Here is a 288,358-nt window from a genome sequence, read left to right on the forward strand (position 1 = left end):
AGCTGGTTGGCCTAGCTGCCCATTCCTGTGCTGCTGGTGGGAGGTTGACAAGAATTGGAGCACTTTACTGCAAACAGCACTGACGCCTTAGTGAGTATAGTTCACTCATCACGGTATAGCTGGCACTGGTCTCTCTGGCCTAGGGGCTCAGCTGCGCTGGCTGCAACAGTCTGACCACAGCTGAAACTCACTCAGCCCGGGCGGCAAGCAGCAGTTATGTTTCTTTTTCGCGCTGCTGAACATGCCTCCATCTTGGTGCATGCCTCATTGACAATGTGCAACTACTGACTTAATTTTTGGCTAAATTGATCCCTGTAAATGTGATTTTTTTATGTGAGAGGCACCTCACCTTTAAGTCGTGCAGACATGCACTGACCTACAGTACTGTGCGAGCTGCTGTCACAGCTGCTCTCCTGCCCAGACAGTGCCTGCTTCAGTATATGGCTGCAGCCCTGCTTCTAGGCCAGCTCTCACTCCCAGGCAGTAGCAGAAAAAGAAAGCAGTGTGTCACAGGTGCACACATTAATTAAGCCCTATGGTGCATGGGGGCATAGCACAGGATGTCATACCACTGGGTCAGGAAGCTCTATCACATGATTGTCTGTGCTCAGACTCTCAAGGCCCTACAGCCTCAACCCCAAACATGACTGAAGCCAACAACAGCAGCTAACTAACATAACTAGGAGTCACCCACAAAACTTTGGTTTGCTAAACACTGACTAATATTATTTATCTATTGTAAAAATGATTTGCTGTGGGAGTTGGGGCCGTTTATGATTGTTGATGATGAGGAGTACCAGGTTCTAGAAAGTTTTGTCAGGAGGGGTTCCTTACGCCTAAAAAGTTTTCACAGAGGGGTCTCGGCATCAAAAAGTTTGAAGACCTCTGCCCTAGGGTGAGGGACGTCAGCTGTTAAGGATACAGCAAGCTTAGTGCCCCTTCTCTGTGAAAGGCCATTGTATTCACTTATAGGAGCTACAATGTGCTGTCCAAATAGAGAGTTGAGTTCTCTACGCCACAGGGATTACATCCTGAGAAACCTTACTCACAAAATCTATTCAGAAACATGCTTTAAGATTACTGCATTTTCCTGTTAAAAAAAAAAATATATATATATATATATATATATATAATATGATTAAATGAGCTCACAAAACCGCACAACAAACTCAGACTCACCGCAAGCAACGCAGTATCTCTGTAGAAATGCCCAGAAAACATTGGCAGCATGTTTAATAAATATGCACCTGCTTCTCTTTGAGATTTCATCTAAAATTACATCCTTTATTGGCACACCAGTAACACATTGAAGTATCCCTTTTTATTGTACTATTTACAGGAGCAGCTTAAATGTAACTCCGGCATCAGTTTTAACACATCGGAGATCAAAACAGGATGCACAAAAACATAAGCAGTCAACCCACGCCATGTCCGTAGGAAACAGGTCCATGTAAACCAAAGGGGACATTTAGAAAACATGAACATACTTTGTGCCTGGAGAATGAATGGACTGGGGTACGTCGCTTGTGTGGGTATACTTGTCTGTACTGTAGGAGGCTGGCTCTTTATATAGTGTACAAAAATGATGTGCACTATGCAGAGTCCAAACAACCCTGCCTTGATTTACATAGGTAAAAACTAGACCACCTAATTTATATGGTAGCTTGGTTGAGCAGTTATGCCAATCTTGCTAAGCATTTGTTGTACTCACAGTGTCAATAAATGTGGACACACACTCAAAAGAATAACTCAAGACCAATTTACAAAAATACTTCTGATTTATTCAAAATTTTAAAGAGCAAGATCATCAAAAGCGGGAAAGTACTTTTTAAGTTATGATTTTTCAAAGTTTAGCAAGAATAGTATTTTTGTGTGTAATCACGCACCATAGGAATCAGTGGGATAAAACTTTAAAGATGCATATAAAATCAGGCAATGCATTTACCAATGTCTCCTTTTGTTTATAAGTTGAGGTTGTCAAGATGTCCTGTGGACCAACTGGGGGAATTCAGCCGACTTCCGGTTTCGGCAGGGGCAGCTGCTGAACAGTCCTTGGAGCTGGTACAAGACAACCTGGAAAAGCAATGCACAGGCGGACTTCAAGGTGAATCCGATGGGTCCCCTTTGATTGTAGAGGTGCAAAGGGTGGGGGCCCCTTAGGTCACAGCTGGTTCTCTGGTGCAGGGCTCAGGGAGGCCGGGTGTACGTGGACCAGGAGCTGTGTGCAGTGGTGCCCTTTGAAGCAGGCGGCAAGTTACTTTTGAGGGTGGATTACAAGCCATGCAGCGCCAATCTGGGGTGTAGTTCTTATGTGTCCTTAAGTCCCTTGACTGGGGCATGCTCTTGGCCCTTTGAGAGTCCGTAGTGGACTTTTCTTCTGGATGCCCAACTATGGGGGTTCAGTACCCTGGGCTGTTGCAAGGTTGAGCCACTAGAGGTCACATTGCCAACAAACTTGTCACTCTTGCAGGATTTGTCCTCCGAGTCCATTGGGTGGAGTTGGTCTGGCTGCAGGGTCCAGTTCCTTGGTAAGTGGCCGGTCAGTGAACTGGACTTCACTGGTCTTCAGCTTCTTTGTTGCAGGGAGTGATGCCTTCACTCTGGAGTGAGATGTTTGGTGATTTTCAGAAGGGTGGCGGTCTTCTGGGGATTTGTAGACTCCGTCTGATGTCCATGCAACCCCTCATTGGTGATTGTCGAGTCCTGGGTGCAGCAGGCAGGGTTTGGCACCTTTTTCTTTGTTCAGCAGGAATGCAGTTCTCAAGCCTTTGGTCTTCTTTGTTGCAGGCCTTCTTGCGTCCTTGGAATCTGATGTGTAGGTCCAGGGGTGCCCACTATATAATACATTTAGTGAATGTTTAGGGGAGTCCCTTCTAGTGACCTATGGGTCATCTACCATAGGGTGGCTAAACCCACTATGTGACCACTTCCTGTGGGCAGAGTTCACTTCCCTATCTCTGATTGGCTATTTTCCTACCATGCAAGATGGAAGAAAACGAAATGGAGGTGTCACCTCGCATGCAACACCTTAGGGGTGGTGCAAGCTGGGGGTGGCCACTTCTCCTTTCCTTTGTGCCTTTTCCGGCCATTGCTCCTGCCAAAAGTGGAGGTTTGCAAAGAGGATGGCCATCTGCTGCTAGCAACAAGGCTGAAGGTTGAGTTTCAAAGGCGGTAAGCCCTTTGGAGTTCGCTGGCAGGACAGTGCATATTCCTGGGGAATGAGGTGTAACACCTCTGCCCAGGAAGAGCTTTGTTTTCTGGACCCAGAGAGCAAGGGCTCTCTCCCCATAGTTCCAGAATCTTGTCTAGTGGTGCCAGGCTGTTTGTGACCGGCCAGCAACCATGCCAGGCTTAGTTAGCTTTTGCAGGGGGCACCTCCAAGGTGGCGCCTGGGTACATTTTGCTATAAGTCCAATACTGGTACCAGTTTGGATTTATTGTTCTGAGTTGTTTAATACCAAACAACCCAGGGTTCAGAGTGGCCATCATGTAGCTGTGAAACTTGTTCTGATTAGTGTCCAGGACATGCATTTAGAATGGCTGCTCTGTTCACTTACTATGTCCCAGGTTTGGCAAGGACACATAGGGGCATGTTGCTCATGCATCTGTGCCCACACATGCATTGTAGTGCACCCTGACTTAGGGCTGGATGTCAGGCTTTACCTTTCCGCAGGATGAAATGGATATGAAGATAATTGTTCCAGCTTCCCTATGAGACAAACAGACACCTAAGAAGTCATGTCTGGCCCAGCGGAATGAAGGGACGAACCTCAGATCAGGACCCAACCAGTCTTCACCAGATAATAAGTGTGTATTTTGGAATCTAGAAAACAACATATAAATACATCTATAAACCTACAAGAGTACCATACACTGCAATTAGCTGTTATAACTAAAAAGTAATTACCGCCTGTCCCTGCTCCCTTTTTCCAAAGGGTGCAGGGTCGAGGAATCAAATCGGATAGACCCACTTTATCTGGAAAAAGACACAATATTATTCCAAGCATAATGCATGTGATGATATGAACTATTTCATACCACTCATACCTAGGTTTGTGCACTTAATCATCAAGGTTTCATAGAAGTTACAAAGTTATCAGGTTCCTTTTTCCTGCAATTGAAAGAGTAAATGTTAACATGAAACCGCATTTCTAAATAATCAGGTAAGTCAATGCACAGTCAAGTTAGAAACTAATATCACTGTGGAGATTTTAATAACAGTTTCTTAGTTCATGTTTCCATTCTCCCGATAATTTCTTAGAAGAACTGATTAAGTTCACTCAAGTTATCTTTTGTATGTCTTTTAGGGTGAAGAATCCAGTAAATGCCTGGATAAGAGATAGTTCCATCAGATAAGTATACTTTCTTACTTAAGATCAGAAAAATGTTACCAGGATTCATTGCCATCTTAATAATGCCTTTTGCCTTTCTTATTTTGCAGCAGGAGTGCCTGGGTTATGGATAGTTCCATCAGATGAGTATACTTTCTTTCTTAAGATCAGAATAGTGTTACCAGAAATTATTGCTGCCTTAATAATGTTTTTTGTCTTTCTTATTTTGCAGCTGGAACTCCAACTATGTAGAACAAGCGTGAACTGGCGCAGTGAGGAAGGAACCCACTGACAGGGAATGCTGAGCGCTCGAGGACGCGGCAAGAGAACGCTGTGTCAAACATAGCTGAGTACGTAGTGGTATAGGAAACTCTGACAACGAGCAGTCATCCGGGTGCATCGCATTGTCTTAAAGGCTACACGATCTACCTTGAAGGGGCTGCTGAACGCCTTACACTGGAAGGCCTGCCAGAGGGGTGGCTCACCTATATTGCATGCAGTATGTAGTGAACAGGTCACACAGGCTGTGTGCCATGTCAGTTTAGCATTTTGGGATTGCACCAGGACATTCAGCGTGCAATGGCAGTGCTGGGTGCACTTGGATGCATGGTCCCTGAGGGTGGGACAATCTGTGCTGCTGCCCTCCGGGGCCCACCCTTAGTACACCATGCTCTGGGCACCAAAGTGCCATTTACTAGGGAGTTATACTGACATCTAAAAGTGTTGCCAATTGTGCCAATGCATCACAACAGTTTTGGGAAAGAGATCAGGGAACCTGGTTAGCAGAGGCCATGGGTACTAACAACTTTGAAACCACATCAAATACCAGGCAAAAAGTGGGGGGCTAATCCTGTCAAAAGAGGCACTTTCTGATGGATACAACTACCTGTGGTTTCCTCACCTTATGAATTCTCCCAATGCGCCAGCATTCAACGCAAATTTTCTTCCCAAATCCTCACGTTGACGAGGACGTCACAATTGCACGGCTCTGCACGCGACTCCATCTGACGTCATCGTGACAATAAGAAGTCCTCACCGGCGTGCTGACGTCTGTTCCCATTTTTCCGCGCCTTTGACACTAACGTTTTTTTCCTGGCTCTCGAACAGCTACTGTTTCGAAGGTGTTCTTCTTGTACTAGTTACAATGCCTTCACCAAAGAAATCATGTTTTAAGCCTTGTTATGAGTGCAGCGGTCGAATGTTAGTCACAGATGCTCATGAGGACTGCTTGTTGTGCCTAAGTTCAGACCACGACTTGGAGGGGTACGTGTCTTGCCAGCGGATGAACCCGAAAAAGCTAAGAGGGAGCACAAGGGTCATCGAAGATCTAAGGCAAGGGAGCCTTCTTCACACAAGTCCTCGAAATCTCATAAGAAGCGGTGCCGGCACGATTCTCGACGGCGTTCTTCTAGAGATCGGTCTAGGTCCCCTCTGAGACGATGCCGTATGGCGTGGGAGGTCAGTCCAACGATCAGTCCTAAGCCTCAGATTCCTCTGGCTTCTCCGGCGCCGTCGTTGATTGAGGTCATCGAGTCTCCAGCGAGTCCTCCGATTCACTTTTCACCCGTGTTAGCTCAGGAGCCGGTGGCGCAAGTTTCGGATCCTACCCAAACACTTCAAGATGAGTAGAGGTTTCCTGCCTTCCCGACTCCGGGAGCAGATCCAGCAGCGTTCCTTAATGCTATGTTTAGCATTTTTAACAAGGCTATGGCTCCTGCTGGTGCACCGGCTGGTCCCACAGGTCCATTAGCTTTCTCTTTGGGTTCGCTGGCGCCGTACAAACAGGCTCCGTTTGTACCCTTCTATCCAGCTGAAGGTGCTGGTTTGGTGCCGATGACGTTGTCGCCCCATATGATGTTGCCGACGGCGCCGATGGAGTCGATGCTGGTGCTGGATGGATGCCTGTCGGGGTGCAGTGTATCTCCACCATCTCCTCCACCAGAGCATCCATCTGCCTGAAACCGGCGTCGTCGACGTCGTTGACATCGGCTAATTCTCTGTTGACGGCAAGATTGTAGGCCTGATTGAGATCAAGGAGGAGAGCCTTGAGACTCTTGGAGGAGCAGGAATATCAGCAACAACTGTTGGAGGAAGGAGAGTTTCATGAGCCTATGGGGGAATTTCAGGTTCTGGACCCTGGAAGTGGACTGGATACATTCCCTGAGTGGGATCTTTCATCCCCGGGCGAATTTACAGAGGAGGCAGCATCTTATCACACTGTTATAAGGAAGGCTGCTGAATTCTTGGAACTTCCGTTAGCAGCATCAGAGGTGAAGACAAAGATCTTGCCTGAGGTGTTGCATCCTTCCTCTACGTCTGCGGAGCCAGGTCTCCCTTTTAATGATGCCCTTACTGAGCCCATTTTAGACATATGGAGGAAACCCCCCACGACTCCAGCGGTTTCCAGGACTGTGGCTAGGAGGTGCAGAGTTGCTCCTGGGGATCCTCAATTTTCGTCTCAACATCCAACTCCCGAGAGCTTGGTGGTTCAAGCTTCTTGTTCTACCCGATCTGCACCTGGCTCATTTCCTGCTACTCCATCGGATAAGGAGTCTAAGAGGATGGAGCAAGCAGCTAAGAAAGGTTCCTCCTCATGCAGTACGGCCTTGAAATTGGTCAATGCTACCTGTGTGCTGGGGAAGTATGCTCATGCCCTGATGGACACGGAAAGAGCTGTGGTGCCGAGCTTGCCTCAGGATATGCAGGGGCAGTCTGAGGAGCTCCTTTTGGACACTCAAGCGGCGGCCAACCAGATTATCCAGTCGGGTCTGGATACAGCTGATTCAGTGGCCAGGGCAATGGGCACTTCCGTGGCGACCAGGAGGCAGGCGTGGCTTAGGTCTTCTGGCTTTTCCACGGATGTGCAAACAACTTTGTTGGACCTTCCGTTTGATGGCGAGAAGTTGTTTGGGTCCAAGGAACGTTTTAAAGACAGCAGGGCTACTGCAAGATCCTTGGGGCTACAGGCTTTAGCATCCACACTCTTTAGATTGTTTCGGAGGTTATTTGTGGAAGGCCACAGTCCAGCATGCAACAGCCTGTCAACCATCTCTATAGGTCTTTTAGAGGGTGGGGGAGGGTTAGGACACGAGGAGCCACCCAGCAGCCTCCTGCCTCATCCTCTGGGGAAACCCACCAAGGAAAGCAGCCCTAGTTTTCCATCCGTCTTGGATCATGCTTCTCCCATAGGCGGAAGGCTATTTCATTTTCTCCATGAGTGGGAGTTAGTCACATCGGACTCTTGGGTGCTGAATATTGTGGAGAAAGGTTATGCCCTTCCCTGTCGGGAGTTTCCCCCTTCCATCCCTCCCCGTCATTAGTTTTGCTCGGAAGATCACCTCCTGTTGCTTCAGCAGGAGGTGCAAGGCCTTTTGTTAAAGGGTGCAGTAGAGTTGGTTCCAGAGCAGAAAAGGGGTCAGTGATGCTATTCGAGATATTTTCTGATTCCAAAGAAGGATGGTGGATTGAGGCCTATCCTGGACCTGAGGATTTTGAATTGGTTCCTCAAACAGGAGAAATTCAAAGTGCTTAATCTAGCACAATGGCTTCTGGCGTTGAACAAGGGAGACTAGATGGTTTCTGTCGACTTGCAGGATGCTTATTTTCATATCCCTATTCTGAATCTTTGGTTCTTGGTAGGGTCACAACACTACCAGTTTGCAGTCCTTCCTTTTGGTCTTACGTCCGCACCTCGGGTCTTCACGAAGGTGATGGCGGTGGTTGTAGCGGACCTCAGAAGGAAGGGGGTATGTAGGAAGTTGTCTCTGTATATACTATTTCAAAGTAAGAAATAGTGTGCACAGAGTCCAAGGGTTCCCCTTAGAGGTAAGATAGTGGCAAAAGTAGATAATTCCAATGCTCTATTTTGTGGTAGTGTGGTCGAGCAGTAGGCTTATCAGAGGGTAGTGTTAAGCATTTGTTGTACACACACAGGCAATAAATGAAGAACACACACTCAAAGACTTACTCCAGGCCAACAGGTTTTTATATTGAAAAATATCTTTTCTTAGTTTATTTTAAGAACCACAGGTTCAAGATTTACAAACAATACTTTAAATGAAGGTATTTTCAATCAGGTATTCTAGGAACTTTGAATCATCACAATAGCATGTACAGTTTTGACAAAAATGGCAATAAGCTATTTTAAAAATGGACGCAGTGCAAAAATCAACAGTTCCTGGGGGAGGTAAGTATTTGTTAAGTTCACAGGTAAGTAAACCACTTACAGAACTCAAAGTTGGGTCCAAGGTAGCCCACTGTTGGGGGTTTATTTTAAGAACTACAGGTTCAAGATTTACAGTTAATACTTTAAATGTAAGATACTTTAGGAACTTTGAATGAAAACAATATCATGTACAGTCTTTGTAAAAATGGCAATAAGCTATTTCAAAAGTGGACACAGTGCAAAAATCAACAGTTCCTGGGGGAGGTAAGTAAAGGTTAGTTTTGAAGGTACGTAAAACACTTACAAGTTTGGGGCATAGGCAGCCCACCGTTGGGGGTTCAAGGCAAACCCAAAGTTACCACACCAGCAGCTCAGGGACAGTCAGGTGCAGAGTTCAAAGAGATGCCCAAAACACATAGGCGCCTATGGGGAACAGGGGTGCTCCGGTTCCAGTCTGCCAGCAGGTAAGTACTTGCGTCCTCGGGGGGCAGACCAGGGGGGTTTCGTAGAGCACCGGGGGGCACACGAGAAGGCACACAAAGTACACCCTCAGCGGCACAGGGGCAGCCGGGTGCAGTGAGCAAAGCAGGCGTTGGGTTTTAAATTGAAAATAATGGAGGGACCCGGGGGTCACTCTAGCGTTGCAGGCAGGCACAGGGGGGGCTTCTCAGGACAGCCACCACCTGGGCTATGCAGAGGGTCGCCTGGGGGTCACTCCTGCGTCGAAGTTCGGTTCCTTCAGGTCTTGGGGCTGCGGGTGCAGTGTTGGTTCCAGGCTTTGGGTCCCTTGTTACAGGCAGTCGCGGTCAGGGGGGAGCCTCTGGATTCTCTCTGCAGGCGTCACTGGGGCGGTTCAGGGGGATCGTCTCTGGCTACTCACGGGCTCGCAGTCGCCGGGGAGTCCTCCCTGTGGTGTTTGTTCTCTGGATCTCGAGCTGGGGGCGTCGGGTGCAGAGTATGAAGTCTCACGCTTCCGGCGGGAAACGTGCAGTCTTTGAAAGTTGCTTCTTTGTTGCAAAGAAGTTGCAGGTTTTGAACAGGGCCGCTGTTCACGGGAGTTCCTTGGTCCTTTAGTCCAGGGCAGTCCTCTGAGGCTTCAGAGGTCGCTGGTCCCTGTCGGATGCGTCGCTGGAGCAGGTTTTCGAGTTTGGAGACAGGCCGGTAGGGCTGGGGCCAAATCAGTTGTCGTCTTCCTCCTTCTCTGCAGGCTTGTAGGTCAGCAGTCCTTCTTCTTTCTTCAGGTTGCAGGAATCTGATTTCCTGGGATCTGGGGAGCCCCTAAATACTGAATTTAGGGGTGTGTTTAGGTCTGGGAGGGCAGCTACACCCTCTTTGTGCCTCCTCCCTGTGGGGAGGGGGGCACATCCCTAATCCTATTGGGGGAATCCTCCAAACTCAAGATGGAGGATTTCTCAAGGTAGGGGTCACCTCAGCTCAGGAAACCTTAGAGGCTGTCGTGACTGGTGGGTGACTGCTTGTTATTCTCATTATCTCCTCCAGCCTTGCTGCCAAAAGTGGGGGCAGTGGCCAGAGGGGCGGGCATCTTTACTAGCTGGGATGCCCTGGGGTGCTGTAACAAAAGGGGTGAGCCTTTGAGGCTCACCGCCAGGTGTTACAGTTCCTGCAGGGGGAGGTGAGAAGCACCACCTCCACCCAGTACATGCTTTGTTCCTGGCCACAGAGTGACAAAGGCACTCTCCCCATGTGGCCACCAACATGTCTGGTGTGTGGCAGGCTGGCAGGAACTGGTCAGCCTACACTAGAAGTCGGGCAGGTATTCAGGGGGCATCTCTAAGATGCCCTCTGGGTGGATTTTACAATACATTGTAAACTGGCATCAGTGTGCATTTTTTGTGCTGAGAAGTTTGATACCAAACTTCCCACTTTTCAGTGTAGCCAGTATGGAACTGTGGAGTTCATGTTTGGCAAACTCCCAGACCATATACTCTTATGGCTACCCTGCACTTACAATGTCTAAGGTTTTGCTTACACACTGTAGGGGCATAGTGCTCATGCACATATGCCCTCACCTGTGGTATAGTGCACCCTGCCTTAGGGCTGTAAGGCCTGCTAGAGGGGTGACTTACCTATGCCACAGGCAGTGGGAGGTTGGCATGGTACTCTGAGGGGAGTACCATGTTCACTTAGTCATTTTCTCCCCACCAGCACACACAAGCTGTGAAACAGTGTGCATGTGCTGAGTGAGGGGTTCCTAGGTAGGGTGGCATAAGGCATGCTGCAGCCCTTAGAGACCTTCCCTGGCATCAGGGCCCTTGTTACCAGGGGTACCAGTTACAAGGTACTTATCTGAGTGCCAGGGTTCTGCCAATTGTGGAGACAAAGGTTCAGTTGAGGGAAAGAACACTGGTGCTGGGGCCTGGTTAGTAGGGTCCCAGCACACTTTCAAATCATAATTTAGCATTAGCAAAGGCAAAATATTATGGGGTAACCATGCCTAGGAGGCATTTCCTTACAGAAGAGATGTAGCTAAGTTCATGATTCGTATATATATATAATATGATTAAATGAGCTCACAAAACCGCACAACAAACTCAGACTCACCGCAAGCAACGCAGTATCTCTGTAGAAATGCCCAGAAAACATTGGCAGCATGTTTAATAAATATGCACCTGCTTCTCTTTGAGATTTCATCTAAAATTACATCCTTTATTGGCACACCAGTAACACATTGAAGTATCCCTTTTTATTGTACTATTTACAGGAGCAGCTTAAATGTAACTCCGGCATCAGTTTTAACACATCGGAGATCAAAACAGGATGCACAAAAACATAAGCAGTCAACCCACGCCATGTCCGTAGGAAACAGGTCCATGTAAACCAAAGGGGACATTTAGAAAACATGAACATACTTTGTGCCTGAAGAATGAATGGACTGGGGTACGTCGCTTGTGTGGGTATACTTGTCTGTACTGTAGGAGGCTGGCTCTTTATATAGTGTACAAAAATGATGTGCACTATGCAGAGTCCAAACAACCCTGCCTTGATTTACATAGGTAAAAACTAGACCACCTAATTTATATGGTAGCTTGGTTGAGCAGTTATGCCAATCTTGCTAAGCATTTGTTGTACTCACAGTGTCAATAAATGTGGACACACACTCAAAAGAATAACTCAAGACCAATTTACAAAAATACTTCTGATTTATTCAAAATTTTAAAGAGCAAGATCATCAAAAGCGGGAAAGTACTTTTTAAGTTATGATTTTTCAAAGTTTAGCAAGAATAGTATTTTTGTGTGTAATCACGCACCATAGGAATCAGTGGGATAAAACTTTAAAGATGCATATAAAATCAGGCAATGCATTTACCAATGTCTCCTTTTGTTTATAAGTTGAGGTTGTCAAGATGTCCTGTGGACCAACTGGGGGAATTCAGCCGACTTCCGGTTTCGGCAGGGGCAGCTGCTGAACAGTCCTTGGAGCTGGTACAAGACAACCTGGAAAAGCAATGCACAGGCGGACTTCAAGGTGAATCCGATGGGTCCCCTTTGATTGTAGAGGTGCAAAGGGTGGGGGCCCCTTAGGTCACAGCTGGTTCTCTGGTGCAGGGCTCAGGGAGGCCGGGTGTACGTGGACCAGGAGCTGTGTGCAGTGGTGCCCTTTGAAGCAGGCGGCAAGTTACTTTTGAGGGTGGATTACAAGCCATGCAGCGCCAATCTGGGGTGTAGTTCTTATGTGTCCTTAAGTCCCTTGACTGGGGCATGCTCTTGGCCCTTTGAGAGTCCGTAGTGGACTTTTCTTCTGGATGCCCAACTATGGGGGTTCAGTACCCTGGGCTGTTGCAAGGTTGAGCCACTAGAGGTCACATTGCCAACAAACTTGTCACTCTTGCAGGATTTGTCCTCCGAGTCCATTGGGTGGAGTTGGTCTGGCTGCAGGGTCCAGTTCCTTGGTAAGTGGCCGGTCAGTGAACTGGACTTCACTGGTCTTCAGCTTCTTTGTTGCAGGGAGTGATGCCTTCACTCTGGAGTGAGATGTTTGGTGATTTTCAGAAGGGTGGCGGTCTTCTGGGGATTTGTAGACTCCGTCTGATGTCCATGCAACCCCTCATTGGTGATTGTCGAGTCCTGGGTGCAGCAGGCAGGGTTTGGCACCTTTTTCTTTGTTCAGCAGGAATGCAGTTCTCAAGCCTTTGGTCTTCTTTGTTGCAGGCCTTCTTGCGTCCTTGGAATCTGATCTGTAGGTCCAGGGGTGCCCACTATATAATACATTTAGTGAATGTTTAGGGGAGTCCCTTCTAGTGACCTATGGGTCATCTACCATAGGGTGGCTAAACCCACTATGTGACCACTTCCTGTGGGCAGAGTTCACTTCCCTATCTCTGATTGGCTATTTTCCTACCATGCAAGATGGAAGAAAACGAAATGGAGGTGTCACCTCGCATGCAACACCTTAGGGGTGGTGCAAGCTGGGGGTGGCCACTTCTCCTTTCCTTTGTGCCTTTTCCGGCCATTGCTCCTGCCAAAAGTGGAGGTTTGCAAAGAGGATGGCCATCTGCTGCTAGCAACAAGGCTGAAGGTTGAGTTTCAAAGGCGGTAAGCCCTTTGGAGTTCGCTGGCAGGACAGTGCATATTCCTGGGGAATGAGGTGTAACACCTCTGCCCAGGAAGAGCTTTGTTTTCTGGACCCAGAGAGCAAGGGCTCTCTCCCCATAGTTCCAGAATCTTGTCTAGTGGTGCCAGGCTGTTTGTGACCGGCCAGCAACCATGCCAGGCTTAGTTAGCTTTTGCAGGGGGCACCTCCAAGGTGGCGCCTGGGTACATTTTGCTATAAGTCCAATACTGGTACCAGTTTGGATTTATTGTTCTGAGTTGTTTAATACCAAACAACCCAGGGTTCAGAGTGGCCATCATGTAGCTGTGAAACTTGTTCTGATTAGTGTCCAGGACATGCATTTAGAATGGCTGCTCTGTTCACTTACTATGTCCCAGGTTTGGCAAGGACACATAGGGGCATGTTGCTCATGCATCTGTGCCCACACATGCATTGTAGTGCACCCTGACTTAGGGCTGGATGTCAGGCTTTACCTTTCCGCAGGATGAAATGGATATGAAGATAATTGTTCCAGCTTCCCTATGAGACAAACAGACACCTAAGAAGTCATGTCTGGCCCAGCGGAATGAAGGGACGAACCTCAGATCAGGACCCAACCAGTCTTCACCAGATAATAAGTGTGTATTTTGGAATCTAGAAAACAACATATAAATACATCTATAAACCTACAAGAGTACCATACACTGCAATTAGCTGTTATAACTAAAAAGTAATTACCGCCTGTCCCTGCTCCCTTTTTCCAAAGGGTGCAGGGTCGAGGAATCAAATCGGATAGACCCACTTTATCTGGAAAAAGACACAATATTATTCCAAGCATAATGCATGTGATGATATGAACTATTTCATACCACTCATACCTAGGTTTGTGCACTTAATCATCAAGGTTTCATAGAAGTTACAAAGTTATCAGGTTCCTTTTTCCTGCAATTGAAAGAGTAAATGTTAACATGAAACCGCATTTCTAAATAATCAGGTAAGTCAATGCACAGTCAAGTTAGAAACTAATATCACTGTGGAGATTTTAATAACAGTTTCTTAGTTCATGTTTCCATTCTCCCGATAATTTCTTAGAAGAACTGATTAAGTTCACTCAAGTTATCTTTTGTATGTCTTTTAGGGTGAAGAATCCAGTAAATGCCTGGATAAGAGATAGTTCCATCAGATAAGTATACTTTCTTACTTAAGATCAGAAAAATGTTACCAGGATTCATTGCCATCTTAATAATGCCTTTTGCCTTTCTTATTTTGCAGCAGGAGTGCCTGGGTTATGGATAGTTCCATCAGATGAGTATACTTTCTTTCTTAAGATCAGAATAGTGTTACCAGAAATTATTGCTGCCTTAATAATGTTTTTTGTCTTTCTTATTTTGCAGCTGGAACTCCAACTATGTAGAACAAGCGTGAACTGGCGCAGTGAGGAAGGAACCCACTGACAGGGAATGCTGAGCGCTCGAGGACGCGGCAAGAGAACGCTGTGTCAAACATAGCTGAGTACGTAGTGGTATAGGAAACTCTGACAACGAGCAGTCATCCGGGTGCATCGCATTGTCTTAAAGGCTACACGATCTACCTTGAAGGGGCTGCTGAACGCCTTACACTGGAAGGCCTGCCAGAGGGGTGGCTCACCTATATTGCATGCAGTATGTAGTGAACAGGTCACACAGGCTGTGTGCCATGTCAGTTTAGCATTTTGGGATTGCACCAGGACATTCAGCGTGCAATGGCAGTGCTGGGTGCACTTGGATGCATGGTCCCTGAGGGTGGGACAATCTGTGCTGCTGCCCTCCGGGGCCCACCCTTAGTACACCATGCTCTGGGCACCAAAGTGCCATTTACTAGGGAGTTATACTGACATCTAAAAGTGTTGCCAATTGTGCCAATGCATCACAACAGTTTTGGGAAAGAGATCAGGGAACCTGGTTAGCAGAGGCCATGGGTACTAACAACTTTGAAACCACATCAAATACCAGGCAAAAAGTGGGGGGCTAATCCTGTCAAAAGAGGCACTTTCTGATGGATACAACTACCTGTGGTTTCCTCACCTTATGAATTCTCCCAATGCGCCAGCATTCAACGCAAATTTTCTTCCCAAATCCTCACGTTGACGAGGACGTCACAATTGCACGGCTCTGCACGCGACTCCATCTGACGTCATCGTGACAATAAGAAGTCCTCACCGGCGTGCTGACGTCTGTTCCCATTTTTCCGCACCTTTGACACTAACGTTTTTTTCCTGGCTCTCGAACAGCTACTGTTTCGAAGGTGTTCTTCTTGTACTAGTTACAATGCCTTCACCAAAGAAATCATGTTTTAAGCCTTGTTATGAGTGCAGCGGTCGAATGTTAGTCACAGATGCTCATGAGGACTGCTTGTTGTGCCTAAGTTCAGACCACGACTTGGAGGGGTACGTGTCTTGCCAGCGGATGAACCCGAAAAAGCTAAGAGGGAGCACAAGGGTCATCGAAGATCTAAGGCAAGGGAGCCTTCTTCACACAAGTCCTCGAAATCTCATAAGAAGCGGTGCCGGCACGATTCTCGACGGCGTTCTTCTAGAGATCGGTCTAGGTCCCCTCTGAGACGATGCCGTATGGCGTGGGAGGTCAGTCCAACGATCAGTCCTAAGCCTCAGATTCCTCTGGCTTCTCCGGCGCCGTCGTTGATTGAGGTCATCGAGTCTCCAGCGAGTCCTCCGATTCACTTTTCACCCGTGTTAGCTCAGGAGCCGGTGGCGCAAGTTTCGGATCCTACCCAAACACCTCAAGATGAGTAGAGGTTTCCTGCCTTCCCGACTCCGGGAGCAGATCCAGCAGCGTTCCTTAATGCTATGTTTAGCATTTTTAACAAGGCTATGGCTCCTGCTGGTGCACCGGCTGGTCCCACAGGTCCATTAGCTTTCTCTTTGGGTTCGCTGGCGCCGTACAAACAGGCTCCGTTTGTACCCTTCTATCCAGCTGAAGGTGCTGGTTTGGTGCCGATGACGTTGTCGCCCCATATGATGTTGCCGACGGCGCCGATGGAGTCGATGCTGGTGCTGGATGGATGCCTGTCGGGGTGCAGTGTATCTCCACCATCTCCTCCACCAGAGCATCCATCTGCCTGAAACCGGCGTCGTCGACGTCGTTGACATCGGCTAATTCTCTGTTGACGGCAAGATTGTAGGCCTGATTGAGATCAAGGAGGAGAGCCTTGAGACTCTTGGAGGAGCAGGAATATCAGCAACAACTGTTGGAGGAAGGAGAGTTTCATGAGCCTATGGGGGAATTTCAGGTTCTGGACCCTGGAAGTGGACTGGATACATTCCCTGAGTGGGATCTTTCATCCCCGGGCGAATTTACAGAGGAGGCAGCATCTTATCACACTGTTATAAGGAAGGCTGCTGAATTCTTGGAACTTCCGTTAGCAGCATCAGAGGTGAAGACAAAGATCTTGCCTGAGGTGTTGCATCCTTCCTCTACGTCTGCGGAGCCAGGTCTCCCTTTTAATGATGCCCTTACTGAGCCCATTTTAGACATATGGAGGAAACCCCCCACGACTCCAGCGGTTTCCAGGACTGTGGCTAGGAGGTGCAGAGTTGCTCCTGGGGATCCTCAATTTTCGTCTCAACATCCAACTCCCGAGAGCTTGGTGGTTCAAGCTTCTTGTTCTACCCGATCTGCACCTGGCTCATTTCCTGCTACTCCATCGGATAAGGAGTCTAAGAGGATGGAGCAAGCAGCTAAGAAAGGTTCCTCCTCATGCAGTACGGCCTTGAAATTGGTCAATGCTACCTGTGTGCTGGGGAAGTATGCTCATGCCCTGATGGACACGGAAAGAGCTGTGGTGCCGAGCTTGCCTCAGGATATGCAGGGGCAGTCTGAGGAGCTCCTTTTGGACACTCAAGCGGCGGCCAACCAGATTATCCAGTCGGGTCTGGATACAGCTGATTCAGTGGCCAGGGCAATGGGCACTTCCGTGGCGACCAGGAGGCAGGCGTGGCTTAGGTCTTCTGGCTTTTCCACGGATGTGCAAACAACTTTGTTGGACCTTCCGTTTGATGGCGAGAAGTTGTTTGGGTCCAAGGAACGTTTTAAAGACAGCAGGGCTACTGCAAGATCCTTGGGGCTACAGGCTTTAGCATCCACACTCTTTAGATTGTTTCGGAGGTTATTTGTGGAAGGCCACAGTCCAGCATGCAACAGCCTGTCAACCATCTCTATAGGTCTTTTAGAGGGTGGGGGAGGGTTAGGACACGAGGAGCCACCCAGCAGCCTCCTGCCTCATCCTCTGGGGAAACCCACCAAGGAAAGCAGCCCTAGTTTTCCATCCGTCTTGGATCATGCTTCTCCCATAGGCGGAAGGCTATTTCATTTTCTCCATGAGTGGGAGTTAGTCACATCGGACTCTTGGGTGCTGAATATTGTGGAGAAAGGTTATGCCCTTCCCTGTCGGGAGTTTCCCCCTTCCATCCCTCCCCGTCATTAGTTTTGCTCGGAAGATCACCTCCTGTTGCTTCAGCAGGAGGTGCAAGGCCTTTTGTTAAAGGGTGCAGTAGAGTTGGTTCCAGAGCAGAAAAGGGGTCAGTGATGCTATTCGAGATATTTTCTGATTCCAAAGAAGGATGGTGGATTGAGGCCTATCCTGGACCTGAGGATTTTGAATTGGTTCCTCAAACAGGAGAAATTCAAAGTGCTTAATCTAGCACAATGGCTTCTGGCGTTGAACAAGGGAGACTAGATGGTTTCTGTCGACTTGCAGGATGCTTATTTTCATATCCCTATTCTGAATCTTTGGTTCTTGGTAGGGTCACAACACTACCAGTTTGCAGTCCTTCCTTTTGGTCTTACGTCCGCACCTCGGGTCTTCACGAAGGTGATGGCGGTGGTTGTAGCGGACCTCAGAAGGAAGGGGGTATGTAGGAAGTTGTCTCTGTATATACTATTTCAAAGTAAGAAATAGTGTGCACAGAGTCCAAGGGTTCCCCTTAGAGGTAAGATAGTGGCAAAAGTAGATAATTCCAATGCTCTATTTTGTGGTAGTGTGGTCGAGCAGTAGGCTTATCAGAGGGTAGTGTTAAGCATTTGTTGTACACACACAGGCAATAAATGAAGAACACACACTCAAAGACTTACTCCAGGCCAATAGGTTTTTATATTGAAAAATATCTTTTCTTAGTTTATTTTAAGAACCACAGGTTCAAGATTTACAAACAATACTTTAAATGAAGGTATTTTCAATCAGGTATTCTAGGAACTTTGAATCATCACAATAGCATGTACAGTTTTGACAAAAATGGCAATAAGCTATTTTAAAAATGGACGCAGTGCAAAAATCAACAGTTCCTGGGGGAGGTAAGTATTTGTTAAGTTCACAGGTAAGTAAAGCACTTACAGAACTCAAAGTTGGGTCCAAGGTAGCCCACTGTTGGGGGTTTATTTTAAGAACTACAGGTTCAAGATTTACAGTTAATACTTTAAATGTAAGATACTTTAGGAACTTTGAATGAAAACAATATCATGTACAGTCTTTGTAAAAATGGCAATAAGCTATTTCAAAAGTGGACACAGTGCAAAAATCAACAGTTCCTGGGGGAGGTAAGTAAAGGTTAGTTTTGAAGGTACGTAAAACACTTACAAGTTTGGGGCATAGGCAGCCCACCGTTGGGGGTTCAAGGCAAACCCAAAGTTACCACACCAGCAGCTCAGGGACAGTCAGGTGCAGAGTTCAAAGAGATGCCCAAAACACATAGGCGCCTATGGGGAACAGGGGTGCTCCGGTTCCAGTCTGCCAGCAGGTAAGTACTTGCGTCCTCGGGGGGCAGACCAGGGGGGTTTCGTAGAGCACCGGGGGGCACACGAGAAGGCACACAAAGTACACCCTCAGCGGCACAGGGGCAGCCGGGTGCAGTGAGCAAAGCAGGCGTTGGGTTTTAAATTGAAAATAATGGAGGGACCCGGGGGTCACTCTAGCGTTGCAGGCAGGCACAGGGGGGGCTTCTCAGGACAGCCACCACCTGGGCTATGCAGAGGGTCGCCTGGGGGTCACTCCTGCGTCGAAGTTCGGTTCCTTCAGGTCTTGGGGCTGCGGGTGCAGTGTTGGTTCCAGGCTTTGGGTCCCTTGTTACAGGCAGTCGCGGTCAGGGGGGAGCCTCTGGATTCTCTCTGCAGGCGTCACTGGGGCGGTTCAGGGGGATCGTCTCTGGCTACTCACGGGCTCGCAGTCGCCGGGGAGTCCTCCCTGTGGTGTTTGTTCTCTGGATCTCGAGCTGGGGGCGTCGGGTGCAGAGTATGAAGTCTCACGCTTCCGGCGGGAAACGTGCAGTCTTTGAAAGTTGCTTCTTTGTTGCAAAGAAGTTGCAGGTTTTGAACAGGGCCGCTGTTCACGGGAGTTCCTTGGTCCTTTAGTCCAGGGCAGTCCTCTGAGGCTTCAGAGGTCGCTGGTCCCTGTCGGATGCGTCGCTGGAGCAGGTTTTCGAGTTTGGAGACAGGCCGGTAGGGCTGGGGCCAAATCAGTTGTCGTCTTCCTCCTTCTCTGCAGGCTTGTAGGTCAGCAGTCCTTCTTCTTTCTTCAGGTTGCAGGAATCTGATTTCCTGGGATCTGGGGAGCCCCTAAATACTGAATTTAGGGGTGTGTTTAGGTCTGGGAGGGCAGCTACACCCTCTTTGTGCCTCCTCCCTGTGGGGAGGGGGGCACATCCCTAATCCTATTGGGGGAATCCTCCAAACTCAAGATGGAGGATTTCTCAAGGTAGGGGTCACCTCAGCTCAGGAAACCTTAGAGGCTGTCGTGACTGGTGGGTGACTGCTTGTTATTCTCATTATCTCCTCCAGCCTTGCTGCCAAAAGTGGGGGCAGTGGCCAGAGGGGCGGGCATCTTTACTAGCTGGGATGCCCTGGGGTGCTGTAACAAAAGGGGTGAGCCTTTGAGGCTCACCGCCAGGTGTTACAGTTCCTGCAGGGGGAGGTGAGAAGCACCACCTCCACCCAGTACATGCTTTGTTCCTGGCCACAGAGTGACAAAGGCACTCTCCCCATGTGGCCACCAACATGTCTGGTGTGTGGCAGGCTGGCAGGAACTGGTCAGCCTACACTAGAAGTCGGGCAGGTATTCAGGGGGCATCTCTAAGATGCCCTCTGGGTGGATTTTACAATAAATTGTAAACTGGCATCAGTGTGCATTTTTTGTGCTGAGAAGTTTGATACCAAACTTCCCACTTTTCAGTGTAGCCAGTATGGAACTGTGGAGTTCATGTTTGGCAAACTCCCAGACCATATACTCTTATGGCTACCCTGCACTTACAATGTCTAAGGTTTTGCTTACACACTGTAGGGGCATAGTGCTCATGCACATATGCCCTCACCTGTGGTATAGTGCACCCTGCCTTAGGGCTGTAAGGCCTGCTAGAGGGGTGACTTACCTATGCCACAGGCAGTGGGAGGTTGGCATGGTACTCTGAGGGGAGTACCATGTTCACTTAGTCATTTTCTCCCCACCAGCACACACAAGCTGTGAAACAGTGTGCATGTGCTGAGTGAGGGGTTCCTAGGTAGGGTGGCATAAGGCATGCTGCAGCCCTTAGAGACCTTCCCTGGCATCAGGGCCCTTGTTACCAGGGGTACCAGTTACAAGGTACTTATCTGAGTGCCAGGGTTCTGCCAATTGTGGAGACAAAGGTTCAGTTGAGGGAAAGAACACTGGTGCTGGGGCCTGGTTAGTAGGGTCCCAGCACACTTTCAAATCATAATTTAGCATTAGCAAAGGCAAAATATTATGGGGTAACCATGCCTAGGAGGCATTTCCTTACAGAAGAGATGTAGCTAAGTTCATGATTCGTTGTGGACTGGCAATGACCGACGCTCTGGGCAGCTCGGTTGCATCGACGGTGGCATTGAGACGCCACGCCTGGTTAAGAACATCTGGCGTTTCGGGGGATGTCCAGCAATCCTTGATGGACATGCCCTTTGATGGCACATGTCTCTCCGGAGACAAGGCGGATTCGGTGCTCGAGCGCTTTAAGGATTCCCGAGCCACGGCCCGGTTCCTTGGCCTCGTGCCCGCACCTAGACCCCAGCAGTCTGCCTTTTGCCCCTTTTGTGGTTACGGAAGGGGCACCCAACTGAGTCCTTTTCCCCCGGCCACCGGCCCGCACATGCTGTACAGACCCTGAGCAGATGCGGGATCCCACGTTCCCGGGGATCAGGGAGCCAGCGGATCGCCCAGTCCACCCCACCCCCTCTTCATCCTCAAAGCCTTCCTAGTCCACGGGTACATCAGGAGCCAATGGGTGGTAGGATACGCCATCACCTGCCCCAATGGCAATCCATTACCTCAGACAGGTGGGTCCTCTGGATTGTCCTAAGGGGCTACTCCCTCCCCTTTGAGACATCTCCTCCAGCCATGCCACCGTCACACACTCAGATATCGGAGGATCATATGGCACTTCTCAGCAAGGAAGTCGAAGCCCTTTTGGGCAAAAGAGCTATAGAGAGGGTTCCGTTGCCAGAAGTAGGTTGTGGTTGCTATTCCGCTACTTTGTGGTTCCGAAAAAGGACAAAGGTCTTCGACCTATATTAGATCTTCGTTCCCTCAATCTCTTCCTAACAAAAGGAGAAGTTCAAAATGTTGACATTGGCTCAGGTCCTATCTGCCCTGGATCCCGGAGACTGGATGGTAGCGTTGGACTTGCAAGACGCATACTTCCACATTTTCGTCTTGGCGGCCCACAGACGTTACCTACGATTCGTGGTAGGTCAAAAGCACTTTCATTTTACCGTGTTCCCCTTTGGCCTTACCAGTGCCCCTCGGGTGTTCACGAAGGTGATGGTAGTGGTGGCAGCTCATCTGCGCAGGTTAGGGGTCCTGGTCTTCCCCTACCTCGACGATTGGATGTTGAAGGCAAACTCGCCCCAGTCAGTCGTCTCCCACCTCCAGACAAAGGCAAACCTTTTGCATTCGCTGGAGTTCACTATCAACGTGCCAAAGTCACACCTGACTCCTTCTCAGACGCTCCCTTTTATCTGAGCTATTCTGGATACAGTGCAGATTCGGGAATATCCTCCCGAAAAGCGAATCCAGGATATTCAGGCTATGATACCGATGTGTAGGAAGTTGGCTCTGTATGCACTATTTCAAAGTAAGAAATAGCATGCACAGAGTCCATGGGTTCCCCTTAGAGGTAAGATAGTGGCAAAAAGAGATAATTCTAATGCTCTATTTTGATGTAGTGTGGTTGAGCAGTAGGCTTATCAGAGGGTAGTGTTGAGCATTTGTTGTACACACACACAGGCAATAAATGAGGAACACACACTCAAAGACAATTTCAGGCCAATAGGATTTTGTATAAAAAAATATATTTTCTTAGTTTATTTTAAGAACCACAGGTTCAAGATTTACAAGTAATACTTCAAATGAAAGGTATTTCACTTAGGTAACTTAGGAATCAGCAAAATAGCCTGTACAGTTTTCACAAAAATGGCAATAAGCTATTTTAAAACTAGACACAGTGCAATTTTCAACAGTTCCTGGGGGAGGTAAGTGTTTGTTAGTTTTGCAGGTAAGTAAACCACCTACAGGGTTCAAAGTTGGGTCCAAGGTAGCCCACTGTTGGGGGTTCAGGGCAACACTAAAGTTACCACACCAGCAGCTCAGGGCCGGTCAGGTGCAGAGGTCAAAGTGGTGTCCAAAACACATAGGCTTCAATGGAGAAGGGGGTGCCCTGGTTCCAGTCTGACAGCAGGTAAGTACCCGCGTCTTCGGAGGGCAGACCAGGGGGGTTTTGTAGGGCACCGGGGGGGGACACAAGTTAGCACAAAAAGTACACCCTCAGCGGCCCGGGGGCGGCCGGGTGCAGAGTGCAAACAGGCATCAGGTTTGCAATGGAGTTCAATGGGAGACCCAGGGGTCTCTTCAGCGAAGCAGACAGGCAAGGGGGGGGGTCCTCGGGGTAGCCACCACCTGGGCAAGGGAGAGGGCTACCTGGGGGTCGCTTCTTCACTGGAGGTCGGATCCTTCAGGTCCTGGGGGCTGCGGGTGCAGTGTCTTTACCAGGCGTCGGGTTCTTAGAAGCAGGCAGTCGCGGTCAGGGGGAGCCTCTGGATTCCCTCTGCAGGCGTCGGGCTCAGGGGTGTCAACTCTGGCTACTCACAGGGTTGCAGTCGCCGGGGAGTCCTCCCTGTAGTGTTGTTTCTCCGCAGGTCGAGCCGGGGGCGTCGGGTGCAGAGTGCAAAGTCTCACGCTTCCGGCGGGAAATGTGTGGTCTTTAAAAGTTGCTTCTTTGTTGCAAAGATGTTTCTTCTTTGGAGCAGAGCCGCTGTCCTCGGGAGTTCTTGGTCCTTTTAGATGCAGGGTAGTCCTCTGAGGCTTCAGAGGTCGGTGGACCCTGTGGAACGCATCGCTGTTGCAGTTTTTCTTGAAGTGGGGAGACAGGCCGGTAGGGCTGGGGCCAAAGCAGTTGGTGCCTCCGTCTTCTCTGCAGGGCTTTCAGGTCAGCAGTCCTTCTTCGTCGTAGGTTGCAAGAATCTCTCTTGCTAGGTTCTGGGAGCCCCTAAATACTCAATTTAGGGGTGTGGTTAGGTCTGGGGGGTTAGTAGCCAATGGCTGAGGGGATGGGGGCACATCCCTAATCCTATTGAGGGAATCCTCCATCTGCAAGATGGAGGATTTCTAAAAGTCAGAGTCACCTCAGCTCAGGACACCTTAGGGATTGTCCTGACTGGCCAGTGACTCCTCCTTGTTTTTCTCATTATCTCCTCTGGCCTTGCTGCCAAAAGTGGGGCCGTGGCCGGAGGGGGCGGGCATCTCCACTAGCTGGAGTGCCCTGGGGCGCTGTAACAAAGGGGGTGAGCCTTTGAGGCTCACCGCCAGGTGTTACAGTTCCTGCAGGGGGAGGTGAGAAGCACCTCCACCCAGTACAGGCTTTGTTACTAGCCACAGAGTGACAAAGGCACTCTCCCCATGTGGCCAGCAACATGTCTGGTGTGTGGCAGGCTGGTAAAACTAGTCAGCCCACACTGGAAGTCGGGTATGTTTTCAGGGGGCATGTCTAAGATGCCCTCTGGGGTGTATTTCACAATAAAATGTACACTGGCATTAGTGTGCATTTATTGTGCTGAGAAGTTTGATACCAAACTTCCCAGTTTTCAGTGTAGCCATTATGGTGCTGTGGAGTTTGTGTATGACAGACTCCCAGATCATATACTCTTATGGCTACCCTGCACTTACAATGTCTAAGGTTTTGCTTAGACACTGTAGGGGCATAGTGCTCATGCACCTATGCCCTCACCTATGGTATAGTGCACCCTGCCTTAGAGCTGTAAGGCCTGCTAGAGGGGTGACTTATCTTTGCCATAGGCAGTGTGAGGTTGGCATGGCACCCTGAGGGGAGTGCCATGTCGACTTAGTCATTTTCTCCCCACCAGCACACACAAGCTGGCAAGCAGTGTGTCTGTGCTGAGTGAGGGGTCCCCAGGGTGGCATAAGACATGCTGCAGCCCTTAGAGACCTTCCCTGGCATCAGGGCCCTTGGTACCAGGGGTACCAGTTACAAGGGACTTACCTGGATGCCAGGGTGTACCAAATGTGGAAACAAAGGTACAGGTTAGGGAAAGAACACTGGTGCTGGGGCCTGGTTAGCAGGCCTCAGCACACTTTCAAATCATAACTTGGCATCAGCAAAGGTCAAATCTCAGGGGGTAACCATGCCAAGGAGGCATTTCCTTACACAATGTTTCAGCCTCTGTCCTGGATTTCGGCGAGAATGACTCTGAGGCTCCTGGGCCCCATGGCCTCCTGCTGGTTCAAAATGCGAGATGGCATATGCGGGCTCTGCAGTGAGACCGGAAGTTCCAGTGGGAGCAGCATCAGGGGAATCTCTCCGACAAGGTCCAGATCTCGGGAGGGACTGCGAAAGACCTGCAGTGGTGGTTAACAAATCAGGAATGGGTCAAGGGCGGATCCCTCTTCTTTCCCCAACTAGATCTTAAGGTTGTGACAGATGCTTCACTCCTGGGATGGGGTGGCCACATGGGAGAGGCAGCTATCAGAGGCACCTGGTCTCCAGCCGAAACCGGTCTCCCTATCAATCATCTGGAGCTCAGAGTGATTTGACTAGCATGGAAGGCATTTCTTCCCTCCCTCAAGGGGAAAGCAGTGCAGGTGTTCACAGACAACACCACAGCCATGTGGTATTGCAACAAACAAGGCGGAGTGGGGTCGTGGACCCTTTGTCAAGAGGCCCTTCGCCTCTGGACTTGGCCAGAGCATCAGGGCATTTCCCTAGTGGTTCAGCACCTGGAAGGCTCCTTGAATGCCAGAGGAGACAAACTCAGCCGGCGATGCATGGTTGACCACGAATGGCGTCTCCATCCAGAGGTGGCGCAAGGTCTCTTCCTGCAGTGGGGAGAACTTTGCTTAGACTAGTTTGCCTCCATAGAGAACGCGCAATGTCAGCTGTTTTGTGCATTGGAGTTTCCAAGGCGGCACTTGCTCTGCAACGCTTTTCGTCGCAAGTGGAAATCAGGCCTCCTGTATGCCTTTCCGCCCATACCACTTCTGCCCAGAGTTCTGAAGAAGATCAGGCAAGACTAGGCCCCAGTAATACTGGTGGTTCCGGACTAGGGACGAAGAGTCTGGTATCCCAAGCTTTTGAACATGGCCATAGCTCCTCCGATCAGAGTGTCCCTTCGGTAGGATCTTCTGTCGCAGCAGCATGGGAAGGTCCTCCACCCGAACCTGTCAAATCTGCAGCTTCATGCGTGGAGATTGAGTGGCGACAGTTGACATCTTTTGACTTGCCACCCAAAATCTGTGATGTTATCTTGGCAGCCAGGCGTCCCTCAACCAAAACCGCATATGCCTGTCCTTGGAAGAAATTTGTGGCATGGTGCATCGACAATTCTGTCAATCCTCTATCTGCTCCTCTTTCTCAAGTTCTTCTCTGTATTCTTTCCCTTGCCCGGCAGGGTTCCACCTTGGGCACTGTAGGAAAGTGGCTCCCTGTCGCAGTTACCCCCCACTTTTTGCCTGATATTGATGCTGACATGACTGAGACGTCAGGCCCCAGCACCAGTGTTCTTTCACTAAAAATGTAACATTGTTTCCACAATTGCTGCACCCCTGGCACACAGATAAGTCCCTTGTAAAAGGTACCAGTGGTACCAAGGGCCCTGTGACCAGGGAAGGTCCCTAAGGGGTGCAGCATGTGTTTTGCCACCCTAAGGGACCCCTCACCTAACACATGCACACTGCCATTGCAGATAGTGTGTTGGTGGGGAGAAAAAGGCAAAGTTGACATGGCATCCCCCTCAGGATGCCATGCACCCAAAATACTGCCTGTGGCATAAGTAAGTCACTTCTCTAGCAGGCCTTACAGCCCTAAGGCAGGGTGCACTATACCACAGGTGAGGGCATAGCTGCCTGGGCAATATGCCCCTACAGTGTCTATGTCCATTCTGAGACATTGTAAGTACAGTGCGGCCATATCTTGAGATTGGAGGATTCCCCCGATAGGATTAGGGATGTGCCCCCTCCCCTCAGGGAGGAGGCACAAAGAGGGTGTAGCCACCCTCCAGGACAGTAGCCATTGGCTACTGCCCTCCAGACCTAAACACACCCCTAAATTTAGTATTTAGGGGCACTCAAGAACCCAGGAAATCAGATTCCTGCAACCTGAACCAAGAAGGACTGCTGACCTGAGAGCCCTGCAGAGACGACGGATATGACAACTGCTTTGGCCCCAGCCCTACCGGCCTGTCTCCTGACTCGAAAACCTGCAACAGCGACGCATCCAACAGGGACCAGCGACCTCTGAAATCTCAGAGTACTGCCCTGAACCTAAGGAGCAAGAAACTCCTGTGAGCAGTGGCTCTTCTCAACAAACAGCAACAATATTGCAACTTCTTGCAACTTTTAAAGGACTTTACTCTTCCCGCTGGAAGCGTGAGACTTCTCCCTCAGCACCCGAAGCACCAGCTCGAGATCCAGAGAACCAACACCAGAGGGAGGACTCCCAGACGACTGCAACCCCATGGGTAGCCCGAGACCCCCCCCAGACCCCCACAGCGACGCATGCAGAGAGAATCCAGAGGCTCCCTCTAACCACGATTGCCTGTAGCAAGGAACCCAATGCCTGGACCAAGCACTGCACCAGCAGCCCCCAGGACCAGTAGGAACCAAACCTCAGTGCAGGAGTGACCCCAGGCGACCCTCTGCCTAGCCAGTTGGTGGCTGGCCGGAGAAGCCCCCCTGTGCCCTGCCTGCACCGCTAGAGTGACCCCCGGGTCCCTCCATTGTTTCTAATACAAAACCTGACGCCTGCTTTGCACACTGCACCCGGCCACCCCTGTGCAGCTGAGGGTGTGTTTTGTGTGCCTACTTGTATCCCCCCCAGTGTTCTACAAAACTCCCTGGTCTGCCCTCCAAGGACGCGGGTACTTAGCTGCTGACAGACTGGAAACGGAGCACCCCTGTTCTCCATAGGTGCCTATGTGTTTTGGACACCTCTTTGACCTCTGCACCTGACCGGCCTTGAGCTGCTGATGTGGTAACTTTGGGGTTGCCTTGAACCCCCAATGGTGGGCTGCCTATGTCCAGGAACTTAGACTTGTAAGTGTCTTACTTACCTAACAAACTAACCATACCTTAGCTCCCCCAGGAACTGTTGATTTTTGCAGTGTCCACTTTTAAAATAGCTTATTGCCATTTTAACCAAAACTGTGTATGTTACTCTAAGTCAAAGTTCCTAACTTACCTATGTGGAGCACCTTGCATTTTATGTATTTACTTCAAATCTTGAACTTGTGGTTCTAAAAATAAATTGATAAAATATATTTTTCTATATAAAAACTATTGGCCTGGAGTTAAGTCTTTGAAGTGTGTGTTCCTCGTTTATTGCCTGTGTGTGTACAACAAATGCTTAAAACTACCCTCTGATATGCCTACTGCTCGACCACACTACCACAGAATAGAGCATTAGAATTATCTAATTTTGCCACTATCTTACCTTTAAGGGGAACCCTTGGACTCTGTGCACACTATCTCTTACTTTGAGATAGTATGCACAGAGCTAACTTCCTACAGGCACTCTTAAGGGATATCTCTCTGCTATCTCTCCTTTCTTGAGGTTACCTGATCAACCTTCCTTATTTAAATCTCCCATAGTTGGGAGGTTTCCTAAAGGCCTTACACATATCTTTTCTCCTATCCCATTCATCAAGCCCCAATGGGATCTCAACCTGGTCTTAACTTACCTTATGTGTACCCCGTTTGAACCGCTTCACAACTGTCCTCTAAGGCTCTTAATTATAAAGACTGTCTTTTTAGTGGCCATTACTTCTGCCTCCAGAGTTAGTGAACTCCAGGCTCTGTCATCAAAGCCACCATTTCTTGCCATACATCCTGACAAAGTGGTGCTTTGCACGAGGGCTTCTTTTCTACATAAGGTAGTGACAACCTTCCATGTCGGACAGTCCATCAACTTGCCTACCTTTTACGCACCCCCACATCCCTCTCATGAAGAGGAGAGACTCCAGCACCTGGACACAAAAAGAGCATTGGTGTTCTATCTTGATCGTACCAAAGACTTCCGGGTGGACGATCAACTGTTTGTGGGATATGTGGGTGCAAGGAAGGGGAAGGTGGTGCAGAAGAGGACCATTTCAAGATGGGTACTCTTATGCATCAAAATGTGCTACACTCTGGCCAAGAAGCAACCTCCTGAAGGTTTGCGAGCTCACTCAAATAGAGCTACTGCTGCTACCACAACACTAGCACGGGGCGTTCCAGTCCTCGATATTTGTCAGGCAGCAACGTGGGCATCTCTGCACACTTTTACCAAGCACTACTGCCTAGACAATCCGGTCCGAAGGGACGGCTACTTTGGCCGTTCGGTCCTGCAGGATATTTTGGTGTGATCTTGGTTCGCAGGCCCACCACCGGGGATGGTATTGCTCGGGTATCTATTCAAAGGTAAGGCATCTGCAACAAGAAGTCTCTATCAAATGTACAAGTTACTTACCTTCGGTAAATATCTGGTAAAAACATATTCTAGTTGCAGATTCCTTACCGACTGATTTCTAGGGACAGGAACTTTCCCCTAAGGGCCCTAGTTTTGGCGCACCACTCTTTGTTATTCATGGCTCTGCGCTACTGGAGTAGAAAGTTGTGAAAAGAAACTGATGTCAGCGCGCCGGGCTGGCGCCATATCATCACGGCGAGCACGACGCCAACGACGTCCGCTGAGTTGACCGACGGCGCGCAGAGGTACTGCTCGAAGAAAAATCTCAGGATCCAGTCTAGAACTAGAATATGTCTCTACCAGATATTTTGTTACCGAAGGTAAATAACTTGTACTTTAGTTCACTACTTAGAGAGCCAGCTTCCTAGAAGCAGCGTGAGACGCGCTGCTAATACTGTGAAAATAAGTCTTGTGCGATGGCAGCGCACTTTCTACACAAACAAGAAGTAGTAAAAAGGTGAAAAAATTGAACAAGCAGCAGCTCTTGCCTTGAATGAGCACGGCTTTCCCATTCATGGTGGGATTGTGCAGCCTTGGGTGAAGTTCCTCTGGGGCAGCAGCATGAAGTGCTCTGTGCCCCAAGAAGCGCTGGCAGAGTTTTCAGTACTTATGAATCTGATGTTGTCACTAATGATAAAAACCCTGCGTTTTACGTAAGTAACTCTTCTTTTTTCCAGTGGTATAAAACTGTAATAACATAGTAATTGAGGTTTTCAGCATCCTTCCTGTCAATGCGGACATGTGTGCAGTACTAGGCATTGCCTTTACAAAATATTTAAAACTGATTCTTTGTTCTAGTTTTTTCATTTGTACTGAATTCGAACTACAATTTTGATACTGAATCATGTTGTTAAATGAAAGCCTATGGCTAGAAAGGTGGAGTCATCTGCTTATATTGCATGCACTATGTGAAAAAAATGATTCTGATATCTGATTTTCTTAGTTTTAAGTTAAGCAATTGTCCCCATTATCGCCCAAAAAGATTGAATTTCATCACTTGTCAAAAATGTCTAACATTGAAAAATATTTTCTTTGAGGAATCTATATCTCAGATATGTTAATTGGCGGGTTTTTGTCATGTCTATACATTTATTGTAATCGTCTATGATGGAGAACTAGCATTGTAAGGAAGAAACGTCCATCGTACATAGCCTTCTCAGTGGCTAACTGCTAAACTTTCAGAACTGTCTCACACATTGTTTTCTTTACAGAACTTGCAGGAGTACTTCAGTAATTTTCCAGACACAAATGCCACAAGTGTGTTGATCTTCGTGGTCTGCCTTTTCTTCCTCTGGCTTGCACGATTTCTGAGGTTCGACTGCAGATATTTCTCCTGTCATCTCCCAGTCGAGTTTTTCTTGGTGAGTAGGGTAGGGCACTTGAAACTATCTTTCTGAGTCTGCTTCGGAATCCAGGTCAGCCTAGAACCCTACCTGGGGAGTTTCATATGGCTCAGGTATGCTTGTGCGCAGTGATATGCTTAGGCATTCTGCACAATGACATGTGGTGCCTATTATTCATGGTTCTCCTTTCATACATGAAGTGCTTGCTGTTGTAATTATCGTCACTGCCGACATCTTTCAAGATCCACGTGCCGGGCTACTGTTACAAGGTGAAAAGCTTTACATTTGTGCAAGGAAATGCCTCCTTGGCATGGTTACCCCCTGACTTTTTGCCTTTGCTGATGCCAAGTAATGATTTGAAAGTGTGCTGAGGCCTGCTAACCAGGCCCCAGCACCAGTGTTCTTTCCCTAAAAACTGTACCTTTGTCTCCACAATTGGCACACCCAGGCATCCAGGTAAATCCCTTGTAAGTGGTACCCCTGGTACCAAGGGCCCTGATGCCAGGGAAGGTCTTTGAGGGCTGCAGCATGTCTTATTCCACCCTGGGGACCCCTCACTCAGCACAGACACACTGCTTGCCAGCTTGTGTGTGCTGGTGGGGAGAAAATGACTAAGTCGACATGGCACTCCCCTCAGGGAGGCCTATGGCAAAGATAAGTCACCCCTCTAGCAGGCCTTACAGCCCTAAGGCAGGGTGCACTATACCACAGGTGAGGGCATAGGTGCATGAGCACTATGCCCCTACAGTGTCTAAGCAAAACCTTAGACATTGTAAGTGCAGGGTAGCGATAAGAGTATATGGTCTGGGAGTCTGTCATACACGAACTCCACAGCACCATAATGGCTACACTGAAAACTGGGAAGTTTGGTATCAAACTTCTCAGCACAATAAATGCACACTGATGCCAGTGTACATTTTATTGTGAAATACACCCAGAGGGCATCTTAGAGATGCCCCCTGAAAACATACCCGACTTCCAGTGTGGGCTGACTAGTTTTGCCAGCCTGCAACACACCAGACATGTTGCTGGCCACATGGGGAGAGTGCCTTTGTCACTCTGTGGCTAGTAACAAAGCCTGTACTGGGTGGAGTTGCTTCTCACCTCCCCCTGCAGGAACTGTAACACCTGGTGGTGAGCCTCAAAGGCTCACCCCCTTTGTTACAGCGCAACAGGGCATCCCAGCAAGTGGAGATGCCCGCCCCCTCCGGCCACGGCCCCACTTTTGGCGGCAAGGCCGGAGGAGATAATGAGAAAAACAAGGAGGAGTCACTGGCCAGTCAGCACAACCCCTAAGGTGTCCTGAGCTGAGGTGACCCTGACTTTTAGAAATCCTCCATCTTGCAGATGGAGGATTCCCCCAATAGGATTAGGGATGTGCCCCCCTCCCCTCAGGGAGTAGGCACAAAGAGGGTGTAGCCACCCTCAGGGCTAGTAGCCATTGGCTACTAACATCCCAGACCTAAACCCACCCCTAAATTGAGTATTTAGGGGCCCCCAGAACCAAGCAAGATAGATTCCTGCAACCTGAATACGAAGAAGGACTGCTGACCTGAAGCCCTGCAGAGAAGACGGAGACACCAACTGCTTTGGCCCCAGCCCTACCGCCCTGTCTCCCCACTTCAAGAAAAACTGCAACAGTGACGCGTCCCCCAGGGTCCAGCGACCTCTGAAGCCTCAGAGGACTACCCTGCATCTAGAAGGACCAAGAACTCCAGAGGACAGCGCCCCTGTTCCACAAAGACTGCAACTTTGCAACAAAGAAGCAACTTTTAAAGACCACACGTTTCCTGACGGAAGCGTGAGACTTTCCACTCTGCACCCGATGCCCCCGGCTCTACCTGCGGAGATCCAACACTACAGGGAGGACTGCCCGGCGACTGCGACCCTGGGAGTAGCCGGAGTTGACCCCCCTGAACCCCCCCCAGCGATGCCTGCAGAGGGAATCCAGAGGCTCCCCCTGACCGTGACTGCCTGCCTCAAAGAACCCGACGCCTGGGAAACACACTGCACCAGCAGCTCCCAGGACCTGAAGGATCCGACCTCCAGTGCAGGAGCGACCCCCAGGTGGCCCTCTCCCTTGCCCAGGTGGTGGCTACCACGAGGAGCCCCCCCTTGCCTGCCTGCATCGCTGAAGAGACCCCTGGGTCTCCCATTGAAACCTATTGCAAACCCGACGCCTGTTTGCACTCTGCACCCGGCAGCCCCTTTGCCGCTGAGGGTGTACTTTTTATGCTGACTTATGTCCCCCCCGGTGCCCTACAAAACCCCCTGGTCTGCCCTCCGAAGTCGCAGGTACTTACCTGCTGGCAGACTGGAACAGGGGCCCAGGTTATCAGGTTGAAACTGATAATGCCCATCAGGTGTGGAGAATGCTGTCTTTTCTTTTGCTCCTGGTGCCATTTTGATTTGCCAGTACCCTGCTGTCAAGTCAAAGGTACTTAAGTATCTGGCAGCACCTAGTTTGTCAATCAATTCATCTGCCCTTGGAATGGGATGGGCATCTGTCTTAGTGACAGAATTAAGTCCTCTGTAGTCCACACAAAACCTCATCTCTCTCTTACCATCCTTGGTGTGAGGTTTGGGGACTAAGGCCTCTGGGCTAGCCCAGAGGCTTAATCAAAACAGAGTGCAGTAAGCCCAGAGAGAAGACGCATCAATCCCTAACAATTACCAATTAATCACAATGTACGTGAACAATAATATATAAAGAAAAATCAAGTGTGCACTTCCAACAGAGTTCCTACTGCACAAAGAACCAACAAGGTGAAACACCAATACAAAAAGAGGGTTGTGCACCACAATTAATAATCAATAACAGAGTCACGGATAATAATTGTACATGGTTCCATATTGTGGAACATATAATGACGCAAATTTTCACAGATTTCTTCCAAAAGGTTTATTTGGTCCAAAACACTTGATGCCAAAATAGATTTGGGAAAATCAATGACCCAACAGCCAACGCGTTTCGCCCAATACAATTGGGCTTCTTCAGGGCTGTAAAAATAACATATGACCATAAAGGAAATGATAACAAAACGTCAGTATTCATAATATTACAAAGAACAAGTATATACTGCAAAATCAGAAAAATATTTACAAAGTGTAAACCAGAAACCACCAGTTGCGTGTAAAAACAAAACGGACTTGAACATGACAAAGATTTTCTGCAAATGAGCAGTAGTTTTGATAATAAGTCAACCACTAAATCGTGAAAGGCGAATGAGACCGGCAAGGGAAGGAGAATAATATAGAGAAAAAACAGAAGCAAAAAAAGTGCTCAATAGCAATATACCGTAAATAATATGATAAAAGAGATGATTAAACTATTAGAAAAGTCCCTAAACCAATAAAAAGTGATGAAAAGTGAAAAAAGGTGATAAAGATGTGATATAAAGTATAATAAATAGGGGGAGGTGTGAATAAACGAGAAGATGCACGAAAAAAGGGAAATGAAAAAGAAATAATAATGAAGGAGCACATACCGAAAAATATTCCGAAGGGAAATCAAAAGTCAATTATGTGCAAAATATAGCCATAAACGGGGATTCAATATGCTGAAATTGAAGAAGAAAAGGGAATAGTACATGTATCAGAGTAGTGCAAAACAGTGTGGGCTATCGTCCACAAAATTAAAATTAAAAAGGTAAAGACAACCAAATATGTAAGAAAAAGGGGCTGAAAACACGTCTAACCTGAGATGTGCGTGTGTCCACACGCTGCAAAGTATAACTGGCCGGATTTGCCGAAAAACGGAAGAGTGACGGGCCCGGTCGCGTAGCCACCCGTCAAAGAGAAGGTAATGTGTCCGAGTTACCAAGCAATTCCGGCAAGAAACGCCGAGCATTTAAAAAACGCTGTGTGAAACAAGGAGTGTAAACAAAAAAGAAGGACTGCAACCAAAGGGTGACTGAATACGAGTGATTAGACGGCGGCCATATTGGAATAAACGTGAACCTAAAAAAAGGGAAGAAAAGTGTGGAGAGAAAAAAGGAAAAGAGTAGAGAAAAAAGTGTAAAGGAAGAAGTGAAACGAAAAGAGAGAGAAAATAGTGGACCCACTCAATACTAAGAAAATATAGATGAAAATCAAAATAAAAAATAAATAATAAAAATAAAAATAGAAATAGAAGAAATATAGAGGTGCCCCAAAGACGTGAATATCATCAAGTAGTAATATTAATATGATAATCCAAATGCTGCACAGATGTTAAAAATATAATCTAAATTTTACATCAACTCAGGTCGATAGAAGCACAGTGAATATGTGAATACAGAAAATATATTACAAATAAAGATAGCAAAGCATAAGTTAAACAAGCTAGTACAATCACAGAAATTGTAAAAAAAAAAAAAAAAACATTTATTTTTATATAATAACTACAAATAAGTATATTGTACAACAAAAACATTATAAATAATGATGAAATTCATGATCAGTATTATGTCCCAATTCGACTGTACGCAGGCGACAGATCCATGCCGCTTCTTTTTTACGTAACTGTAATTCTCTGTTACCCCCCCTGGGGTTCGGTGGAATATAGTCAATCCCATGAAATGAAATAACATTGTCATGTTGATGTATAGATGACATGTGTAATGATAATGGATACCTGGTATCATTATTTCTGATGGCACGTATGTGTTCCTGTATTCGATGTTTAAGCAATCTTTTAGTGCTACCCACATAGATTTTGTTACATGTACATTTTAGAATATAAATTACAAATTTGGTATTACAATTGATGAAGTTCTTAATAGTAAAAACCCCTGTGTTGTTGTAACAAAAAGTGCTAGTTTTGTCCAAGCCAAAAATACAAACATTACATTCATGACATGTATAAAAACCTAAAGGTTTGGTGGACAGCCAAGTGGATACATTTGGTGTTGTCACATAACTAGGACAAAGAAAATTTCTCAGAGTCTTGCCTCTTCGATAGGTTATTCGAGGTACATCAGGAAGGTACCCTTTGAGTCCATGTATATCAGTAAGTAGATGCCAGTGGCGTTTGAGTATTCTATAGATGCCCTGACTATGGACCGTATATCTAGTTACAAAAGACAAACGTTCATTGCCTAAATTCTTTTTACCTTTGGGTTGTGACACCAGCGTATCCTTTCTAGATGTACTCATGATACGTCGTTCTGCGGTGCAGAGAATCTGGTTATTATAACCTCTATTCATGAATCTTTGTTTAACCAGTCCAATTTGTTCAGAAAATGAATCATCAGTACTACAATTTCTGCGCATACGTATCATCTCACCAAAGGGAATATTATTGATGGTAGAAGGCGGATGTGCACTCGTTGCATGTAGCAAGCTGTTACAAGACGTAGATTTCCTATACAGAACACTCTGTATGGAGTTATTATGAATGAAGAATCTTATGTCCAAGAATTCAATACTATCCTTGCTGTAATGAAGACTAAGTCTAACATTGAAAGGATTATCATTAAGAAAAGCATGATAAAGAATAAGTTGCTCGATAGATCCATTCCAAATCAAGATAATGTCATCAATATACCTCCCCCAAAAGACAATAAATTCAGTCCAGGGGGAGGCATGTCTGCCCCAGGCATGTATTTTTTCAAACCAGCCCATAAAGAGACAGGCATATGAGGGGGCAAATTTGGAACCCATCGCGGTTCCTTGTGTCTGTTGAAACCATTTGTTGTTATGTAAAAAATAATTTTTGGATAAAATTATATCAATCATATCCAAAAGCATTTGATTGTGATCAAAATGGTCAGCAGAACGAGTATTAAGAAATGAAGTGACTGCCAACAGGCCAAAAGGTTTTTGAATACAAGTATACAAACTGTTGACGTCCATTGTGACAAATAAAAGGCCATCGGACCAAGGAAAATCTTCAAATTTATTCAAAATATCCTTACTGTCCTGTATAAATGAAGGAAGATTGCAAACAAACTTTTGTAAAAAAATATCAACAAATTCCGATAATCTCTCTGTCGGAGAGTCAACCCCAGATATAATAGGTCTGCCTGGGGGAAAGTTACCTACTTTATGAATTTTGGGGAGAATATAAATACAAGGATATCTAGGATATTTGACAAATAAATATTTATATTCATGATCAGATAATAGGCCTTGTTCGTGCCATACACATAGTTTATTATTAATGTATTCAGTCAATTCAAAAATTGGATTGCTGGTAATGCATTTATAACATGTTGTATCAGCTAATTGTCTATCAATTTCATGCATATAGTCACTAGTGTTCATAATAACTACATTGCCACCTTTATCAGCCTCACAAATAACAATTGAGCGGTCTGTCCTAAGGTTAGTAAGAGCCTTCCGTTCTCTGATGGTCAAATTGTCAATTTTACACCAATTAATGTGAGGAGCACCCAAGAATTTATGTAGGTCAGATGATACCTTGTTGGAAAATAGATCAATATTGCTATGTGCAATATTGGGTGTGAATTTAGAACGTGGCCTGAGCCCACTCGTGACATTAAAATCTTCCTTAATTCCTAGATCTGTTCTGATATTTTCAATCTCAGTCTCACTACCATTTTGTAGAGACATCAGCAGTTGTATATCATGTAAATCAGATATAGATTCAGTCACTGTCTGAGTATTAAAAGTAGTAGTTTCAATAACCGTCGGTGTAGAAGTTACGCTGTTAGTAGACCACCCAGTATGGGTGGAAAAGTAGTGCCTTAATTTTAATAAACGAACAAATTTGAATAGGTCAACAAAGATTTCTACCTAATCATTAGTTTGAGTTGGACAAAAGCCTAGGCCCTTACTGAGTAGGTTGCGCTCTGTATCATCTAGAGAACGATTGGAAAGATTAACAATAGTCAGATCACCTCCAGGTTCATTAGTAACTGAGGTAATAGATCCTAGTCTTTTTTCGAGCGGGTACGCACCCCTTGTTTTTCTAAGCTTTTTTCTCCATTGTTTCCCACCCCTTCTGGTCTTATGTCTCTTCGATTTAATTTGGTTCCCAGACGAAGTCGTTCCATTTCGACTAAAAAATTGTTAGTTGAACTGGGGGGGAGTTGCTTAGAAGGTTCACTATCCTGTAAAGTACTACTGTCTATAGAAGACATAGAGCTGCCACTGGAAAGATCAGTATCATGAGTGAGTCTATCACTGTTGGTACGTGATCCAGATATTTTTACATTATCATATTTGCGAGCAAAAGTGTAAATTCTGCCAAGTTTATAGTCAAGATCATCACGCTTAACCTTGCGTAATTTTTTATCACGAAGATAAATTTGATAGTCTTCAACTATTTTATGAAGAATCTCATAGTTCTTGTTTATTAGATCTTTTTGGGGAACTTCATCAATTTCCTTTTCCAATGTTGCGATATCATCTTGCAATTTAGCCACTTTTTTGTCAGTATGTTTGATTAGAAGGGGCTGTCAGAGTGCTCAATGACTCCCAATTCCAGCATCTTGTGGACTTCCACTTTGATGCTTTCCTTAACTTGGTCAGATTGTCTGAATATTTTGTTTTTGACAGGCATGCTGTCTCCTGTGTCCACATCATGGGTACACAGGTGTGCCTGCCCAGGGGTTAGGGAAAAGAGCTCAGCAAACTGTTGTAAGACTTTCCTACAGTCAGATTGCTGTTGGCCAGAGAGGGTGTCTGAATAGATCACTCCATCTACTGAGCCATCATTAGGGTCTGTGGAGAGGAGATCAGGGAGAGGTTCACTCTCAGCTTCCTGGTCCTCATCTGTTACCATCAACAGATTCACATCTGCCCTGTCATGGAAGAGTTTGAGGCGGTTCACATGGATCACACTTTTGGGGGTCCTGCTAGTGCCTAGGTCTACCAGGTAGGTGACCTGACTCTTTCTCTCTAGCACTGGGTAAGGGCCACTCCATCTGTCCTGAAGTGCCCATGGAGCCACAGGCTCCAGAACGCAGACTTTCTGCCCGGCTGAAATTCAACCATAGCAGCCTTTTGGTCATACCACATCTTCTGGAGCTGTTGGCTGGCCTCAAGGTTTTAACTTGCCTTTTCCATGTACTCTGCCATCCTGGAACGTAGGCCTAGTACATAGTCCACTATATCTTGTTTAGGCTCATGAAGAGGTCTCTCCCAGCCTTCTTTTACAAGAGCTAGTGGTCCCCTGACAGGATGGCCAAACAGAAGTTCAAAGGGGGAAAGCCCTACTTCCTTCTGAGGCACCTCTCTGTAGACGAAAAGCAGACATGGCAAGAGGACACCCCATCTCCTTTCGAGCTTTTCAGGGAGCCCCATGATCATGCCTTTCAATGTCTTGTTAAATCTTTCTACAAACCCATTGGTTTGTGGATGGTATGGTGTGGTGAATTTGTAAGTCACCCCACACTCATTCCACATGTGTTTCAGGTAAGCTGACATGAAGTTGGTACCTCTGTCAGAAACCATCTCCTTAGGAAATCCCACTCTGGTAAAGATACCAATGAGTTTATTTTGCTACTGCAGGGGCAGTAGTGGACCTAAGGGGAATTGCTTCAGGGTACCTAGTGGCATGATCCACTACCACTAGGATATACTGGCTCCCTGAGGCTGTGGGAGGTTCAAGTGGACCCACTATGTCCACACCCACTCTTTCACAGGGGACCCCCACCACTGGAAGTGGAATGAGGGGGGCCTTTGGGTGTCCACCTGTCTTACCACTGGCCTGACAGGTGGCACAGGAGACACAAAACTCCTTTACTTTCTGGGACATGTTGGACCAATAGAAATGGTTGACTAACCTCTCCCAAGTCTTGGTTTGTCCCAAATGTCCAGCAAGTGGAATATCATGAGCTAAGGTCAGAATGAAATTCCTAAACTCCTGAGGCACTACCACTCTCCTCGTGGCACCAGGTTGGGATCTCTTGCTTCAGTGTAGAGGAGTCCTTTTTCCCAGTAGACTCTATGTGTTCCAGTGATTTTCCTTTGATCTCTTCAGAAGCTTGCTACCTAAGGCCTTCAAGAGAGGGACATGTTTATTGCCCCTTACACAACTGTTCCCTTGTGGGCCCCCCTGGGCCTAATAGTTCAACCTCCCCCAGGAACTGTTGATTTTTGCAGTGTCCACTTTTAAAATAGCTTATTGCCATTTTTATCAAAACTGTACATGCTATTGTGACTATTCAAAGTTCCTAGAATACCTGAGTGAAATACCTTTCATTTGAAGTATTACTTGTAAATCTTGAACCTGTGGTTCTTAAAATAAACTAAGAAAATATATTTTTCTATATAAAAGCCTATTGGCCTGGAGTAAGTCTTTGAGTGTGTGTTCCTCATTTATTGCCTGTGTGTGTACAACAAATGCTTAACACTACCCTCTGATAAGCCTACTGCTCGACCACACTACCACAAAATAGAGCATTGGAATTATCTACTTTTGCCACTATCTTACCTCTAAGGGGAACCCTTGGACTCTGTGCACACTATTTCTTACTTTTAAATAGTATATACAGAGACAACTTCCTACATACCCCCTTCCTTCTGAGGTCCGCTACAACCACCGCCATCACCTTCGTGAAGACCCGAGGTGCGGACGTAAGACCAAAAGGAAGGACTGCAAACTGGTAGTGTTGTGACCCTACCAAGAACCAAAGATTCAGAATAGGGATATGAAAATAAGCATCCTGCAAGTCGACAGAAACCATCTAGTCTCCCTTGTTCAACGCCAGAAGCCATTGTGCTAGAATAAGCACTTTGAATTTCTCCTGTTTGAGGAACCAATTCAAAATCCTCAGGTCCAGGATAGGCCTCAATCCATCATCCTTCTTTGGAATCAGAAAATATCTCGAATAGCATCACTGACCCCTTTTCTGCTCTGGAACCAACTCTACTGCACCCTTTAACAAAAGGCCTTGCACCTCCTGCTGAAGCAACAGGAGGTGATCTTCCGAGCAAAACTAATGACGGGGAGGGATGGAAGGGGGAAACTCCCGACAGGGAAGGGCATAACCTTTCTCCACAATATTCAGCACCCAAGAGTCCGATGTGACTAACTCCCACTCATGGAGAAAATGAAATAGCCTTCCGCCTATGGGAGAAGCATGATCCAAGACGGATGGAAAACTAGGGCTGCTTTCCTTGTTGGGTTTCCCCAGAGGATGAGCTCGACCACACTACCACAAAATAGAGTATTAGAATTATCTCTTTTTGCCACTATCCTACCTCTAAGGGGAACCCTTGGACTCTGTGCACACTATTTCTTACTTTGAAATAGTATATACAGAGCCAACTTCCTACACTGTTTGTCTCCTTTTTAGTGCTGCCTTCGTAGAAATCCGTGGAGGAACACTCTTCGCAGTATCATCCCCTGAAGAGGGGGCATCTTCTTTAAAAGAAGGAAAATTCTCTCTGGCCATCAAATACAATGCCAACATCCTTTCTCTGTCCTTTAAGGTCATAAAAGTCAGGCAAATGTCATGTTTAGCTGGCGGAAGGCACTAAATACATTTAAAATGTGGATTATCAATGTAAATCTTCTTAAGACCACAGGGTTTGAAAAAGGAATTTCTTCTCTCGGTCAGCCATGGTGACAGCTGGCTGTGAGGTATAAAGAGTAAGGGTGAGCGGTAAACTTCGCTCTGCCAATAGAGGTGATGGAATTTTGCCACTCCACAATCTGCTTGGAGCGCATAGTTTGGTAAAAACTCTGGCAACCACCATGTTCAGAGTTTACTGGCCCAACTCCTATCCAGACCCCTGTTGCAGTGAACTCTCAGCTCTCCAATGCACACTAGACAAAAGAAAACCGGTCAGAATATGACTGAGGTATCAGTTCCGGGTCTGACAACCTCTTCTGTGTGTTGGGACAGTCTCTTTGGGAAAGGCCGGGCCATCCTTTTAGGGACGGGCCTTTCTTAGATACCCTCATGAAATGCTTTGCATATTTAGGCACGGGCAGATTATAAAGAGATTTGTCTAGATTTGCTGTGGCCTCTCCTCCACCCACACAAAAAAGCCCAGCACGTCAGCTATCTGCAGTCTGCAGGGACCACCCCTTTACTGGAGAAGCACACAGCAGCCCTGCTGGTAAGGATTAAACCAGCCTTCTCACAGTGAAAAGCAGACCCGCAACATAAGATTTGTAAACATTCTGCTTGGGGCAGCGAATGCTGCAATATAAACAATAGGTATACATATTACATACTTAGTTATTGTTTTTCAAATTAAAGTATTGTCAGCATTAGCAGAGCGGGCAGTGTCATCTTAAAGGTCTACTTAAAAGGTGTATAGTTGAGTAACAGAGATGAAACACAATACTATATTTACTTTTTAGAGGCAAGCACAAAGTGCTTCTTCCCCTGACGTAATCTCTCTTTGGGCTTCTAACCACACCCATGTCACGTTAGTCCCTTATATTGGTTCGTGGGCTTGCCTTTTAAAATCCGTTTGCTTTCATTTGTGAAAGGCATGCATACGTCATGCGTTTTCCGGTGCTGATCCTTCCTCGAGTGCACCAATCAACTACTGTAAATATACGAGGCTCCACGTTTTCCATATGGTTTCTGGACTACTTTTTCGCTTTATTTAGCAGCGCGATTGCGGGGTGTTTTACACAATGCGATCGTGCTCGGTTATTTTTCCATTTAATGTGGCAAGAAAAGTCCGGTTAGGAGTTTACAACGCTAATAGCTCCACGTTGGCGAAATGCGAGACCCGTTGCATTGCAAATGCTTGTTATTACAATTATCATGCAATGCGGTTGTGATGTTGAATACAGCATCTGCATATTTCACTGTATTGAAGGAAAGTGCTTTGGTCATAATTGCCAACTGCTTCCATATAAGCGCTATAATGTAAAGAAAAATTCAAACCCCATGAACTGAATGCTTGCAGTGAGTGGTGCTGGTCAGAGGTAAAAGAAGGGGGACCTAATATGATGAATAGTGGCGCCAACATCAGTGTAGCCACTACTAATGATGTCAGCGTACTTTCTGTCTGATGGAGAAAAGAACACACTGTTCAAAGAAAAACAGCGCACACACAGAATGTTGTTTCCATGGAAAGGTAGTGATGCAGGGTGGCTGCCCCTCTTTTTTGGAGCCCCTGATACAAAAATGCCACTAAGTAATCAATCGCTGCCTCTTAATTTCAAACACAAGCTGTGAAACGCAGCTGGAGGAATGCGTTTGGAGGCTGCTGCGAAAGATCTCAGTCAGATTAACATTAAATCCCCCCACCTATTCTCGAAACTGTACAAGTGCAATATTTTTTCGCCATGTGCATCAATAATGACAAAGAGCGCCAAGTTTTTTGTGGACTCTGGTGTGGGTGGAATTTAGCAGAATATGGTGGATTTTATGTCACTAAGCGGAATTCCGCAGAGTCAAACTCTGCAAGTTTTGGCCATCCTTAATAAAGAGCTCCCTGGCCCAGGAATTTATAAAAATCCCCTAAAAATAACTCACAGTACTTTAGTGCTGAAGACAGGACTGGTTCAAATCCAGGGAAGATCAAGAAAGTAACAGATTTAAGTTTCCCTGAAAGGTCAGAGCAGAGCTCCGCCAAGGGACTCCCCCACACACAACATGCGGTAGAAACCTGAGCTATGGTGATTGCTAGGGAGTATTGGAGAGGTTAAGCTTCCACACTGGCTGATGTTTGGGTGATTTGAAATGAGGCAGATATGCAACTAAATAGAGAATGTTGTTTTAGACCAAAGACGATTTTACGCTCTATACAGCTATTTTAATAGGCAGGTTAGTCCCAGCCTGCCAACTGGAAATGATTTAAGCATGTGTTTATATAAAAGATCCATCCAATGTTGGAGAAACAACGTTTTATATGTGTTTATTATTATATGTATTATCCTGTTAAGACTGGACACATCACTTCTTGAAAGGCATATAGGACTGTGGTAATATAATGCACTATTTTTAACCAAGAATTACACATTATTATATTTACATTTTTATTCTATTCTCCTTTTATTTTCTCTTACTTTTCTCAACAATTTTGAATATCACTGTCATGAAGTAGAACCACATGAACCTAACCAATGATGATACACAATTGTTGCAACAACAAAAAAAGCTGGCATGTAGGGTAGCAATTAACAAAAATGCTGTAAAAGTTTAGGAAGTTTATTAAGTTGATTTGTCTTCCTAAAGAGACTGGTAGCTGCTTTCATTTTTCAAGCTGGGTTTTAGTGGAGTCGATTAATTTAGAATAGTTGTTTTCAAATCAGCATTCTAATATGGTAGTAATCATGGCACTGAGGTACTCAGCTGAGTTGGTGACCAGCAAATAATGTGTTTCTACTCCCACAGATAAGACTTTTTTTAAACTTGTTTATTGAATTTAATAAACATAACAAGTATCTCAGATACAATAACAAATCATGTGTTTCCAACATTTGTAAACATTCCTCTTTCACATATAATGTGGTGTATACTATTTATGAAAATTCCCAACATACGTCTTGAATATTTAGACCAATTCGAGTTTGAATTTGTGCCAATGCGTTAACCAAATATTTTGTTTCTGCCTGCTAAGATGATCTGTGTTTTGGAAATGTTGAGTTTGTCGCTGAAAATCAAACCAAATTTCTCTGCTAATTGTTCCTTAATTTTAAAAGTGTTTTTTTTAGAAAAAATGTGCATCATCAACATGTAATCAATTTAGAGAGATGTGGATTTAAGATGAAAACTGGAGGAAATAGCACTGAAAAGTGTCTTATATATGGTTTCATATATACGATTTAGAAGACAGGAGAGAGTGGCCTAGGAACTGAACAACTAACCATTAATGTCCATTAATGCATACTCTGGCTTTAGAAGACTAATGTAAGGTTTGGCTTCATTTAATGAAGTGAGAGTAAATTGTGGTAGTTGTAAGTACCTTCCATAGACATTTCCACAAGACCAAATTGTAGGAAGTTGGCTCTGTATGTACTATTTCAAAGTAAGAAATAGCATGCACAGAGTCCAAGGGTTCCCCTTAGAGGTAAGATAGTGGCAAAAGTAGATAATTCTATTGCTCTATTTTGTGGTAGTATGGTCGAGCAGTAGGCTTATCAGAGGGTAGTGTTAAGCATTTGTTGTACACACACAGGCAATAAATGAGGAACACACACTCGAAGACAATTCCAGGCCAATAGGTTTTTCTATAGAAAAATATATTTTCTTAGTTTATTTTAAGAACCACAGGTTCAAGATTTACAAGTAATACTTCAGATGAAAGGTATTTCACACAGGTATCTTAGGAACTTTGAATCATCACAATAGCATGTACAGTTTTGGCGAAAATGTCAAAAAGCTATTTTTAAATTGGACACAGTGCAAAATTCAACAGTTCCTGGTGGAGGTAAGTATTTGTTAGTTTTTCAGGTAAGTAAAGCACTTACAGGGTTCCAAGTTGGGTCCAAGCTAGCCCACCATTGAGGGTTCAGGGCAACCCCAAAGTTACCACACCAGCAGCTCAGGGCCGGTCAGGTGCAGAGGTCAAAGTGGTGCCCAAAACACATAGGCTTCAATGGAAATAGGGGTGCCCCGGTTCCAGTCTGCCAGCAGGTAAGTACCCACGACTTCGGAGGGCAGACCAGAGGGGTTTTGTAGGGCAACGGGCGACACACGTCATCACAAAAAGTACACCCTCAGCGGCACAGGTGCGGCCGGGTGCAGAGAGCAAACAGGCGTCGGGTTTGCAATAGGTTTCAATGTGAGACCCAGGGGTCTCTTCAGCGATGCAGCCAGGCAAGGGGGGGGGCTCCTCGGGATAGCCACCACCTGGGCAAGGGAGAGGGCCACCTGGGGGTCCTTCTGCACTGGAGGTCAGATCCTTCAGGTCCTGGAGGCTGCGGGTGCAGTGTGTTTCCCAGGCGTGGAGTTCTTTGAAGCAGGCAGTCGCGGTCAGGGGGAGCCTCTGGATTCCCTCTGCAGGCGTCGCTGGGGGAGGTCAGGGGGGTCAACGCTGGCTACTCCCAGAGTCGCAGTCGCCGTGGAGTCCTCCCTGTACTGTTGGTTCTCCGCAGGTCGAGCTGGGGGAGTCGGGTGCAGAGTGGAAAGTCTCATGCTTCCGGTGGGAAAAGTGTGGTCTTTAAAAGTTGCTTCTTTGTTGCAAAGTTGCAGTCTTTGTGGAACAGGGCCGCTGTCCTCGGGAGTTCTTGGTCCTTCTAGATGCAGGGTAGTCCTCTGAGGCTTCAGAGGTCGCTGGACCCTGGGGGACGCGTCGCTGTTGCAGTTTTTCTTGAAGTGGGGAGACAGGCCGGTAGGGCTGGGGCCAAAGCAGTTGGTGTCTCCGTCTTCTCTGCAGGGCTTCAGGTCAGCAGTCCTTCTTCGTCTTCAGGTTGCAGGAATCTATCTTGCTTGGTTCTGGGGGCCCCTAAATACTCAATATAGGGGTGGGTTTAGGTCTGGGAGGTTAGTAGCCAATGGCTACTAGCCCTGAGGGTGGCTACACACTCTTTGTGCCTACTCCCTGAGGGGAGGGGGGCACATCCCTAATCCTATTGGGGAAATCCTCCATCTGCAAGATGGAGGATTTCTAAAAGTCACAGTCACCTCAGCTCAGGACACCTTAGGGGTTGTCCTGACTGGCCAGTGACTCCTCCTTGTTTTTCTCATTATCTCCTTCGGCCTTGCCGCCAAAAGTAGGGCCGTGGCTGGAGGGGGCGGGTATCTCCACTAGCTGGGATGCCCTGTGGCACTGTAACAAAGGGGGTGAGCCTTTGAGGCTCGCAGCCAGATGTTACAGTTCCTGCAGGGGGAGGGGAGAAGCACCTCCACCCAGTACAGGCTTTGTTACTAGCCACAGAGTGACAAAGGCACTCTCCCCATGTGGCCAGCAACATGTCTGGTGTGTGGCAGGCTGGCAAAACTAGTCAGCCCACACTGGAAGTCGGGGATGTTTTCAGGGGCATCTCTAAGATGCCCTTTGGGGTATATTTCACAATAAAATGTACACTGGCATCAGTGTGCATTTATTGTGCTGAGAAGTTTGATACCAAACTTCCCAGTTTTCAGTGTAGCCATTATGGTGCTGTGGAGTTCGTGTATGACAGACTCCCAGACCATATACTCTTATGGCTACCCTGCACTTACAATGTCTAGGGTTTTGCTTAGACACTGCAGGGGCATAGTGCTCATGCACCTATGCCCTCACCTATGGTATAGTGCACCCTGCCTTAGGGCTGTAAGGCCTGCTAGAGGGGTGACTTATCTATGCCATGGGCAGTGTGAGGTTGGCATGGCACCCTGAGGGGCGTGCCATGTCGACTTAGTCATTTTCTCCCCACCAGCACACACAAGCTGAGAAGCAGTGTGCATGTGCTGAGTGAGGGGTCCCCAGGGTGGCATAAGACATGCTGCAGCCCTTATAGACCTTCCCTGGCATCAGGGCCCTAGGTACCAGGGGTACCAATTACAAGGGACTTTCCTGGGTGCCAGGGTTGTGCCAGTTGTGGAGACAAAGGTACAGTTTATGGAAAGAACACTGGTGCTGGGGCCTGGTTAGCAGGGTCCCAGCACACTTTCAAATCATAACTTAGCATCAACAAAGGCAAAAAGTCAGGGGGTATCCATGCCAAGGAGGCATTTCCTTACAAACAGTTTCCTTAATTGGACTTGTTTGGCAAAGTGCTTTCAACCACCTCTTTCTAATGGATATATCTACCTGTGTATTCTGCACCTTTTGAAGGCTCCCATTGTACCAGCATTCAAGAGAATTTTTTCTTTCTAGCTCCTTACGAGGACATCACAAAGGAACGTCTCCGCATGTGACTCTGTCTGATGTCATCAAAGCCATAAGAAGTCTGCGCCTCGGGCTAACATCAGTTCCTTTTTTCCCACGCCTTCGACGCTACCGGTTTTTCTACCTCTCCATGTGGTTACACTGTTTCAAGGGAACTTCATTGTTAAAGTTTTGTTTGTGTGACAATGTCTCCGCCAAAGAAGTCAGGCTTCAAACCCTGTAGAGTGTGTGGACGTCACATGTCAGTCGGTGACCTGCACGAAAGCTGCCTCAGGTGCCTAAGTTCGGATCACAACATCGGGGATGCTCTTGGAGTCGGAGCATGAACACTAAGGCACTAAAAGAAAGGGAAGCAAAGTTGTTCCTGGCGAAAGCTAATAAGGAGAAGCAGGATGGTCGTAGATCTAGGCTTCAAGAGGAGCCGTTGTCCCACAGGTCTTCGAAATCAAACAAGAATCAGCATCACCATAGTTCACAGCGTCGTTCATTCGAGATACCACCCCTCGGTCTTTGTCTCGGGTGCCCCATTATAAGTCCCTAGTATATGGTACCTAGGAACCAAGGGCATTGGGGTCCCAGGAGATTCCTGTGGGCTGCAGCATATATTTTGCCACCCATAGGGGGAGCCCAAGCAAAGGGTTCTGCAGGACTGCCATTGCAGCCTGCTTGAAAAGGTGCAAGCACCCTTTTGCTGCCACTTTTCACTGCATCAGGTCACTTATAAGTCACCCCTACGGCAGGCCTTCCAGCCCAGAGGGCCGGGTGAGAGCATCCCTGGTGCCCCCATGAACTCCAGGCCCATTTTCCCGGACTTTCTGAGTGCAGGGGCGACATTTTATGCGTGAACTGGACATAGCTCAAGCTACATAATGGTAACTCCGAACATAGGCGTGTTTGGTATCAAACATGTTGGAATCATACCCCAATGCTTTTGCAAGCATTGTGTTATATTCTAATTCCTAGAGTTCTCGTGAGCGCTCACGAGCTATGGCGCTGCTCGAAAACTCTAGGTGGAATGTTAGGGTTTGTGTGGGGAGCGGAATTCCAGGGAGAGCGGTTGGTGGTTTGGTGGTCCTGCGATGCTAGTTGCTGAGGGACACCTACATTCATGCTTACAAAAATAAAGGTAGCGACATATGCTACCGCTGAGTGATGCTTTTTTCTTTCGTGCTACCCGACAACATGAATTGGCGATGAGTTGAGGAAAGCACCCTGTTTCTTCACATGTCCCTCATCTTCGTGACTTCTACGCTTAAGGTGTGACCAATGCTGCCGGACGTGCTTGACGAGCCCACATCGATATTCATCACGCTATTGTTTAATGTACACTCTCGGATTCCTGCTGTGTTCCTGATTTCTGGTTTAGTTACACCTCTTCCTATGGGTGTTCCCAAGAGGCGGTGCAGGCGTGCCCCTGGTGTCTTTGGAGGCATACACTTTCTGCTATGAGGAGCCTTAAAGGGGCTGGCTCCTCACGCTGGTTTGTCGTTCCTATTTAAAGGGTCTTGACGAAGGATCGTCATTACCTTTAAGACTACGAGGATTTCAGAAATTGGAAAAAAGCTGGCTGGAGGTTTGACTTTTTTTTTTTTATCAAATACTGTTTAAACTGCTTATACGGTGACACGCACCCCTGGATCTCTGTGTGTGGCACATTTCCTTTTTATTGGTGCCGATGATCCAAAGAGCAGGTTTGACTTAAATTGGATGCTGGTGGAACACGTTTGCACTGTGACATGCACACCTGAATCTATGAGTGTGGACACACCATTTTGAGTACTTTGTGGCATTTATTTGTAATTCTCTGGGTTGTTCACTATTATGTTATGCATGTCAGGTTTATTGTAATCAACCATTTGTTTGCATTGCTCAGTTGATGTGTTTACTAATTCTCTAGTTGGTCTTCTGTGGCAATTTTTATCACTAATTTTAGAGATGGCAAGCACGCATATGGCAATTTTTCCTGGTGTGTTTTTGAGTGATCCAGGGGTGCCAAAGGTTAGATGGAGTCAATGGGTTAGGTCCTTCAACAGCTATTTAATTGCCATTGATGGGGTAGGTTTTCCAGTGGCACAGAAAAAAGCTATGTTATACAGTTGTTTGGGTATGGAAGGACAGAGAATTTTTGATCATCTGCCTGAGGTTGGCACACTATCTACTACAGAATTGGATGAGTACACAGAAGCAATTATGAGGTTGGAGAAACATTTTGAGAAAGAACCTAGCACGATTGTTGAGAGACATAAATGTTTCACACTTAAGCAGTATGAACATGAAACTATTGATGATTGTATTGCTGAATTAAGAATTTTAGCTTTTTCATGTGAATTTGCAGGCCCTTTTGAGCAGTATTTAAGGGATCAGCTGGTAGTGAATTTTTTTGATCACAAGGTTCAGGAGAGATTATTATGCGAGACCGCCCTCATCGCAGCCACTGACGACATCCGAGCCCTGCTCGACAATGGGGAAACAGCGGCCCTCATCCTCCTGGACCTCTCCGCAGCGTTCGACACGGTCTGCCACCGCACCCTAGTGCAGCGCCTCAGCAACATCGGAATTCAAGAGAAGGCTCTAGAGTGGATCATCTCGTTCCTCACCGGAAGAACCCAGAGAGTCCGCCTCCCCCCGTTCAGATCCGAGGCCACCGAAGTCATCTGCGGCGTACCACAAGGATCTTCACTCAGCCCCACCCTCTTCAACGTCTACATGAGCCCCCTCGCAGCCATCGCACGCCATCACAACCTCAACATCATCTCCTACGCCGACGACACTCAGCTGATCCTCTCCCTCACCAACGACCCAGCCACCGCCAGAACCAACCTGCACGAAGGGATGAAAGACGTAGCCGAGTGGATGATGAACAGCCGCCTGAAACTAAACTCAGACAAGACGGAAGTCCTCATCCTTGGATCATCACCATCTGCCTGGGACGACTCCTGGTGGCCCCCTGCCCTGGGCAGCGCACCCAAACCAACGGACCACGCACGCAACCTGGGCTTCATCCTGGACTCCTCCCTCTCGATGACCAGACAAGTCAACGCCGTCTCTTCATCATGCTTCAACATCTTACGCATGCTCCGAAAGATCTTCCGATGGATCCCCACCGAAACCAGGAAGACGGTCACCCAGGCACTCGTCACCAGCCGACTGGACTACGGTAACACCCTCTACACCGGAACCACGGTCAAACTACAGAAAAGACTCCAACGCATCCAGAACGCCTCCGCACGCCTCATCCTTGACATCCCCCGACACAGCCACATCTCCGGACACCTGAGAGTCTTGCACTGGCTCCCCGTCAGCAAGAGAATCACGTTCCGCCTCCTCACCCACGCACACAAGGCCCTCCACGACCTGGGCCCCAGGTACCTCAACAACCGCCTGACCTTCTACACTCCCACCCGCCAGCTACGATCGACCAGCCACGCCCTCGCCGCCGTGCCACGCATTAGAAAAGCCACCATGGGAGGAAGATCCTTCTCCTACCTGGCAGCCAAGACTTGGAACTCCCTCCCCATCCACCTCCGTCTGACCCACGACCACCTCTCCTTCAGGAAGCAACTCAAGACCTGGCTGTTTGAGCAGTAGCGGTCCCCCCTTCCCCCCAGCGCCTTGAGACCCTCCGGGTGAGTAGCGCGCTATACAAATTTTTTGATTGATTGATAGTCGGACCGCCACATTAGCTGAAACGTTAGAGATTGCTAGGGGGATCGAAAGGTCTCAGTTAGCTTCAAAGGTGTTGAACAAAAACAAGATCTTGTGTTAAAGTATCAATGCAATTGCATGCAAAACGAGACCCACTCTGCAGAACAAAGTGGAAGGAAAAAAAATGAGAAAAGTAATGCATGTTTTAGGTGTGGGTCTAACAGTCATTTGGCCAATTATGTTAATTTCCACTGCGGTAGGCAAGTCATGTTTCAAGTGTAAAAAAATGGGACATTTTGCACGTGTGTGCAAGAATTCATTTAGAATAATGCTTGTGGACAATACTGACGCACAGGAGATTTCCCCGGGTTTGAGTGGGGAGGGTGTCAGTAAAAAAGTGGTGCTTTCGATTAAAATGGTTGAGACCTGTGTAGATACAAGTAGGAAGGTTAGAGACCCAGTTTGTGAAGTAAAAATGGGGGACAATTGTATTAAGGTCACTGTTGACTCTGGGTCACCTTTTACCATTATTTCAGATAAACTGTTTGTTGAGGGGTGGCAAGGTTTGAAATTGTATCCTCCTGATATCCACACAATAGGTTTCTGGGGCCAAGAGATTGAGTTGTGTGGGTATTTCATGGAGCATTTACATTACAAGAATAGGTCCAATCACACCAAGGTCTATGTAGCGAAACATGGATATAACATCTTCGGATGGAAAGACCAGGGTAAGTTTGGTATGGTCCTCAGACCTGGAACTGCGCATCCAATCTCTTTGATTAATGAACTGGAAAAAGATTATAATTCATTGGACGTTGTTTTGTCTATACACCAGTGTGTGTTTGAGGACAAGTTGGGAATGGTTAAAGGGTTTGAACACAAAATCATTCTTAAGCCGAATGTTGTTCCGGTTACACATCAAGCTTGTAACGTCCTGTTATGTATTAGGCAGAGACTTAAGGATCATTTGTCACAGTTGTGTATGGATGGGGTGATTGAGCCAACTGAAGCTTCACAATGGATTTCTCTCATAGGGGTGGCAGTTAAGACATCAGGGGATTTGAGACTTTGTGCTCACCTCAGATCATTAAATAAGAACATCCAAGTCGATTGTTCCCCCTTACCTAATTTCAGGACATGTTGGCCCAACTTAGTGGTTTGAAGATTTTTTTGATATTGGATCTGAGGGCTGCGTATCATCAGGTCGAACTCAGTCCTGAATTTAGAGATCTTACGGCATCTAACACACCGTTTGGAGCTTTTGTTTCCTGAGGATGCCGTTTGGTCTGGCATTGGTGGCTTCCGTGTTTGAAAAGTTTATGTATTAATTATTTGGGGAGGAGAAAGGAGTGTTGATGTACCAAGATGATATATTGATAAGCTCAGAATCCATCCATTCTCACTTGTGTAAACTAGACAGAATACTAAGTATTCTTGGGGACCATGGGATGGCAGTTTCAAAACAAAAATGTGAATTTATGTTGAAAGAAGTGGAGTATTTAGGTCACAAGATAAGTGAGCACGGCATCAAACCTAAAAATTATCTTTTGGTGGCAATTGAAAAATGTCCACCACCAAAGGATAAGGATCAATAAAGGTCCTTTTGAGGTTTGTGTGAATATTATTCCTGGTTTGTGCAGAATTTTGCTTTGCAGTGTGAACCTTTACGGAAATTGTTGTGGAAAAAGGTGAAATTTGAATGGGAACAAGAACAGTTGGAGGCATTCAGTGTTTTGAAGAAGCTCATTGTGGATGCACCAGCTAAGCAACCTTTTAATGAGGAAGCTTTGTCAGTGGTGACTGTGGATGCAAGTAATTCTGGAATTGGAGCTGTGCTTACACAACTGCATGAAGGACGTGAATCTACTTTAGCTTTTGCTTCGCGTAGACTGATTTCATCTGAGGACAATTACAGTACAATTGAAAAAGAAGCTTTGGCTTGTGTATGGGGTGTTCATCATTTTCCCACTTGTGGGGCAGAGAATTTGTGGTGGTCACTGATCATAAACCTTTGATGTACATGTGGAATGAAAAAGGGATGGGTAATGCGAGTCCCGGTTGATTAGATTATTATCAAAAATGCATGTTTTTAATTTTAGGATGAAACACATTCAAGGAGGGCAGAATTGCTGGGCTGACTTCCTATCAAGATGTCCCATAACTGAAAATTTTGATTCAGGAAGCGTGGGGGAGGAAGATAAAGAGGTTGTGATTGGTATGGTGGAGAGTGTTATTCTGAAGGAGAGCTGGGAGAATAAGGTGGAAAATGATCATACATTAAAGATTCTCAAGAGCTACATAAAGAATTGTTGGCCTAGGGACTGTCAGGTAATGGAAGAAGTGAGACCATTCTTCAAAGTCAAGGAGGAGTTGAGTATGGAAGGTAATTTAGTTATGAGAGGTACCAAATGAATCCCTCCTGAGAAGTAGTTTGGTCAAGTTGGCTCACAAGGGTCATATGGGTATTATAGGTACTAGGAAGAAACTGTGCTTGTATTATTGGTGGCCTGGGATGGATGCGAGTGTGGAGATTTTGGTGGACAGTTGTAGTTTGTGTTTGCAAGCTGATTAGTCCATATGTGTACGGAACACGCCTTTGTGTCCTGTGAGGCTCCCTGACTGGCCATGGCAGAAGATTGGTATGGATTTCATTGGGCCTATTGGGAGATTGAATGAGGGGATGAGATTTGTTTTGGTTGTAGTGGATTACCATTCTAAATGGGTGTTGTATAAATGTTAAAACACAGCAGGTGTGATAAAATTTTCGAGGAAACATTTTCAATCAGAAGGGGGTCTAGCCTTTGTGGCTACTGATAATGGTGTGCAATTTGTGTCACATAGCATGAGATAATTTCTGGATAATTTGGGGATTACCCATTTAACGACAGCATTATATAGTCCTCAGATCAATGGCATGGTGGAAAGAGTTAACCGTTTGTTCAAAGAGACTATACAGATGACCATGGAGGCTGGAGAGTCGATTCAGGAAGCAATTGGAGAGAGAATTTGGTGCTATCATAACACTCCACATTCTATGACTGGTGTGACTCCCTTTGTGTTGTTGAGAGGCAGACACTCGTTCAACAAGTTATCTTAAGTTAAGTGGGTGATTGAGAAATTTGACCCAGTTAAGAGTATTCCTAATGTGGAATTAATCAGGGACAAGGTGGTGGAGTCGCAGGCTAAGGCTAAGTGCAGGTATGATGATCTGAAGATAGTGAGGGAGGTTGATTTTGAAATTGGGGATCGAGTAAGAGTAAGTACATTATAAGTCTAAAGGTTCTAAATACTTCCCGACTACAAAAGTGGTTCAGGTTTCGAGGCACTCTGTTAAGGTTGAGGAGGGTAAGTGGTGGAGTAAGAGGAAAGTAGCTAAGGTTGATAACATAGTTGATGCTCAAAAGAGTCCAGTTGGGGGACAAGGAGTCTGGTGAAGTCTCGGGAGGACTGATGAGTGAAGTTTGCATTGGGGCTGGTGCATTTGGGATGGAAGAATGGGATGTTGGAACTTGTGGTGTAGGTCTAGGAAAGACATGGGTGGCGAGTAAAATGGTTGCCAAGGAGCTTGAGGAGAGATTGGTTTTTGATCAGGTGTGTGATGAGGAGGAGAGGACAGAAGAAACAAATAACATTGTGGTTAGTGAAAATTCTAACTGCGGTTGTAAGGAAATGGGGGAAAGGTTCATGGTGAGGTTCAAAAATCCTAACGGGTGATCAACAAACCAAGATATCTGGAGGATTTTGTTTTGGATTAGTTTTTATGTTTTTTGTGGGTCAAATTTTGTTGTTGTCATATAAGGGGGAAGATGTGTTATGTTCTCATTCCTAGAGTTCTAGTGAGCGCTGACGAGCTATGGCGCTGCTCGAGAACTCTAGGTGGAATGTTAGGGTTTGTGTGGGGAGCAGGATTCCAGGGAGAGTGATTGGTGGTTTGGTGACCCTAGGATGCCAGTCGCTGAGGGACCCGTACATTCATGCTTACAAACATAAAGGTAGTGACATATCCTAGAGGGCCCGCAGTATTGCCATTACTGCCTTCTGAGGGTTTCCGGGCAGCCCAAGCTGCTGCCACTGCCCCCGTTACTTGAGAAGCTTGAGCCCAGGAAGGCAGAACAAAGGATTTCCGTTGGGGGAGGGGTGTTACACCATCTCCCTTTGGAAATAGGTGTACAGGCTTGAAATGGGGTAGCCTTCCCAAGCCACTGGCAACGCTTTGAAGGGCACATTTGGTGCCCTCCCTGCATAAACTAGTCTACACTGGTTCAGGGACCCCCGGTCCCTGCTCTGCCACGAAACTGGACAAATGAAAGGGGGGTGACCACTCCCCTGTCCATCACCACCCAATGATGGTGTTCAGAGCTCCTCCAAAGTGTCCCTGGGTTTTGCCATCTTTGATTTAAGGTTGTCAGGGAACTCTGGGAGCATCTGAGTGGCCAGTGCCAGTAGGTGACATCAGAGCCCCTTCCTGATAGGTGGTTACCTAGCTAGGTGACCAATCCCCCTTTCAGGGCTATTTAGGGTCTCTCTTTTGGGTGGTTCTTCAGATTCGGCTTGCAAGACTCCAGCAGGAATCCTCTGCACCCTCCCGTTTGACTTCTGTCCGAAGAACCTGCATATAGACGCTCCAGGACCCGACAAGCTGCAACAAAGAAGCAAGACGCCTCCTGCAACATTGTACCTCCTGCTCCTTCCAGCAACTGCAACATTTCCCCGGACGTGCATCCTTCTAGGACAGCCTGTCTTCAGCCTGCATCAGAAGAAAGAAGGAATCTCCCTTGGGGTAAGGAGTCACTCTCCTGTTTCTGCAGACACCAACTGCATCGACGATTAGCTGCGTGGATCCCCTCTCCTGCCGAGTTGCATGGATCCTGCATCACGGTGGTAAACTGAAGTGGTCCCCACGGTCCTCTCATTCAGCTGTCCAACTTGGGTAGAGGTAAGCCCTTGCCTACCCACGCAGGCCAGTACCCCTGTGCACCTCGTCCTTTGCAGCTGCCAAGGCTTGTTGGCAACTTCTTCACCAGATACTCAGGTAACTGGAAGTTCCAGCCCCTAGCACTCCATCCTGCAACACACAGCTTCCTGAGTGGTTCCCCGGCGGCGTGGGATCCTTTGTCGTAGTGCTGCTTTGGGATGTTCCTCGACCTTTGTGTCCCCGTCCTGTGGGACTCCTGTGGAAGCTGCCTGGGCTTCTGTGGGATCTCTGTGTTGCTGAGGGCCCCCTCTGACTACCCCTCCTGGGTAGAGTTCACCTTTTCCTTCCTGGTCCCCAGCAGCTCCACTTTCTGCTAACCATGAGTTTTGCGTGTGCCAAGGCTTGTTGGCAGAATCTGATGACGCAAACCAACTGCAGTACTACTTACGACGTGGGACATCGCTTGCATCCTCCAGGACTCGACTTCTTCTTCTGGTGCAGTACTGACTCTCCTTCTTCCCCGTCGACTCACTTCTTACACCTTCAGTCTGGTGGGTAAGGGCTCCTGCCCTTCATGGACTCTTCTGGGCTTTATGGACTTGGTCCCCTTCTTCCACAGGTCCTCTGGTCCAGGAATCCACTGTTGGTGTCTTGCAGCCTCTTCTGGGTTTTGCATAATTCTTCTTTACTTCTCTGTGGGTGTTCTGGAAAACTTGCTGTGATTTACTCCTGCTTTCCTGGTCGCTGGGGTGGGTTGTGGTACTTACCTTTGGGGTTTCTTAGTACTCCCAGCTCCCCTCTACACACTACACTTACCTAAGTGGGAGACGACTTTCGCATTCCTTTTTTTTAGTATATGGTTTGTGCTTTCCCCTAGGCCTATTGCTCTCTATTGTGATTTTTCAGTAATTGCACTGTTTTCTAACTGTTTTTATGCCTGTTTCTGCATACTAGTGTATATAATTTGCGTATTACTTACCTCCTAAGGGAGTATAGCCTCTATGGTATTTTTGGTATTTGTGTCACCAAAATAAAGTACTTTTATTTTTGTAACACTGAGGGGGTCATTCTGACCCTGGCGGTCGGTGATAAAGCGGCGGCCAACCCGCCAACAGGCCGGCGGTCAAAAAAATGCAATTCTGACCCTGGCGGGAACCGCCAACACAGCCCGCCGCATTAACACTCCGACCGCCACGGCGGAACAAACAAACAGCGCGGCGGTCACCGCCAACAGCCAGGCGGCAGACAATGTACCGCCCACCCTATCACGACCCACCAATCCGCCACCTTTTCCGGGGCGGGAGCCCCGCCGATAAAAACACGGCGGAAACAGACATTTTCAATGGAAAACGCTCACCTCGACACACTCCACGCGGAATCCGGACAGCATGGAACCCGAATTGAACATCATACCTGCTCTCGTCTACCTGCTCATCTACCACGAGTACGAACTCCGGCGCAGACGTCAACGGTGAGTACTGCACCTACGACACACGGGAGGGGGGAGGAAGAAAGGTTATGGGCATACACATATGCGACCCCCCCCACCCCCCTAATATGTACACACCAATGCAGAGCAGGAAGTCACAGTGACACCACACAAAGACCCTTTAAAAATACAATGACACAACCAAATTTGGAATAAATTTTCATGTACAAAAAAAGCACCTGGAAATAATTGAGCAACCGTGAAAAATATTTACAAAAACCAAAAAAATATACACATCAGTGTATCACTGAAGTAACAAGTCCTGCACATCCTACGAATCTAATATGTCCGTGGGCCAAGGTTCTGCGAAACAAGGGCAAAGCCCACACACGAGACCTGAGTCCTTTGGAGAGAACACTGCAGGGGCATCCGATGTCAAAACTACAGGCACCTCAGGGGGAAGGGAAGGGGGGGCCACCACAGCCACATGAGTCCACGACGCCAGATCCACGAGGAGCCACCATGCCCACTGTACCATCCTGGGGAGTGCAAAGCCACAGTCTCTCAAGTCTCTGCAGTGGGTGGGTTGCCCACTGTGCCATCCTGGGGAGTGCAAAGCCACAGTCTCTCAAGTCTCTGCAGTGGGTGGGTTGCCCACTGGACCATCCTGGGGAGTGCAAAGCCACAGTCTCTCAAGTCTCTACAGTGGGTGGATTGCCCACTGGACCATCCTGGGGAGTGCAAAGCCACAGTCTCTCAGGTGGATTACAGAGTCCACTGGTCAAGGAGGAGGCATGGTGGGCACAGTGAACCATAAACAGTGCCTGAGACGGCGGGACCCAGCGCAGCGGTGCATGACATGGCGATGTCCAGTGGAACGGTGCTTGAGACGGCGGGGCCCAGCGGAGCGGTGCTTGACAGGAAGGGCCCAGCGGAGCGGTGCTTGACAGGAAGGGCCCAGCGGAGCGGTGCTTGAGACGGCGGGGCCCAGCGGAGCGGTGCTTGAGACGGCGGGGCCCAGCGGAGCGGTGCTTGACAGGAAGGGCCCAGCGGAGCGGTGCTTGACAGGAAGGGCCCAGCGGAGCGGTGCTTGAGACGGCGGGGCCCAGCGGAGCGGTGCTTGACAGGAAGGGTCCAGCGGAGCGGTGCTTGAGACGGCGGGGCCCAGCGGAGCGGTGCTTGACAGGAAGGGCCCAGCGGAGCGGTGCTTGAGACGGCGGGGCCCAGCGGAGCGGTGCTTGACAGGAAGGGCCCAGCGGAGCGGTGCTTGAGACGGCGGGGCCCAGCGGAGCGGTGCTTGAGACGGCAGGGCCCAGCGGAGCGGTGCTTGACAGGAAGGGCCCAGCGGAGCGGTGCTTGACAGGAAGGGCCCAGCGTAGCGGTGCTTGAGACGGCGGGGCCCAGCAGAGCGGTGCTTGAGACGGCGGGGCCCAGCGGAGCGGTGCTTGACAGGAAGGGCCCAGCGGAGCGGTGCTTGACAGGAAGGGCCCAGTGGAGCGGTGCTTGAGACGGCGGGGCCCAGCGGAGCGGTGCTTGACAGGAAGGGCCCAGCGGAGCGGTGCTTGACAGGAAGGGCCCAGCGGAGCGGTGCTTGACAGGTAGGGCCCAGCGGAGCGGTGCTTGAGATGAAGGGCCCAGCGGAGCGGTGCTTGACAGGAAGGGCCCAGCGGAGCGGTGCTTGACAGGAAGGGCCCAGCGGAGCGGTGCTTGACAGGAAGGGCCCAGCGGAGCGGTGCTTGACAGGAAGGGCCCAGCGGAGCGGTGCTTGAGACGGCGGGGCCCAGCGGAGCGGTGCTTGACAGGAAGGGCCCAGCGGAGCGGTGCTTGACAGGAAGGGCCCAGCGGAGCGGTGCTTGAGACGGCGGGGCCCTGTTCAGCGGTACCTGTCTTCACGGCGGGGCCCTGTTCAGCGGTACCTGTCTTCACGGCGGGGCCCTGTTCAGCGCCTTGACAGGAAGGGCCCAGCGGAGCGGTGCTTGAGACGGCGGGGCCCAGCGGAGCGGTGCTTGAGACGGCGGGGCCCAGCGGAGCGGTGCTTGACAGGAAGGGCCCAGCGGAGCGGTGCTTGACAGGAAGGGCCCAGCGGAGCGGTGCTTGAGACGGCGGGGCCCAGCGGAGCGGTGCTTGACAGGAAGGGTCCAGCGGAGCGGTGCTTGAGACGGCGGGGCCCAGCGGAGCGGTGCTTGACAGGAAGGGCCCAGCGGAGCGGTGCTTGACAGGAAGGGCCCAGTGGAGCGGTGCTTGAGACGGCGGGGCCCAGCGGAGCGGTGCTTGACAGGAAGGGCCCAGCGGAGCGGTGCTTGACAGGAAGGGCCCAGCGGAGCGGTGCTTGACAGGTAGGGCCCAGCGGAGCCCTGTTCAGCGGTACCTGTCTTCACGGCGGGGCCCTGTTCAGCGGTACCTGTCTTCACGGCGGGGCCCTGTTCAGCGGTACCTGTCTTCACGGCGGGGCCCTGTTCAGCGGTGCTCTTCTGCACGGTGGGGCCCTGTTCTGCGGTACCTGTCTGCACGGCGGGCCCTGTTCAGCGGTGCTCTTCTGCACGGCGGGGCCCTGTTCAGCGGTACCTGTCTTCACGGCGGGGCCCTGTTCAGCGGTGCTCTTGCAGTATGTCAAGGGAGTCATACCTGGCCTGGACACCCTGCTCAGTCGCCCTCCGACCGTGCTGTGTCAGGCCCCTTCGGGGAGTGAGTCCTGGGCCCTTTGGTGTCGTCCCTTGCAGCCGGGATGGGGCTTGTGGGGCCCTCCTGCTCCGCGCTCCTGGTGGTTGTCCTCTCCGCCCTGCTGTCCTTCCGCTCCTTAGATGGGGCTCTCGGGCCCTTGCCTCCCCTGGCTGCTGTGGCCGGTGAAGTGGCCGGAGTCACCTCCTTGGGGGCAGCCGTCTCTGTCCGCTCACGGCGGCCCTTCAATTTCCGGGTCCTCTTGCCTGGGGGGGGGGGCTGGCTGTCCCCTTGCTGCTCACCGAAGTGTTACTGCCGCCAAAGGGTGGACTCCACATGCCATGCACCACTTGCACTGTAGTAGTTGGGCTGGTGGTGGCTGAGGTGCCCTTGGGACTTTTCCCAGTTGGAGGTGGTGGGTCGGGGGAGGGAAAGAGGTCAAAACTGGAGAGGTAATTTTTCTTGGGACCAAGGTAAGGGGTAGGGGTAGTGGTGAGAGAAGTGGAGGAAGAGGATGTGGTTGTATGAGAGCCAGGTGTGCTGTCCTTGGGTGCAGGTGACTGGGACGTAGGCTGTGGTGAGGTGGTTGGCTGTTGTTTGGGTGTCTGCCTGCGTTTATGTGTCTTGGAAGAGGGGGTGACAGACACAGTGGGAGAGGACACAGGGGACGTGTAAATGCCAGTGGGGGTGGTGACTGCAGGTGTGCGGACTGTAGTGGAGGGTTTGCTGGTGGTGGAAGAACTAGCTGATGTTGGGGTGCATGCAGGTGTGAGTGTAGACGTCACAGGGAGGAAGGAGGGAGACGAGGAGGACGGGGACACAGAGGTGGTAGTGACTGTTGATATGTCTGCATCTGTGTGTTGCTTGGGTGAATGCTTGTGTTTTCTGTGGTGCTTATGTTTGGATGAGCTGGCCTTGGGTGTTGAGGTGTGTGCAGGCTGGTCTGATGGTGTGGATGGGATAGGTTGAGGTACAGGAGACAGAGAAAGGGTGGAGGCAGATAGAAGAGGGAGACTGGAGACAGGGACAATGGCTGCCGTCAGTGCTGAGGCCAGAGCAGTGAACGCTCGTTGATGGGCGGCCTGACCCGAATGAATGCCCTCCAGGTAGGCATTGCTCCGATGCACCTCCCTTTCCACCCCCTGGATGGCATTCAGAAGGGTAGTCTGCCCAACAATGAGCGTCCTCACCAGGTCAATGAGCTCCGCACTGAGGGCAGCAGGGGTAACAGAGGCAGGGGCTGAGGTGCCTGGGGCGAAGGAGACGCGCGCCTTCCTGTCCGAGCGGCCACGGAGCGAAGACTGAGGGGCTGCTGGGAGGGCGGTGCTGGTGCGCTGGGTGGCGGCTGTACCTGTTGTTGCGGGGGGCACAGATGGTGCCGCCCCCGCTAGGGAGCTCCCAAACGAGGACATGTCCGTGTCGCTGGTGTCTCCACCGGCCCCCGTTGTGGTGCTCCCCTCGCCCTCCGGATCACTGGTGCCCTCGGTGTCTGTGTCAGTGCCCACCGGGGCCTGGTGACCTGCAGCTCCCTCCTGCTCCGACGCCAAATCTCCTCCGCCTGATGATGCTAAAACACAAGAAGACAAAGATTTAGGGTGGGGGGAGAAATTCAACAAAGTTGAGTGCATGCCTTAGCAATACCCTTTGCGGAGAGGACAGACACAGGTGCCTTGTGCACTAAGTCGCGAACTTGGGGTACACTACTCAGTACTTCTGACTAGGCAAACAGGTCTAGGGACAACACACGCGCACATGTGTGATGCTGGAGCATGGGTAGCTGCACTTGGCACCCTACAGAGGTGGGGGGCGGGGGCACAGGGCCATGCCTAAGGGAGCGGACTACACTACAGAGAGCGCCCGGGCCTAATGTCACCCACAGCCCTCCTCCCCCACCCAGACGCCTCCAATGCGCATACAGATAGGAGAATGTGCGGATACTCACCCCCTTGTGTCTGCTGTGCTGTCCTCAAGCGCCCATCCAAATTAGGGTAGGCCACCGCCAGGATCCGGGACATCAGGGGGGTCATGGTGCGACTGGCACCCCTCCTAGGTTGGGAGGCCATCCCCAGCAGTGTTTCTGCGGTCTTCCTCGTTCCGCGGCGGATGTCCTCCCACCTCTTGCGGCAGTGGGTGCCCCGTCTGTTGTGGACCCCCAAGTTCCGGACTTCCTCGGCGATGGCACGCCAAATATCGATTTTCTGGTGGGCGCTCACCTGTTTGACATGTACAGGGTGGGAAAGAGAAACCGTCACATATCTGCATGTTTGGAGTACATGCCCCCCCCTCCCCAACCTTGTCATGGTTCCCATTCTCTCATCTGTCGTGCGTTGCACTCCCCATTCCCTCCACACCCCACCAACTTACATCCCCCCCCCTCCACACAGGCATAACCCATTCAATGTGCACTGAGTGTACTCACCTGTTGGTCTGGAGGACCGTAGAGTTGCGCATACTGGGGGAGGACCCCGTCCACGAGCTTCTCCAACTCTTCTGAACTGAAGGCGGGGGCCCTTTCACCAGTAGCAGCAGCCATTGTCACTTCCAGACCGAGTTCACAGCAGCACTTGCAGTATAGGTCCTCTCCTGTGGATGATCAGGTCTCGAATGATTAAGCAGATAGAAAATGGCGGTCACGCCCGCGGCGGTGCGTACCGCGGAGGTGCGTCCCGCGACCGCCGGCGCACATCGTCATTGGCTCCTGAAACCCATAGGCTTCAATGTTAACCAATGCGTCTTCGCACAGCGGTCTTCGACCGCCTACCGCCATGGTGCACCCCGCCAGCGCAGTGACCTCACATCCCATTGTCCCACTTCACAGGTCAGGCATCGGCCATTTCAAGGGCCCACATGGCTTAATTTCTAATGCGTCACACAGGCCTAGGCCTTGCAATGGCACACATACAAACATATCAAACCATGCATTTACCTGTACTGTGCAAGCTGTGTTGTACGTACCTGTGAGTGGATTGACTCTGTACTCCATATTCTCCTTCCTAGGCACCGTCCGCTGGGACTAGCGATGAGAAGGAGGAATCCTCGCGTGTACCGGCCGCTGGTGGACCTGTCCACAATGGAAGAACGCAACATAATACTACGATACCGACTTGACCGAGCCTCCATCCATGAACTGTGTGCCCAGCTGGAGCCAGCCCTGATGTCCCCCATCCGCCAACCCACAGGAATTCCCCCTCTAGTGAAGGTTCTGTCTGTCCTCCATTTCTTTGCAACTGACTCATTCCAGACAACAGTGGCCATGTCATCTGGGATGTCTCAGCCTATGTTTTCCAAGATCTTATCCAGAGTGTTGTCTGCCCTGATGAAACTCATGCGGAGCTACATCATTTTCCCAGTGGAGGGTGATTTGCCTACAGTGAAAGCTGATTTCTATGCCCTTGGACACATCCCCAACATCATTGGTGCAATTGATGGGACCCATGTGGCTTTAGTCCCCCCAAATGACGATGAACAGGTGTACAGGAACAGGAAGAATTACCATTCAATGAATATCCAGGTGGTCTGTTTGGCTGACCAGTACATCTCCCATGTAAATGCCAAGTTCCCAGGGTCAGTGCATGACGCGTATGTTATGCGAAATAGCAGCATTCCCTATGTGATGGACCAGCTACAGAGACAGCGTGTGTGGCTAATAGGTGACTCTGGTTACCCCAACCTGCCGTGGCTATTGACCCCAGTGAGGAATCCCAGGACCAGGGCAGAGGAACGGTACAATGAGGCCCATGGGCGTACTAGGAGGGTGATTGAGCGAACCTTTGGGCTCCTGAAGGCCAGGTTTAGGTGCCTGCATATGACAGGGGGATCCCTAATGTACTCACCAAAGAAGGTGTGCCATATCATCGTGGCGTGCTGTATGCTCCACAACCTGGCTTTGCGACGCCAGGTGCCTTTCCTGCAGGAGGATGGTCCAGATGGTGGTGTTGTAGAAGCCGTGGAGCCTGTGGAGAGTGAAGAGGAGGAAGACTCTGAGGACGACACAGACAATAGGGACAGAGTGATACAACAGTATTTCCAGTAACACACAGGTAAGAATCACCCACGCCATTTCACAATTGCTTATAGCCTCCTGCATCTGTACTTTCTGTAGTTCCCCACAGATGTTTTTCATTAATTTTTGCCTTTCCCTTCCCTTCTCAGTGCTGTCTGACTCAGTACCTGACTTCTGCTTGGTTCGCCCATGAAATACAGCGTATTGACATTGGTATGTTGTCATGACTAATTGACAGAACAGAAATCGAACAGTAATATGTAATACATTTGTCAATAATACAGCATGACTCAAAACAGATTTGTGTGCAAAATGTGATTTATTTACAGTGCTAGATAGCGGTACATGTGATTCTAAGGGTGATGGGTGGGGGTGGAGGAATATCCATGGCAGAGTCCAGTTCTCAGTCTCACAGGTGCATTGTCCTTTTGCCTGTGGAAGGATGGAGCATAGGCAGTTCATGGTTGGACAGGGTGGCAATGTGGGACAGTGGGAAGACTTGAGGGGGTATGTCCTGCTGGCGGGGGTCTTGACATCCTACTCTGTCTTTTTTTTTGGTCTCAGGCTCCTCTTACGGGGTGGTTGTTCTTCAGCAGGAGGTGGGGTTCTGGGGGGCTGTCGAGGTGTTGGGACCTCCTGTCCACTAGCGCCGGCGGAGGTGGTAGGCTGTTCCTGGTCCGGGCTAGTGACAGGGGCCCTGTGTGGTGCACCATGGTCCCGCAACGCGTCCTCTATCCTGTGGAGGGCCAGGACGATGGTCCCCATTGCGGTCCCGATGATTCTCAGCTCCTCCCTGAACCCCATGTAGCGTTCCTCCTGCTGTGCCTGGATCTCAGTGAACCTGGCCAGTACCGTCGCCATCGTTTCTTGGGAGTGGTGGTATGCCCCCATGATGGTGGTGAGGGCCTCTTGGAGAGTGGGTTCCCTGGGCCTCTCCTCCCCCCCCTGTCGCACAGCAGCCCTCCGAGCTGCCCGGTTTCCCCCGGCCTCTGTCCCCTGGACGGTGTGCCCGCTACCACTGCCCCCAGGTCCCTGTTGTTGTTGGGGTGTTGGGTTAGCCTGGGTGCCCTGTAGTGGCAGACACACCGCTGATTGAGCTGTCCTAGAGACAGAGGCATGGGCCCGCTGGGTGGGAGCTGTGCTGGTGTTGGCAGAGGGGGTCGGGTCTGGTGTGGCCTGTGGCTGCCTGAGGGGAACCGACTGCCCAGAGGTCCCCGATGGTCCGGGCTGGTCATCAGGTTCACTGTCGACAGAGCTGCTATCCTCAGTGTGGGCCTGTTCCGGTGGTGGGATGGACACTTCTGGACCCTCCTGGCTGGTGTGTTGTCGTTCGGGTCCTGCATGGGGTAAGAGAGTTTGGTTATTGTTTCTGTGTGTACAATAGCGTGCGTGTTATGGGTGCCCTTGTCCCCCAGTGCAGGCATTCCCTTGAGGGAGGTGTTGTGAGGGTAGTTAGTGGGGGGGGGGGTTAGTGCAGTGGTCATGCTTAGGTGATGGGTGCCCATGATTTGTGTTGGCATGCAGGAGTTGGTGTTGGGATGGGTGGGTTGTGCTGGTGAGACATTGTCAGGGAGGATGTGTGCTGGGGGGTTGGGGGTGAGGGTGGGGGTGTGGGTTGGCATGCTGGTGGGGTGGGGGGGATATAGTAGTTGAGATTGGACTTACCAGAGTCCATTCCTCCGGCTACTCCTGCGAGGCCCTGAGGATGCAGGATGTTCAAGACGTCTTGCTCCCACGATGTGAATTCGGGAGGGGTGGGTGGGGGTCCGCCGCCAGTCTTCTGGACCGCGATGTTGTGCCTGGAGACCATCGGTCGGACCTTCCCCCGTAGGTCGTTCCATCTTTTGCGTATGTCCTCCCTATTCCTGGGATGCTGTCCCACCGCGTTGACCCTGTCCACGATCCGCTGCCATAGCTCCGCCTTCCTAGCTATATTGGTGTGATGCACCTGCGAGCCGAAGAGCTGGGGTTCCACTCTTAGGATTTCCTCCACCATGACCCGGAGTTCTTGGTCCGAAAAGCGTGGGTGCCTTTGGGGTGCCATGGGGTGGTGTGGGTGAGGTGTGGGGTGGTGTATGTGATGATGAGTATGTTGGTGAGTGGTGCTTTGTGCTACTATGTGGTGTGTGTGATGGTGTAGTGTGCCTCAGTGTGTCTTGCTTTGGATTGTCTGCTGTGTCTCTCTCTCCTTCTCTCAGTAATTATGGTCGCAGGGGTTTGTGGGTGATGTGGGTGTGTGTTTTATAGTTAGTTGATTGTGTGGGAGTGGTGTGTGTATGTGTATCAGGTGTGTGTATTTCAAATTGTCCAATGTGGCTGTGTTTTGGTGATGTGTGTGTATTCTGACCGCCGCGGTGTGTACCGCCAATGGAATACCGCGTTTGAATGACCGCCGTGTGGATTCGTGGGTCGTAATGGCATGGGCGTATTTCTGTTGGCGTGACGTTGGAGGTTTGGTCATCTCCAGTTTATCGCTGCCCGCTGATGTGGCGGGCTGCAGTGGAGGACGGAATTTTGGAGGTTTGGCCGTTGTGGGTCAGAATGACCGTGGCGGTTAACCGCGGCCGCGGCGGTGTTATGGCGGTCTTCTGACTGGCGGTAAGGGCCTTTTACCGCCGAGGTCAGAATGACCCCCTGAGTGTTTTCTTTCATGTGTGTGAGTGCTGTGTGACTACAGTGATACTGCATGAGCTTTGCATGTCTCATAGATAAGCTTTGACTGCTCATCCACAGCTACCTCTAGAAAGCCTGGCTTTTAGACACTGACTCCACTACACTAATAAGGGATACCTGGGTCTGGTATGAGGTGTAAGTAACATAGGTACCCACCACACACCAGGCCAGCCTCCTAGAGAATTATGGTGTTGAAGTCAGTCAATGCCATTTGCCTATTGGGGAGGTACATCTGTGTGTTGATGGATTCGGCCAAAGAGGTCATCCCCAAAGTGCTGCAGGGTGTTCAGAGTCATTTCAGGGAACTCTAGCAGGACAGTTAGGTAGCAACAAGGCAGGTTATACAATCAGGCCTGGATACGGCGGACTCTGTTGCCAGGGCCATGGGGACTTATTTGCCAACAGAAAGCATGCATGGCTGAGAGGATCCCGGTTCTCTCCTGATGTTCCACCTACGCCGACGACACTCAACTTATACTCTCCCTCACCAAGGACCCCACCAGTGCAAAGACCAACCTGCAAGATGGTATGAAGGACGTCGCAGATTGGATGAGGCTCAGCCGTCTGAAACTGAACTCAGACAAAACGGAAGTCCTCATCCTCGGCAACACCCCGACCGCTTGGGACGACTCCTGGTGGCCCACGGCCCTTGGCACCGCACTGACCCCCTCAGACCACGCTCGCATCCTCGGCTTCATCTTGGACTCTCTTCTCACCATGACCAAACAAGTCAACGCCGTGTCCTCCTCCTGCTTCCTCACCCTCCGCATGCTCCGTAAGATCTTCCGCTGGATCCCCGCCGACACCAGAAAGACCGTGACCCACGCCCTCGTCACTAGCCGCCTGGACTACGGCAACACCCTTTATGCTGGGACCACCGCAAAACTCCAGAAACGTCTGCAACGTATTCAAAACGCCTCCGCCCGCCTCATCCTCGACATACCCTGCAACAGCCACATCTCCGCCCACCTGAGACACCTGCATTGGCTTCCCGTCAGCAAAAGGATCACCTTCCGACTTCTCACCCACGCACACAAAGCCCTCCACAACAAGGGACCAGAATACCTCAACCGACGCCTCAGCTTCTACGCCCCCACCCGTCTTCTCCGCTCCACCAGCCTCGCTCTCGCCGCCGTCCCCCGCATCCGCCGCTCCACAGCGGGTGGGAGGTCCTTCTCCTACCTGGCGGTCAAGACTTGGAACACCCTCCCCACCATCCTCAGGACCACCCAGGACCACTCCGTATTCCGGAGCCTCCTCAAGACCTGGCTCTTCGAGCAGCAGTAACCCCTTCCCCCTAGCGCCTTGAGACCCGCACGGGTGAGTAGTGCGCTTTATAAATGTTAATGATTTGATTTGATGTGCAGCCCACATTAATGGATTTTCCATTCGATGGATCCATGTTTGGAGCCAAGGCAGATTCGGCCTTAGAGAGGTTTAGGGAGAGCAAGGCCACCGCTAAGTCCATAGGTCTTCAGACACTCTCCACGACCTACAGACCTTTGTGTAGATTTAGGGGATTTGGACGCAGAACCTCTTTTTGTGGGAGGCAGCACTTTCAGCAACAGCAGTCTACCAACCCCATCTATAGATCCTACAGAGGTCATGGGATAGCTAACAAACGTGGTGGACTCCATCAGCCCTCCTCCGCTTCCACTTCATCCTCCTCTTCTGACCTTTCAGGGAAGCAACCCTAGTTCTCCTAACCTTCACAAGCATGTGTTACCTGTAGGGGGAAGGTTAATTCATTTCCTTCAAGAGTGAGAGGCAATAACAATGGACAGTTGGGAGTTAGGCATTGTAGGAAATGGATATGCCCTTCCCTTAAGGGAGTTTCCCCCTCCCTTCCCTCCACAACAAAGTTTTTTGTTAGGAAGAGCATCTGCTGCTGTTTCAGCAGGAGGTTTAAATTTTGCTTTAAAAGGACACACTGGAGTTGATTCAAGAGCAGGAAAGGGGTCTGGGTTGTTATTCAAGGTATTTCCTGATCCCCAAAAAGGATGATTGTTTATGGCCGATCCTATACCTGAGGATTTTAAATTTGTTCCTCAAACCGGAAAAATTCAAAATGCTGACCTTAGCACCGGTGCTTATGGCGCTGGGCAAAGAAGAATGGATGTTTTCCATATACTTGCAGGATGCGTATTATCATATTCCCATCCTCCAGTCACACAGGAAGTATCTCCCGTTCATGGTAGGGTTGCAACATTACCAGTTTGCAGTCCTTCCATTTGGTCTTACTTCGGCACCTCGAGTCTTCACAAATGGGATGGCAGTGGTAGCTGCATATCTTAGACAGTAAGGAATATCACTATTCCCTTACCTGGAATATTGGATGCTCAAAGCCAGATCTCTGGAGTAGGTGCAGCACCACTTGCTATTGACAACGCCCCTGTTGTTCAATCTGGGGTTTTCCATCAGTCCCCAAATCTCATCTGGAGCCCTCCCAGTGCATCCTGTTCACAGAGGCAGTGCTGGACACCACAGTGAATCGTGCCTGTCCTCCTCCACAGAGGGTTCAAAACATTCGGGTTATGATTCCAGTCTTTCAGAATGGAGCACTCGTTCCAGTCCTAAACGTCTTACGTTTGCTTGGTCTGTTCGCTTCCTGCATTCTGTTTGCCACTCATGCATGCTGGCACATAAGGGCCCTCCCATGGTGCCTCCGCAAGCAGTGGTTTCAACACAACGGATATCTCAAGGAGTCTATAAGGATCACCAGAAGCACTGTGAAGGATCTTCACTGGTGGTCTGTGGACGGCAACTTAACTCAAGGGAGGCCGTTTTGCCTACCAGCTCCGGTGACCACAGTGATAACTAATGCTTCCACTCTAGGGTGGGGAGCTCATCTTGGGGATGTGGATATCAAGGGTATTTGATCTCCGGAAGAACAGATGTTTTATATCAATCTGTTGGAGTTGTAGGCAATACATCTGGCTCTCAAGGCCTTCCTCCCTTCCATTAACAGTCAGTCGGAACAGGTCTTGACAGACAACACTACCACAATGTGGTACATCAACAAACAGGGAGGAGTAGGGCCGTATCTTCTCTGCAGAGAGGCTCTACGGCTCTGGTCCTGGGCTCAGGACCATCGGATTTGCATAGTAGCGAACCATTTGGCCGGAGTTCTAAACGTACGGATGGACAGGCGCTTTTCAGCCGACCACGAGTGGCGACTTCATCCGGAGGTGGTTCTTTATGTACTCCAGTTCTGAGGGACGCCTCACATAGACCTGTTTGCCACTCAGGAGAATGCTTACTGCCCGTTGTTCTGCAGCCTCCAGTATCCTATGCAGGGAGTGCTGGGGGACGCTTTTCAGTTGAGCTGGAGCAACCGACTGCTTTACGCGTTTCCCCCCATACCCTTGATTTCTCGAGTTCTGAGGAAATTCACCAAGCCCAAGTCATATTGATAGCTCTGGATTGGTCAAGAAGGGTGTGATACATGGATCTCCTTCAGCTCTCACTGTGCCCTCAGCTCCGTCTCCCTCACAGGGCAGACCGCCTCCCCCTGCCGCAGGAGCAGGTCCTACACCCCCCATCTTCAGAGCCTGCACCTACATGCCTGGAGATTGAACGGGGCAACCTGAATTCCTTTTGTCTTCCCTCTGAAGTGGTAGATGTTATTTTATGAACCAGGCAACAGTCCACCAAAACTGTCTATAATGGTAGATTGGCCAAGTTTGTCAAATGGTGTGAGGACAGACACGTTGACCCTTTTAAAGGCCCACTTATCCAATGTTTTGCAATTTGCTCTTTCTTTGGCACAGCAGGGTTGTGCAGTTGCCACAGTGAAGGGCTATCTCTCTGCACAGTCTGCATTTATGTGTTTACCTGAACAACCCTCTTTGTTTAAGTCCCCTATAGTTTTAAGGTTTCTTAAGGATTTGACTAATATGTTACCTCCCACTCCATTTATAATGCCTCAATGGGATTTACATTTAGTTTTAACGTACCTGATGGGTACACTGTTTGAACCGTTACATAGTTGCCCGCTGCGGCTCCTTACGTTTAAAACTGTTAAAACATAATAGCAATCACATCAGCTACACGTGTTAGTGAGCTACAAGCTCTGAGTGTAAAACCCCAGTTTTCCACTTTCCATGCCAACAAGGTGGTTTTTAAATCCAGGGTGGCTTTCCTGCCAAAGTTAGTGACTCCTTTTCATTTAGGGCAGTCCATCACCATTCCCTCCTTTTACCCTCCTCCCCATCCCTCTGAGGAGGAGGAAAAGCTGCATCACCTGGATCCAAAGAGAGCATTAATCTTCTACATGGAAAGGATGAGCGAATTTAGGATGGGCAATCAGCTGTTCGCCGGCTACATGGGAAAAATGAAGGGCAATGCCGTCCACAAAAGAAAGTTGTCAAGATGGGTCATTTTTTGCATTAAAATATGTTATGCGCTATCAAGGAAAGATCCTCCGGAGGGCATTATGGCTTATTTGACCAGAGCTAAGGCTACTGCTTTGGCTTTGGCTAGAGGTGTACCAGTTTTTGACATCTGCAAGGCAGCACATGGGCTTCCCGCCACACTTTTGCAAAACATTACTGCTTGGACTCAGCAGTGGGGAGAGACGGCCATTTTGCCCATTCAGTGCTACAGGATTTCTTGGTATAGGCAGACAGGCACCCACCTCCGAGTGCAGGACTGCTCTGGGACTCTTTTAGAAAGGTGAGGAATCCACAGGTAGATGTATCCATCAGAAGAACAAGTTACTTACCTTCGTAAACACTTTTTGTGGTGGATACAGTATCTACCTGTGGATTCCTTCACTGACCCACCCGCCACCCCCGTTGCCTGTCTGAATGCATCAAGAAGAAAATCGTGGTGTATATTTTGGATATGTTACAAATTGTATATACAGAATGTAGGTTTATATATAAATGTATATAAATTCTTGAGTTGAGTTTGCACATGCTGTGTTTGTGATGTTGTTGTTCACCTATTTGCCTCGAAGGCACAAAAAAAAAGTGGGGGAAACTGACATCAGCATGCTGGCGAGGACTTCCTATGGCTCTGATGACATCAGATGGAGCAGTTCCATTGTGACGTCCTTGTCGATTTGGAGAGCTAGAAAGAAACACTTTCCGTTGAATGCTGGTGCGAGTATTCAAAAGTGAGAGTATACAGGTAGATACTGTATCCTCCAAAAAAAGCATTATCAAAGTTAAGTAATTTGTTCTTTGTCACTAAACATGGAAAACTTTCTTCAAAGGAATCAGTACCTGCTCAACCAACATCAAACTCCATGTAGGCTTAACCTGTTATTAAGAAGAAAAAAATCATAAAAATCACAGTTGCCACTGTCTACAGCAAGACTGCTGACGTTATCCTAGGTGAGGAGACCATCGATGACAAGACCATCAGCTTTGACAGGGCCTCTGCCATCTAAGACAAACCTGTAAACGTTGATCCCATCAATGGCGAGCTTATTGTTGAAAAATACTCTGTCGACAGCAATCACCACGCCTTTGTCGGCATTTGCACCGTCAACAGACGTGACAGTGCATCAATGGCTTAATCGTCATCAGTGTTGTAGGAAGTTGGCTCTGCATATACTATCTCAAAGTGAGAGATAGTGTGCACAGAGTCCAAGAGATTCCCTCAGAGGTTGATAGTGGCAAAATTAGGTAATTCTAATGCTCTATTTTGTGGTAGTGTGGTCGAGCAGTAGGCTTATCAGAGGGTAGTGTTATGCATTTGTTGTACACACACAGGCACTAAATGTGGAACACACTTTCAAAGACTTAACTCCAGCCCAATAGTTTTTATATAGAAACATATATTTTCTAAATTTATTTTAGAACCACAAGATTCAAGATTTGAAGTAAATACATAAAATGCAAGGTACTCCACACAGGTAAGTAAGGAACTTTGAATTAAAGCAGTAAAACACCCACTATAGGTAAAAATGGCAATATGCTATTTTAAAAGTAGACACAGTGCAAAAATCAGCAGCGCCACAGTCAACAGCAGTTTTAATGAAACCAGTATTTTCACCATTCTTGTCATCCTTACTGCCAGCTCAGGTTTTACAATCTAATCAGGAGTAAGAGGCTTTTGACTGCCTCGCTCACTGCTTATAATCCAACACAATTGAATGTGAAATATGTCCCAGATTTTAAGGATGACATGAAGGAAAATGAATGCTGTTTCGAATATGATTACCAATAGGATTACATTCTTCATAATTCAATGTCTTCTAGATCACTCAGACAGTACAGACAGCCTGGCATAGTTTGAGTGCCTATGGACTTTTTATCTACTTTGTAACAGATGATGAAAACTTTCAGAAAAACATTGACCCAACATCCAGCTAATAATCCACTTCCATCACATATTCCTTTATCTACTACTCCTCCCCGACAACAGTCATCATTGCCTCCTCCACTGCTGCCAAGAGAGCTGTCTCCTAGAATAGTTTTAAAAAAAACTGTTGGTCCCTCCAACGTCTGAAGACCTGGATGATAAGGGATCTAGTAATTACATGTATTTTGATATGGATGAGGACGATGGGGAACTTCCATAAGATGAGACAGGATATGATGATGTTGCAGGGGAAATTAATGTAATTTGCTACAAAAAAAAATGACTCCAAGGGCTAGTTTGGCTGGACTGCTCTTCATCCTACCAATGAAGTCCAGAGATCAACAATGTTTTCTTCTCAGCTTTAACAAACAACACCAGAAGTCTGTAAGAGCAATACTAAAGATTTTGTCTGGTTCGACGGCCTAAAGCTAATGAAAGCTCCTGCTAATGATCCATTGGTGATACCTTGCCTGGAGAAGTATAACGCTCCAGAAACTGCTCCAGCTTGCCTCACTGCGCAGACTAAACTGGATTCTGTTATCTTTTTAGCAGCTCAAAGAAGATCCCATAATCTGAGTACACAATCCTCTGGTCTGCCAGACAGCAATAGTAGACATTTAGAAAACTTGTGTGAAAGAATCTCATACGTGGGAGCAACCTCTATCAAGTCAGACAGTCAGTGTTTCAGCAACTTTACCATGTTATTAATGCCAGATGTGGCATAAAATTGCATCACTGTTTGAACTCACCCCGGAAGTTAAAAAAGGGGGACACAAGAGCTGTCTTAAAGGAGTGAGAACTCACTTCTTTCATTATTGATGCAGCTATGGATGTCTCAAATATAGGTTTTTGTCAACTTTCAGGAGGAATGGTGTTAAGAAGGCAAGGTTGGCTGAAATCCACAGACTTTATTCCTGAGGTGCAATCACAATTTTTTTTAGACATTCCTTGCAATGACCTTACTCTTTTCGGCAAATACATAGATGAGGCTCTCCGGGTTCTTAAAACAGATACGCCCGAATCTTTGTGTCTTCTACAGTATTGAAGATTTGTAATTTTCATGGTTGAAGAAGATCACAACATTTTAGAGGAAAGTTCACATAGTATGGAAGTGAAAGTTTATACTAGCATCATAGACTATCTGGATATGGTCAAGGATACTCCTACAAGCATAATCAAAGAGATATGAAATATTCTTGCTTCAGTCCCTCTGTTTAATCCCTCTATCACAAATCCATCTAGATCTCTTTCACATCAAATTATTTACCCTTCTTTTCTAACAATGTCTTAAGGAGTGAACCTCCACACAAATGTATGAGTGATCTCCCATCCATTACACATGGCCACAAGCCCCTGACTAGATCTGGAAAGTCAAAAAAAGTGCTCCTGTGGGTTGTGCTGTGCCGTTCCACTCCAATTTCGTTGCACTCTGGAAGTGACGAACAGACCTGCATATAAATGCCACCCATGTGCTCTGACGTCAGTTTCTTTGTGCAACTTAAGACGTGGGTCTGGAGCTCCACTCCCCTTTTTTCACTCTTTGAAGTGATTTTTTTTTCCTTCAAAATTTTACAGTGTGCAAAGAAATATGAATCCCCCTAAGACTACAGGGACTTGTTGGGACTGTGAAAAACAAATGCCTCTGACAGACCCCCACAAGGAGTGTCTCTGGTGTTTGGGTTCAACACATGACTCCAAGACCTGCAACGAAGGCCATTTGTGAGAGCAAGGCAAAGCTTTACATGGTGAAGCACCACAACAATCTACACAGGTACACTCTAGCTCAAAGTCGAGAGTGTGGACCTGCTCCCTCTCCAAAAGTCATTCCAACTGCAGATCATCCTCACTGTTGAAGTCTATAGGTAAGTTCCAAAAGGAACATAAGAGGTCCAAGTGGCAGTCAGCCCCTTCCTCCACTCTTGTTCTCTGGAGAAGGTGTGAAGGCATCTCCATGCCTCCAAGTCTTTCTCCCATTCTACTGATATGCCAATTCTGTCTTTGGTCCCGATGCACACCGAGTTCCCGGATCCATTGGTGATTTCATAAAAGATCAAAGCTTTTCAAGAGCCCATGCTGCACATCTTTGGCATGCTTCCAACTGCCTCTGGTGTGACTTATGGTCCCAAGGATCCTCAGGAGCACTCATTCAGGTGACTGACAGTGAAGTCTGCCCTCTGTGCCATTGTTCCACTCTGGAAGTGATGAACAGAGCTGCATATAAATGCCACCCATGTACTCTGACATCAGTTTCTTTGTGCGACTTCAAACGTGGATCTGGAGCTCCACTCCCCTTTTTTCACTCTTTGAAGTGATTTTTTTTTTCTTCTAAATTTTACAGTGTTGTAGGAAGTTGGCTCTGTATATACTATCTCAAAGTGAGAGATAGTGTGCACAGAGTCCAAGGGTTCGCCTTAGAAGTTGAAAGTGGCAACATTAGGTAATTCTAAGGCTCTATTTCGTGATAGTGTGGTCGAGCAGTAGGCTTATCAGAGGGTAGTGTTAAACATTTGTTGTACACACACAGGCAATAAATGAGGAACACATACTCAAAGACTTACTCCAGGCCAATAGTTTTTATGTAGAAAAATATATTTTCTTAATTTATTTTAGAGGTAAAAGATTCAAGATTTGAAGTAAATACATAAAATGCAAGGTACTCCACACAGGTAAGTAAGGAACTTTGAATTAAAGCAGTAGTACACACAGTATAGGTTAAAATGGCAATAAGCTATTTTAAAAGTGGACACAGTGCAAAAATCAACAGTTCCCGGGGGAGGTAAGTAAGGTTAAGTTTCTGAGGTAAGTAAAGCACTTACAAGTTCAGTCTCCTGGGCATAGGCAGCCCACCGTTGGGGGTTCAAGGCAACCACAAAGTCACTGCACCAGCAACACAGGGCCGATCAGGTGCAGAGGTCAAAGGAGGGCCCAAAACACATAGGTGCCTATTGAGAACAGGGGTGCTCCGGTTCCGGTCTACTGGCAGGTAAGTACCCGCGTCCTCGGGGAGTAGACCAGGAGGGGTTTGTAGAGCACTGGGGGGGACACAAACAGGCACACAATACACACTCTCAGCGGCATAGGGGCGGCCAGGTGCAGTGTGCAAAGAAGGCATCGGGTTTGCTATTGAAAGCAATAGGGGGATCCAGGGGTCACTTAAGCGATGCAGGCAGGGCACAGGGGGGCTTCTCGGGCCAGCCACCGACTGGGCTAGGCAGAGGGCCGCCTAATAGTCACTCCTGCACTGGAGTTTGGTTCCTCTCGGTCCTGGGGGCTGTGGGTGCAGTGCTGGGTCCAGGCGTTGGGTTCCTTGTTACCAGGCAGTCGCGGTCAGGGGGAGCCTGTGGATCCTCTCTGCAGGCGTGGCTGTGGGTGTGCAGGGTGGTCGTCTCAGGTTACTCACGAGGTCGCAGTCGCCTGGGAGTCCTCTCTGCAGTATTGGATCTTTGGAGCTAGAGCCGGGGTAGTCGGGTGCAGAGTTTGAAGTCTCACGCTTCCGGTGAGAAGAGTGAGTTCTTTAAAGGTTGCTTCTTTGTTGCAAAGATGTTGCTGTTGTTGAACAGTGCCGCTGTTCTTGGGATTTTCTTTGTCCTTCGGGTTCAGGGCAGTCCTCTGAGTTCTCAGAGGTCGCTGGTCCCTGTCGGATGCGTCGCTGTGCAGGTTCTTTGAGTCTGGAGACAGGCCAGTAGGGCTGGGGCCAAGTCAGTTGTTGTCTCTGCAGGGCTTTCAGGTCAGCAGTCCTTCTTCTTTGTGTAGGTTGCAGGAATCTATTTCCCTGGGTTCTAGGTCGCCCCTAAATACTAAATTTAGGGGTGTGTTTAGGTCAGGAGGGCAGTAGCCAATGGCTACTGTCCTGGAGGGTGGCTACACCCTCTTTTTGCCTCCTCCCTGGAGGGAGGGGGGCACATCCCTAATCCTATTGGGGGAATCCTCCAAACTCAAGATGGAGGATTTCTAAAGGCAGGGGTCACCTCAGCTCAGGACACCTTAGGGGCTGTCCTGACTGGTGGGTGACTCCTCCTTGTTTTTCTCATTATCCTCCCCTGCCTTGCCGCCAAAAGTGTGGGCAGTGGCCGGAGGGGCGGGCATCTCCACTAGCTGGGATGCCCTGGGGTGCTGTAACAAAAGGCATAAGCCTTTGAGGTTTACCGCCAGGTGTTACAGTTCCTGCAGGGGGAGGTGAGAAGCACCTCCACCCAGTACAGGCTTTGTTCTTGGCCACAGAGTGACAAAGGCACTTTCCCCATGTGGCCAGAAACTCTCCTGGTTGTGGCAGGCTGGCAGAAACTGGTCAGCCTAGCACTAGGAGTCTTACTGGTACTCAGGGGGCATCTCTAAGATGCCCTCTGGGTGCATTTTACAATAAATCCCACACTGGCATCAGTGTGCATTTATTGTGCTGAGAAGTTTGATACCAAACTTCCCAGTTTTCAGTGTAGTCATTATGGGACTGTGGAGTTTTTGTTTTACAAACTCCCAGACCATATACTCTTTATGGCTACTCTGCACTTACAATGTCTAAGGTTTTGCTTAGACACTGTAGGGGCATAGTGCTCATGCACATATGCCCTCACCTGTGGTATAGTGCACCATGCCTTAGGGCTGTAAGGCCTGCTAGAGGGGTGACTTACCTATACCACAGGCAGTGTGAGGTGGGCATGGCACTCTGATGGGCGTGCCATGTCGACCTAGTCATCTTCTCCCCACCAGCACACACAAGCTGTGAGGCGGTGTGCGTGTGCTGAGTGAGGGGTTCCCAGGGTGGCATAAGACATACTGGAGCCCTTAGAGACCTTCCCTGGCATCAGGGCCCTTGGTACCAGTGGTACCATTTACAAGGGACTTATCTGTGTGCTAGGGCTGTGCCAATTGTGGGAACAAAGGTACAGTTTAGGGAAAGAATACTGGTGCTGGGGCCTGGTTAGCAGGGTTCCAGTACACTTTCAGTCATAACTGGCATCAACAAAAGGCAAAAAGTCAGGGGGTAACCATGCCAAGGACGGATTTCCTTACAAGTGTGCAAAGAAATATGAATCCCCTGAGTTCCCTGGTCCATTGGTGATTTCATAAAAGATCAAAGCTTTTCAAGAGCCCATGCTACACATTTTTGGTATGCTTCCAACTGCCTCTGGTGTGACTTACGTTCCCAAGGATCTTCAGGAGCACTCATCCTGGTGACTGACAGTGAAGTCTGCCCTCTGTGCCATCTGTGCCCATTGAACCTTCTAGTTCCTCACCAGCGTCCCAGGTAACCTTGGGTTCTGCATCAAATATTACACCAGTCCCACAGACATTGACGCCGGCACCAACACTGCTGGTGAGAGAAGAGCAGCCGCAACCCCACAGAGCTAAATTTATCTCAACTGAGGCTACACATAGATCCAGATGTGGCACAGCCAATATTCAATCCCTCAGGCACTGGTCCTGCACTGCCTGGTTGTGCACAGACAATACACCAACTTTTTGGCTTGGGCTTTGAATAGAGCCAGCCACATGACAAGGACATTTGAGGGAAGAGTTTGCCCCCCATGGTGAACTACCAGCAGAGTCAATGTGAACACCTCTGCGATGAGTCTCTGTTGGAAATGGCCCTCTGTACAGGGTTACCCCCAAACATTTTGCCTTCTTCCTCATATTTTTGCTGAATTTTTGCTGGTTGGCCTTAAGGTGCTGTGCACTTTACCACTGCTAACCAGTGCTAAAGTGCAAGTGGTCACTCCCATAAACATGGTTTGATTGGCATATACCTGATTGGCATATTTAATTCACTTGTAAGTCCCTTGTAGAGTGGTATGCCATATACCCAGGACCTGTAAATTAAATGCTACCAGTGAGCCTGCCGCACTTATTGTCTTACTGCCACGTTGTCTTGGCATTTAAAACCCCTTGCCAAGCCTTAAACTCCCCTTTTATTACATGTAAACCATCCCTAAGGTAGGCCCTAGGTAGCTCATAGGTCAGGGTGCTGTGTAATCAAAAGGTAGGACATATACTTTTCAGTTTTACATGTCCTATTAGTGAAAAACGCCTACATTTGTTTGCTCACTACTTAGAGGCCTACCCCTCCTATAGGGTAACATTAGGGATTCTTTATTGAAATTAATACGTTGTAGTTCTCAAACCAGAGGTGGTAGATATGTCATTTTTGGTATTTAAAAACTTGTATTAATAAACCCTCTTTAATGGTAAAGTCGGATTTATTATTACAAGTTTGAAAATGCCAGTTGTAGAAACTTGGCATTCTCCTGCCCTTAGCCCTCTGTGCCTGTAACCTGCCTTAAGTCACGTGACTGGGTATAACTGACAGTTGGGACTTTGTGAATTCACTCCAGACAGTCACACACTAGAGGGATTAGGAGAGCCTCAATGGACTATTAACTGACTTGATGGGTTGGGGTGGAGCTAAACACCTGAATAGGCTGGGCTCTGCCACCACACAATAGGCTTAACAACCCTGTATTATCAGTGCCGCCAACTCGGGGCCAGGGCAGGGGAGGCAGGAAATTCAGAGAACCCTTCTGAACATGTGTCCCATCTTCTAGGAGCAGAGTACCAGGGTATAAAAATAGAGCTCTCAGACCTGCTCCTCAGTTCACTACTGGGCATGCAGAAGGACTCTCAGAGGACTGCCTGCTGCTTCGACCGGCTATGCACTCTGCCAGACTGCTGATGTACCTGGAAGCACTGCTTTACTGTCTGGAGCTTGCTTGGAACTTTTAGAGGCCAGCCCTGCTGTAGAGCCTTGCATCATCACCTGCACGCAGGACTTTAGAAGTGATTCCAATGGTTAGTTTAGCTGGTCTCCTGATGTGACCCACAGGGACATAACAGGCTCCCACCATCTACACCTGGACCCAGCCTGAGTGATTCTTGTATCCCAAAGAGGTCTCCATCTACTCCTGGACCCTTGGTTGTGGTGCTAAAAGGTGCCAGGTGGCCATTTTCTAAGACTGATTACTTACTATTTCGAACTGTAAGCTTTAAAAGATCAGAACTCTGTTCAACTAATTGAATTTTCATGGTTTTGGTGTATAATAATTTATTAAAATGTTCTCTAATTTTTCTGAATTGGTTAGGGATTTGTATTGTGTTGTGATTTCACTGTTGCAGTTTGTGTACTGCATAAATACTTAACACATTGCTTCTATGTTTAACCTGTCTGCTTTTTGTGCCAAGCTACCCAGGGTTAAGCACAGGTTAAATCATTGACTTTCTGATGTTCACCCTGCAAAGGATTGTGGCTGTTGCTTGACGAGGACTCACACACCAGTCAACCAACAACCCAGTTTCTCAGAGTCATATCTACAGGGAATCTGAACCTATGGAAATATTTGGCACTGGAATGTTCTCCCCTGGCAGCCTTGCCTTGATGTCAGTCAACCTCAGCTGCTTTGTTGTATGCTACACCCACTCACTTTGGGACATTATGAATTATATTTTACAGGCAGCTCCAGAAAGCTTACATGCTGCTGTAGCCCAAACCATTCAGGATGGCTGAGATGCAGCCAGGTTTGTCATCCGCTCCAGGCTGGACACCACAAATTATCTAGGAATGACTACTGGGACAAGTGTGGTGCTCAGGTGACACACCTGGATGCAATCCACTTGATTCCCAGGGGACATCCAGGTGTCCTTAAATAACATGCCCTTCAACGGTACCCCCCTATTTGGTGAAAAGGCCGACTCGGCCCTTGGAGCTTTTTAAGGAGAGCTGAGCCATGGCACCATACTATGGCCTTCTGGCACCAGTCTGGCAATTATACCAACAGTTTTGCCTTTTTTGCATAGGGGCGGGATGTATTGACAGCATTAGGCCCTGCCACACAGTTTCCTGGCCCTTTTGAGGTTGAGCGTGTGGCCAACAGACAATGACCGGGCCATCAGAGGCAGCATATGTCTCAAGCCCCCACCCTCTGGCAACATCCTCAAAACCTCTTAAGTTTGGTCTTAGTAGTGCACAGCCATCTGGTAGGAGGAAGGGCCAGCCACTTCCTTTTGAGTTTCAAGAACATTACACATGGCAGACCGGTCCCCCAAAGTACCCTCTGTCACCTGATGACCCTCTACAGGTTTGTTTACAATCCCTGAACCTGTCTCCTGTATGGCATTGTACCAGGGCGACCTCTATGTTGCCAATTCTCAAAGGCTCCATCACCAGTAAATGCCCTGCTATTCCGCTTTGACCTGCCACCTACATCAGAGGAACTATTGGGGAACCATCTGTCTGTTTTGTGCCAGGAGTTACAGGCACCCCTAGCCAAAAGAGCAATATAGAGGGTTCTGACCTCGGAAGTAGAAACTGGATGTTCTGCATCGTAGGATCTTCATTGATAGACATAAACATAGAATAATTCCATGCTGCCTGCGATGACCCTGGAATGCCTTCTTCAACATATATTTAGATTTCATGAAAATATCTGTATTGCGTTCATTGCTGCAAATTAGTTTCTTCATAGTTGAATTATAGACTATCAGCAATGTGCTTTCCTTGAAATGATGTAGCAGTGTTTTAGGAAATAGTGGAAAAAGGGACTTTTTAATATCTGCAACACATTGTCATAGAAGAAGGCTGCCCTTGACATAGACAGCATGTGAGCAAAAAAACAACTTGATAAGCTAACACTGAAAGCTTGAAAATGTAGTCTGTCCCTCTAAGGACCCCAGAGAGGCCCCTTCCCATAATGCACTGCAGTGGCAGTTTGCCTGAGTCAGTTCTTTTTTCTGGCTCCTTCAGGGGCGATCTCAGAACACCTCAATTGATTTTTTTCACCAAACTCCATGAGAAATATTTTCTCTGCAGATTGAAAAACACTTTTACTTGACATTTCTTCATCTGTCTTGTAAAATAAATCAATTTTATCTGTATTTCCTCTTTGCTGAAGACAGTTTTGATCAAAAATGCCATCTATCTTTTCTTAAGTGCCCATCCTGTGGCAGAAAGAAAGCATCTTCAGATGCCCATAAAGTATGAGTAGTGTGTTTATCACCTTAGCACATTGCTAAGGGCTGTGACATATGTAAACAATGTCAAAAAGAACCCTTAGAGAAAGAGAAGGCATTAGACTGCATGGCTGGATGGAAGAAATGAAGGCAGACCAGGAGGGGAAAAAGAGGAAGAGAATGGAGAGATCTTCATCACATTACTCTCCTCAGAAGATAAAGTCAGGTACAGACTCCCACAATAGGAGATCTGATTCCAAGATTTCTCCTTCTCTGCACAGTCACCGCCACCGCTGGAAGTCAAGAATGATGAAGGGGCCTACCTCAATGCGAAAGACTTACATGGCACCACCTGTACTGTCTTTATCAACATCGAGATCCCATTTACCGCCTTCGAGGGCAATACGTTCGACATCGAAATCGTGTTATTCGTCGGCAAAGTCAAGGCACTCAACATTAATACCTTATACCCACTTGACGGCGAAGTGACATATGTCACCACACACAACTACTTCTAACTATCCAGGTACAACATTAGTGACACTTCTCTCGACATCGAGAGACATTCACAATGAAATTTCAATGTCCTCATCTCACCTGTCAGGCTCTTCGCAACCTTCATACCCTCCGTCACCTGATCAAGACCTGAGTCCGCTACCAATATGTCCTGTAATACCGCCTGATGCCCTCTACAGGTTCGTATACAGCCACTGAACCTGTCCCCTGTACGGCAATGTACCAGAGCGACATCTATGTTGCCAATTCGCAGAGGCTACATCACCAGTAAAAGCGCCATCTCCAAGAGCTGTATCACTTTGGACAATGACCCCGTCCTCAAAATCCACAAGATCACCTGGATTTGACAACCACATCTTATACTCCGAATTCTTCAAATCAATCTCCAGCTAGGGTTTCACCTGTGGATGACATCTTAACATTCCAAGATGCTCTAGTAAGGGTAACCTCTAAACTGAATATACAGATGGACATTCCTAAGCCATCGGAGTCTGTAATAGTAGAAACTCCACCACCCAGAGCTTCTGCAAGACCTCTTCTTCCAATGCTTCCAGGCCTCTTGGAGATAGCCCAAGAAAAATTCTTAACTCCAGCCACAGTGAAAGCGGCAACTCTGAGGCTGCTTAAAAAATATAGACCTCCGCAACAGGGTCCGGAGTTTCCCAAGTCCGATCCAAAGCCGGATTCAGTTATTGTAATGGCAGTGAGAAGAAGACACACACCCGCTCCGAAACAACAGCCGTACCAGACTGGGAGAGCAAAAGGATGGATGCCTCTGGGAGTAAAATGTGTTGCACAGCTGCCACTCACCGGCACAATGCTAATTCTGCAGCCTTATTAGGAAGATACCATAGGGAGATTTGGGAGAGTATGAAATCATTCACTGACTATCTACCCACCCACCGTCAACAAGATTATCTGGAGATGGTTAAAGTGGTCTCTCTGATATCTAACCAATCAATCAGTGCTGCAGTGAATTCGGTGGAACTATACTCCACGGCATTCTCATATGGGATTTCACTTCGCCACATGTCTTGGGTAAGACTCTCATACTTGAAACCAGATGCACAATTAAAAATTGCCAACTTGCCATTCTCTGGATCCTCCCTGTTCTGTCAACACACAGAAGAGGAGATGCTTTACATGAAGAACAAGGCAGAAACACTCAAAGCGGTCAGTTTAGAGGAGCGAAGGGCTTTTATGCAGTTTAAATCCAGGAACAAGCAAGGCTATTATCATAGGGTTCAAATGCCCAGACGCCTTATCAATATCAACAACACAGGCAGGCTGAAAGGCCATTCCAGAACAGGTGCCAAAGGAAAAGATCTCCTCCGCAAACGCCGTCACAGACTAAGGGTCAGAATTCTCAACCAAAGTAATGAGAAGATTACTTCCCCTCCTCTGTTTCCCGCTCCTGTGAGAGGAGCGGTGCAGACAAATGGGTATTAAACATCATCAAACATGGCTATGCTCTTTGCTTTACTCATACTCCACCACCAATACCTCCACAGCAAGTCACAATAGCCCATTTGGACGAACTCAAACAAAAGACAATTCATTTATTGAAGAAGAAGGCAATAAATAAAGTTTCCCAGCATCAGTGAATTTAGGGGTGTACTCAAGATATTTCCTATTTCCAAAGAAAAATCAACCCAATTAATTTTGGCCCATATTGGATCTCAGACTGCTCAACACATTTTTAAAGAAAGAAAAATTCAGAATGTTGTCACTTCATCAAATATTCCCTCATATAAGGAAAAACGATTGATTTTGTGCAGTAGACCTACAGGATGCGTATTTCCACATTCCAATAATCCCATGCCACAGACAATTCCTACAGTTTGTGTGAGGCTCTCACCATTATCAGTACGTGGTACTTCCTTTTGGCCTAAAGTCAGCTCCTCACACCTCTTCCAAATGAGTGGCAGTAGTGGCCGCACAACTAAGAAGGAAAGTTGTTTTCGTATTTCCAGACTTGAATGACTGGCTAATAAGAGCAGATTCTTTACACAATGCAAAACAAGCCTACGCCACAACAACCTCTCCCCTGGCATTACTAGGTCTGCAAATGAATACAGAGAAGTCAGTATCCACACCAATAGAGCGTCTCACCTTTCGGGGAGCAACATTGGACACTCAGCAAGAAATAGTGTTTCCTTCAGAGCAGAGAGTGTTATCAATCTAAATGAAGTGTGCGCATCTCCTAAAACAGAGCAAACCTAAAGAACACCTCAGTCTCCTGTCTAATAACACAGACTTGCAGGATGTCCTGTAAGGCCCAAGAAGACAATGTAAAAAGCACTTCTTGTATGCAGTTTACATTGAAATTTGGAAACTTTCTCAACAAGAAGCCGCTGCCCGGTTAAGGCAGATAGAACAAGAAAATTTACAGAAAGCATTAGCCATTGTAGATATTGGGATTAATACCTTGTTTGACCACATATACACTTTAAACAACATTGTTTCATCTGCAATAGACATTGTAAAAAGTGACATGACATTTTTACATCATGGTCAGCTAAGATCCAATATGCAGCTGGTTTGGACACTGCAGCCACTGAACTCTGGCCACATTCCCTAGCAACATGTCAGCATGAGGGACATACATTCAGCATTTAATTTGAACCCACAGCAACAAATAATGGCTAAGAAGGAAGTGACATGTTATTTTAAACATCGAGAAATTAGAAAAGTTGCCCTTTATTGTGGCAGAAATACCATCTGCTAAATGGTTAATACACAGGGTTAATAATCTGCCTATTTCAACACTGAAATTTACATCCTGCTTAAAGCACATTCCAGTAGGCAGACATGAGAAGCTAGCAGATAGTTACATTCATGAGGTGTGGGAGCTTACCTTTTTCGTACAAATGTGTCAGTGGCATGAAAGAGGTGAGAGCCAATACAACAGTAGCTGTGGTGAGCAGCCCAAACTTATCTAGGAGACATGTGAAGCACTTGCAATACCACAGTAGTTACACAGTAACTTATCACACATGAAAGGAACCACACAGTGTTGCAAAAATAAAGGTACTTTATTATAGGCACACCAAACTAGACTACCATTGGTATACCTCCCTCTGGAGGTATGCACACACAAAAGTGCAGAGAGGTAAGTTACCCGGTCTCCCCATAGGCTAACATGGGGAAGTCGTGGGTGGAGAAATTCAGAAACAGGACCAGGCCAATGAAACCCAAGGGCAGAGTCCAGGCAAGGAGGCCCTGCAAAAGAAGGGGACAGAATCCAGTCCACGCAGGAGTGTTCAGGTGGGGTAGGAGCTAATGCCCATCCTTCTGTAGCTGAAGATCCCGGTCAACAGTGATGGATGAACTCCAGCTGCCAGATCCAAGAGCTGCAGAGGAGTCCCTGAAGGCACCTACGAGCTGCCCCTCGACAGTCGCCAGATTGCAGATAGGTCAGGAGGACCACCAACGAGCCCAGACAAATGAAAAAGGAGCGTTTGGAGGTTTTGCAGAGGTGTGGAGGACCAGCAAGGCCCTGGAGACTCGACCCTTGAAGGGGAGTCCTGGCTGACCCTCAGGATGCAGGAGAGCCAGAAGAAGCAGTTGGAGACCCCACAAGCAACACACTGGCAGCAGGCACAGTAAGTTACAGTGAGGCCCAGTCAACACACATGAAGAGGAGTCCCAAGTCGCTGGATCTGCATAGAGAAGGCTGTCCTTACAAAGGTGGAGTGCTGGGGTCCCGGGCTACTTGACGCCTAAAGATCCCTCGGAACAGCAGTCAACAAGCCTTGGTTGGTGCGGTGGCAGAGACAGGGCTCACCGTCTCCCATGTTGGACAGAAGGCAGAAAGGACCCAGGGGATCCCTCAGAACCACCACCTGTGTTGAAGAATGTTCTCAGATCCACCGGACAGAAGATCCCACCAGCCGGACGTCATTGCCTTAGGTGACTGCGAATGCAGGGGAGTGACTCCTTCACTCCAAGGGAGATTCCTTCGTACTTGTTGATGCAGTTGAATTCTTGCCAACCCCAGAGGATGCACAGCCTTGGAGATGTTGCAGAATGCTGACAGGAGCCGTGGAAATAATGTTGCAAGGAGAAGTCTTCTCAGGTGGTGCAGTCTTGTCTGGTTCCTGTGTAGGCCAGCGGTGGTTCCAGAGTCCAGGAGCAGAAGATGTCTTTGCAGAGAGTTCCTGGCAGAGTCTTACATGACACATCTGGGGACACACCCTCAGGAGAGTACCTAAATAGCCCAAAAAAGGGGTTTGGTCCTTCTCTGGGGTGACCACCTATCAGGAGGGGTCACTGACATTAGCTACCTGGCCTACCCAGTCAGATGTGCCTGTGCCCATCTTGGTTCCAAGATGGCAGAACCAAGTGGCCACCTGGAGGAACGTTTGGCACCACCCTAGTGGTGGAGATAGACGGGGAGTAGTCACTCCTCTTTCCATTGTGTGTTTTGTGCAGAGTGGGGGCCAGTGGTCCTTGGACTGGTGTGTGGTATTGTGTTAAGAATAAGTAAGGAAAAAATAACTTTCATGTATTTAAAATGTATCATATTACTTGTGTAATTGTAGTTCATTGTTTTACTCTTTGTTTATTTGTAACATGTTACTTGGTTTCTTCCGGCCGCCCCTGCTCCATCAATGGGACTGTTTAGAATGTTGGTCAGGACAGTTGGAGAAGGAGCAGAGCAGGAGTGGCTGGAGTTTCCTTTTCTGAGTTGAGAATTATTCTTCAATAAATACAGATTACTGTTTCCTGGTTTCCTGCATCCAAATTACTTCATGGTGCAAACCAGATTATGCAAGGAAGGCACCAAATGTGCCCTTCAAAGCCACAACTCCCCAGCCCAGTAAGACCTATTTCCAAAAGAGAGGAGATGGCATCCCCTCCTAAGGAAATCCTTTGTTTTGTTTTCCAGTGTTTAAGCTGGTCAAGCAGCAGGAGTGCAGAATCATGTCTTGGGGGTTGGGGATGCAGCAGCGTGGGCTGCCCGCAGACCCTGTAAGACTGGTAGGAGCAGACCTGGGAGACCCTCTAAGGAACCCCCAGGGTGCATGGAATCATGCCACCAATACTGGAATTAGTATTGGGGTATGATTCCGACATGTTTGATACCAAACATGCCCAGGTTCAGAGTTACCATTAGGTATCTGGTCCACAGGTGGCCAGTACATAGATAAAATTGTTTCCCCGTACTTAGCAAGTCCAGAGAATTAGAACTGGAGTTTGTAGGGACACCTCTGCTCATGCACGGGTGCCCACACACACAGGGACCTGCACCCTGCCCTTTGGGCTGAAAGGGCCTACCACAGGGGTGACTTACAGTGACCTGGTGTAGTAACCAGCAGTGAAAAGGTTCATGCACCATTTCACGAAGGCTGCAAATGGCAGGCCTGCAGACACAGATTGCATGGGCTCCCCTGGATGGCATAATACATGCTACAGCCCATGGGAGACCCTTGTGTACTAATGCCCTGGGTACCTAGGTACCGTCTACCAGGGACTTACAGGGGTACACCAGTATGCCAATTGTGGGGTGTATGAAGTACCAAAACAACCAGATTTGGAGGAGAGAGTGCAATCACTGGGGTCCTGATTAACAGGATACCAGTGAAAACAGTCTAAGCACACTGACATCAGGCAAAAAGTGTGGGTAACCATGCCATACGGAGGGGTCTTTTCTACAGTTGCGGCTCAATGGGTGTGTCCGTCGTCAGTGCTGACGGTGTACGTGGCATAGGTGTACGTCGCATTGTGCGAAAGCAGTCACTTAACTCCTGGCAGTGCTGCCAGCAACACTTCCATCACTTCAGCTGCTGTGTGCCGATTCTGGGAGCAATCATGCCACGGCCAGCAGGTGAAAGGGCCCCTGCCTTCTCTCCAGAGGAGCCGGAGATGCTTGTGAGCGAGGTCCTTCGTCTGTATGGTCAGCTGTATGGCTCACCAGAGGAGAAGGTAAGTATCTCATAGACACAGTTGACTCTGTTCAACACCATCTTTTCCCTCCTCACAGGCTAGAATGCGCCTCTGTGTGCCATTTAGACTTCTCGTGTGCCTTTTGTTGCAGTTTGTGTGGCATCAATAGGCTGTGCATAGTGCAGGTAGTGGAGACCAGTACTCTATGTTGTGTTAATTCACATTGTTTTGTGTCATGTTTTTGAAACCCTAGATCTTTCTTGTGTTGGATGCACATTACTTGGCAAGGAGACTTTACTGCCATACAATGACATTTCTTTGGTTATGATGGTTGTAAATGTTAGACAACATGTATGTGCATGATAGCATGAGTGGTGTGTTATCTTTTCTGAGTGATTTGAGGATCTCGTAAGCAATGTGTATTGTGCCACAGATCTTTCACTCCACACCTGGCCTTGCCAAACTGTTGTCTGGAGGGCATATCATAACTCACTGTGACCTTCAGGTTGCCACACCAGCCACATTGATGATGACCACATGATGTACTGTCATGCATGGAAGTGATGGAAATGTGATTGTCATGTAGGTTCTGACTGCTCAGCCTGCAGAGACCAGGGCCTATCAATTGTATCTCCCAGTATGAGACATAATCCAAGCTGTGGGAGAGTCACTGTGGCTCTGCAACTGTGGCACTGTGTTCACTCCCTGTAGATGGAGTCATGTCCCTGTAGATGGAGATCCTACCTTGTGGGTCATATGAGGCTCTAGTGGCAAAATGTGCCTGAATGCCTCAGTCTATTGACTATATTAGGATTGGGTACTGAGGTAGATCCCTGAACTAGTCCATATGTGCATTTGCATCATTGTCATTTTGTGTCTTTGACTCATGACAGGTCCCTAACTATCACAGCTCTGTTGTTACCTTCACATAAGTCGAATTTGACCTGTACAATTGTATTGCACAAATTACAAACTCACAGTGCAAACATTGTGTAGATTCCTGGGAAGCCATGACATGTGACTCAGTAGCTTGGTGACTGAGCAGAAACGGAACCAAACATGTCTTTGGATGCTGGATACCATCTCATTAGGTTACAAACATGTTGAAATGTGTGTCCTGATGTACAGCTACATACCACAGAAACCCACCCTGAAGTGGCATGAGTCTACATTTGGTAGGCCACATGTCCGCACATGCACAGGGAAGACATTTTCTGTACCCTTTCATTGTCAGTCAAGTGTAAGGGTGAAGTCTGTACTATGGTAGCTGCCCGTAGGGACTGTATGCATTGAGTCAATGTTGCAGAGTGTAAATGTGTTTGTCCAGTCAGGCCCAAGGCGTTTACCCTTCAGAAGCCACATTGGTGTGTAGTGTTTCATTGTAGCTGACATCACAGTACATGTTGCTGGAGTATGGGCTACCTGATGTCAGTAGGCATGGTAAGTCATTGTAGGCGATAAGCAGGGCAGTGGGTTAGTCTGCAGATGACTCTAAAAGTGTTTAGTCATGCCCCTGTATTTATTAGCATGTGTGCTTTACATTTGTAGTGTGTTGACGAATTGCACATTTTGTTCTTGGTGTTTCTGACGTGTGTGACACAACCATTTGTGTTAAAAGTTGTGTTGTATTTAATTTGTCTCTTGCATCCATACAAGTCAACGCCCATCAGAAGGGTATGTGGAGAGCCATTGCCAGGAAGGTGCGGACTCTGTGGGTCCATAGTTGGAAGAGGTGGGAGGACCTGAAACGCTGGGCCCAGAACATCGCAGCGGTCCAGCTGGGGCTGCCCTCCCAACGTGGGCGGTGCACATGTCAGAGGATGGCCTGCATTCTGGTGGTGGCCTACCCGTAGCTTGATGGGCATTTGATGGCAGAACAGGAGCTGCAAGGGGGTGAATACAGGGCATATTCCTGCCTGTCACATTGCCAAGTTGATGTGTTAGGTTCTGACATCTTCCCCTGATGATTAGGGATGGCCCATGTATGACAACCAAGACGAGTAACTGTTAGTGTAGGTATGTGGTGCATACTGATGTGCCTTGCTGCCTAGCCCAGGGAACTAAACAAAAAAATTGCTCTCCAGGACAAGACATGGCTGTGCACATAGATCAATCAATTGATGTTTGTTGTTGTGGTGGCTCAAAATTCTGTGCAACAGACCACTACTCCCTCCTCAGTGTTACAGCCCAAAGAAAAAGAAGTGATGGATAACTATCATCAGCCAGGTGTCTGGTCAAGTGAGTAAATTGGCATCTACCCCCCCGCCCAGAGGCCACTTGTATTCAGTGTGTGATGAGTGCTGGTACTTCACTACTGTCTGTCATGTGAAGGTGGCCAGCATACATGTGACAGAACATACGTTGTTCTTTGGATGCAGCTACAGATCAATACTTTTCCTTCATGAGTGGGAAAAGTCCATTGACATGATTTGTGTGACATCACTGTTGCCAACATTCCTTGTGCGTACGTTAGCATGTGTCCCTTTCCCGTTTGACAAAATATGTAAGCTGCTGTTTCATGCATGACCTTGAGTGGGATCTGTGGGAATGAACTTGGCATTGGCCTACTATTTTTTACACAACAGGTAACTGAGGCATGCTCCATGAGACAAAGCAATGAGGGTGATGAGATCTCCTACTTGTTTAATGGTTACTATGTTGCACAACTACACCCATACAAGTGGAGTTGTCTGACATTCGGATTTTCCTGTTTGCAAGCGTTGTCAGTTCGTATGACATGCATGCATATGGTGTGGTACATGTAGGAGCCACTTTGATGTGGTTTGTTACTCGGGCCTACTTGACTTCCTGATAATGTTTGCTAATCACAGCTGTTGTTCAAGTATGATCAAGAACTTGTGATGAGCCTTTTTCTGTTTGTATTTGCACCATCATCCCAGGAAAGTGAAGGAGACAGGGCTGATCCAAGTGGGGAAGCATCTGGCCACGGTACCTCCAGTCATGACACTACCGACATGGAGCGACCCAGTGGTCCAGTGTGTGAGGGGAGTGCCACGGAGGACATGGTATCGTCCTCGTCATATTCGGATTCTACCTCCAGTGGACACTCCCTAGTGGTGGCGGATGTAGGAGGCTGGCCTGGCTTGTAGTGGGTACCAGAGGTACTTACACCTTGTGCCAGGTCCAGTTATCCCTTATTAGTGTAGAAGAGGTGTTTCTAGCAGCTTAGGCTGATAGAAGGTAGCTATGGCAAAGCAGCTTAGGCTGAACTAGGAGACATGTAAAGCTCCTACTATACCACTGTTATATGTACACAAACCAAAATTATGCAGGTAATAGCAAAAAGAAGTAATGCAAGCAATGTAAAGTTACAGTAGATTGCAAAAGGAGCACATAGGTATAGGGGCAACACAAACCATGTACTCCAAAAGTGGAATGCGAACCACGAATGGACCCCAAACCTATGTGAGCTTGTAGAGGGCCGCTGGGACTGTAAGAAAACAGTGAGAGTTAGAAAAATAGCCCACCCCAAGACCCTGAAAGGTAGGTGTAAAGTGCACCTACTACCCCCAGAGAGCACAGAAGTCGTGATAGGGGGATTCTGTGGGAAGAACAAACACCAGCAATGCAACAACAGTGGATTTCCGGACCTGAGTACCTGTAAGACAAGGCGACCAAGTCAAATAGTCGCGACAATGTCGAGCGTGGGCAGGAGCCCAGGAAAAGCCAGCTGAGGGTGCAAGGAAGCTGCCACCTGTTGGAAGAAGCTTGGAGTTCTGCACGAAAGAAGCGGACTAGGAACTTCCCCTTTGGAAGATGGATGTCCCACGTCGTGAAGAAGCTTGCAGAGGTGTTCCCACGCAGAAGGACCGCAAACAAGTCTTGCTAGCTGCAAGGGTCGCGGTTAGGGTTTTTGGATGCTGCTGTGGCCCAGGAGGGACCAGGATGTCGCCACTTGGATGAGGAGACAGAGGGGGCGCCGAGCAAGTCAGTGAGCCCTCACAGAAGCAGGCAGCACCCGCAGAAGTACCTGAACAGGCACTTAGAAGAAGAGTGAACCGGAGTCCACCCGAAGTCACAAAAGGGAGTCCCACGACGCCGGAGGACAACTCAGAAGGTTGTGCACTGCAGGTTAGAGTGTCGGGGACCCAGGCTTGGCTTTGCACGAAGGAAATCCTGGAAGAGTGCACAGTAGCCGGAGCAGCTGCAAATCACACGGTACCCAGCAATGCAGTCTAGCGTGGGGAGGCAAGGACTTACCTCCACCAAACTTGGACTGAAGAGTCACTGGACTGTGGGAGTCACTTGGACAGAGTTGCTGAGTTCCAGGGACCACGCTCGTCGCGATGAGAGGGGACCCAGAGGACCGGTGATGCAGTCTTTTGTTCCCTGCGGTTGCAGGGGGAAGATTCCGTCGACCCACGGGAGATTTCTTCAGAGCTCCTGGTGCAGAGAGGAGGCAGGCTACCCCCAGAGCATGCACCACCTGGAAACAGTCGAGAAAGCCGGCAGGATGAAGCGATACTAGGTTGCTAGTAGTCGTCTTGCTACTTTGTTGCGGTTTTGCAGGCATCCTGAGCAGTCAGCGGTCAATCCTTTGGCAGAAGGTGAAGAGGGAGATGCAGAGGAACTCTGATGAGCTCTTGCATTCGTTATCTGGTGAGATCCCCAAAGCAGAGACCCTAAATAGCCAGAAAAGGAGTTTTGGCTACCTAGGAAGGAGGATTGGCTACCAAGAGAGTCAAGAGCCTATCAAAAGGAGCCGCTGACGTCACCTGTTGGCACTGGCCACTCAGAGCCGTCCAGTGTGCCACAAACACCTCTGTTTCCAAGGTGGCAGAGGTCTGGGACACACTGGAGGAGCTCTGAGTACTTCCCCTGGGAGGTGCAGGTCAGGGGAGTGGTCACTCCCCTTTCCTTTGTCCAGTTTCGCGCCAGAGCAGGGCTGGGGGATCCCTGAACCGGTGTAGACTGGCTTATGCAGAGATGGGCACCATCTGTGCCCATCAAAGCATTTCCAGAGGCTGGGGGAGGCTACTCCTCCCCAGCCCTCACACCTATTTCCAAAGGGAGAGGGAGTTACACCCTCTCTCAGAGGAAGTCCTTTGTTCTGCCTTCCTGGGCCAGGGCTGCCTGGACCCCAGGAGGGCAGAAACCTGTCTGAGGGGTTGGCAGCAGCAGCAGCTGCAGTGGAGACCCCTGAAAGGCAGTTTGGCAGTACCCGGGTTCTGTGCTAGAGACCCGGGGGATCATGGAATTGTCACCCCAATGCCAGAATGGCATTGGGATGACAATTCCATGATCTTAGACATGTTACATGGCAATGTTCGGAGTTACCATTGTGACGCTGTACATAGGTAGTGACCTATGTACAGTGCATGCGTGTAATGGTGTCCTCGCACTCACAAAGTCCGGGGAATTTGCCCTGAACGATGTGGGGGCACCTTGGCTAGTGCCAGGGTGCCCACACACAAAGTAACTTTGCACCTAACCTTAACCAGGTGAAAGCTAGACATATAGGTGACTTATAAGTTACTTAAGTGCAGTGGTAAATGGCTGTGAAATAACGTGGACGTTATTTCACTCAGGCTGCACTGGCAGGCCTGTGTAAGAAGTGTCAGAGCTCCCTATGGGTGGCAAAAGAAATGCTGCAGCCTATAGGGATCTCCTGGAACCCCAATATCCTGGGTACCTCAGTACCATATACTAGGGAATTATATGGGTGTACCAGTATGCCAATGTGAATTGGTAAATTTAGTCACTAGCCTGTTAGTGACAAATTTGGAAAGCAGAGAGAGCATAACCACTGAGGTTCTGGTTAGAAGAGCCTCAGTGAGACAGTTAGGCATCACACATACATATAGGCCACAAACTTATGAGCACTGGCGTCCTGGCAAGCAGGGTCCCAGTGACACATAACAGACATACTGACAACATAGGGTTTTCACTATGAGCACTGGGCCCTGGCTAGCAGGATCCCAGTGAGACAGTGAAAACACCCTGACATATACTCACAAACAGGCCAAAAGTGGGGGTAACAAGGCTAGAAAGAGGCTACTTTCTCACACAACCCCCCCACCCCCAAACGAAGGACAATAAGGCTAACCTTGGCCAGTTGAGTCTTTATTGTCTAAGTGGTGATAAGTGGAGAGTAGCTCTGCAATAGACTGGTTACTCCCTTTATCATCCACTATATGGTTACTTCCCTGTGGGGATGTAAACCACCCTGTTTGAAGTTTTTTAGCTAACCAACAATGTGAAGATATATTATCAGAGTTCCTATCAGTAAGTTTTAGTTTAGAACAGTGGGAATTGTCCACTAGACCTATTTCTAGTGATGAGAATGGCAGACAGGGATGCTGTCTCAGTAAAGCCATAGCTGGGCAAAAACCTTGTCTATATGGCTGTAAGAGTGAACAGGGATGCTGTTTCTCTTTAGATGGAGCAGGGCAGGGATGCTGTCCTATGAGCGCCACACTAGGGCAGGGCTGCTGTCCTAAGTGTTGTGAGGCAGTGCAGGGTTTCTGCACTAAAGTTTCTCAGGGAGGGTTGGAGGGATGCTTCATGTTAACTAAAATGGTGCCCTTTTTCTCACCAATATTAGTTATCCCACAGAGAGGTACTTTCACCTCAGCGAGTACAGCTGTGGCAGCTGATGATTCCCTTGGTACAGATGCCACCCCAGGAGAGGTTTCTCCCACCACAGGAATGGTATCCTGAATGGCAGGGTGGTTAGGGGATACTGCAATACCCTTTTTACCTGTTTGTTGGAGAAGGATCCTGAGTTTTCAGGCCTTTTTCTCTCCTTTGCTTTTTCATTTCAGCTGAAATGAGAGGAAGCAATTCCTCAGGGATACCCAGCATGGCTGCATGGGTATAAAACTCTACCTCAGTCCAACCTGAGGTCTCTAGGTCATTACCTAAGAGACAGTCTACAGGTAAGCTTGATGATACTACCACCTGCTTAGGGCCAGTAACTCCACCCCAACTAAGCTGAATTATAGCTAAGGGAAGAAACTTAGTGGAGTTATGGACATCAATAATCTTGTACTGTTGTCCAATGATATGTTGTTCAGGGGGCACTAGGTTTTCAGTCACCAGAGTGATACTGGCACCTGTGTCCCTGTAGGCCTGGGCCTCAACACCATTTATTGAAACTGTCTGCCTGTACTTATCCATTTTAAGGGGACAAGCAGCCAGTGTGGCAAGGCCAATGCCACTAGGTGTGACAGAAATTGTCTTGGGACTGACTACCCCAGTTTCTATGATGGACCCATAAGTGAACCCAACTACACCCTTACTTTGACTGTTGTCAGCAGTCCCACCACTATTACCACTACTGCTAGGGGCACTAGAGTTTGATGTATTAGTGGTGGTTGGCTCAGGGGGTTTACCTTGACAGGACTTATCCCCTTGCCAATGCCCTTTATTTTTACACACATAGCACCAAGGCTTTGTAATGTGTGTATGTTGTGAAGAAGAGGAAGAATTTGATTTACCCCCACCCCCTGGCGAGTGTTTAGGATTTGAAGAAGGATCTTTGGTTTTACCCTTATCCCCATGCTTATCCTGAGATTTCTCACCATCTTTCTTCTTGCCATCCTTGTCATCCCCTGTATGAACTTTTCTGTTCACTCTTGTTCTGACCCATTTGTCTGCCTTCTTTCCCAATTCTTGGGGAGAGGTCAGATCTGAGTCCACTAGATATTGGTGTAACAAGTCAGACACACAGTTATTCAGAATATGTTCTCTCAGAATAAGATTATACAGGCTTTCATAGTCAGAAACTTTACTGCCATGTAACCACCCCTCCAATGCCTTCACTAAACAGTCAACAAAGTCTATCCAGTCTTGTGAGGACTCTTTTCTGGTGTCTCTGAACTTAATCCTGTATTGTTCAGTGGTTAAGCCAAATCCATCCAAGAGTGCATCCTTTAAAACTGCAAAATTGTTAGCATCACTCTCTCTAACAGTAAGGAGCCTATCCCTACCCTTTCCATTGAAAGATAGCCACAATATAGCAGCCCACTGCCTTTGAGGGACCCCCTGTACGATACAGGCCCTCTCAAGTGCAGCAAACCACTTGTTGATGTCATCCCCCTCCTTGTAAGGGGGGACTATCTTGTGCAGATTCCTGGAATCATGCTCTCTAACAGGATTACTATCAGGAATACTGCTGTTGCTGCCACCATGGGGTCCTAACCCCAATCTCTGTCTCTCCTTCTCCAGGTCTAGGGATTCCCTATCTAGAGCCAGCTGTTGCTGTTTAAGCTTCAGTCTGGTCTCTTCCACTCTCAACCTTTTGAGTTCCCTTTCTAACATGTTGTCTTCAGGGTGGGTGGGTTGGGAATGCTTGGACACAGAAGATAAATTGGAAACAACAGAGGGAGATCTGTCCCTAACTGACTGGACTCTAACAAGCTGGCCTCCAGGAAGAAAGACACCCCTACTATGATGGGAGTCTTTATTACTACCAGCATTACTAGTTGGTCTGCTAAGGGGCAGATTTAGAACAGAACCCTCCCCACCTCCCTCAAGGTGATCCCCTGAGTCAGAATGGGAGCCATCTATTAACTTCTCATTTGAAGTGCCTCCTAGAGACTCATCATTCACAATAAGCATGTTATATAGAAACTCTTTTGTGGGGTTCTTTCCTATGACTAAACCTTTATCTAAGTAGAGACTCCTTAGGCTCTTGTAATTTAAATTGTCATAGGTAGTATTGACCATTTTAAGAGCAGACTCTACATCAGACATGATAGAAGAAGGTTTAGAGACAGTGAGAAGAAAGAAAAAGTTTCAGAACTTTTTAAAGAACAGAGAAAAAAAACATTTAAAACTTTTAGAAACTTTTAGAAGGTTAGAGAAACTTTTCAGAACTTTGTAAAAAGTTTAAGAGGAGAAAAGCAAAACTTTTTGGTTAGGTGTACATACACTGAACTTGTTTTGTATATTATTCTCCTATGAAAAGTACACAATGACAAAGTGGTAAGTAGTTACAAGTACTTATCCCACCGCTGCACAACCAATGTAGGAGGCTGGCCTGGCTTGTAGTGGGTGCCAGAGGTACTTACACCTTGTGCCAGGTCCAGTTTCCCTTATTAGTGTAGAAGAGGTGTTTCTAGCAGCTTAGGCTGATAGAAGGTAGCTATGGCAAAGCAGCTTAGGCTGAACTAGGAGACATGTGAAGCTCCTACTATACCACTGGTGTCATATGCACAATATTATAAGAAAACACAATACACAGAAGTACTAAAAATAAAGGTACTTTATTTTTATGACAATATGCCAAAAGTATCTCAGTGAGTACCCTCAGTATGAGGATAAGATATATACACAAGTTATATGTACACAAACCAAAATTATGCAGGTAATAGCAAAAAGAAGTAATGCAAGCAATGTAAAGTTACAGTAGATTGCAATAGGTGCACATAGGTATAGGGGCAACACAAACCATATACTCCAAAAGTGGAATGCGAACCACGAATGGACCCCAAACCTATGTGAGCTTGTAGAGGGTCGCTGGGACTGTAAGAAAACAGTGAGGGTTAGAAAAATAGCCCACCCCAAGACCCTGAAAGGTAGGTGTAAAGTGCACCTACTACCCCAAAGAGTACAGAAGTCGTGATAGGGGGATTCTGCGGGAAGAACAAACACCAGCAATGCAACAACAGCGGATTTCCAGACCGGAGTACCTGTAAGACAAGGGGACCAAGTCCAATAGTCGTGACAATGTCGAGAGTGGGCAGGAGCCCATGAAATGCCAGCTGAGGGTGCAAGGAAGCTGCCTCCTGTTGGACGAAGCTTGGAGTTCTGCACGAAAGAAGCGGACTAGGAACTTCCCCTTTGGAGGATGGATGTCCCACGTCGTGAAGAAGCTTGCAGAGGTGTTCCCACGCAGAAAGACTGCAAACAAGCCGTGCTAGCTGCAAGGGTCGTGGTTAGGGTTTTTGGATGCTGCTGTGGCCCAGGAGGGACCAGGATGTCGCCACTTGGTGAGGAGACAGAGGGGGCGCCCAGCAAGTCAGGGAGCCCTCACAGAAGCAGGCAGCACCCACAGAAGTACCTGAACAGGCACTTAGAAGAAGAGTGAACCGGAGTACACCCGAAGTCACAAAAGGGAGTCCTACGACGCCAGAGGACAACTCAGAAGGTTGTGCACTGCAGGTTGGAGTGTCAGGGACCCAGGCTTGGCTGTGCACGAAGGAAATCCTGGAAGAGTGCACAGGAGCCGGAGCAGCTGCAAATCACGCGGTACCCAGCAATACAGTCTAGCATGGGTAGGCAAGGACTTACCTCCACCAAACCTGGACTGAAGAGTCACTGGACTGTGGGAGTCACTTGGACAGAGTTGCTGAGTTCCAGGGACCACGCTCGTCGTGCTGAGAGGGGACCCAGAGGACCGGTGATGCAGTCTTTTGTTGCCTGCGGTTGCAGGGGGAAGATTCCATCGACCCACGGGAGATTTCTTAAGAGCTCCTGGTGCAGAGAGGAGGCAGGCTACCCCCAGAGCATGCACCACCTGGAAACAGTCGAGAAAGCCGTCAGGATGAAGAGATACAAGGTTGCTAGTAGTCGTCTTGCTACTTTGTTCCGGTTTTGCAGGCGTCCCTGAGCAGTCAGCGGTCGATCCTTTGGCAGAAGGTGAAGAAGGAGATGCAGAGGAACTCTGATGAGGTCCTGCATTCGTTATCTGGTGAGATCCCCAAAGGAGAGACTCTAAATAGCCAGAAAAGGAGGTTTGGCTGCCTAGGAAGGAGGATTGGCTACCAAGAGAGGTAAGAGTCCATCAGAAGGAGCCTTTGACATCACCTGTTGGCACTGGCCACTCAGAGCCGTCCAGTGTGCCACAAACACCTCTATTTCCAAGATGGCAGAGGTCTGGGACACACTGGAGGAGCTCTGGGCACCTCCCCTGGGAGGTGCAGGTCAGGGGAGTGGTGACTCCCCTTTCCTTTGTCCGGTTTCGTGCCAGAGCAGGGCTGGGGGATCCCTGAACCGGGGTAGACTGGCTTATGCAGAGATGGGCACCATCTATGCCCTTCAAAGCTTTTCCAGAGGCTGGGGGAGGCTACTCCTCCCCAGCCCTCACACCTATTTCCAAAGGGAGAGGGTGTTACACCCTCTCTCAGAGGAAGTCCTTAGTTCTGCCTTCCTGGGCCAGGGCTGCCTGGACCCCAGGAGGGCAGAAACCTGTCTGAGGGGTTGGCAGCAGCAGCAGCTGCAGTGGAGACCCCGGAAAGGCAGTTTGGCAGTACCCGGGTTCTGTGCTAGAGACCTGGGGGATCATGGAATTGTCCCCCCAAGGCTGACAATTCCATGATCTTATACATGTTAAATGGCCATGTTCAGAGTTACCATTGTGACGCTGTATATAGGTAGTGACCTATGTACAGTGCACGCGTGTAATGGTGTCCCCGCACTCACAAAGTCCGGGGAATTTGCCATGAACGATGTGGGGGCACCTTGGCTAGTGCCAGGGTGCCCACACACTAAGTAACTTTGCACCTAACCTTCACCAGGTGAAGGCTAGACATATAGGTGACTTATAAGTTACTTAAGTGCAGTGGTAAATGGCTGTGAAATAACGTTGACGTTATTTCACTCAGGCTGCACTGGCAGGCCTGTGTAAGAATTGTCAGAGCTCCCTATGGGTGGCAAAAGAAATGCTGCAGCCTATAGGGATCTCCTGGAACCCCAATACCCTGGGTACCTCAGTACCATATACTAGGGAATTATATGGGTGTACCAGTATGCCAATGTGAATTGGTAAATTTAGTCACTAGCCTGTTAGTGACAAATTTGGAAAGCAGAGAGAGCATAACCATCGAAGTTCTGGTTAGCAGAGCCTCAGTGAGACAGTTAGGCATCACACAGGGAACACATACATATAGGCCACAAACTTATGAGCACTGGCGTCCTGGCTAGCAGGGTCCCAGTGACACATAACAGACATACTGACAACATAGGGTTTTCACTATGAGCACTGGGCCCTGGCTAGCAGGATCCCAGTGAGACAGTGAAAACACCCTGACATATACTCACAAACAGGCCAAAAGTGGGGGTAACTAGGCTAGAAAGAGGCTACTTCCTCACAGCGGACCCATCAGGATCTACTCCTGTACCATTCTTGTCTGCCACCCCCAGTTCTTTCACCACCCTCCCTATTGCTCCCCACTCACTTGGCCATACCTGCTCACCTAAAAGTGTGGGTGTCTCCTTCACCTTAAGCACCTCAATCCCAGCCTCTGTTAGCCCTGCTGCCCTGAGTGATAAGGCTGTTGACCTCCTGAGGAGTATCTTTGTGGGGCAGACTGCCGTTGTGAATGCCATCCAGGGGTTGGCAAGCCAACTTTAGCAGACAAATGTGTACCTGGATGGCATTCATAATGCCTTGTCTGGCCTACAGAGATATCCTAAATGATGGAAGCCAACCACCCCCACAACCCCTACCCCACCACCTCCCTCTTCCCAATTCAAATTTCCTATTCCTCTACCTATACCAAGCACACAGACACATAAGAACACTCAACACCCACAAGCAGCACACATAGACACAAGTCCCACAAGACAGAACAGCACACAGGCACTCAACAGTCACCCACAGACACATCAGCCACCATTTCAACAGACACCACCACAACAGCCAGTGAGACATCCACCACACCCACCATACACCCAGAAAGCACCTCACAACCCACAGACCCACACACCCACACACCTCAGACACCATCCCCCCAGACACCACCCCAACCCCCACAGATACATCCGCCATACCCCAAGACACCACCCCAACACACACAGACACATCAACATCTACTAAAACCACAAATACCCCCATAGCCACAAACACACCCACCACTCTCACATCACCCAGTACCTCCAACTCACAGCCCCCCAAGACATGCAGACACCCACACTCACGCACAAAACAGACACCACTCAAACACAAGCATACCTCACACACTCACACACCCAAAGCATCAACACCCACAGACAAGCCCACCACCTCAACTTCCAAATCCTCAACCCCTTCGGATGACCCCCCGTTTTCCCAGGGAGAGTTAATATTTTCAGCTTGCCCTTTCCCCTGTTCCCTCCAAAACCCTTCTCAAACCCAAGGTGCCCCCACCCACATCCCAACCCATCCCTTCTAAATCAAACTCCTCCCCTGTCGCACCTGCCCCTCCCCCTGCAAGCACCCAAACCCCTCCCCCAATGAAGAAGCCAACCCCTCCAAAGAAAAAGCCCCCCTCCCAACCCAAACTCACCCATCACAAATCTACCCCACCCATCATGATCCCTGAGGTGCCTACCTGCCCACTTGATGCCCTATCCTGTGGAGGCTCGCTGGCAGTGATAGGAGTCAAGGTTGGGCACAGTACTGTGCTTGGACTCATATGGACTGGCCAATAGCCTTTGCTCTTTAGCATTTGCATTAAATAAACTTACGTTGCTGTTTTGTTGGGTACACATTTGCCCTGGCATTACTTTTCTAACTTGTTGTTGTTCCTGAGTAACTTGTGTTGTATGCCTACAGTTGTGTGTGTTTCACCCTGATTGCTGATTCATTTGCAGTTGTTTGAAATATCTGACTTTGAGGGCAGTTCTGGTGTCACCGAAGGCAAGGGAAGATGTTCACTGTTAAGATATGTGTCTCTTAATCTGATTGATGGGTCTCTGCATTGTGTTATGTGTTATGTTTGCTATGGTAAGTATTTCATCTTGTGTTGGTCAATGTCAGCATGTGTGGTGTTAGACTTGTCCCCCTGATCTGGATTGTACATTCTTCTCATGTGTGGAAGGGTAGAGTTGTGGGTGCTCAGTTGTGGTAGCTTCCTTTGCATTTGACTGACCACATTCCATTTTGATGTGTGTACCTGGCAGCTACTTCATCTGGATGTATGGCCCATGCTGTTGTGGTTGTATACGCTTTTTGACTTACACTTACACATTTGGCAGATATGGATGTCACTTGCTCACATATTGTTTTTCCCTGAGATACATGAAGGGCCAGTTTCTGTGCAAATGCTGTTTTAGGGGAATGTAGAAAGTGAAATGTGTCACAGGGCAGCATCCTTCCAGGAGTGCTCCTGATGCCCCCATCCCTACTGTGCATATATTGTTTGAATTGTGAGCTTTGTATATTTGTTTCACTAAATATAGTGCATTCCAGTGACCTGTCATTATGTTGCAATGTGGTGTAGGAGGCTGGCCTGGTTTGTAGTGGGTACTGCAGGTACTTACACCTTATACCAGGTCCAGTTACCTCTTATTAGTGTATATAGTCAGTGTCTAGAAGCCAGGCTCTCTAGTGGTAATGTGGATGAGCAGCCAAAGCCTAACTAGGAGACATGCAAAGCTCATGCAATATCAGTACAGTCATACAGTTCTTACACACATGAAAGAAAATAAGCAGTGGTCCAAAAATAAAGGTACTTTATTTTGGCGACACACTTGCCAAATATACCTTAGAGACTATACTCCGTTAGGAGGTAATTAATATACTCAATATATACACTAGTATCCAAAAACAGGTATGTAAACAGTTAGAAACAGTGCAAGTAGTGAAAATCACAATAGTTAGAAATGGGCCTAGGGGAAACACAAACCATATACTAAACAAATGGAATGTGAATGTTGGTTTCCCACCTTGGCAAGTGTAGTGTGTAGAGGGACGCTGGGAGTGTTAGAAAACCACAAAGCTAATTAATAGAACCCACCTCAGAGCCCAGAAAAGTAGGAGTAAATCACAGGAACTTTCCTACTACACAGAAGAAAACGAGAAAGAAGATATTGCAAGACACCAACAACTGATTCCTGGACCTGAAGAAGGGGACCAAGTCCAAAAAGCACAGAATAGCCCAGGACGAACAGTAGTCCCTGCTAACCCGGATGAAGGTGCAAATGTGGATGCACCGGTGAAGAACAGAGGTCAGTACTGCACCAAAGAAGACAGATGTGGGTTCCTGGTTGGTGCAGATGATGTCCTACGCCAAACGGATGATTGCAGTCTGGTTTGCGTCGCTGGATTTCGCTAACAAGCTCTGGCAAGCGCAAAGCTTGCAGTTGGAGGAAAATGGCACTGCCTGCGACCAGGAAGGACCAGGTCGGCTCTACCCAGGAGGGGCGGTCAGAGGGGACCCTCAGCAGTCCGGAGAGCCCTTAGAAGGCTAGGCATCACGCACAGGAGTCCCACAGCACAGTGACAAAGAAGGTGAAAATGGAGGCCCTCGCAGCATGACACAAAGGAATCCTACGCCGCCGCAGAATCACTCAGGGAGCTGTGCATCTCAGGTTGGAGAGCTGGGGGCCAGAGCTGTGCTGTGCACAAAGAACTTGGTGGAAGGTCACACACAAGCCTTGGCAACTGCAAATCACGCGTTGCACGGGTGTACTGTCTTGCGTGTGGAGGAAAGCCCTTACCTCCACAAAAGTTTGACACCTGGACTTCAGGACCGTCCGGAGAACTTCAGTCCACCAGCCATGTTGCTGGATCCATGCACTTCTTCAGGAGAGGGGACCTGAGCTATCTGTCGTCCCTGCAGAGGGGTGCCTGCTGAAGCAGGGAAGTGACTCCTTCAGTTCAAGGGAGATTCCTTTGTTCTTCTGGTTCCGGCTGAAGACAGGCTGTCCTCTGAAGATGCACAGCCTGAAAACAGTTGCAGTTGCTGGCAGGAGCTGAAGATACAATGTTGCACAAGTTGTCTTTGCTTCTTTGTTGCAGTTTGTAGAGTTCCTGAGGGGTCCAGATGCAGTTTCTTCGGTGAGAAGGTGAAGTAAAGGATGCAGAGTATTCCTGCTGGAGTCTTGCAATCCAACTCTGAAGAACCACCCAAAGGAGAGACACTAAATAGCACTGTAAGGGGGATTGGTCACCAAACCAGGTAAGCACCTATCAGGGGAGGGCTCTGATGTCACCTGCTGGCACTGGCCACTCAGATGCTCCCAGAGTCCATTGTGAAGCTGGACATAGATATTGACCTATAACCAGTGCATGTGTAAAATGACGTCCCCGCATTCACACAGGGGAAATGGTTGTGGACGAAGTGGGGGTACCTCTGCTAGTGCAGGGGTGCCCTCACACACAGGTACTTTGCACCTAGCCTTCAGAACTGGAAGGTCAGACATATAGGTGACTTATAAGTGACCTGGTGCAGTGTTAGTGGCAGTGAAAGGATGCATGCACTCTTTCACACAGGCTGCAATGGCAGTCCTGTAGAAGCCTTTGCCTGGGCTCCATATGGGTGGCAAAAGAAATGCTGCAGCCCATGGTGATCCCCTGAAACCCCAACGCCCTACGTACCATATACTAGGGACTTATAAGGGGTGTTCAGTGTGCCAGTTATGAGTGGAATAATGTGTTAGCAGTATTCAATAACCAAATTTACAAGGAGAGAGCATAACTACTGGGGTCCTGGGTAGCTGGATCCCAGTAGATACAATAAAACACGCTGACAAAGTTAAAGACACTGACATATAGGCAAAAAGTGGGGATAACAAGTCTAGAAAAAAGCTACTTTCCTACATGTGGGAGATGTGTGGCACCATTATAGGGATGTTTAATGGGAGGAGTATTTGTGTTTCATGTCACATCCATACATATGTGTCTTCAATCAAACAGTCCAAGGCATGTGAGAAATGTGAGGGTGTCATTTGATTTGTTAAATGTGATGTTGCTGTGGTGTTGCTGTTGTGTGGCACAATGTTCTGTACACTTCACTGTCCCTGTGCCTAAGATAAGCAGACATTAGTTTTTGTGTAGTATGGTGGTGCAGTGTCAGTGACCTGCCCAAAGGGGGCATTTAATAGCTGTGCAAGTGTCATTCTTTGTGAATGACTCTGACTGTGGACACAATGTCAAGTGTACTTGGTGCCTATAGCGTATGCCCCATATCATGTGGCTGAAGATGTGACAAACTGTTGTTAAACTTAATGACACAGGAAGGTGTGGGTTCTTACCGTTGGTTGCATCCACAGCAGTGTGGATTTTGGGCTCCACGAATGAGCAGCAACGGCAGGACATGTGGGATGGGCTCCATGGTGGCACAGGACGTGTACTTCCTTTCTACTGGAATGTGGTGGTTGGACCACCACGGTTACGTTGGCGGTGGGCAACATAATAATGGCCCTCATTACAACCCTGGCAGTCGGTGGTAAAGCAGCGGTAAAACCGCCAACAGTAAAAAAAAAATGGAATTATGACCGTGGCGGAAACCGCCAACACAGACAGCCACTTTAACACTCCGACCACCACGGCGGTACAAACAAACAGCATGGCGGTCACCGTCCACACTATTATGACAGGCTCATCGGCCACCTTTTCCGGGGCGGATTTAACGCAAACAAAAACACGGCGGAAACAGGACTTGGAAGGGGAAACACTCACCTCTATACATTCCACAAGGAACCAGGACGCCATGGAGCCTGAACTCCAAATATTGTCCCTGATTGTCTTCCTGCTCTTCTACCAGGAGCACGACTGGAAGAGACGACCACAGTGGGTACTGCACCTACGACACGGGAGGGGGGAGGGAAAAGAGAGTGACACACACGCAACACCCCCACCCTCACCCACAACAACACACACACCAATATATGCTGAAACATTACATTTACACCCCCCAACTCCCCCTGGAAGAACGCAAGGACAAAAGGAAATGAGTTGAACGATTGTAATCATGTAAAATCCATTATTCAAAAATGTATATACACTATAAACAAATATGTACACCAAGAATTAAAGTCCAGGTACTGCACCATTATAGTCCGTGGACCACTGAGCCCAAAATGCATGGCCAAGGCCCACACAAGATACCCGATCGAAACGGAGAGAACACTGCAGGGGCATCAGATCGGGAAAAAACACAGGCACCTCAGGGGGAAGGGAAAGGGGGGCACCTCAGCAGGATGAGTGCACAACGCCAGCTTCACAAGGGGGCTCCATGCCCATTGATGTATTCTGGGGAGTGCAAAGCCACAGTCTCTCAAGTCTCTCCAGTGGGTGGTTTGCCCACTGCTTTATCCTGGGGAGTGTGCAAAGCCACAGTCTCCACAGTGGGTGGTTTGCCCACTGCTTTATCCTGGGGAGTGCAAAGCCACAGTCTCTCAAGTCTTTCCAGTGGGTGGTTTGCCCACTGCTTTATCCTGGGGAGTGCAAAGCCACAGTCTCTCAGGTGGATAACAGTCTCCACTGGTTCTGGAGGGGGCTTTGTGCCCGGAGTGCTTCATCCTGCCAAGGACAGAGGTAGTGGATGTGATACTCCACTGGTTCTGGAGGGGGCTTTGTGTCCAGATTTCTTCATCCTGCCAAGGACAGAGGTTGTGGATGTGATACTCCACTGGTTCTGGAGGGACTTTGTGCCCAGAGTGCTTCATCCTGCCAAGGGCTGAGGTAGTGGATGTCTTTCTCCACTGGTTCTGGAGGGGGCTTTGTGCCCAGAGTGCTTCATCCTGCCAAGGACAGAGGTAGTGGATGTGATACTACACTAGTTCTGGAGGGGGCTTTGTGCCCAGAGTGCTTCATCCTGCCAAGGACAGAGGTAGTGGATGTCTTTCTCCACTGGTTCCGGAGGAGGCTTTGTGCCCAGAGTGCTTCATCCTGCCAAGGACTGAGGTAGTGGATGTGATACTCCGCTGACGGTGGTGCAACATGCAAGCTGGCCAGGCCCCTGGAACTGACCACCAGCCTCGTACGAATGACCACTGTGGATGGCAGCCATGTCTGTGGTGGTGCCACTGGCTCATGATGTGACGTGGCCGCTGGCGGCAGGCTCACTAGCAGCGATGCTTGCGGCGCTCATTTGGCAGCGGTGCTGTTGGGGGGCTCACTGACCTCGGTGTTGGCGACTGTGTCATGAGCGGCTGTGCTAGTGGGGGGCTCACTGACCTTGGTGCTGGCGGCGGTGTCCTGAGCGGCGGTGCTGGTGGGGGGCTCACTGACCTTGGTGCTGGCGGCGGTGCCCTGAGCGGCGGTGCTGGCCGGTATCTTGGGTGCTGGCGGCGGTGCCTGTGGCGGCAGTGCATGTGGCGGTGGCGGTCTTGTCCGCCGTGCAGGTTGGCGGCGACGTTGACTTGCCTTTCTTTTTCAGGCCCTTCCCTGCCTTGGATGGTGGCGCAGCTGTCTTGTCACTCCTACTGTTGTCCTGGCTGAGCCCTTGGTGGCAGGTGTTTTGGCCTTCCTCCTCCGGGATGTGGGCAACTTCTTCTGTTTTGGAGGTGGGGGAATGTCCCTGACCTTGCTCCTTGGGACACTGGCAACCCTGCTGCTTGGCGCACTCCAGATTCCGGTTACTGCTGGCACCACTGTGCCCCGTGATGTGGTGGCTGAGGTGCTGGGTTGGGACCTGGAAAAGCGGGCCCTAGGGGACGGAAGGGGTGGGGGACGTGAAGGGAAGAGGTCAAGGTTTGACAGGAATTTTTTTTAGACACACTGGGATGGGTAGATGGAGGGGGTTTGGGAGTGGAGGAAGAGGTAGTGGTTGTAGGAAGCATTCGTTTGATGACTTTGGGTGGAGGTGCATGGGCTGGAGGCTGTCGTGAGGTGGATGGCTGTTGGGTGGGTGGGTATGTGACTGCGTTCTGATGGATACAACTACCTGTGGATTCCTCACCTAATGAATACTCCCATGGCGCCAGCATTCGACGGAAATCTTCTTCCTAGCTTCTGCACGTCGACGAGGACGTCACATGAGCCCACGCGACGCCGTCTGACGTCATACAGGCAATAAGAAGTCCTCGCCGACGTACCGATGTCAGTTCCCTTTTTTCCGTGCATTCGAAACGGTTATCTTCGAGGGAGCTACTGTTACTTTCGTGGTTACAGTGTATTTTTTGCTGCGTGATTTTCTCTGCGGTTATAATGTCTCAGAGAAAGTCGGGTTTCAAGCCCTGTCGAGAGTGTGGGGGCAAGATGTCAGTTACTGACCCTCACTCCGACTGTTTATGGTGTTTAAGCTCTGACCACGACGTCGCTACATGTGATTCATGTCAGCACATGAATCCGAAGGCCCTGAAAGAACGAGAGGCTAAGCTCTTCATGGCGAAGTCGAAACGGAAGGAGAAAAAACATCATAGAAAGTCATCTTCGCCGAGGTCTCACCGGCGTCATCGAGACTCCCGGCGCCGTAGGGATTCACGGCGTCATTCCAGCAAGGAGTCTCGTTCGAGGTCGCCTTCAGCTCGGCGTCGGAAGACTTGGGAGGTCAGTCCCACGGTCACGCCACATCCGTCGACGCCGTTGCCTTCTCCGGCGTCACTGACTTCGCTTGGACAGGCTTCAGTGATTGAGGTGACCCAGCCCCGGGCGTTTTCTCCGGCGTCACAGACGTCGAGGCTGGCGTCGGGGTTGCCTTCGATCCAGGCACCCCAGTATCTGGCTTTTCCTGCCCCTGGAGCCGATAATACCGCATTCTTGAATGTGATGTACACCATCTTTCAACAGATGGCTCCAGGCGGTGCTCCGGCTGGTCCTTCGGGGCTGTTGGCTTTTTCATTGGGTGCTCCGGCGCCTTTACGACCGGCACCCTTTATGCCCTTTCTCCCTTTAGGGAATGTGGGCTCGGCGCCGGTATCGGCGCCGGTGGCCGCTCCGGTGGCTTCAGAGGGTTTGGCCCCGGAGGTTTCTATCCCGTCGACTTCGGGATTTCGACCTGTGACTCCGACGAGACCTTCGGAGACTCCAAGACGCGACCCTCTTCGTCCGGCTTCTGCCTCGACGCCGAAGCTGCTTGTGGCGCCTGATATGGCGTCGGATGGATCCGGAGATCGGCGCCGATCCTCGACTTCGGCGGATGCCATGTCGACGCCGCGCATCGAAGAGAGGCTCCATTCTAGAAGGCGTGCTCTTCGTCTTTTGGAAGAGGAGGAATACCAACGAGTCTTGGAGGAAGGAGAGATTGAGGACTCTGGTGATGGACTTCATGGTCTTGATACGGCCAGTGGGCTGGATACTTCCCCTGTGTGAGACCTATCATCTCCAGGGGAGTATACGGAGGAAGCTGCTACCTTTCACGCTGTGGTAAGAAAGGCAGCTAACTTTCTGGACCTGCCTTTGCCGGTGGCAGAGGCGAAGCAGAATTTGCTGACTGAAGTTCTGCATCCGGCCTCTACTGCAGCGGAGCCTCTCTTGCCATTTAATGAGGCTTTGCTTGATCCGGTGTTGGAGGTGTGGAAGAAGCCAGTATCTTCCTCTGCGGTTCATAGGGCTGTGGCAAGGAGATATCGTGCTGCGCCTTCTGACCCTGGCTTTCTGTCTAGACACCCTACGCCGGAGAGCTTGGTAGTGCAGGCCTCCTGTTCTTCTAGGTCAGCTCCTGGATCTTTGCCGACGGTGCCAGGGGACAGGGACTCCAAAAAGTTGGATGCACAGTCCAAGAAGATATTTTCGTCCTGCAGTATGGCGTTGAAGGCCACCAACGCGACTTGCATTTTGGGAAGATACATCCATACTCTTATGGACGACATTTCATCTTCATATACGGAGGTTCCCCAGGGGCTTTTGAACATCGTTTCGGATGCCCAGGCTGCCCCGACTCAGATTATCCAGTCTGGGTTGGACACGACAGACTCGGTGGCTAGGGCGATGGGCACGACTGTGGTGGCAAGGAGACAGGCTTGGCTCCGCAATTCGGGGTTCTCTGCGGACATGCAGTCGACCCTTTTGGACCTCCCGTTTGATGGGGACAAACTGTTTGGAGCCAAAGCGGATTCGGCCTTGGAAAGGTTTAAAGAAAGCAGAGCCACAGCCAAGTCACTGGGACTGCAGGCCCCTTCTTCTGCCTCCTCTAGGTTTTTTAGGAGGTTTTGAGGTTTTGGACGGGGTTCTTCCTCCTCTTCATTTCAGGGGAGATACCAACAACCTGCCTCTTCTATCACCTTTAGACCGATTAGAGGGAGGGGTAGGATCTGCACCAGGGGACCCTCTCAGCAGCAGCACTCTGCCTCTTCCTCGTCCTCTGGAGGGGTGCAGCAGGGGAAGCAGCCTTAGGCTTCCACCAGTCCCTACTCACTCCTCTCCTGTAGGGGGAAGAGGTGGTGGTTGTAGGAGGTGTATGTCTGCTGAATTTGGGTGAAGGTGCATGGGCTGGAGGCTGTTGTGAGGTGGATGGCTGATGGGTGGGTGTGCGCCTACGTTTGTGTACTTTGGGAGGAGGGCTCACAGACACACTGGTAGAGGACACAGGGGATGTGTGAATGGTAGTGGGGGTGGTGATTGCACGTGAGCAGTGTGTGGTGATGGGCATGCTGGTGATGGAGGTAGTGGCTGAGGATGTAGTGCATGCAGGTGTGAGTGGAGACATGACATGGAGGGAGGAGGGAGACGTGGAGGAGGGGGACACAGTGGAGGCAGTGGATGTTGGTATGTGTGCATGGGTATGATGCTTGTGTGAGTGCCTGTGGGATGTGTGGTGCTTATGTTTGCCAGAGCTACCCTTGTGTGTTGAGGTGTGTGCATGCTAGTCTGATAGTGTGCTTAGGATAGGCTGAGGTACTGGGGATTGGGTCTGGGTGGAGGAAGTTGGAGGGGGGAGTTTGGACACAGGGACAATGTCTGCCATCAGTGCTGAGGCCAGAGTCTGAAATGCTCTCTGTTGGGCTGCCTAGCCAGAATGAATGCCCTCCAGGTATGCATTTGTCTGTTGCAACTGCCTCTCTACGCCCTGGATGGCATTCAGAATGGTAGACTGCCCAACAGTGAGGGATCCCAGGAGGTCAATGGCCTCCTCACTGAGGGCAGCAGGGCTGACTGGGGCAGGGGCTGAGGTGCCTGGGGCGAAGGAGATGCCCACTCTCTTGGGTGAGCGGCCACCGACCACACGCTGAGGGGCTGCTGGGAGGGCGGAGCTTCGGGGAGCTCCCATCAGAGGAGGCGTCGGTGTCGCTGGTCTCTGCTCCAGTCCCCGGTGTGGAGCTCCCCTCGCCCTCCATCCCACTGGTGAATTTTGACTCCGTAGTATCGCCCTCCAGGCCCATGTGGGATGCAGCTCCCTCCTGCTCCGGTGGCACAACTCCTCTGCCTGATGATGCTAATGCACACAAGAACAGGGAGACCACAAAAAGGGGGGGAAGAAAGTAGAAAGACATGTTCAGTACATGTAATACCGCTACTGTTGGCGGACACTACAGACACAGCAGCCCTCTGCACAACGCCATGCACTTAGAGTTCCCTAATTCCTCACAGGGACATGGGGTACATGGCCTATGCCTGATTGCTGCACACATGGAAGTCACAGGAGCCTGACTAGGTCTAGATGGCTCTTACTACTGGTGGGGTTGGGGTGCCACTTAGCCTGCCTCACAAAGGGTCCTTGCCTACAAGACTTGCCCTAGCCTAGGGGAACCCACAGCCCACCTACCACACCAAGACAGCTCCAATGCACGCAGAGTCAGATGGATGTGACTGTACCCCCTTGTGGCTGCTGTGATGTCCTCAAGCGCCCATCCAACTCCAGATACACCACCGCCAGGATCCGGAACATCAGGGGGGTGATGGTGCGACGGGCACCCCTCCCACGTTGGAAGGCCATCCCCAGCTGGGCCTCCGCCGTCTTCTTGCTCCATCGGCGAATGTCCTTCCATCTTTTATGGCATTGGGTGCTCCGTCTGAGGTGGCCTACAGGGCCCGGACGTCTTTGGGGATGGCACGCCAAATATCCTTCTTCCGGTGGGCGCTGACCTACAGGAATAGTACAGGAGAAAAGGTACAACATTATACGTCCGGACCGTCACAGTCATTGGCACACGTTCCCACCCTTGTCATGACGCACATACACTCACCGTCGTATCATGCACGCCTCATCCCCCACCCCTATCTCCCATCCACACCACTCCAAACAGGCATTGCCCATACAGCATGCTCACAGTGTACTCACCTGTTTGTCTGGAGGACCGTAGAGTAGCATGTACTGGGGGAGGACCCCATCCACTAGTTTATCCAACTCGTCCGATGTGAAGGCAGGGGCCCTTTCCCCAGACACATGAGCCATCGTCGCTTCCAGACTGAGGTCACAGCAGCACTTGCAGTGTAGGTCCTGTCCTGTTGAAGATCAGATATCAAGTGAGTGAACAGAGAGAAAATGGCGGTCACGTCTGCGGCGGTGCGTACCATCACCACTGGGGTACATCGTCATTGGCTCCTGGGACCCATAGGGTCCAATGTTAACTAATGCAGGATTGTGCCGCGGTCTTCGACCGACTACCGCAACGGTGTACTACCCAGCGCAGTTACCTCATATCCCCTTGTCCCACATTACAGGTCAGGCAGCCTCCATTTCAGGGGGCCACATGGCATTATTTTTAAATGCGTCACACATATCTAGGCCTTGCATACACACTTAGACAGGCACATAGCGGATTGACATGTGTGCAATAAAGTTGTTTTAGGACCTCAGTGTTGGCAGACCCTCTGCTCGCTGTTCTCATCCATAGGGCACGTCAGCTGGGGCAGGTGAGGAGATGGCGGCATCCTCCGGTGTACAGACCGCTGGTGGACCTGTCGACAATGGAAGAGCGACATGTAATTGTCACCTACAGACTTGATCGTGCCACAATCCAGGAACTATGTGCCCAGTTGGAGCCAGACCTGATGACAGATATCCACCATCCCACAGGAATCCCCCCTCTAGTGCAGGTCCTGTTAGTACTCCATTTCCTGGCAAGTGGGTCTTTTCAAACAACAGTGACCATAGCATCAGGGATGTCCCAGCCTATGTTCTCAAACGTGTTGTCCAGAGTGTTGTCTGCCCTGCTGAAATACATGCGCAGCTACATCATTTTCCCTCAGGTGGGGGATTTGCCTACAGTGAAAGGTGACTTCTATGCCCTGGGACATATTCCCAACATCATAGGTGCCATTGATGGGACACATATGGCCTTGGTCCCCCCCACAGAAGTGAACAGGTGTACAGAAACCGGAAGAGCTACCATTCGATGAATGTGCGGATGGTGTGTTTGGCCGACCAGTACATCTCCCATGTGAATGCCAAATTTCCTGGCTCAGTGCATGACGCTTACATTCTGAGGAATAGCAGCATCCCTTATGTGATGGGGCAACTCCAGAGGCACTGTGTGTGGCTATTAGGTTAGGACAAGGACCCTATACAGTGTGAATAGTTGTCTGGGGTTGTCCCTAATGGTTATTGTGTGTCTAACAGTTGTCCCTCGACATTTGCAAGTGACTCTGGCTACCCCAACTTGTCATGGCTACTGACCCCAGTGAAGAATCCCAGGACAAGGGCAGAGGAACGCTACAATGAGGCACATGGAGAACTAGGAGGGTTATAGAGAGGACCTTCGGACTCCTGAAGACCATTTTCTGGTGCCTCCATATGGAAGGTGGTTCCCTATCCTACTCACCAAAGAAGGTGTGTCAGATCATCGTGGCCTGCTGTATGCTGCACAACTTGGCTTTGCTACAACAGGTGCCTTTTCTACAGGAGGATGGTCCAGAAGGAGGCCTTGTAGCAGCTGTGGAGCCTGTGGACAGTGAAGAAGAGGAGGCAGAAGAAGAGGCCATAGACAACAGAAACACCGTTATCCAGCAATACTTCCAGTGAGACACAGGTAAGAAGACATCACTGCCTCCTACATCTGACAAAATAGTTCGACCTATCATCTGTCCCATTCACCCAGTGTATGGACCCTAATTTGTCACTTTCCCTTTTGATTTCAGAGATGTGGGTCCCACTGTGTGACCTCTGCTATGTTACCTCCTGGACTAGAGCTATGTGACATAGGTATGTTGACAATACAATGGACATTGCTATTTCCCTCAGTTATTGCAAATACACATTTGTGAAAGCACAGACTGACTCCAGATTGTTTTGTGATTCGAGGGTGTTTATTTAAGTGCTAAATAGTGGAGGGGGTTGTAAAATGGTCAGGGGTGATGGTGGAGGAATGTCCATGGCAGAGTCCAGTTATTTGTCTTACAGGTACATTGTCCAGAGGGGCATAGGAAGTGGAGCTAGGGCAGTTTAAGGATGAACAGGGTGACAAAGTGGGACAGAAGGATGACATTCAGGGTGGTCTCATTTCTTGGCGGGGATCTTGGCATTGTTCTCTGTCTTTGTCCTGATCTCAGGGACCGCTTGCGGGGTTGTTCTTCATCTGCAGGGGGTGGGGTGCTGGTGTCGTGGTCCTGTGGTGGTGCCTCCTGTCCACTAGCGGAGGTGGTGGGCAGTTCATCGTCCAGGCTAGTGTCAGGGGCCCCTTGTTGTGCCACAGTGTCCCTCCAGGTGTTCATGAGGTCCTTCAGCACCCCTACAGTGGTGCCCAGGGTGGTGTTGATGGACTTGAGTTCCTCCCTGAACCCCAAATACTGTTCCTCCTGCAGCCGCTGGGTCTCCTGAAACTTGGCCAGTACTGTTGCCATAGTCTCCTGGGAATGATGGTACGCTCCCATGATGTTGGAGAGGGCCTCGTGGAGAGTGGGTTCCCTGGGCCTGTCCTCCCCCGGTCGCACAGCAGACCTCCCAGTTCCCCGGTTTTCCTGGGCCTCTGTCCCCTGAACCGTGTGCCCACTGCCACTGCCCCCAGGTCCCTGCTGTTCTTGGGGTGGTGGGTTAACCTGGGTTCCCTGTAGTGATGGACACACTGCTGCTTGACATGTCCTGGGGACAGAGGTATGGGCCCGCTGGGTGGGTGCTGTGCTGGTGTTTCCTGAGTGGGGAGGCTCTGTAGTGGCCTGTGACTGTGTGAGGGGAACCGACTGGCCTGCGGTCCCAGATGGGCCGGGCTGGTAATCTAGATCCAGTTGGACAGAGCTGCTGTCATCACTGTGGGCCTCTTCTGTGGGGGGAGTGGACATGTCTGGAACCTCCTGTCCGTTGACGTTGGGTAGGGTCCTGCAGGAGTGTAAAGGCATGATTATTGCATCTGTGCGTGCCATGGTGTGCAATGGGCGGGTGACCCTGTACCCCAGTGCTTACATTCTTGTGTAGGACCTTGTGTGATAATTGTTTTGGGGTCTGTGTGGGTGTCTGTAGTGGACATGCATTAGTGATGGGTGTCCATCCTTCGTTGTTGCATGCAGGGCTTGGTGTTGGGATGTGTGGTTTGTGATAGTGGGACATATGTGAGGAGTTGGAGTGATGGGGTGAGGGCGAGGGCGAGGGTGGAGGTATGTGATAACATGAAGGTAGGGTGGGGGATGCAGTAGTGAAAGATTTGACTTACCAGAGTCCATTCCTCCAGCTACTCCTGCAAGGCCCTCAGGATGCAGTATAGCCAAGACCTGCTCCTCCCATGTTGTTGGATGTGGGGGAGGAGGTGGGGGTCCGCCGCCAGTCCTCTGAACCGCAATGTGGTGTCTTGAGACCACGGAACTCACCTTCCCCCGTAGGTCGTTCCACCTCTTCCTGATGTCATCCTGTGTTCTTCGGTGCTGTCCCTCTGCGTTGACCCTGTCCACGATTCTGCGCCATAGCTCCATCCTCCTAGCTATGGAGGTGTGATCCGAATAGCTATGGCTCTACCTGGATGATTTCCTCCACCATGACCCTGAGCTCCTCCTCAGAAAACCTGGGGTGTCTTTGCGGTGCCATGGGGTGGTGTGATTGATGTGTGAGGTGTGTGTTGTGATGTGTGGGGTGATATTTAGGGGTGTGTGTTGTTTTGTGCGTGGATGTGCATGAGTGATGGTGTTGTGTGCCTCCGTATGCTGGTGTGGTCTTTGCTTTGCTGTCTCTCTGCTTCTTCCAAATTGTTCGTTGTAAGGGTTTGTGGGTAATGTGGGTGTGTGTTTTATATTGTATGGGTGTGTGGGAGTGGTGTGTGTATGTGTATCAGGTGTGTGTATTTTGATTTGTCCAATGTGGTAGTGTTTTGTAAATGTGGGCTTATTTTGAGCGCGGCGGTGTGTACCGCCAATGGAATACCGCGGTTGAAAGACCGTTGTGTGGATTCGTGGGTCGTGATAGTGTGGGTGGATTCCTGTTGGCGTGACGGTGGAGGTTTTGTTATCGCCAGTTTATCACTGACCTTTGGTGTGGCAGACTTGTGTAGTTGTCTAGATTTTGGCAGATTCTGAGCTGCGGGTCGTAATAGCTGTGGAGGGATTCCACGGCCGCGGCTGTGTTCGTGGTCTTCTGTACGGCAGTAAGCGGGATTTACCGCCAGTGTTGTAATGAGGGCCAATGTGTCTGGCTGGAAACATTGGCTCTGTCAGCCTATTTGGCCTGCCTCACTACCACGGTGGTCTGCGCTCCTTGGCGGTGCCAGCGAGACAGCTGTGCTCTTTCCTCTGTGGGACTGCTAGCATCGTAATACAGTGGTCTGACCATGAAGCCGATGGCAGTCGGACCGCCGCCATGGCGGTGCACGGACTGCCAAACTCGTAAGGAGCCACTTATTCCAATATTTGACATATTAAATAAAAAATATAATTGTGTAAATTCTGTAAAAACAATTGTTATAAATAAACATATATAAATATACAATAATAATATATAAATGAATACATCATACTAATACGTATTTATTCTATTTTCATAATTTAATGAGACATTTCAATTTTTTTTAAATAAATGTAAATATAATAATTTAAATGTTTTCACACAATATATGTACAGTTACATATTAATTTTCAACTTAAAAAACATCCTTAAAAATAATTTACATCATAAGAAAATTATTCATATACATTTTTTGTTAAAAACCACGTAGAGCTGTTTTATGTTAAAATTATTTTTGAGATTTTTTTAAATTTACAAATTTTTAAACAATTAAATCATTATTTTAATATTTACAGTAAAATACATTTTACATCTAATAGAATTGATGCATACATTCAAAACATTTGTAAGCTGTTATTTGGGGGGGCATGGCCTGCTAAGATGGATGAGTAGACATACCTTAAGGAGCTCCCGCCATGAAGATCACAATCCTGCGCCATCCTGCCTGCTAGAGTACATAACGGACCCCACGGAGAGGCGGGCCTACCCTGTGATCACCATGGTGTGACCTGATGCGGCCACGAACCTTACAATAATTCACAGACTAGGTCTGCTGACTGGTGGCTATTGAAACAGCAGGCCGGGGACAGACGAGTCCTGCTGGCAGCGTGGAATGAGACCTGTGGATTGACTCTGGCACAGGTCACGGTCTGCACTTCCGCGGGGGTGCCCCCGTGGCTCACCTGGACTGGCTACATGGTGGAAAAACCAGGTCCCGAGGGGGACAGTTGTATCCAAGCTGATGAAGGAAGGTGTGTGTGTGGCCGAATTAGGGGCTGAAGCTGTTGGCGGCAGTGGCCACCAAATGTGTGAAGAGGAACCTCCCCTGGGCGCCGGAGCTTTGCGTGAGGGACTACTATTGCCGGGGGCCGCCCTTCGCAGGTAGGTGGTGATGGTTGAGACAGGGGAGGCTGTGCAGGTCTGGACCGCCTCAGGTGCCATTGAGTGACAGCGTCCTGAATCTGTGAGGCCCAGAGCACAGAAGGCAGTGAGTGCAGCTGGCTATCGGTCCGCGTGGACCCCTGAGGCCGGTCAGAGTGAAGGTGGATTTTGTGGGGGAAGGAAGCCTCCTTTGCGGTGGGACCCTCCTACCCCCTTTTGAGACAGTGATGTGCTTATGGAGGATGCATTGTGAGGAAACAAGGAAAGGCTTTTGGGGAAGAGTGCCACAGTTCTGTGACCATCATTTTGACCACCATTTGTTAGCGACTGGCAATTGTTGATTGGGCCCCGTTGATTCGTGTGGTCATTGCTGTTACCAACTATATATGGAGCTGTAGCAGGGGACCCATCGAGGATAAGGGGGAGAACTCCTGGTGAGATTGCCGATAGAGGAGATTGAGTTTGGAAAGAGTGTAGTAGGTGGCTGATACCCCTATTGGGTACTACTCAATTGATTCTGGATGGAAGGGGCCTATTGCGAAGCCTGCAAAGTGCTCTTGAATCTGACTCAGGCTCTTAACACAGATTCGAACGTTATACTGTGAACAGGTGCCCAAAACTACGTGGGCAAATGTCAGCTGATGTAGCTGGTAGCAGTGCCACAGGCAGAAGCGTAGCTACCACTGAGCTGGGCAAATGTTGGCTGATGCGGCTGATAGCAGAGCAACAGGTGGAAGCGTAGCCACCACTGAGCCAGGGTAGCATTGCTAGAAGAAGGCACACATACAGCTTTACCAGAAGGATGGGTAAGGATAATGGCCCAAGGACTGCACAGTCCAATAAAATCAACTAATATGCAGTTCCAAACTGTACTGCACAGGACAAGGAGCCAGAGGGGCATCCAGGCCGCTCACTGAGAGACAGATTGGCAGTGACAGTGGAAATCCTGGCTGCTATACAGGGGACTAGGGCTGCCTTAGAAACAAAAATGGACACCATGGCAATTGAAGTTAACCACCTCCATTTAGACCCACAAAAAGTCGCAGAGAAAGTAACCTGTGCTGAGGATCACATAGCAACCCTCAAGGAGGAAGTCAAGGCCCTTAAGGCTATGGTAGCACCCCGCACTTGGAAGATGCGGAGAGGTGCTCCAGAAGGAACAATATGCGCCTTATAGGATTTCCAGAGCGAGCGGAGGACCCCTTGGCAGAACTCTTTTTGGAGGACTGGCTAGTCAACACACTCAAACCTAAAGGGCTCTTCAAGTTCTTTTTCATAGAACACACACATAGGGCACTGACAGCGGAGCCCTGCCCAAGGGCTCTACCTAGAGCATTATTAGCCCACTTGTATAACTTTAGGGGCCGGAATGCAATGCTATAACAAGTGCACTTGCACTGCCTCCTGAGATTTGAGGACAAACAGATTCTTATCTTTCCTGATTATACTAAGAGGGTACAAGAACTCAGGGAAAACTTTATGCTCATGAAAACATGGCTGTGTGAGCATAATGTTAAGTGCACCTTGATGTTTACCGCAAAACTTTTAATCCAATATGACGGCCAGGTCCATTTCTACGAGTCGCCACAGGAGGTGTTAGATTAGTTGGAGTCACTGGGACTGAGCTGGGGCCACCACAGCAGTGACTGGTGAGCAATGAGGAGGAAAGCAAAGTCCCTTTCTAATCAAAACAAAAAACAGATGAAGGAATCGACTGAGAAACCCTGGTGCAACAACAGGTCTGTCCAGATGGTACTTTGCAGCCTAAAACATTAGACCAACTGTCTCCAAACTCTTTTAGACAAATATGCCTAGTCCTGGATACTCTGAGTGGCAGTACTGATGCAGGGTAGCTGGTCTTGCTTTGGCTACTGCAGCTTTGCTTGTACTGTATGCCGGTGGCCATGCCCTTCAGTATGGTAGGCACACGCTGGCGGTTAGACAAATTTTTGTGCGCCTCTTGTTGGGCCTTACAATGTGGTTTAATTCAAGCATGAATGTGTTTTTGCTATTTTATTGCTTCATGTTAGGGAGAGCCTGGCCTCCTCAGGATTAACGGGTGCTGTTAGTGGTCTGGGGATCCTCATGCTGGCCCTGGTAACTCTGACAGTATCTCCACCAAGTGTTACTCTGACACACTACTGGGAGATTGGGCAGAAATTAGAGCCTGAAAGGCCAACAGTTGTGTCTGGGGGACTCTGTCCATTCCACCCAGGGGAGGCCTAACGGGGGGATTCACAGGGTTTGTTGATGTTGTCTGTTTTTGTTCAGAAGATTGCTTCTAGTACCTGTATACGTGAAGGAGCAGTATGCAGACCGGTAGAGCCCCTAAGGTGGACCAGATTGCAAATATAGGACCACTACAGCGACACTGGGGACTAAATATTAATTCCTCACTTGTAACTTGAAAGGACAAAACACACCAGAAAGCACAATTGGTTGCATGATTCTCTTCGGAGATACGGTGTGTCTATTGCCTTTCTCCAGGAGACCCACCTGTGAGGTGACTGTGTATAATATCTGAAAAAGAGATGGAGAGGGCAGGTATTTGCTACATCATATTATGACTACGCCTGTGGGGCATTAATCTGGGTGGCCCCTGGAGTGCCCTTCAGCAAGTCCCATATCCTAGTTGATGCAGAAGGGAGATTTGTTATCCTGGCGGGCATGCCGAATGTTCATGAGCTGTGTCTTATTAATGTTGACGGAGCATTTTTTGGTGGGGTGCTGTTGGCCGCACAGAATTACCTAGGGGTGGAGGTACTCATGGCGGGCAACTTTAATTGTGTGTCTGATGACTTGTTGGATATATTCTCGCCCCGCATGGGTGCTAAACCCAAGATGACAGGGGCGCTGGTGCAAGCAAAGGCAAGCTTAGGACTGGTAAATATGTGGAGAATGCAACAGCCTCACATCCTGGCTTACTCCTGCTACACTCCAAATGCGCATAGCCAACTGGATTACTTTCTTGTACAATCTGATGCAACAACACGGCTGGTGGAATAAATCTGCTTGGCTCAATACATTTCAGATCATACGCCCACGCTGAACGCATACACTCTGAACCTACTGATGCCTTGGGTTCTGTTGTGGAGACTCAGACTAGAGGCACTAAGGGACCAGGTCTTCTGAGATACAATATTAAATACTTTCACATCCTACTTCGTCCTGAACAGGAATCGGTCAGTGAGATCAAATGAGAACAAAGTCAGCATGAACTGACCTTACGTAGAACGAACAAATGGAGTGCCAGAAAGGTGGTAATCCATGGGCTGTGCATGGCCACTTCTGTAGGAGTGTGCCAGACTCTAGAGACGGCTGACAATGACTGCGGTGACCCTGGAGACCTTGGAGAGGAAGCTGACCACTACCACAGAACTCCTTGGTGACTGGGACAGAACACAACATTGAGTGTGTGAAATTTGGGATCAATTAGAGAAATATGCCCGAGCTGCTGGGAGGAGGAAACTTTACATTGAGGGTGACAGGGCAGGACACTTATTGGCGTGGGTGATTAAGGCAGAAATGGTGATGCATCCTATACTGGCAGTTAGAAACTAAGAGAGCTGTGTGGTGTCGACCCAGCAGGTCATCAGTGATGCCTTCACTGCTCACCTTCAGAAGGTGTATACAGCACCTGAGGGAGGTGATGAACAGTTGCTTGCTGAATACCTGGCAGGAGAGTAGTCTTATAGGGACCTTCACTGCTCACCTTGAGAAGGTGTATACAGCACCTGAGGGAGGTGATGAACAGTTGCTTGCTGAATACCTGGCAGTGCTGCCGTTGCAACGCCTCACCCTGGAGGAGAGTAGTGTTCTGGAGGCCTCATTGACCAAAGAAAAGCTGCTCGAGGCAGTGGAGGCACCAAAGATGGAAAAGTTCCCTTTTGGGACAATGGCTTGCCAGCAGAGTTTTTCAAAGCATCTGCAGGTACCTTGGTAAATAAATTGCTGCCCGTTCACACTGATGCATTAGAAAAAGGAGTTCTCCTGGACTCCTAATTAAATGGACACAAGAGAAAGACCCGCTGGAGGTGAGTTCCTACTGCCCGCTCTCCATGCTACGTGTAGACCAGAAGATCCTTAGCCACGTCTTGGTGGCACGGTTGCTGCCCCACCTCCCACGCTTGGTCCACAGTCAGGGTTTATACCGAAGCAGAACACACTGTGTAATCTCCACCGCTTAACACACATCCTACATGCCCCTGTTCTAGAAGAGGGTCTTTATACTCTTGTCTTTTTGGATATTGGACACCTTTGATTTAGCGTGTTGGAACAATATTTGGCAGGTACTGGATAGGGTTACTGTATGAAAGGAGAATAGCACAAGTGCATACTGACTGCTACGTCTGCCTGCAATATCATTGCAAAGGGGCACATGACAGGGCTGCCCGCTATTGCCCCACTCTTTGCCCTGGCAATAGAGCCCTTGGCATGCAGCCTTCGCCAGGCCTTGCATGAGTGGGGTATACAAGTGGGACTGTCGAGGTATGTGGTTTCACTCTATGCGTACGATGCCATGTTTTACTTCCGTCACCCAGATATATTGATTCCAATATTACTGAATGTTATGCAAGAGTTTGGTGTCCTATCAGGACTGCGTGTCAACAGTGCCAAATCATCACTGTTTCTGCTGGGCCAATTGAGAGAGCTACCCTTGGACTAGCTATCGGAATCTGGGCTTCCTTGGAAGATCTTGCAGTGTCAGATACCTGGGCATGCATATCTCATAGTTGAGCAATAGAAATATGACCTAAACTTGGGTCCGGTGATTCGTAATCTACGCTCCACAATTACCTTTTGTAACACACTGCAACTTTCTCAGTTGGGGAAAATAGCGCTTATAAAAATTATGATATTGCCTAGGTGCCTATATGTTCTACAAGGTTCCATGTATGAGATCTCACGGAAAGTATTCAAATAGCTGGATGGCCTATTAGTTGAGCTCCTGTGGGCAGGAAAGTGCTGCTTGGTTGGACTAGGGATGCTTAAAAGGGAATGGGTGAGAGGTGGGACGGAGGTCCCGAACATGGAGTTATATTACCTTGTGGCACACTTGCAGCGTGTCATCCACTGACTGGAAAGGGAACATAATTGGGAAAGGGCACTCCTTGAGGGTACCCATGATGGCTACCAGCTAGGAGCACTGCTCATGAGAGGTAAGGCAGATCCTGATATGCCCCTGCACTTAATCCCACAGTTATGTCGAATATAGGAGATGACGGTGCAAGGAGTGATACAGCGAGCCCCCTATGCACCAAATTTGGATCTGTAGACTGTGTGACCTTTTGAGCAAATCGCACAGTCTGTCGAGGTTGATAAATGACAGGATTGAGGATGCATTATGTTTTCAGAACTCTACTCGGAGGGCGGCTTTATCACGATGCAAGATGCATTCAAGACGTTTTCCCTGGGCCCGGGTCAGTTCCTTCAATATGCCCAAATAACGGCCATGGGGCGGGATCTGTGGCCATTGTTCCCTGAAGCCCCGGAACCCACTCAGACGTTAGTCAGCATGCTTTTATTGGTGGGGGGATACAGGTTGATAACACACTTGTATCGGGCATTACATACAGATAGGAAATTGGGGCTGTTGAAAGTGTGAGGAAAGATGGCAGTGTGCCAGTGATGACCCTATTAGCCCAAAAGAGTGGTTAAAAATACATGACGGCGTGTGCAGGGTCTTCATTAACACCAGATTCAATTTGGTGCAATAGAATTTTTTATAGATGACTTACCTCTCTCCGAAGAGAATACAAATGATTTACCCAACTAGAAACGGAGATTGCCCTAGATGTGGGACCAGTGCGGCTGAGTTTTTGCATGTCATGTGGCACTGTTCAGGTATTGTTGCCTACTGGGTGGAGATATTAGCACCCATAAGAAGGATAACAGGGTGGGATGTCCCCCAGGCAATTAAACAGTGTATACTGGGCCTATTACCTGATAGCGCTAAGTGGAAACTGAGTAGACGGTTCACATTGCTGGGCCTTATGGTGACCAAGAGGCAGATCATGATTAGTTGGCTTAGCCGTAGGCCACCATTGTGCAGGGACTGAGAGAGGGATCTACTGGAGTGGGCTGGCATGGAGAAAGCACATGTGCAACAGTCGCAATAAAATGAGAGGGTGGGAGATGACTTGCTCTCCTAGGGCACCCTCCCGCAGGCACTGATGGACCCCTCAGATGAGGATACGCCTAGCTAACTACCCAAGGTTTATGTGTGGTCCCGGTTGAACTGCAGATGAGTGGGGAGGATGCTGGAGGGACAGACTGGTCTGCGATGAACGTGGTTGAGAATATAGAGGTCTAAACAGGAATGTGACTGCAACGTAAAGCCTGCTGTAATCCTCCCTAATCATAGAGTTTGAAGTACCTGGAAGCAATGGGAGGGGTGTGTGTGGGTGGTGGGGGGAGCTTTATATCTGTTCATGTTGGGAGTTTTTTCATGTTTCTGTTTTCCTTTTTCCGTCTACGTAATGTGACTGGTATTCAGAGGGAGATAGTATAAACGGACATTAGGAGACAATTGGGGTATGATTAATGAATTCACAATCTTGAATCTTACCATATTATTATGGAAGTTTGTTTTGAAATGCACTCGAAGCTCCTCTATTAGTTAAAATGACAATACAACCTTACAAATTGTTAATATATCAAAATAAATGTATACATTTTAATATAAATTGGCATACCATTTAAGTAATTCAAATTGCATTTAAAAGATTTCACTTTTTAAAAATCTCACCACCCTTGTCCCCTAATAACCTAACACCCTGCTACCAAAAGATGTATATATGCAATAAATGTACACACTAATACAACAAAAAAGACACATGTCAAAAAAATTACAATAAATTGTTTTTCTAAAAATAGAATATACTTAATTTATACATTGAAAATAATTAAGCTATTATTTAGAAAAAATATTAATATAACAAAATAATGTATATATTTTACAATACAAATTTGCATACCATTAAAGTAAATAGCATTACATTTAAAAGATTTCACTTTTTAAGAAGCTCCCTGCCGTTATCCTCTAATAACCCAACACCCCGGTAACGAAACATTTACATTATTTTTACACATTAATATAACTAAAAATAAAAATTTTAAAAAATGTCACAAGTAGTAAATTATCTTGCTGAACACACAAATAAAAAAATGTATAAAATCAAAATACAATAAAATACCTACAAAATAATACATACACAATATTATATTCTCTAAATGATAATTTTTTACAACAAATTAAAACAGCACGTAAAACAATATTTTCACCTTCAATATTCCTTTTTATGATATTTCTGACATCTCGATATTCTTGACACAATGGGCCAGATGTACCATCACGGCCCATTGCGATTCGGTAATAGCGATTTTAAGGAAATCGCTATTACCGACTCGCAAAGGGCCATGTATCACATTTACGAATCGGTAATATCGATTTCTTAAAAATCGCAAATGCTATTACCGAATCGCAAATTGCGATACCGGCCCCATTTGCAGCTATGGGTCTGTTGGCCCATAGCTGTGAATATTTTGCATTTCCAAAATTGCGATTTCTGAACCAGAAATCGCAATTTTGGAAATGCAAAAGGCCAGGGTGCTGGGGGCCTAAGGCCCCCTCTCCTGCACCCCAAAAACTTTTTTTTCAACATGTAAGGTACACACATGCCATAAGGGCATGTGTGCTTTACATGTTTAATCTAAAAATGCAGTGTAACTGCATTTTTAAATTTTGCACTGTAGATTGGTCAGTTTTATGTATCCTTTGCGTGTTAGCTTCAGGCGTTAGGCCTTTGTGCACTTTGCCCTGGATGTATTTTATTCCTTTGCTTGCAGCATAGAGCCTCTGTGCACTTTGCTCTAAATGCTTTTTATTCAGCTTCGTACTGTTATTTGTCAAATAGCCAGTTCTACGGTCTTGTTTTATTTTTTATATCACACTGTTTAGCCTACTTCAGCACTGGAGTTTTCAATAACACATTCTTGTTCACTCTGTGCTTCAGTCAAGGATACAGTCTGGTACATTGCCGATAGACGTGGTAGGAGTTTAGTCTGTGGCATTCTTGCGTAGGGACATTTTGTGATCACATTGACATGTTAGTTATATAAACACTTCCTTGTCCTAATACACGCAAGAGGGAGATTCCGACCAGGGAACCACAACTAGACGCTGACTGCCTCGTTGCAGATGCTGAACCAGATCACAGGCCTTTGCTCAGGTATGAGGGTTGAAGGCTTCCCGGGGAATCTGAAAGGCAAGTTAGTAGCTTAACATGCTGTGCTCGAAATAGAACTAATTGAGAGAGAGAATAGAATCCATTAACACCATGATAGCGTTATTCTTATGTTTCACTCTCCTCGTGACTATTTCAATCCTACTGTGTTGTATGGTTCTGGTTATTGCGGCTCACGCCTTAATATCTAAAATGCATTTGTTTTATTAAAACAATCTATAAAACTCAAACTGCCTTTGTCATTTGTATATGAGATCATACTGTAAATGAGAGAGCTGGTTGGGATCTGAGTGACCACGACTTCCCTGAGAAGTACTAAAGATATCATGCGCTCGGCGGCCCAATCATCCCTTCCCCTTGGGAGAGATGAGGCACTGCTAGTTAGCCAGAGCACAACCGGATTTAGGGTGGCAGAGGTCCTTCTAAGTGGGTCAGACTTAGTCTCCCACACCAGGAACGATCCTGCCACCTAGAAATCCAGTAGTCTCATTTAGGATAATGAGAGCCGACGCGACATGGCGCCGCCAACGATTGGTCTGGCTCTAATTTTCGGGTCCGGCTGACTCTCTCGTTCTCATATATATATTGACTCCTCGGTTCCGTTAACAGAGACGTCCGTGACGCTGAGGATTTCCGCCACCATAATATAGGTACATCCTATTATTTTGTGGTCGGTTGTTCAAGCTTGAACTCTGAAAGGAAAACCCCGATATTGGTGTGCCTTCTCTGACCTAGCGCTGTTTTCATAATGGCGAATCCCCAAGTAGTGAACATCGCCCTTAATATGCAACACCCGCTCACAGGACATCTGTTAGCACATGGTCTGACGAACCAGGGGGGTCTGGTCACGTTTGTGGTGGACGCCCATGCAGCCTATAGAACAGAGCTTTTATATTCTTGGGTCGTATTTCCGGCAGTTGATAGGACATCACACACTTTTCATGATTACACTGTTGCAAATGCCGCTGGACAATACAGGGCATATGTATACTTAGAGATACCTTTATCTTATCAAGAACACCATAATTGGCTTGATGGCGCCCTCCCACACACCATAACACAAGTTAGGTTAGGTCCACTAAGTAATGATGGTCCTACGTGGCCTTTATTGGCTACATATACACCACATCCTACTGTTGCTCAATTGGCAGTGGCTGAAGTTCGTCGTTTGTATACAGACTTAACGGCTACATATAGACGCTTAGTTCAATTTGTAATGCAGACACTAAATACAAACGCAGCGCGTGCTGCTCCGGCGCAACCACATGCAGTGGTTCTGGGTATCAATCCGGCCACTGTACACTCAGTTATGGGTAAAGTACCGGAAAAACGTGAGGAAACTCAATTTTGGCTGGTGCAAAAAATTAATACGCTGGAAGCAGTATTTCCCCATACAGGACCTCAGGATAAACATAGAATATTGACGATGTGTTTACCGTTTGGTATGGTTCCTACTGTGGACCATTGTAATACATGGGGCACGGTGTTTGCTGCGCTCTACACTACAGCACACGGTACACCGACATTGGCTAATTTACCGGAAGTGCTTAGACAAATTCAAGATGAATATGGGGCTGCCCCTGCCTTAGATCTAGGGATGCAACTGATTGGCAATTTTGCCACGGTTTCTTCCATCATACTGAGTAATCTAAAAGGGGAGGCAGTGGCACTAGCGGTGCGTATGCGTCTTCGTGACGTCCCGCAACTCGATCAGGAGCGGGAGCTGCCGAGAATAATAGCGGAAACATATTCGAGTATAGTTCGTGATAGCCTAGGGGCTAGACCGCAAAAACCTCAGTCTCAGGGTAAGAATAGTAAGGATACTACTAAACAACAGCAACCTGAGGGTACTAAAAAGCGCTGGGAGAAAAAACAACAAACACCTAAAAAAGAAAGGGGAGAATCTCCGCGACCGGAGACCCCGCAGACTAGGTATAATCTCAGGAATAGGGATAATTTGAAGACACCTGAGAGATATCAATATACTGATACACGCCAATCTCGTTCCTTTCAGGACTCATCGGAAAAGAGAAATGAGAGAGGTGGGCGGTCAGAGAGGAGAACAGAGTACGTGAAACCGAGACAGGAATCACAATGCTAAACTGAGGTTTCTGTCAAGAAAGAAGAGAAGCCGACCCAATAAAAGCAGCAGTTTAAAAAGAAGAAGGTGGCGGCAGTCTCAGTTAGACATGCCACACAAGAAGAGAGTTCTCTTGAAGAACAAGACATGGGCGTTAGCACTGTTAGACAGTGCGGCAGAGGTCACAATAGTTCGCCGGAATCTTCTAGAGCATCTGGAGGTGAAAGCAACTGATGACTTCATACAAGTAGAAACAGCAGATATGCGTGTCTCTGATCCCGATAGAGTTTATACAGTAACTTTGCAATTAGAAGGGGACATTGAGCGCACTATAAACGCCATCTTTTGGGATCGTGTAGTCAAATTGTATGACATTCTGCTGGCCGAACAGGATTGGCCCCCAGGCTTTGTTCGCGACTGTCCAGTTGGGGAGGAGGTTATTATACCTTCGTTCTCACCACTTGTTCCGGGAGAACTTGCGGAGTCCTATAGTAATACATGGGCTCTGGCACAGGCACCCGCCTTATATAGAAATCATGTGGGGTGGGATAGGGATTCACCTTATCATGTAATTCCGATTAAGGGCAAACCTCAGCCGCAACCGCAATATCATATAAAATTTGAAGCAAGGGCATCGGTAAGGAAAATACTTACACAGTTGGAGTACCAGGGTGTTATTGAATCCTGTGTCTCGCCAATGAATAATCCCTTATTTCCTGTAGCTAAACCGGACCATTCTTATAGGATAGTGGTGGATTACAGACATTTAAATGGACATACACGCACATATGCAATACAAAATTCACACAGCGCAGCGCTCATGAATAATATTGTGCATAAGAAATGCAAAACAACTTTAGATATCTCAAATGGTTTCTTCTGCCAAAATATAGCGCCCGAAAGTAGGGATTTTACGAGCTTTAGTGCGTTTGGCTCTCAGAAAAAATGTTGTTGTTTGCCTCAGGAGTATAAGAATAGCCCAGGACTGTTTTCGGCTCGTGTGACTGAAATTTTGCACAAGTTGGACCCTGAAGCTTTGTCATATGTCGATGATATATATCTGACAGATGACGAGTTACTACAACATTTAAGGCAGGTAGGCCGCATTGTTGTGGGATTTGCTGAAATAGGCTACAAATTTAATTTAAAAAAATCAAAAATTGCCTTCCTCAGCATCATTTTCCTAGGACGTGAGCTATTGAATGAGGGCAAGAGCTTAGCGCCACACTTTTTGGAAAAATGTGCACAGTTGCAACCTCCTAATACGATTCGAAAACTCCAGTCGTTATTGGGATTTCTAAATTTTGGCAGAACTTACATTCCTGATTATGCTAAACGTATAAAGCTATTATACGAGTTGATTCGCCCAAATTTTTCGAGTACATTTTGGACGATTGAGCATACACATATTCTTCGAGATTTGCAAACAGATCTCTTAGCAGTAAAGCATTTACACACACGGGACAATAAGGCACATCTGGTCATCAGGGTTATAGCTGTGGCCGTTGGGTTTACATATGTCACCTTTAATGAGGGTGAGACAGTCCTGATCGCATACAAGTCCCACTTGTATTCTGCTGCAGAACAACGTTTTGCACAAACTGAGAAAATTCGCACTGCTGTACAGATGGCTGTGATTAAAGAACGACCTCTTGCCCAGGGCCAACACATCATTGTAGTTTTCCTGATTTCAGCCTTAGAGGCTGTTACAGAAGCGAGTGTTCCTAATTCAAAAGCATTACACCCGCGATGGATACAATGGGCAACGTCTTTGACAGCCACTGATGTAGATTACAAATTTGACCCTAAACTGCAGACTCAGGAATTTCTTCAATATGAAATGGAGTACCGCGTTCCCGCTGGCACATTGCCTATTGATCAATATCAGGTGGTCATGTACACTGATGGCTCTGCGCAACCAGCGGTTGGGACTAAACAAAAGTATTCTGCTGCATGTGCAGTGGTGAGCGGCCATATGGAGGGGGAGAAGTTCTTCCCCCAACATACTTATACACAGACCTTGGGAGACTGTACGGCACAGTTGGCTTAGCTGAAAGCTCTGTTGTTAGCCTTGGAACATGCGGATCCAGCTATATTCACGCTGCTGGTTTGTGATTCCTATTACTGTGTTCAGTCTTTCAATGAATATATACATTACTGGAGGTTGAATGGGTTCAGAGATTCCAAGGGTAACACCATAAAACACAGATTGCTGTGGGGGAAGGTTGCGGATCTGAAGGAAATGCCTCCTAAAGTCCATGTTGTGCATACACTTGGACACCAGCGCGTTGGAATACATGTTGCTGGGAATACTTTGGCTGATGAAGCCGCACAATCGGCAGTGGCAGTTGCCACTGTAGCCGCAGTAACTCCTTCGAGTTCCAAACCAGACACAGAGATCTTATCTGCCATAAAGGCTACAGCTGATGGCAAGCCATATCCTAAAGGATTCCCTTCCAAATATCACTATTCCATGGGTGATATGCTGAACGCTGAGGTTAAAATCCCAGGCGTTGGTGTACGTGAGATGCCCAATAAAATTTAACGACCTCGATTAATTACTGCAGCACATGAGGGGGCGTCATCTACACATGCAGGCGTGGCTGCCACAATTTCACTCTTACAAGCTCGTTATTGGTGGCCTCGTCTCTCTAAGGAGACAAAGCAGTATGTCCTTTGTTGTGACATCTGTCAACAAATTAAAGTTTCTACGGCTAGACGCCCACAGCAGACGCCCCTTCTGATATCGAATAAACCATTACAGTGTGTGTACTTGGATCATTGTGGTCCGCTGACACCAGATAGTGCATACAAATATATATTGGTAGCTGTTGATTCGTGCTCCAGATTTGTGTGGGTCTGGCCACAGCGCTCGGCTGATGCTCAAACTGTTATTAAAGATTTGCGTATCTTTGTCGATACATATGCAGTTGCGGCTTTTCATTCGCACCAGGGCCCTGCTTTTGCCTCTAAGGCATTCAGGAACACCATGGCTTCGTTGGGGGTCCAGCTCCAGTTCTCGTCTCCATTTCATACCGAGGGAAATTCTGTCGTGGAGCGTTTAAATCGCGATTTAAACCAATCCTTAACGGCCAGAGTTATAGGTACAGGTTGTAGTTGGCTAGCCCACCTGTATGGAGTACAGAGTGAAGTACTGGGTTTTTCAGAACCCAGTGGTGCCAGGGAACACACCCTAAGACTTCGAGTCCTTCCTGTTTCAGACTACAGAAACACAGAGTCTTCTTGGTGAAGTCAAAGATCTTGTTTATTGGCTGCAGCCAGTAACAGGTATCCTAGAAGTACAACACGGTGTATATTCTCAGGAGACTGCTCCCCTTGCAAAGCTAACCTTCTCTTTTATACAAAATATTATGCTTTAGGCAAACATTCCTTATTTTACAGTTGACCATTCACATATTTTCACTATAAAGAAATAACAGGGTTATGATGACAAGCCATATTTCAGTTTGTCCAGCCCTCAATCAATTACCCGGCAAGGCTCAGTACTTTCATCAGATATCGACGGACCCCCAATATAAACAGGCACCTCCTCCTTGTAAAGCAAGTCATAAAGAAAGAAACAGGGACAGGTGCGTGTAAGATTAGGCATGGTTTGTGTGTGATGAAAGGTTTTATGATGTGTTGTGCCTTGATACTAATCTCATTCGGCCACTGGGAAAGAAACTGGCCATAACAGGTTTGGCTTCAGGCAGTGGAGTCAGCTTTCCCAGGTCACAGAGGAGTCAGCAAAGATGTACGTGTCCTTCAGACTCGTTTTCGGCATTAGTCATTGGCCTATGTGAGGGCAATCACAAAATGGCTGTCGTTTAAATGGAACCCGAGGGTTCAGGACGGAAACTCTGATATTCGGGTGATTTCGTCACCCGAATATGAATACAATGCTTGTGCATACTATTCTAATCATTCTCGGTCTGCTGATACCAAAATCGTTGTGATACGACGATGTTTATAACACGGGTCCAGAATTTTCAGTACCACAGACCCTCCCTTTGCCCTTACATAGGCAATAACCTATACTCACGCTAATCTGAGTCCAGGTCTATATTCATAAAGTCATTGAGATGTTGCTGTAGCATCATCCTATTACTTAGCTCGTCCCTTGATACAGGTTTCCTTACACACGATGTAGCACAGAGGCCACATATTGCAGGAGCACACTGTACACACAGACAGGACAGGAAAAGAATGGCTAAGATCATCCCAATGACTACCAGAGTCTTCCATCCCCAGGCGGATATCAGCTCCCAGAACCACCCCATCAATGACCAATCTCCTTTATCCACGTGAATAGACTCGGAGATCTTATGCAGTTTGGAAATGGCCTGGTAGACTGTCGGAGCGTTATCTGGGATGAAAACACAACAACTTGATTGGATCACTTTACATACCCCACCTCGGTCTGCAAGTATGACGTCTAATGCGACCCTGTTCTGAAGAGTCATAAGGCGATCCGACTGTAGCTCAGCAGTCAAATTACTAAGGGCACCGGCGGTTTCAACTACCGTGGATTCAACCACCTTTGTCAATTGCCTTATGTTCCTGCTGTTAACCATAGGACCCCAAAACGGCAGAATACCCTTTACGAAATCTCCAAATTCTTGTCCTGTAGTGTCTTCTTTACTTATGACACCTCTAACTATCCTTGTCTTATGGTAATCTGCTGCGGCCATGTAGGTGGGAGGTAACAGGAACGAAACAAAAGATGTGCCTGAGAAGTCAGGGGGCAACCATGTATAGGCTCTATTATGGCAGATGAAATAGGTACCCTTAGCTGCTAATAACGAAGGAGAAGTCTGAGACGCAAAAACATATGTTTCAGTGCAGATACCTTTCCCTAACTGAGCTCTGGGATTTTTGCCATTACCTTGCAGACATAGGTGACCCTGATGGGGTACAATCCAAATCGGGGAGGATCTCTTTGCTCGCTGGTTCCCACTCAGAGTAACTCCATATCCTGTTATGTTCCATCCAATATATGCTAGTGTCTCATCTCTCGGGATAGTCTCATAGGAAATATCTTCCCTAATCATATCTACTATACCCTTAGCTAGAGCACTAATCTTAGGATTATCTTTCACAGAACGTAGGGGGTTGGCTTCATACGCGTATATGAACACCATTCTATATGCCCACACAGAACCATTATGGCTGAAAGGTAGGACCAGATAAGGGATACCTTTATCAGTAGTATGAGGCATAAGACCACACACCCAACAGTTAGTTGTGTTCACTACTAATTGGTGTTGGTGTAGAAGCTGAATGAATGAATTGTTGACAAATTCTAATCTTCTGGCAGACTCATGTTCAGGCAGGGGGTGAAAAGAATGCGAGGAAACAGTAGAAGGAGGTATGGGCTGTGTAATGGGTGCAAATGTCACTTGAAAAGAGAATAAAACATATCCTATTAAAAACGTCATTACACTAAGCAACATGAAAATACATAATATCAAAAATCGTTTCTTTGTCATTATTATAGACATTCTGGCTTTAAAATCCATCTGTTTGGCAGGTCTCTCATTCTTGAAAAACTCCATCCTCTCTAATTGCTGCTCGCGGTGGTAGGGTGTTCTATGCTAGGGAATGCTTCTGTCAGTCCAGGGCAACTCCCTTAGACCGACCAGAACTGTCGACCTAACTTCTTCAGCTGCACTCCAAAGACTTGGGCAACCACGACCCTACAGGTGAACCCGGATGGCGGTTCGAAAAGAAAAAAAACAAAAATAAGAAAGTTTCTCAGATGAGAGAGCCGTACCTTTAAAAAAAATAGCAAAGCAACGGGAACAAATTATTTGTCCTTAGTTCTTGGTCTCAAATTATAACGGCTTTTTCCAGGTACTGTCTGGTTCTGGAACAAGAGTTCAGGCTCTGTAGTGTTCAATCGAATTGACGGTGGCACAGCTTCTTGCAAATTATTGTCACTTTCTCGTTCAGAAATTGTTCCTTTTACACGTGCATCGCTAAATGGCAAAAAACGAGGCACAGTCTCAGTCTCAGAGTCAGCGATCCCCTCCTGGACCCACCGGTCGTACGGTAGAGGAAAAGGGACCCTCTTGCAGTGTACACCGTGGATCCAGTTCTTTTTCCCTTCCACTCGAACAGCTGATCTTGTTGAGAGAAGGACGAGGTGGGGGCCGGTCCAACGGGGCTGGTCATTCTTTGTCCGCTGGAAGTTCTTGACCAGCACCCATGATCCAGGATCGATAAGATGTCCTGGAGCTTCAGAGACCTGAGGCAGAGTATCGTGAACCTGTTGGTGTAGAACACGCAATTTAGCCGTCAATTCATACAAATAATCAAGCAGTACAGGGTGTTCGATCTCGCTGAATTTTGTTGGTCTTGGCGCTCCCCATATGTTGGCCGGGCGGCCGAACACAATTTCATAGGGACTAAGTCCCACTCGCGAATGCACAGTCATTCTTGTTGATAGGAGTGCTAGAGGCAGAGCGTCAGGCCATTTAAGACCAGAGCTCGCTTGTATCTTTGCCAACTTCAGTTTTAGCGTGCCATTATAGCACTCTACTAGTCCAGCTGATTGGGGGTGATTTGCAGCGTGGAAGTTTTGCTGGATACCTAGCCCCTCACATACTTTTTTCATCACTCGACCCACAAATTCACTCCCATTATCACTCCAGACCATTCTCGGCATTCCAAACCTAGGGAAGAATTCTTTGGCAAGGGCTTTAGCTGTGGATAAGGCAGTGTTGTCTTTTAAGGGATATGCTTCTACCCATCTTGAAAAAGCACAAACAACAACGAGTACGTATTTCAGATTGTTGCACCTTTCCATGTGGATGAAATCTAGCTGCAAAACCTCGAACGGATACGTTGGAGGCGCAAAATGACCAGCTGGAGTTGGGGTTCCCCTACCAGGATTGTATTTCAGACACACCATGCAATTCTTGACCACATTCTCTGCACATTTAGGAATTCCAGCATTTTGCCATACTGGAGCCAACAACTTACAAATCCCTTTCACACTGATATGGGCCATTCCATGAGCCATTGTCACCACTGCAAGCACATACGCATCGGGTAACAACCATCGCTGATGTTCTGACAAGTCAACCCAACAACCATTTTCATCCAATTTACCCGTACTTTCTTTCCACACACTCAACTCTTTCTCTGAAGCTTCAGCTTGAAGAGACTTCACACCCTCTATCGTATCTTCACATATTCCAACGTCACCAACCCATCTTGCGGGGCCTGCAACATACATTCGATTCATCACATCTTTTGCTGTTTCTTTTGCGATTTCGTCAGCAAATGCATTGCCACGACCGACATCATCAGTAACCTTCTTGTGTGCACTGCATTTCACAATCGCAACTTGTAATGGCAAGGTCAGTGACTCAGAAGCTCATTCACCAACTGACCATGCTGAATTTTAGTTCCATGCGAAGTCAGGAACTCACGTTCTTTCCACAATCGTCAAAACTATGGCCACACCAAACGCATACTGGCTGTCGGTATATATGGTCACTTTCATTCCTTTCGATAACGCACACGCTCTCGTCAGTGCTCTGCTGCTTGAGCTGAATTATGTGGTATACGTGCAGCTTCAACAATCGTATGCAAAGTTGTGACAGCATATGCTGCAGTCGTATCACCATTCGGAAGCTTGAAGCATGAACCATCCACCCATAAGGTACCATCACACTTTACAAGAGGAGTATCTTTAAGATCTACTCTCCCTTTCGTTTCTTCTTCTGTCCTAAGAAAACAATCATGTTGTTCAACATCATCTGTCTCTACTGAAATCGGCAATAACGTGGCTGGATTCAACGTATTGCACCTCTTTATGTGCACATGACTCGCTAACAGTGTCAACTCGTAACCTGACAATCGAGCACTAGTTAAATGCTGAGTCTTGGTCCTGTTTAACAACGTGTCCACTGCATGTGGAACCATCACAATCAACATATTATTCATCACTAACCCAGCAGACTGTCGAATAGAAACAGCTGCTGACGCTGTGGCTCTCAAGCAACTCGGCAATGCTTTAGCTACCGGATCCAAAGTTGACGAAAAATATGCGCATGGGCGCTGCTTGTCTCCAAAAGACTGTGTCAGCACTGACAATGCACAACCCTCTTTCTCATGGACATACAGTGTAAAGGGCTTACTGTAGTCGGGGGTACCCAACACAGGAGCCGAACACAATGCATTACGCAATTCGGAAAAACTTTTCTGACAATCTTCAGACCACGGAACGGGGTTCGGTGTATCTTTATAGGTCAATGCTACCAAAGGTTTGGCCAGCAAAGAAAAATTCGGTATCCATTGTCTGCAGTATGATGTAATGCCCAAGAAAGCACGTACTTCTCTCTGTGTACTTGGCACACTCAATTTTGCAATTGCCTGAATTCTTTCTGAGGTCAGTTTCCTTCCCTCCTTCGATAAGAGATGACCTAAGTAGGTCACTTCTAGTCGACAATATTGCAGTTTTGAAAGGGACACTTTGTGATGTAAATCAGATAAATGACGCAACAACGACAAGGTGGCTTCTTTACAAATCTCTTCAGTATCTGTAGCGACTAGCAAATCATCGACGTACTGAATAAGGGTAGCGCCGTCAGGTAAAACAATTGCATCAAGCTGTGTTTTTAAAGCCTGACTATATATTGATGGACTTTCACAGTAGCCTTGTGGAGCGCGTTTGAAGCGGAAACTTCGGCCTCCTAAACTGAAGCCAAAAATATCCCTGCTCTCCTTTGCAATCGGGATGCTGAAGAAAGCATTCTTTAAGTCAATCACCGAAAACCAGGTGGCGGAAGCTGGAATCATAGTCAATAGGGCAGTGATATTAGGAACAACTGGAAACTGTGGCACAACTATTTTATTTACCTCTCTAAGATCAATCACGAGCCTGTAAACAGGTGGCTTAGAGGGGTCAGTACGGTTCAAAACAGGCAGAACAGGACTATTACAAACGTTGCCTCTTGTCTCTTCAATTACATCTTTTTCAATTAAATCATAAATGATCGCTAGCAACGCCTTTTCACCTTCACTAGAGATCTTGTATTGTTGAATGCGTGGTAATTTAACATTGGCTTTCAATGTCACAACATAAGGCGGTATTTCCAACAGACCCACGTCATTAGGACCAGTAGCCCAAATGGTATCAGGAAGAAACGACAATTCGGTCGGAAGTTTATCCTTCGACAAATACATTGGAGAGACCATTTTCCTACCCAGTGTAAGTTGTACTCCCGAAGGAGAACAATATAATGTTGCATACAATCTTTTCAACAAATCCAATCCTAACAAGTTTTCACCACAACCTGTCGTCAGAATAAGGGGTGCTTCCAATTCACAAGGTCCAACAGAAAGGGACATAGGACTAGAAATCGGGTTCCTAACCGGGGCGCCAGAAAAAACCTACTGAAACATTCATCTCGCCAGACAAAGGTGCGCCAGGGAGTTTTGAGTGCATAATAGAACTCTTTGTAGCACCAGTATCCAACAGAAAAGGCTCCGACACACCTGAGGTAATCACCTTAACATAAGGTCCATTCTGATCTACTGGAACTAAAAAAACTCCCTCTCTCCGTCTATGGCTGTCCTAGCAATTATTACCTTCCAAGTTCTCATCTTCTGCATAGTAGTCGTCAGCATAGTACTGAGCCGTCCTACCAGACGCGTTATGTTGCTGGTCAAAACTATTCATTGAGTTTTGAGACGGAAAGGAACGCGTGTTCTGGGGAAAACTTCCACGTCCTCTACCTCTAGGAGCTTGTTGAACACCTCGACCTCTTGCGCCAGAAGCACCATTCGTACGCTGTAACAAAATAGGACAACTATACTTGAAATGACCCTCTTCTTTACAATATGAACACTGATTGGGACCTACAGGAACACGTGGTTGAGAAAACTCGAACCTTTGCGAGTTTCTCTGGAACTGTTTGGGTTGCTGATAGTTACTCTGACCACCACGTGGCGGATACGCCTGTTGTAAAAGAACCTTCATCTTTAATTCTTTAGTTTTCTTGTCTGCTCTATCCTTCTCATCTTTATCCCTATTTTCGTAGTACTGTGCAGTAGCCAATATTTGTGCTGAAGAGGAAACGGCCCAAGAACTCTCTGAATCCTTCAATTTCTTACACAGCTCGGCAAGCAAATTGTGCACAAACTTGTCGACGAACAACCGTTGAGCACCTTCTGTACTCATATCTTGACCACTGTGGTCGATAAACGTTTCCTCAAACCTGGTGAAGAAATCAGACACTGTTTCATCTTTCTTCTGCTTACACGCAGACAATTTATCCCAATTCACACGCATCGCAGGCATTAAAGCCTTCATGTAAGTAATGATCCTAGCAGGCAGTTCGGCTACCAAAGGCTCAGGCTTGGCACCACCAACTTGTCTATCATTTGCAGCACTAATATTAGCCCAGGAGTCACCTAACTCTTGTGCATGATCTGTATGGCGAATCAATCCCCACAAAGGCTGTGGAACAACATTCCCAAATAACATGTCTATGTCGGCTAAATTCATAATGCATGAGTCTGCAGTCTGTGATAATTCCTTATAATACCCTGCAGGGTTTTTACGGGGATCAGGCAAAGTCTGCTTAAGGGCTAAAACTTCAGCTCGCTTCCACGGAACATGTACCCAAACACGCTGAAAATGAGCTGGGACAGCATCAATTTGATTAGCAACATCAGCCGCAACGGCGTCCTTCCATACCGGAGGGACTTCTCTCATTGGGTACTGTCGCACCTTTTTTTTAACAGAGGAGTCATGTTGGAACAATGACTGAGAAGGATCCTTATTCCTAAAGGACAACAACGTCGCAACTGCTTTCTCAACATCGGGACCCACAATCGTGCCTTTTTCAAACTCAAACCGTACACGGCACAAATCAGGCGGATTTGTTTCCAAATCATTATCTTCCAATTCCTCACAAAGGAAAGTACACATTTTCTCAAAAACGTATCTTTGTTTCGGTGCTTCCCATTGACGGAAGACATCCATAACAGACTCTACATCATATCTTAAAGGGTAAACAACCCATTTACGCGCCATACGGTCAAACATTTCTCTCTCTCGAGAATTAGGCAGTTGACTACGCGACTGCTTACGCTCCGAATCTGGGGTCACACCAGACGACCCAAAGAGAGGAAATATAAGGCTGGAAACAGTATCTGTCATTCTCTGTCGGACAGAAGGAGAAGTTGATGAAAGAACAGGAGGAAAAACAGAGGGAGGCAAGGCAGACGCAGAAGCAGACGCAGAGGCAGTATCAGGAAGAACACCAGAAGAGGCAGTCGATGTAGTACAGGAGGTACAGATGGAGCAGGTAGCGAAGTCGGCGGCCCTTGAAGGGGCTGCGCCATAGTAGTAGGAGCCAACTGAAGAGGAGCTGGCGGCTGTGGAAGAACCTGAGGCACAATAACCGGAGGTTGCACATCTAAAGGTTGCAGAGGTGCTGTAGCATTCTGCGCATAAGGGGGTGGCGAACTCAACAAGTGTGACATTAAAGGATCTTTCTCAAGTTCTTTTGCTGCATCTTGCTGAAGAAGCGGAAAAACTGGATAACATTTATCGGTCACCAATTTACGTTGCCTGTGCAACTGCTTATTCATCTGTTCTTCTTCATCATCTTTAAACTGCATGGCAGCTTGCATTATCGAGATACCCTCTTCCCTCTTATTTGTCTTTGCTAATTTAATTTCCTTCTGTTTGGCTTCCTTACGCCATAGGCGGAAAGAGTCAAACATCGCCGGCCGGGCTTTCTTCTTAAAAAGTTTAACCTCCAGATTATCCAGAATCTCTGTGTCAAAACTACCATATTGGGGCCATTTTAAAACACCATCTTTCCTGGTGTATCGGATCCATACTTCATTATATATGATGGGGCCTATGCCATGTTTCACATATAGTTCATAGGTTGGAGTTCCAATCGGAGGAACCGGACACGAGTCCTCCAATCGGGAATCCCTATTATAACCAAGACAAAACAAATTTCCATGTCTGCTAAGACCAGGCATCTTCGCTCTCCAGTCTAGCTTCAAACTTCAAAGGATTATCGAATACGATAGCCTCGTGAATACACGAATCCCTCGGCTTTGGTACTTGCAAGTTCCAAATCAAAGATCCCAAGGGGATACCAAACTAAGAACCAAACTAAGGACTGGGAGACGCTCCACTTATACTTAACTGAGGTATCGATGACGTCACCAGAAGACCCGTTTATCGTTTTGCTCTACCAAATCATCAAGGGTCCAAAACAGGGCGATAGTCAGGGCAGCAGTCCTTCGTAGCCGTCGGGAAGCGGGGAACCTCGCAGCAAAGACTTTCGGACCACGTCGACATACAGGGGTCGATGAAGTGGCGGCCTCCCTCCAGAATTTTCACACGAAGCTCCTCACGAACCTCTGGCTTGGACTGGTACCGCTGAAATCGCCCCACGTTGGGTGCCAACTGAAGTACTGGGTTTTTCAGAACCCAGTGGTGCCAGGGAACACACCCTAAGACTTCGAGTCCTTCCTGTTTCAGACTACAGAAACACAGAGGGGGTCATTCTGACCCCGGCGGTCATGGACCGCCGGGGCCAGGGTTGGCGGGAGCACCGCCAACAGGCTGGTGGTGCCCCGCAGGGCATTCTGACCGCAGCGGTTTGGCCGCGGTCAGAAGTGGAAAACCGGCGGTCTCCCGCCGGTTTTCCGCTGCCCAAAAGAATCCTCCATGGCGGCGCAGCTCGCTGCGCCGCCATGGGGATTCTGACACCCCATACCGCCATCCTGTTAGGAACAGGATGGCGGTATGGGGTGTCGTGGGGCCCCTGGGGGCCCCTGCAGTGCCCATGCTAATGGCATGGGCACTGCAGGGGCCTCCGTAAGAGGGCCCCACTTTGAATTTCACTGTCTGCATTGCAGACAGTGAAATTTGCGACGGGTGCAACTGCACCCGTCGCACCTTCCCACTCCGCCGGCTCCATTCAGAGCCGGCGTCCTCGTGGGAAGGTTGTTTTCCACTGGGCTGGCGGGCGGCCTTTTGGCGGTCGCCCGCCAGCCCAGTGGAAAACCCAGAATCACCGCAGCGGTCTGACGACCGCGGTGCGGTGTTCTGGCGGGGGTACTTTGGCGGGCGGCCTCCGCCGCCCGCCAAGGTAAGAATCACCCCCAGAGTCTTCTTGGTGAAGTCAAAGATCTTGTTTATTGGCTGCAGCCAGTAACAGGTATCCTAGAAGTACAACACGGTGTATATTCTCAGGAGACTGCTCCCCTTGCAAAGCTAACCTTCTCTTTTATACAAAATATTATGCTTTAGGCAAACATTCCTTATTTTACAGTTGACCATTCACATATTTTCACTACAAAGAAATAGCAGGGTTATGATGACAAGCCATATTTCAGTTTGTCCAGCCCTCAATCAATTACCCGGCAAGGCTCAGTACTTTCATCAGATATCGACGGACCCCCAATATAAACAGGCACCTCCTCCTTGTAAAGCAAGTCATAAAGAAAGAAACAGGGACAGGTGCGTGTAAGATTAGGCATGGTTTGTGTGTGATAAAAGGTTTTATGATGTGTTGTGCCTTGATACTAATCTAATTCGGCCACTGGGAAAGAAACTGGCCGAACAGGTTTGGCTTCAGGCAGTGGAGTCAGCTTGCCCAGGTCACAGAGGAGTCAGCAAAGATGTACGTGTCCTTCAGACTCGTTTTCGGCATTAGTCATTGGCCTATGTGAGGGCAATCACAAAATGGCTGTCGTTTAAATGGAACCCGAGGGTTCAGGACGGAAACTCTGATATTCGGGTGATTTCGTCACCCGAATATGAATACAATGCTTGTGCATACTATTCTAATCATTCTCGGTCTGCTGATACCAAAATCGTTGTGATACGACGATGTTTATAACACGGGTCCAGAATTTTCAGTACCACAAGAGAGCACTTAATAACTTTCCTAAAAGATCCCTGGGGGGTCGTACTTCATATGAGTGCCTGTTTGGAACACAAATGTATGTTCCTGATCTAGATGGCCCTGGTGTGGAGGCAGCAGATACGCCCTTTGACATAAATGATTGTGTCACTGTTTTGTAGGATTTACAACAATTCTGTGAAGCTAACTCTTCTGCCAGTGCTGCCTCTACAGGAATTAAGGATGAACCAGTAACACCTACTGGTTGGATTCCCAGAATTAGGGATCTTGTGCGTGAAAAGGTCGCAGTAAAAAAAGAATTTGGCCCTTCATATCGAGTGCCAGTCCCTGTACTAGGGATCCACGGCACAAGAACTGTGATTTTGCCACCGCTGCAAGGGGCCAAAGGAAATCGCTTTGTTTCCATCGACAATGTCAAGTTACAACATGTGGCCGATTCTGCACAGCAGACCAAGAGGAACGCCCAGTAGTTCCTGAATCCCTCTCACTACTGGGGACAATGTTCCGCTGCAGGTGATTTGCACCAACGCTGTTTCCTCTCCGAGCTTGGGGAGGTGGAAGCTGATCTTGCGATTGTTCCACTAACGACAAATAATTTGGAATCTTTTGATCAAGTTGCTATGACTACTGATGTTGCTGAAGGTGTTATCTACAGCGTACCACGGCGAAAGACACAATCTGCTCCTTTGTTTACGGTTGCACCTTTTGCGAGGACTGCCTCCGGCTGCTTTAATAACAATGATGATACCGTGTCGGACTCCTCGTCCTCTTCAACACCAGCCCTGGGTCCACGTAAGCTGCTGTATCGGCTCAAAAACAGATATTTTGTTGTTCCTTGGAACTATCTGTGGCTTTTCATGACTGTGATGACCTTTTTCGTATGGTTGGGGTTTGTAGTTACCTTTTTTCTGGTAATACATGGTCATTTTCTTCCTGAACGATCTGAGATTGAGCAGGTGGAGAAGGTGTTGAAACCGCATTTTTCATCACATATGGTTCGAAGAGACTTGTCCTTTGTGAACATTTCTGCTGTACCAATTCCGGATGGGATTGTGTGGGATAAAGTAATGTTTGATATATATGGTCCCACTGAAATAATTCAAATACCGTATGTTCTAAAACTATCAATGAATGATATTGTTATACCAGGCATTGTATCTGATGATTGGGATGTGAAGACAGTTGATTCTATGTTGACAGAATTGCAATATTATACTGTCTATGAAAATGAAGACGCTTACCAGTTTAGAGATAATTATGGTGACATGTTTTGTTACAATTATTATGGACACCACTTTATTCATAAAGCTAGTAGCCCTAAATCAATATTTGAGTATATGCAATGGGAACATTGCCCGACTCCTCCACAGGGGAGTTCTAAAACGTATTCTGATATATTTTTCTGGGCATCATCAAAAGAATGCTAAGTCTTACTATTTTAAAGTTACTCCGCATGTTAATAAGCAAATGTTGTTGACTGATACTAAATTATTGTATTCAAATTTGTTTGTTTCCAAACTATTGGTTGAGGGGTATGAATACTGGTTAAAAACTGTTGATTTGAAAAGTGTTTGGGGAACGAAGAATTGGCAAATGCGGGGTGGGGATACATTGGTTAGGGCATGTATTATTCCTGTCCAAATGATTTCCTTAAATGACACTGTACAACAGACTAGCTGTTTGGGCTTAACGACAATTAGAGACTTGAATTTGCCTAGCATACCTGTCCCTTCCAAAATGAAAAATTGGCAGCAATATATTAATGCCATATTTAGTGAGCATACAGACTGGGTCCAGAATGGTACGCTTAACACTTCATTGACACGTCCAGGCGGGTGGTTATTGTGGCCCATAGACACTAATGGGTGTCATCAACGTTTTGTCACCTCTTCGGGGGGTTTCAGGACTAGTAGGGCAGACCTTCGCTACATATCACCAGAACATGCTGATATCATTACTACATATAGCGTGGGGAAACTTTGTCAACAATGGTTAAAGTCATCCACGCTAGATGCGGTTAAGACACATCTCACGTTACGGTCTAATTATACTGACTTGCAAGATTTTTTTTCAGGTCGAAGAGTGCCCCGGAAAAAAAGTTTTTTGTATGAAGTGTACAATGAGATATGGAAACTTTGTCAACAGGAGGCGGCGGCCCGGTTGAGGCAGATAGATCAGTAGAATTTAAAACAAGCATTGTCTGTTGTGGATAATGGAATGCATACCCTGTCCGACCGTGTTTATATGATTGATAACATAGGTGGTCATTACAACCCTGGTGGACGGTGTTAAAGCTGCGGAAATACCGCAAACAGGCCGGCGGACAAAAAAAGGGAATTACGACTCTGGCGGAAACCGCCAACAAAGACAGCCACTTTAACACATCGCCCGCCACGGCGGTACAGACAAACAGCGCGGCGGTCACCGCCAACAGACAGGCGGGAGACAATGTACCGCCCACACTATTATGACAGGCCTATCCGCCACCTTTTCCGGGGCGGATTCTCCATGGATAAAAACACGGCGGAAACAACTTTTGCTATGGGAAAACGCTCACCTTAACACACTCCACGAGGAACGACGACTCCATGGAGCCGGAACTCCAAATCCTACCTGCCTTTGTCTTTCTGCTCCTCTACGACCAACAGCGACGTAGGCACAGAAGATACCGGTGAGTACTGCATCTACGACACGGGGAGGGGGGAGGCAAATGTTAGGGGGACACCCACCAAACACCCCCACCCCCGCATATCACAACATACACACCAATGCAGTCAAAAATATCACATGAACAACCCACAATCCCCCCGGAAGAATGCAAAAACAAAGCAAATTTGGGTCAAACATTGTAATGTGCCAATAAACATGTCATACAAAAAAATACTGATATATATCTCGAAATCTGTCATAATTATATATACAATACAAGAAGTAGTGCAGATATGTACACAACAATGTCCGTGCACGAACAGTCCAAAAATGCATGGGTGAGGCCCACAATAGATACCTGACCAAAATTGGAGAGAACACTGCCGGGGCATCAGATAGAAACACTACAGGCACCTCAGGGGGAAGGGAAGGGGGGCACCTCAGCCAGATGAATGCGAAGCCAGATCCACGACGGGGCTCCATGCCCATTGATGTATCCTGGGGAGTGCAAAGCCACAGTCTCTCAAGTCTTTACAGTGGGTGGTTTGCCCACTGTTACATCCTGGGGAGTGCAAAGCCACAGTCTCACAAGTCTCTACAGTGGGTGGTTTGCCCACTGTTACATCCTGGGGAGTGCAAAGCCACAGTCTCACAAGTCTTTACAGTGAGTGGTTTGCCCACTGTTACATCCTGGGGAGTGCAAAGCCACAGTCTCACAAGTCTCTACAGTGGGTGGGTTGCCCACTGTTACATCCTGGGGAGTGCAAAGCCACAGTCTCACAAGTCTTTACAGTGGGTGGGTTGCCCACTAGACCATCCTGGGGAATGCAAAGCCACATTTTTGCAAGTATCTGCAGTTCTCTACTGGTACTGGTTGGGACTGGTGCCCAGACAGGATGAGTCTCCCCGTGAAAGTTCATGTCCTGTCCCTGTGCCAGCTGCAAATGGGATAAGGATGCCTGATGTGGCGGCCTATTCATACCCACACGGTGTTTGCCTTGTTCAGCGGTCTTCACCACGGCAGTCTTTGCCCTGTTCAGCGGTCTTCACCATGGCGGTCTTTGCCCTGTTCAGCGGTGCTTTGACATGGCGGTCTTTGCCCTGTTCAGCGGTGCTTAGCCATGGCAGTCTTTGCCCTGTTCAGCGGTCTTCACCATGGCGGTCTTTGCCCTGTTCAGCGGTGCTTTGACATGGCGGTCTTTGCCCTGTTCAACGGTGCTTAGCCATGGCAGTCTTTGTCCTGTTCAGCGGTCTTCACCATGGCAGTCTTTGCCCTGTTCAGCGGTGCTTAGCCATGGCAGTCTTTGCCCTGTTCAGCGGTCTTCACCATGGCGGTCTTTGCCCTGTTCAGCTGTGCTTTGACATGGCGGTCTTTGCCCTGTTCAGCGGTGCTTAGCCATGGCAGTCTTTGCCCTGTTCAGCGGTCTTCACCATGGCGGTCTTTGCCCTGTTCAGCGGTGCTTAGCCATGGCAGTCTTTGCCCTGTTCAGCGGTGCTTAGCCATGGCGGTCTTTGCCCTGTTCAGCGGTGCATTGACATGGCGGTCTTTGCCCTGTTCAGCGGTGCTTAGCCATGGCAGTCTTTGCCCTGTTCAGCGGTCTTCACCATGGCGGTCTTTGCCCTGTTCAGCGGTGCTTAGCCATGGCAGTCTTTGCCCTGTTCAGCGGTGCTTAGCCATGGCGGTCTTTGCCCTGTTCAGCGGTCTTCACCATGGCGGTCTTTGCCCTCTTCAGCGGTGCTTAGCCATGGCGGTCTTTGCCCTGTTCAGCGGTGCTTAGCCATGCCGGTCTATGGACTGTTCAGCGGTGCTTAGCCATGGCGGTCTTTGCCCTGTTCAGCGGTGCTTTGACATGGCGGTCTTTGCCCTGTTCAGTGGTGCTCTGACATGGCGGTTCGGATACTGACATTGGTGTGTGGCATGACGATCTCCACACTGGACATTGGTGTGTGGTGTGTGGCATGACGATCTCCACACTGGACATTGGTGTGTGGCATGACGATCTCTACACTGGACATTGGTGTGTGGCTTGACGTTCCATCATTGCCCAGCTGGGCTGTGGGATCCTGGTCCCGCCTGGGCTGTGACTCCGGCGGTGGTCTCCTGACCAGTAACGAGACTTGGGCCCTCCTGGGCCGTGACTCCGGTGGTGGTCTCCTGACCAGTAACGACGGTGCTGGCGGTTGTGTCTCGACCGCCGGAAATGATGGTGCACTTCTCCGCTGTGACACTCACAACAGGCTGGGCAGACTTCCTTGGGACCTTCCCCACCTTCTTTGGAGTTTCAGCTGACTCACCAATTGCCTTCGATCCCATTTCAGTTGTTGTCCCACCAGGAGTCTTGACACGGTCCCGTCGTCCGCTCTCCAATTTCAGAGCCTTTACAAGGGGTGGGCTGCCAGTGCCTTGGCTCCGGGTCCTACTGCCTGCCCTGGTGGACGGTGCACTCCAAAAACCTGGAACACGCACCACTGGCACTGGAGGCTTTTGGTTGAGGCGCTACGACGGGACTGATGAACTGGAGGGGGGGGTGGGGGCAAACAGGTCAATTTGACGTAGGGACAGTTTCTGATGGACACTGGGATGGGTAGCTGGAGGGGGTCTGGGAGTGGAGGTAGAGGAGGTGGTTGTAGGAGGTGTCACTTTAGTTGTTTTGGGTGCAGGTGCAGGTGCAGGTACTGGAGGCTGTCGTGAGGTGGATGGATGTTGGGTGAGTGATTGCCTGCGTTTGGGTACTTTGGGAGGGGGCGTCACAGACACACTAGGAGAGGACACAGGGGACGTGTAAATGGCAGTGGAGGTGGTGAGTGCAGGTGAGCGGCTTGTGGTGCTGGGTGTCCTGGTGCGAGTCCTAGTGCCTGTAGATGTGGTGCATGCAGGTGTGTGTGTAGACGACACTGGGAGAGAGGAGGGAGAAGAGGAGGAGGGGGGGGACACAGTGGAGACAGTGGATGTTGCTGTGTCTGTATGGGTGTGATGCTTGTGTGAGTGTCTGTGGTGTGTGTGGTGCCTATGTTTGCTTGAGCTACTTTTGGGTGTTGACTTGTGTGCATGCTGGTCTGTAGGTGTGCTTGGGATGGGCTGGGGTACAGGGGATTGGGTCTGGGTGGAGGAAGTTGGAGGGGGGAGGCTGGACACAGGGACAATGGCTGCCATCAGTGCTGAGGCCAGAGATTGCAGGGTTCGCTGAAGGATAGCCTGACCAGAATGAATGCCTTCCAGGAATGCATTACTGTGTTGCAACTCTCGTTCTACACCCTGGATGGCATTCACAATGGTAGACTGCCCAACAGTGAGTGACCTGAGGAGGTCAATGGCCTCCTCACTGAGGGCAGCAGGGGTAACTGGGGCAGGGCTTGAGGTGCCTGGGGCGAAGGTGATGCCCACCCTCCTGGGTGAGCGGGCACGGGGCGAAGGCTGAGGGGCTGCTGGGAGGGCGGTGCTGGTAGGGGAGGAGGCGGCTGTACCTGTAGAAGTGGGGCGCACAGATGGTGCCGCCACCACAGGGGAGCTCACATCAGGGGACAAGTCCGTGTCGCTGGTTGGTGATCCTGTGGCCGACGTGAAGCTCCCCTTGCCCTCCGTCCCACTGGTGCATTCAGAGTCTATGGTGTGGCCCTCCGTGGCCATGTGGGATGCAGCTCCCTCGTGCTCCGGTGCCACTGTACCTCCGCCTGATGATGCTGATGTACAAAAGGACAGGGAGAGCAGGAAAAGGGGGGGAGACAGAAGAAAGAGAGTTTTAGTGCATGGCATACCGCTACCGTTGGCGGACAAGACAGACGCAGCAGCCTCATGCATTACGCCGTGCTCCTGCCCTCTGCACATGCAATTTCTGGGATATGGCCTACATGGCAATGGTAGAAATCTGCGCACATGGATAGCAAAGGGGCAACTATACATCAACTTGCCTCTGTTCTGAGCTGGGGTAGAGTCCCACATGGCCTACATTACAGAGGGGCCTTGCCTACCTAACTCGCCCTGGCCTAGGGACACCCACAGCCCACCTCCCCCACCCAGACACCTCCACTGCACGCAAAGTCCACAGAATGAGGTTGTACTCACCCCCTTGTGTCTGCTGTGATGTCCTTAAGCGCCCATCCAACTCCGGGTAGGCCACCGCCAGGATCCGGAACATCAGGAGGGTCATGGTGCGACGGGCACCCCTCCCTCGTTGGGAGGCCATCCCCAGCTGAGCCTCCGCCGTCTTTTTGCTGCAGCGGCGAATGTCCTCCCATCTCTTCCGGCAGTGGGTGCCCCATCTCTGGTGGGCCACCAGGGTCCGGACTTCCTTGGCGATGGCACGCCAAATGTCCCTCTTCTGGTGGGCGCTGACCTACATGACATGCACAAGGGAAGAGGAACAGTCATTACCTACTGCACCGTCAATGTGAGTGGCCCCCTCCCAACTCTGTCCATGTGGCCTATTCATCCCCATGCATTTCTGTTGTAAGAACTCTGCCCCCTTCACTCTCCCACCCAGCCTTGTCCAACCAGGACTTACCAGTGTCCGTTCCTCCAACGACTCCTGCGAGGCCCTCAGGATGCAAGATGGACAAGACTTGCTCCTCCCACGTTGTTAGTTGTGGGGGAGGAGGTGGGGGTCCGCCGCCAGTCCGCTGTACCGCGATGTGGTACCTGGATACCGTGGAACACACCTTCCCCCGTAGGTCGTTCCACCTCTTCCTGATGTCCTCCCTATTTCTTGGATGCTGTCCCACAGCGTTGACCCTGTCGACTATTCTTTGCCATAGCTCCATCTTCCTGGCTATGGATGTGTGCTGTACCTGTGAGCCAAATAGCTGTGGCTCTACCCGTAGGATTTCCTCCACCATGACCCTGAGCTCCTCTTTGGAAAAGCGGGGGTGTCTTTGGCGTGCCATGGGGTGGTGTGTGTGATGTGTGAGGTGGTGTATGTGGTGATGAGTGTGGTGAGTGTAGTGGTATGTGGTGTTTTGTGCGTGGATGTTGTGTGGGTGATGGTGTAGTGTGCCTCTGTGTGATGGGGTTCTCTATTCTGCGCTGTCTCTCTCTGGCCTTCTCTCTAATTTTGGGTCGTAGGGGTTTGTGGGTGATGTGGGTGTGTGTTTTATATTGTGTTGGGTGTGTGGGAGTGTTGTTTGTATTACACATACAGGTGTGTGTATTTGGAATTGTCCAATGTGGCGGTGTTTTGGAGCTGTGTGTGTATTTTGAGCGCAGCGGTGTGTACCGCCAGTGGAATACCGCGGTTGAAAGACCGCCGCGTGGATTCATGGGTCGTAATAGTATGGGCGTGTTTCTGTTGGCGTGGAGGTGGAGGATTTGTTTCCGCATGTTTATCGCTGACCTTTGGTGTGGCGGGATTGTGTGGGTGTCTGAATTTCGGCGGATTCCGTGATGTGTGTCATAATAGCTGTGGCGGGCTCCCGCCGCCGCGGCGGTGTGTGGCGGTCTTCTGCACGGCGGTAAGCGCCTTATACCGCCAATGTTGTAATGACCCCATAGTTTCCTCTCCTATAGAAATTATTAGATCAGATATGTCTTCATTATATCATTGGCAGAGTCAAACGCGGTCCATTATGCAATTAAGTTGGACTTTACAGACATTAAAGGCGGGTTGCGTTCCATGGCAGCACATCAGAGCGAGGGAGATATTTTTTTCCTTTAATTTGACACGTCAACAACAGCTAATGGCTAAAAAGGAAGCGACATATGTTATGTTGAATATTGAAAAGTTAGAGAAGTTGCCTTTTACTGTGGCTGAGATTCCGTCAGCTGAGTGGCTGATACACGGGGTTATTAATTTGCCTATTTTGCAATCTGCAATTCACTTCCTGTTTGAAGCATATTCCGGTGGGCAGATATGAGAAATTGGGAGACAGTTATATACATGAGGTGTGGGAGCTTCCCTTTGTATACAGATGTCTTAATGGTATGAGGGAGGTTTTTCTTAGCGGTAGTGAATGCGAAACTTCTGTCAGCCATTCGATGGTTTGTAAGCAGCTGTCTTTGCATGGGGCGTGTAGTGCCTCGGTTGCGAACTTGGCGTGCTATCTAAAGGGAGTTCCAGTCCTCGTGATTTCCAGGTGCTTTCAAACGGCAGCTACGTCCTTCTTAACAGTGAAGCCTGTTGTGGCATGCGTGCCGGAATAGTTTACGTGGTCGTTGTCACCAAGGCCGTTACGTGCTGCGGGAATGTGTTTTTTCCCCCCACTCAATTCAGGGAGGTAGCGGACATCTGGTCTCACATTGCAACTTCCAAGGTGAATTTCGACAAGTTGAGTCAACTGAAGGCTCTATTGTTTCAAAAGCATGTGGCCCTTACATCTGCACGTGAGACCTACGCACTTCAGGTGGCGAGGTCATCAGCAGAAATACAGTCCCTATTAAATACTAACTTTCCGAGCCACTTTTGTGAACTCGTGGGACGTATATTTAATGGATCCAGCACTGATGGAATTGCACATTTTTTCAAAGCCGTTGGTGTTGAGTTTGCTCATACCTTCTCTTCCATATTCGGTTTGATACCTTCGGCTATTCATTCTATTTTCGGAAGCATTTTTGGGGGATTTCCGATTACTTTGGCTTTATTGGCTGGTGTTTTGCTGTTGCTGTTGTTCTTCCGCAATGGCTGTCCCACTGCAACAAAATACAATGTTGGCGCTCCCATCAGCGCAGCTGTGTCGTGAACGCATGATGCAGCATTTTGGAGTAACACTCCTGGGACATTTGGAGTGTGACTGGTCTCTGTCATTCCGACCAGTTTTGGATTGTGTGCAACCCGTGTTTCGGTGCCTTTGGTGTTCGTTTGAACATGCACTGGCTTTCTGTCTCTCACCGCAGCGCCCCCCAGTGGTTGATGCTGATCTGTTGATGTTCCCGATTAGGGCTCATTCCCAGACTTGTGCACTACGGTTGCGTTTGCTTCGTGAGGCAGTTTACGAGATTCCTTTCCTGGAGGAAGATGGTTTGTCTCATTCATAGGCCCTGCACGGGGTGCTGCCTTGGATGGTTCTGGGGCTTTGGAAAACACCTGCTCCATAATAGTATTTGGCGTGGATTTTCCAGTGTAGACATCTGTCGAAGTGGAGGATATCCTGCTTTCCGTGGCTTCCATTTAAAATTGGATTTTTTTAAATTAAAATTGACATTGTAACGATTTGGCTTTTCCTTCACATGCTTACAAATGTAAATTTAGTTTTATGCTTTGGTGTCCTCTGGACTTGTCGAAATGTATTTTGTATATTTTTGTACCTGGGGCATATTTTTATTTTCGTTTTGATTAGAACCACTTGCCACCGACAAGGGGAGGGTGTAGTGTGGTCAGTTTTATGTATCCTTTGCGTGTTATCTTCAGGCGTTAGGCCTTTGTGCACTTTGCCCTGGATGTATTTTATTCCTTTGCTCGCAGCATAGAGCCTCTGTGCACTTTGCTCTAAATGCTTTTTATTCAGCTTCGTACTGTTATTTTTCAAATAGCCAGTTCTACGGTCTTGTTTTATTTTTTATATCACACTGTTTAGCCTACTTCAGCACTGGAGTTTTCAATAACACATTCTTGTTCACTCTGTGCTTGAGTCAAGGATACAGTCTGGTACATTGCCAATAGATGTGGTAGGAGTTTAGTCTTTGGCATTCTTGCGTAGGGACATTTTGTTATCACATTGACATGTTAGTTATAAAAACACTTCCTTGTCCGAATACACGCAAGAGGGAGATTCCGACCAGGGAACCACAACTAGACGCTGACTGCCTCGTTGCAGATGCTGAACCAGATCATAGGCCTTTGCTCAGGTATGAGGGTTGATGGCTTCCCGGGGAATCTGAAAGGCAAGTTAGTAGCTTAACATGCTGTGCTCGAAATAGAACTAACTGAGAGAGAGAATAGAATCCATTAACACCATGATAGCGTTATTCTTATGTTTCACTCTCCTCGTGACTATTTCAATCCTACTGTGTTGTATGGTTCTGGTTATTGCGGCTCACGCCTTAATATCTAAAAAGCAGTTGTTTTATTAAAACAATCTATAAAACTCAAACTGCCTTTGTCATTTGTACATGAGATCATACTGTAAATGAGAGAGCTGGTTGGGATCTGAGTGACCGCGACTTCCCTAAGAAGTACTAAAGATGTCATGCGCTCGGCTGCCCAATCATCCCTTCCCCTTGGGAGAGATGAGGCACTGCTAGTTAGCCGGAGCACAACCGGATTTAGGGTGGCAGAGGTCCTTCTAAGTGGGTCAGACTTAGTCTCCCACACCAGGAACGATCATGCTACCTAGAAATCCAGTAGTCTCATTTAGGATAATGAGAGCCCACGCGACAGCACCAGGTTACCACCTGGTTGCAAAGCATGGTATTTTGCAAGTGCAAAATGCCATTTTTGGAAAAATCGCAATTTGCGATTTTTTCCAGCATAGCCTTGCGACCTGGAAATTGCGACTCGCAATTTCCAGGTCGCAATGCAAGAAATAGCTATTTTAGCGATTTCTTATTTGTGGTCTGCGAATGCATTTCGTGCATCGCAGACCAAGGTTTTGTACTCGCAAACGGCCGAATTTACCGATTCGCACCGTTTGCAAGTGCAAAACTTTTTAATACATCTGGCCCAATATTTTTGTATGACAATATTTTTTATTCAATATTATGTCCAAACACCAGCACATGCAGACTCTGCAGTGGGACCCGAAGCCCCAGTGGGCACAGTACCAGAGGAACCTATCAGAGGAGAATGCAAAAAACCGGCAGTAGTGGCTGCTAGACTGCGATTGAGCCAGTGACAGACTGCTTGCTTTATCCCTCCCAGAGATGACTGGTGTTGGATGCATCGCTGCTGGTCTGGAGAGCCCGTCTGGGACAGGTGGAGATCATAGGACTCTGGTCTCCAGAGGAAAACCATCTCCACATCAGTTTGCTGGAGTTGCAGACAGTCAACTTATTTATCAGTCCTATTGTATTTTGGTTTATTTTTATTTCTAATATAGACCGATTAAAGATAAATTAATGTAATTTAAATAATAAAAATATGTTTTTAGTTTTGTTGGTTGTTGATTCATTTTATGGTTAGTTGGATTAATAGGTGGTTTATAGCATAGTTTTTGCTGTAGACTCTAGGTAATTATAAGTTTAATTTAGCTTATAGATTTTTCTCTTCTAATTTTGCTCTTTTCTGAGGATTTCAAGCAATTGCTACAGGGTCAGCTGGTGTTAGCCTAGTGTGACTTGGAAGGGTTGTGACATCCTTCCACTGCATTGTTCGTTTTGGTGTGTTGAGCCATGGTGCAGTTGTGTATGTTCCACTATGGTATTTTAAACTTGGGTTGGCCAGAAGGGAGCAGTCTGCCAACCGAAGTGTCTTGAAAATAGTCCATTAGGGGGCTTGTGGTCTGAGTTCAGTGGAGGCAGCCAGGCTCCATCACAAACGTGATAGATATGCTGTCTACCATATTACAAGTGCCATTGGAGATAATGCACTAGTAACACGAGGGATGGGATCTCTGTTATGCTGTTGACACTGTAACCTGTCTACCGAACTCTAAATAAGGCTCTTGACCTCAATTCATGTTCTTGGTAATAGGGAGATTATATGAATGTGTTGTAGAGGTTGGAAACTTTCACGATTGGTGCATATGCTAGGGCTGTTATTTTTATATTTCATATGTGAATTGGTTGTTGTATATTCTACACTGAGGGCCAATTCACAAAGGGCCTCTGCACTCGTGACAGAGGCCCTGCTGTCGTGGCGGGTGGCTGTACTTGTGACGTGACCTCTGCAATGCAGTTACTAATTGCGGAGGTCCTGCCAAGAGTGCAGGTCCTCCGACACGACTGCGGAGCCTGCGCCATGAGTACGGAGGCCCCTTGTGAATCGGGCCCTTAGTGTAGATTTTTGGAGTTCTCTCCAAATGCTTCAGTTAAAATGCTGCCTTGTATGGCTATGGGGAGTAAAGTTTTTGAATTGCTTGTATCAATGCTTGTCAGAAGTCCATAAGTATTTTTGTGGGTTGTAGTTGTTAGTTTTTATTTTGATCTGACTTGGGGCTCATTACAAGGCTGGGCAGGAGACCACTATGGGGTTGGCGGTCTCCCCACCAGGCCTATTACAAGCTTTCCACTAGGCTGACCTCAAATATCTGGGGTTTCCCGCAGTCAGCCCAGTGGAAAGCGTGCAGCAGTATTGGCCTCAGCTCTCATTTCCCTAGTATGAAAACCCTCACCTAATGCTGTAGGAAGGTAGCCTCTTTCTATCCTTGTTACCCCCACTTTTGGCCTGTTTGTGAGTATATGTCAGGGTGTTTTTACTGTCTCCCTGGCATCCTGCTAGCCAGGGCCCCAGTGCTCATAGTGGAAACCCTATGTTGTCCGTGTGTTTGATATGTGTCACTGGGATCCTGCTAGCCAGGACCCCAGTGCTCATAAGTTTGTGGCCTTTATGTGTTCCCTGTGTGGTGCCTAAATGTATCACTGAGGCTCTGCTAACCAGAACCTCACTGTTTATGCTCTCTCTGCTTTTAAAATTGTCACTGCAGGCTAGTGACTAATTTTACCAATCCTGATTGGCACACTGGAACATCCTTATAATTCCCTAGTATATGGTACCTAGGTACCCATGGTATTGGGGTTCCAGGAGATCCCTATAGGCTGCAGCATTTCTTTTGCCACCCATAGGGAGCTCAGACAATTCTTACACATGACGGCCACTGCTGCTTGAGTGAAATAACGTCCACGTTATTTCGCAGCCATTTTACACTGCACTTAAGTAACTTATAAGTCACCTATATGTCTAACCCTCACTTAGTGAAGGTTAGGTGCAAAGTTACTTAGTCTGAGGGCACCCTGGCACTAGCCAAGGTGCCCCCAAATTGTTCAGGGCAATTTCCCTAGACTTTGTGAGTGCGGGGACACCATTACACGCGTGCACTACATATAGGTCAATACCTATATGTAGCGTCACCATGGTAACTCCGAACATGGCCATGTAACATGTCTAGGATCATGGAATTGTCACCCCAATACCATTCTGGCATTGGGGGGACAATTCCATGCATCCCTGGGGCTCCAGCATAGAGCCCGGGTACTGCCAAACTAACTCTCCGGAGTTTTCTCTGCAGCTACCGCTGCTGCCAACCCTCAGACAGGTTTCTGCCCCCCTGGGGCCTGGGCAGCCCAGTCCCAGGAAGGCAGAACAAAGGATTTCCTCTGAGAGAGGGTGTTACACCCTCTCCCTTTGGAAATAGGTGTGAAGGGCTTGAGAGGAGCAGCCTCTCCTGGCCTCTGGAAATGCTTTGAAGGGCACAGATGGGGCCCTCCTTGCATAAGCCAGTCTACACCGGTTCAGGGATCCCCCCAGCCCTGCTCTGGCGCGAAACTGGACAAAGGAAAAGGGAGTGACCACTCCCCTGACCAGCACCTCCCAAGGGAGGTGCCCAGAGTTCCTCCAGTGTGTCCCAGACCTCTGCCATCTTGGATACAGAGGTGTGAGGGCACAATGGACACCTCTGAGTGGCCAGTGCCAGCAGGTGAGGTCAGAGTCAGAGACCCCTGCTTATAGGTGCTTACCTTTCTCTGTAGCCAATCCTCCTCTGAGGGCTATTTAGGGTCTCTCCTGTGGGTATTTCATCAGATAACGAATGCAAGAGCTCACCAGAGTTCCTCTGCACTTCCCTCTTCGACTTCTGCCAAGGATCGACCGCTGACCGCTCCAGGACGCCTGCAAAACTGCAACAAAGTAGCAAGAAGACGACCAGCAACATTGTAGCGCCTCATCCTGCCGGCTTTCTCGACTGTTTCCTGGTGCTGCATGCTCTGAGGGCTGTCTGCCTTCACCCTGCACTGGAAGCCAAGAAGAAATCTCCTGTGGGTCGACAGAATCTTCCCCCTGCCAACGCAGGCACCAAACGTCTGCATCACCGGTCCTCTGGGTCCCCTCTCATCTTGACGAGCGTGGTCCCTGGAACACAGGAGCTGGATCCAAGTGTCCCCGACAGTCCAGTGGCCCTTCTGTCCAAATTTGGTGGAGGTAAGTCCTTGCCTCCCCACGCCACAAAGTAATCCTGTGTACTGTGTGAACTGCAGCTGCTAGGGCTTCTGTGCACTATTGCAAGACTTCCTTTGTGCACAGCCTAGCCCAGGTCCCCAGCACTCCGTCCTGTATTGCCCAACTCGCTAAGTTGGACTCCGACTTTGTGGGACCCTCTTTTGTTGGGCTGAGACGACCGCCGTGCTCAGATCTTCTGAACGCCTGCTCAGGTGCTTCTGCGGGTGCTGCCTGCTTCTGCGTGGCCTCTCTGTGTAGATAAGCACCCCCTCTGTCTTCTCCTCCAAGGGGTGACCTCCTGGTCCTTCCTGGGCCCTGGCAGCACCCAAAAACTTCAACCACGACTCTTGCAGCTAGCAAGGCTTGTTTGCAGTCTTTCTGCGTGGAAACAACTCTGCATCCTCCAACACGCCGTGGAACATCTTCTGACGAAGGAGAAGTTGTCGGCACCTTCCGTTGTTGCAGAATCTTTGGCTTCTTCCACCCGGAGGCAGCCCTTTTGCACCTTCATCCGGGGTTTAGTGGGCTCCTGCTCCCCCTGGACACTTGTGTGACTCTTGGACTTGGTCCCCTTCCTTTGCAGGTCCTCAGGTCCAGGAATCCGTCTTCAGTGCTTTACAGTCAGTTGCTGCCTTTGCAGAATACCCTACTCGACTTTACTGTCTTTCTGGGTTAGTAGGGTAACTTTACGCCTACTTTTCAGGGTCTTGGGGTGGGTACCTTGGACACCCTTAGTGTTTTCTTACACTCCCAGCAACCCTCAACACACTACACTAGGCCGGGGGTCAGTTCGTGGTTCGCATTCGACTTTTGGAGTATATGGTTTGTGTTGCCCCTAGGACGATTGTCTCCTATTGCATTCTATTGTGTTCTACAGTGTTTGCACTACTTTTCTAACTGTTTACTTACCTGGTTTTGGTTTGTATGTATATTTTGTGTATTTTACTTACCTCCTAAGGGAGTATATCCTCTGAGATACTTTTGGCATATTGTCCCTAAAATAAAGTACCTTTATTTTTAGTAACTCTGAGTATTGTGTTTCTTATGATATAGTGCTATATGATATAAGTGATATAGTAGGAGTTTGCATGTCTCCTTGTTCAGCCTAAACTGCTCTGCTATAGCTACCTCTGTCGGCCTAAGCTGCTAGAACACTACTAATCTACTAATAAGGGATAACTGGACCTGGCACACGGTGTAAGTACCACAAGGTACCCACTATAAGCCAGGCCAGCCTCCTCCATTGGTGGTGCAGCGGTGGGATAAGTACTTGGAACTGCTTTACCACTTTGTCATTGGTGCTTTTCATTAAAAAAAACATATACCAAATACTTCAGAATATACACAGTAACTTAAAACGTTTAACTTTCCTTCCTTAAAACTTTCTAAAAAGTTTCTGAAGTTTCTGAAAACTTTCAAAAGTTTTCAAAAGTTTTTCTCGGTTCTTTCAAAAGTTCCAAAAACGTTTTGCTCTCTCTGTCCTAAACCTCTTCTATCATGTCTGCAGTAGAGCTTACTCCCACAGTTGTCCAGGCAACATATGGCAATCTAAACTCTAAAAGTTTGAGGGGTCTCTGCATTGAAAGAGGTTTAGCAATTGGAAAGAATCCTACAAAAGATCATCTCCTTAGCCTTCTCCTAGAAAGTGATCAGAACCAGTCTGGCCCATCCGAGTATCAGGAGGTAGAGGAGAGGGATACCCAGTCAGAATCTGTCAGGGAGACCACATCCTCAGGGCCTGTGTACGTTCCCAACATGTCCACCACTAGACAGCTCCAAAACTCCGATAGAAATATCACAGAATCTGAGAGAGTCCGAGTGGGGGAAAAGGGGATAAGGAAGGGAACAGCTGGGAAGGAGACCTGTAGGAAGCAAAAGGTTAAACAACACAATATCAACATAATGGGGGTCATTATGACCCTGGCGGAAGGCGGAGAAGGAGCGGTAAGACCGCCAACAGGCTGGCGGTCTTTTTCTTTGTATTATGACCATGGCGGTTACCGCCATGGTCATTTGCCGCTTCTCCGTTCCGCCTGCCGGGCTGGAGACCTAGGTCTCCAGCCCGGCGGCCGTCACTATACCACTGGCGGTATTTTGACCCGGCTTACCGCCATGGATTTCCTGCAGTTGGAACCGCCATGAAATCCATGGCAGTAAGCACTATCAGCGCCAGGGAATTCCTTCCCTGGCACTGATAGGGGTCTCTCCCACCCCCACCCCCACTCCGACTCCCTCCCCTACCCCCCAACCACCCCTGCCCCCCCCAAAGGTGACAGGACCCCCCCTCCCCACCCCGACCCCCAACATAACATCATTCATACACACACAACATGCACGCATCCACACACACAGTCAGACACACACACCCACATTCAAACATACACGCACACATCCAAACAGACATACCTACAGACATACACGCACTCATTCCCAAACACACAACACCCCCGCAAGCATACACGGACTCACACACCCCCTCTACATACACACACGCACACCCCCATGCACGCACACAACACACAACACCCCCTCCACCCCCCTCCCCTCATTGACGATCCACTTACCTGGTCTGACGATCCTCCGGGAGGGGATGGGAGCCATGGGGGCAGCTCCGCTGACACCACACCGTCAAGAGAACACCGCCACGGCGAATCACAGGACGTGATTTGCTGGGCGGTGTTCTGTTGCCATGGCGGTGGAGCAGCCTCCACTTCCCCGCCTCCCGCCAGTATGGCTGTTGGCGGCTCTCCATCCGTAAAAGGACGGAGAGCTGCCAACGGTCATAATAGGCGGAGCGGCAAACCGCCACTACTGGCGGTCTTCCGCACGCCGGTCCCTCGGCGGTCTTGGAAAAAGACTGCCGAGGTCAAAATGACCCCCATTATCACATTGACTTTCACTAGATTATGTTTCTAAGCATTCTCATACTGTTACCATGGATAACCTAAGAAGTGACTATATCTAGACCTCAAGAACTCTGGGTACCTGGAGTAAATCAAGAATGGTTAATACAATGCTTCATATGAGCTTTACACGAACTGTCACATACTGTCTAGAAATACAAGAACCTTTTAGGATAATGTTTCAGAACAAACATTATATTTTTACATGAGGCCAAAAGGCAATCTTAAATATTCCCTGGAAAACAATAGGAATTGTACTAGGGACTTAATATGCAAAAAGAATGTCACATTTTGAATTTAGCATCTTCACAGAAAATCCAAAAGCCCAGGATGAATGTATGCACTTCAACAACACTACACATCAAGGTTTTAATTGCCATGAAATGATCGCTCACAACAATTGCCGATCTGAACATAAAGTTTCACACGCTGCAAATGAATCGCGCACACTGTCAATTCTAACAAGAATATGCAAATGCCATGAAATGATCGCGCAAGCCGTTGCCGATCTGAACACCAAGCTTTACATTTGGGAAATGAATTGCGCACACTGCCGATTCGAACAAGAATATGCAAATGCCATGAAATGATTGCGCAAGCCGTTGCCGATTTGAACACCAAGTTTTACATACGGGAAATGAATTGTGCACTCTGTCCATTCTAACAAGAATATGCAAATGCCATGAAATTATCGCGCAAGCTGTTGCTGATCTAAACACCAAGTTTTACATGAGATCAATGACTCACATACTCTGAAAGATTCACGAGTAGGCCCAAAAACTCAAGAGTCTTTGAGTACGGGGTTGGGGCCCAGCCCGATCTCCGCCTTACCACCCTGCTCAAGGATCACCAATATAATGCAGGGCAGGCCTCCGGGACAGGAGCTCAGGAAGTTGATGCTGCTCTGCACCGGGACCTCTGAATAATGAGCATGTGGAGCTGGGCTGGCTCCCTTATATAGAGTCTGGCCCAGCCCACAAACCACACCCAGTCATGCTGCAGAGAAAGCTTCTAGAAGGTCCTAGAAAGGGACCACACCTTAACACACTCAGTAAGCCTGCAGCACTACATTTCAAATGAACAATTATTGCAAACATCATTAATAATACTTTTCAAGGTTAAAGTCTGTAATGCAAAGATTAACATACTGCATATTGTAGGAAAGTACCATATTGCCTGGCATGTTACCCCCATTTTCACTGTATGTATGTTTGTTTTTGCCCTTGTGTCACTGGGATCCTGCTAGGCAGGACCCCAGTGCTCATAGTGTATGCCCTGTATGTGTTCCCTGTGTGGTGCCTAACTGTATCGCTGAGGCTCTGCTAACCAGAACCTCAGTGTTTATGCTCTCTCTGCTTTCTAAAATTGTCACTGCAGGCTAGTGACTAATTTTACCAATTCTCATTGGCACACTGGTACACCCATATAATTCCCTTGTATATGGTACTGAGGTACCCAGGGTATTGGGGTTCCAGGAGATCCCTATGGGCTGCAGCATTTCTTTTGCCACCCATAGGGAGCTCAGACAATTCTTACACAGGACTGCCATTGCAGCCTGAGTGCAATAACGTCCACGTTATTTCACAGCCATTGTTCACGGCACCTAAGTAACTTATAAGTCACCTATATGTCTAACCTTCACCTGGTGAAGGTTGGGTGCAAAGTTACTTAGTGTGCGGGCACCCTGGCACTAGCCAAGGTGCCCCCACATTGTTCAGGGCAAATTCCCCGGACTTTGTGAGTGCGGGGACACCATTACACGCGTGCACTATACATAGGTATAGCGTCACAATGGTAACTTCGAACATGGCCATGTAACATGTCTAAGTTCATGGAATTGTCACCCCTATACCATTCTGGTATTGGGGTGACAATTCCATGATCCCCCGGGTCTCTAGCACAGAACCCGGGTACTGCCAAACTGCCTTTCCGGGGTTTCCACTGCAGCTGCTGCTGCTGCCAAACCATCAGACAGGATTCTGCCCTTCTGGGGTCTGGGCAGCGGACCCAGGAAGGTAGAACAAAGGATTTCCTCTGAGAGAGGGTGTTACACCCTCTCCCTTTCGAAATAGGTGTGAAGGGCTGGGGAGGAGTAGCCTCCCCCAGCCTCTGGAAATGCTTTGTTGGGCACAGATGGTGCCCATCTCTGCATAAGCCAGTCTACACCGGTTCAGGGATCCCCCAGCCCTGCTCTGGCGTGAAACTGGACAAAGGAAAGGGGAGTGACCACTTCCCTGACCAGTACCTCCCAGGGGAGGTGCCCAGAGCTCCTCCAGTGTGTCCCAGACCATCTTGGATTCAGAGGTGTTGGGGGCACACTGGACTGCTCTGAGTGGCCAGTGCCAGCAGGTGACATCAGAGACCCCTCCTGATAGGTTCTTACCTCTCTTGGTAGCCAAACCTCCTTTTCTGGCTATTTAGGGTCTCTCTTCTGGGCTATTCCTCAGATAACGAATGCAAGAGCTCACCAGAGTTCCTCTGCACTTCCCTCTTCGACTTCTGCCAAAGATCGCCTGCTGACTGCTCCAGGACGCCTGCAAAACTGCAACAAAGTAGCAAGACGACTACCAGCAACATTGTAGCGCCTCATCCTGACGGCTTTCTCGACTGTTTCCTGGTGGTGCATGCTCTGAGGGCTGTCTGCTTTCACCCTGCACTGGAAGCCAAGAAGAAATCTCCCTTGGGTCGACGAATCTTCCCCCTGCTAATGTAGGCACCAAAAGACGGCATCACCGGTCCTCTGGGTCCCCTCTCATCCTGCTGAGCGTGGTCCCTGGAACACAGGCGCTGGGTCTCCCACAGTCCAGTGGCCCTTCTGTCCAAATTTGGTGGAGGTAAGTCCTTGCCTCCTCACGCCAGACAGCAAACCTGTGTACTGCGTGATTTGCAGCTGCTCCAGCTTCTGTGCACTTCTCCAAGCATTCCTTTGTGCACAGCCTAGCCTGGGTCCCCAGCACTCCGTCCTGCAGTGCTCAACCCGCTGAGTTGGACTCTGACATCGTGGGACCCTCCTTTTGTGACTCTGAGTTCACAGAACTTCCAAGTGCCTGCTCTGGTACTTCTGCGGGTGCTGCCTGCTTCTGCGGGGGCTCTCTGAGTTGCTGAGCGCCCCCTCTGTCTCCTCCTCCAAGGGGCGACATCCTGGTCCTTCCTGGTCCCCAGCAGCACCCAAAAACCTCTACTGCGACCCTTGCAGCTAGCAAGGCTTGTTTGCGGTATTTCTGCGTGGAATCACTTCTGCAACATCCAGCACGCCGTGGGACATCTTCCAACCAATGGAGAAGTTCCTAGACCTTTTCGTTGTTGCAGAATCTTCGGCTTCTTCCACCCGGAGGCAGCCCTTTTGCACCTTCATCCAGGGTTTTCTGGGCTCCTGCCCCCCCCCCCCTGGACACTATCACAACTCTTGGACTTGGTCCCCTTCTGTAGCCGCGTGTCGTAAATTCCGGCTACATACGATGCTGATCCCCAGTCCGGCAAGTGCCCCGGGGGTCCCGCAGGGGAAGAAATCACGGAAGCAGGAAACCCGGATTTCCAAAGACATGAAAAGGGAAGAAGGACAACGCGCGCGAGGCGAGAGAGCAGAGGAAGACGAGGAGGAGAAAGACGCCGGGATGGAGGAGGAGAGCGGAACAGGAGAGGACGCGGGAAAAAGCATTCTGGACGTCAGGGAAGAAGAACCCCATAACGACAGACTCTTGAGCTCCAGAGGAGACCCCACAGAGGGACAAGGAGGTCCCGAAAGGCAGCAGCTCTGCCACGTCCCTGGAGGGGCGTGGCTCCAGCAGGTACGGTCCTGCCTGAAGAACAGAATAAGGGCTAAAGTGGGAAGGGGGAAGGGAGGAGGGTGGAGAGTGGAGAGTGCGAGTAGAGGGAGGTTGGGAAGGGATATTTGGGGAAAGAAAAATACAAGCATCAGGGGAGCACTAATCACTTAATAAGGAGCAGAGGTGGGTCTACTAGTGAGAAAAGGTTTGGGTGCCACCGAGGTGGGACGGGACGGGCCCTATAAACTATACCCATCCCTTTTCCTTCTCTTTTCCCTCACTCTATCTCTCGCTGTCTCTCTCTCTCTCTCTCTCTCTCTCTCTCTCTCTCTACACCCTCTCCCGCACTAAAATCATACAAATACACCACCCAGACATACGACTTACCTACCTTTCGTTCCTTTTTCCGGTCGACCTGACGACACCACTGCCGGGAGAAATACCATCAACCACCGGGAACCCTGAGAAAGAAGAGAACAAAGGAGATCACCAACACATAAGGATAAAAGACAGTGACTGTTACGAGGGCACATGTACTCTAAAATAAAACCACTTATATTCAACACCAATCTGAGTGTCTCATTAATCCCTATCGCTATACCCACTGCCACAGTGGTGTCAGAAGTGGGATTGAAAATAGCGATAGAGGACGGAAGGACAGTCCATCCAGAACATCATGGAAGTGAAGCCCGCCATAGAGGATATGATACAACAACTCGCCGAAGGCCAACGTCATCTTCAAATAGTATGGGAGGCACAACAAAGGGAAGCTAAGGAGGATAGAGAGGCCCTCCAGAGAGCACTAAAAAGCCAGGCCACCATTATGGCAAATAATCAGTTGGTGCACGAGACAGCCCTACAAAGGTTAACGGACACCATTGCCGCCAGTAAGGTTCACCCCAACGTACCGAGTTCGGTCCTCCAAAAGTTTCAAGAGGGGGAGGACCCTGATGCGTTCTTTACAAACTTTGAAAGGGTGGCTTCCTCTGCCGAATGGCCCGAAGAGCGATGGGGTCAGTATGTGGCCCCCTTATTAACAGGCATATTACAAACTGCATATCAGGCAGCCAATCCGGCTGGGACCACACCATACACCGAAATCAAGAAGAGTATCCTGGAACGTGTGGGACACAACACGGAGTACTACCGCCTAAGATTCCGTAAGATAAAGTGGGCCCCTACCGAAGACACCAGGACATTATATTATAGGGTAAAGGACCTAGGCCTTAAATGGCTAGGGCCCATAGGAACGGATAGGGAAGACGTCATAAAAGCGGTCCTTCTGGAACAGTATTTGGAATCAATTTCCCCTCTCACACGTAGTTGGATCCGACAGCACCTTAAAGTCGACACCGTCATGGCAATTGACCTGGCCTGCGTCTACCATCGGTCGACTGAGTTTAAGAGTGGGCCCTCCAAAATGACAAGCCCTTCTACCCAACCTCAAACAGTAACTGCTCAACCCCTTTTCCAGAAGGTTGTTGAAGACGCCTCATTTCCCAGAACAGGTGAAAAGCCTCCTATGCAACAACCCCAATGCTACAGCTGTGGCGAATGGGGACTCATAGCATGGGCATGCCCTCGCAAGGGGGACAAGACAGAACCTATGGAGATCGGGATAACCCGGGGACGAGTCCTATGTACAGGGAAGGGTAACCCTAGATATATGCAGGAGATAAGAGTCAACGGCAAAACCATTAAGGCCCTAGTAGACTCGGTATGTAGTCAGTCTTTCCTTAGAACCGGTTTGGTTGAACTACCGGCCCCAACAATGGGTTTCCATATGCTGTATCCACGGACACAAGAGGGAGTACCCCCTGACCTCAGTTCTTCTCGAGTGGGAAGGGAAACAGGCTGAGGTCCTAATGAGGATCATGGGCCGCCTGGTCGAAGAGTGTATCTTAGGTACGGATCACATACATTTTCCTGAACTATTATAGAAGGTAAAAGGGGGAATCCAATTAGAGTCTTGGTGGGCAGAGGCTCCCTTTTCGGTCGTCCGGATAGAGAGTGGACACCTCCATTATAGACCTACTAAACGGGAAAAGAGGCATGAGAAACAACTATATTGTGCACAGAGGAAGGAAGAGGACTCAAAGAAGGTATTGGGCACTACCCCGTCTCCCTTGCCCTCTTTCCGTAGCAGTCAACGGGAAGACCCATCCATTCAACATGCCTGGAGAGGAGCCGGGACGGAAATTACAGGCGAGGTGGGACCTTATTTCCTTATATGCAAAAACCTCCTATACCGAATCACCAAACATAACAATCACGAAAAGAGACAATTAGTAGTACCAGAGCCCTACCGAACACAGGTGCTCTACCTTGCTCACAATCAACCCGGGGGGGGCATTATGGTAGAGAGAAAACCGAGGAGTGCTTGTTACATCAGTTTTATTGGCCGGGAGTTTATGCCCACCTTCGACGGTTTTGTACACAATGTCCCAAATGCCAACTAGTAGACCCCGGACCCCAGAGAAGAGTACCCTTACAACCCCTGCCTATAATAGACATCCCCTTCTCCAGAGTTGGAATGGACTTGATAGACCCCCTCCTCCCATCCACAAAAGCGCATACCTACATACTAGTCCTCATCGATTACCCCACCAGATATCCAGAAGCCTTACCTCTCACCAGTATGACGACCAGGAATGTAGCCCAGGCCATGATTGGCTTCTTTTCCAGAGTCGGGTTTCCTAGCGAAATTCTAACTGATCAGGGTACTCCATTCATGTCAGCCTTAATGGCACACATCTGTAAAAGATTGGGAGTCAAATAACTTAAAACGTCGGTATACCATCCACAAACCGACGGCCTCATCGAAAGGTATAATCGTCCCATAAAATCATTGTTGAAAAAAACCTTCTCAGAATCAGGGCGGGACTGGGATAGGAAACTCCCACTGGTCCTCTATGCAATAAGGTCCCACGAACAAGCCTCCACAGGACATACTCCTGTTGAGTTGGTCTTCGAGCGACAGCCCCGTAGTTTATTAGATATGGCGGCCGAGACATGGGAAGAAGAAGAAGAAGGGGGAAAACCCTTATTAGAGTACATCCAAGAACTCAAGTCCCAACTGCAGACGGTTTGGGAAGATGTCCGCAACCATATGGAAAGGGCCCAGGGAAAACAAAAGAATTATTACGATCAGGGAGCGAAAGCAAGACAACTCCAACCCAACGATAAAGTCCTCATATTACGTCCAAGTTCCGACAACAAGTTATTAGCCAAATGGCAAGGCCCATATAAAGTTGTAAAACCAGTCTCCCCTGTTACCTATCTCTCAGAATTATCTCAGAACCCAAAAAGAGTACAGATTTATCATATCAACTTGCTAAAGAAATGGGAAGAACCCACTATTCCCTTGCCCCCTGTAGCGACGGGTCTTATGGTAACCCCCGATAAATCCTTAGATATTGAGTTATGTCCCACTAACCCAGAGACACCCTCAGAACGTCCCCAGATCAATCCTAATATTAAAAAAAACCAACAAAGACAGCTGAATTGCCTCCTGGCTTCTTTTCAGAAAAGCCCAGTAAGACAACATTAATACATAATCATATCAAAACCCCAGAGGGTCAAACCGTACGCCTCCGGCCCTACCGTATCCCAGAGGCCCGAAAACATCTAATTGAGCAGGAAGTAAAAACCATGCTACAAATGAAGGTTATAGAACCATCTGTCAGCCCCTGGTGTTCACCGATCGTATTAGTCCAAAACCGGACGGCTCGATCCATTTCTGCATTGACTTTCGCCGATTAAATACCATGTCCTAATTTGATACATATCCCATCCCTTGAGTCGCCGATCTACTCGAATAATTAGGTAAGGCCCGATATATGTCAACCATTGACCTAACCAAGGGATACTGGCCCCAGCAGACCGGGAAAAGACGGCTTTCTCTACACCATTAGGGCTCTACCAGTTCACAGTGCTTCCGTTTGGCCTGCATGGTGCTCCTGCTACCTTCCAGAGGTTAATGGACCACCTCTGGAGACCCCTCCAACATTGTGCGGCTGCCTATTTAGATGATATAGTGGTCTTTAGCGAATCTTGGGAAGACCATCTCAACCATCTACACCGCGTTTTCCGTGTCCTAAGTGCGGCGGGCCTTACAGCTAACCCGGCAAAGTGGCACTTAGCCCATGACCATATCGCATACCTCGGGTATTTTATAGGGAAGGGACAACTGCGACCTCAGAAAGATAAAGTGGAAGCCATCCAGCAGGTCCCAGTTCCAACAACAAAAAAATAACTCCGTTCCTTTTTGGGCTTAATAGGCTATTCCAGATGGTTTATACCCAATTATTCTACATTGGCAGCCCTCCTTACCGACCTTTTACAGAAAAGCCAACCATCCAGACTATCAGCCTTGACTTCTGACCAACTATCTAGTTTTCACCATTTAAAATCCCACCACATGACTGAACCGGTCTTAAGATGTCCAGACTTTACTAAACCCTTTTGCCTACAAACCGATGCTTCGGATGTAGGGTTAGGGGTGGTATTATCCCAAGCAGACGACAACGGACATAACCACCCTATAGTGCTCATTAGTAGAAAGCTGCTACCCCGGGAACGGCATTACCCAATAATCAAGAGGGAGTGTCTAGCCATTAAATGGGCCATTGAGAATCTACAGTACTACCTTCTGGGTCATCCCTTTATCCTGTATACCGACCATGCTCCTCTCACCTGGTTGGCCTCCCACAAGAACACGAACTCTCGCATCCTACGGTGGTTTATGGAGCTCCAACTCTTTTCATTTCAGGGTTGTCACATCCCAGGGAATCACGAATATACTGCAGACTATCTATCCCGTTATCCTTGGACCACGGAACTCCATCAGTCCCGTTGATGTGCCGGGTGTCGGAAATCCCAGCTACATACGATGCTGATCCCCAGTCCGGCAAGTGCCCCGGGGGTCCCGCAGGGGAACAAATCGCAGAAGCAGGAAACCTGGATATCTGGGTTTCCAAAGACATGAAAAGGGGAGAAGGACAACGCGTGCGCGGCACGAGAGCAGAGGAAGACGAGGAGGAGAAAGTCACCAGGACCGAGGAGGAGAGCACGACAGGAGAGAACGCGGGAAAAAGCATTCTGGACGTCGGGGAAGACTAAACACATAACAAAAGACTCTTGAGCTCCAGAGGAGACCCCACGGAGGGACAAGGAGGTCGTGAAAGGCAGCAGCTCCGCCACATCCCTGGTGGGGCGTGGCTCCAGCAGGTACGGTCCTGCCTGAAGAACAGAATAAGGGCTATAGTGGGAAGGGAGGAGGGTGGAGAGTGCGAGTAGAGGGAGGTTGGGAAGGGATATTTGGGGAAAGAAAAACACCAGCATGAGGGGAGCACTAATCACTTAATACGGAGCAGAGGTGGGTCTATTAGTGAGAAAAGATTTGGGTGCCACAGAGGTGCGACGGGACGGGGCCCTATAAACTATACCCATCCTTTTTCCTTCTCTTTTCCCTCGGGGGTGGAGTCGTACACCAGACCACCACCACTCACTTTCTCTCGCTCTCTCTCTCTTTCGCTCTACACCCTCTCCCCGCACTAAAATCATACAAACAAACCATCCAGACATACGACTTACCTACCTTTCGTTCCTTTTTCCGGTCGACCTGACGACACCACCACCGGGAGAAATATCATCAACCACCGGGAACCCTGAGAAAGAAGAGAACAAAGGAGATCACTAACACATAAGGATAAAAGACAGTGACTGTTACGAGGGCACCTGTACTCTAAAATAAAACCACTTATATTCAACACCAACCTGAGTGTCTCATTAATCCCTATCGCTATACCCACTGCCACACATTCCTTTTCAGGTCCTCAGGTCCAGGAATCCGTCTTCAGTGTTTTGCTGGTGCTTGTGGTTGCAGAATCCCCCTATCACGACTATTGTGTCTTTCTGAGGTAGTAGGGTAACTTTACTCCTACTTTCTAGGGTCTTGGGGTGGTGTATTTTGGACACCCTTACTGCTTTCTCACAGTCCCAGCGACCCTCTACAATCTCTGGGGTCCATTGGTGATTCGCATTCTACTTTTGGAGTATATGGTTTGTGTTGCCCCTAGACCTATGTTCACCTATTGCATCCTATTGTGATTCTACATTGTTTGCACTACTTTTCTTACTGTTACTTACCTGTTTTGGGTTTGTGTACATATATCTTGTTTATATTACTTACCTCCTAAGTGAGGGTATTCTCTGAGATACCTTTGGCATATTGTCACTAAAATAAAGTACCTTTATTTTTAGTAACTCTGAGTATTGTGTTTTCTTATGATATTGTCCTATATGATATAAGTGGTATAGTAGGAGCTTTGCATGTCTCCTAGTTCAGCCTAAGCTGCTTTGCCATAGCTACCTTCTATCAGCCTAAGCTGCTAGAAACACTTCTATTCTACTAATAAGGGATAAGTGGACCTGGCACAGGCTGTAAGTACCACAAGGTACCCACTATAAGCCATGCCAACCTCCTACACAAATAAACACAATGCATGAATTATGCTCTTGCATAAAGGCTGGATTTTTGCATTCTTGTTGCCCGTAGAGCGTTCACTGTCCTGATGTTGACAGAATCAGAGGAGTCCCCTGAGGTTGCTGGGGAGGGTTCTTCCAAGGACCTGTCAGCTAACAGGCCACCTAGTGACACTGGTAATGGGAGGGGGTCACACATTAGTAGGTGTAAGGAAATGCCTCCTTGACATGGTTACCCCCTGACTTTTTGCCTTTGCTGATGCCAAGTTATGATTTGAAAGTGTGCTGGGACCCTGCTAACCAGGCCCCAGCACCAGTGTTCTTTCCCTAACTGTACCTTTGTCTCCACAATTGGCACAACCCTGGCACCCAGGTAAGTCCCTTGTAACTGGTACCCCTGGTACCAAGGCCCTGATGCCAGGGTAGTTCTCTAAGGGCTGCAGCATGTCTTATGCCACCCTGGGGACACCTCACTCAGCACATGCACACTGCTTGTCAGCTTGTGTGTGCTGGTGGGGAGAAAATGACTAAGTCGACATGGCACTCCCCTCAGAGTGCCATGCCAACCTCACACTGCCTATGGCATAGATAAGTCACCCCTCAGGCAGGCCTTACAGCCCTAAGGCAGGGTGCACTATACCACATGTAAGTGCAGGGTAGCCATAAGAGTATATGGTCTGGGAGTCTGTCAAACATGAACTCCACAGCACCATAATGGCTACAGTGAAAACTGTGAAGTTTAGTATCAAACTTCTCAGCGCAATAAATGCACACTGATGCAAGTGTGCACTTTATTGTATGAATACACCCAGAGGGCATCTTAGAGATGCCCCCTGAAAACATACCTGACTCCAGTGTGGGCTGACTAGTTTTTGCCAGGCTGCCACACACCAGACATGTTGCTGGCCACATGGGGAGAGTGTTTTTGTCACTCTGTGGCCAGGAACAAAGCCTGTACTGGGTGGAGGTGCTTCTCACCTCCCCCTGCAGGAACTGTAACACCTGGCGGTGAGCCTCAAAGGCTCACCCCCTTTGTTACAGCGCCACAGGGCATCCCAGCTAGTGCAGATGCCCGCCCCTCCGGCCACTGCCCCCACTTTTGGCGGCAAGGCTGGAGGAGCTAATGAGAAAAACAAGGAGGAGTCACTCCCCAGACAGGACAGCCCCTAGGTGTCCTGAGCTGAGGTGACTCTTACTTTTAGAAATCCTCCATCTTGCAGATGGAGGATTCCCCCAATAGGATTAGGGATGTGCCCCCCTCCCCACAGGGAGGAGGCACAAAGAGGGTGTAGCCACCCTCAGGGCCAGTAGCCATTGGCTACTGCCCTCCCAGACCTAAACACACCCCTAAATTGAGTATTTAGGGGCTCCCAGAACCGAGGAAGATAGATTCCTGCAACCTAAAGAAGAAGGAGGACTGCTGACCTGAAGTGAAGACGGAGACAACATCTGATTTGGCCCCAGCCCCACCGGCCTGTCTCCCTACTTTGAAGAAAACTGCAACAGCGACGCATCCAACAGGGTCCAGCGACCTCTGAAGCCTCAGAGGACTACCCTGCATCTAAAGGACCAAAAAGCTCCTGAGAACAGCGGCCCTGTTCAAGAAACTGCAACTCTTTGCAACAAAGAAACAACTTTTAAAGACCACAGGTTTCCAGCCGGAGGCGTGAGACTTTCCACTCTGCACCCAACGCCCCCGGCTTGACCTGTGGAAAACTAACTCTACAGGGAGGACTCCCCAGCGACTGCGAGCCCGTGAGTAGCCAGAGTTGACCCCTCTGAGCCCCCACAGCGACGCCTGCAGAGGAAATCCAGAGGCTTCCCCTGACCGCGACTGCCTGCTGCAAGGAACCCGATGCCTGGAAACCACACTGCCCCCGCAGCCCCCAGGACCTGAAGGAACCGAACTCCAGTGCAGGAGCAACCCCCAGGCGACCCTCTGCCTAGCCCAGGTGGTGGCTACCCCGAAGAGCCCCCCGTGCCTGCCTGCATCATTGAAGAGACCCCCGGGTCTCCCCATTGATTCCTATTGAAAACCCGACGCCTGTTTGCACTCTGCACCCGGCTGCCCCTGTGCCGCTGAGGGTGTACTTTCTGTGCCTGCTTGTGTCCCCCCCGATGCTCTACAAAACCCCCCTGGTCTGCCCTCCGAAATCGCGGGTAGTTACCTGCTGGCAGACTGGAACCGGGGCACCCCTATTTCCATTGAAGCCTATGTGTTTTGGGCACCACTTTGACCTCTGCACCTGACCGGCCCTGAGCTGCTGGTGTGGTAACTTTGGGGTTGCCTTGAACCCCCAACGGTGGGCTACCTTGGACCCAACTTTGAACCCTGTAAGTGTTTTACTTACCTTTGAACTTAACATTTACTTACCTCCCCCAGGAACTGTTGATTTTTGCAGTGTCCACTTTTAAAATAGCTTATTGTTATTTTTGTCAAAACTGTACATGCTATTGTGATAATTCAAAGTTCCTAGAATACCTGAGTGAAATACCTTTCATTTAAAGTATTGTTTGTAAATCTTGAACCTGTGGTTCTTAAAATAAATTAAGAAAATATATTTGTCTATATAAAAACCTATTGGCCTGGAGTAAGTCTTTGAGTGTGTGTTCCGCATTTATTGCCTGTGTGTGTACAACAAATGCTTAACACTACCCTCTGATAAGCCTACTGCTCGACCACACTACCACAAAATAGAGCATTAGAATTATCTCTTTTTGTTATTATCTTACCTCTAAGAGGAACCCTTGGACTCTGTGCACACTATTTCTTACTTTGAAATAGTATATACAGAGCCAACTTCCTACATTAGTGGATCAGCGGTGGGGTACAAGACTTTGCATTTGGTGGACTACTCAGCCAATACCTGATCACACGACTAAATTCCAAAAATTGTCATTAGAAACAGATTTTTGAAATTTGGGCTATTTTCCGAAATTCTTAAAAGTCCTTCTAGGGCCTTGTGTTAGTCCCTGTTAGCATTTCTTTTAGAGTTTAAACGTTTTGTAAAAGTTTGGATTAAGTTCTAGAAATAGTTTTAGATTCTTAAAAAGCATCCCAACTTTTAGAGAAATAATGGGGGTCATTCTGACCCCGGCGGTCTCAGACCGCCAGGGCCAGGGTCGGCGGGAGCACCGCCGACAGACCGGCGGTGCCCCGCAGGGCATTCTGTCCGCGGCGCTTCGGCCGCGGTCAGTGCAGGAAAACCGGCGGTCTCCCGCCGGTTTTCCGCTGCCCGTCAGAATCCTCCAAGGCGGCGCAGCATGCTGCGCCGCCTTGGGGATTCTGACACCCCCTACCGCCATCCTGTTCCTGGCGGTTCGCCCGCCAGGAACAGGATGGCGGTAGGGGGTGTCGCGGGGCCCCTGGGGGCCCCTGCAGTGCCCATGCCAATGGCATGGGCACTGCAGGGGCCCCCGTAAGAGGGCCCGCTTGTATTTCACTGTCTGCATAGCAGACAGTGAAATACGCGACGGGTGCAGTAGCACCCGTCGCACCTTCCCACTCCGCCGGCTCGATTACGAGCCGGCTTCATGGTGGGAAGGTCGTTTTCCCCTGGGCTGGCGGGCGGCCTTTTGAAGGCCGCCCGCCAGCCCAGGGGAAAACTCAAAATACCCGCCGCGGTCTTCCGACCGCGGTACGGTATTTTGGCGGCTCCCGCCGGGCGCGCGGTGACCGCGCCCGGCGGGAGTCAGAATGACCCCCAATGTCTGCTGCAGAAGAGACAGTGGTGGAGCTCAAACTCACACCTTACCTGCATCTTAGGATGCCAGAGTTAAGGACTCTCTGCAGAATCAAGAAACTAAAAACCGGATCAAACCCTACCAAAGTACAGCTACAGGAGCTCTTGGCAGAGTTTGTTAGAGACAACCCCCTGAAGATATCCTTACAGAGGATGAAGCTAGTGAAGTGGAGGAATATTTCCCCCCCTCCACTCCTAGTTAAGGAGAACAGGGTTCCTCCAACCCTGACTCCACAAGTGATAGTCAGAGATGCTGCTTCTCCCACAAGGGAGTCCAGCAACTCTGGAAGCCTTGATGGCAGCCTCAATGAAGATGACCTCCTGGTAGCCAGGATGGCCAAAAGATTGGCTTTGGAGAGACAGCTCCTAGCCATAGAAAGGGAAAGACAAGAGATGGGCTTAGCTCCCGTAGCTTTTATGGCAGCCAGAATCTCTGTGTCTGGTTTGGAACTCGAACGAGTCACTGCGGCCACCGTGGCAACTGCCACTGCCGACTTTGCGGCTTCATCCGCCAAAGTATTCCCAGCAACGTGTATTCCAACGCGCTGGTGTCTAAGAGTATGTGCAACATGGACTTTGGGTAGCGTCTCCTTCAGGTCCGCTACCTTCCCCCACAGTAGTCTGTGTTTTATGGTGTTGCCCTTTGAATCTCTGAACCCATTCAAGCGCCAGTAATGTAGGTATTCATTAAAAGACTGGACACAATAATACGAATCACAAACAATCAGCGTGAACTGTGTTGGATCCGTATGTTCTAATGCCATCAATAGAGCTTTCAGCTCAGCCAATTGTGCTGTACAGTCCCCTAAGGTTTGTGTATAAGTATGTTGGGGGGCAGAATTTCTCCCCCACCATATGGCCGCTCACTACTGCACATGCAGCAGAATATAGGGTGTTTTGTCCCCATCACCAATTGCGCAGAGCCATCAGTATACATGACTACTTGATTTTGATCAATAGGCAACATGTCAGCGGGAACTGGATATTCAATTTCATATTGCAGAAATTCCTGAGTCTGTAACTTTGGGTCAAAAATGTAATCTACATCAGTGGTTGTTAAGGACGTAGCCCATTGTATCCATTGCGGGTGCAGTGCTTTCGCATTAGGAACACTCGCTTTTGTAACAGCCTCTAGGGCCGGAATAGGGGAAATGACTATAATGCGTTTGCCCTGGGCAAGAGGTCGTTCTTTAATAACAGCCATCTGTACAGCAGTGAGAATTTTCTCTGTTGGTGCGAATCGTTGTTCAGCAGCCGAATACAAGTAAGACTTGTATCCAGTCGGGACAGTCTCACCTTCATTAAATGTGACGTACATAAACCCAATGGCCCCAGCTATTACCCTGATGACTAGATGTGTCTTATTGTCCTGTGTATGTAAATGTTTTGCAGCTAGGAGATCTGCTTGCAACTCCCGAATAGTATGTGTTTGCTCAATTGTCCAGAATTTGCTTGAAAAATCAGGACGTATTAATTCGTATAATGGTTTTATGCGTGTAGCATAATCAGGAATGTATGTTCTGCCAAAATTTAGAAAGCCCAACAATGATTGGAGTTTCTTAATCGTATTAGGTGGTTGTAATTGTGCACATTTTGCAAAAAATTGTGGCGCCAGGCTCTTACCTTAGTTTGACAGCTCATATCCCAGGAATATGACGCTGAGGAAGGCAATTTTTGATTTCTTGAAGTTAACTTTGTAGCCAATTTTGGCAAAGCCAATACCAATGCGGGCTACCCGTCTTAAATGTTGTAGTAACTCGTCATCCGTGAGATATATATCATTCACATATGACAATGCTTCAGGATCCAACCCGTGTAAAATTTCAGTCACACGAGCCGCAAACAGTCCCGGGCTATTCTTATACCCATGAGGCAAACAACAGAATTTTTTCTGGAAGCCTTTTTCCACACAATGTTGTTCATTAGTGCGGCGCTATGTTAGTTTTGTATAGCATATGTACGTGTATGTCCGTTCAAGTGTCTGTAGTCTAAGACTATTCTATTTGAATGGTCCGGTTTAGCTACAGGGAACAAGGGATTATTCATCGGCGAGACACAGGGTTCAATTATTCCCTGGTATTCTAATTGCGTAAGTATTTCTCTCACCGGTGCCCTTGCTTCATGTTTTATTGGATATTGCGGTTGTGGCTGAGGTTCACCTTTAATTGGAATTACATGATATGGAGAATCCCTATCCCACCCTACATGATTTCTATATAAGGCAGGTGCCTGTGCTAGAGCCCATTTGATGCTATAGGACTCTGCGAGTTCCCCTGGAACAAGTGGTGAGAACAAAGGTTTAATAACCTCCTCCCCAACTGGGCAGGTGCGAACAAAGTCAGGCGGCCACTCCTGTTCCGCCAGCAAAATGTCATATATCTTGACTACACGATCCCAAAAGATTGCGTTTATAGTGCGTTCAATGTCTCCTTCCAATTGTAAAGTCACTGTATATACCCTATCGGGTTCAGAGACACGCATATCTGCTGTTTTAACTTGTATGAAGTCATCAGTTGCTTTCATCTCCAGATGCTCTAGAAGATTCCGGCGAACTATTGTGACCTCTGCCGCGCTGTCTAGCAGTGCTAGTGCCCATGTCTTGTTCTTCAAGAGAACTCTCTTCCTGTGTGGCATGTCTAACTGAGACTGCCGCCACTTTTTTCTTTTTAAACTGTTGTTTTTGTTGCATCGGTTTCTCTTCCTTCTTGACAGAAACCTCTGAAGAGCGTTGTGATTCCTCTCTTGGTTTCACGTACTCGGTTCTCCGCTCTGACCGCCCACCTCTCTCATTTCTCTTTTCCGATGAGTCCTGAAAGGAACAAGATTGGTGTGTATCAGTGTATTGATATCTATCAGGCATTTTCAAGTTATCCCTATTTCTGAGATTATACCTAGTCTGCGGGATCTCCGGTCGCGGAGCTTCTCCCCTTTCTTTTTTTTGTGTCTGTTGTTTTTTCTCCCAGCGCTTTTTATTACCCTCAGGTTGCTGTTTAGTATTATCTTTACTAATTTTCCCTTGAAACTGTGGTTTCTGTAGTCTAGCCCCTAGGCTATCTTGACTGATACCGGAATATGTTTCCGCTATTATTTTAGGCAGTTCCTGTTCCTGATCTAGTTGCGGGACGTCACAAAGACGCATACGCACCGCTAGTGCAACTGCCTCCCCTTTTAGATTACTTAGTATTATTGAGGAAAAGGTGGCAAAATTGCCCATCAGTTGCATTCCCAAATCTAAGGCTGGGGCAGCCCCGTATTCATCCTGAATCTGTTTAAGCACTTCCGGTAGGTTTGCCAATGTCGGTGTACCGTGTGCTGTTGTGTAGAGCACGGCAAACACCGTGCCCCATGTATTACAATGTTCTACTGTGGGAACCATGCCAAATGGTAAACACATAGTTAATATTCTATGTTTGTCCTGAGGTCCCTTATGGGGAAATACCGCCTCCAGCATATACATTTTTTGCGCCAGCCAAAATGGAGTCTCCTCCCGTTTTGCTGGAACTTTACCCATGATAGAGTATACAGTCGCCGGGTTTATACCTGGAGCTACTGCATGTGGTTGTGCTGGAGCAGCACGCGCTGGGTTTGTATTTAGTGTCTGCATCACAAATTTTACTAAGCGTCTATATGTAGCTGTTAAGTCTGTATATAAATGACGAACTTCAGCCACCGGCATATTTGCAACCGCAGGATGTGGTGTATATGTGGGCAATAAAGGCCAGGTCGGACCATCATTACTCAGTGGACCTAACCTTACTGGCAATATTGTATGGGGTAGGGCGCCATCAAGCCAATTATTATGTTCTTGATAAGATAGAGGTATCTCTAAATATGCGTACGCCCTCTACTGGCCAGGCGCGTTCGCAATCGTATATGTGTGAAATGTATTTGTGTTCCCATCAACTGCTGGAAATGTGACCCAAGAGTAAAAAAGTTCTGTTCTATAGGCTGCATGGGCGGCCACCACAAATGTGACTGGACCCCCCTGGTTCGTAAGACCATGTGCAAGCAAATGCGCTGTGAGCGGTTGTCTCATATTAAGAGCTATTTGTATTACCTAGGGATTCGCCATTAGAAAAACAGCGATGGTTCAGAGAAGGCACACCAAAAACGGGGTCTTTCCTTTTAAAGTTTAAGCTTGAACAACTATCCGCTATATCTAGGATTACCTATATCGCGGTGGTGGAAGTCCTCAGTGCCACAGATGTCTCCGTTAAAGGAACTGAGGGATCAGTATAATATATGAGACCGAGAGAGACTGGTGGACCCGAAAATTAGAGCCAGACCAATCGTTGGCGGCGCCATGACGCGTAGGCTCTCATTATCCTAATGAGACTACTGGATTTTGGGTGGCAGGATCGTTCACAGTGTGGGGGACTAAGTCTAACCCACGGCGAAGGACCCTTGTCATCCCAAATCCGGGTTCAGCTCCGGCTAACTAGCAGTGCCTCATCTCTCCCAAAGGGAAGAGACAATTGGGCAGCCGAGCGCATGATATCTTATGGCTTCCCAGGGAAGTCGTGGTCACTCAGATCCCAACCAGTTCTCTCATAGACAGTGTGGTCTCATATATAAATGACAAAGGCAGTTTGAGTTTTAGAGATTGGTTTAATAAAACGACTGCATCTTAGTTAACAAGGCGTGAGCCGCAATAACCAGAACCCTACAACACAGTAGGATTGAAATAGTAATGAGGAGAGTGAAACATAAGAATAACGCTATCATAGTGCTACTAGATTATGTTCTCTCTTCTAAGTTCTATTTTGAGCACAGCATGTTAAGCTGTAAGCCTGCCTTTCAGGTTCCCCCGGGAGGACATCAACCCTCATACCTGAGCAAAGGCCCGTGATCTGGATCAGCAACAGGGCAGCCAGTGTCTAGTTGGGGTTCCCTGGTCGGAATCTCCCTCTTACGTGTACCAGGACTAGGAAGTGTTCTTATAACTAACACGCCGGTGTTCTAAGAAACGTCCCTACGTAAGAATGTGTTCTACGAACCCTAAAGACTAAACTTCTACCATGTCTATTGGCAATGTATCAGACTGTATCCTGGACTAAAGCACAGAGCGAGCAAGAATGTATTGTTTGAGAACTCCGGTCCTGAAGTAAGCTAAACAGTGTGATAGAAGAAAATAAAACAAGACCGTGAAACTGGTTATTGAAAAATAACAGTGCGAGGCTGAATAAAATGCATCTAGGGCAAAGTGCACAGAAGCCTAATGCTTTAAGCAAATGCGCAAAAGCTATATTAAAAGTGGCTATACTACAGTGGCAGCAACTTAAATAGGGTCAGATACTCCTGACATGCAAAAATTCTCCAAAGGGATTGTAACAAAATATGAAGATAATGATGACATCACCAAATGGTTCACAGCTTTTGAGAGGGCTTGTGCAACCAGAAAAGTAAACAAATCTCACTGGGATGCTCTCCTTTGGGAAATGTTCACTGGAAAGAGTAGGGATAGACTCCTCACACTCTCTGGATAAGATGCAGAATCCTATGACCTCATGAAGGCTACTCTGATTGAGGGCTTTGGATTCTCAACTGAGGAGTACAGGATTAGGTTCAGGGGGGCTCAAAAATCCACGAGCCAGACCTGGGTTGATTTTGTTGACTTCTCAGTCAAATAACTGGATGGTTGGATTAATGGCAGTGGTGTAAATGATTATGATGGGCTGTACAATCTGTTTATGAAAGAACACCTTTTAAGTAATTGTTTCAATGATAAACTGCATCAGCATCTGGTAGACCTGGGTCCAATTTCTCCCCAAGAATTGGGAAAGAAGGCAGACCATTAGGTCAAGACTAGGGTGACCAAGACTTCCACAGGGGGTGACCAAAAGAAAGGGGTCACAAAGACTCCCCAGGGGAAGAGTGTTGAGACATCCAAGGGTAAAAGTAAAGAGTCTTCTACAGGGCCCCAAAAACCTGCTCAGGAGGGAGGGTCCAAAGCCTCTTCACAATCCAATTTTGGGCACAAGGATAAAAACTTTGATCCCAAAAAGGCCTGGTGTCGTAGCTGTAATCAGCAGGGACACCAAACTGGAGACAAGGCCTGTCCCAAGAAAGGTTCCACTTCTACTACTACTCCAGTTAGCACTGGAATAGCCAGTCTCCAGGTGGGATCAACAGTGTGCCCAGAGCAAATCAGGGTTCACACTGAAGCTACATTAGTTTCTGAGGGTGGGGTGGACTTAGCCACACTGGCTGCCTGGCCCCCTAATATGTAAAAATACAGGCAGAAACTCTTAATTAATGGGACTAGTGTAGAAGCCCTGAGGGATACAGGTGCCAGTGTCACAATGGTGACAGACAAACTGGTTTCCCTAGGACAATACCTGACTGGACAAACTTATCCAGTCACCAACGCTGACAATCAGACTAAAGTACATCCCATGGCTATGGTAACTTTAGAATGGGGAGGGGTCACTGGCCTGAAACAGGTGGTAGTCTCCTCTTCTATCTCAGTAGACTGTTTGCTTGGAAATGACCTGGAGTCCTCAGCATGTGCTGAGGTAGAACTCAAAACCCATGCAGCCATGTTGGCTATCCTTGAACTGGTGTTGTAGGAGGCTGGCCTGGTTTGTAGTGAGTACCAAGGGGTACTTACACTCTGAACCAGGTCCAGTTATCCCTTGTTAGTGTAGAAGAGGTGTCTAGCAGCTTAGGCTGATAGAAAAGGGTAGCTTAGCAGAGCAGCTTAGGCTGAACTAGGAGACATGCAAAGCTCCCACTATACCACAGGTGTCATATGCACAATATCATAAGAAAACACAATACACAGATATACTAAAAATAAAGGTACTTTATTTTTATGACAATATGCCAAAAGTATCTCAGTGAAAACCCTCAGTATGAGGATAGCAAATATACACAAGATATATGTACACAATACCAAAATTATGCAGTAATAGCAATAGAAAGCAATGCAAGCAATGTACAGTCACAATGGATTGCAATGAGAGCACATAGGTATAGGGGCAACACAAACCAAATACTCCAAAAGTGGAATGCAAACCACGAATGGACCCCAAACCTATGTGAGCTTGTAGAGGGTCGCTGGGACTGTAAGAAAACAGTGAGGGTTAGAAAAATAGCCCACCCCAAGACCCTGAAAAGTAGGTGTAAAGTGCACCTAAGTTCCCCAGAGAGCACATAAGTCGTGATAGGGGAATTCTGCAAGGAAGACCAACACCAGCAATGCAACAACGATGGATATCCAGACGAGAGTACCTGTGGAACAAGGGGACCAAGTCCAAGAGTCGCGACAAAGTCGAGATTGGGCAGATGCCCAGGAAATGCCAGCTGAGGGTGCAAAGAAGCTGCCACCGGATGGTAGAAGCTGTGGATTCTGCAAGAACGAAGAGGACTAGGAACTTCCCCTTTGTAGGATGGATGTCCCACGTCGTGAAGAAGCTTGCAGAGGTGTTCCCACGCAGAAAGACCGCAAACAAGCCTTGCTAGCTGCAAGGGTCGCAGTTAGGGTTTTTGGATGCTGGAGGGACCAGGATGTCGCCAATTGTGTGACGAGATAGAGGGGGCACCCAGCAAGACAAGGAGCCCTCTCAGAAGCACACAGCACCCACAGAAGTGCCAGAACAGGCACTACAAAGAAGAGTGAACCGGACCTCACCCGAAGTCACAAAAGGAGGTCCCACGACACCAGAGGACAACTCAGGAGGTTGTGCACTGCAGGTTAGAGTGTCGGGGACCCAGACTTGGCTGTGCACAAAGGAAATCATGGAAGACTGCACAGGAGCCAGAGCACTGCAAATCACGCGGTACCCAGCAATGCAGTCCAGCGTGGGGAGGCAAGGACTTACCTCCACCAAACTTGGACTGAAGAGTCACTGGACTGTGGGAGTCACTTGGACAGAGTTGCTGAGTTACAGGGACCACGTTTGTCGTGCTGAGAGGGGACCCAGAGGACCGGTGATGCAGTTCTTTTGGTGCCTGCGGTTGCATGCGGAGGATTCCATCGTCCCACGGGAGAATTCTTCGGAGCTTCTAGCGCAGAGAGGAGGCAGACTACCCCCACAGCATGCACCACCAGGAAAACAGTCGAGAAGGCGGCAGGATCAGCGATACAAGGTTGCAGTAGTTGTCTTTGCTACTTTGTTGCGGTTTTGCAGGCTTCCTGAGCAGTCAGCGGTCGATTCCGTGGCAGAAGGTGAAGAGAGAGATGAAGAGGAAATCTGATGAGCTCTTGCATTCGTTATCTAAAGAATTCCCCAAAGCAGAGACCCTAAATAGCCAGAAAAGGAGGTTTGGCTACCTAGGAAGGAGGATAGGCTAGCAACACAGGTAAGAGGCTATCAGAAGGAGTCTCTGACGTCACCTGCTGGCACTGGCCACTCAGAGCAGTCCAGTGTGCCAGCAGCACCTCTGTTTCCAAGATGGCAGAGGTCTGGAGCACACTGGAGGAGCTCTGGGCACCTCCCAGGGGAGGTGCAGGTCAGGGGAGTGGTCACTCCCCTTTCCTTTGTCCAGTTTCGCGCCAGAGCAGGGCTGGGGGATCCCTGAACCGGTTTAGACTGGCTTATGCAGAGATGGGCACCATCTGTGCCCATCAAAGCATTTCCAGAGGCTGGGGGAGGCTACTCCTCCCCAGCCCTGACACCTTTTTCCAAAGGGAGAGGGTGTAACACCCTCTCTCTGAGGAAGCCCTTTGTTCTGCCTTCCTGGCCCAAGCCTGGCTGGACCCGAGGAGGGCAGAAACCTGTCTGAGGGGTTGGCAGCAGCAGCTGCAGTGAAACCCCGGGAAAGGTAGTTTGGCAGTACCTGGGTCTGTGCTAGAGACTCGGGGGATCATGGAATTGTCTCCCCAATGCCAAAATGGCATTGGGGTGACAATTCCATGATCTTAGACATGTTACATGGCCATGTTCGGAGTTACCATTGTGACGCTGAACATAGGTAGTGACCTATGTACAGTGCACGCGTGTAATGGCGTCCCCGCACTCACAAAGTCCGGGGAATTTGCCCTGAACGATGTGGGGGCACCTTGGCTAGTGTCAGGGTGCCCACACACTAAGTAACTTAGCACCCAACCTTTACCAGATAAAGGTTAGACATATGTTTGACTTATAAGTTACTTAAGTGAAGTGGTAAATGGCTGTGAAACAACGTGGACGTTATTTCACTCAGGCTGCAGTGGCAGGCCTGTGTAAGAATTGTCAGAGCTCTCTATGGGTGGAAAAAGAAATGCTGCATCCCATATGGATCTCCTGGAACCCCAATACCCTGGGTACCTCAGTACCATATACTAGGGAATTATAAGGGTGTTCCAGTATGCCAATGTGAATTGGTGAAATTGGTCACTAACCTGTTAGTGACAATTTTTAAAGAGAGAGCATAACCACTGAGGTTCTGGTTAGCAGAGCCTCAGTGAGACAGTTAGGCATCACACAGGGAACACATACATATAGGTCACAAACTTATGAGCACTGGGGTCCTGGCTAGCAGGGTCCCAGTGACACATAACAAACATACTGAAAACATAGGGTTTTCACTATGAGCACTGGGCCCTGGCTAGCAGGATCCCAGTGAGACAGTGAAAACACCCTGACATACACTCACAAACAGGCCGAAAGTAAGGGTAACAAGGCTAGAAAGAGGCTACTTTCTCACAGGTGTGTGTCAAGACAAGGGCACAGTGCAAGGATCAGGGTGAAAAAGAGGTGTTGGAGCCTGAAATAATGGCCCAACCCTCCAAGAGAAAAAGAAAGAAGGCTTGGGAAAAATCTTCAACACAGCAAAAGAAAAAGAACCTCTCTTCCCAGGAAGAAGTTCTGTCCTTTGAGGGAACTGAGCCCATGGAGTTGGGACCTTATCAGGCTGAACTCTTAGGCCCAGGGGGACCCACAAGGGAACAGCTGTGTAAGGGGTAAGAAACCTGTCCCTCTCTTGAAGGCCTTTGGCAGCAAGCTGCTGAAGAGACCAAAGGAAAAATCAGTGGAACACACTGGGTCTATTGGGAAGATGGACTCCTTTACACTGAGGCAAGAGATCCCAAACTTGGTGCCAGTAGGAGAGTAGTAGTGCATCAGGAGTTTAGAGAGTTCATCCTGACCTTAGCCCATGATATTCCACTTGCTGGGCATTTGGGACAAACCAAGACTTGGGAGAGGTTAGTCAACCATTTCTATTGGCCCAACATGTCCCAGAAAGTAAAGGAGTTTTGTGCTTCCTGTGCCACCTGTCAAGCCAGTGGTAAGACAGGTAGCCACCCAAAGGCCCCCTTCATTCCACTTCCAGTGGTGGGGGTCCCCTTTGAAAGAGTGGGAGTGGACATAGTGGGTCAACTTGAACCTCCCACAGCCTCAGGGAATCAGTATATCCTACTAGTAGTGGATCATGCTACTAGGTACCCTGAAGCAATTCCCCTTAGGTCCACTACTGCCCCTGCAGTAGCCAAAGCACTCATTGGTATCTTTACCAGAGTGGGATTTCCTAAGGAGGTGGTTTCTGACAGAGGTACCAACTTCATGTCAGCATACCTTAAACACATGTGGAATGAGTGTGGGGTGACTTACAAATTCACCACACCATACCATCCATAAACCAATGGTCTTGTGGAAAGGTTTAACAAGACATTGAAGGGCATGATCATGGGGCTCCCTGAAAAGCTCAAAAGGAGATGGGATGTCCTCTTGCCATGTCTGCTTTTCGCCTACAGAGAGCTGCCTCAGAAGAGAGTAGGGTTTTCCCCCTTTGAACTTCTGTTTGGCCATGCTGTAAGGGGACCACTAGCTCTTGAGAAAGAAGGCTGGGAGAGACATCTTCATGAGCCTAAGCAAGATATAGTGGACTATGTACTAGGCCTACGTTCCAGGATGGCAGAGCACATGGAAAAGGCAAGTAAAAACCCTGAGGCCAGCCAAATACTCAAGAAGATGTGGTATGACCAAAAGGCTGCTATGGTTGAGTTTCAGCAAGGGCAGAAAGTCTGGGTTCTGGAGCCTGTGGCTCCCAGGGAACTTCAGGACAGATGGAGTGGCCCTTGCCCAGTGCTAGAGAAAAAGAGTCAGGTCACCTACCTGGTAGACCTAGGCACTAGCAGGACCCCCAAAAGGGTGATCCATGTGAACCGCATCAAACTCTTTCATGACAGGGCAGATGTAAACATGTTAATGGTTACAGATTAGGACCAGGAAGCTGAGAGTGAACCTCTCCCTGATCTCCTCTCCACTGACCCTAAAGATGGCTTAGTAGATGGAGTGATCTATTCAGCCACCCTCTCTGGCCAACAGCAAGCTGACTGTAGGAAAGTCCTACAACAGTTTGCTGAGCTCTTTTCCCTAAACCCTGGTCAGACACACCTGTGTACCCGTGATGTGGACACAGGAGACAGCATGCCTGTCAAAAACAAAATATTCAGACAGTCTGACCAAGTTAAGGAAAGCATCAAAGTGGAAGCCCACAAGATGCTGGAATTGGGAGTCATTGAGCACTCCGACAGCCCCTGGGCTAGCCCAGTGGTCTTAGTCCCCAAAGCTCACACCACAGATGGCAAGAGAGACATTAGATTTTGTGTGGACTATAGAGGACTTAATTCTGTTACCAAGACAGATGCCCATCCCATTCCAAGGGCAGATGAGTTAAATGACAAATTGGATGCTGCCAAATACTTGAGTACCTTTGACTTGACAGCAGGTTACTGGCAAATAAAAATGGCACCAGGAGCAAAAGAAAAGACAGCATTCTCTACACCTGATGGGCACTATCAGTTTACTGTGATGCCCTTTGGCTTAAAGAATGGCCCTACCACCTTCCAAAGGTTGGTGAATCAAGTCCTTGCTGGCTTGGAATCCTTTAGTGCAGGTTATCTTGATGATATTGCTGTCTTTAGCTCCAGCTGGCAGGATCACCTTGTCCACCTGAAGAAGGTTTTGCAGGCCCTGCAAGCAGCAGGCCTCTCTATAAAGTCATCCAAATGTCAGATAGGGCAGGGTACTGTGGCTTACTTGGGACACCTTGTAGGTGGAGGTCAAGTTCAGCTACTCCAACCCAAGATCCAGACTATTCTGGACTGGGTAGCTCCAAAAACCCAGACTCAAGTCAGGGCATTCCTTGGCTTGACTGGTTACTACAGGAGGTTTGTGAAGGGATATGGATCCATAGTGACACCCCTCACAGAACTTACCTCTAAGAAGATGCCCAAGAAGGTAAACTGGACTATAGAATGCCAACAGGCCTTTGACACCCTGAAACAAGCTGTGTGCACAGCACCAGTTCTCAAAGCTCCTGATTACTCCAAGCAGTTCATTGTGCAGACTGATGCCTCTGAACATGGGATAGGTGCAGTTCTGTCCCAAACAAATGATGATGGCCTTGACCAGCCTGTTGCTTTCATTAGCAGGAGGTTACTCCCCAGGGAGCAGCGTTGGAGTGCCATTGAGAGGGAGGCTGTTCTGCTTTCCTACATATCTCATATCAGAGCTTACAGAACCTCTCTGGAGAGCACTTCTGAGTTCAAAGAAGACCTTTATTGTTGTTAATTCTCCCCACCCACAAGTTCTTGAGAGACGAATTAGTAGATTTCAAGCACACGTTCAAAAGAGCAAAAGTAGTTGCAGCAATGAAAGCAAAATATATCACAGTACTTCTCAGTTGCAATGTACACAGCAAATATATAATATATTCAAAGCAAAGCATAAAAGTCAAATTCATCACTGTTTGAGCAAGGTGGCAGGGCCTAAATATTCAGCTTCATCTTTCTGGGGTCTGCAAGTTGATGACTCCGGTCAACTGCGAGAAAGAGATTATCTACCCAAACGGGAGACTGGCAACTGACGTCTAGCTCCAGCCTGAAGTCAAGCAGATTCAAATCTAACTCACTGTAGCCCAGAGTCATCCTTACAAAAGCGTGCCCCCTCCTCTCAGACTCAGGAAAACTACGCAAGCCTTTGGAGACTGGCCACATCTCCTAGACTTCTCCTATTCCCAAGGCTGAGCAGAAGGGAAAACACCAAATGTACTCTCTCTTATCAGGTCTAGTCTGGTGTGAAGAAAACAGCTTGGTTCATCTTGTGGAAAAACACAGCTTGGAAGAATACAGACATCTGCGATGTTTCAACTGCAATGTCTACCTCCACGTTAAAGCCAATAGGCAGCTATCCTAAATATCAAATGTAATGTCTAATGTCATGTCAAAGCCAATAGGCAGCTGAGCTGAATACAAAATGTAATGTCTAATATCATGTCAATGCCAATAGGCGGCTAAACTGAATACAGCATGTCAAACCCAATAGGCAGAATACAGAATGTAATGGCTAATGCAATGTCAAAGCCAATAGGCGGCTAAACTGAATACAGCATGTCAAAGCCAATAGGCAGAATACAGAATGTAATGGCTAATGCAATGTCAAAGCCAATAGGCGGCTAAACTGAATACAGCATGTCAAAGCCAATAGGCAGAATATAGAATGTAATGGCTAATGCAATGTCAAAGCCAATAGGCGGCTAAACTGAATACAGCATGTCAAAGCCAATAGGCAGAATACAGAATGTAATGGCTAAAGTAATGTCAAAGCCAATAGGCAGCTAAACGGAACAAAACATATAATGTGCTACTGGTGAACATTGAGCAACTAGTATGCGCAGTGGTGAAACACAAAGTCATTGGTCAAACACAATTAATAGCATCACAGAGGCCATTGCTGTGGTTTGGTCCATGAAGAAGTTGAGACCATACCTCTTTGGCACTCACTTTGTAGTTCAAACTGACCACAGACCTCTCAAATGGCTAATGCAAATGAAAGGTGAAAATCCAAAACTGTTGAGGTGGTCTATCTCCCTACAGGGAATGGACTTTATAGTGGAACACAGACCTGGGACTGCCCATGCCAATGCAGATGGCCTTTCCAGGTTCTTCCACTTAGAAAATGAAGACTCTCTTGGGAAAGGTTTGTCTCATCCTCTTTCGTTTGGGGGGGGGGGGGTTGTGTAAGGAAATGCCTCCTTGGCATGGTTACCCCCTGACTTTTTGCCTTTGCTGATGCCAAGTTATGATTTGAAAGTGTGCTGGGACCCTGCTAACCAGGCCCCAGCACCAGTGTTCTTTCCCTAAACTGTACCTTTGTCTCCACAATTGGCACAACCCTGGCACCTAGGTAAGTCCCTTGTAACTGGTACCCCTGGTACCAAGGGCCCTGATGCCACGGAAGGTCTCTAAGGGATGCAGCATGTCTTATGCCACCCTGGGGACCCCTCACTCAGCACATGCACACTGCTTGTCAGCTTGTGTGTGCTGGTGGGGAGAAAATGACTCAGTCGACATGGCACTCCCCTCAGAGTGCCATGCCAACCTCACACTGCCTATGGCATAGATAAGTCAACCCTCTAGCAGGCCTTACAGCCCTAAGGCAGGGTGCACTATACCACAGGTGAGGGCATAGGTAAATGAGCACTATGCCCCTACAGTGTCAAAGCAAATCCTTAGACATTGTAAGTCGAGGGTAGCCATAAGAGTATATGGTCTGGGAGTCTGTCAAACAGGAACTCCACAGCACCATAATGGCTACACTGAAAACTGTGAATTTTGGTATCAAACTTCTCAGTACAATAAATGCACACTGATGCCAGTGTGCTCTTTATTGTAACAATGCACCCAGAGGGCATCTTAGAGATGCCCCCTGAAAACATACCCGACTCTAGTGTGGGCTGACTAGTTTTTGCCAGGCTGCCAGACATGTTGCTGGCCACATGGGGAGAGTGCCTTTGTCACTCTGTGGCCAGGAACAAAGCCTGTACTGGGTGGAGGTGCTTCTCACCTCCCCCTGCAGGAACTGTAACACCTGGCGGTGAGCCTCAAAGGCTCACCCCCTTTGTTACAGCATCACAGGGCATCCCAGCTAGTGGAGATGCCCGCCTCTCCGGCCACTGCCCACACTTTTGGCAGCAAGGCTGGAGGAGATAATGAGAAAAACAAGGAGGAGTCACTCTCCAGTCAGGACAGCCCCTAAGGTGTCCTGAGCTGAGGTGACTCTTACTTTTAGAAATCCTCCATCTTGCAGATGGAGGATTCCCCCAATAGGATTAGGGATGTGCCCCCCTCCCCGCAGGGAGGAGGCACAAAGAGGGTGTAGCCACCCTCAGGGCCAGTAGCCATTGGCTACTGCCCTCCCAGACCTAAACACACCACTAAATTGAGTATTTAGGGGCTCCCAGAACCGAGGAAGGTAGATTCCTGCAACCTAAAGAAGAAGAAGGACTGCTGACCTGAACTCCTACAGTGAAGAGGGAGACAAGAACTGATTTGGCCCCAGCCCCACCGGGCTGTCTCCCTACTTCGTTGAAAACTGCAACAGCTACGCTTACAACAGGGTCCAGCGACCTCTGAAGCCTCAGAGGACTACCCTGAATCTTAAGGACCAAGAAGCTCTCGAGAACAGCAGCCCTGTTCAAGAAACTGCAACTCTTTGCAACAAAGAAACAACTTTTAAAGACCACACGTTTCCCGCCGGAAGCGTGAGACTTTCCTCTCTACACCCGACGCCCCCGGCTCGACCTGCGGAAAACTAACTCTACATGCAGGACTCCCCAGTGACTGCGAGCCCGTGAGTAGCCAGAGTTGACCCCTCTGAGCCTCAAAGCGACACCTGCAGAGGAAATCCAGAGGCTCCCCCTGACTGCGACTGCCTGCTTCAAGGAACCCGACGCCTGGAAACCACACTGCCCCTGCAGCCCCCAGGACCTGAAAGAACCAAACTCCAGTGCAGGAGCGACCCCCAGGCAACCCTCTGCCTAGCCCAGGTGGTGGCTACCCCGAGGAGCCCCCCCTGTGCCTGCCTGTATCGTTGAAGAAACCCCCAGGTTTTCTCATTGATTCCTATTGAAAACCCGACGCCTGTTTGCACTCTGCACCCGGCCGGCCCTCTGCCGCTGAAGGTGTACTTTCTGTGCCTGCTTGTGCCCCCCCCCCCCCGGTGCCCTACAAAACCCCCCTGGTCTGCCCTTCGAAGGCACGGGTACTTACCTGCTGGCAGACTGGAACTGGGGCACCCCTATTTCCATTGAAGCCTAGGTGCTTTGGGCACCACTTTTACCTCTGCACCTGACCGGCCCTGAGCTGCTGGTGTGGTAACTTTGGGGTTGCCTTGAACCCCCAACGGTGGGCTACCTTGGACCCAACTTTGAACCCTGTAAGTGTTTTACTTACCTGTGAATTTAACATTTACTTACCTCCCCCGGGAACTGTTGATTTTTGCACTGTGTCCACTTTTAAAATGGCTTATTGCGATTCTTGTCAAACCTGTACATGCTAGTGTGATAATTCAAAGTTCCTACAATACCTGAGTGAAACACCTTTCATTTAAAGTATTGCTTGTAAATCTTGAACCTGTGGTTCTGAAAATAAACTAAGAAAATATATTTTTCTATATAAAAACCTATTGGCCTGGAATTGTCTTTGAGTGTGTGTTCCTCATTTATTGCCTGTGTGTGTACAACAAATTCTTAACACTACCCTCTGATAAGCCGAATGCTCGACCACACTACCACAAAATAGAGCATTAGAATTATCTACTTTTACCACTATCTTACCTTTAAGGGGAACCCTTGGACTCTGTGCACACTATTTCTTACTTTGAAATAGTATATACAGAGCCAACTTCCTACAGTAGGGCACCCTTCACTCCGAAGGTCCAGGTGACTAGAGTCCAGTCAGTTAGGGACAGGTCCAACTATGCCAATTCGCACATAACTTCTGTGTCTCATAATTCCCAAGCCTCCCACCCTGAGGATAACTTAATGGAAAGGGGAACTCAGAAAGCTGAGGTTGGAAGAGGCCAGGCTGAAGCTTAAACAGCAGCAGCTGGCCTTAGACAGGGAATCTCTGGATGTGGAAAGGGAAACGCAGAGGTTGGGGTTAGTTCCCTCATTGTGGCAGCAGCAGTGTTTTTGATAATAGTCCTGTTAGAGAGCAAGATTCCAGAAACCTGCATAAGATAGTCCCCCCTTACAAGGAGGGGGGGTGACATTAACAAGTGGTTTGCTGCACTTGATAGGGCCTGTATGGTACAGTTGGTCCCTCAAAGGCAGTGGGTTGCTATCTTGTGGCTATCTTTCACTGGTAAGGGTAGGGATAGGCTCCTTACTGTCAGAGAAAGTGATGCTAATAACTACAAAGTTATGAAGGATGCACTCTTGGATGGATTTGGCGTAACCACTGAACAATACAGGATTATGTTCAGAGACAACAGAAAAGAGTCCTCTCAAGACTGTACAGACTTTGTAGACTGTTCAGTGAAGGCCTTGGAGGGTTGGTTACATGGCAGTATGGTGACTGACTAAGAAAGCCTGTATAATCTAATCCTGAGAGAGCATATTTTGAACAATTGTGTGTCTGATTTGTTGCAACAGTACTTGCTAGACTCGGATCTGACCTCTCCCCAAGAATTGGGAAAGAAGGCAGACAAATGGGTCAGAACAAGAGTGAACAGAAAGGTTCATACAGGGGGTGACAAGGATGGCAAGAAGAAAGATGGTGGGAAATCTCAAGATAAGCATGGGGATAAAGGTAAAACTAAAGATCCTTCTTCAAATCCTAAACACTCTTCCGGGGGTGGGGATAAATCATCTTCGTCCTCTTCTTCACAACCCACACACATTAAAAAGCCTTGGTGCTATGTGTGTAAAAATAAAGGCCACAGACCAGGGAATAAGTCCTGCCCAGGTAAACCCCCTGAGCCTACCACACTAACACATCAAACTCTAGTGCCTCTAGCAGTAGTGGTAATAGTGGTGAGACTGCTGGCAACAGTGAAAATAAGGGTGTAGTTGGGTTCACTTATGGGTCCATCATAGAAACTAGGGTAGTCAGTCCCAAGACAGTTTCTGTCACACCTGGTGGTATTGGCCTTGCCACACTGGCTGCTTGTCCCCTTACAATGGATAAATACAGACAGACAGTTTCAGTAAATGGCATTGAGGCCCAGGCCTACAGGGACACAGGTACCAGTATCACTTTGGTGACTGAAAACCTAGTGTCTCCCGCACAACACATCACTGGACAACAATACAAGATTATTGATGTCCATAACTCCACTAAGTTCCTTCCCTTAGCTATAATTCAGTTTAGTTGGGGTGGAGTTACAGGCCCTAAGCAGGTGGTAGGATCACCTAGCTTACCTGTAGACTGTCTCTTAGGTAATGACCTAGAGGCCTCAGGTTGGGCTGAGGTAGAGTTTAATACCCATGCAGCCATGCTGGGTATCCCTGAGGAATTGCTTCCTCTCATTTCAGCTGAAATGAAAAAGCAAAGGAGAGAAAAGGCCTGAAAACTCAGGATCGTTCTCCAACAACAGGTAAAAAGGGCATCAAAGTATCCCTTACCCACCCTGCCATTCAGGATACCATTCCGGTGGTGGGAGAAACCTCTCCTGGGGTGGCACCTGTACCAAGGAACCTTCAGCTGGCACAGCTGTACTCCCTGAGGCGGAAGTACCTCTCTGTGGGATAACTAATATTGGTAAGAAAAAGTGCACCATTTTAGTTAACATGGAGCATCCCTCCAACCCTCCCTGAGAGACTTTAGTGCAGCAACCCTGCACTGCCTCACAACACTTAGGACAGCAGTCCTGCCCTAGTGTGGAGCTCATAGGACAGCATTCCTCCCCTGCTCCAACTCAAGAGAAACAGCAACCCTGTTCTCTCTTATAGCCATATGGACATAGTTTTTGCCCAGCTATGGCTTTACTGAGACAGCATCCCTGTCTGGCATTCTCATCACTTGATATAGGTCCAGTGGACAATTCCCAGTGCTCAAAACTTAAACATAGTAATAGAAACTCTGAGAATATAACTTCACATTGCTGGCTAGCTAAAAAACTTCAAACAGGATGGGTCACATCCCCACAGGGAAGTAACCATATAGTGGATGATAAAGGGTGTAACCAATCTATTACAGAGCTACTCTCCACTTATCACCACTTAGACAACAAAGACTCAACTTGCCAAGGTTAGCCTTATTGTCCTTCGTTTGGGGGGGTTGTGTAGGAAGGTAGCCTCTTTCTAGCCTTGTTACCCCCACTTTTGGCCTGTTTGTGAGTATATGTCAGGGTGTTTTTACTGTCTCACTGTAATCCTGCTAGCCAGGGCCCCAGTGGTCATAGTGGAAACCCTATGTTGTCAGTGTGTTTGGTATGTGTCTCTGGGATACTGCTAGTCAGGACCCCAGTGCTCATATGTTTGTGGCCTGTGTGGTGCCTAACTGTATCACTGAGGCTCTGCTAACCAGAACCTCAGTGTTTATGCTCTCTCTGCTTTTAAAATTGTCACTGCAGGCTAGTGACTAATTTTACCAATTCTGATTGACACACTGGAACACCCTTATAATTCCCTAGTATATGGTACCTAGGTACCCAGGGCATTGGGGTTCCAAGAGATCCCTATGGGCTGCAGCATTTCTTTTAGCGTCACCATGGTAACTCCGAACATGGCCATGCAACATGTCTAGGATCATGGAATTGTCCCCCGCAATACCATTCTGGTATTGGGGGGACAATTCCATGCATCCCCGGGGCTCCAGCATAGAGCCCGGGTACTGCCAAACTAACTCTCCGGGGTTTTCTCTGCAGCTACCGCTGCTGCCAACCCTCAGACAGGTTTCTGACTCCCTGGGGCCTAGGCAGCCCAGTCCCAGGAAGGCAGAACAAAGGATTTCCTCTGAGAGAGGGTGTTACACCCTCTCCCTTTGGAAATAGGTGTGAAGGGCTGGGGAGGAGTAGCCTCCCCCAGCCTCTGGAAATGCTTTGATGGGCACAGATGGTGCCCATCTCTGCATAAGCCAGTCTGCACCGGTTCAGGGATCCCCCAGACCTGCTCTGGCGCGAAACTGGACAAAGGAAAGGGGAGTGACCACTCCCCTCACCAGTACCTCCCAGGGGAGGTGCCCAGAGCTCCTCCAGTGTGTCCCAGACCTCTGCCATCTTGGAAACAGAGGTGTTGGGGGCACACTGGACTGCTCTGAGTGGCCAGTGCCAGCAGGTGACGTCAGAGGCTCCTTCTGATAGGCTCTTACCTCTCTTGGTAGCCAACCCTCCTAACTTGGTAGCCAAACCTCCTTTTATGGCTATTTAGGGTCTCTGCTTTGGGGAATTCTTCAGATAACGAATACAAGAGCTCACCAGAGTTCCTCTGCATCTCCCTCTTCACCTTCTACCAAAGGATCGACTGCTGACTGCTCCAGGATGCCTGCAAAACCGCAACAAAGTAGCAAGACGACTTCCAGCAACATTGTAGCGCCTAATCCTGCCAGCTTTCTCGACTGTTTACTGGTGGTGCATGCTCTGGGGGCTGTCTGCCTTCACCCTGCAGTCAAAGCCATGAAGAAATCTCCAGTGGGTCAACTGAATCTGTCCCCTGCTCCAGCAGCCACCAAACTTCAGTGTTACCAGTACTCTGGGACCCCTCTCATCCTGACGAGCGTGGCCCCTGGAACACAGGTGGTGGACCCAAGTGACCCAGACTGTCCAGTGGACCAACTGTCCAAATTTGGAGGAGGTAAGTCCTTGCCTCCCCTCGCCAGACAGTAATCCTGTGTACTGCTGAACTGCAGCTGCTAGGGCTTCTGTGCACTTTTGCCAGGAATCCTACGTGCACAGCATAGCCCAGGTCCCCTACACTCCGCCCTGCATTGGTCAACTTGCTGAGTTGACCACCGGCTTCGTGGGACCCTCTTTTGTAGTGTTGAGACTACCGCCATGATCAGATTTCTTCAATGCCTGTTCAAGTGCTTCTGCGGGTGCTGCCTGCTTCTGCGTGGGCTCTCTATGCTGCTGAGCACCCCCTCTGTCCCCTCCTCCAAAGGACGACCTCCTGGTCCTTCCTGGGCCCGGGCAGCACCCATTTTCTTCAACCCCAACCTTTGCAGCTAGCAAGGCTTGTTTGGAGTCTTTATCCAAAGAAACAGCTCTGCAGCCTCCAGCACTCCGTGGGACATCTTCTGCACAAAGGAGAAGTCTGGCACCTTTCGTTGTTGCAGAATCTTCAGCTTCTTGTATCCAGAGGCAGCCATTTTGCACCTTCATCCGGGGTTTAGTGGGCTCCTCCCCCCCGGACACTTTTGTGACTCTTGGACTCGGTCCCCTTCCTTTACAGGTCCTCAGGTCCAGGAATCCGTCTTCAGTGCTTTGCAGTCTGTTTTGGTCTTTGCAGAATCAACCTATCAAGACTTTAGTGTGTTTCTGGGGAAGTAGTATCACCTTACTCCTACTTTTCAGGGTCTTGGGGTGGGGTACCTTGGACACCCTTAGTGTTTTCTCACACTCCCAGCGACCCCCTACACACTACACTAGGCCAGGGGTCTCTAAGTGGTTCGCATTCCACTTTCTTAGTATATGGTTTGTGTTGCCCCTAGGCCTATTGCATCCTATTGTATTCTACAGTGTTTGCACTACTTTCCTAACTGTTTACTTACCTGATTTTGGTTTGTATGTATATTTTGTGTATTTTACATACCGCCTAAGGGAGTATATCCTCTGAGATATTTCTGACATGTTGTCACTAAAATAAAGTACCTTTATTTTTTAGTAGCTCTGAGTATTGTGATTCTTATGATATAGTGTTATATGATATAAGTGGTGTAGTAGGAGTTTTGCATGTCTCCTAGTTCAACCTAAGCTGCTCTGCTATAGTGACCTCTATCAGACTAAGCTGCTAGAACACTACTAATCTACTAATAAGGGATAACTGGGCCTGGCACAAGGTGTAAGTACCATCAGGTACCCACTATAGGCCAGCCCAGCCTCCTACAACAATGTCTAAGAATTGGCTTAGACACTGAAGAGGCATAGTGCTCATGCAACTATGCCCTCGCCTGTGGTATAGTGCACCTTGTCTTAGTGCTGTAAGGCTTGCTAGAGAGGTGACTTACCTATGCCAAAGGCAGCGGGTTGTGGACATGGCTCTCTGAGGGGAGTGCCATGTCGACTTTGTCTTTTTTTTCCCTTCAGCACATAGAATCTGTGAGGCAGTGTGCATGTGCTGAGTGAGGGGTCCCAAGGGTGGCATAATACATGCTGCAGCCCTTAGAGACCTTCCCTGGTCAGAGGGTCCTTGGACAAGGGACTTATCTGTGTGCCAGGGTTGTGCCAATTGTGGAAGAAAAGGTACAGTTTAGGGAAAGAACACTGGCGCTGGGGCCTGGTTAGCAGGGTCCCAGCACACTTTCAATCATAACTAGCATCAACAAAGGACAAAATGTTAGGGGGTAACCATGCCATCAGAGGCATTTTCCTACACATGGTGTATCGACAAATATTTTGATCCTCTCTCTGAACCTCTTTCTGAAGTTCTGCTCTTTGTTCTCTCTCTTGGCCAACAGGACTCTGCCTTGGGCACCCTCAAGGGTTGTCTTTCTGCTATCTCTGCCTTCCTGAGACTAACTGACTAACTAAATTCTTTACTCAAATCCCCCATTGTCAAGAGGTTTTTCAAAGGCCTCACACATCTCTTCCCATCTATCCCATTTATCATGCTCCAATGGGATTTAAATTTAGTCCTCACATATCTGATGTGCGCTCCATTCAAGCCGCTTCATAGCTGCCTTTACGGCTCCTAACCATCAAGACTGCCTTCTTGGTTGCCATTACCTCTGCTCGCAGGGAAAGTGAGCTCCAAGGTCTGTCATCTAAACCGCCTTTTCTGGCAATACATCCTGACACAGTGGTACTCCGCACTAGGGCTTCTTTTCTCCTTAAAGTAGTAACACCTTTCCATGTAGGTCAATCCATCACCTTGCCTACTTTTTACCCACCCCCACATCCCTCACATGAGGAATAGAGACTCCACCGCCTGGACCAAAAAAGAGCGTTGGCATTCTACCTTGATCGTACCAAAGGCTTCCGGGTGAACGATCAACTCTTTGTAGGATATGTGGGGGTGAAGAATGGAAGAGAACCATCTAACAATGGGTCCTTCTATGCATCAAAATGTGCTACACTTTGGCAAAGAAGGGCTTGCACCACTATCAGTTTCTTTATGGCTCCGCGCTTGTGAAGTGGAAAGTCATGAAAAGAAACTGATGTCAGTGCGCTGGGGTGGCGCCTCTATACAACCGCAACGTCATCATGGTAAGCACAACGCCACCGATGCCCGCGGAGTCGACCAAGGCCACCTAATGGCGTGCAGAGGTACTGCTCGAAGAAAAAGTCTCCGGATCCAGTATGACGCCTGGGGGAATTCAGAAGGGTAGGAATCTGCAACTAGAATATGTCTCTACCAGATATATAGTGTCAGATCTGTCAGGAGGTCCAAATTCTCGGGATCTGCACGATGCTGAGTAAGGGTCCCACTTCCAGGCAACACCAAAGTCAGATGCTGTTATAGCGCTGAACTAAGGAGGGGCCCAGCCGGGGGAAGGGGTTTATGGAAGGGGACTGCCAGGAAGGAGATCTGAAAAGGAAAAAGTTAATACCTAATCCAATAATAACTTTTACACAAATAACACATTGCTCAAAAAACAATCTCACTAATATCTTTTTCCTTTTTGGAATGACGGGATTCTCCTACGGTTGATTTCTCCAGTTAAATTCTACACAAAAAATATTTCACAAGAAAATTGTCTCATTATCCTGAACCACTAAAACAACATAAATCCTTTGAATTCCTTTGTTATTAAAAGATAAAATATAATGTAGTAGTCTTTTTCTTAAATATTAAAAGAATCATTATCTTTCATGAATAAACAGGATTTATTTTAAAACACTTTCCTTTAAAAGAAACAAACTGATATAATCTCTAGTAACACTCAGAAAACAGAACATCTATTTATCACAGTTCCTGGAAAGAACAATTTGGCTGTTCCTTGACAAAAGCTTCAATTATTTCCACTAGCAATTCCTTTAAACAAAATCAATAACTCAGGACTACAAGGTTTATAGCCATTCCACTATAAACTAAAGAATGCAAGGTTTTACCAGAAACACTCAAGATAATTGCTTTGTAAATAAACTCCAAGAGAGGAGTTTCATGAAACTGACAGAAAATCAATAATTCAAACCTGCAAGGTTTAAATCGTTTCCACATTAACAAAGAAAGCAAGGTTTCACAGCAACTTAATTGCTTTACAAATAAACTCCAAGAATGGAGTTTCATGAAACTGACATAAAATGAAAAGCTCACCACTGCCAGCCGGCCGCTCGCAATAGAAGGCGTTTGTAGCGAGGGTGTGGCAGGTATTTATAGTATGGCCACACCCAAGACTAATTATGGCCACACCCAAGACTAATTAGTTTCTAGAGAAGGCTGGGAATTGTAGTTCTTCTGATTTCCTGATTCTTTTTAGACTCTTTTTTATATTATGCTATAGGAATGTTTATTGCAATGATACCACCAATGGCCTGATCTTTTGGGTAAATGGCTTTTACCACACCACATGTACGATGCTAAAGAAACATTGGCAGTTTTATAGGACATCTTGCGTACATTGCGCGCATTGCGCCGACGCATGACTGAAGTCTTGACATCTAGTTACCGAAAGTAAGTAACTTGTACAACAGATAACATGTAATATGATCCTGTATTGCCATCTCAGAGTTGTGGTAACATTTACAAACTACTCAACCTTTAAACCTGTGAATTATGATGTCAAATTCAAATTTAAAATATTATTTATTTTACAGCAACAAGCAAACCCTTAAACAAGATTAAAAATCCAAGTTAAAAGTGAGCCGTGAGCCTAAACATTAAAACATCATAGACATGCACAGATGAAGTCAATTTTTTAGGAAGGAACCAACTGCTTTACACGTCTGGTCACCTTCAAGCTGTTGTAAAATAATCAGTGCCAGTTTGCACTTGCTGAACTTGTAACTACTTAATAATGAGTAAAAAACGCTTAGTAAAGAAAAGGTAATACTTGGAGAAAAAGACAAAGTGAAGGAGGGTCTGAGGAGACGACCCATCACAAGGGCATATAAGTATATCTCAGAGGGAAAACCGTCCTTGTGAGAAGCCCAGAAGTCATCTGATAGAACCTACTCGAAATCGAGTCGGAAGCATCTGTTCCCACGTGTTCTGCAGAAAAGTGAAGTAAGGAGCTGCCCCTGAGTAGTTAGAAGGAGGCAGTATTCTCTAACAGCAGGTTTCATTACTTCCCTGCCCTCCCTCTGGACCTGTCTTTGTGCTGTAAAATGTTCCTTGAGCCACAGTCTCTCCTTCTTTGCAATATTCTCTGGCTTCTCATAAATGAGTGGGCAATCTAGGGCAAGAGCTGTCTCCCTGATGTATTTAAGCCAGGGAATACTTGAGCCATGTGAGCAGGAGAGGCAATCTGAGATAATAGCGCGGTTTCAACCACCCTCTTCATTTATCCAGTTTGAGCACCATAGCATCAGTGAAGCAAGTTTTATTTGGTCTTCCACATATTCCAGGCTTAACTCCTGGTGGACTACAAAGTGAGGGGCTGAAGGGGAAACTCCCAGTTCCCACCTACAGACTCTATTTTTCTCCACTTGCATTCTGCTATTGCCTCTAGAGCTGCAGAACCCAGAACCATATGCCAAGGTAGGGAGACACTTTCACCTATATATCTCAAGAATGGGTACAATTGTTTTTCTCTATTATGAGGCAGCTAATGAAAAAATGGAACCTACAGCACACAAAAAATGGTTCATCCTACTCCCAATACATGGCATTCAGGTACATGCATCATCTATCATCATGCCTATATATGGGAACTGACTAACTTTCTCAATTGATCTTCCCCAATACATATAGAGCTTGTTTTTGTGTTCTTTGGGCCACATACCATAATTAATGTGTTTGAGAGATTTGTTTCTGGATCATGTTATTTCACAGAGGCCACAAAGCTGGAGTGCTCAATGCAGCTTTCAGGGCCAATAAGGGTGCTCACTTTGTGTGGGGAAATTTCTGAAGAGAGACCCACACCTATTGCCTTAAAAAATGCCCGATTAGCCTTTCTACATGCACTGATTACCTCCTGATCCCTGGGGGACTGCTTCAAAGCCAAGTGTCACTTGACATTGGCAGACCTGCAGGCTTTGTCATTCTATGGGCCTCGTTATCAATCATGGATTTTTAAAGCGCGGCTACTCACCTGTGAAGGTCTCAAGGCACTGGGGGGGGGGGGTGTCTTGAGGATCAGTCGAAGAGCCAGATCTTGCGGTCTTTCCTGAATTGTGACAGGGTAGGGGATTGCCTGAGGTGGATGGGGAGGGTGTTCCAGGTCTTGGCGGTGATGTGGGAGAAGGAACTTCCATTGGCTGTGGCTTTCAAGATGCGGAGGACGTTGGCGAGGGCCTGGTCGGCAGAGTGGAGTTTTCTGGCAGGGGTGTAGAAGGAGAGTCTGTGATTGAGGAGGCGTTCTGGATTTGTTGTAGTCTTTTTCGGGTCTTGGTGGTGGTTGCGGCGTAGAGCGCATTGCAGTAGTTGAGGCGGCTGCTGACGAGGGCCTAGGTGACTGTTCTTCTGGCTTTGGTAGGGATTCACTTGTAGATTTTACAAAGCATGTGCAGGGTTTGTAAGCAACCCGATGAGACGGCGTTCACCTGTCGGTCCATTGAGAGCAATGAGTCTAAGATGACGGCGAGGTTGCGGGCGTGGTTGGTGGGCTCGTTTCCGAGGGTGGTGGGCCACCAAGAATCGTTCCGTGGGGTGTGTGGAGCCGAAGATGAGGACTTCTGTTGTGTCCGAGTTCAGTTTGAGGCAACTGTCTTTCATTCCTTCATGGAGATTGTTCTAGACGGTGGTCGGGTTGTTGGTGAGGGACACTATCATATCATTGTGACTCTGGCAGTCCAATAACAGCCATTGTCTTGTTTTGGTCAGACTGCTGCCAGTGTGGCGATCCGACTGCAATATTAGGACTGCGCCGGCAGACAGTGAACATTGCGATGGGTGCTGCTACACCCTACGCAATACAGCATTGTCACTAGTCCCAGCTCGCGGGTATAACTGGGGGCGGGGTGGCACACAGGAGGGATGCGGGGGGGGGAATTAATAAAACTAAAAATAAAATATAATTACCCTTACCTCCTCTGTTGCCGTGAGTAACTGCTCCTCTCCCTCAACGTCGCTGCAGGAACAGGCTCCCTGTCTTCCCTGCGCCAATCCTGACACTGCTTAGAGCAGTGTCAGGACTGGCTGGGAGCGCCCAGCCAGTCTGCTCCCAGGCAACATGTATTTCTGGGCTGGAGACAGCCTATTGTGCATGCGTGTTTGGCCAACCCGAGACGGCCGGCCAAACACACATGTCCTCTTTGGGGAGTGCACATTCCTTTGTGGAGATTGTTCTTGGCGGTGGCCGCATTGTTGGTGAGGGACACTATCATATCATTATGATTCTGGCGGTCCAGTAACAGCCATTGTCTCGTGGTGGTCGGATCGCTACCAGTGTGGCGGTCCGACTGCCATATTAGGACTGCGGTGGCAGACAGTGAACATTGCGACGGGTGCTGCTACACCCTACGGAATACAACATTGCCACTAGTCGCAGCTCGCGGGTGTAACTGGGGGCAGGGTGGCACATAGGAGGGGTGCGGGGGGATTTAATAAAATAGAAAATAAAAAATAATTACACTTACCTCCTCTGTTGCCGTGACACACTGCTCCTCTACCTCAACGTCGCTGCAGGAACAGGCTCCCAGACTGCCCTGCCCCAATCCTGACGCTGCTTAGAGCAGTGTCAGGACTGGCTGGGAGCGCCCAGCCACGGCGCTCCCAGACAGATAAGGAGCCTGCGCAGGCTCTCTCCAGTCCTGCAACATGTATTTCTGGGCTGGAGGCAGCCTATTGCGCATGTGTGTTTGGCCGGCCCGAGACGGCCGGCCAAACACACATGTCCTCCGAGGGGAGTGCACAGTGCACTCTCCTCATCCAGGGCGTCCCACAAGGCCCCGTCCCTTTCACAAGGAAAGGATAATAAACCTTGTTTATTATCCTTTCCTTGTGAAAGGATCTGCAGCGTTTGCTGCTGGCGGGGGGGTGACTCTCCTCAGCCCTAGTGGAGGAGCTGCCACTGATTGCCCCCGGCTCTTTTATGAGCCGGAGACAATGCTGTAGGCCATTTCCACCTGCTGACCCAGCGGGAAACTCATAATGGGCCTGGCGGTGAGACTGCCACACTGGCAGCAACCTCCCCGTCAGAACTTCGGCAGACTGGCTTTTCCGTCCACCGAAGTCATAATGAAGCCCTATGACTTGCTGTGTCATGTTTTACTCTATAATGGCCTTGACAACATGTTCCTAATGTGCAGGCGAAATCTGTGAAACTAGTTATAACAGCAGTGGGCTCAGGGACTTCAGATGTAGAAAAGATCACCAAATCTGCACACTCATTAATAAGTGCTTCCAATACCATATTTATGTCTGCAGTCTGCCAAACAAGCCTGCGTCCAGCAACTTCTGCAGTGAGTACCCGCTGATTAAACATGCAGGTTATTGTGGTCTTTCTGATGAAAGTAATAGCGAGGGCTAAGGGGTTGTGATCACTGTATACTGTGGGAAGGACCATTCCGTCAAGTATAAGAGGGTGCATGCTCCGGGAAACTAAAACGTAGTCAATTACTGAGCGACACCCCCTCCCAATATATGTTGGAGTAGGTGAGGTTTTCAAGGCAGAGACAGCACTCTCCAAATCATGGGATAGGAGAAAAGCATGCAGTAGGTGCCCCCTCGAGTCCATAACACCCTGGTCTGTACAGTGAGGGCCATCCCCACCTGGAGGAAAAGTTGTAGTTGAGAACAAAGGCAAGGTACCCACCTTAGCATTGAAGTCACCTGCCAGCATTAGGTTAAAAAGCCCAAAAAAATGAACCTGCTTCTCAGCTAGATTTTTTCATTAGGGAGACTAACTCATGAATGTTCTGGATATCCCTGCCAGAAAAGCCATTGTTATAAAAATTGACCATTGTAATACCAAAAATTAGGGCCTCGTCTTAGACCAAAAGCCTGCATGGATTCCCTCTCCTCTGTCGCTGTTGGGGATATTCTACATCCAATGCCTACTTTTAACCATGTGGCCAGACCTCCCTTAGCTCGTCCTGCAGCAGAAAGAATTGCTGGGAGGTTAAAGCAAGTGTACCCATCAAAACAAATGTCATCCTGCACCCATGTCTCCTGTAAGAAAATTATGTCATATGTCTTAGCAAAAGTGACCCATTCTTCGATATGTATTTTGGAAGATAAGCTAGCAATAATCCAACTGAGGAATCTCAGTTTGGTGTCATGTGCGGGGGTGACACCTGACCTCAGTTATGTCGTCACCAGGACCCATCAATGGTAGAAGGCAATATTGGCCAGGCCCTAAGCTCAAACCCATGCCACACATGGTTGAAGTCTGTGTGCAGTGGGGGGTCGGGTGCACACAAGTGGTGGGTACAGGGTGTATCGTACTGGCCTTGCACTGTGAGAGATTCAGTCCCCAACTTCATGCCGCACACAGCGCTGGACGTCTTACTTCAGTCACCTTGACATGGGCCATAGGGTCTTGGTAGAGGAGACGTATCTAGTCTATGAATTTGGGCCCAAAAGCCAGCCTCCTCAAAACCCCGACCATGTAGCTCCATCCCAGTGTGTCGAACACCATTGAGGCATCCATCCACAGCACCATGGTGGAGATACTCTCGTCTGTGGAACCGGCCAGTACTCCAAAAAGTCGGCAGAGGTTGAGCCTCGTCCCCCTGTTTGGCATGAATCCTGATTGGTCTGGATGCACGAAGGAAGTGATTACCTGAAAAAGTAGATTAGCTAACAATTTGGCAAGAATTCTAATCTCCACAATGTGGAGGGATATGGGTCAGTAGGAGCTACACCTGCCTGGGGACTTCCCATCCTTGTGGCTCACCTCTTTCGTGGCTTGTCTTTGGTCATCAGGGAGTAGGCATCGGAACTTGGCTAAAGCCACATTTGTAATAAGTGGGGCTCCATCTTGGTGGCCAGCTGCTTGTAGATCTCAATGAGGAGGCCATTGGGTCCCATCGCCTTGCTGGAGTTGAGGAAACGCAAGGCTTGGCCTATTTTGATAGGTTGTATGTCAGTCTCAAGGACTCACATATGTTCTGCTGTGAGTTGAAGGATCTTAAAAGTCATCTAGGAAGGTTTTGATCTCAGATGGCATACACTGTGTCTTAGCGGGGTAGAGGTTCTTGTAGTAATCTGCAAACCCCTCTGCTATGCCCTCTGGATCTGATCTTGTCTCCCCCTCATTGGTGGTGATGCACAGCACCCAGCTCTGGGCCCAGTCTCTTATTTTCAAGCAAGCCAGCTGCTTGTCTGCCTTATTACCCACCTCCCATCTATTGCCCATAGATCCCTCTCTGGGTCAGTACGTGGCATGCCCTTGCCTTGTCCTTTGCTAGATCTCTGTATTTTCTGCTGCTTTAGCCTAACGGTGTGTGTATTTTCCTCAGCCTCCCACTCCTGTGTTTGTGTTTCTAAGACTGCAATCACTGTCTCTTGGGCTTCGAGCTTTTCTCTCTTTGCCTTTCTTTCGCAGCAGTCAGGGACTAGGCATGACCCCTAATCACTGTCTTTTAGGCCTCCCAGTGTGTCCACTGTGAGTTGACTGTTCCTCATCAATTTCGAAATTTGAGGAGTTTGCCTGTTTAACCTCTTCTGTGCCTTGGACGAGATGATCTCGTCCAAGGCTACAGTTCCCCTGTGCCTTGGACGAGATCATCTCGTCCATGGCACAGGGGAACTTGGGGGCGCGCTAGCGCGCCCCCCGTGCACCCCCCTTCCCCCCCCAAGTCGGGGATGGAAGGGGAAGACCTTCCCCTTCCACCCCCGAACCCCCCCACCCCCCCCTGTGACGTCAGCGCGCGCGCGCGCGCTGATGTGTCACAGGGGCCTCCCTCGTCGCGCTGGAAGCTCTGCTTCCAGCGCGATTGAAAAAGAAATGCAAAAGCATTTCTTTTTCAATCACTTGGGAGGCCCGGAGGGGCTTCAAAGGGAAGGAAAAGTATTTCCTTCCCTTTGAAGTCCCTCCGAGGGTTTCAAAAGCCGTATTGCTTGCAATCCGGCTTTTGAAACCCCACTAGACACCAGGGATTTTTTTTTTTTTCATTGAAATTGACAAAAGGGAGCGACCCCTTGGGCAAGGGTCGCTCCCAGGGGGGCATATTTTCGGGAAGGCCTTTTCTGCCCCCCCCCCTGGGGGCATATCGGCCTACTATTAGGCCGATCTGCCCCCAGGGGGGGCAGAAACCTCTAGGCACCAGGGACCATTTTTTTTTTTTTTTTTTTCATTTTTTTTTTTTGGTGGGGAGCGACCCCTTAGGCAAGGGTCGCTCCCCTTGGGGGAAAATTATATTTTGCCCATTTTTCTGCCCCCCTTGGGGGCAGATTGGCCTATTTTGATGAGGCCAATCTGCCCCCAAGGGGGGTAGAAACCACTAGACACCAGGGAGTTTTTTCTTTGCGTGAATTTCACGCAAAGGGAGCGACCACTTAGGCAAGGGTCGCTCCCTGGGGGGGAGGGCAATTTATTTTAGGCCATTTCTGCCCCCCCTGGGGGCAGATCGGCCTATTATTAGGCCGATCTGCCCCCAGGGGGGGAAGAAACCTCTAGGCGCCAGGGCAAATTTTTTTTTTGTGTTTTTTTTTTTGTTCTTTCTTTTTTTTAGAGATGGGGAGCGACCCATCAGGCAAGGGTCGCTCCCCTGGGGGGCAAATTGTATTTAGACCATTTCTGCCCCCCTGGGGGCAGATTGGCCGATTTTAGGTCAATCTGCCCCCAAGGGGGCAGAAACCACTAGGCACCGGGGATTTGTTTTTTGGCGCCAATGTCACGCAGGGGGAGCGACCCCGTAGGCAAGGGTCGCTCCCGGGGGGGGGGTGGGTTGGGGGGGCAAATTTATTTTAGGCCATTTCTGCCCCCCCCGGGGGACAGATCGGCCTATTATTAGGCCGAACTGCCCCCGGGGGAGGGACAGAACACTCTAGGCGCCAGGGCAATTTTTTTTTTGTGTTTTTTTTTTTTGTTGTTTCTTTTTTTAGAGATGGGGAGCGACCCATCAGGCAAGGGTCGCTCCCCTGGGGGGGCAAATTGTATTTAGACCAGGTCAATCTGCCCCCAAGGGGGCAGAAACCACTAGGCACCGGGGATATGTTTTTTGGCGCCAATGTCACGCAGGGGGAGCGACCCCGTAGGCAAGGGTCGCTCCCGGGGGGGGGGGGCAAATTTATTTTAGGCCATTTCTGCCCCCCCGGGGGACAGATCGGCCTATTATTAGGCCGAACTGCCCCCGGGGGGGGGGGGCAGAACACTCTAGGCGCCAGGGCAATTTTTTTTTTGTGTTTTTTTTTTTTGTTGTTTCTTTTTTTAGAGATGGGGAGCGACCCATCAGGCAAGGGTCGCTCCCCTGGGGGGCAAATTGTATTTAGACCATTTCTGCCCCCCTGGGGGCAGATTGGCCGATTTTAGGTCAATCTGCCCCCAAGGGGGCAGAAACCACTAGGCACCGGGGATTTGTTTTTTGGCGCCAATGTCACGCAGGGGGAGCGACCCCGTAGGCAAGGGTCGCTCCGGGGGGGGGGGGGTTGGGGGGGCAAATTTATTTTAGGCCATTTCTGCCCCCCCGGGGGACAGATAGGCCTATTATTAGGCCGAACTGCCCCCGGGGGAGGGGCAGAACACTCTAGGCGCCAGGGCAATTTTTTTTTTTGTGTTTTTTTTTTTTTTTGTTTCTTTTTTTAGAGATGGGGAGCGACCCATCAGGCAAGGGTGGCTCCCCTGGGGGGGCAAATTGTATTTAGACCATTTCTGCCCCCCTGGGGGCAGATTGGCCAATTTTAGGTCAATCTGCCCCCAAGGGGGCAGAAACCACTAGGCACCGGGGATTTGTTTTTTGGCGCCAATGTCACGCAGGGGGAGCGACCCCGTAGGCAAGGGTCGCTCCCGGGGGGGGGAGGAGGGGGGGGGTGGGGGTTGGGGGGGCAAATTTATTTTAGGCCATTTCTGCCCCCCCGGGGGACAGATCGGCCTATTATTAGGCCGAACTGCCCCCGGGGGGGTGGGCAGAACACTCTAGGCGCCAGGGCAACTTTTTTTTTGTGTTTTTTTTTTTTGTTGTTTCTTTTTTTAGAGATGGGGAGCGACCCATCAGGCAAGGGTCGCTCCCCTGGGGGGGGCAAATTGTATTTAGACCATTTCTGCCCCCCTGGGGGCAGATTGGCCAATTTTAGGTCAATCTGCCCCCAAGGGGGCAGAAACCACTAGGCACCGGGGATTTGTTTTTTGGCGCCAATGTCACGCAGGGGGAGCGACCCCGTAGGCAAGGGTCGCTCCCGGGGCGGGGGGGGGTGGGGGGGTTGGGGGGGCAAATTTACTTTAGGCCATTTCTGCCCCCCCGGGGGACAGATCGGCCTATTATTAGGCCGAACTGCCCCCGGGGGAGGGGCAGAACACTCTAGGCGCCAGGGCAATTTTTTTTTTGTGTTTTTTTTTTTTGTTGTTTCTTTTTTTAGAGATGGGGAGCGACCCATCAGGCAAGGGTCGCTCCCCTGGGGGGGCAAATTGTATTTAGACCATTTCTGCCCCCCTGGGGGCAGATTGGCCAATTTTAGGTCAATCTGCCCCCAAGGGGGCAGAAACCACTAGGCACCGGGGATTTGTTTTTTGGCGCCAATGTCACGCAGGGGGAGCGACCCCGTAGGCAAGGGTCGCTCCCGGGGCGGGGGGGGGGGGTGGGGGGGTTGGGGGGGCAAATTTACTTTAGGCCATTTCTGCCCCCCCGGGGGACAGATCGGCCTATTATTAGGCCGAACTGCCCCCGGGGGAGGGGCAGAACACTCTAGGCGCCAGGGCAATTTTTTTTTTGTGTTTTTTTTTTTTGTTGTTTCTTTTTTTAGAGATGGGGAGCGACCCATCAGGCAAGGGTCGCTCCCCTGGGGGGGCAAATTGTATTTAGACCATTTCTGCCCCCCTGGGGGCAGATTGGCCAATTTTAGGTCAATCTGCCCCCAAGGGGGCAGAAACCACTAGGCACCGGGGATTTGTTTTTTGGCGCCAATGTCACGCAGGGGGAGCGACCCCGTAGGCAAGGGTCGCTCCCGGGGCGGGGGGGGGGTGGGGGGGTTGGGGGGGCAAATTTACTTTAGGCCATTTCTGCCCCCCCGGGGGACAGATCGGCCTATTATTAGGCCGAACTGCCCCCGGGGGAGGGGCAGAACACTCTAGGCGCCAGGGCAATTTTTTTTTTGTGTTTTTTTTTTTTGTTGTTTCTTTTTTTAGAGATGGGGAGCGACCCATCAGGCAAGGGTCGCTCCCCTGGGGGGGCAAATTGTATTTAGACCATTTCTGCCCCCCTGGGGGCAGATTGGCCAATTTTAGGTCAATCTGCCCCCAAGGGGGCAGAAACCACTAGGCACCGGGGATTTGTTTTTTGGCGCCAATGTCACGCAGGGGGAGCGACCCCGTAGGCAAGGGTCGCTCCCGGGGGGGGGGGGGGGCAAATTTATTTTAGGCCATTTCTGCCCCCCCGGGGGACAGATCGGCCTATTATTAGGCCGAACTGCCCCCGGGGGGGGGGCAGAACACTCTAGGCGCCAGGGCAATTTTTTTGTTGTGGTTTTTTTTTGTTGTTGTTTCTTTTTTTAGAGATGGGGAGCGACCCATCAGGCAAGGGTCGCTCCCCTGGGGGGGCAAATTGTATTTAGACCATTTCTGCCCCCCTGGGGGCAGATTGGCCAATTTTAGGTCAATCTGCCCCCAAGGGGGCAGAAACCACTAGGCACCGGGGATTTGTTTTTTGGCGCCAATGTCACGCAGGGGGAGCGACCCCGTAGGCAAGGGTCGCTCCCGGGGGGGGGGTGGGGGTTGGGGGGGCAAATTTATTTTAGGCCATTTCTGCCCCCCCGGGGGACAGATCGGCCTATTATTAGGCTGAACTGCCCCCGGGGGGGTGGGCAGAACACTCTAGGCGCCAGGGCAATTTTTTTTTTGTGTTTTTTTTTGTTGTTGTTTCTTTTTTTAGAGATGGGGAGCGACCCATCAGGCAAGGGTCGCTCCCCTGGGGGGGGCAAATTGTATTTAGACCATTTCTGCCCCCCTGGGGGCAGATTGGCCAATTTTAGGTCAATCTGCCCCCAAGGGGGCAGAAACCACTAGGCACCGGGGATTTGTTTTTTGGCGCCAATGTCACGCAGGGGGAGCGACCCCGTAGGCAAGGGTCGCTCCCGGATGGGGGGGGGGGTTGGGGATTGGGGGGGCAAATTTATTTCAGGCCATTTCTGCCCCCCCGGGGGACAGATCGGCCTATTATTAGGCCGAACTGCCCCCGGGGGGGGGGGGGGGGAAAGCAGAACACTCTAGGCGCCAGGGCAATTTTTTTTTTTTGATTTTTTTTTGTTGTTGTTTCTTTTTTTAGAGATGGGGAGCGACCCATCAGGCAAGGGTCGCTCCCCTGGGGGGGCAAATTGTATTTAGACCATTTCTGCCCCCCTGGGGGCAGATTGGCCAATTTTAGGTCAATCTGCCCCCAAGGGGGCAGAAACCACTAGGCACCGGGGATTTGTTTTTTGGCGCCAATGTCACGCAGGGGGAGCGACCCCGTAGGCAAGGGTCGCTCCCGGGGCGGGGGGGGGGGTTGGGGGGGCAAATTTATTTTAGGCCATTTCTGCCCCCCCGGGGGACAGATCGGCCTATTATTAGGCCGAACTGCCCCCGGGGGGGGGCAGAACACTCTAGGCGCCAGGGCAATTTTTTTTTTGTGTTTTTTTTTTTGTTGTTTCTTTTTTTAGAGATGGGGAGCGACCCATCAGGCAAGGGTCGCTCCCCTGGGGGGGCAAATTGTATTTAGACCATTTCTGCCCCCCTGGGGGCAGATTGGCCAATTTTAGGTCAATCTGCCCCCAAGGGGGCAGAAACCGCTAGGCACCGGGGATTTGTTTTTTGGCGCCAATGTCACGCAGGGGGAGCGACCCCGTAGGCAAGGGTCGCTCCCGGGGGGGGGTGGGTGTTGGGGGGGCAAATTTATTTTAGGCCATTTCTGCCCCCCCCGGGGGCAGAAACCTCTAGGCGCCAGGGGAATTTTTCTTTTTTTTCTTTGTTTTTTTTTTTTTTAGAGATGGGGAGCGACCCATCAGGCAAAAGTCGCTCCCCTGGGGGACAAATTGTATTTAGGCCATTTCTGCCCCTCTTGGGGGCAGATTGGCTGAGTTTAGGTCAACCTGCCCCCAAGGGGGCAGAAACCACTAGGCACCGGGCATTTGTTTTTTGGCGCCAATGTCACGCAGGGGGAGCGACCCCGTAGGCAAGGGTCGCTCCCGGCGGGGGAGGGTGGGGGTTGGGGGGGCAAATTTATTTTAGGGCATTTCTGCCCCCCCCCCTGGGGCCGGCTGAGCTACAGGCCAAACACCACAGGTAGGCACCTTGCAAAAAACACCTCTGTTTTCTGTGAAAAAATATGTTGTGTCCACGTTGTGTTTTGGGCCATTTCCTTTTGTGGGCGCTAGGCCTACCCACAGAAGTGATGTACCATTTTTATCGAGAGACTTAGGGGAACGCTGGGTGGAAGGAAATTTGTGGCTCCTCTCAGATTCCAGAACTTTCTGTCACCGAAATGAGAGGAAAAAGTGTTTTTTGGGCCAAATTTTGATGTTTGCAAAGGATTCTGGGTAACATAACCTGGTCAGAGCCCCGCAAGTCACCCCATCTTGGATTCCCCTGGGTTTCTAGTTTTCAAAAATGCACTGGTTTGCTAGGTTTCCTCAGGTGTCGGCTGAGCTACAGGCCAAAATCCACAGGTAGGCACTGCTTTTTATAAAAAAATGTGATGTGTCCACGTTGTGTTTTGGGCCCTTTCCTTTCGTGGGCGCTAGTCCTACCCACACAAGTGAGGTATCATTTTTATCGGGAGACTTGGGGGAACGCTGGGTAGAAGGAAATTTGTGGCTCCTCTCAGATTCCAGAACTTTCTGCCACAGAAATGTGAGTAACATGTGTATTTTTAGCCAAATTTTGAGGTTTGCAAAGGATTCTGGGTAACAGAACCTGGTCCGAGCCCCGCAAGTCACCCCTCCTTGGATTCCCCTAGGTCTCTAGTTTTCAGAAATGCACAGGTTTGGTAGGTTTCCCTAGGTGCCGGCTGAGCTAGAGGCCAAAATCTACAGGTAGGCACTTCGCAAAAAACACCTCTGTTTTTTTACAAAATTTAGGATGTGTCCACGTTGCGCTTTGGGGTGTTTCCTGTCGCCGGCGCTAGGCCTACCCACGCAAGTGAGGTATCATTTTTATCGGGAGACTTGGGGGAACGCTGGGTGGAAGGAAATTTGTAGCTCCTCTCAGATTCCAGAACTTTCTGCCACAGAAATGTGAGGGACATGTGTTTTTTTTAGCCAAATGTTGAGGTTTGCAAAGGATTCTGGGTAACAGAACCTGGTCCGAGCCCCGCAAGTAACCCCTCCTTGGATTCCCCTAGGTCTCTAGTTTTCAGAAATGCACAGGTTTGGTAGGTTTCCCTAGGTGGCGGCTGAGCTAGAGGCCAAAATCTACAGGTAGTCACTTTGCTAAAAACAGCTCTGTTTTCTGTGATGTGTCCACGTTGTGTTTTGGGGCATATCCTGTCGCGGGCGCTAGGCCTACCCACACAAGTGAGGTATCATTTTTATCGGGAGACGTGGGGGAACGCTGGGTGGAAGGAAATTTGTGGCTCCTCTCAGATTCCAGAACTTTCTGCCACAGAAATGTGAGGAACATGTGTTTTTTTAGCCACATTTTGAGGTTTGCAAAGGATTCTGGGTAACAGAACCTGGTCCGAGCCACACAAGTCACCCCTCCTTGGATTCCCCTAGGTCTCTAGTTTTCAGAAATGCACAGGTTTGGTAGGTTTCCCTAGGTGGCGGCTGAGCTAGAGGCCAAAATCTACAGGTAGTCACTTTGCTAAAAACAGCTCTGTTTTCTGTGATATGTCCACGTTGTGTTTTGGGGCATATCCTGTCGCGGGCGCTAGGCCTACCCACACAAGTGAGGTATCATTTTTATCGGGAGACGTGGGGGAACGCTGGGTGGAAGGAAATTTGTGTCTCCTCTCAGATTCCAGAACTTTCTGCCACATAAATGTGAGGAACATGTGTTTTTTAGCCAAATTTTGAGGTTTGCAAAGGATTCTGGGTAACAGAACCTGGTCCGAGCCACACAAGTCACCCCTCCTTGGATTCCCCTAGGTCTCTAGTTTTCAGAAATGCACAGGTTTGGTAGGTTTCCCTAGGTGGCGGCTGAGCTAGAGGCCAAAATCTACAGGTAGTCACTTTGCTAAAAACAGCTCTGTTTTTTGTGATATGTCCACGTTGTGTTTTGGGGCATATCCTGTCGCGGGCGCTAGGGCTACCCACACAAGTGAGGTATCATTTTTATCGGGAGACGTGGGGGAACGCTGGGTGGAAGGAAATTTGTGGCTCCTCTCAGATTCCAGAACTTTCTGCCACAGAAATGTGAGGAACATGTGTTTTTTTAGCCAAATTTTGAGGTTTGCAAAGGATTCTGGGTAACAGAACCTGGCCGAGCCACACAAGTCACCCCTCCTTGGATTCCCCTAGGTCTCTAGTTTTCAGAAATGCATAGGTTTGGTAGGTTTCCCTAGGTGGCGGCTGAGCTAGAGGCCAAAATCTACAGGTAGTCACTTTGCTAAAAACAGCTCTGTTTTCTGTGATATGTCCACGTTGTGTTTTGGGGCATACCCTATCGCGGGCGCTAGGCCTACCCACACAAGTGAGGTATCATTTTTATCGGGAGACGTGGGGGGAACGCTGGGTGGAAGGAAATTTGTGGCTCCTCTCAGATTCCAGAACTTTCTGCCACAGAAATGTGAGGAACATGTGTTTTTTTAGCCAAATTTTGAGGTTTGCAAAGGATTCTGGGTAACAGAACCTGGTCCGAGCCACACAAGTCACCCCTCCTTGGATTCCCCTAGGTCTCTAGTTTTCAGAAATGCACAGGTTTGGTAGGTTTCCCTAGGTGGCGGCTGAGCTAGAGGCCAAAATCTACAGGTAGTCACTTTGCTAAAAACAGCTCTGTTTTCTGTGATATGTCCACGTTGTGTTTTGGGGCATATCCTGTCGCGGGCGCTAGGCCTACCCACACAAGTGAGGTATCATTTTTATCGGGAGACGTGGGGGAACGCTGGGTGGAAGGAAATTTGTGTCTCCTCTCAGATTCCAGAACTTTCTGCCACATAAATGTGAGGAACATGTGTTTTTTAGCCAAATTTTGAGGTTTGCAAAGGATTCTGGGTAACAGAACCTGGTCCGAGCCACACAAGTCACCCCTCCTTGGATTCCCCTAGGTCTCTAGTTTTCAGAAATGCACAGGTTTGGTAGGTTTCCCTAGGTGGCGGCTGAGCTAGAGGCCAAAATCTACAGGTAGTCACTTTGCTAAAAACAGCTCTGTTTTCTGTGATGTGTCCACGTTGTGTTTTGGGGCATATCCTGTCGCGGGCGCTAGGCCTACCCACACAAGTGAGGTATCATTTTTATCGGGAGACTTGGGGGAACATAGAATAGCAAAACAAGTGTTATTGCCCCTTGTCTTTCTCTACATTTATTCCTTCCAAATATAGGGGTGTGTGTAAAAAAGACATCTATTTGAGAAATTCCATGTAATTCACGTGCTACTATGGTCACCCCGGAATTCAGAGATGTGCAAATAACCACTGCTCCTCAACACCTTATCTTGTGCCCTTTTTGGAAATGCAAAGGTTTTCTTGATAGCTATTTTTTACTCCTTATATTTCAGCAAATGAATTACTGTATACCCGGTATAGAATGAAAACGCACTGCAGGGTGCAGCTCATTTATTGGCTCTGGGTTCCTCGGGTTCTTGATGAACCTACAAACTCTATATATCCCCGCAACCAGAGGAGTCCAGCAGACGTAACGGTATATTGATTTCGATAATCTGACATTGCAGGGAAAAGTTACAGAGTAAAAAGTAGAGAAAAATTGATGTTTTTTTCACCTCAATTTCAATATTTTTCTTTTTCAGCTGTTATTTTCTGTAGGAAACCCTTGTAGGATCTACACAAATGACCCCTTGCTGAATTCAGAATTTTGTCTACTTTTCAGAAATGTTTAGGTTTCTGGGATCCAGCATTGGTTTCATGACCATTCCTGTCACTGACTGGAAGGAGGCTGAAAGCACAAAAAATTGCACAAATGGGGTATGCCCCAGTAAAATGCCAAAATTGTGTTGAAAAATTGGGTTTTCTGATTCAAGTCTGCCTGTTCCTGAAAGCTGGGAAGCTGCTGAGTTTAGCACCGCAAACCCTTTGTTGATGCCATTTTCAGGGGAAAAACCACAAGCCTTCTTCTGCAGCCCCTTTTTCCAATTTTGTTGAAAAAAACGAAATTTTCACTGTATTTTGGCCAATTTCTTGGCCTCCTTCAGGGGAACCCACAAAGTCTGGGTACCTTTAGAATCCCTAGGATGTTGGAAAAAAAGGACGCAAATTTGGCTTGGTTAGCTTATGTGGACAAAAAGTTATGAGGGCCTAAGCGCGAACTGCCCCAAATAGGCAAAAAAAGGCCTGGCACAGGAGGGGGAAAAGGCCTGGCAGCGAAGGGGTTAAGCTTTCATTATTGTTTTATCTGTTGGGTACCAAGCATTGATGGCTCTGGGCCCATTTGATCTCTTCGAGTTACCCCAGAGCTCCAACCACACATTGGTCCGAGATGCCTCTGGCTAAATATCGGATATGAGCAACCCTGGCCTTGTTTGTGATCTGTGTAATTATGTAGTCCAGCCAGGAGAAGTTTTATTGTGCCCCGGGCAGGAAAGTGTATGGCTAGGTGTCTGTGAGCCCGAGCACCGCAAAAAAGGAGGCAAGAGTAAGGACCAGCGGGTCTACCATGTGTGACAGTGTCTACCCATGTCCTCGAGCAGGACGGCATTGAAACCTCCACCCAGAAGTAGGAGGCCATCTGGCATCTGGAGTAGTGGCTCACACAGCCCCCGAAGAGTGATCTGCTGGTATCTTGGTGGAATGTATACTGAACATACTGAAAATAGATTGATGACGGGGCTACGTACTTCCCCGGGGGTCGGACCTATGTGGAATGAAGCGGAGATTGTATTTGAGCAGAATTTTCCCCCCTACGGAGTCAGTGGTGAAGCTAGGGTATGCAGTCATTTTGTACCCACATCTAGACATGACTTTGCAGGAGTTACCCAAAACATGGGTCCCTTGTAGTAGTACAATGTTGGGACTATGCTGTTTGAGGTATTGCAGTATTAACCAAAACCTAAACATTTTACCCTCAATTAACACCCCCTCCCTGCCACACAGCGTGTTGAGCTCAGAACTACCCACCATTCCCCAACCTGCAGGTCACCTGTCACCCCCTCAAACATATTAGCAAACCTTAGAACTGGGGATGATTCTCGCCAAAAAGCCCTGTGAACCTATGTCTCACCCTTGTCTGATGTTTGCAGGTGGTTGCCCTTGCTCATGGCATGCCGCAGCCTTTCGACATGACTATGTTGGTCTGCAACCTCCTTTCTTCTCAGATAGTGACGTTTAGTTCATAGTATCAATTTCAAAGGAAATAGATCATGTCAGCAGTTGCCAGGGCTTGTGCAGTGAGTTTTTTGAGCTTGCTCATGGTTCCTCCATTGAATGTTGTGGGTCGATCCCTCTCAGCTTCATCGCATGTATCTCGCTGATGTCGAGGAGGACCTCCTCGCTGTTCAATACTGGGGGCTGGGTGCCAGCCCTCCAGCCATCCCCAGGCCTCCTCAGGGGAGTCAAAATTCCATGTTTTTCCCCTCTGTGATTACGCATAGTTTAGCTGGAAAGAGCATCATATATTTGAGTTCCTTTTATATTATTATCTTGTGCAGCACAATGTAAATCATACCAATTCGTATCAGACTGCCTATTCCTTCCGGCTGTCCTTAGTTTATTACGTTTCCTTCTCAGAGATCTAAGCATTTGTGCACATTCTGCAGTAAAAGGGAGGAACTGTTTGTGTGTCAAATATTTTATTTCTCTTGATAAAAGTGCAACTTCTTCTCTCTGCACAGGCTTTCTAAAAAGAGGTCTCTTCTTTAATGTATTCATATATTGCATTAAGTCAGACATAATGGATTCAAAAAAGGCAATTGGATCTGCGACTGGTGATTCTGTTGGAACTATATCAAATCTGCCAATTAGGGTATTGAAAAGCAGTATGTTTCTCAGATGCCAGCAAAGCTTTGCATTATTTGGATGAATATCTATTATTCCGTCTCCATTTTTGATTGACTAATCTGAGATGTTACTGATAGGAAGGAAAATGACCATTCGGAGAAAGGCATGTTCACTATGAAACATATTCAATGTCTATAAATCGGAAACATGTTCGAATAGCGAGTAGGATATTAATGTATAGTCAGTGATTGAGGAACCCAGCTGTCCATGTTGAGTAGCCCTAGCTGGGGAATTTGGAGCCATTCTTCCATTCAGAAGGTTCTGATCTGAACAGATGAGATGATGATCCTTCACTACATAATGAAATGGGGAAGAACAGAATCACCTGTGTTGTCACAGAATGCTCAAACGCTTTGGCATTGGGTCTTCCATCACGTCATCAATCTTTCACACTTTAAGAGACTGCAGAATGTGATAGCTGATGCTCTCAGCAGATGCAGCATTAAACTGACACAAGTAGAAAATATACATGAGACAACTCTATTAATCATCTGATCATCCACAGATGGGGTCCAACTGCAAGTCCTTGGCAAGCAGATGGTGATATTCCAGGACTTCGAGAGAAGCGTTTCCCATTCTGTGTACAAAAATATTTGTCTGCTCTTTTCCTCAATCCTTCTCATCCTTCAGGATCCACACAAACACTGGAGAGGACCTTTCAGGCTTGTATCACCTTGTGCCGGTGTGAACCAGAACATCTGATTCACAGACCTCTGGCATATGTAGATAGGCATGCTGATTCCCTTTAGTCTGAGCCTAGTGTTTTTATACCTGTCTGCCTGACTGCTATAGATTTAAAATGTGGGTCACCCACATTCCATCTGCACATACCAACACTCTGAGAGCTGCCAAAGCATTCCCACTACTAATGCTGAGTCCTTGAATTGGAAAAGGTTTTTCATATGTGTGGATGACCAATATTTAGATCCGTCGACCATGCACCCTCATGAGATCCTATCTTCTCTGCTAAACCTGACATTTTCATCCAAACATATCTAATTACTGTCTCAAGACATTACAGAATTTTATCCACCCCATCACTGTTATTCATGTTGATTTTGAATGAATTCTTGAGAGGTGTCTTTGGAACTTTTTCTTGATGGCAAAGCAATTTGTAGCTTGAAAGCTTAACATGGTTTTAGGTGCTCTTGTAAGTGCTTTACACAGCCTAACTACAAATGTTATCATGGAGAGAGGCTACGTTTAGCTAAAATGTCAGCCACAAGAATAATACAAATCTAAGCCTTGTAAATAGAACCTCTTCACAAGTCATTTGAAAATAGAGTCTTTCTTTCTCTGTGATTCGTTTTATTTCATGTCAACAGACTACTTCCCATTCACTTAAATGAGAAAATTCAACAATTGACTTTCTTTCCCCAGCCAACTTTGCCAAATTAGGTGCCATTGGACTTTAAACAGTGTTTACATTTTATAATTACAAGACATGTGACTTCAGTCAGTTAGGATGTTCATATTTTTGGCACAACACTAATAAATGAGGCACCTTGACTAGCTCTCTGGAATTCAACATGCATCTCCTTCTTCTACATAAAATCTGATAAGCCACTCAGATGCATATACTGGAGCTCATTCCATGAGAGCCATAGCAGAGATGGCTGTCCTCTTTGAAGTAATGGTTATTGCAGACATAATTTTACACTCTCACAAAGAATTGCTGTCTCCATATACAAACAATATCAGTGCTGGAGTGGGACAATGGGTGCTTCAGCGCCCTGCATACCTGTTTACAGCAAAGCGCTGTAGTTGTCAAAAGTTAGGGAGGCTGTGTTCCCTGCGAAAGGTAAGCACACATCGCATCAATTCCTCCCCTCCTGGACTTGGGCTCACTATCATCTTTCAGTAGAAAGTGCGATGGGACAGCATCTCTGGCAGCCAGGATCATCACTGGGAGTACCGTGCTCGATAATCTGGGGTGAAGGACCTCTCCTGTCAAGTGCTCAAGTGTCAACCTTTGATATTATATCCTATCTAAGATGGGAAGTTACAACATCTATTAGTAATGTACGGTACAGCCAATGTGCATGAAGATGCTTGTCTAACAGGCATTTTTATAAACAAAGCAGGTAAAAATACAATTCAGACTGCACTGTTTTGGTTGTTGTTCTTGTTTGATCTTTAAACAGAGATAACAAGGCACTTTACCAGTCTGATGTCGCATCAGGTGTCCTGTCAATGTCATTGTCAAACTGACATGACACATTCAAGGGGTTCTTGGAAAGATCCAGACAGACAACATCTATGTCAAAGCAGACATGATAATTCTGCAAAAACCAGAGAAACTGGAGTCTAAGCCTATTCAAAATGGAGTCAGACCATATAGGGCCTTATTAGGAGTTTGGCGGACCTAAAGCGGGATCAGCAAACTCGCGTGGAGGACGCCACCACCATGGAGGTGGCATCCCCCCTGAGTGTATTACAATGTTTCCGCCAGGCTGACCAGTGGGAACATTGTAGTAAGCGGTTCCCGCCGGGCTGCCTGGCAGGAACTGTCCTACAATATTGGTCTTGGCTCCCTTATGGGAGCCAAGGCCAATACCACAGCACACAGCACCCTCGGAATGCGCAGTGAGCATTTCAATAGAGCTGGGCAGGGGGGCTCCTGCACTGCCCATGCCCTGGCATGCCCTGGCATGTGCAGCGCAGGGGCCCCCATGACCCCCAGCCATAGCTTTCCACCAGCCTTCTCCTCGCCATGAGAAGGCTGGTGGAAAGCTGAGTTGTAATGAGCCAGGCAGCGCTGAATTCAGTGCCACCCTGGCTGAGTACAACTCAGGCCACCAACGGACCGTCAGGAACCTCGTTCCCAGCAGAGACTGTGGTCCCGGACCCGCCAGGATGGTAAAGGCCTTGGACCGCCAGCCTCGTTAGGATTGTAATGTCCTTGGCCCACTAACCTCGTAAAGAGATCCATAGTCTTTACGGCAACCGTATCTTTTTAATCTGGCAACGTATGATTTACAGTTTTCTTCTGTCAGGGTGTGTTTGGTGCTATTACTGCTTGTTGTGTGTCTTCTTCCCAGGCATCTGCCTTCACTGGAGGGATTCCTGGTGGGTATTAGGAAAATGTTTCCTCCAGTTAGGATTTCTGTTCCTTTGAGTTGAATGCTTTCATGACTAAATGAATGGGTTTGACCAGTGCATAGGGCTGATTTACAGTAACTGTCTTGGGAGGTTACTTTTTAGTGGCTATTACATCAGCCAAGAGGGGAAGTGAGCATCAGGGCACACTGTACTCATGAACTGTATATGTATTTTTATCATTACAAGGTGTTGTTAAGAACTCATCATTCTTTAATGTTGTTTCACATTTTCACATTAATCAGACTATTTTTCCTCTTATTTTCCTAAATCCTTCTTCTTCAGCAGAAAGATAGCTGTGTACCATTAAAGTATGGCACTGGTCAGACAGGCCTTATGTCCTCTACAGAGACCATAGACAGATGAATAGTATCTTGTGCTATTGTTATGAAAAACTTAATTAGGTCCCTACCAGCTAGGGTTAGAACTCCTGCAATAACGTGGAAAGCAAATATCCCTGCTCTGATGATAAATGTTACATTGATGATGTTTGCAAGGCTGCTACTTGAAGTCAGTCAATATCTTTGCTAACCCTTTTCATATAGACGTGGACTCCAAGACTGATACTGTGGTGGGTCAGGGTTCTCTTTGAAACTTATTTGCCTTAACAGTTGATTCTGTGGCCCTAATCTGGCTTTTAATTTTATTTAGCTTGGTACACTATTCTAACTTTATTCTAGAATCTTGCAGATGTGTGGGGATATTTTACCTTTATTGAATTCAGAGAGAGTACTCACAGCAAGTACCAGGATTACAGATACCTAGTCCATATATAACTTCTAGTCCCAGTGAATATTTTTTGAATGTTCCTACTCTGTTTTTTTTATCTTTGAGCAAACGCAGCATGGGATGGGCTATGAGGAACCAGCCCTCATTGTGAGAAGGAATGCAAAATGTTTAAGGACCTTGGACCAAAAAAATGTCACCTTAGGAAAGATGGTGAAAAGTGCTTTAACAAGATCTGTAGTAGTAAAAATGTTGCTTTTATTATTTGAGGTGGGTGAGTTTATTACAAAATACATTTGAATTATTCTGTTCTTACTTTATTTAAAACCTTAAAGTTAGATAACGTAATTGCCCCATAGCTCATTCCACTGAATTTCTTTTCTTCGTTTCCTTCTCTGACCTAACTGGCCTCAGTGATAGCCAAATTCCCAACCAAGTAACATTCATAATTGTCATATATTAACATTATCTGCCCACACCTACCCATACTTCTTCAATTCACTTCTCTAAAATCAATAGCATATCATCTGAGATGGTGGTTGATATGCAGCTGCTGAAAAGGAAATATTTTTGCTCCTCTCATGTATTCTGAAATCTTTTGCATGTGACCTTCGTCCTGTATTATATCACATGTGTGACAACAAGATCCATCTTGTGTCTCTTACCTCTCTCCCAATGTCCCCCTTTTGTGACCAACAGTGGGAAAATGGCAAAAAACAGTCAAACAACATCTGTGGTTGAAAAAGTGTAGCTTTTTTATTAAAGTAAGTATGAGGTCTTAGAGAACACTTCTAGAATATATTGTCAACGTTCCAAACTTGCATGTGTGCACATGTTGGGTTTGTAGGGTGCAAATTGAGCTCAGGAGTCATGGAGTATTAAACATGATGTCTAGCCCCAGAAAAATACAATCATTAGAGGAAGGTTAAGGGTAGATTGTCAGCTCAGGAGTAGGGCTCCCCAAAGAGGTATGTCTTCTGCTTTATTCTGAATTATCTGAGCCATAGCTAATCTGATGTCAATAGGGATGCTGTTCCAGATCCTGTGAGCATGAACGTAGAAGACGTGCCTTCTGTTTTTTCTTCTTACAGTGTTTTGTCTCAAGTCTGGCTTTATCCAAGCTCCTAGTATGGCATGGGTCCCTTGGATGTGACTAGTTTATTGGCTAGGTTAGGTGATGCTTTCACATTTTCTGAGCCCTTGCTGAGCTCTGCCACTATGGGAAGGATACCTTACAGGTGTGCTAGGATTGCATTGAGCAGTGTTGCCTCCATTCTGTTTTTCTGAAGTCATTTTCCATGAGAAACTGTTGCACTTTCTTCAAGAGGGAGAGTTGGGACCATCTGTTTCAGTCTTGCTGGCAATGAATTGCTTGAATTAGTGGTCTGTGTCTAGTGAGAATCCCAGAGATTTTGCATGATCTATCAGCTGGGTTTGAAACCCTGTAGGTTTAAGTTTGGAAAACCTGTTATGAATCTAAGGTTATTTGGTGGTGTTTGCAAACAGAATTAATTCATTCATTGTGGGATTTAGCTTCAGGAATTTAGTTGACATTCAAGATTAGATAAGCTGCTTGAGGCAGGATCTGAGTCTCTGTATTTTGTTTGGAGAGGATATGTTTGTATGAACTTGGGTATCATCTGTGTATTGATGGATTTTGGTGGTGCTTTTGGCAAGAATGTATTGGAAGGGTTTCATTTAGAGGTTAAAGTTTATTGGAGAGAGGATGGAGCACTCAGGTACTCCAGTGGAGAGGGGCAGTGTCTGTGATCTCTAAGGAAGCTATTTGTAGAAACTGGAGCCAGTTGGTCAAGTAGGATGTGAGCCGTGTCAAGATAGTGTGCACTTTCAGGGTCTTCATCTGAGCTGGATGGGTGACTATACAGGAAGGTCAAGCAGTACCAGAAGGTAATGGTCATTCCTTTAATTGAGGAGGAGAGCATTGCTGACTACTTGGAGTGTGGCTGTCTCATTGCTGCAGTGAAGTGTGAAGCTTGATTGGTAGTCCTATAGAAGATCACTCTTGCTGATGTTGCCCTAGAGCTGTCCTTTCTCTAAGATTTTCATGATACATAGATGTTGATTTCTTTAGCAGGGAAAGGATTTGAACTATGTTTAGGTCATGTGGGAATGTTCTTTGTCTTAGGGAAGCACTGCAAGGTGAAGAATGGATGTGAAATCCTTTCCTATGAGCAAATTGATGATTGAAGAAGGATGGGCCTCATCTTCATAAGAGGTTGCCTTGGGAGAGTTAAAGTTATTTTAGGATTAACTTTGTTTATTGACTTTTTAAAGATAAGCAACACCCGCCTACATTCCTACATTACAAGTTCAGGTTATTTTAGGGATACTGGATTGATGAGGGTCAATTATTTAGTGTGGTGATGGGGGATGGCTGCACGCGAGGAGTCAGTGGGAATGGAGTTTATTTTTAACTCCATCCTTTGCCTAGATTTTATTATGATTACTTCAAAAGTATAACCTTTTAACTGTTGGAATTGCCTCCCCAATTTCTATACCTTTTCTTAATCCTTGAAGATTACCTAGTGTTTCCCTTGAACTGGGGCTAACTGTAAGTAGGATGAAAGAGTGGAAGACACTTTGCTGGCCTAAGGGACGACAATGGCGGTCTTTTAGCTAGTGACAATCTGAGGCACAGTCCCAGGGACAGTGACAACACAAGTGATAGAATCTGAGACAGGTGGTGATATCTTCCTTGATGATGTCAACCACAGGGAAGAGTTCATTCCCAGTGATTGTGGTAGCTAACATAGATTGTGTAATTTAGAAGCAGCCCAGGGGAGATTTCCATTTACAACCATCCTGCAGAGCAAAGTTGATACAGGAACTGGTAGGATGCATCCGAAAGCAGTTCAGATGACACAGGCACCCCCAAGTGCAATATAGTTAGACTGACAAAATGGCTTAATGAGTTCAGCGCACATTACTGACATTTGGTGTAATCTGCCAGTCCCATATTCTTTCTTTTTTTTTTCTTATTTGACGTCAACAAATAAAGCAGCAATAAACTGGATGATAGTTATGCCCTTTATTACAGAACTTGTGTAGGAAAGTAGCCTCTTTCTAGCTTTGTTACTCCCACTTTTGGCCTGTTTGTCAGTGTGTTTGACTGTGCCTACTGGGATCCTGCTAATCAGGACCTCAGTAGTTATGCTCTCTCCCTTAAATTATGGTTGTTGCATACTGTTAACTCAGTATTTCACCCACAATTGGCATACTGGTGCCCCCTTATAAGTCCCTAGTATATGATACTTAGATACCCAGGGCATTGAGGTTCCAGGGGATCCCTATGGGCTGCAGCATATATTTTGCCACCCATAGGGAGCCCATGCAAAGGCTTCTGAAGGACTGCCATTGCGGCCTGCGTGAAAATGTGCATGCACTCTTTCACTGCCATTGACACTGTACCAGGTCACTTATAAGTCACCCCTATAGCAGGCCCTCCAGCCCTGAGGGCAGGGTGCAGAGTACCTGTGTGTGAGGGCACCCCTGCACTAGCAGAGGTGCCCCCATGACCTCCAGGACCATTTTCCCAGATGTTGTGAGTGCGGGGACATCATTTTACGCGTATACTGGACATAGGTCACTACCTATGTCCAACTACATAATTGTAACTCCGAACATAGGTATGTTTGGTATCAAACATGTTGGAATCATAAACCAAGGCTTTTGCAAGCATTGGTTGTATGATTCCACGCACTCTGGGGGCTCATTAGAGGACCCCCAGTATTGCCATTAAAGCCTTCTGAGGTTTTCCAGGCAGCCCCAGCTACTGCCACCTCACAGACAGGTTTCTGCCTTCCTGTTGCTTGCAAAGCTCAAACCCAGGAAGGTAGAACAAAGGATTTCCTTTGGAAATAGGCGTTACAGGCCTGGGAGGGGTAGCCTCCCCAAGCCACTGAAAATGCTTTTAAGGTCACATTTGGTGCTTCCTTGCATAATCCAGTCTACACCTTTTCAGGGACCCCTAGTCCCTGCTGTGGTGCGAATCTGGACAAAGGAAAGGGGAGTGACCACTCTCCTGTCCATCACCACCCCAGGGATGGTGCTCAGAGCTCCTCCAGAGAGTCCATGGCTTTTGCCATCTTGGATTCCAAGTTGGCAGGGAACTCTGGGAGCATCTGAGTGGCCAGAGCCGGCAGGTGACGTCAGAGCCCTCCCCTGATAGGTGCTTACCTGTTTAGGTGACCAATCCCCACATTCAGGGCTATTTAGGGTCTCTCCTTGGGGTCGTTCTTCAGATTCGGATTGCAGGACTCCAGCAGGAATCCTCTGCAACCTCCACTTTAACTTCTCACTCAAAAAACTGCATCTGGACCCTCCAGGATCTCTGCAAACTGCAGCAAATAAGGAAACGCACCTTCTGCAACATTGTATCTTCAGCTCCTGCCGACGTTGAAATAGATGGAATAGACGTTGTACAAGTCCTTTTCACTGGTAATGGTGTTTGCAGTGGTGATAGATGTCTTTTTGACTCTGTATCTTGTGCTTTCGATGTTGATTGAGTGTATGACAGCAGCAATGTCGATGGCAGTGATAGTCTTGACGTTGATTTAGACATCGAGTGGTGACAATGATATGCCAACAGCGTCCCGTTTTTCGAGGGAGAGCATGTCTATGCGGATGCTCTCAATAATTATGTTGATATTCTTTACGTCATCAGTTGGTGTTGGTGTTGATATGGGTGACACTGATGACGACTTGGAGGAGATCTTTTAACTGTTGATCTCCTTCTGTGGAAGTCTTTGCCAGATTAGCAAGTTTTGTTAGAGAAGGGGTGAAATGAGGCTCTGTCTTTTAAAAAAAAAAATTAAAAACATATTTTTATTAATGCAGTACTCATACTGTTAGTTCAACAAATAACAGTAACTTATCATGTCATGATCACTTCAACACTGGTAGCACTGTACAACAATTGCAGAAATAATGCGGTGCAAACTGACACCTTCACAACTTGAAAAACTGCTTATGGACAAGTATACAGTGAATATTATAGAGGCAGCATCACTTCCATCCCACCACTGTCTCCCCATCTCCCATCACCCTGCACCTCAATAGGCACTCTATGCCCCCCACACTGTATCTCACTTTGTGGGAAAACCCCATCTCTCATAAACCATGTGTTCTGCTTTTTGACACCAATCTAAATCTGCTTCCCATTCTACAACATCCAGGGGAGTAGGCTTACCCCAGCATCGTGCAACATTACGTTTCACCATTCGCGTTGCCAGTGTTGCCCATATTTTCTGGTATTTCTGCCACAACTCCTCCCCGGATATCAGCAAAAGCAGTAATTTGGGATCTAAGGGAATGGTCCTCCCAAGACCTGAGAGATCCTATTGGTTACAGCTTGCCAATATGTCCGGATCACCGCCCCCCCCATAGTATCTGGAAAAATGATCTGTCCTGGCCACAGCCTTTAAAGCACAACCCTGTAGGGGCCTGACCTATTTTATGGAGGAGGGTCCTGGAGTAATAAAATCTATGCAGGATTCTCAGTTGCACTAGGGGAAAGCAAGGGCGGATGGCTACTATCCTTGGATTTTGTAACGCTTCCATCCAATCGTCATTGTCAAGGTCGCCCAAGTCTCAGGACCAGGCCCGCCTTAAGGACACCAGTGGATCTGGGAAGGAATTCACTAGCTTCCTGTAGATCAGTGAGGTAGCCTTACCAGGCATAGTGAGTAGCCTATCCTCTAGAGGAGTGGCTTCTTGCACTTGTTCACCCACTCGGATGTGGCATTGGCACGCATGTCCAAAGCGGAGATGCTTTCGGTTTCTGCCAGTTCAAATTCTTGTTGAAGGACTTCAAAATGTATGAAGGACTGCTCCCTCTAGACATCTTACAATTGTTGAATTCCAGTTAGCTCCCACTTAGAAAAGCCCATCAAGGCACCCACTTCTTCTAATAAATCACTATCCCAGAGAGGCGTCATCTCAGTGAGTTTATTGCACCAGCCCAGAAAACTCAAAGCCTCCCTCCACACCAGAACCACGTCTTGGCGTGAATCAGTAAAATGAGTTTGAGGCGTCAGTGATACAATGCTGTTCTGTAGCCCCTCCTACTCGTGACAGCTCTGTCTACTCTATAAATCGGTTAACCGTCAATAGAGACCCATTTGTTTATCAATACCAATTGCGAGGCCCAGTAGTATTTAAGGGAGCCTGGGACTGCTATCCCTCCATCGTACACCCCCTTTTGGAGTTTGCATAGGGTGATGCAGGAGCTGTTTCCATTCCATAATAACGGACGGACTGCATGGTCTGTTAATTGGAACGGCACCGGCGGAAACTTGAAGGGGGTGTTCTAAAGTACATAGATTAGGTGTGGAAGAGACATCATTTTGCAAAGAGCCACCCTACCCATCAAGCTGAGGGGCAGCATTCTCCAGTGGTCAACGTCTTGGTTTAGTCTGTCAATCTGCGGAAGCAAATTATGGTTTAAAATATTATTTGGGTCTCAGGTGACATGGATCCCTAGGTATTTGAAACTCTCTGTCATCAGAGGTTCTGCACACCTCGTGGGTGGTCGTCCAACAAAAGGAAGACTAGAGATTTTGGACCAATATAGTGGTCCCCATAATCCCAAATCTTTGTAGAATTCTATCAATGGAATAAGTGGGCTGGTTAGAAACAAGACATCATCAGCATTTAAGGAGATGCGCTCCTCCCAATCCCCTCTCATGTGTACTCCTCGCACCAGTGAATCTTGGCAAACCAGGCAGCCAACAGTTTCAACACAAGTTCAAATATTATGGGAGAGAGGGGACAGCCCTGCCTCATCCCCCTGCGCAAGGCAATGATGTGGGATACTGAGCTGTTTACCTTTAGTCTTGCTAACGGACTTTGGTACAGGATTTTCACCCAGCTGCAAAATTTACGACCACAGCCCATTCCTCAAAGTAGCAAATATGTAATTCCATTCTATGCTGTCAAACACCATTTTTGCATCTAAAGCTATCACTACTGCGGCTTCCATATGTGCGCCATCAATCAAGTGTAACACACCATAACGGCGGCGTAAATTTAGACGAGTGCTTCTATGTGGCATGAAGCGTGATTGGTCACCATGTATCACAAAGGTAATTACTTTGTGTAATCTACATACCAGGGCCTTTGCCAGGACTTTAGTCTCCACATTGAGAAGGGAAATGAATGATGGAGCTTTTTCTAATCTTCTTTTCCTTTTCTCTTCTTCTCAATTTATGTCCTGAATGAGACCTCTTAATCTGATGCCCTCCATGTTTTTAAGAGTCCTTTTTCACATTTTATTACAAAAGTCACATTATTTTGTCTGATGTAATGATTAGAGGCAAAATACACATACATTGTGTGCATTTGAACTTGCCTTCCTTCTTCCACATGAAGGGCAGCTGGTAAAAAGAGAAGGCATTTTGACTAGGAAAAAAGTGCCAGATTAACAGATTAATGTAAAATTGGTTCTGATGGATACAACTACCTGTGGATTCCTCACCTAAAGAATTTTCCCCACGTACCAGCATTCAACGGAAATGTTCTTCTAGCTCTGCACGTCAACGATGATGTCACAATTGCCCGACTCCCACGCGATGCCGTATGACGTCATCCAGGCAATAAGAGATCCTCGTCGACGTGCACGTCAGTTCCCTTTTTTCCGTGCCTTCAAGTAACGTTTTTTTCTTCGAGGCTACCAGGGAGCTACTGTTTCACTTCGTGTGTAACAATGTCGCAGCCAAGGAAGTCAGGTTTTAAACCCTTTAGGAAGTGCGGAGGTCGAATGTCGGTCAGAGACCTACACGAAAATTGTTTGTGGTGTCTCAGTTCTGACCATGAGGTCGAGGCGTGTGGTTCATGTCAGCGCATGAATCCGAAGGCCATTAAGGAGCGGGAGGCCAAGTTGTTCCTGGCAAGGTCCAAGAAGAAGGAGAAGCATCATTGCCGTGAGTCTTCTTCTAAGACCTCGAGATCTCACTGGCGTCATCGAGACTCCCGGTGCCGGCATGGATCTCGGCACCGGTCAAGTAAGGACCGCTCCCATTCGAGGTAGCCATCGGCTTGGCGTCGACCGACTTGGGAGGTCACTCCAACTGATACACCTCCACCTCCGACGACGCCAGCTTCCCTGATGTCTCCACTGTCGGTCTTTGAGGTTGATCCACATCAGAAGCTGAGGGCCTCTCCGGCGCGGATGGAGATGCCTGAGCCGACGCCAGCTTCGCCTCATGCACCGGCTCCAGAAGGTTATCCAGCATTCCCAGCGCCAGGCACGGACCCAACCGCATTCCTCAATGCAATGTTCAACATCCAGAGCCTGCACCTTCATGCCTGGATATTGAAAGGGGCAATCTGAGTTCCTTTTCTCTCTCGCCTGAGGTGGTGGAGGTTATATTATCGGCCAGGCGACACTCCACCAAATCCATCTATGCAAGCAGGTGGGCTAAATTTGTGAATTGGTGTGGAGAGAATCAAATTGATCCCTTGTGTGCCCACTTATCTGATATATTGTTGTTTGCATTATCCTTGGCACAGAGGGGTTGTGCAGTTGCCACTGTTAAGGGTTATTTATCCGCGCTGTCGGCTTTTCTGTGCCTTGCAGACCAACCCCCCTTGTTTAAGTCACCTATTGTTTTGAGGTTCATTAAGGGTCTTACTAATAAGTTTCCGCCCACTCCTTTCGTTATGCCACAGTGGGATCTTAACTTAGTATTGAACTTTCTTATGGGTTCACCATTTGAACCAATGCATTCTTGTCCATTGCGACTTTTAGTTTTAAAAACTGTTTTTCTGGTTGCCATAACATCTGCTAGAAGGGTGAGTGAGCTCCAGTCTCTTAGTATAGAACCCCCAGATACTTCCTTTTACAAGGACAAAGTGGTGTCAAGGACCAAGGCGGCTTTCCTACCGAAGGTTGTTACACCCTTTCATTTAGGACAGTCCATCACTCTTTCTTCCTTCTATCCTCCACTTCATCCATCCAGGGAGGAAGAGAGGCTTCACCGACTTGATCCAAGAAGAGCGTTGAGCTTCTTCATCGACAGGACGAGGGAGTTCAGACAAGACGATCAGCTCCTCGTCGGTTACTTGGGGAAGAGGAGAGGCAAAGCTGTCCACAAGAGAACGCTTTCCAGGTGACTCATTCTTTGTATCAAATTATGTTATTCTTTAGCAAAGAAGGAACCTCCTGTGGGGCTACATGCCCATTCCACCAGGGCTAAGGCGGCTTCATCGGCCTTAGCCAGAGGTGTTCCTGTGGTTGACATCTGCAAGGCGGCAACTTGGGCATCCCTACACACTTTTGCCAAGCATTATTGTTTGGAGTCTGAAGTTAGGAGGGATGGCCATTTTGCACGCTCAGTGCTGCAGGATTTCTTGGTTTGACCATTCAAACCACCACTGGGGGCAGTACTGCTTTGGGACTCTATTCTTTAGGTGAGGAATCCACAGGTAGTTGTATCCATCAGAAGAACAAGTTACTTACCTTCGGTAACGCCTTTTCTGGTGGATACATTAGCTACCTGTGGATTCCTCATGGTTCCACCTGCCTCCCCGTTGCCTCTCTGGTCTTACCACGAATTCCTCGGGTGAGTACCCATATGTTGTACATATGTTTATAGTGATGCAATGATTTATATGTGTGTATATTGTTGTTTCTGTGTATATATTTTTTTGTAAAATAAACAGAGAGAACATGTGTATATATGTATATATTTATGCATATATTTCATATTGTTTATTTCTATTGGTTATTGTAGGAAGTTAGCTCTGTATGTACTATTTCGAAGTAAGAAATAGCATGCACAGAGTCCAAGGGTTCCCCTTAGAGGTAAGATAGTGGCAAAAATAGATAATTCTAATGCTCTATTTTGTGGTAGTGTGGTCGAGCAGTAGGCTTATCAGAGGGTAGTGTTAAGCATTTGTTGTACACACACAGGCAATAAATGAGGAACACACACTCAAAGACAATTCCAGGTCAGTAGGTTTTTATATAGAAAAATATATTTTCTTAGTTTATTTTAAGAACCACAGGTTCAAGATTTACAAACAATACTTTAAATGAAAGGTATTTCACTCAGGTATCTTAGGAACTTTGAATCATCACAATAGCATGTACAGTTTTGGCAAAAATGTCAATAAGCTATTTTAAAATTGGACACACTGCAACAATCAACAGTTCCTGGGGGAGGTAAGTATTTGTTAGTTCCACAGGTAAGTAAAGCACTTACAGGGTTCAAAGTTGGGTCCAAGGTAGCCCACCGTTGGGGGTTCAGGGCAACCCAAAAGTTACCACACCAGCAGCTCAGGGCCGGTCAGGTGTAGAGGTCAAAGTGGTGCCCAAAACACCTAGGCTTCAATGAAGAAGGGGGTGCCCTGGTTCCAGTCTGCCAGCAGGTAAGTACCCGCGACTTTGGAGGGCAGACCAGGGGGGTTTTGTAGGGCACTGGGGGAGGACACAAGTCAGCACAGAAAGTACACCGTCAGCGGCATGGGAGCGGCCGGGTGCAAAGTGCAAACAGGCGTCGGGTTTGCAATAGGTTTCAATGGGAGACCCGGGGGTCTCTTCAGCGCTGCAGGCAGGCAAGGGGGGGGCTCCTCGGGGTAGCCACCACCTGGGCTAGGGAGAGGGCCACCTGGGGGTTGCTCCTGCACTGGAGGTCAGATCCTTCAGGTCCTGGGGGCTGCGGGTGCAGTGTGTTTCCCAGGCGTCGGGTTCTTTGAAGCAGGCAGTCGCGGTCAGGGGGAGCCTCTGGATTCCCTCTGCAGGCGTCGCTGTGGAGGCTCAGGGGGGTCAACTCTGGCTAGTCACGGGCTCGCAGTCACCGGGCAGTACTCCCTGTATTGTTGGTTTTCCGCAGGTCGAGCCGGGGGCGTCGGGTGCAGAGTGGAAAGTCTCACGCTTCTGGCAGGAAACGTGTGGTCTTTAAAGGTTGCTTTTTTGTTCAATTTTGCAGTTTCTTTGGAACAAGGCCGCTGTCCTCGGGAATTCTTGGTCCTTTTAGATGCAGGGTAGTCCTCTGAGACTTCAGAGGTCGCTGGACCCTGGGGGACGCGTTGCTGTTGCAGTTTGTCTTGAAGTGGGGAGACAGGCTGGTAGGGCTGGGGCCAAAGCAGTTGGTGTCTCCATCTTCTCTGCAGGGCTTCAGGTCAGCAGTCCTTCTTTGTCTTCAGGTTGCAGGAATCTCTCTTCCTAGGTTCTGGGGGCCCCTAAATACTCAATTTAGGGGTGTGTTTAGGTCTGGGAGGTTAGTAGCCAATGGCTACTAGCCCTGAGGGTGGCTACACCCTCTTTGTGCCTCGTCCCGGTGGGGAGGGGGCACATCCCTAATCCTATTGGGGGAATTCTCCATCTGCAAGATGGAGGATTTCTAAAAGTCAGAGTCACCTCAGCTCAGGACACCTTAGGGGTTGTCCTGACTGGCCAGTGACTCCTCCTAGTTTTTCTCATTATCTCCTCCGGCCTTGCCGCCAAAAGTGGGGGCTGTGGCCGGAGGGACGGGCATCTCCACTAGCTGGGATGCCCTGTGGCGCTGTAACAAAGGGGGTGAGCCTTTGAGGCTCACCGCCAGGTGTTACAGTTCCTGCAGGGGGAGGTGAGAAGCACCTCCACCCAGTACAGGCTTTGTTACTGGCCACAGAGTGACAAAGGCACTCTCCCCATGTGGCCAACAACATGTCTGGTGTGTGGCAGCCTGGCAAAAACTAGTCAGCCCACACTGGAATTCGGGTATATTTTCAGGGGGCATCTCTAAGATGCCCTCTGGGTGTATTTCACAATAAAATGTACACTGGCATCAATGTGCATTTATTGTGTTGAGAAGTTTGATACCAAACTTACCAGTTTTCAGTGTAGCCATTATGGTGCTGTGGAGTTCGTGTATGACAGACTCCCAGAACAAATATACTCTTATGGCTACCCTGCACTTACAATCTCTAAGGTTTTGCTTAGACACTGTAGGGGCATGGTGCTCATGCACCTATGCCCTCACCTGTGGTATAGTGCACCCTGCCTTAGGGCTGTAAGGCCTGCTAGAGGGGTGACTTATCTATGCCTTAGGCAGTGTGAGGTTGGCATGGCACTGAGGGGAGTGTGAGGGGAGTGCCATGTCGACTTAGTCATTTTCTCCCCAACAGCACACACAAGCTGGCAAGCAGTGTGCATGTGCTGAGTGTGGGGTCCCCAGGGTGGTACAAGACATGCTGCAGCCCTTAGAGACCTTCCATGGTATCAGGGCCCTTGGTACCAGGGGTACCAGTTAAAAGGGACTTACCTGGATGCCAGGGTGTGCCAATTGTGGAGACAAAAAGTAAAATTTAGGGAAAGAACACTGGTGCTGGGGCCTGGTTAGCAGGCCTCAGCACACTTTCAAATCATAACTTGGCTTCATCAAAGGCAACAAATCAGGGGGTAACCATGCCAAGGAGGCATTTCCTTACACAATCCCCCCCCCCAAACGAAAGAGGATGAGACTAACCTTTCTCAAGAGAGTGGCTACCCAGAGTGTGTTTAGGAGGCTGCTTAATCTGTTTCTGTGATTTAAATTGTGTTTAGAAAATGTCTGCATCACCTGTTTTTGCCTTGAAAAAGCCACATTTCTAAGTGCGTGACGAGCATATTTCAGTGTTTTTTTTTTTAACAATCTCTCCCTTACCTGGAAAGTAGACTCTGCTAGCTAGGAAGTGTGGATTCAGCCTATTTGTATCCAGCGAGATTCTGAATTGAGCAGCAGCTCCCTACTCCCTTCCCACGGGGGCTGGGGCTTCAGTTAACTTGGCCCTTATATACGTTTCTATTGGCTGTTGCATATGGTGTTGTTGGGGATGGTATTTCTATTTGCTTAAGAATTAGGGTTGGGTTTGTGATTGGTACTAGGGTTGAGATTCCTATTGGTTCCTGTTTTTAAGGTTGGGTTTGTGATTGGTTCTAGGGTTGATATTCCTATTGGTTTAAGGGTTGGGGATGTTATTGGTTGTCAGGATTATGGGTATTGTTGGTGAATAGGGCTGGGTCTCCCATTGGTTGTAGGATTTAGGGTGACAGATCTGATTGGTTAGGACTAGGTTTCTATTGGCCTGTAGGGCTATTTAAGCCTAGTGCGTCCCAGCCCGGGCGTTGAGGCTAAGGGCAGAGAGGGCAAAGGCATTTGCCTGTTTGGGCCTGTTTGGGCCTGTTCGGGACTGATCGGGCCTAGGGCCAGAAATGCTACCCAATTTCCCATTTACCAGACAGGACCTTACTCCCTAAACATTGATCAACATGCAAACATATGATCAGCAAAGACATCCAACTCATACATCTCAAACTGACCTCATACAAATTACAATGTCTCATCAGCCAACACAGGACAGCACAGGCCACACCTATACACATATCCACCACATCTACAACAGTAAAACACCATCATTCTCACAGCAAACACTACTCTGTCCATTCCCACTAACACAACCTACCATAGCCCACACAAACAAAACCACATTATACATTACTTTCAACCATCCAGATACACACTTTCTGTTTATACAAACCAACAGCACTGTCCTCTATTTGCTCCTGCCGGACCCCCTTTTATCAGGCTTCCAACACACCATCTACAAACACCCTTCCCACTTCTTCACCAATTACACATCACCATACTAACCTCACACTCCACCACACCTATTACCACTTCCACTCATCACAACTAACACAAACTCCCATGGCACACATCCATCCCCTCTTACACACCTCATACACTCATCTCCAAAACACATCAGCACACCCTGTAATTCTCTAATACCGCTCACCAGCACAAAATCACATACAAATCCTTCAAAGAAAACCACTACATCAATATCCCCTCTTACTGTTCCACAAAAACAAAACAGACCACACACATCAGCACATCAAAATAACACAAACTTTCATTATACTTTCCATCACACCCACTCCCACCCTCATGACTACATAAAGAATACAAATCCTGACCAATCTTTACCCCTACATTCTCACCCTTCACAAACATCTACCACAAGCACCTCAACACAGCAACATTCATTCACCCGCCTCTCATTCATTGCACAGTTTAGAGCATTACATTATGATCCACATGCTCCTCTACCACCCCTAACCCGTACTCCTTCCACGCTAAACAGACGCAAACAAAATAAACAACATGCCACTCTTAACAACTTTGCATCCGCTTGTCTATTACATAATAAAGCTACTGTACAAAAAAAGTACACTTTTCATGTCTCTCTCAGCCACCAAGTCCACCACCGACACACACAGACCCAACAAAATGCCTCCTAAGCCTGCTGGAAGAGGAACACTATATTAAAAAACAGGACTATTGTGACCCTCACACAATCATCACAACACACCTGCTACAGGCTCAACATATTCTGCTCACCCTTCTTCAAAACAAAACAACACCGCCACTAACACACATTTTCTAAACTGCCTGCTCATAAATGCTTGGTCACTCTAAAAAAAACAAGCATCACATCTACGACCTGCTTACGGACACACAACCTGACTTACTATTCATAACAGAATCATGGTTGGGAGATGATATGGCCCCAGTGTTGCATGAAGCCATTCTTCCAGGCTATCAAACCATCACATACAACCGTATAGGCAAGAGAGAAGGTTGACTAGCTTTTATATTCAAACAAGCAATAAATCTCAGTAAAACAGACATTTCCATACAAGGTTGTGAGGCCCTCCTCACCAGATGCCACCCTACTGCATCTCCGTCCTGTAACTTTCTCCTCCTTTACAGACCTCCACTGAAGTACTGGGTTTTTCAGAACCCAGTGGTGCCAGGGAACACACCCTAAGACTTCGAGTCCTTCCTGTTTCAGACTACAGAAACACAGAGTCTTCTTGGTGAAGTCAAAGATCTTGTTTATTGGCTGCAGCCAGTAACAGGTATCCTAGAAGTACAACACGGTGTATATTCTCAGGAGACTGCTCCTCTTGCAAAGCTAACCTTCTCTTTTATACAAAATATTATGCTTTAGGCAAACATTCCTTATTTTACAGTTGACCATTCACATATTTTCACTACAAAGAAATAGCAGGTTTATGATGACAAGCCCATATTCCAGTTTGTCCAGCCCTCAATCAATTACCCGGCAAGGCTCAGTACTTTCATCAGATATCGACGGACCCCCAATATAAAAAGGCACCTCCTCCTTGTAAAGCAAGTCATAAAGAAAGAAACAGGGACAGGTGCGTGTAAGATTAGGCATGGTTTGTGTGTGATGAAAGGTTTTATGATGTGTTGTGCCTTGATACTAATCTCATTCGGCCACTGGGAAAGAAACTGGGTGAACAGGTTTGGCTTCAGGCAGTGGAGTCAGCTTGCCCAGGTCACAGAGGAGTCAGCAAAGATGTACGTGTCCTTCAGACTCGTTTTCAGCATTAGTCATTGGCCTATGTGAGGGCAATCACAAAATGGCTGTCGTTTAAATGGAACACGAGGGTTCAGGACGGAAACTCTGGTATTCGGGTGATTTTGTTACCCGAATATGAATACAATGCTTGTGCATACTATTCTAATCATTCCCGGTCTGCTGATACCAAAATCGTTGTGATACGACGACGTTTATAACACGGGTCCAGAATTTTCAGTACCACAGACCCTCCTTTTGCCCTTACATAGGCAATAACCTATACTCATGCTAATCTGAGTCCAGGTCTATATTCATAAAGTCGTTGAGATGTTGCTGTAGCATCAGCCTATTACTTAGCTCGTCCCTTGATACAGGTTTCCTTACACACGATGTAGCACAGAGGCCACATATTGCAGGAGCACACTGTACACACAGACAGGACAGGAAAAGAATGGCTAAGATCATCCCAATGACTACCAGAGTCTTCCATCCCCAGGCGGATATCAGCTCCCAGAACCACCCCATCAATGACCAATCTCCTTTATCCACGTGAATAGATTCGGAGATCTTATGCAGTTTGGAAATGGCCTGGTAGACTGTCGGAGCGTTATCTGGGATGAAAACACAGCAACTTGATTGGATCACTTTACATACCCCACCTCGGTCTGCAAGTATGACGTCTAATGCGACCCTGTTCTGAAGAGTCATAAGGCGATCCGACTGGAGCTCAGCAGTCAAATTACTAAGGGCACCGGCGGTTTCAACTACCGTGGATTCAACCACCCTTGTCAATTGCCTTATGTTCCTGCTGTTAACCATAGGGCCCCAAAACGGCAGAAAACCCTTTACGAAATCTCCAAATTCTTGTCCGGTAGTGTCTTCTTTACTTATGACACCTCTAACTATCCTTGTCTTATGGTAATCTGCCGCGGCCGTGTAGGTGGGAGGTAACAGGAACGAAACAAAACATGTGCCTGAGAAGTCAGGAGGCAACCATGTATAGGCTCTATTATGGCAGATGAAATAGGTACCCTTAGCTGCTAAGAACGAAGGAGAAGTCTGAGATGCAAAAACATATGTTTCAGTGCAGATACTTTTCCCTAACTGAGCTCTGGGATTTTTGCCATTACCTTGCAGACATAGGTGACCCTGATGGGGTACAATCCAAATCGGGGAGGATCTCTTTGCTCGCTGGTTCCCACTCAGAGTAACTCCATATCCTGTTATGTTCCATCCAATATATGCTAGTGTCTCATCTCTCGGGATAGTCTCATAGGAAATATCTTCCCTAATCATATCTACTATACCCTTAGCTAGAGCACTATTCTTAGGATTATCTTTCACAGAACGTAGGGGGTTGGCTTCATACGCGTATATGAACACCGTTCTATATGCCCACACAGAACCATTATGGCTGAAAGGTAGGACCAGATAAGGGATACCTTTATCAGTAGTATGAGGCATAAGACCACACACCCAACAGTTAGTTGTGTTCACTACTAATTGGTGTTGGTGTAGAAGCTGAATGAATGAATTGTTGACAAATTCTAATCTTCTGGCAGACTCGTGTTCAGGCAGGGGGTGAAAAGAATGCGAGGAAACAGTAGAAGGAGGTATGGGCTGTGTAATGGGTGCAAATGTCACTTGAAAAGAGAATAAAACATATCCTATAAAAAACGTCATTACACTAAGCAACATGAAAATACATAATATCAAAAATCGTTTCTTTGTCATTATTATACACATTCTGGCTTTAAAGTCCATCTGTCTGGCAGGTCTCTCATTCTTGAAAAACTCCATCCTCTCTAATTGCTGCTCGTGGTGGTAGGGTGTTCTATGCTAGGGAATGCTTCTGTCAGTCTAGGGCAACTCCCTTAGACCGACCAGAACTGTCGACCTAACGTCTTTAGTTGCACTCCAAAGACTTGGGCAACCACGACCCTACAGCTGAACCCGGATGGCGGTTCGAAAAAGAAAAAAACAAAAATAAGAAAGTTTCTCAGATGAGAGAGCCGCACTTTCAAAAAAATAGCAAAGGAACGGCAAAAAAATTATTTGTCCTTAGTTCTTGGTCTTAAATTATAACAGCTTTTTCCAGGTACTGTCTGGTTCTGGAACAAGAGTTCAGGCTCTGTAGTGTTCAATCGAATTGACGGTGGCACAGCTTCTTGCAAATTATTGTCACTTTCTTGTTCAGAAATTGTTCCTTTTATACGTGCATCGCTATATGGCAAAAAACGAGGCACAGTCTCAGTCTCAGAGTCAGCGATCCCCTCCTGGACCCACCGGTCGTACGGTAGAGGAAAAGGGACCCTCTTGCAGTGTACGCCGTGGATCCAGTTCTTTTTCCCTTCCACTCGAACAGCTGATCTTGTTGAGAGAAGGACGAGGTAGGGGCCGGTCCAACGGGGCTGGTCATTCTTTGTCCGCTGGAAGTTCTTGACCAGTACCCATGATCCAGGATCGATAAGATGTCCTGGAGCTTCGGAGACCTGAGGCAGAGTATTGTGAACCTGTTGGTGTAGAACACGCAATTTAGCCGTCAATTCATACAAATAATCAAGCAGTACAGGGTGTTCGATCTCACTGAATTTTGTTGGTCTTGGCACTCCCCATATGTTGGCCGGGCGGCCGAACACAATTTCATAGGGACTAAGTCCCATTCGCGAATGCACAGTCATTCTTGTTGATAGGAGTGCTAGAGGCAGAGCGTCAGGCCATTTAAGACTAGAGCTTGCTTGTATCTTTGCCAACTTCAGTTTTAGCGTGCCATTATAGCACTCTACTAGTCCAGCTGATTGAGGGTGATTTGCAGCGTGGAATTTTTGCTGGATACCTAGCCCTTCACATACTTTTTTCATCACTCGACCCACAAATTCACTCCCATTATCACTACAGACCATTCTCGGCATTCGAAACCTAGGGAAGAATTCTTTGGCAAGGGCTTTAGCTGTGGATAAGGCAGTGTTGTCTTTTAAGGAATATGCATCTACCCATCTTGAAAAGGAACAAACAACAACGAGTACGTATTTCAGATTGTTGCACCTTTCCATGTGGATGAAATCTAGCTGCAAAACCTCGAACGGATACGTTGGAGGCGCAAAATGACCAGCTGGAGTTGGGGTTCCCCTACCAGGATTGTATTTCAGACACACCATGCAATTCTTGACCACATTCTCTGCACATTTAGGAATTCCAGCATTTTGCCATACTGGAGCCAACAACTTACAAATCCCTTTCACACTGATATGGGCCATTCCATGAGCCATTGTCACCACTGCAAGCACATCGGGTAACAACCATCGCTGATGTTCTGACAAGTCAACCCAACAACCATTTTCATCCAATGTACCTGTACTTTCTTTCCACACACTCAACTCTTTCTCTGAAGCTTCAGCTTGAATAGACTTCACACCCTCTATCGTATCTTCACATATTCCAACGTCACCAACCCATTTTGCGGGGCCTGCAACATACATTCGATTCATCACATCTTTTGCTGTTTCTTTTGCGATTTCGTCAGCAAATGCATTGCCACGACCGACATCATCAGTAACCTTCTTGTGTGCACTGCATTTCACAATCGCAACTTGTAATGGCAAGGTCAGTGACTCAAGAAGCTCATTCACCAACTGACCATGCTGAAGTTTAGTTCCATGCGAAGTAAGGAACCCACGTTCTTTCCACAATCGTCCAAAACTATGGGCCAGACCAAACGCATACTGGCTGTCGGTATATATGGTCACTTTCATTCCTTTCGATAACACACACGCTCTCGTAAGTGCAATCAGCTCTGCTGCTTGAGCTGAATTATGTGGTATACGTACAGCTTCAACAATCGTATGCAAAGTTGTGACAGCATATGCTGCAGTCGTATCACCATTCGGAAGCTTGAAGCATGAACCATCCACCCATAAGGTACCATCACACTTTACAAGAGGAGTATCTTTAAGATCTACTCTCCCTTTCGTTTCTTCTTCTGTCCTAAGAAAACAATCATGTTGTTCAGCATCATCTGTCTCTACTGAAATCGGCAATAACATGGCTGGATTCAACGTATTGCACCTCTTTATGTGCACATGACTCGCTAACAGTGTCAACTCGTAACCTGACAATCGAGCACTAGTTAAATGCTGTGTCTTGGTCCTGTTTAACAACGTGTCCACTGCATGTGGAACCATCACAATCAACATATTATTCATCACTAACCCAGCAGACTGTCGAATAGAAACAGCTGCGGCCGCTGTGGCTCTCAAGCAACTCGGCAATGCTTTAGCTACCGGATCCAAAGTTGACGAAAAATATGCGCATGGGCGCTGCTTGTCTCCAAAAGACTGTGTCAGCACTGACAATGCACAACCCTCTTTCTCATGGACATACAGTGTAAAGGGCTTTCTGTAGTCGGGGGTACCCAACACAGGAGCCGAACACAATGCATTACGCAATTCGGAAAAACTTTTTTGACAATCTTCAGACCACGGAACGGGGTTCGGTGTATCTTTATAGGTCAATGCTACCAAAGGTTTGGCCAGCAAAGAAAAATTCGGTATCCATTGTCCTGAGTATGATGTAATGCCCAAGAAAGCACGTACTTCTCTCTGTGTCCTTGGCACACTCAATTTTGCAATTGCCTGAATTCTTTCTGAGGTCAGTTTCCTTCCCTCCTTCGATAAGAGATGACCTAAGTAGGTCACTTCTTGTCGACAATATTGCAGTTTTGAAAGGGACACTTTGTGATGTAAATCAGATAAATGACGCAACAACGACAAGGTGGCTTCTTTACAAATCTCTTCAGTATCTGTAGCTACTAGCAAATCATCGACATACTGAATAAGGGTAGCGCCGTCAGGTAAAACAATTGCATCAAGCTGTGTTTTTAAAGCCTGACTATATATTGATGGACTTTCACAGTAGCCTTGTGGAGCGCGTTTGAAGCGGAAACTTCGGCCTCCTAAACTGAAGCCAAAAATATCCCTGCTCTCCTTTGCAATCGGGATGCTGAAGAAAGCATTCTTTAAGTCAATCACCGAGAACCAGGTGGCGGAAGCTGGAATCATAGTCAATATGGCAGTGATATCAGGAACAACTGGAAACTGTGGCACAACTATTTTATTTACCTCTCTAAGATCAATCACGAGCCTGTAAACAGGTGGCTTAGAGGGGTCAGTATGTTTCAAAACAGGCAGAACAGGACTATTACAAACGTTGCCTCTTGTCTCTTCAATTACATCTTTTTCAATTAAATCATAAATGATCGCTAGCAACGCCTTTTCACCTTCACTAGAGATCTTGTATTGTTGAATGCGTGGTAATTTAACATTGGCTTTCAATGTCACAACATAAGGCGGTATTTCCAAAAGACCCACGTCATTAGGACCAGTAGCCCAAATGATATCAGGAAGAAACGACAATTCGGTCGGAAGTTTATCCTTCGACAAATACATTGGAGAGACCATTTTCCTACCCAGTGTAAGTTGTACTCCCGAAGGAGAACAATATAATGTCGCATACAATCTTTTCAACAAATCCAATCCTAACAAGTTTTCACCACAACCTGTCGTCAGAATTAGGGGTGCTTCCAATTCACAAGGTCCAACAGAAAGGGACATAGGACTAGAAATCGGGTTTCTAACCGGGGCGCCAGAAAAACCTACTGAAACATTCATCTCGCCAGACAAAGGTGCGCCAGGGAGTTTTGAGTGCATAATAGAACTCTTTGTAGCACCAGTATCCAACAGAAAAGGCTCCGACACACCTGAGGTAATCACCTTAACATAAGGTCCATTCTGATCCACTGGAACTAAAAAAACTCCCTCTCTTCGTCTATGGCTGTCCTAGCAATTATTACCTTCCAGATTCTCATCTTCTGCATAGTAGTCGTCAGCATAGTACTGAGCCGTCCTACCAGACGCGTTATGTTGCTGGTCAAAACTATTCATTGAGTTTTGAGACGGAAAGGAACGTGTGTTCTGGGGGAAACTTCCACGTCCTCTACCTCTAGGAGCTTGTTGAACACCTCGACCTCTTGCGCCAGAAGCACCAATCGTACGCTGTAACAAAATAGGACAACTATACTTGAAATGACCCTCTTCTTTACAATATGAACACTGATTGGGACCTACAGGAACACGTGGTTGAGAAAACTCGAACCTTTGCGAGTTTCTCTGGAACTGTTGAGGTTGCTGATAGTTACTCTGACCACCACGTGGTGGATACGCCTGTTGTAAAAGAACCTTCGTCTTTAATTCTTTAGTTTTCTTGTCTTCTCTATCCTTCTCATCTTTATCCCTATTTTCGTAGTACTGTGCAGTAGCCAATATTTGTGCTGAAGAGGAAACAGCCCAAGAACTCTCTGAATCCTTCAATTTCTTACACAGCTCGGCAAGCAAATTGTGCACAAACTTGTCGACGAACAACCGTTGACCACCTTCTGTACTCATATCTTGACCACTGTGGTCGATAAACATTTCCTCAAACCTGGTGAAGAAATCAGTCACTGTTTCATCTTTCTTCTGCTTACACGCAGACAATTTATCCCAATTCACACGCATCGCAGGCATTAAAGTCTTCATGTAAGTAATGATCCTAGCAGGCAGTTCTGCTACCAAAGGCTCAGGCTTGGCACCACCAACTTGTCTAGCATTTGCAGCACTAATATTAGGCCATGAGTCACCTAACTCTTGTGCATGATCTGTATGGCGAATCAATCCCCACAAAGGCTGTGGAACAACATTCCCAAATAACATGTCTATGTCGGCTAAATTCATAATGCATGAGTCTGCAGTCTGTGATAATTCCTTATAATACCCTGCAGGGTTGTTACGGGGATCAGGCAAAGTCTGCTTAAGGGCTAAAACTTCAGTTCGCTTCCACGGAACATGTACCCAAACACGCTGAAAATGACCTGGGACAGCATCAATTTGATTAGCAACATCAGCCGCAACGGCGTCCTTCCATACCGGAGGGACTTCTCTCATTGGGTACTGTCGCACCTTTTTTTTAACAGAGGAGTCATGTTGGAACAATGACTGAGAAGGATCCTTATTCCTAAAGGACAACAACGTCGCAACTGCTGTCTCAACATCCGAACCCACAATCGTGCCCTTTGCAAACGCAAACCGTACACGGCACAAATCAGGCGGATTTGTTTCCAAATCACTATCTTCCAATTCCTCACAAAGGAAAGCACACATTTTCTCAAAAACGTATCTTTGTTTCGGTGCTTACCATTGACGGAAGACATCCATAACAGACTCTACATCGTATCTTAAAGGGTAAACAACTCATTTACGTGCCATACGGTCAAACATTTCTTTCTCTCGAGAATTAGGCAGTTGACTACGCGACTGCTTACGCTCCGAATCTGGGGTCACACCAGACGACCCAAAGAGAGGAAATATAAGGCTGGCAACAGTATCAGTCATTCTCTGTCGGACAGAAGGAGAAGTTGATGAAAGAACAGGAGGAAAAACAGAGGGAGGCAAGGCAGACGCAGAGGCAGTATCAGGAAGAACACCAGAAGAGGCAGTCGATGTAGTACATAAAGTCGTAGGAGGTACAGATGGAGCAGGTAGCGAAGTCGGCGGACCTTGAAGGGGCTGCGCCATAGTAGTAGGAGCCAACTGAAAAGGAGCTGGCGGCTGTGGAAGAACCTGAGGCACAATAACCGGAGGTTGCACAGCTAAAGGTTGCGGAGGTGCTGTAGCATTCTGCGCATAAGGGGGTGGCAAACTCAACAAGTGTGACATTAAAGGATCTTTCTCAAGTTATTTTGCTGCATCTTGCTGAAGAAGCGGAAAAACTGGATAACATTTATCGGTCACCATTTTACGTTGCCTGTGCAACTGGTCATTCATCTGTTCTTCTTCATCATCTTTAAACTGCATGGCAGCTTGCATTATCGAGATATCCTCTTCCCTCTTATTTCTCTTTGCTAATTTAATTTCCTTCTGTTTGGCTTCCTTACACCATAGGCGGAAACAGTCAAACATCGCCGGCCGGGCTTTCTTCTTAAAAAGTTTAACCTCCAGATTATCCAGAATCTCTGTGTCAAAACTACCATATTGGGGCCATTTTAAAACACCATCTTTTCTGGTGTATCGGTTCCATACTTCATTATATATGATGGGGCCTATGCCATGTTTCACATATAGTTCATAGGTTGGAGTTCCAATCGGAGGAACCGGACACGAGTCCTCCAATCGGGAATCCCTATTATAACCAGGACAAAACAAATTTCCATTTCTGCTAAGACCAGGCATCTTCGCTCTCTAGTCTAGCTTCAAACTTCAAAGGATTATCGAATACGATAGCCTCGTGAATACACGAATCCCTCGGCTTTGGTACTTGCAAGTTCCAAATCAAAGATCCCAAGGGGATACCAAACTAAGAACCAAACTAAGGACTGGGAGACGCTCCACTTATACTTAACTGAGGTATCGATGACGTCACCAGAAGACTCGTTTATCGTTTCGCTCTACCAAATCATCAAGGGTCCAAAACAGGGCGATAGTGAGGGCAGCAGTCCTTCTTAGCCGTCGGAAAGCGGGGAACCTCGCAGCAAAGACTTTCGGACCACGTCGACATTCAGGGGTCGATGAAGTGGCGGCCTTCCTCCAGAATTTTCACACGAAGCTCCTCACGAACCTCTGGCTTGGACTGGTACCGCTGAAATCGCCCAACGTTGGGCGCCAACTGAAGTACTGGGTTTTTCAGAACCCAGTGGTGCCAGGGAACACACCCTAAGACTTCGAGTCCTTCCTGTTTCAGACTACAGAAACACAGAGTCTTCTTGGTGAAGTCAAAGATCTTGTTTATTGGCTGCAGCCAGTAACAGGTATCCTAGAAGTACAACACGGTGTATATTCTCAGGAGACTGCTCCTCTTGCAAAGCTAACCTTCTCTTTTATACAAAATATTATGCTTTAGGCAAACATTCCTTATTTTACAGTTGACCATTCACATATTTTCACTACAAAGAAATAGCAGGTTTATGATGACAAGCCCATATTCCAGTTTGTCCAGCCCTCAATCAATTACCCGGCAAGGCTCAGTACTTTCATCAGATATCGACGGACCCCCAATATAAACAGGCACCTCCTCCTTGTAAAGCAAGTCATAAAGAAAGAAACAGGGACAGGTGCGTGTAAGATTAGGCATGGTTTGTGTGTGATGAAAGGTTTTATGATGTGTTGTGCCTTGATACTAATCTCATTCGGCCACTGGGAAAGAAACTGGCCGAACAGGTTTGGCTTCAGGCAGTTGAGTCAGCTTGCCCAGGTCACAGAGGAGTCAGCAAAGATGTACGTGTCCTTCAGACTCGTTTTCAGCATTAGTCATTGGCCTATGTGAGGGCAATCACAAAATGGTTGTCGTTTAAATGGAACACGAGGGTTCAGGATGGAAACTCTGATATTCGGGTGATTTTGTTACCCGAATATGAATACAATGCTTGTGCATACTATTCTAATCATTCCCAGTCGGCTGATACCAAAATCGTTGTGATACGACGACGTTTATAACACGGGTCCAGAATTTTCAGTACCACACCACCTAACTCAACATTCCCAGATGCTTTTCTAGATATACCCCTTCATTACAACCCTGGCAATGGGTGATAAAGTGGCGGTAATACTGCCAACAAGCTGGCGGTAATTACTGCCAAATTATGACCATGGCGGTGAAATCTCCGATAGACAGCCAATGTGGGGCCGCCAGGGCAGAAACAACAGTCACCACGGCGGTAGCCTCCTACAGTCAGGCAGAAGACAAAGAACCGCCCACCATATTAAGACACACGAATCCGCCACCTTTTCTAGGGCGATACCAACGCCATCAAAAGCCTGGCAGAAACAGAGCAGAAAAGTCAAAGGACTCACCATTGGAGACACAGGGAAGAACCACGCCGCCATGGAACCCGAACTGCAAGTCTTCCCGATGATATTCTACGTTATGCTCCACCTGAAACAGCAACGCCGGCGAAGACGACCGTGGTGAGTACAGCCGCCTAGCACACGAGGGAGGGAGGAAAACAAGAGTGACACACACACACGCACAACACACACCCGACACACACACACGCCATACACACAACCAGCTGCATTACAAAAACAATTTGCCCCCGAAAATCTGCAGAATAATGCAAAGACAACAGGAATTGACGAAAGTGATTGTAATCAGTCCAACAATAAAACCAACAATCCGATTTGGCCATGAAACAGATATATACACTTGTATAAAAAAGGGACACTGCCCAGCCCATAGTTCAAAGGGCCCACATGGCCACAGGGCACAGTCCAAGGCCCCACTCGAATCTTGAACCAATCCGGATAGAACACTGCAGAGCCATCATTTGTCAAATAGGCTGGCACCTCAAGGGGAGGGGGCACCTCAGCCGGATGCAGGAACAAGCCCACCGGTTCTGGAGGGGGCAACATGCCCATTGCTTTGTCCTGGGGAGTGCAAGGCCACAGTCTCTCAAGTGGGTGTCTTGCCCACTGGTTCTGGAGGGGACAACATGCCCTGTGCTCTTTGTCCTGGGGAGTGCAAGGCCACAGTCTCCGGAGTGGGTGTCTTGCCCACTGGTTCTGGAGGGGGCACATACCCATTGCTTTGTCCTGGGGAGTGCAATGCCACAGTCTCTGGAGTGGGTGTCTTGCCCACTGGTTCTGGAGGGGGCAACATGTCCTGTGCTCTTTGTCCTGGGGAGTGCAAGGCCACAGTCTCTCAAGTGGGTATCTTGCCTACTGGTTCTGGAGGGGGCAACATGTCCTGTACTGTTTGTCCTGGGAAGTGTAAAGCCACAGCCTCTCCAGTGGGTGTCTTGCCCACTGGTTCTGGAGGGGGCAAGCCGCACACTAGGAAGCTGGACTACATGGCATCCGCCGGCGGTGATAGCTGCACTGTGGTGGTTGTTGGGGGAGGCTCCTGCTCAGCCCTTAACTCTCTGATGGCTGCATGGTGGTGGTGGTTGGAGGAGGCTCCTGCTCAGCCCCTGCACTCTCTGATGGCTGCACTGGGGTGGTGGTTGGGCGAGGCTCCTGATCAGCCCATGCACTCTCTGATGGCTGCACAACAATGGCTGGCGTTGGGGGCCCTGTGACAGCTGGTGGTGGTAGAGTGTTTGGCTGACAGCTTCCACTGGCGTAGAGTGCCTCTTCTCCTCCTGGTCATGGGTTGGGGATCCCTTACCCTTCCTGACAGGGGTGTATGGGCTCTTCCCCCCTCTGACTGCTGGTGCAGGCTCCTTCCCCTTCTTTGCAGCTGGTGCAGTCTCCTTCCCCTTCTTTCCATCTGGTGCAGGCTCCTTCCCCGTCTTTCCAGCTGGTGCAGGCTCCTTCCCCATTTTTCCAGCTGGTGCAGGCTCCTTTCCCTTCTTCGCAGCTGGTGCAGGCTCCTTTCCCTTCTTCGCAGCTGGTGCAGGCTCCTTTCCCTTCTACGCAGCTGGTGCAGGCTCCTTTCCCTTCTACGCAGCTGGTGCAAACTCCTTCCCCTTCAGTATTGTTGGCCTGGAATCCCTACAACCATGAGTAGGTGGTGCTACCACTAGGCCCGTGGACTATGTGGCTGAGGTGCTGGGCTGGGTCCTTGCTACCCTGCCCATACATGCAGGACGGGGGGGAGGGGTAGGGAAAAGGTCAATCGTGGAAAGGAAAAGATTTTAAGGGACGTTGGGGCGGGAAGAGGTAGGAGTAATGGGAGTGGAGGATGAGGGAATGGTTGTTGGAGGTGTATGTCTACTGGATTTGGGTGCAGGTGCATGGGCTGTATGCTGCTGTGAGGTGGATGGCTGTTGGGTGTCTGAGTGCTTGCGTTTGTGTCCTTTAGGTGGGGGGACAGACACAGTGGGAGAGGACACGGGACGTGTGCATGGATGTTGTGGAAGTGTCTGCCAATGAGGTGTGTGTTCTGCTTGGTGTGGTGATGATACTGGTAGTGGATATTGATGTAGTTCATGCAGGTGTGAGTGTAGACGTAACTGGATGGGAGGTGGAGGAGGAGGGGGAGGCAGTGGAGACAGTGGATGTTGTCCTGCCTGCAACTGAATGGTGTTTGTGTGAGTGCCTGTGGTATGAAGTGTGTTGCTTGTGTTTGCCTGTGACACTCTTGGGTGTTGTCTTGTGTGCATGCTCGTCTGGCTGTGTGCTTGGGATGGGTTGGGGTTGAGGAGAATGGGACTTGGAAGTGGAAGTTGGAGGTGGGACGGTTGAAACAGGGACAATGGCAGCCATCAGATAGGAGGCCAGAGCCTGAATCGATCTCTGTTGGGCCGCCAATCCACCGTGAATGCCCTCCAGGAATGCATTTGATTGCTGCATCTGGGCTGCCAGCCCCTGGATGGCATTCACAATGGTTGATTGCCCTACAGAGATGGCTCTCAGGAGGTCAATAGCCTCCTCACTTGAGGCAGCAGGGCTCACTGGGGCAGGGCCTGAGGTGCCTGGGGCAAAGGAGATGTCCACCCTCCTGGGTGAGCGGGCACGGGCAACTCGCTGAGGGGCTACTGGGAGGGAGGTGCTGGTACGGGGTGGCAGCTGTACCTGCAGCTGGGTTGGTCACAGAGGTCTCCTCCACCATCATGGAGCTCCCATCGGAGAAGGTATCAGGGTCTGTGTTGTCTCCTCCAGTATCCGCAGTGGTGCTCCCCTCTGCCTCCAGGGTCCTGTGGGGTGCAGCTCCCTCTGTCGCCGGTGTCTCTGCTCCTCCGCAAGAGGATGCTAATGCACACAAGGACAGGATGACAAAACAAGAAAGGGGGGAAAGAGACAAAGGATGCACAGGTCAATAACTGCACCAACACCACTGTTGGCGTACACAGCACACTCACACACAGGGAACAGGCCTACGCACTAAGCATGGCACTACCAGTGAAATGGCTAGTCACCAAGGAATGAGGAGGGGCACACACTGCCAACTGCAGCACGCCTGGGACCCACGCAGAAGTGAATACTATCAAGCTAGGTAAGTTGTATTTCACATTCAAACCCTTAGCCACCAGAGGACCTACGCTGCTATGTCTGGCCTGCCTAGGGGCACCCAAGGACACACAACCACTACCCAAATACACCCCAACAGCCGTAAGTTGTAATGATAGCAACTGTACTCTCCCCCTTGTGGCTGTTGTGATGCCCTCAAGCGCCCATCCACTTCAGGGTAGGCCACTGCCAGTATGCGGGCCATCAGGGGGGTCAGGGTCCAACAGGCACCCCCTCCTCATTAAGAGGCCATCCCCAGCTGGGCCTCCACGGTCCTCCGTGCCCAGCATCTCAGGTCCTCCCACCGTTTGTGACAGTGGGTGCTCCGCCTGCCATAGACCCCCAGGGTCCACACCTCCTTGGCGATGGCACGCCATATTCCCTTCTTTTGATGGGCGCTGACCTGCAGAGGTCATACAGACAGGAGAACACCATTAGACAAACAGTCCAACCTGTCACACAAATCTCCCACCATACCCATTTGCATCACCATTGGCACACACATAGCCCAGCCCATAACATGTACACCGCCAAGAGGACTTCCACCCACCCCTTTACACGAGGCCTTCACACACATTTCCTGGCATACATGACACATGCATCGTGCCCACAGTGTACTCACCTGCTGGTCTGGAGGCCCATACAGCAATCCGTACTGAGTTGGAACCCCATCCACAAGTCGCTCCAACTCCCCCGAAGTGACGGCTGGGTCCCTTTCCCCGGTCACATGGGCTATGGTAGGTTCCAGACACAGGTCCCAGCAGCACATGCAATGTAGGTCCTCTCCTATGGAAGGTCATGAAACAAGTGAGCAATCAGATAGGAAATGGTGGTCACGTCCACGGCAGTGCATGCTGTCACTGCCAACGTAGATCACCATTGACCTCTGTACCCCAAAGGGCCCAATATTAACCAATGAGGAATTGCATGGCAGTTCACAAACGCCTACCGCCACTGGTCACAACTGTCAACGGCATTCCCTCTCTTCCACCTGTCCCTACATACAGGACAGGCAGTCACCATTTCGGGGGGGGTGGACAGGACTATCGATAATTGCTGCGTCACAGGATAAATAGGCACATACTTCACAAATTACACTGTCCCATAACATGTTTGCACATTGTGGACTGCTGTTGTGGCTACATTGTTCAGTTTGTGACAACCTTCTCACTCTTGTGTCCCTTAGATATCTACCACTGCAGATGAATAGGAGATGGAGACATACCCCAGTGTACAGACCGCTGGTGGACTTGGCTACACTGGAGGACAGGCACATAATACTCACCTATAGACTGGACAGGGCCACAATCACAGAGCTGTGTGCCCAATTGGAACCTGACCTGATCTCGGCTCTCCGTCATCCCACTGGGATACCCCCTCTTGTGCAAGTGCTATGAGTGCTCCATTTCCTGGCAATTGGTTCTGTCCAAGTGACAGTGGGCTTGGCAGCAGGAATGTCACAGCCAATGTTCTCAGTCATGCTAACAAGAGGGTTGTCTGCCCTGATAAAATACATGTGCAGCTACATTGCTTTCCCCCAGGTTGAGGATTTGGCCACTGTGAAGGCCGTTTTTTATGCAATGGGACATATCCCCGATATAATTGGGGCAATTGACGGAACACATATTGCATTTGTACCCCGCCCGCCAGAATGAACAGGTGTTCAGGAATCGTAGGAGTTTCCACTCCATGAATGTGCAGATGGGGTGCTTGGCGGACCATTACATCTCCCACGTAAATGCAAAGTATCCTGGGTTGGTGCATGATTCCTTTGTCCTGAGGAATAGCAGCATCCCAAATGTGATGTCCCAACTCCAGAGGCACAGGGTGTGGCTAATAGATGAGCCCTGGTTCCCACCCAGTATATGTTGGTGTATGCCTATGGTGTTGGCCATATAGGATAGTGTGTGGCTAAATGTTGTCCCTCAGTATTTGCAGGTGACTCTGGTTACCTAAACCTATCATGGCTGCTGATCCCTGTGAGGAATGCTAGGACAAGGGCAGAAGAACTTTATAATGAGGCACATAGGCGAACCAGAAGGATCATTGAAAGGACCTTTTGCCTCTTGAAGGCCAGGTTCAGGGCCCCCCATCTGACAGGTGAATCCTTCTGCTACTCACCCGAGAAGGTCTGCCAGATAGTAGTGGCATGCTGCATGTTGCACAACCTGGCCCTCAGACGCCATGTACCTTTTCTGCAGGAGGATGAGACTGGAGATGCCCCTTTGGCAGCAGTGGACCCTGAGGACCGTGAGGATGAGGAGGCAGAGAATGAGGATGTGGAGAACAGAACATCAGTGATACGTCAGTACTTCCAATGACACACAGGTGAGACAGTGCAACTACACATTTCTATGACTATTGTTGTATTCTGTGTGGCATTGGCATGCTGGCATTACCTACTTCTTTGCCCTACTTACAGTTACCTATGGATATTCATTTTGCAGATGTTGGTGATATGACACCATTCTCCTGGTGTGATCACAAGAGCCAGCTACAGGTCATTAATTCTATGCTCATTCTATGCACAGTTAATTTGCAATGGCTGTACCAGTTTCAATCAATACAAATGTGCAATACATGAAATACTAGTAGTCAAGTTGTATCCAAGGGTGTTTATTGTTGTGCTAAAATATAGAGGGGAAAGTGCAATGGAATGGGATGATAATAGAGGAAAGTCCAGGGTTTCATTCCAGTCTGTAAGTAGCACGGGTGCATTGTCCATGGGGACATGGGAAGGGGAGCAATGGCAGTTCAAGGTGGACAAGGTGACTGATTGGGAAACAAGGGGGACAATCAAGAGAGTCTCATTTCCTGGTGGTGGTCTTGGCAAGTGTCTCTGCCTTCTGTCTGGTTCGCAGGGAATGTTTGCAGGGTGGTTGACCTTCTGCAGGGGGAGGGCCTGTTGGTCCTGTGGCGGGGCCTTCTGGCCACTAGCAGCAGCGGAAGTGGATGGCTTTTCAGATGACTGGCTAGTGGCAGGGGCCCGCTGGTGTGCTGTTGCCTCCCTCATAATGTTGGCCATGTCTGCCAGCACCCCTGCTATGGAGCTCAGGGTGTTGTTAATGGCCTGCAAGTCCTCCTTGATCCCCTGATACTGAACTTCCTGCTGCCTCCTGTTCTCCTGCACGTTGTCTGGGATCTGGCCCATCGTGTCCTGGGAATGTTGGTGGGCTCCCAGGATCTCGGAGAGTGCCTCCTGGAGAGTCTGTTCCCTGGTCCTGTCCTCCCCTTGGCACACAGCAGTACTCCCAGTGTCCCTTTTGGCCCGTGCCTCTGTCCCCTGAACTGTGTGCCCACTTCCACTAACCCCAGGTTCCTGATTGTCTTGGGGCCGAGGTGTGGCCTGGGGTCCCTGTACAGGTATGCACACTGCTGATTGACGTGTCCTGGGGACAGAGGTGTGGGTACGCTGGGTGGGTGCTGTGGTGTTGGATCCTGATGGGGGAGGTTCTGTGGTTGTCTGTGACTGGGCTTGGGTGACTGATTGTCCAGTGGTCCCTGATGGGCCAGGTAGTTTGTCCAGATCCTGAAGTCCAGAGTTACTGTCATTCTGTTGGGGGACTGGATAGTGGTGGCACCTCCTCTCCAGTGACATTGGCTGGTGTACCTTTTGGGATGTAAATGATGTATTATGCTTCAGGTGTCTGCCATTTGTACTTCTGTAGCTTCCCCTCTTTGGTTGTTGTTCCCCTGCCAGCATTTGCTTGTGTATGTTGGTGTATAGTGGTTATGATAGTTTCCCTATGCTGTGCATGCTTTAGTGATGAGTGTCCATGCAGGGCTGGGAGGGGTGCCCATGCATTGGTACAGCATGCAGGGATTGGCATTGGGATTAGTGTGATGTGATGGTGGTGTTTGTGGGATGGAGTGGAGTGATGGGAGTGAGGATGAGGGTGTGTGATGGCATGCAGGTATGGGGGGGTGATAATTGTTAAAAGTTGACAGTGTCCAGTCCTCCTCCAACTCCGGCCAGTCCCTCAGGATGCAGTAGTGCCAAGACTTGCTCCTCCCATGCTGTGAGTTGTGGGGGAGGAGGTAGGGGTCCACCGCCAGTCCTCTGTATAGCGAGCTGGTGTTTTTCTGCAATGAAACATACCTTCCCCCGTAGGTCATTTCACCTCTTCCTGATGCCGTCCCTTGTTATTGTGTGCTGTGTTCCATGGTGTTGACCCTGTCCACAATTCTCCGCCATAGCTCCATCTTCCATGCTATTGATATCTGCTGCACCTGTGCTCCAAAGAGCTGTGGCTCTACCCTGACAATTTCCTCCACAATGAACCTTATCTCCTCCTCAGTGAAATGTTGTGGTGCCATGGATGTTGTGTGATGTGTGTTGGTGAGGGTGCGTTGGGTAATGTGGTGGGGTGTGTGATGTGGAATGCGTGAGGGGTGTATGGGTGTGAGTGGTGTGTGTGTCTAGTTGTCTCTGTGCTCTTCTTCTCAGTCTCGTGGTAGGAAATGGTTGTTTGTAAAGGGTTGTGGGTAATGTGGTGTGTGTTTTATAGTAGTGTTGGTGTGTGGATGTGGTGTGTGTATGGGTGTTAGGTGTGTGTTGTATGAATTGGCCTATGTGGTGTTGTTTTGTCTGTGGGTGTCCATTTTGAGCGAGGCTGTATGTACGGCCAATGGTTTACCGCCTTTGAATGTCCTCCATGGTGATTCGTGGGTCATAATGTGGTGGGCGTTCTGTTGGTGTAACGGTGTGGGGTTTGGGACTGCCAGTTTATCACTGATCTTTGGTCTGGCGGATTTGTGTATGTGGCTGTATTCTGTTGGATCGGTGTGTGTGTGTGTCATAATATGGTGAACGGATATTCGCCAGTGCGGCGGTAAGTTGGCGGCCGTCAGCATGGCGGCCAGCGGCATTTACCGCTAATGTCATATTGAGGGCCATAATCTCAAACCTTATTACATTATACTCAAACCAGTGCATTCTTGGGGACCTCAATATTTGGTTTGACAAACCCAATATGTCCCATCCAGAAGCTATCACCACTGGCCTAGTCGCATTGAACCTACATCAGGCTGTACACAATCCCACACACATCGCGGGACACATCCTAGATGTCATTCTTGCAAAGCTGGAACTAGTTACCTTTCATAGCATCACGCCAAACACATGGTCAGACCACCATTTGGTAACTTTTCGACATAAAACACCACAGATCAACACACCTCACAGCAACTTACATACATGCACCTATCGACCATGGAGAAAACTCAATTTTGAAGACTTTGAAACACAACTAACAGGCAGCACAGATCTAGATACAATTAATTATTTTTCAAAACTTTGAGTGGCTACAGGAAGCTTTTGATATCCTAATACCAATCAGAAAAACTAAACAGGGCAAAAGAAAACCAACATCTTGGAGAAAAACACAAAACTTAAAAAGATAAAGCAACAAATTAGAAGGTTGCAGTGGACCTGGCTCAAAACAAACAACATTCAAGACAAACTGCAGCTACACAAACTTAACAGAACATACAAATCATCATTCAAAAAAGCTAAAAAAAGAACTACTCAGACAGAATTCTAAATGCTAAATCTGCAACCAAAGAATTTTATAAAATTCTCAATGAAATGCGAAAATCTAAATGCATGGAAGGAGGTCATCCAACTAATCAAGATTTAATTCACGGATTTGGTCAAAGCAAGCAGGCTTTCCGGTTACCCTTCTGATCCTTGTCCACCACACATCTTCAAGAACATTCTTTTATATACTTCTGCTGCCACATCTGTAAGAAGAATCATCAATAACTCTTTACCTACAGGAACTTTTCCTGAAGACCCGAAAAAGGCATACATACGTCCGTTAGTAAAGAAAACAAACCTAGACTCACAGGACCCCAACAACTACAGACCAATCACAAATGGACCTTTCCTGGGCAATCTGATAGAAAGTGCAGCATTTGCCCAGATTTCACAATTCACTGACTACCAAACTGGATTCTGCCCAGAAAGAGGCACTGAATCACCACTCATAACAATCTGGGAGGATCTTAAAAACACAGTTGACCCCAAGAGAGTTGCTGCACTGCTTCTCTTGAGCCTCTCGGCTGCCTTTGATACTGCTGACCATGACACCCTAATTCAAAGACTCCACAAAGCCGCCATAGAAGGGACTGCTCTTGACTGGATTACATCCTACCTTCAAAACAGAACTAATATTATATATTCTCCCCCCTCTCATCCAAACCCTACCTCACAAAAGCAGGGGTCTCCCAAGGATCAATCATCTCACCTTTGCTTTTCATCATCTACATGATATAATTACCAGAATTCATCAATAGTTTTCAACTCACATGCTACAACTATGCAGATGACACACAAATACTACTTAAGTTGGAATGCCCCAAAGACATAAAAAAAATCACAAATCTTCACTTGCCTCAGAGCTGTTGATCAGTGGATGGCTTGGAGCCATCTCAAACTAAATGCTTCCAAAACAGAAATACTCACATGTGGTTACTGGAAAAACTATGGCCCACTGTGCACCTGGCCTGACGATCTTGGGCCACCTCCTCAACTATCCAAGGAAGTTAAAAACCTTGAAATTACCATAGACTCCAAGTTAACAATGAATGCCCAAGTGGACAAATTAGCACGAACATGCTTCATCACCTTGAAGACTCTGCGACGCATCTTCCCCGACCTCAGATTTCCACACAAGGTGCAGTACTATCCAAACTGGATTATGCCAATGCCCTCTACCAAGGATCATCTCTATTATTAAAAAAACGACAACATATTCAGAACTCCGCTGCCAGGCTACTATTACCTGTAAAGCCACAAGCCACATCTCCCCTGCCTTGAGAGCACTACACAGGCTACCCGTTGCCAGAAGATCCACCTTCAAGCTGCTTTGTATCAAAGCTGCACATGGAACAGGACCGCTTTTTATCAGAAACAAAATAACCAAATAGTTCAACAAAGACACCTTCGCTCAAGATTGGCACCCCGCCTTAGAACACCACCATACAAGAAAAAAACTATAGGTGGTAAATTCTTCTCCGTTCAAGCAGCCAAACTATGGAATTCATTACCCCCAATATAAGATCCACAGATAACTATCTTGTCTCTAGGAGACAACTCAAGAGTTGGCTCTTTCCTTCCTAACCACCATATTCAAACAGCAATGGTCTGCTGTGTAGATCAATATTTTTAATCTGATTATGTGTATATTCTTGATATGTATAGTTCTATAGGAAATATGTATCGTTACTATGTCATAACAATAAGTTATACACATACAGTTAAACCTGTTTAACAAATGTATATTTACTCCTGGTTATATATATATATATATATATATATATATATATATATATATGTTATACAGTATATATATATATATATATATATATATATATATGTGTGTGTGTGTGTGTGTGAGCATGTGTGTATGTATATATGTGTCTGTGTGTACATATACATGTATATGTTATTCTATGCTTAACATGTTCATAGGTCATTGCATAGCTCCTAGATAAGTAGTTATATTAGATACTTATGAATCCCTGCTCTAGTTTTATATCACACTGATCAAATAATTTATTATCGTAAGCATTTCGCTATTCAAAAATTGAGGAAAGATAAATGTTAACAACGTACACTTATTAATTAACTTCAAATATTACAAATCTTGAAAGTCTGTGTTTATACAATACTACTTTTCTTCTCATATTTTTATATGCATTATTATATTCCTTGAGCATATATTTCCTTACTACGTATTTACATATCTATTTATGAGTCGTACTGTACTAGAGAAACATTAAATAAAAATAAATAAAATCTGTAAATAAAATTAAAATTCTAAATAAGTGAATTAAAGCAATAATAATAATAAAAATAATTAGACCAATAATAATGAATAAATAAATGAAAATTGTAAATAAAAATAATTATAAAAATGTATATATATAAATAACATTATAAATAAATAAAAATAATATAAACTTACTATATTATAAGCTTTACTTTGTCTACCCATCACCCTATGTTATGTCTCTATCAATCTGTCCTCAATCCCCACTCTGACTCATCCCAAACCCATTCTACCACTTTCATCTCTAAAATAACCCTGGCTAAGGTCTTCCCTCCTCTTCCACATCTAACTCACCCCAAACTTCAGTTTACTACCTTGATTTCCCAAACAACCCTACTAAATTCTCCCTCATTCATCTCACCTTTTACTCATCCAAAACCCCTTCTGCTACTATGAATCTCCCTAACCCTTTCCACAGACTCTTCCCTCCTCCATCTCTCCTTTACTCATCCCAATCCTCATCCTATTACTATAAACTCCCAATTAACTCTTCTGGATTCTTCCCCCCTCTATCCCTCCATTACTGTAGTCAATCCAACTACCAAACTCACATATCCTCTGCTCAAAGTAACTCATAATAATATTTATACTGCACTCATATTTCCCTATATTAATCCACCACTAATTCCTCTTGGGTTCCGGAGTAGGACTACAGGTATGTAACATTTCCATAATATTATTGTTTTGTCATAGAAACAAGCTAGTGTCTTGTATCTTCTGTTGTTTGGCATAGTTGTCATGGCTGGACTATCTGGTTAAAGTACAGAGATTAGTGTATTTTTTGTACTTCCAAGAAGGTGGCAACTCTACCTAAATTTTCATGCTGGCTCATCTGGTGCAACTATCTCTGTCTATCCATCTGTGCATGGATCTCATCTTGTTCGTATGTGTGAGGAATTGGGTTGTTGGTTGACTGGGTTATAAGCCCTGGTCAAGCAACTGCCACAAACCATTGCAGAGTGAACCACAAAAATTCACTAAATTAACCTGTGCTTAACCTGGGGTAGATTGGCACAAAAACAGTCAGGCTTGATTTAGAGGCTACAATTTGAGCTTCCTCGACTCTTACCTGTTCTCCAGCTTCAGTGAGGTCGGGCGCATGGCAGACACACTGCTCCCTTCTCCATCATGGGCATCTGGGCCATCCAGGTCATCTGCTGGGGTCAGGTTGGGCTGTCCTGGTTGTTCAGAACTCTGAACTGGGTCCTCCCTCACCTTCTCATCTGTCTGTGCTCCCTCCTCCTAATTGTCCTTTCTTCTCTGCACCTCCTCAAAGACCCAGAGGGCTACTTGAAGATTCAGCTTGGTAGCCTTCTTGTCTGCTTTCAGTCCCTTCCGTTTGCAGATAGTCAGCAGCCCAGCCTTAGTGAGGTAGTCAAATTTGCAGGCATCCATCTCTTTGGCACAAAAAAAGAAGACAGGGCACTTAAATTTAGAAAAGGGGAAAAGTAGCCAATTGAAAAACTAAGGAAGAGTTTAAAAAGGGGTCACCCTAATGTCAAAATATTTGTCTGGGATTTTTATGGAACACAAATCACTGTGTGCTACTGCGCAAACAAAAGTTCTGATCCCTACCGCTGCCACCAGTGTGAGTGATTGGGTCGTTGGTTGCCTGGGGTGTGAGTCCTAGTCAACCAAAAGCCAGAATCCCTTGCAAGGTGAACCACGAAAAGACACTAAATCAATATATGCTTAACCCTGGGTAACTTGGCACAAAAAACAGTCAGGCTTAACTTAGTGGCAATGAGTAAAGTATTTATGTAGCACACAAACAATAATGAATAAACTATTTGACACCATAATATCAAACATCCAATCAGTTGAACTGGAATTATGATTTTTTACAGTTTAAGGTTCAAAATAGTGCCTAAAAAGTAAAAGCACCAACCAAGGACTTCTGGTTACCTTTAGCACCACAACCAAGGGTCCAGGAGTGTATGGAGACCTATTGGGGGTTCAGGACCCACTCATGCTGGGTCCAAGTACGGGTACAAGATGGTGGGAGCCTGTTAAGTCCCTCAGCCTCTGATCAGGAGGCCAGCAAACTAGCCCTTGGAGACACTTCTGGTAGTCATGGGTGCAGTTGCAGATGCAGGGCTCAAGAGCAGAGCTAGACACTGGGGTTTCAAGGCAAGCTCCAGGCTCCAGGTACAGCAGCGGTCTGGCAGAGCACACAGCACGTCACAGCAGCAGCCAGTCCTCTGACAGTCCTTCCGCAGGTCTAGTTGTGAACTGAAGTGTGGGCCTGAGAGCCTTTTTTATTTACCCTGGTGCCCTGCTCCTAGGAGGTGAGAGACGTTCTAGAAAGGTTATTTGAAGTTCCTGGAATTTCCTGGCTCCCAGGGCCTGACTCCAACCTGGCTGCAATGACTATACACGGTAGTTAGGCCTATTGTAAGGGGACAGGTCCCATCCTATCCAGGTGTAAGTGGGGCTGTGGTCAGCTCTGCCCCCATCAGGTCAGTTAATGGTCCATTGAGGCACACCTAATCCTGCTATTGTGTGACTGTCTGGGAGGAACCCAGTCATATGACCCATAACAGGCTGCAGGCACAAAGGGTTAGGGACATGAAAATTACAACTTCCTAAAAGTGGCATTTTCAAAATTGTAATGAAAAATCAGACTTTCCCATTAAAGAGGTTTTATCATTACAAGTCCATAGTTACCAAACATGACACATCTACCTCCTCTCACTTAAGAATTACAGCTTAAAAATAAGGAATCCCTGATGCTGTCCTAAGGGAAGAATAGGCTACGCATTAGTGAAAAATGAATTTGGGAGCTTTTCACTACCATGACATGTAAAAATGTAAAATACTTTCCCTACCTTTTAATTACACAACCCCCTGCCCTGTGAGCTACCTAGGGCCTACCTTAGGGATGACATATGTAATAAAAGGGAAGTTTAAGGCTTTGCAATGGAGTTTCAATTCCAATTCGACATAGCAGTGGGACGCTGCTTTCAGGCTGCAATGGCTGGCCTGGGGCATGTTTTAAGGTGCTACTTAAGGGGGCGACACAAGTGCTGCAGGCCCACTGGTAGCATTTCATTAGAGGCCCTGCGTATATGGTATACCACTCAACAAAGGACTAGCAAGTGAATTAAATAGGCCAGTTAGGTATATGGCTATCAGACCATGTTTAGGGGAGCAAGCACTTTAGCACTGATTAGCAGTAGTAAAATGTGCAGAGTCCTAATGCCAACAAAAGCAAAACTTCAGCAAAATTAGAAGGAGGAAATAAAAACGTTTGGGGGTGCCCTTGTAGAGAGGGCCATTTCCAGCTGTATGTCTTGCAGTCTGTTGCATCTGTTCCCTTCCATATCCCCTGTGTAGAACCATGCTGTGCCTCAGACCTGAATGAGGTCATGCTTTAACAGTAGTTTGATTTTACTGTTCTGTTTGACATGTCATGCTGTGTATTACCTTTGGTTGCTTCACAAGAACTGACATCATGATTGTGTTGCATGGAGGATGTACTGGACACAGTTGTGTTAGTGCTGCACTGCTTTAGTTCATAATTCAGTGTGGATTGACATGACAAAATGATTCTGCGAGGAATGAAGGTCGGTGTTTAGCTCTAGACCTCTTACATGTTAAACTTCTGATGTTTCTTCTTTCAAAGGTTATAATATTCACTGCTGTCACCAAGAACCTTCCAGATGTTGTTAAAGTGCGCAGGCCAGGTTATTTGCCAATGACATTTGGGTGAGTAGCTTGTTTTGAAAAGAGACAAGAAGCCAACACTTGTTTTGGTATTATTTGCTAAAAGTATGCCCTTTGTTTTACTTCCTCTGCTCTACTCTCTGTTTCATCATCACATTCGAGATGTACACCTTTTCTCTTTACTCCATTAAGGAAACTTTGGTAAAACTCTCTCCATTTTTTTGAGAACCTATTCATTCTAATGACAATAAAGTAAATAGAGGGGTAGTAAATAAATAAATTGTATGTAAGGTTCAGAGGGATGTAATACGGTAACCTTAACTCCCTCCCCTGCCGATCTGTGACAGGTGCGGAAAGCATATGCCATTACAAAACTGAGCAAATGTGTCCCTGATAGTGCGATCATTTCCATCCATCCAGTCATTTGGTTTTGTGGATCTGTGAGTGGGTGTGTGAGCGGGTGTAAGTGTTGCTGTGTGGGTCTATGACTGGTGTGGTAGTGGGTTTGTGCATCTGTGAGTGGGTGTGTGTGTGTGTGAATGGGTGGGTGAGTGGGTCTGTGAGTGGGTATACTTTTGTTTCAGTTGGGGCCTGGATCCGCTGATCCATTGTGAAATCACAAAGGGGGCCATGCTGATGGCTGCAAAGGACCCACTGCACACCCTAAAAAACATTTATGGGCAATTTCTTGCCCATGAGGGTCTCTCACAGACCATTCCAACAGCCCTATGGGGTCAAGATACCTCTATCCTGACCTATTTCATCTTTATTCCAGCCCCCAAGGGACTGAGGGCCTCATTCTGACCCTGGCGGACGGCGGAGGCCGTCCGCCAGGGTACCGCCGCTGAATGACCGCACCGCGGTCAAAAGACCGCGGCGGCCATTCAGACATTTCCTCTGGGCCGGCGGGCGCTCTCCAAAAGAGCGCCCGCCGGCCCAGAGGAAATGCCCCTGCAACGAGGACGCCGGCTCAGAATTGAGCCGGCGTAGTTGCAGGGGTGCGATGGGTGCAGTTGCACCCGTCGCGTATTTCAGTGTCTGCTTAGCAGACACTGAAATACTTTTCGGGGCCCTCTTACGGGGGCCCCTGCCATGCCCATGCCATTGGCATGGGCACGGCAGGGGCCCCCAGGGGCCCCGCAGCACCCCCTACCGCCATCCTGTTCCTGGCGGGCGAACCGCCAGGAACAGGATGGCGGTAGGGGGTGTCAGAATCCCCCATGGCGGCGCAGCAAGCTGCGCCGCCATGGGGGATTCTAAGGGCAGCGGTAAACCGGCGGGAGACCGCCGGTTTGCCTCTTCTGACCGCGGCCGAACCGCCGCGGTCAGAATGCCCTGCGGGGCACCGCCGGCCTGTCGGCGGTGCTCCCGCCGACCCTGGCCCCGGCGGTCTTAGACCGCCGGGGTCAGAATGACCCCCTGAATGTGGATACCCAAAAAGGTGGCTGCAACTTTACTCTCAGGTTGCGGCCAGCCAGTTACAGCAATGCTGATGGCGAGTGGCTCTGCAGATCCACTGCGGTGGATCCACATCTCCAGATGTACATAAATCTTTGTTCTTTAATAACTCCAAAACTACTGAACAGATTTAGACCATATTACACCAAGGGATCTTTTTGGACCAAGATCTAACTTTCTGCTAAAGTTGGTGTGATTTGGCCAGCAGTTCAGGCTGTAGTCATGTCTAAAATCCCTATGGGAAAGTGCATGGGGAAAACGTGTTTTTGGACCTCTTCCTTTTTCTCAGCATCCTCCTGGCAAATCACCCTGTAATGTCTTCAACATCCTGAAACCCCTTTGGTCAAGACCACTCCATTGAAATCTGTGGCGTTTCACCCATAGAGCCTGGAACTGGACTGGAGACTGCTCGGACTGCAAGGTAACAGTCCGACCAAACTTCTTTGACCCCTGTGACTCACTCCCTGCTGGAGTTAGTCACCCAAAGCAGACTCAGCATAGTAGATAACTTTATAATAGTTTTCCAATGTTTGCAAAGTTTGACCTCAAGTGCGGTCCTTTACAATGATTTATTGCATTGAATGAAAAAGCAGTGATTTACTGTTCCTTTAAAAATTCAGATCTCCAGACCATCCAGTGGATTTTTTAAATTGAAGTGTCTATTTGAAGATAAATATACAACCTTTGGTTATGAATTGGTGTCAGATTTTTATTGTGCCCTGTTTCTTTCTTATTTGATTATTTATGTACTTATTAATGCTTTACACGTGCTCCTTTTATAACTGCTGAGAGCCACAGGTATCGCAGGTTGAGCTAAGTTGTTTCAAACAAATCTGATTGGACCCAGTACAGGTACTGAGTTTATTACACGGTGAGTTATCAGAACTGCACCATATAATAAACCAAAGCCGCTTTCCTCAAAGGGGTTACCTATTACATCATGTGATTCAGAGGATGGTTGGCAAAATATGTTCAATCTTCTACATTGATGTACATTTGGAAGACAAATATTGATGGAAATTCAAATGATAATACATTTTCTACTATTTTGTGATCCAACACTTCTGATTAAAACCGTACCCCACTTCTGTGGGTGGGCTAATTACCTGCAATAGTAAGGTCCTCAAATTCAGATTAGATACATCAGAATCCCTGTGGGATCCACAAAAGTCCATCCACCCAAGGTTCTCACACTTCTGATAAAAATGGTGCCCACTTGATAGCAAACCCCACAAATGCAGTGTGGAGACATCAAGATTTTTCCCCTGGAGTTTAAGTCTTTCTGACAAAGTGTGTAGCTGCGGTTTTCAGACCCACGGTTGGCTGGCACCAAGGGAAGCCCACCAACCTCAGAAATTTCTGAAAACTAGACACATAGAGGAGGAGCCCTGGTGGTGTGGCTTATATGGCTCCCACCACCTTTTCTTGCCCAGAATGCCCTCCAGACATCAAATCAATCAATCAATCATTTGCTGAGCACGCTACTCACCCGCTAGGTTCTCAAGGCGCTGATGGGTGGGGCGGGAGGGGGACTGCCACTGCTCGAATACCCAGGTCTTGAGGTGTTTCCTGAAGGCCAGGAGGTCCTGGGTCTGTCGTAGGTGTTCCAGGTCCTGGCGGCGAGGTGGGAAAAGGATTTGCTGCCCGCTGTAGCTCGATGGTGGCGAGTGCGAGGTTGGCGGAGCGGAGTTGGCAGGTGGGAGTGTGGAAGGTGAGTCTCTCGTTGAGGTAGGCAGGGCCCGCGTTGTGGAGAGCTTTGTGGGTGTGGATGAGGAGTTTGAAGGTGATCCTCTTGGTGACGGGAAGCCAGTGTAGGTCTCTGAGGTGGGCTGAGATGTGGTCACAACGTGGGATGTTGAGGATGAGGTGTGAGGAGGCATTCTGTATACCTTGTAGTTTTTTCTGGAGCTTGGCTGTGGGGCCTGAATAGAGCGCGTTGCCGTAGTCCAGTCTGCTGCTGATGAGGGCGTGGGTGACGGGCCTTCTGGGTTCGGTGGGGATCCATCTGAAGATCTTGTGAAGCATGCGGAGGGGGGTTGAAGCAGGAAGATGAGATGGCGTTGACTTGCGCGGAGACGGAGAACCACCCCGCAAACGGTCCCTGAGATCCAGGAACAAGACAGAGCACGATCCCAAGACCCCCGCCAAGAAATGAGACCACCCTGATTGTCATCCTACTGTCCCACTTTGTAACCCTGTCCATATTGGAACTGCCCCAGCTCCACTTCCTATGCCCATATGGGCAATGCACCTGTGAGACTAATAGAATGGACTCTGCCATGGACATTCCTCCACCATCACCCCTCACCATTTTACAACCCCCCTCCAATATTGAGCACTTCAATAAACACCCTTGAACCACAAAACAATCTGGAGTCAGTCTGTGATTTTGAAAATCTGTATTAGCAATGACAGTGACAAAATGAGTTTTCAAATGTAATGTCAACATACCTATGTCACACATCTCAAGTCCATGAGGAATCTAAGCAGATGACACACGTTGGAAACCACACCTGTGAAACCGTAAGGGAAATGTACAACTCAGTTACCATATACTGGGTGAAATCGACAGACAGGATAGAGGTAGAAGTGTGAAAGTACTTGTAGTAGGCAGGAATGTGTTCTCACCTGTGTGTCACTGGAAATATTGCTGGATTACTGAGTCCCTGTTGTCAATGTCTTCTTCCTCTGCTTCCTCCTCATCACTGTCCACAGGCTCCACAGCTGCCACAACACCGTCATCTGGACCATCCTCCTGCAGAAAAGGCACCTGTCGTCGCAAAGCCAAGTTGTGAACCATACAGCAGACCACGATGATCTGGCACACCTTCCTTGGTGAGTAGAATAGGGAACCACCTGTCATATGGAGGCACCTGAACCTGGCCTTCAGGAGGCCGAAGGTGCGTTCGATCACCCTCCTAGTCCGCCCATGGGCCTCATTGTAGCGTTCCTCTGCCCTGGTCCTGGGACTCCTCACTGGGGTCAGTAGCCATGACAGGTTGGGATAACCAGAGTCCCCTAATAGCCACACCCGGTGCCTCTGGAGTTGACCCATCACATAAGGGATGCTGCTATTCCGCAGGATGTAGGCGTCATGCACAGAGCCAGGGAACATAGCATTTACCTGGGAGATGTACTGGTCTGCCAAACACACCATCTGTACATTCATGGAATGATAACTCTTCCGGTTCCTGTACACCTGTTCACTCCTGTGGGGGGGGGACCAGAGCTACATGGGTCCCATCAATGGCACCTATGATGTTGGGGATATGTCCAAGGGCATAGAAGTCACCTTTAACTGTAGGCAAATCCTCCACCTCAGGGAAAACGATGTAGCTCCACATGTGTTTCAGCAGGGCAGACAACACTCTGGACAACACGTTGGAAAACATAGGCTGGGACATCCCTGATGCCATGGCCACTGTTGTTTGAAATGACCCACTTGCAAGGAAATGGAGCACTGATAGCGCCTGCACTTGAGGGGGGATCCCTGTGGGATGGCAGATTGCTGACATCAGGTCTGGCTCCAACTGGGCACACAGTTCCTGGATTGTGGCACGGTCAAACCTGTAGGTGATGATCAAATGTCTTTCCTCCATTGTCGACAGGTCCACCAGCGATCAGTACACCGGAGGATTCCGCCATCTCCTCACATGTCCCAGCGGACGATGCCTAGGAATGACAACAGCGACCACAGAGTCAAACAACTCAGAGGTATGTACCCACAGTCTACACAGAACACCATTCATACACAAAATCTGGCCTGTATTTGTGTTGCGCGACAAGGCCTAGGTCTGTGTGACGCAGTTGGTAATTAGGCCATGTGGGCCCCTGAAATGGGGGCTACCTGACCTCTAAAGTGGGACAGTGGGATGTGAGGTAACTGCGCTGGCGTTGTACACCATCGCGGTAGGCGGTCGAAGACCGCGGCACAATGCTGCATTGGTTAACATTGGACCCTATGGGTCCCAGGAGCCAATGACGATGTACGCCGGCGGTGATGGTACGCACCGCCGCTGACGTGGCCGCCGCGGACGTGACCGCCATTTTCTTTCTGTTCAATCACTCGATACCTGATCTTCGACAGGAGAGGACCTACACTGCAAGTGCTGCTGAGACCTTGGTCTGGAAGAGACAATGGCTCGTGCGTCAGGGGAAAAGGCCCCTGCCTTCACTGCAGAGGAGTTGGAGAAGCTCGTGGACGGGGTACTCCCCCAGTACACGCTACTCTACGGTCCTCCAGACCAACAGGTAAGTACACAGGGAGCACGTTGTAGGGGCTATGCCTGTGTGGAGAGGGCTGGTTGTAAGAATGAAGGGGGCACAGTTCTGCGTGCATGAAGGACTGTGAATGCATGTGCCACATGGCAAGGGTAGGGATGTGGGCCACTCACTTCGACGGTGCAGTTGGTAATGACTTCTCTTCTTCCCCTGTACATGTCATGTAGGTCAGCGCCCACCAGAAGAAGGATATTTGGCGTGCCATCGCCAAGGACGTCCGGACCCTGGGGTCCACCACAGACAGAGCACCCACTGCCGGAAAAGATGGGAGGACATTAGCCGCTGGAGCAAGAAGCCGGCGGAGGCTCAGATGGGGATGGCCTCCCAACGTGTGAGGGGTGCCCGTCGAACCATGACCCCCCTGATGTTCCGGATCCTGGCGGTGGCCTACCCTGAGTTGGATGGGCGCTTGAGGGCATCACAGCAGACACAAGGGGGTGAGTACAACATCATTCAGCGGACTTTGCGCGCAGTGAAGGTGTCTGGGTGGGGGAGGAGGGCTGTGGGTTTCCCTAGGCCAGGGAGAGTTCCGTAGGCTAGGCCCCTCCGTAATGCAGGCCATGTGTGTAGGAGGCTGGCCTGGCTTGTAGTGAGTACCAAGGGGTACTTACACCTTGCACCAGGTCCAGGTATCCCTTATTAGTGTAGAGAGGTGTCTAGCAGCTTAGGCTAATCGAAAAGGGTAGCTTAGCAGAGCAGCTTAGGCTGAACTAGGAGACATGCAAAGCTCCCACTATACCACTGGTGTCATATGCACAATATCATAAGAAAACACAATACACTAAAAATAAAGGTACTTTATTTTTATGACAATATGCCAAAAGTATCTCAGTGAGTACCCTCAGTATGAGGATAGCAAATATACATAAGATATATGTACACAATACCAAAATTATGCAGTAATAGCAATAGAAAGCAATGCAAGCAATGTACAGTCACAATGGATTGCAATGAGAGCACATAGGTATAGGGGCAACACAAACCATATACTCCAAAAGTGGAATGCGAACCACGAATGGACCCCAAACCTATGTGAGCTTGTAGAGGGTCGCTGGGACTGTAAGAAAACAGTGAGGGTTAGAAAAATAGCCCACCCCAAGACCCTGAAAAGTAGGTGTAAAGTGCACCTAAGAGTCCCAGAGAGCACAGAAGTCGTGATAGGGGAATTCTGCATGGAAGACCAACACCAGCAATGCAACAACAATGGATTTCCAGACGAGAGTACCTGTGGAACAAGGGGACCAAGTCCAAGAGTCACAATCAAGTCGGGAGTGGGCAGATGCCCAGGAAATGCCAGCTGTTGGTGCAAAGAAGCTGCCACCGGATGGGAGAAGCTGTGGATTCTGCAAGAACAAAGAGGGCTAGAAACTTCCCCTTTGGAGGATGGATGTCCCACGTCGTGAAGAAGCTTGCAGAGGTATTTCCGTGCAGAAACACCCCAAACAAGCCTTGCTAGCTACAAGGGTCGCCATTAGGGTTTTTGGATGCTGCTGTGGCCCAGGAGGGACCAGGATGTCGCCAATTGCGTGAGGAGACAGAGGGGGCGTCCAGCAAGACAAAGAGCCCACTCAGAAGCAAGCAGCACCCGCAGAAGTGCCGGAACAGGCACTACGAAGTGGAGTGAACCGGAGCTCACCCGAAGTCACAAAGGAAGGTCCCACGACGCCGGAGGACAACTCAGGAGGTCGTGCACTGCAGGTTAGAGTGCTGGGGACCCAGGCTTGGCTGTGCACAAAGGAAATCCTGGAAGAGTGCACAAGAGCCCGAGCAGCTGCAAATCACGCGGTACCCAGCAATGCAGTCTAGCGTGGGGAGGCAAGGACTTACCTACACCAGACTTGGACTGAAGAGTCACTGGACTGTGGGAGTCACTTAGACAGAGTTGCTGAGTTTAAGGGACCTCGCTCGTCGTGCTGAGAGGAGACCCAGAGGACCGGTGATGCAGTCTTTTGGTACCTGCGGTTGCAGGGGGAAGATTCCGTCGACCCACAGGAGATTTCTTCGGAGCTTCTAGTGCAGAGAGGAGGCAGACTACCCCCACAGCATGCACCACCAGGAAAGCAGTCGAGAAGGCGGCCGGATCAGCGTTACAAGGTCGCAGTAGTCGTCTTTGCTACTTTGTTGCAGTTTTGCAGGCGTCCAGAGCAGTCAGCGGTCGATTCCTTGGCAGAAGGTGAAGAGAGAGATGCAGAGGAACTCTGATGAGCTCTTGCATTCGTTATCTAAAGAATTCCCCAAAGCAGAGACCCTAAATAGCCAGAAAAGGAAGTTTGGCTACTTAGGAAGGAGGATAGGCTAGCAACACAGGTAAGAGCCTCTGACGTCACCTGCTGGCCCTGGCCCCTCAGAGCAGTCCAGTGTGCCAGCAGCACCTCTGTTTCCAAGATGGCAGAGGTCTGGAGCACACTGGAGGAGCTCAGGGGAGGTGCAGGTCAGGGGAGTGGTCACTCCCCTTTCCTTTGTCCAGTTTCGCGCCAGAGCAGGGCTGGGGGATCCCTGAACCGGTGTAGACTGGCTTATGCACCATCTGTGCCCATCAAAGCATTTCCAGAGGCTGGGGGAGGCTACTCCTCCCCAGCCCTGACACCTTTTTCCAAAGGGAGAGGGTGTAACACCCTCTCTCTGAGGAAGTCCTTTGTTCTGCCTTCCTGGGCCAAGCCTGGCAGGACCCCAGGAGGGCAGAAACCTGTCTGAGGGGTTGGCAGCAGCAGCAGCTGCAGTGAAACCCTGGGAAAGGTAGTTTGGCAGTACCCGGGTCTGTGCTAGAGACTCGGGGGATCATGGAATTGTCTCCTCAATGCCAGAATGGCATTGGGGTGACAATTCCATGATCTTAGACATGTTACATGACCTTGTTCGGAGTTACCATTGTGACGCTATACATATGTCGTGACATATGTATAGTGCACGTGTGTAATGGTGTCCCCGCACTCACAAAGTCCGGGGAATTTGCCCTGAACAATGTGGGGGCACCTTGGCTAGTGCCAGGGTGCCCACACACTAAGTAACTTAGCACCCAACCTTTACCAGGTAAAGGTTAGACATATAGGTGACTTATAAGTTACTTAAGTGCAGTGGTAAATGGCTGTGAAATATCGTGGACGTTATTTCACTCAGGCTGCAATGGCAGGCCTGTGTAAGAATGGTCAGAGCTCCCAATGGGTGGCAAAAGAAATGCTGCAGCCCATAGGGATCTCCTGGAACCCCAATACCCTGGGTACCTCAGTACCATATACTAGGGAATTATAAGGGTGTTCCAGTATGCCAATCTGAATTGGTGAAATGGGTCACTAGCTTGTTAGTGACAATTTGTAAAGAGAGAGCATAACCACTGAGGTTCTGGTTAGCAGAGCGTCAGTGAGGCAGTTAGGCATCACACAGGTAACACATACATACAGGTCACAAACTTATGAGCACTGGGTTCCTGACTAGCATGGTCCCAGTGACACATAACAAACATACTGAAAACATAGGGTTTTCACTATGAGCACTGGGCCCTGGCTAGCAGGATCCCAGTGAGACAGTAAAAACACCCTGACATACACTCACAAACAGGCCAAAAGTGGGGGTAACAAGGCTAGAAAGAGGCTACTTTCTTACAATGTGGCACCCCACCCCACCTCTGTAGAGTGCCAAGTACAGGTATACATGCCCCTGTGTCATCTATGTGTGCAGATGTCGACCATAGCCATGTAGGACATATCCCAGGAATTGCATCTGTAGAGCCCAACAGCGCGACGTAGTGCAGGGGGCTGCTGTGTCTGTACTGTCCGCCAACGGTAGCGGTAAGCCATGCACTCAACCTGTCTTTCTTCTGTCGTCCCCCCAGTTTTTGTGGTCTCCCTGTTCTTGTGTGCATCAGCATCATCAGGCGGAGGTACAGTGGCACCGGAGCACGAGGGAGCTGCATCCCACATGGCCATGGAGGGCCACACCACGAACTCTGAATACACCAGTGGGACGGAGGGCGAGGGGAGCTTCACGGCGGGGACAGGATCAGCAACCAGCGACACGGACTCGTCCTCCGATGGGAGCTCCCTAGTGGTGGCGGCAACATCTGTTCCCCTCCACTTCTACAAGTACAGCCGCCACCCCTCCCACCAGCACCGCCCTCCCAGCAGCCCCTCAGCCTTCGCCCCGTGCCCACTCACCCAGGAGAGTGGGCATCACCTTCGCCCGAGGCACCCTCAGCCCCTGCCCCTGTCACCTCTGCTGCCCTCAGTGAGGAGGCCATCGACCTCCTCAGGTCCCTCACTGTTGGGCAGTCTACCATTTTGAATGCCATCCAGGGTGTAGAAAGGGAATTGCAACAAACAAATGCATTCCTAGAAGGCATTCATTCCGGTCAGGCTGCCCTTCATCGAACCCTGCAAACTCTGGCCTCAGCACTGATGGCAGCCATTGTCCCTGTCTCTAGCCTCCCCCTCCAACTTCCTCCACCCAGACCCAATCCCCTGTACCCCAGCCTATGCCAAGCACACCATCAGACCAGCCTGCACACACCTCACCACACAAGGGAAGCTCAGGCAAACATTAGCACCACACATCCCACAGGCACTCACGCAAACATCACACACATACAGACACACCAACATCCACTGCCTCCACTGTGTTCCCCTCCTCGTCGTCTCCCTCCTCCCTCCCAGTCTCGTCTACACTCTCACCTGCATGCACTACCACTATAGCCACTACGTCCCGCACCAGCACACCCACCACCACACCCTGCTCACATGCAGTCACCACCCCCACTCCCATTTACACGTCCCCTGTGTCCTCTCCCAGTGTGTCTGTGACACCCCGTCCGAAGATACACAAAACGCAGGCACACACCCACCCAACAGCCATCCACCTCACGACAGCCTCCAGCCCATGCACCTTCACCCAAAGTCACCAAACGTACACCTCCTACAACCACTACCTCTTCCTCCACTCCCAAACCCCCTCCAGCTACCCGTCCCAGTGTTCCTAAGAAACTTTTCCTGGCCAACCTCGACCTCTTTCCCACCCCCCCCTCCAACTCATAGGTCCCGTACTAGCACCTCAGCCAAACAATCGCCGGGACCAGTGGTGCCTGTTACAGGTATGTGGAGTGCACCGGCCACCAGGCCAGCCAGTGTGGCACGGAGCCACAGCACAGCCAGTCCCCCCGTGAAGCACCAGAAGTTGGACAGTGCCCGGCGTGAGAGGGGGAAGACTCCAGCCAGCAAAGCCGCTCACAAGTGGGGTAGTGTTGACTCAGCTGTGACTCCTTCCAAGGTGGGGAAGGGGCAGAAGAAATCTCCAAAGTCTGGGAGGAGCAGCACGGCGGAGAAGACCGCCATCATCCCCGCTGCCCAGGAGGCCACCGCCAGCCCAATCGTCACTGGCCAGGAGGCCACCGCCGGAGTCACTGCCCAGGAGGCCAGCCCAATCGTCAGTGGCCAGGAGGGCCCCGCCAGAGTCACTGCCCAGGAGGCCAGCCCAATCGTCACTGGCCAGGAGGCCACCGCCAGAGTCACTGCCCATGAGGCCAGCCCAATCATCACTGGCCAGGAGGGCCCCGCAAGCCGCAGCCCAGCTGACCTATGAAGGACCGCCAGCCACAGGCCTGCTGGGCAATGAAGGACCGCCTTGGCAAGCACTGCTGAATAGGCCAGGGACCGCTGAACAAAGCAAAGACCGCCATGGCAAGCACCGCTGAATAGGGCAAGCACCGCTGAACAGGTCAGAAACTGCCAACTCAAGCACCGCTGAACAGGGCAAAGACCGCCATGGAATGCACCGCTGAACAGGGCAAGCACCGCTGAACAGGTCAGAAACTGCCAACTCAAGCACCGCTGAACAGGGCAAAGACCGCCATGGAATGCACCGCTGAACAGGGCAAGCACCGCTGACCAGGTCAGAAACTGCCAACTCAAGCACCGCCGAACAGGGCAAAGACCGCCAAGGTGAGCACCGCTGAACAGGGCAAGCACCGCTGAACAGGTCAGAAACTGCCAACTCAAGCACCGCTGAACAGGGCAAAGACCGCCATGGAATGCACCGCTGAACAGGGCAAGCACCGCTGAACAGGTTAGAAACTGCCAACTCAAGCACCGCCGAACAGGGCAAAGACCGCCAAGGCGAGCACCGCTGAACAGGGCAAGCACCGCTGAACAGGTCAGAAACTGCCAACTCAAGCACCGCCGAACAGGGCAAAGACCGCCAAGGCGAGCACCGCTAGCCCATTAGCGGCAGGGGCAGTGACGCAACTGGGACCGTCATGGGGTGAGTGCTGCACTCTGGGCACCAGTCCCCCTCCAGAACTAGTGGAGACATGCATCCACTCCGTCTGTCCTGCACAGGATGAAGCACTCTGGGCACCAGTCCCCCTCAAGAACCAGTGGACACATGCATCCACTCCGTCTGTCCTGCACAGGATGAAGCACTCTGGGCACCAGCCCCCCTCCAGAACCAGTGGAGACATGCATCCACTCCGTCTGTCCTGCACAGGATGAAGCCCTCTGGGCACCAGTCCCCCTCCAGAACCAGTGGAGACATGCATCCACTTGAGAGACTGTGGCTTTGCACTCCCCAGGATGGTACAGTGGGCAAACCACCCACTGGAGAGACTTGAGAGACTGTGGCTTTGCACTCCACAGGATGGTACAGTGGGCAACCCACCCACTGTAGAGACTTGAGAGACTGTGGCTTTGCACTCCCCAGGATGGTACAGTGGGCAACCCAACCACTGTAGAGACTTGCGAGACTGTGGCTTTGCACTCCCCAGGATGGTACAGTGGGCAACCCACCCACTGTAGAGACTTGAGTAACTGTGGCTTTGCACTCCCCAGGATACATCAATGGGCATGGAGCCCCCTCGTGGATCTAGCATGGTGCACTCATCCGGCTGAGGTGCCCCCCCTTCCCTTCCCCCTGAGGTGCCTGTTGTATTTCTGTCTGATGCCCCTGCAGTGCTCTCTCCGTTTTGATCAGGTATCTAGTGTGGGCCTCGCCCATGCATTTTGGGCTTTGAAATGGCTGTTTCTGCCGTGTTTTTATCTGCGGTGAATCCGCCCCGGAAAAGGTGGCAGATTGGCCTGTTGTGATACTGTGGGCTGTACATTGTCCTCTGCCTGTCTGTTGGCGGTGACCGCCGCGCTGTTTATCTGTACCTCCGTGGCGGTCGGAGTGTTAAAGTGGCTGTCTTTGTTGGCGGTTTCCGCCACGGTCATAATTCCAATTTTTTTACTGCCGGCCTGTTGGCGGTTTTACCGCCGCTTTAACACTGACCACCAGGGTGGTAATGACCACCATAGTGTCTTTCGACATTGGAGTACCCTAGGTTGATGTGTTTCAGAAATGCCCAGTTTAGGTAGGGTTCCCTGGTTGCTGGCTTACCCAGCGCCCACAGACTACGGTCATTCTTCAAGGCAAGTGAGAGGAAAATTGAGATTTTGTTTGGTGTAGTTTTGACATATGGGCTGGCAGATTTCTCCAGATTTGGATCTTTCCTAAATTCTCATGCTTGAATCGTCCCTGTTTTCGAGCTATGTGTTCCACTGTAGTCACAGTGAGCAGTTGCATTTTTTAAACATAGCCTGCAAAGCTTTCACACATTCACATCATTTGCCTATCTGCATCATTTTAGAAACGACTAAAGCCCAACGAGTTAGGATTTAGCTCATAGACATTCCCCCCCAAGGCTACTGTACCTCATATTTCTACCACATATTGTGTATGAAGGGACCCCTCCGAGTTCTGCTCAACTTTTCCCAGATAAGTGACTTTTTCATCCTAAACACGTCTCGGGTTTTCCATTTTAAAAATATAGACAATGACTGATGCATCCAAAAAAGTTTTTTTTAGTCCTTGTGGAAGTTGTGGCAAGAAACGCTTCACTCTGAGAACCCCCGTTTTTTTTCAGTCCTTGTGGAAGTTGTGGAAAGAAACGCTTCACTCTGAGGACCCCCACATAGAGTGAATTTATCCCCTCTATCCTAACTATAAGGCTAAGGAATGGAAAAAATACTGCGCCTTTTCAACTAAAATACTCAAGGAAAAAGAGGGAAGAGTTTTAATTTTGTTAGAAATGTAAGGAAACTCCATAAACAGTCACACAGTGCCTCAATTAAGCATACAAAGCACCTAAAAGGGGCAGATTCAGGTGATAGAAGCCTTGAGACTTCCAATTCTGAGAGAATGCCATCTACGTCCAAAAAAACACCGAAGAGTATTCACAAGAAAAAAAACAAAGACTTAATAAATACTTCTGAATGCAGGGATAGAATCTCATGTACTGAGGTGAAATGCTTTCGAGTGATAAAGGAATATGTTTTTTTGAATTTTGAAGACTCCTTTCTGTACTGTAACATGGAATTAATTGCACAATTGGCCCAGCTCTCCATGTTAAATCGTTGGCTCCCCTTCTCTAGTGAGGAAGGTGACGATTGGTGGCAATGGTAGACCTCACAATTTGGACAGCACGGGGGACTGAAAGTTAAATTGCAAAGGTCAGAGATGAGATGGGGAAATTAACAAGGCGGCTGTGACAGGCGCAAAGCTTTGCCGATCACAGAGACACATTCACAAAGGTTGATTGTTAAGGGTAGCCAAGGCTCACTCCACCCTTAAGCAACGGTCCTTGCAGCTTTGTAGTCCATTTTCTGAAATAGCAAACTTAATTCAGAGGTCAGGTTTAAGTGACTGCCTACATTCTAAATGAAGTAGTCTAATGTTGCCTTTTTTCAGAAGAGGACAGGCTGCAAAATCTTCAAAGTCTGCTGAGACTCGCCTTTGATCAGAGAGGCTTGGGACAAGCTACATCTGCTCTTATACGTTACTGTCAGCAGACCACTCAACCAAATGGACTACTAATGAGAATGGCCTTACCCTGCCCAAAATGACTTGCCAAGTTGAGCAGGCAGTGGACTTTTTGTGGCCTGATGACATAGATGGCTCTCGAAGTCTGACTGTAAGAATATCTAAAACAATTGATCTTCTAGTTCCTGCAAAAGAAACATATTGCTTCTTAAATGATTTCAAAGAATTGACCATAAAAATGGCCAGAGCAATACCAATAATTGCTCATACCTGGTCAGATCTTAAAACAATGAAAACATTGTCACCAGTAGCAGCCATTATTCCTAGACTAAACAAAAAATGCAAGACCAATGACAGCACACCTTTGTGTCTCATCTGACATCCACATGCATATTCAGTGGTAATGCAACCTGTCCAAGGAGATCATGAACTCCAATTTCACCATATTCAGCTCCACCAGACAGAGAAGGAAGATAGTAACATAGGCAAAAGATTTTCAGCGACACATGCAACATTGATTAGAGCCTCTAACGTCTGTGTAATCTTTAAAAAAAATCTTTTTATTCGCTTTTAATTCAAAAACAAACAAAATAGGCATACCCCCATTACACCAAGAGAAACCCATGAGATTATGTATTGGAACAAGGTCCCTCGTACGAATAGATCAACACAGCACAGTTTGCAAGAGTCCAGGTGACAAGATGATGGGGGATAAGGGGCAACACCCACCCTGGAGGAATGCCCCTATCTCCAATCCGTCCCAACTATGGCCAGAGTGACCATACTCCGCACTAAGTCCAGTGTCACCTGCAAATTGTACATCCCCAGACCATAGAACTCCGCCATCTGCCTATTTCCTCTGACACCCCTTAGCAGCATAGATCACTCTCTCGGCCCCCTCATGCATGCCTCCATCCCTGCAATCTATTGTTCCTTTGAGGGAACCTGTAGTACCCTTAGACCCGGGACGTGTACCTCTTTGGAACTACCAAGCCCAGTGAGTAAAACAATAACTTCCTGTGGGGCATGTCAACATCCCCAGCATGTCTAATAGCACCAATTGGGGCTTAGGTGATATCTCTTCATCCCGTATGCCCTCCACTTCTTTCAGAATAATCAACCAATATTTCTGTATCTCTGGACACTCCCATCTCGTGTGGTAGAATGAGCCCACATGAATTTTACTGCATAAGCATGTGGGTAGTGGGATCCTTCCCATCTTTTGTAACCTATCCCATGCTATGTAGATTTTGTGCAGGATTTTAAGCTGTATCACATGGAAGCGTGCCCTAAAGACCACCTCCCCAGGTGCATCAATGCATCCTCCCTGTCCACATCCCCCATTTTACCCAAATCCTGCTTCCAGCATCATCTGAGGTAAACAAGGAAGTTGGCCAGTTAATGAGTACCCTGCACATGGAGGATATTGTCCCCCTCCCCAAAGGTACAGTCATGAGGTGGGTCTCTAAAGGAGATGCGTCAGGTAGTGCAGTCCAGTCTATCGCCTCCGCCCGCAAAGCATGGCAAAGTTGGGTGTATTTATAAGACGGCTTGTGCGAGATGCCATAGTCTTCTTGTAGGCACTCAAATGACTTGAGTACTCCGTCTGCCCCCACATCCCCCAGGCAACCTATACCACAACCGAAACCTTGCAGCTTACTCACTTCGCACAGCATTTCCCTAACCCAAAGCGGTGTGGATTTAGAAACCCTCAACTTCCACCCCACCTGGGACTTCACCTTTTCCCATGCTGATATTATCCCCTGTGCCGGAATCAGAAGGTTCGAGAGGCCCTCCTTGTCGTGCACATAATTCCTGTAAGTGGGGTGTGTTATGGAAAACCAATTCAGGCGCATCTCCTCAGGGCGTACGCCCAGTCATTTATTATCTGGGTAGCCCAGTAGTAAGCACGAAAGAATAGGAGGGTGATACTTCCATTGTATAGCGAATGGCAGCGGGTTGACAATGATATCTGTGGGCTCCCCCATCACACAGCACCCAAACCTCCTGGTCCAATCAAAGAATGAATTGGGCAGTTTGAGTTGCTATTTTGTAGGACATAGAGAAGTTTGGGGGGGTGATCATCTTAAGAATGGCAGTCCTATCAAGGAATGTCAGAGGCAGTTTCCTCCATCTGGCCACATCCTCCTGCAGCTGCATCAACTGCAGGTCGAGGTTCCTCTCCTGGAAGCATTCCGAGCCATGTGTAATATAAAAATCTAGTTATATGAAGCCCTCAGTGGCCACCTGCAGGGTGGTGGGGATTAATATGCCCTGATCCCACAGCCCTGTCTTGAAGAGGACTGGCTTGCCCCAGTTCACCACGTAGCTAGAATAATCTCCTAACTTCTCCACCCCATCTAGCAGAGAGATCAAGGATATCTCAGGTTGTGCTATATCTAAAAGGGCATCATCCGCATACAAAGAGATCCGCTCCACCTGCCATGGCTCCAAGCCCTCACCCATCCTTGACCCAACAGAACAGAGGTTCTATGCACAAGGCAAATAACAGGGGGTACAGTGGACAGCCCTGTCTGGTTCGCCACCCTAGCTGAAATGGCTCTGACGTCACCCCATTAACTATCATTTCCCTGTGGGTCCAGCGTAAAGGAGTGCCACCCAGCTACAAAAACGGCAATCAAAACCGAACCAACTGAGTACTGTGAAGAGATAGGACCAGTGGATATAGTCAAACACCTTCTCTGCATCAGTGGAGATGGTATGTCTCGCTCAGCGTCCAGCTAGTTGTGTAGGCTTCTAATGTTCTGTTTTGTGGACCATCCTGGTGTGAAGCCTGTCTGATCGGGATAAATCAGGGTGGGGATTAGGTTGTTGAACCTGCATGCCAGGATAGTGGCCAAGAGCTTAGTCTCTAGATTCAACCGGGAGATTGGGCAGTAGGAGCCATAGTCTGTCCTCAGCTTGCCTACCTTGTAAATCATTGTAGGGTTTGAACCATCTCTCTATCTAGGTTTGGGAGAGCATGCCCAGGAAGTGCTCTATTCCTGTGTTCTCCAGATGCTGGTAGAATTGTGCAAACTCCCCGACTATCTTCCCCCACCCATCTGGCTTCCTCCTTCCTGCAGCTCAGCCATGCCAGGAATTATCTCCACCTCATAAATCCTGCGGTGCACTGCCAGGTAATGGTGGTGAGCCGCCTTTTCCACTATTTTGCGGTACTCAGTTTGAACCATCCCCCGGATGTCGCGCCAGGCACTCTTCAGGATCTGCACCTACCGCTTTAACTCCAATTTGTGACCATTTTTGCCCTATTTCTTACAGGCTATTATTGTCTGTACCCAGTCTCTGAGGACTGCTTTGTAGGCCTCCCACATCATCCCAGGTGAGACCACTAAATCCTTATTCTGTTTGAAATACACTGTGGTATCTTCTCAGGTTTGAGTTACCAAGGCTGGGCCCTGAAGTTCCCAGGCATTAAGATGCCACTGAGGGCTGCCCGACTGCCTGTGGGCTTCCATAGTAATCAGTAGCAGCAAATGATCCGAGATTCCACTCACCAGATACTCTGTCTCCTCGATTGGGGGCAGCAACTCCATTGGAATAAACCAGAAGTCCAGTTGGGAGAACATCCTTTGTGCCCCAGAGTAATAAGAATAGGCCACCTCTGTTGGTGCACCAGCCACCAAACATGCCTCCGGGTGCAGTTTCCCAGGGACATGTGAGGGTTCTGTCTATCAGAACCCTGCCAAGACGTGTATATCATCCGAAGCAGGATGTCAATCCATTCTCCTCTGACCAGGGGGACAGTAGGGCCCGCTTCCAACAACATGAGACCTATATTATCCATTGCCACCTGTTGGAGGCGAACCAGAGCATTGACATTTATAAGCCAGGATTGCAACCCCACGTGAGCCCCTTGTGAACCCAGTGTGGCCTAGCAGTACATATCGGCCTCGTTCCAAGGAAGAATATATTGATGGCTATGCATTTGATGTACTGGGCTACTACCCCTCTCTTGATCTTGTCCCCTAGGCCATTCACATTCCAGGAAAGGACTTTAAGGCGATTAGGATTACCTCCTCCTCTCAACCGATGATCCTGAGTCATATTGTCTGCCCAACCCCTCACCTCCAGTCACCTGCATCTATATAATTCCCAGTGTGCCTGTCCCAACTACCCTAAACTTCCTCAACCCCACATTTCTTTTCTGTAAGCAAAAAGATGCTTATCACCAATGCCGGAAAGGTCTGTCACCCAACCCCCCCTTAAACCAACTTAAGATAAAATAATATTAAGGATAGTTGTGTCACCCATGGATGGCCCAGCAGTGGGAAGCAGTAGTGTTGTGTGTGTACCCACCCAACAGTGGCCCTTTCCCACCAATCCCCACCCCGGCCTAAATTAGCAAAACATTATACATATCAGCTCCTCCAACAAGTAGTCCAGGGTCCTATCACCTATTGCCAAGACAGGCCAGACAGTACAGGTCAGAGAATGCCAACTGCTGTCATTGGGGGTCACCTCAAGGCCCGGATCAAGCACAGTCTCTACCTCTAATGCAGTGTGTCAGGATCCCAGGTTTGTCGTCGGTGCAGAGGCGTAAGACTTGCTTAATGACATCCCTTCCCTGGCCCTTTCTTTTCTGGTCTGTGAGGACAAGGGGTGACTCAACAGTGTGGGGGCCCTTTGCATTCGTCGGCTGCCTCTTTTGTGCTCAACCACTTGCCAGGCCTCAGCACCTTCCATTGCCTCTCCCTCCTGCTCCACCCACTTCTAGACACCCTAAAGAAGTACATGAGGTTGTTCTTAACTACCCGGAGTTTGGCTGGGTACAGGAGGGCATGCAAGAGCCCAAGCAGTTTTGCCTTCACCTCCACAAATGAGCTGACCTGCAGTGTAAAGTCAAGGAAGAGGTGGATTTTACTGCTGTCCACTGTTCAGGGCCCCTGTGACTTGGCTGTCTGCAGGATCCGATTCATATCTCTAAGGTTCAGCAGCCGGGCCACCATCAGCCATGGAGGCACCCCTGAAGCTGGAGGAAGATGCTTCGGGATACAGTGTACTCTTTAAACAGAGAATAAGACTGGAGGGGCTCCATTGTATATGTTATCTGCAAACCATTGCTCTAGATAAAGTACCGCTGATTGCCCCTCCGCCCGCTCGGATAGGCCGATCACCCTTGTGTTATTATGACAAGAGAGGCCCATCACATCCTGTGCTCACTCTTGAATTCTTTCCATTGCAGAGGCCAGCTCCCACAGCTGTGTCCTTATTTTGACTAACCAGGGTCACCAGGCTCACCTCATCCTCCACCACTGTGACCCTGGGGACTACCTTCTGATGATCCATTCTGAGCAGCCCCAGATCCAGTGACACGCCATCTATCTTGGCCTCCAGGGAGGTTTTCAGATCTGTGATGGTGCCCAGTACCTTGCACAACTGATCAGCTTGGCTCACAAGGGCATCCCCCATGGACCTGTGCGCGGGTTCACCAGCTTCCAACCCACCATGTTGCTGGACTGAGTGTCCATTCACCGAGGGGGTCTTATATAGCTTGAGTTTCACTATGGCATTATGGGCAAGAATACCTCAGTCCGCACTCCCATAGGCCTGTGCTCCCCTCCTCAGCACCAGGCAAATGTGAGCCTCCACTGATATCCTAGCTGTCAGTCCAGGTGCCACTTCTGCAGTCCACTGGCTGCCCCTGGGCCCAATAAGGTGGACCTGATCTTCTGTAGCGGCCGCATCATGGCCCTGATGGGCCTACTAACCACCCCCGACAATCAGGGTCAGCCCCCCAGGCCTGCACAGAATAGGAGTCCAGGCGGCTCCAGTCATGGCGTCTCCCTCAGCCTCAGCAACGCACGTGGGGTCAGCCACCGCCCCTGCTGGTGCCTGGGCAGTCAGGTCCCTATCCAGGCCTTCCCACAGGCAAAATCCTCCTCAAGGAGGTCTGTTCCGTTCCCCCGGTAATCCACCCTCCAAGGATCAGTCGTGATATGCTGCGTCCTATCGAGGGCCCCAATCAGGTGGGAATGCGGCCGGGAGGAGCCACGCTTCGTTCCTCATCACTCCTGGTCAATCAACAGCTTCACCTCACCTCCATTAGTCTGCCGCTAGTTAGCGAGCCTCTGTTATCTTAGAGGTTGTGCAGGAAAGTGCCCTTTTTTTGGCATGGTTGCCTCCCCACTTTTTGCCTGATATTGATGCTGACTTGACTGAGAGTGTGCTGGGATCCTGCTAACCAGACCTCAGCCCCAGTGTTCTTTGCCTAAAAATGTACGATTACTTCCACAATTGGTACACCCCTCGCACACAGTTAAGTCCCTTGTAAAAGGTACTCATGGTACCAAGGGCCCTATGGCCAGGGAAGGTCCCCAAGGGCTGCAGCATGTAATATGCCACCCTGGGGGACCAAGCACATGCACAATGCCATTACAGCTTAAGTGTGCTGGTGGGGAGAAAAAGACAAAGTCGACATGGCAATCCTGTCAGGGTGCCATGCCCACAAACCTGCCTGTGGGATAGGTAAGTCACCCCTCTAGCAGGCCTTACAGCCCTAAGGCAGGGTGCACTATATCACAGGTGAGGGCATAGTTGCATGAGCAATATGCCCCTACAGTGTCTAAGTCCATTCTTAGACAGTGTAAGTGCAGTGTGACCATACTGAATACATGGGCTGGGAGTTTGTCATTACAAACTCCATAGCTCCATAATGGCTTCACTAAAGTCTGGGAAGTGTGGTATCAAACCTCTCAGCACAATAAACCCACACTGATGACAGGGTTGGATTTCTTGAAAAATGCACCGAGAGGGCATCTTAGAGATGCCCCCTGTATTTTAGCCGCACTTCAGCCTGCAAATTTCAGACGAGTTTCTGACCAGATAAGGTAAGGGCCTTTGTGCTCTCTGTGGCCAGAAACAAAGCCTGCAGTGAGTGGAGGTGCTTCCCAAATCCACCCTGCAGGAACTGTAATACCTGGCAGTGAGCCTCCAAGGCTCAGGCCTGTTGTTACAGTGCCCCAGGGCACTCCCGCTAGAGGAGATGCCCAGACAAAGCCCCTCTTTTGGCAGCAAGTCCGGTGGGAAACTTAGGGAAAACAAGGAGGAGTGACCACTTAAGCTGGGACCACCCCTAAGGTGTCCAGAGCTGAAGTGACCCCCTCCTTGCAAAATCCTCCTTCTTGGTTTGGAGGACAGGGACCAAGCAAGTTAGGTCTGGTTCCCCCTCCCCAAAGTGAGTGGACATCGGAAGGGTGTAGTGACCCTCAGGGACAGTAGCCTTTGGCTATTGCCCTCTGACCCCTTGAATGCCCCATAATCAAAGATTTAAGGGCTCCCCTGAACCTAGCTCATCAGATTCCTGATGGCCTTAATAAGACAACAAGAAGAAAGAAGAAGAAGCTGACCCCCAGCAGAGAAGATCGAAGACACCAACGGGCTTAGTCCCAGCCCTACAGGCCTGTCTCCAGCTTCTGAAGCCCTGCTACATAAAGGTAACACATCCTGCAGGACCAGTGACCTTTTGAAAGCATCAAGAGGATTGCCTGCACCCCAGAAGGTCAAGATCTCCCATGGACAGCGGTCCTGTCCAGAAAGAAACTCCAGGAATATATTCTCCAGAACCACCCCAGATCTTTGAGTCCTGCCTGCTATGCACCCAACGCCCACGGCCCATGTGTAGGTGGCCCAACCAACTAGAGCTGGTCCCCAGGCAATTTTGGCCTAGTGTCCACCCTGCGTTGACCCCTCCTGTCCAGCATGATGATGCCTGCAGACTAAATCCAGAGGACCCCCTGACCACAAGAGAACAGTACGAAGATTCCCGACACCCAAAGGTACCCTGCACCCATAGCCCCCTGGCCTTGGGGAATCCGACAACTGGTCCAGCGAAGTCCAGCAGGCGGTCTTCCTCCTTGTCCAGCCTGTGGTTTTCCAGAATTGACCCCTTGGACCTAACCTGCAGCATCTTTGTCACCCCTCTGGGTCCCCCTATTGAAAACCATTGGGGGCCCGACGCTGTGTTTGCACCCTGCACCCGGACGCTCCTGTGCAACTGAGGGTGTGTGTTGGGTGCTGACCTGTGGCCCCCTGGTGCTCACCTAAACCCCTAGGTCCCTCCAAAGACGCGGGTACTTACCTGCAAGCAGGCCTAATTCCAAGTGCCCCCAGTTTCCATAGGACTCCATTTTAAATCTTGCATCATCTTTGACTTCTGCACCCAGCTGGTGGTGGGTGTTTGGGGTTAAGTTGAATCCCAGCCTGTGGCCATCTTAAGCCCGAAGACTGGAACTGTAAGTCGAGTACTTACCTCAAAACTGTACTAACTTTTATTCCCCACATAGAAATGTTTCTGAAAATTGCACTGTCAACTTTTAAAACAGATATTTGCTATTTTCTTGCAAACCATTTACCTTGCCAAATTGAAACACAGTGGTATTGATACATATGTTGAATACTTACTTGCAAATGTACTTACCTTCAAACTGAATCGTGTGGTTCTAGAAATAAAGTAACAAGATATATTTTTGCTAAATAAAAACAATTGGCCTGGAGTTAGTCATTGAGTGTGTGCTTCATTTATTGCCTGTGTGTGTACAACAAACACTTTGCACTACCCTCTGATAAGCCTAACTGCTCTACCACACTACCACAAAAGAGAGCATTAGTACTATCTACTTTAGCCTCTGTTAAACCTCTGGGGAATCCCTGGACTCTGTGCACACTATGACCCTCATTATGAACATAGCGGCAATCACCGCTTCGCCGCGGTGGCGGTAACTACCGCAAACAGCCTGGCGGTCCGGACCACCAAATAATAAAGCACATGAGAAACAGCTAGCGGGCTATCCACACACCGCCAGCATTGGAGTGCCGACAACGACGGGAGAGGCCGCCAACAGGCCAACAGAAAGGCCCCACCCGCCCAACAAATATTGAAGCACAAGACCGCCGTCAGTTCCGGGGCAGGAACCACCGCTACGCAAAGCATGGCAGAAACAAACCAAATAAAAGGAAACACTCACCGTAGACACACACAACACGCCGAAGCAGACATGGAGAGAGAGTTGCAAATAATGCCAGTCCTGCTCCTTGCAATATACCTCCATGACCGTGACCGCTGACGAAGGCGACAATAGTAAGTACCGCAACCTAGTAAGGGCACAGTTACACAACCCACCCACCCCACCTACCTTGAAACGCACTCCCAACCCCTCACACCATCACAAGCCATACACACCAGAACAAGAGGTACTTGCCCAACACAAGGCAAATAAAACCTGCCCAAAGTACACACATGTGTACACCACACCCACACAATGAAACGATGAACCACGTCTCCATAGTGTGCCAACAGCACCACTGGGCACACAAACGTTATTACAAAATAAATAAAGGTATGTCCAAATAAGGCCATTGGCCAGTCCATGAGAAATAGCTTGAAGGGCCCAAATGGGCCGAACTTGACTCCCACATGTGCACAGGGTACACCACCGTAAAGGGACATCAATGTGGCAACCTGGCACCTCAGAGAACAGGGGCAGGGAGTGGCAGGGGTGGGGACTTACGTCTGGGAGGTAGAAGGGGTTTGGGTTTGCCCTTGGAAGGTGGGGGAGCAGGCTTGGACCGGGGGGCGGCAGATGGACCTGGGGCAGCACGGGGCTTCTTCCTCTCTGGGGAAGGGGCACGGGGGAAGGGGCACGGGAATGGGAAGGGCGGACTGGGGCAGACTTAGACGAGGAAGGAGTGGACAGGGCAAGGAGATGGGCACATTTAGGGACAAGACGGGTGGGCCAGTGGGTTCGAACAGGCCAACACGGGACAGGAAAAGTTTTTTTGGGGCAGTTGGGGTGGACATGGAGGAAGGTGAGGAAGTGGAGGTTGAGGGAGTGCTTTTAATTGGTGTAGGTGTGCTGGAAGTGGATGCAGGTGCCTGTGCAGTATGCTGATGTATGGTGGATGTGTGTTGAGTGTGTGTCTGGGAACATTTGAGTATTTGGTGCTGGGCTGCACGGGTAGTGGTGCTGGTCTCTTGTGTGTCCTTTGCCAGTGCCACCAGTCCAGTTGCTGCTGCTGATGTAGAGGGCAGGTCTGTGTCCACGGCAGAGGTAGGGGCTTCGAGGTTTGTGGGGGTCTCAGGCTGGCTTGGGCAGTGGTGTTGCAGCACCCCTGCAATAGTGGCCATGGTGGCATGGAGTTGTTTCCACTGCTCCATGCTCTCTTGGTGTTGGGCTATCTGCAGCCTTTGACTCTGCTCCAGGGTGGCCAGGGTCTGGCCCATCCTGTCTTCGGTATGGTGGTATGCTCCCAGGACCTCAGAGATCACCTCCTGGGCTGCAGCATCCATCCTTTGGCCTCCCCCCTGGGCCACTGATGCCCTCCCACTGGGCCTAGCTCCCTGTGCCTGTGTCCCCTGCACAGGTCTGGCAGTCCCACTTGCACTGGGGCTGTCATCATCCTGCCTGTTAGTTGGTGGTGACTCTGGCCTCTGTACTTGTGGTCCGCCAGTCTGTGGCCTGGAGACGCTGGTTTGGGGTCGTTTGGTCATAGCTGATGTTGGTGGCTGGGTAGTAGGGGTGTCAGTGGTATCCTGGGTGGGGCTGCTGGAGGGTGACAGGCCAGGACTATGTGACAGGCCAGGGTAAACCTCACTGTCCATACATCCCTCTCCATTCTACTGAGTCAGGCCTCTGTCTCCATGTGGGGTGCTGGCATTCCTTGGCCTTTCCGTCAGGATGGCATGGGTGGTGGTGCCTGTGGGGGGGGAATGGACATGTATGTTACATGTACTAATTTGAATGAGGATGCACAGCTCTGCCCTATTTTGTGCTGTTTATTCCCCTGTCAAGCCATGCAGGGACCTATTGTGGAGTTGTCATTTTGCATGGGATGTGGAGGTGCATTGTGGGTGCAGTAGTGCCATTATGATTCCTTGCAGGGGTAGGTGGCTCTGCACAGGGGGAGGGATGTGGGCCTGTTAGTGGGTTTGTGGGCATGCAGGGTGACTGGATGTAGTGATTGTGGCCAGGGTGGGGTAGTGGTCCTAGTGGTAGTTGGAGGGGAGGGATGGTACATGCATTACAGGTGTGGTGAAAATAAAGTAATTGTAGATGACTTAGCCGAGTCTACTCCTCCAGTGAGTCCAGTGAGGCCCTCAGGATGCAGGATAGCTAGTACCTTCTCCTCCCAGTCGGTGTAGTCGGGGGGTTTTGGTGGGGGTCCTCCACCAGTCTTCTGGACTGCAATGTTGTGCCTGGATACCATGGACCTCACCTTCCCGCGCAGTTCATTCCATCTCTTGCGGATGTCGTCCCTTGTGCGTGGATGGTTTCCCACTGCGTTGACCTTGTTTGCTATAGTCTGCCATAACTCCATCTTTCTGGCGATGAGTGTGTGCTGGACCTGTGCCCCGAAGAATTGTGGCTCGACCTTCAGTATTTCATCCACCAGTGTTCTCAACTCCCTATCTGTGAAGCGGGAGTACTTAGGGTGTGCCATGGTGTGTGTTGTGGGTGGCGTGTTGTAAGATTATTGGTGAGGGTGCTGTTGTGTGGTTGAGTGTGTGACTTGTGTGATGTTGCGTTCAGTGTATGAGTATTGTGTTGTCAATCTCAGTTGTCCTATTGACAATTGTAGGAAGGTAGCCTCTTTCTAGCCTTGTTACCCCCACTTTTGGCCTGTTTGTGAGTCTATGTCAGGGTGTTTTTATTGTCTCACTGGGATCCTGCTAGCCAGGACCCCAGTGCTCATAGTGGAAACCCTATGTTGTCAGTGTGTTTGATATGTGTCACTGGGATCCTGCTAGCCAGGACCCCAGTGCTCATACGTTTGTGGCCTGTATGTGTTCCCTGTGTGGTGCCTAACTGTATCACTGAGGCTCTGCTAACCAGAACCTCAGTGTTTATGCTCTCTCTGCTTTTAAAATTGTCACTGCAGGCTAGTGACTAATTTTACCAATTCTGATTGGCACACTGGAACACCCTTATAATTCCCTAGTATATGGTAACTAGGTACCCAGGGTATTGGGGTTCCAGGAGATCCCTATGGGCTGCAGTATTTCTTTTGCCACCCATAGGGAGCTCAGACAATTCTTGCACAGGACTGCCACTGCAGCCTGAGTGAAATAACGTCCACGTTATTTCACACCCATTTTACACTGCACTTAAGTAATTTATCGTCTAACCCTCACTTAGTGAAGGTTAGGTGTAAAGTTACTTAGTGTGAGGGCACCCTGGCACTAGCCAAGGTGTCCCCACATTGTTCAGGGCAATTTCCCCGGACTTTGTGAGTGCGGGGACACCATTACACGCGTGCACTACATATAGGTCAATACCTATATGTAGCGTCACCATGGTAACTCCGAACATGGCCATTTAACATGTCTAGGATCATGCAATTGTCACCCCAATACCATTGTGGTATTGGGGGGGACAATTCCATGCATCCCGGGGCTCCAGCATAGAGCCCGGGTACTGCCAAACTAACTCTCCGTGGTTTTCTTAGCAGCTACCGCTGCTGCCAACCTACAGACAGGCTTCTGCCCCCCTGGGGCCTAGGCAGCCCAGTCCCTGGAAGGCAGAACAAAGGATTTCCTCTGAGAGAGGGTGTTACACCCTCTCCCTTTGGAAATAGGTTTGGAAATAGGTGTTAAGGGCCTGAGAGGAGTACCCTCTCCTGGCCTCTGGAAATGCTTTGAAGGGCACAGATGGTGCCCTCCTTTCATAGGCCAGTCTACACCGGTTCAGGGATCCCCCCAGCCCTGATCTGGCGGGAAACTGGACAAAGGAAAGGAGAGTGATCATCTCCAGTGTGTCCCAGACCTCTGCCATGTTGGATACAGAGGTGTGAGGGCACAATGGAGACCTCTGAGTGGCCAGTGCCAGAAGGTGATGTCAGAGACCCATCCTGATAGGTGCTTATCATTCTCTGTAGCCAATCCTCCTCTGAGGGCTATTTAGGGTCTCTTCTGTGGGTTTCTCTTCAGATAACGAATGCAAGAGCTCACCAGAGTTCCTCTGCACTTCTCTCTTCGACTTCTGCCAAGGATCGACCCCTGACTGCTCAATGACGCCTGCAAAACCACAACAAAGTAGTAAGAAGACCACCAGCAATATTGTAGCGACTCATCCTGCCGGCTTTCTTAACTGTTTCCTGGTGGTGCATGCTCTGAGGGCTGTCTGCCTTCACCCTGCACTGGAAGCCAAGAAGAAATCTCCCGTGGGTCGACAGAATCTTCTCCCTGCCAACGCAGGCACCAAACTTCTGCATCACTAGTCCTCTGGGTCCCCTCTCATCCAGACAAGCATGGTCCCTGGAACACAGGAGCTGGATCCAAGTGTCCCCGACAGTCAAGTGGCCCTTCTGTCCACATTTTGTGGCGGTAAGTCCTTGCCTCCCCATGCCAGACAGTAATCCTGTGTACTGCGTGAACTGCAGCTGCTAGGGCTTCTGTGCACTTTTGCAAGACTTCCTTCGTGCACAGCTTAGCCCAGGTCCCCAGCATTCCGTCCTGCATTGCCCAACTCGCTGTTGGACTCCGACTTCGTGGGACCCTCTTTTGTTGTGCTGAGACGACTGCTGTGCTCAGATTTCCTGAACGCCTGTTGCGGGAGTACACTGAGAGTGTTAGAAAACGCTAAGGGTGTCCAAGATACCCCACCCGAAGGACCCTGAAAAGTAGGAGTAAAGTTACCCTACTTCCCCAGAAACACACTAAAGTCGTGATAGGAGATTCTGCAAAGACCACAACTGACTGAAAAGCACTGAAGACGGATTCCTGGACCTGAGGACCTGTAAAGGAAAGGGAACAAGTCCAAGAGTCACAAAAGTGTCCAGGGGTGGCAGGAGCCCACTAAACCCCAGATGAAGGTGCAAAATGGCTGCCTCTGGGTGGAAGAAGCTGAAGATTCTGCACCAATGGAAGATGCCAGGAACTTCTCCTTTGCACAGAAGATGTCCCACGGCGTGCTGGAGGATGCAGAGTTCTTTCTTTGGAGAAAGACCGCAAACAAGCCTTGCTAGCTGCAAAGGTCGCGATTGAAGAAAAAGGGTGCTGCCCAGGCCCAGGAAGGACCAGGAGGTCGCCACTTGGACGAGGAGACAGAGGAGGCGCTGAGCAACATAGAGAGCCCATGCAGAAGCAGGCAGCACCCGCAGAATTTCTTAAACACGGGTTCAAGAAAACTGAGCACAGCGGTCTCCTCAACACAACAAAAGAGGGTCCCAAGAAGCCGGTGGTCAACTCAGCAAGTTGAGCAATGCAGGACGGAGAGCTGGGGACCTGGGCTGTGCTGTGCACAAAGAATTCCTTGCAAAAGTGCAAAGAAGCCTTCACTGCTGCAGTTCACGCAGTACACAGGATTACTGTCTGCCGTGGGGAGGCAAGGACTTACCTCCACCAAATCTGGACAGATGGACCACTGGAGTGTCGGGGTCACTTGGATCCAGCTCCTGTGTCCCAGGGACCACTCTTGTCAAGATGAAAGGGGACCCAGAGGACTGGTGAAGCAGAGGTCTGGTGCCTGCATTAGCAGGGGGAAGATTCCGTCGACCCACAGGAGATTTCTTCTTGGCTTCCAGTGCAGGGTGAAGGCAGACAGCCCCCAGAGCATGCACCACAAGGAAACAGTTGAGAAAGCCAGCAGGATTAGGCGCTACAATGTCGCTGGTAGTCCTCTTGCTACTTTGTTGCAGTTTTGCAGGCGTCCTGGAGCAGTCAGCGGTCGATCCTTGGCAGAAGTCGAAGAGGGAGATGCAGAGGAACTCTGGTGAGCTCTTGCATTCGTTATCTGAAGAGAAGCCCACAGGGGAGACGTAAATAGCCCTCAGAGGAGGATTGGCCACCTAGTCAGGTAAGCACCTATCAGGACGGGTCTCTGACGTCACCTGCTGGCACTGGCC

This window comes from Pleurodeles waltl, chromosome 6 (genome assembly GCF_031143425.1).
Source record: "Pleurodeles waltl isolate 20211129_DDA chromosome 6, aPleWal1.hap1.20221129, whole genome shotgun sequence".
Classification (NCBI taxonomy): Eukaryota; Metazoa; Chordata; class Amphibia; order Caudata; family Salamandridae; genus Pleurodeles; species Pleurodeles waltl.